The sequence below is a fragment of the Tamandua tetradactyla genome, chromosome X, assembly GCF_023851605.1.
Source record: "Tamandua tetradactyla isolate mTamTet1 chromosome X, mTamTet1.pri, whole genome shotgun sequence".
Classification (NCBI taxonomy): Eukaryota; Metazoa; Chordata; class Mammalia; order Pilosa; family Myrmecophagidae; genus Tamandua; species Tamandua tetradactyla.
In genome coordinates, this window is record NC_135353.1 from 161,798,652 (window position 1) to 162,087,009 (window position 288,358).

A 288,358-nucleotide genomic window follows, 5' to 3' on the forward strand; every position below is an offset into this window, starting at 1 on the left:
CATTGAAATTCATAATAAAAAACCTAAAAATGAAAAAAATGTATTAAACAATGTGATCTAACATCAGGTTCAAAAACAACCATAATTTCAAAGAACTATCGAGAGTAAAGAATATTTCCAGCCATACAAAATATTGAAAATGTTATATAAAAATAAATGAGTTTCTCTTGGCAAAAAAAAATTTAGTGGCTTAAAACAACAAACATTTATTAGCTTATGATTTGTGGGCTGGGAATTCAGGAGCAGCTTAGATGAATGGTTCTGGCTTGGGGACGCTCACGAGATAACTGGCAAGATGTCAACCAGAGCTTAGGCATCTGAAGGTTGGACGGAGGCTAGAGAACCTGCTTCCAAAATTGCTTGCTTACATTTCTGTTGACAGGGACCCTCCATAGGCCTGCTTGGGTGTCCTCAACGACTTGGCTTTCCCCACATTTAGTGATCCGAGGGGGGGGTGGTGGGGAAAAAGAGAGAGAGAGAGAGAGAGAGAGATGGAAGCCATGATGTCTTTTATAATTTATCTCTGAAGTGACATATCATGATTTCTGCTGTATTCTCTTGGTCTCTTGGTGACAGAGCCCAAGCCTGGTACAATGTCAGATGGCACTATATTAGGATGTTAACGCCAGGCCTCCATCCCAGGAAATTAGACTAGCTGATCTTTAGGCTTGTTCTAGCTGAGCAATTCTATGGTCTTGTGCAAAGAGGACACAGACACACACTCATATCACTAGCACCACAAGGTATCAATATAAAATAGGCTTTATGGGGGGAAACTTCAGGAAGATAACAAGCCAAGTGCATACAGTCTATCCACCCAAAGCTCTCACAATCTCTCAGAGGGTGGGGCACGGCTAAGCAGCATACACTGGGAGAGGGATAATACACAGTGATAGCACCACCCCCCCACACAATTCTTAGTTATAGGGAAAGGGGGCAAGGAACATTTATCCTGTCTACTTTTGCTCAGAGAAGCGGTCTTGTTAAAAAGGAGGCACTTTCTGGACCAGTGAATGGGATCACTCAGAATTATATTCTTAAAAGGCAAATGTATGTAGTATCCAGGTCCACGATTCCTTATGCACCATTCTATGATCTAAATGCTTTGATAGTGCTAAGTTTTCCCACTGGTGATTTGAAAGGAAAATGTGACTTCAATTGTGTTGAGGCTACTTATAGTCTTTCTGCATTTAGAGTGACTATTCATACATTTCACTGCAGAAATATTATTGTGTTTGATTATAGGTTGCTGTCCCAGACCCCACTAAGGGACTTAACAATAGATACTATATGTACTGTATTGCCTTTCTAGAATATAAAATAATATTCAGCTCTATGTGGGTGAGGAGTTATCTTTATTCGGTTAACCCCAACTAGGCAAGTGATACAAAATACCATTGTTAATCTGACTTCTAGCATTAACTATATTACCTCATGTCTGGATTTCCTACCTCACTGAAATCTAGCTCTTGAAATTTAAAAGGAAACCCTGCTAAAATATAGATCCATAATCCCTTACCCCACACCCTTGGGGCCAGAGCTGTTAGGAAATTCATCTTTATGTGTTTAAAAATGATACATATTATGAGTCTCACATAATGCAGTGGTTGGAGCTGATCAGCTTTATATTAATTGCGTGGCTTTGGATAAATAATTTAACCTTTTGAAATAGAGTCTCTCATTTGTAAAATGCAAATGATGGTATTTACCTCAGAGGGTGGAGTCAGTTGAATTGTGGTCCCCCAAAACATATGTCTGCATCCCAATACTCAGACCCTGTAAATGTGACCTTATTTGGAAAAGAAAAAAGTCTTTGAAGACATAATTAAGGGAAGAATCTCATGATGAGATCATCTTGGATTTTCTATGTGGGCCCTGAATCCAGTGACAAGTGTCCTTATGAGAGACAGAGGAGGAGAAGAGACAGATACAGAGGAGAAGGCCCTGTGAAGATGGAGGCAGAGATTGGAGTTAGGCAGTCACAACGCAAAGAATGCTAGGAGCCACTAGAAGCTGGAAGATGAAAGGAAAGATTCTTCCCTAGAGTCTTTGGAAGGAGTATAGCTCTGCTGGTACATTTAAGTCACGCAGTTTGTGGTACTTTGTTAAACCAGCCACAGGAAACTAATACAGAGGGTTATATTAAGAATCAATGAGGAGATGTGGCTTTGAGTAACGTGTTGGATAAACAATGGCTATCTATTATCTTTTGTCACTTTTTCTATCTCAAGTTCTGTAAACTGTACCTTGACTCCCCTCTTTATTTGGTTAAGTTGATGAAGTCATTCTTTCTTGCTTCAAGTATACTAAGTAGCCACACAAGCCTAGACAATATGTAACTGATTATACAGAAATGATGATCAGTCAAATCAACAAATTCCCGGTTGATCTAGAAAACTGCCTTTACCTTATCAACTGACCTAAACTTTCCTGAATTTTGCTATACTTCTTGACCCACAAAAGAGCTCATATCAAAGAAAGCATGATGAAAGGAAGAGTGAGCATGTTTTAAACTACAGGTCTGTTGTTTTGCATTGAATTTAGAATGCAAGGCAACTAGCATCCAAACCCTGCTTTCTTAAATGAGGCTAAGAAGCATTTTCTGGTTGTTAATCTTAAATTAGCAATGAGGATTTCAAAGAGCTGCCTGGGGAGCAAAGTTTGAACTAGTAAGCTGTCATTATTTTTTAATATATCCCATCAGGTTAAACTAATTTCCTCTTTCCTTGGTGGTGGTCTCTGTAGTAAGCATCATCTTTAGCTCCAGCATGCCCCTGAATAAAGCCCCCCCTTTTCTGGCATTTCTTGTCGGTCAAAAAAAAGAGCACCATCTATAAGAAGTGGTTGAAACAACTTTACAATTAATTTTTTTTAACCCATAGAAGATCTCTTTGCCTCCAGAATTACCATTACTTTCATCACATATATGAAAATCAATCTAATCTTCTCTATGTAGAGTCAATTCCTTCCTTTTCCATTTCCTCCATTTTATTTTTCCCTGTTCAATTTTTAATCTCTGCAGAGGACTGAGTAAGTGCAAAGTTGAAGGCATTCTACTAAGGAAAGACATTTAATTGCACTAGAAAGAAGAGGATGCAGGGGTCCATTGCTCAAGGACCAGCTACATAAGTATAACTCACTTTTGCTTAGAGTTTACATTCAAATAGCTATTGATTGTAGCTGTGAAATTTCTCATTTGTTTTATGATCAGAAAAGGTATACCCACAGAATGCATGAAACACCAACTCTGGCTAGGTAATATAATGTCAGTTAAGCATGCTGGATCTGGAGCCAGATAATAGGGGCTCAACTGTCTTCCTAGTTACATACTTTTCACTAAACCCCACTAAAGCCATGCAACTATATATAATGCTACGTCTAATTCTGTTATAATTACCTTCCAAGATAGAATAGGGTAAGCATATTGGCTTTAGAGTCAGAGTTTGCCTGGGTTTGAATTCTGACCCCATCATCAGCCCTATTAGCTGCATGACCTTGAGCAGGTTTCTTAAGCTCTCTGTGCCTCAGTTTCTTTATCTGTAAAATGGGCTAATCTAAGATTAATCTAATGATGAATCTAAGACATCATATAAAGATATTGTAAGACAGTCATTATTTTATACACCATCCAGAAAGGAAAAGCAATGCTTATCATTGTAAGGTATGTCTGATTGTAAGATACATTATGATTTCAGAGAAGTTAAATGTGAAAAAAAGGGCAGTGTAGAATTAATGAAAAGTGGTAATAAGACTTACATGGCAATTGCCCAATTAATGTCAGTTCTTCACTTTTAAAATGACATATAACTTCTACACACGCATGTCAATTTCTTGGCTTTGATACTGTCCTATAGCTATGTAAGGTGTAACTATCGAGTGAAATTGGGTGAAGGGTACTGTCCCTTGGTACTGTCTTTGCAACTTCCTGTGAGTGTATAATTATTTCAAAATAAAAAGTAAAAAAAAAACTGAGCATCTTAGAATTGATGAAATGTGGTAATAAGACTTACATGGCAATTGCCCAATTAATGTCAGTTCTTCACTTTTAAAATGACATATAACTTCTACACACGCATGTCAATTTCTTGGCTTTGATACTGTCCTATAGCTATGTAAGGTGTAACTATCGAGTGAAATTGGGTGAAGGGTACTGTCCCTTGGTACTGTCTTTGCAACTTCCTGTGAGTGTATAATTATTTCAAAATAAAAAGTAAAAAAAAAACTGAGCATCTTAGAATTAATGAAAAGTGGTAATAAGACTTACATGGCAATTGCCCAATTAATGTCAGTTCTTCACTTTTAAAATGACATATAACTTCTACACACGCATGTCAATTTCTTGGCTTTGATACTGTCCTATAGCTATGTAAGGTGTAACTATCGAGTGAAATTGGGTGAAGGGTACTGTCCCTTGGTACTGTCTTTGCAACTTCCTGTGAGTGTATAATTATTTCAAAATAAAAAGTAAAAAAAAAACTGAGCATCTTAGAATTGATGAAATGTGGTAATAGTACTTACATGGCAATTGATACTCCTCCTGCCCATTGCCCTGCATCAGTTATTCTTTTTTGGGATGGATTAAATGTCAGTTATTCTCTTTTGGGATGGATTAAATATGGAAGGAGTGTATTTCCCCTCCCCTTGAATCTGGTCTGTCCTTATTGCTTGCTTTGACCCATAGAATATGGCAAAAGTGTTACTGGGTAACTCCCAAGGCTGGGTCTTAAGAGATCTGCAGCTTCATCCCTTGGAAAGCTCCCTCTTGGAACAAAGCCACCATGTTCAGAGGAGGACAAGCTGTAGGGAGAGGCTGCACAGAGGAGGCCTGAGGCTTTCCAGTTGATAGCCCCAGTGGAGGACCCAGCTAAGAATCAGCACTAACCTTTAGTCGTGGGAGGGAGCCATCTTGGGGGTTACCCCCGGTCAAACCCCCAGATGATTGCAGCCCCAATTGACAAAACAGGATCAGAGTGACCCCTGTGCCAACTGCCAGCCCTGCATATGAATTTTCTCAGCCATTCCAGCCCCTTCGAGCTTCCAGGTGACTGAGTCCACGACACCAGGAGGAGCAGAAGAATCCTACTCGGCTGAACCCAGTCAGCCCTCCTAATCCTGAAAAATCATAGCTGGTTATTGCTGTTTCAAGCCATGACAACATTATTATTGTGAAGAAAGTCAGAGAGGGTTAAGAGCTAAAATGTCTACAGCAGGGTTTTTCAAACTTGAATGTATCTACAAATCACTAGGATATCTTGTTAGAATGGGAGGTCTGGGTGGGGCCTAAGGTTCTGCATTTTTAGTGAGCTCCTACTTTGGGCTGATTCAGTTGGTGCTGGACCAGTCTGAGTAGCTGGGATCTGGGTGGTATTTCTCCTGGTCTCCAGATCTCAGAGACAGGTGGCCATTGAAGGATGATGGCTTAGTTTAAGGAGATACTTTACAGTGAACAAATAGGATGCATTTTAGAGAGAAGGTGTATTTTATTTTTGCAGGACATCTGCCTTGTGGAAGACTGTTGTGAGAGCCAGTCTTTTCCCTCCCACCCGGTGGGTTTCTTGAGCTGAATATATAGTCTCTCTGTCCTTCTAAGCAGCAGAATAACAAAAGAAAGAGTTGTAAAAGAGCTAATAGAAGGACGGCAGTCTTTGCAGAGATGCCAGCTATTTGCAGGAGGTAGCAGCAGTGCCTTTCAGTGCTGCACAATGCAGGGCAATGGGCAGGAGGAGTAGGAAAAACCAGAGAGCACTGGGATGGGCTCAGTCAGAGCAGGCTCGGAAAGCGGCGGTCTCATTACTCTGCCATTGAAAACCCTTCCAAGGTTCCTATTCTCCTGCAGGTTAAGAGCCAAAGTCCGCCCAAGGTCCTTAGGATGTTTCCCCTGTACTCCCCTACCTTGCTGCCTACCACTCTGCCCTTTAATCACGCAGCCACAGCCCCAGGGGCCCGCCTACTGATCCCCAGAACACTCCAAGCACCTTCTCAGCTCAGGCCTTTGTCTCTGCTGTTCCCTTTGCCTGGAACCCTCTTCCCCCAATGGCCCCGTGCTTTGCACTCCCTCACCTCCCTCAAGTAGCCTGGGTGTCACTGTTCATGAAGCGTCCTAGGAGCATCTCTGAGAATTGCAATGTTCCCCCCACCCCCAGGCACTCCCTATCCCTCTCTCCTTACCACTTAACCTCCTATAAATATTCTACTGTTTAAGCTGTTCATGGTTTATGTCCCTGGATTAGAATGCAAATTTCAGATGGGCAGGGAAGCTTGTCTGTTTTGGTCTCTGCTGTATTTTAGTGGCTAGAACAGTTCCCGGCACATGGGAAGTACTCAAACATTTATTTTCACTGAATGGTTACAACCCTAATCTGGGCCATTTGAGGTATTTAAAGAAAAAGTCATGATCTATGTTGTCCAGTATGGTGGTCCTTGTCTGCACGTGGTTATTGAGCTCTGGAAATGTGGCCAAACAAATGTGATGTAGGTGTAAAATATACATTGGATTTTGAAGACTTAGTATAAAAAAGGATGCCAAATATCTCATTAGTCTTTTAAATATCAGTTACATGTTGAAATGATTATATTTTGGAGATACAAGGGTAAATAAAATACACTATTAAAATTAATTTCAACAGTTTCCTTTTATTTTTTTTATGTGGCTATTGGAAAATTTAAAATGACATATGGAGCTTGCACTTCTTTCCCTTGGACAGTTCTGGGCTATATGCTTATCTTCAACACCCACACAGATAGCCCCATAAAGAAACAGGAGACGTGCCAGTAATGAGTTCAGCTGGCAGACAGAAAGGAAAGTCAAGATATCAGGGGGTACTTTGGCCCTCCCTCCAGCAAGTTGGCAAAATATTGCCAACACCTCAGATAGGCTAGATTGATCAGTGGTAAAACTTGATTGGTAATTATAAAGTTTTTTTGAAATCTCCATATTGAATATATATGGGTGCACATTTATGCATGCTGTGTGTTTTAACTTAATAAGTTCAATAAGTTTTAACTTATTGTCAAAAAATATTTTGTAATTTGTGATTTCATTGAAGAACCATAACTAGATATTTTAAATTTGGAATTGGATATCTGAATTGGAAATCTGATGGCTCTTCATACCTGTTTAGCATTCCTCACAATTGGGCCTATCTGTACTCTTCTCAATGGGGTAGAAAACAGAAGCATTTATCAGAGAGGGGTAGGTTTTATTTTTCATTCATTAAACAAATATTTGTACCAGACACTGTTCTGGGTTTTGATGATACTGCTATGCACAAAACACACAAAACTGCTCTCCAGTTGGGAGAAACAGATAATAAGCCAATAAAGACTAATGAGATATTTGGCATAGTGTATCAGTATGATGGAGCGCTGAGACAGTACGGAGGGGGCTCCTTGGGAAAGCTGATCAGTGAAGGCCTCTTTGATGAAGTGAAATTAGAGTTGAGAGTGATTCTTGACCATTCAGGGAGGGAAGCTCTTCCAGGTAGAGGGACTAGCACATGCAAAGGCCCTGAGGAAGGAGTGGCTAAAGACTGGGGCATTGGCTCCCAGGGAGATGAGAAGCCATTGAAGGCTTTTGAGCAGAATGCTGACATGGTCTGCTTTAGTTTCCTTGGCAGCTGAAGCAAATACCATGAAGTGGTTCAGGTTAAACAATGGGAATTTATTTGCTTATGGTTTTGAGGTTAGGAAAAAGATGCATATCAAGGTGTCATCAAGACATTGCTTTCTCCCCAAAGACTGTGGCATTCTAGGTCTGGCTGCTGGTGATCCTTCGTCCTTAGTTTGTCACATGGCAAGGCACATGGCAGCATCTCCTGTCTCCCTCTTCTCTTCTATTGATGTTCAGCTTCTGGCTGTTCACACTGTGGCTTTCTATCTCTCTGTCTGACTGAATTTCATTGTGCTTACAAAGGACTCCAGTAATAGGATTAAAACCCATTCTGATTGAGTTGGGCCACATCTTAACTGACCTAACCTCATCAAAAGGGCTAACTTAAATGGGTTCACATCCACAGGAGTGGATTAAATTTAAGAACATGTTTTTTTCTTGGGTACCTACAGCTTCAAACCACCACACAGTCTATCTTCCTTCTTAAGGGAGCCACATTGGCTGCCCTATGGAGAAGAGACTGTAGGGGAGCAAGGGCAAAAGCAGGAAGATTGATGAGAAGACTGTTGCATTAATCTAGTCTAGAGAAGACAGTAGCTGGGACCAGGGTGGCCCAGTAGGAGTGGTGAGAAGTGGTGGAATTCAGAATATATTTATTTTCCTTTTGGTTTCCTTAGATGCTGGGTAGAAGATGCAAAGAGCTAGGAGATTTTGATGGTTAATTTCATGTGTCAACTTGGTTAGGTTATGGTGTCTAGTTGTTTGGTTAAGCAAGCACTGACTAGCTTGATTGTTATTATGAGGGTATTTTGTGGCTGACTACATCTACAAATCAACAAAGGAGATTGGTCTCAACAATGCAAGGAATCTCCTCTTCCTCTGCCTTAAAGCAGAACTATGGATTTCAGCAGTCAGAAAGAATTTCTGCCTCTTCTTTGGACAGCCAACTTCTGTCTTTCAACTTTCCTTTCATTGGTGTTTCCAGCTTATGGCCTGCCCTACGGAGTTGGGATGTGCTAGATTTCAGAATCACCCGTTTTGAAGTTTCCAACTTGTCTTCTGTTCTACGGAATTTGGACTTGCCAATACCCAGTCATGTGAGCTAATTCGTATCATAAATCTCTTCATATTTATACATAAATATTATATAATGCCACATATATATGTGTGCGCACACACACACACACACACACACACATACACTGTTAATTCTGTTTCTCTGGAAAACCTTAACTATACAAAGAAAGAAGTCATAAGTCATACTTTATTTTCTTGGGGTAAATTTTAGATGCACTTGTCCCAGGAAAACACAGCCACATTACAGTGCAAGTCTAATAGTAGAATTTGGAATCAAAGATGGTATACTGGACTCAAAGCTCTGCATCTTGCCTATTCAAGTATATATCTATTTTCAATGATGAAAGCTTAAACTCAGGATAAAGAATATTTAGATTTCATATGGAGCGACAAATCATGGCATTTGATAAAGGTCACAGGAAGGATTTTCATGTTTATTTATCTGGAATAAATACGCATTGTGTATAGCAAAATGCTAGGCCCCTATTAAGTTCTTAATAAAGGTCAATTGGTGACAAAATGCTAATTGATGATTTAATATACTTATAGCATGAAACATGCTATTTATGAGGTGAGGTTTTCAAAACGCCTATGGATAACCTTAAACTTGATTCATTTTTGTCTTATTCTCTATACAAAATGGCGCATATGGAAGTTTTCTCATTTTGCATATTGGTTCTTTTCCATAAGTAGGCTTCTAAGAAGTTTGAAGTTTTAAAAGATAATAATCTCAAAAAGGAAGAAAGGAAGGAAGGAAAGAAGGAAAGGAGGGAGGGAAGGAAGAAATAAAAAACTGTCAAATACTGTATCAGTCAGGGTTCTCCAGAGAAACAGAACCAATTGTATACATATACACATATGCATACGCATACACATACGCATACACATACACACACATATGGTTTATTTTAAAGAACTGGCTCAAGCTTTTGTGGGGGTTGGCAAGTCCAAAATATGTAGGGCAGTCCAGCAGCCTGAAAACAGGTGTTGATGTTGTAGTCTTGAGGGAGAATTTCTTCTTTTTCAGGAAATCTCAGTTTTTGCTCCTAAGGCCTTTAATTGATTAGATGAGGCCCACCCACATTTTCAAGGGTAATCTTCTTTACTTAAAGTCAACCATTGTAGATGTTAACCATGTTTACAAAATTCCTTAGCAGTATCACCTAGATCAGTGTTTGATTAAATAGCTGGGTACTATAGACTAGGCAAGTTGACAAATAAAAATAAAACTAACCATTGCATGTGCATAACACCCTCTCAGAATTTTCTTACCCACTGAACCGATTCTCTGCAACTGAGTAATTCAGATCCATTGCTCCTACAGCTATGCTATGAGAATTTTCAGCCCAGACATTCAAACTCCCTGCTGGACTTCTGATTCCTTTCCTTTGAACAGGATCTGTCTAGATAACTCATCTCTGTTGATTACAGATGATCCTGCAAAGCTTGTGAAAGTGGTACACATTCACAAGATTATGATTTGGCCAAAACTTCCTTTATGGTGTCATTCCCAGAAGGTGCTTGCTTAGTCCTCAGGGCTGCATGGCAGGAGTTGTAGGGAAGACTAACAGAAGTTTCTGCTTGTGGACAGCTAGTCATTTAGCTTTGTCAAATCTCCCTGTTTCCTCTGAAGTTCATGGAAAGCAGGAGTTATTTCTTCCTCAAGGTGGTGAGGGGTTGGCTTATCCAGTCTCTGAGAGGCAGCCATCTTGTCAAATCTCCTTATTTCCTCTAATGTCCATGGAAAGCATGGATTTCTTCTTCCTTGGGTGACAGGCTTGCTTGTCCAGTCTTTGAGAAGTAGCCATTTTGTGGTCATTGAAAGAGTGGCCCTGTTTATATTCACGAACTGGAGCTGAAAGAATGTTCTAGTTTGCTAGCTGCCAGAATGCAATATACCAGAAACGGAATGGCTTTTAACAAGGGGAATTTAATAAGTTGCTAGTGTGCAGTTCTAAGGCCGAGAAAATGTCCCAATCAAAACAAGTCTATAGAAATGCCCAATTTAAGGCATCTGGGGAAAGATACCTTGGTTCAAGGAGGCTGATGATGTTCAACGTTTCTCTCTCAGCTGGAAGGGTACATGGCGAACATGGTGGTATCTGCTGGCTTTCACGTGGCTCTACCAAAAAGGACTCTCTCCAAAATGTTTCCTCTTTTAAAAGATTCCAGCAAGCAACTCCACGTTCAGTGGGTGGAGACACACCTCCATGGAAATCATCTAATCAAAAGTTATCACCCACAATTGGGTGGGTCACATCTTCATAGAAACAATCAAAATGCTCCCACCCAGCAATACTGAATGAGGATCAAAGAGCAAGGCTTTTCTGAGGTCCACCACAGATTCAGACTGACACAAAAAACTCTTCCCTTCCAAGATAGGGCTGTAACTAAAATTTCTATACTACAATGCAGTTCTCAGGTCCCACCTTATGGAGTCAGAAAACATGGGAAAATAACCCTTAGTTTCTGCTTCTTTCAAATTTCCTGCTTTTCCCAGATCCTGACAGTTTTATTCAAGTAACTGTCATATGAAAATAAACAGAAAGGGGAAAAGTCACCCAAATCATAATGTCCCCTGGAGGTGTGGGGAGGAGAGTGTAAATGGCCTTTTCTTAGCCATCAAGGTTTGCAGAGCATGCGTGTTTGGTGGTTGTGGGGTGGTGTAGGAAGGGAAGGGGGCAAGGTTGTCGTCATAAGCAGATAGTGCCTAAAATCCTGTTTAGTCCCAGCCAGGAGACCCCTTCCCAGCTCTGCCCATCTCCAGACTCTCCATTATGACCTGGGAGCCACTCATATGGGCAGCTGTAGGCTCCTAAATCACGGTCTGTCACCCTGATTGTCACAGGCCTAGGAGCAAACTGGTTAAATTCCCAATCCCACCTCCTTTGCTTAAATGAGGGAGCGGATTTGGGAGGCAACATGGTCCAATGTCTGCTCTAAAAAATGTTTAGAAACATTTACAGGGAAAAAAAGCAAAAAAAAAAAAAAAAAAAAAGATGCCTGTGTATTATTGGTGGGTAGATTCTCCCAATGAACGTCTAAGAATAATGGTGCTCAAATTCTCAGAATTGTTATTTTCTACAGCCATCATTTGTTTTTAAAGTTTTCCTATATAAGAAAATCGATAGATCAGGATTTCTCAACCTTGGCACATTTGACATTTTGAGTGGGGTATTTCTTTGTTATGGGGGCTGTCCTGTACATTGTATGATATGGGGCAGTTTCCCTAGTGTCTGCCCACTAGATGCCAGTAGTCCTACCACCCCCTCCAGTTGTGACAACCCAAAAATGTCTCCAGACATTACCAAAAGTCCTGGGGGAGAAGAGGGAAGCTTTCCCAGTTGAGAACCACTGCTATAGCTATAGCTATAGATAAGATGAGGGATGAGTTAAGCAAGTAGAAGGCTTGGATTTTCTAATTTCTATATCATTGCTTTGAATATTTTTATGTCTATAGTACCTCTGTAATTAAAAAAACCTGTCAAGAAACTCTAATTCCACTGTAATTCTTTCCCCTAAGCTAAGAATTATAAGTGAAAGCAACCTGACTAAACACCTGAGAAAGTAGATAAGAACCTCATCTGAGACTTGGAATTAGGAATTACTTATACTCTAAAAGTAATTAAATTTGCCTGCAGAATTGTTGCTTTTGCCTTGGTAATTTTCCAGGCTGCTGAAATACCACATTTGCAAATGTACACCCACAATATAACCTATCCAGTTTTCCCTCCATTTAGGCTCACCCACACAGGCATCTTGTGGAACCAGACGGCAAAAGCCAAAGGCACTGCTGAGGATACAACAGGACAATCAGTTGAGTGCTGCTTGCAGATGTAGGACCATGTCCCTTTTAGGGAACATCTGAAAATCACCTAGTGAGACCCACCATTGAATGATGATAAAGGGAACAAATTCAATGGCGAGTTTGATTGGCACTTGTCTCTCACCTCCCAAGACACAATGTACTAATCTCACGTCTCCGCTAATGAAAACCATAAGCTTTCTCCTATTTTTAGTGAAATTCTTCATGTCCTCCTCCCTACACTGTCAGCACAGTTGTTAAGAATTCATAAAGTACATTTAGAAAACTACCATGATTTATTACAGTTTTGGTTGTAATCATAATTATTTTTACTTATATATATATATAAAATAAATTATCTATATTTTTTAATAAAGAAAAAATACGTACAGTTTTTCTTTTTTCTCTTCACTACTGAAAGGGACAAAGATGTAATACTGGGCAACTGGGATTGGAAAATTATCATGAAATGCAGTGGAAAATTCTTAAGATAGGCAACTGGGTGGACTTTTGGTCAGGATGATATTATAGGTTTATAGCTCGAGCATTCCTCAGCTCCAAACATTTCACAATAAGTAGAATACAAAAGGAATGTTAAGAAAGAACATAAACATCTCAAGGGGTCAGAAATACATATTGATGATCCAGGCAGAGCCTAGGCCAAGAAATGAAAAGTGGGGACAGAAATTTAAGGGAGTAAAAGTGCCCATAAGAGGCTGGTGAAAGCAGAGCCTGGGGTAGGGCTCTCAGTCAAGCAAGAGGATCTAAAACTACAGCATACTGGATAAATCCCAGAGTGATTTGAACAGTGAATAAAAATTGCAAAGTCTCCTTCAGGGAATGGTGAGAAAGGGGGAAAATTCAACTTCCCCAAGTTGAATTCTTGATATTCTCACAAGCAGTGTGGACAACCAAAGCTACAGGCTGAGCCAGTCTTGGGGTTTGTTCACATGAAACTTGACCCCACAAAAGATAGGTCAAGCCTACTTAAAATTAGGCCTAAGAGTCACCCCCAAGAGAACCTCTTTTGTTGCTCAGATGTGGCCTTTCTCTCCAGCCAACACAACAAGCAAACTCACCACCCTTCCCCTGTCTACATGGGACATGACTCCCAGGGGTGTGGACCTTCCTGGCAATGTGGGACAGAAATCCTAGAACGAGCTGAGACTCAGCATCAAGGGATTGAGAAAACCTTCTTGACCAAAAGGGCTAAGTATGAAATGAGACAAAATTAAGTGTCAATGGCTGAGAGACTCCAAAGAGTCGACTGGTTATCCTGGAGGTTATTCTTATGCATTAAATAGATATAACCTTGTTAGTCAAGATGTAATGGAGAGGCTGGAGGGAACTGCCTGAAAATGTAGAGCTGTGTTCCAGTAGCCATGTTTCTTGAAGATGACTGTATAATGATATAGCTTTTACAATGTGACTATGTGATTGTGAAAACCTTGTATCTGATGCTCCTCTTATCTACCTTGTCAACAGACGAGTAGAACATATGGAATAAAAATAAATAATAGGGGGAACAAATGTTAAAATAAATTTAGTTTGAAATGCCAGTGATCAAGGAAAGAGAGGGGTAAGGGGTACGGTATGTATGAATTTTTTTCTGTTTTCTTTTCATTTCTTTTTCTGAAGAGAAGCAAATGTTCCAAGAAATGATAATGATGAAGAATATGCAACTATGTGATGATATTGTGAATTATTGATTATATATGTAAAATGGAATGATCAAAAGTTAAAAAATAATAATAAAAAAATAAAACCACAGCATATCAACTCCAGTTCAAGTGCATGATATGTGGAGTTGACATCCCCCTCTAACTTGTCTACTGACTTCCTAAAGTTACTGAAATCAGTGCATACTAACTCACTAGAATAGCCCTTCCCTTACTAATTTGTTAAAGCTTTCACTTCCCTCAAGATTAATGAGGGACTTGCTTAACTCCAGGACAAGTTCCTATTTTCTTCTTTCCCTACAGAACTGGCTAAAACTAATGAAGCATGTGTTGAAAGAACGAAAGAAGAAGCCTGAACTTGAAGTCACCCTAAAACATAAAATATGTTGTGAGTGAAATCAACGTTAGCAGGAACAACAGTAAAGAGAAACACCAGACCTAAAAAGGAAGTGAGAGATCCAACCATTACAAGTTCTGGCACTGTCCCAAGCCCACTCATCAAAATAGAAGACCAATCAGCAGTAATAGCCAAGTTGCAATCTTTAATTTGAATGTTTGATACCATGTGCAAAAATCCTGTATCTCCACCTCCCTTTGTCTAATCTAATAAAAATCCCTCACCTTCCCAGTTCAAGGAGACAGATCTGAGGACTTCCCTCCTGTCTCCACTGGGCTAGCCTTTGCTAATAAACACTTTTCTCGAAATCCTGATTTCACTGAATTGGCTTCTGTGCACAGTGGGCAAGAACTCACTTGAGCAGTTTTATTACAAGATTGTCTTGCAAATACATTTTCTCCTGTCAAGCCCATAGCCCATTTTTATATCACCCCACTTCTGACCTATTTCAGTAGTCCCAGAAATGGTTTCCATGCCTTTAAATCTTTCTTATAAAACAAATAGAATCAACTTCTTCAAAATAGTACTTTATCACACCACTACATGGCTCCCCATTTTGCTACTAGCTGTCTTCTAGTAACAGAAATATTAAGCTCTTTCCCATCCCAAGTCTTCTAAATACTGACTCCAAACCTGAGGATTATGAAAATAAACACTAGCATGGGACATTCTGCTCCTGATTCTCAAGAACACAGGCATGTCCAGTTGGTTCCCTAGCAAAGAGAGGCAGGAGTGGACCTCTGTTCTATTTCCCAGTTTCCATCCCACTCCCCACTCTGGTTGTCTTTTAGGGACCACCTCTCTGCCACTCCTGGCCCAAGTGGTTTGGGTAGGGTTAACACCATCCCAGGCTCCCAGGGACAATCAAGGTATTCCATCCATGGGAGTGGATGACTTGGGGACAGACACATGACCCTCCAAACCAAGTCCCAGATTTGGGTTTTAACTATTGGCAGAGAAACTCTCTTCGGGCTGGGGTTGCTGAACTGTGAAGATGTAAGCCTGGGAAAAACCTGGGCCCACGAAAAGCATGCCTGAGAATGAAGGGAACAGAAAGGAAAGCAGAGTTGAGAGATGGAGAAAGAGGAGGCTTGTCAACAACACTGATGGAGAAGGATTTCATAAAACAGTGCGTTCAAAGGAGAGGGAGCCATTAAGAAAATAGGAAGCACAGAGGTCACTAAGGACTTTACTCACTGGATTCATCTGCTGCCAATCTCTATTCATGTGAACTTTTGCTACCTACTTTCAGAATGTCTTTGCTTCTCTTTGCCACACAGCTGTGGACCAATAAGGGCCCACTCCTTCTAACTCCTTCTCCTGCTTCGCCAAAAGTTTTTATATCTAAAATGACCAGTCAGACCTGCTTGAGCTTCTGAGCAACAACAAGTTATCATTCATTAGAGCTTTTCAGAGAAGAAAATAATTTGCCTCTGGCTGTTAGCTCTGACTTCCAAATCTAGTACCGGAAGAAGAAACCTAGGATTTTGCAACTGGAGTTTTTCCTTGATTTAAATCTAGCAGTAACATCTTAGGCTTTCTTTTCTACTTTCACTCACTTTGACAAAGATTTATGAGGAAGGATCCCCCTCACCAGAAGGATCTTTACTAGACCCCACCACCTCCCTAGTCATGTTCCTTTTCTCCTTATTTACTCAGAGCTAGTAAGAAAGTCAATTTTTACAGGATGTCGAAGATAACACTTAAATTCAGTGGTTCTCAAAGTGTGATCCCTGGCCTAGCAGTATCAGCAACACCAGGGAATTTGTTAGAAATGCAGATTCTCGGATCCCACCTCAGACCTAATGAATCAGGAACTCTGAGTGAGGGGGACAGCAATCTGCTTTTACAAATCTTCCAGGTGATTCTAATGCACCCCAACAATTGAGCCACTACTGTAACTAGTACCTTCCTCTAACTCTGGGTTGTTTGCATGAACCACAGTGTTAAAGAGGTCATGCCATTTGTTTACATTTTCATAAAAAATTTTATGTTCAGAAGTTAGTGTTGACTTAACTCCAAGAGCAGGTCCTACGAAGGTGTTAATCTTGTGATTATGAGTTAAATGAAGTGCAGGGATTTTGCAAACTCTCAAGAGTTACACAAAAGGTTCTCCAACCTGAGCATGCATTGGAATCACTAGTTAGAACAGATTACTGGGTCCCACACTCAGAGTTTCAGACTCATAGGTCTGAGTGGGGCCTGAGAATTTGAATTTCTCAAAAGTTCCTGGTGCTGGTGATGCTGCTAGGCAGGGACCACATTTTGAGAACCACAAGGCTACAGAAATGTGAAATATTATCACCAACAGTTTCTTTAAAGAGAGCTGCCAGTTATAGCTTGTTAAACTTTAAAATATTACTCCTTATTCCTTTCCCTGGACTCCCTTTCCCCTTCCATTCCATTTTCCTGTGGCTACCAACACTTCTTGTGACCCATCTCTCTATAGAGTGAAAATGTTAAGGTAGATCATGTAGTTTCCTAATTGAAACTAGGTTTCATGTAGGTTTCTAGTTGAAAACCCTCCCTTTTTACCTAGAGCAGGGGTCAGCAAACTTTTTCTGTAAAGGGCCAGATAGTAAATGTTTTAGGTTCCGTTGGACCATATGTAAATGAATAGGCGAGGCTGTGTTCCAACAAACTTTATTTACAAAACAGGTAGCAAGCAGAATTTGGCATGGGGTCCTAGTTCACTGGCCCTCTGATCTAGAACAATGTTCTAAAGAGTGGTCCACAGACCAGGAGCATCAGCATCACCTGGTTACTTATTAGAAATGCAAATTCACAGGCTCACCCCAGACCTACTATATCAGGAATTATGGGGATAGGGGTCAGCAATCTGTTTTAACCGGCCTCCAGGTAATTTGGATGCATTAATTTTTAGACCCACCAATCTAGAACAGCATTTCTCAACTTTGGCTGCATATTAGGACCATCTGGGCACCACCCAAGATGGCTGACATTTCATTACTAAAGCTCCTCAGTAATTTTGATATGCCACCAAGTTTGAGACCCAAAGATCTAAAAAAACTGTTGGACGTCCTTTTCTTCTCATGGCTCCACTGTGATGGGGCTAGTTCAAAGTTGTCTGTGCTCCAGTCTCATTGTCTCTTTCCCATTTTAGGGAACTGGCTTCAAAGTTTACTCAACCCATCAATTTCATTGGGGTTTTTCCCAAAGTCCTAAAGCCCAAAAGCTCAAAGGCATCTTTGGGCCCATAGGCAGTCATCTGTCTTTCTGGGCAGAAGATGAAAACACAAATGGCCTCAGGATAGAAAAATCATAAGATCAGAACTGGGCGTGGGAGTGGGATGCACATTCTTTTCTGAGCATAAACAGAGGATCAAAACATAATTTCTTCCTATCCCCTTTGCAAACCCAATTTCTGCAACCAGCCATATGAGGGGGAATCCTTTTTTGGCTGGAAGGCAGCTTTTGATTTTAAAAGGCTCTTCATGGATGTGACCAACTCCCTTTCTTAGGATCCATCATCACCTACAGGACACCTCTATTTCCAGAGGCTATGAAGGGTGGTGTTCACAGAGCAGCCAGGATTGAATTTCCAGCTGAGTGTTGACTTCACAGCTGAGAGTGGTTTGGAATCTTTCCAGAGGCTCATTTGGGTTTGATTTTGTAACTGGTCTTGGTTTCTGCCCTTTAAACCCTTTCTACTCAAAGTGTGGTGGATGTTCTGTCTGTGGAGGCTTCATGGAAAGCTTATCAAAAATGCAGAATCTCGGGCACTGCCCAGAGCTGCATCAGAATCTGCATTTCAACCAGACCCTCAGGTGATTGTGTGTAAATTAACATTTGAGAAACTCCACTTTAAACCAATCTTTTCAGAACTGCAATCGATAAAGGATTTTTTAATGCCAAGTAAAAAATATGGCTGCAAATACAGCCCAAGAACTACTAGATTGAGTAACAAGGTGCTATGTCAGGAACTATATATACATATATATATATATCCCCATAGTGAGTAACAATCATCAGATTTCAGAGTTTTCATTAGGTTTCTAGGGGTTACTATGACTAAATGCTTTTCAATACTGGAACCACTATCATGACTCCAGTTTTGAATTCTAAAGGAGACAGGAAATGAAGGATAAACATCAGGTTGAACTTCATGGTCAGAATGCAGAAAGGATGAGTGCCACTATGGATCTGAGCGATTGCCCATTACAGGTCAGGCTTTTAAAAGAGGCTGATGACACTCTTAACAAGAGGAGAGGGTTTATGGGTCCTACTCTTTGTTCTTGAAGAAGGAGGACATAAATTGGCTGAACCACATCCATTAAGTGCTTTTGCAATGAATTACAGCAATTTTAGATCAATATGGAGCTCTATGATGCATTGCATCAATTTTTTTTTTTAACAAGAGACATTTTTGAGACAGCCAAGCACACCATTGCTGAGGCTATCATAATGATGTTGTAAAATATGGAAGAGCATGATGGAATTTGTGAGTGGTCCTGGGATAATGTGGTTGATGACCGAGATAGTCCAAATGTACACATAATAGGCACCCAGTCAATATCTATTCAAAAACTAATAGTAGTAGTTACCATTTATGAAGCACTTACTGCATCAGGGCCCTGTTCTAAGCACTTCCTATGCTGCAATTCATTTCATTCCATCAATTCTTTGAAGTAAGCATCACTATGATCCTATTTTACAGTCAGGAAGCATTCACAGAGTGTGAGTAATTTGTCCACCCTGATAAGGGGTGGACGGGGGATTAAAGCCCAGCAGTGGGGCTGCAGAATCCACATAAGTAACTATTGTGCTACACCAACCATTGGATGAGCAATGCCATCAGAGCTTTGGAAATGAGATGAAATCTGGGTGAGGGGAATGAGTCTGATCTTGGAGTCAGCAAGGTCAGAAACAGTGTAGGATGCTTAATTTTCAGAAGAGAGATGAGTCTGAGTACCTCTCTCCTCTTTGTTTTCTTATCATTTTCATAGTGATTCTGGACTCTTCCCATAGTTTCTGTCCTTCCCCCATTTTTGTATTACCAACACCCTTCTTTTCCAGTGCTCTTGTTTCTTAAAAGAAAATAATTCAGTTATACACAATGATTATTATTTAGACTGACATAGTGTTAACCAGTCCCCTGTGAATCAGTTGTCTCCCAATCCACACAGGGGAAAAGTCTTTACCTCTGCCTTTTTGTATTCTGCCCGTATAACCAACACTTACTCTGTAATTCTTTATTGATAAATGATTATAACTAAAAGGTTACTAGCTAGTAATGGCTTAATGCTTTGCTTCTCGAACTTTTCCACCTGTGGCACTCGGATTCTAGGCTGCCCCTTATGATCCCTATTTTCTGGTGTTCACATCATTATGTATTCCCTTCCCCTTGATCTGTATCTTGTTTCTAACAAATAGAATATGGCAAAGGTGACAGCATGTACATGATTGTGTGTACATGGTCGTGTGTCTTGCTAGAAGACCCTCCATTGCTGGCTTTGGAGAAGCAAACTTACAGGTTGTGAGCTGCCCTTTGGAGAGGGCCATGTGACAAAGAGCTGAGGGTAGCCTCTGGCCAACAACCAGCAAGAAACAGAGGCCCTTAGTCCAACAGGCCAAACAGAACTGACTGTCTCAACAATCCCTTGAGCTTGGAAACAGATCCTTCCCCAGTTGAGCCTTCAGATTCGAGAACCCATCCTTGGTTGATAAATTGCAGCTTAGCTAGATGATCCAGTTAAACTGTGTCTAGACTCCTGACCCACAGAAACTGTGATATAATAAATGGTTGTTGTTTTAAGCTGCTCAATTTGTGGTATTTCGTTATGCAGCAATAGATAACTGATGCAGAACATAAGCAGACTTAAGAGCTGAGGAGAGTGAGGTATATGTCTGGAAGGCTAAGGACTACCAGAAACAGTCTTTCACAAACAGGAAATTGTTATTACTTTGGAACTATAGGTGAATTTTGCATTTTACCAATAACTTGAATTTTGATATTTTAATTTTCACTAAGCATCTAATAAAATTGCTCTAGGAAGTTTCTCTTTGTTTAGCCAACAGATTCAAATTCACTCACATGTTCCTTGAGGAATGAAACCTCAGCTGAGGTTATTCTTCTCTTGGGCCCTTGGCCATACCTGATTAAGTATGGCTGAATGAAATACTGAGAGACCAGTATCACAGGCCTAGAGGAAGGGAACGAAACTGGAAGGGCTGAGGGCTGGAATTATGTGAATTGGTAAGGCTGAAGAGCTGGTCCTTAATGTGGTCAGCCAGAGGTCCAAGATACACTGCTCCCAGGTAAAATTATTGGCTGTCCTGTTCAATATGCAGGGCAGGGCAAGAGAAATACCTGTACTCAAATATAGACAAGACAGCCTCATAGTTGTTTGGGAGGCCCATCACTGTCAGTGTTGAGTGATGAAAGACAGGAAACTTGACCCTAGGCTTTGGGGGTTCGGGGGTGAGCTTTACTTAATTACAGTAGGGTAAACTGGAGGGCCAATCAGGACAACAAGACTCAAGACAAGGTAGGCAGACTGATCCAATACAGTTGGTGTTTGCAAATGGCTATAACTTAATGGACATAAAACCACAGCAGAGTTCATGTTAGGCACACTCACAGGACCAATCTCAGACTTTGCCAGCCTTGATTATGATCATTTAAGAAATAAGCAGGACTGAGCTTGCAGTGGACAAGGTTAGTACCTCAAATGCTAGGGCCGAGGATACTGAAGCGGCCAGGAATAAGTAACTAGATGCGCAGGGACCAAGACAGAGCTTGGGAGAAAGATATCTGGGGGCCGGAGGACTTTCTGAATTAACCTCAAATCATACCAACTGCCCATCTGTGAAAGGGGCTCTGTGACTAATTCTAGAAGACAACCTTTATCATTCCCCAAACCATAAGCCCATCACTCATGCTTGTAGCCACCCTACATGGATTTTTGTCCATTTGGAGGAGTTAGGGATGAGAAATCTTAGGGAGAACATGAATACTATCTTCAAACACTCTTCTAGGCTTTTCCATGTCAAAGAGGGAATATCTACTCTCATAATGAATGAATGGCAGGGACAGAAGTAGAATTCAGGTGTCTTGTTCAGTTCAGTGTTACTGGAATGCAAAAAACTGTCAACTTTCCAAAGGTCACCTCTCCAGGGTATTAAGGAAAAAGGCAGGGTTTATTCCTTGTTGACTCTGGGGCAGGCCAGTGTCTCCAAGGTGACCTGGACTTCTGGCTAATTTGGGCCTCTGCTTGCTTCCCTGCTGGCTGCCACCTGGAACCTTGGGGCACAATCCTCTGTATCTATGACACTGTTAATGCAATTTTCTGATGACACAGAGAACACTATCACTCTCCTTCATGTCCTGTACCCTAATTCTTGGTGTATGAAGGTTTTGGGGTAACTAGATAGATTTGCAACTTTGGGGATGGAGAGTTTAAAACCATGGTCAATATGATTCTTCTCAGTCTAATGAAAACTAAAATGTTAAACCATTAGCGGCAGCAGTTAAACATTAGGGGACCCATGTGGGTCCCCAGCCAAGTACCTCAATCTTGAGGTTTGCTTTATCCTTCCATCTTCAGAGAAGCCTCCTTTAATTATTTATAGTATGAAGCTCAATCACCCCTACTGCCAAGGTAATACCTTCTCCAACCTATAGGGTTTGACTTAATCTTATGTATCATCACCATTTTCCACCTGGATAATTCATAGATAGAATACCCTATAAGAGTTTCCCAAAGTCTGACTTTCTCAGTTAAAATAATGCTATGCGAGGATGGAGCTCCTCAGGCGAACAGTGCAGGATGATAAGACTTGGGCACTTGTTAACATCCTCTGCTAGTACAAGGTATAAATAAGTGCTCCCATAGACTCCTGTTGCCTTCTGATCCTCTGTCATAACTCTTTGAAGAAAACACACAGATAAAAGTTTGGTGTTGATACATTTTAAGGAAGAAAAGCATTTTCCTAAAGGCTATATAATCCACAAAGATTTTCTCTGCCCTCAACGGTGACAGACTTTGACTTTCATAATTAATCAGAAAAGTTTTGTTCCCCACACTCAGGCTCTAAGGAATACTTTGCATGGTCAGGTGTTTCTATAAATAAAAGAGATCCAGACACCAAGTTTTAGCCCCAGCAGCACAAAAAACCAGCAAAGGCTATGGAATTAAATGTTTCTTTAACATTTTTGAACCAGGATTTCCTCCCTGAGACATTTTTATAAGTGGAAGGGTTTCATGACAAAGATTTATCACTCCCTGCCCAGAACCAGTTGCTAGGGAATGTGGGTTTGTTTGTCTTCAGTTAGTTTTTACTAAACCACTATGTACATAAAATCTCATGTCTAATCTTGTCATAATTACCTTCCAATCAGGAAAAGAAACTATCTTAGCAAAGATGCTACTAACTGGCTTATTTTAATTCTTTTCCCTTTCCCTGATCAATAGGTAATTAGCGTGGAGTCTTGTCTTGCTAAGATGCATAATCTTACAGTCTGCTAACACCAATTTGAGTCTTAAAGGGGCAGTGAGCAAGTCTTAAACTTTTTGCCTACTGAGCATTTCAAACACAGTAGAACTAAACAGAATCCTTTTAGAACAAGTTATACAATAATTTTCTGGAAACTCCCTTCACACAAGGAGGAAAACAAATCTGTCACCATTAAATAGGAAAAAGACACAGAAAATGAGATTTCTCCTCTCTAGTGTTTTTCCTGAAATAAGTAGTGGTGTTCAGTATTATCTGTAGACCACAGTTGCATTCCTTTATGCTGTGCGCTCATGTTCTCTCATTTATATGCATCTTTAGTATGAGTGATATGACTCAGGCATCTGGCCCTTGGTCTCTGGTTTTATCCCACACTGACCATGTTGAGTCCCTCAGGCATGCCTTTCCCTTGCTTGCTGCAGGGCCTGAGCATATACTTTTCCCTCTACCTGGAATCCTCTTCCTTTTCTATTCCCTTAGTACTAGATGCTTCATAGCTCCATTCTATGTCATTTCCTTATACAAGTCTAGCTCAATCCCTAGCTTAGGTCAGCTTCCTTTGCTTTATGCTTTTATAAAAGAATGTTTTGTTTCCCTTTTATATAATTTATATATGTTTATAATTATACACCTATTTGTGTATTTACCTGATTAATGCTTGAATCCCTCACGAGATTGAGATTTCCATGAGAGCAAGGACCAGATCTATTTTTGTTGTTGTTTATCTCCAGTGCCTTGCAAATGGTAGATGCTGAAGAAATACTTGCTGCCTAGATGAATGACTGAATGTGCAAAGAGAATGAACAAGAGTGGAAGAGATAAAAATGGGAACAAAAGGAACAGGAAAATGTATAAGAAAGTTCAAAGGCGGGAGAAGGGATAGAGGTGGAATAACAGTAAGAAAGGGATGAAAATGAATAGAAGCAGAACTAAGGAAACCACTTGAGTTGACAGCTAAAAATGTGAAAAGAGAGACCCATGTTTCTTTGAGCTAGGTTATAGGTTACCAGGTGAGACTGGTACCAGGTGGGCTGGTTACCAGGTGGAGCTGAACCCACAGTTGGAGAACTTAAGGAATTGCCAGGAAGACAGTTTCAGCTTGTGTCTGTGGCCTGAAAGAGTACCTAGGTAGGATATCCAGAAATTTTTCTTTGCCCATTTCAAAGTCTTTCATGATTTTTCCTGAAAGACCCTAACCAATAGTAAGTAAGTCAACCAAAGTTACCTACCCTGAGAGCATCAGCTGCTCCTAAGGAGGTCTTATTAGACAATGCTTTAGTATGACTTTAAAAGGGCATGCAGTAACCATTCTGTCTTTTTTCCAAGTTTTGGATGATTTTTCTTAAACACAGTTTGTACCATGATTTCTTTCCTTTTTACACCAGAGGTTTTGATGCCTTGCAAGGCTGGCAAGGACATTCACAGTGTAGGAGGAAAGCTGCTGATTAGAGCTAAGGAGTATGTTTACTATTCAGTGCCACCGCTCAAGAAGAGGTGTCTGTTTTCCATGGGTACTGGCTGTGGAGGGGTTGAGAGAACCCAGAGGCCTGTAATTATTTACACTTCTTTAGGTGATCTTTGATAGAGTTTATATGCTAAATGCCTGATTTATGCTCTGGGAAAAGCTTAGCATTACACCCAGGCCTACCAGGTAGCATCTGCCTTAGAGGAGGCCTTGAGAAGGAAGTGATTTCCCCAGAAGACCTGCTGTATTAGTTAGGGTTCTCTAGAGAAACAAAATCAGCAGGAGATATCTGTGAATACAAAATTTATAAGTGTCTCATGCAACCATAGGGATGTAAGAATCCAAGATCTGTAAGGCAGCCCATGAGCTGGCAGTGCCAGTGAAGATCCTCAACGAACTCTCAAGAGGCTGGCTGGCTGAAGCAGAGTGATTGTTTCTTCTGAATCTTCCTTAAAAGCCTTCAGGTGATTAGATTAAGCATCACTCATTGCAGAAGACACTCCCCTTAGGTGATTGCAATCAGCTGTGGATGCAGCCAACATGGTCATGATTTAAGTCCATGAAATGTCCTCACAGCAACAGACAGGCTAGTGCTTGCTCCACCAGACAAGTGGGCACCACCACCTGGTGAAGTTGACACATGAACTTCACCACCACAGTCCACCCCTTGTCAATTTGGCAGCTATATACATCACCTTAAACCATACTTAATCTCTAAATAGAAAACAATAACAGACACATTTTTTTCCTTGCCTAACAATACTCAATTGTCCTGTGTACAGCTGGAAATGCATTAAATCTCTCCAGAATAGGGTGCAAGTCCTTGGGTAATATTCACTCTTAAACTTGATATCCTATGACTTAAATACTACAACATAACCAAAACAGCTTATGTCATATGACAAAGGGGATAAAATAAAGAGGAAAACAAAGATATTTAATTTATGTACAAATACACAGATACTAATTACAAAGCAAGGAAGAAATATTCATAGCATTACAGTCTTCGTTTCTGTAACTGATCACATAGTTGCGGTTCATATTTATCACTACCTTCTTTCACTACCCATTCCATGTTCCCTTTATCCTCAACAAGCACCCCAGCTTACCCTAGTTCTTTTCCTGGTGGGATGACCCAACCCTTCATTCCTGAAGTTTCAGAGCCATTGGTAGGTCTGCTTGGATTGGGTTCCTGCAGTTTTCCATTGATTTTAATCACAAGGCATGGTAGTACTAAGAGATGCCCTAGGGGATCTCCTATATTCCAGGAAAATTCTTCTTTACCTTCATTGTGTAGTTGTAATCCTATTTCCCCCGATAGTCAGTCAGGGTCAATCACCCTAGCCAGTAAAGTAATCCCCTTCTTGGCTTGTTGATCTAGAAGAATGAGTAGCCCAAAGTGAACAGGTGGCTGTCTTAGATTCCAATTCACTGGACTCATTGCTGTTTTTCCGGTGGAAGTACTTCCCCTTCTGGAACTAAAACTTGTAGACCAGCAGAGTTCAAGGTTGCAGGATCAGAAGGCAAACATTTTCATAGTGGATCACTAGGGGTAATAGTGACTGGTGCCACTCCCATTTCCAGCCCTTGATTCCTGGACCCATGGATCCTGGCTATGGAAGAAACAGCACTATACAGTGGACACTGATTCAGAGCATACACAGTTTCCTGGAGAACACTGCCCCAGCCCTGCAAGGTATTGCCATCTAGTTAGCACAGTAATTGAGTTTTCAAAAGGCCATTCCACCATTCTATTAACCCAGCTGCCTCTGGATGATGGGGAATATGGTAAGACCAGAGAATTCCACAAGCATGTGTCCTTTCTCGTACTTCATTTGCTGTGAAGTGGGTTCCCTGATCAGAAGCAATGCTGTGTGGAATACCATGACGATGGATAAGGCATTTTGGTACCAGAGAAGTGGGGCACTGCTGCAGTTTGCAAATACCAAACGTGTTGGAACAGCTTTTTAAATGGATAAGGAGAAGATTATGGAAGAGTTGTGAGGAACTTGATAGAGAAGGCCTAGAATGCTTTGAAGAGACTGTTGGTAGAAATGTGAATCTTTAGAGATACCGCTGACGAGGCTCCAGACAGAAATGAGATGAGTGTTATTACAAACTGGAAGGAAGGAGAATCTTGTTTTAAAATGGCAGATAATCTGGCAAAATTGACTAGTGGCTCTGGTTGGAAGGCAGATTTTAAAAGCCATGAACTTGGATATTTAGCAGAAGAGATATCCAAATTAAATGGGGAAAGTGTAGCCTGGTTTCTCCTTGCAGCTTGTAGTGAAATGCAATAGGAAAGAGATAAGCTGAGAACTGAACTCTTGGGTACAAAGAAACCAAAAACTGATGTTCTGGAAAATTCTGGGCTTCCAGGAAGGGAGACCCCAGAGAATAAGTGCCCCATGTGAGGATTTAACAAAATGTGGAACCAGTCAGCCATTTCAGAAAAAGCCAGGATTGGAGATGGAGTTATCCAGGAAGGATTTGTGGAAATTCCTGCTGTCTGATGGGCATGATCCTTGCTTACTACATAGAAAGCCAACAAGAGTGCTGCGGGACCTGTATAAACAGAGCTGCTGCCAGCCTGGACTGGGGGTTCAGAAAAGGGACAATGTGAACATAAAATACCTTCAGAGGCAGAGCAATGGAAGCTAAAGTCTAAAGTCAAGAAATCTTGGACTAGGAGAGTGAATCTATCCAAGTTCTTGGAGAGGGTGAGTTTGCCCTGAAGGCAGAGGGTGGGCCTTCCACCTTGTTGCAATGGAAGAGTTGCACCACCTCAGGCCTTGAAGAGGGTGAAGCACATTCCTTGGGGATTGGGTAGAGCCTGGCTGCCACCACATGGAGGGGTTGAGCATGTGCCCTGTAGATGGCAGAGAGCCCAGGTGCAGCTCTGTTGCTTGTAAGAGGGTGGAAACGAGAAACAGGTGGTCTTCCAATGTCCCCCAAGGTTGCAATCAGAGAGAGGTGGGCCACTGAATAGACCCTTGGAAAGCATAGGACTGCTGCTTTCTAAAGCCCCGAAAATAAATGACTCTCAGACTTTGAAATCTAATGGAGTTTGCCCCGCAGGTTTTTGAAACTGCTTGGGTCTGGTGACCCCTGTGTTTCTTCCAATTCCTCCCTATGGAAATGGGTATATGTATCCAATGAGTGTTACTCCTTTGTATGTTGGCAGCAAATAACTTGTTCTGAGTTTTACAGGCCCAGAGCCAGAGGAGAATTTTGCCTTAGGAGAGAGCATGCCTGTAACTAACTTTGATAAGACTTTGTACTTGTTTTAACCTTGTATTGTATTTGTATTGTTACTGAAATGGTTTAAGGATTTCTTATATTGTCATGGAATGAATGCATTTTGTATATGGGAAAAAACATGTCTTTTTTATGGTCCAGAGGGTGGAATGTACAGGCTCGAAAGGATTACGCACCCTAGAAAAGCCATGCTTTAATCCCGATCCAAATTTATAGGAGCAAACATTTCTTTTTATCCCTATTCAGTACTAGGTTGGAAAGTTGATTAGATTATCTCCACAGAGACATGGCTCACTCAATTGTGGGTACTAACCTTGGATTAGAGGGAGATGTGACTCCACCCATTCCAGGTGGGCCTTAATTAGTTTACTGGAATTCTTTAAAAGAGGAAACATTTTGGAGAGTCCAGACAGAGTCACGAGAACCAGGAGAGCCCATGCAAACAGAGATCTTTGGAGATGAAGAAGGAATATGCCCCTGGAGGAACCTCATGAAAGAAGAAGCCTCGAGAGAATGCTAGCAGACATTGCCATGTTCGCCATGTGCCTTTCTAGTTAAGAGAGAAACCCTGAACGTCATTGGCCTTTCTTGAGGAAAGGTAACCTCTTGTTGGTGGCTTAATTTGGACATTTTTATAGACATGTTTTAATTGGGACATTTTGAAGGCCTCAGAACTGTAAATTAGCAATTTAATAAATGCCCCCTTTTAAAGCTGTTCCATTTCTGGTATATTGCATTCTGGCAGCTAGCAAACCAGAACACCTGCTAAGAAGAAAAATTGTGTACTAATACTTGCCCCTCCAGAGGAAGTCTGGCAGATAAAGAGTAATACATCTGTGAATTACTGCATTTCCCAAACTGTCTCTCTTTTATCTATTCCTCCCTCTACCCTCTTCTAACCATAAAGCATCCCTAACAGAACTTGGGGATGGGGACAGACCCAGGGCGGCTTTGTGTTTCTCAGTTCTTTCTCTGGGTGGATAATTATTGGATTTCTGGGGGGTTTGGCTTTTGTAATTTCATGACTTGCCTTGGGACACCCCCTTCAAGCACAAAGACAGAAGGGAGAAGACCCTGGTCCCAGAACACACCATGTCCTTGAGAGTACAGTCCTCATCCCACCAAGGCTTTCCAAAGAAATCATGAGGAATTTTTCCTGTGACTGGAGACAGATGTCTATTCAATAGGATAGACAAAAGTTGCTACTCTCTCATGGACCTCTTTCTACAGACATGGGAAGAAGCTGGACTTTCTTTTCCAGGTTCTGCCTACCTCTTCGGAGCATCTACCCTGAACTCCCGAGGTGAGTTAGCCATGCCTACTTTCTTCACCCCTTTTTCCTACTGCCTTAACCCATCATATTGTTATCTGTACATTTCTGCCTCATGTCTCCCACTCATGAACTTCTATAGCATTGGGGACAAGATTATTATAATTGTGTTAATAGCCACACTTCTCTAATGCTTCCCAAGTTTTGACACTGTTCTGAGTGCTTTATACAGACAGACCCAAGGCCCCTGTCTGAAACTTTCAGGGCTAGTTGTGCTTGGACTACAGAAGGTTTTGGGTTTCTCAAGGGTCATGTAGTGCCTATGCTGTGGATCATCAACCACCAGCATCAGGGTTGGGGGCAACACTATAGAGTCAAACACATTAATATTTCTGTAGCTACATGCGTGAGTATTTGCCTTAAGTGTGAAAAATAAAGACTATACTTTACCTCTGTATTATACTTTACTTTACCTTTATCTCAGGTCAGGTTTGCCTCCTGAGGAGTTAGAAAGTTTTTGGCTTGCAGAACCTTTTGATTTCGGTAAGGCAGATGAAGCAGTGAACCTGGAATGGTAATTCTGGATCATGTCTGGATTAGAGTGGCCATCTAAATTCTGAAAAACTTCAAGGGAAATAAAAGCCACTGAATATAGAAGGTCTTGAGGATCCCGAAATCCAAGTGATATGGGTTATTCCTTTATTTTTTATCAATCTAGGGTGATATGATGCTTTTTTTATTTTTGGTCTATAGCAAGGTCAATGGTATCCAGGATGAGCAGGTAATGTAATGAGTAAAGCTCTACCTACTGTTGCTTTGAGGGAGTGCCAGCCAATTGCAGCAGCTTCTAACTATTAAAGAAAATCTAGAAATATGTATTTTATTGAGAACCACCTAAGTTTTCAATGTTATCTCTCTCTCTCTCTCTTTTTTTTTTTAAGTCATTGTGACAAAACACAGCATCTGGCCATATGTTTACAGACCGATCGATGGCCAGCAGTGAGAGCTGTTTGGTCCTTGGCTTGCTTTTTAAGTTTCAATTTCCAGGTCCTCTCGTATGTGAATTTACGGAAAATTAGCCAAGGTTAGGAGTTAGAACCATCTGGTAAACATTTTGCTTAGTTTGTTGATGTGTGGGGAGAGAGGGTGAGGGCGAGTTAAAAGAAAAAATCCCCCAACAGACTCATTTAGAACAGCTCATCTTAAAGAAGCTCTTTTGAAGTGATTGCCAATGACAAAATTTTGTTAGCAAGCTCAAGCTGAAATTCATGTGATTATCTAATCTGGCTCTCTTCTTGGGAAATGACATGATTGAGAAAAAAACTGGGCTTGATTTGATGTGAGACAATTGCAGATGATTGAAGTGATTTCATTTTAGATATTTATAGATTCTTACATCCAATGCTCTCTTTCCTCACTGGTTGATGATTTTTCCCTTGCCAGTGAATTTAGTTCATGATTGTTTTTCCATAGAGAAAAAATGAAGCATATTATCTGAGCTTTCTCTGGGTAAAGGGTTTGCATTGGTGGTATTTTGTTTCTTGAGTATCTAACACTCGGCCATAGTAACCTATGTCATAAAAATGGTGTACTTGTGTATGTATGCTAGAGACACACAAAGACAGAAAAAGATACAGAGAAAATGGGATAGAGAGAGAAAGAGGAAGAGAGAGAGAGACACAGACACAGTGAGAGGGAGAGAGGGAAAGATGGGTAACAGAAAGAGAAGAATCATAACCGTATATTGGGGCTACACAAAGGATTTATTTCTTGAAGGAATGCTGACTCAGCTTTAAATGATTTTGGTCATGCCTTGGCAAGGTAAAGAAGTAATATCATTTTCATGCAATGTACAAATTGAAGGTAGGATGCCTGTTTTTGTTTTCAAAGAATCTTATCTCCATGAAAGTCCTTTTTTAAAAGTCAGAGAGTTTGTGTTTCTACTCATGTTTTCTAAAACACAGCCTCTAATCTGAAGTCCTCTTGTTCTTGGAGGTACAACCAATGTTGTGCTGTGAAACGTTTAATAACTGCCTCTCTGAAAACAAAACAAAACAAACAAGAAAATGCCTGAGTTGTGGCATTTGCTGATTTCTGTGGTGTACATATTTCCACTGTGGTTGAGTTCCACCCAATGTGAATACTGAGCTGAAAAGTTGTGTACCATTGGCTCTTGTGAGCCTTAGGAGCTGGCTCCATTACACAATTGGGTGTAGAAAGAATATAAAACAGAATTAAGATGACCTGGGACAGCCTCTCCTAGCCTCATAACCTTAGCCAAAGCACCTAAATCCCTTGAACTTTAGAATTCTCATATGTAAAATACGCACGAAACAACAGCTCAGATTGCTTCCTGGGAATATACAGTCACTTTGAAATGAAAATAACAAAAGAAAGACTGTGAAGAACTTTGAAAATATAAAAATTCACACAAGTATAAAGCATTATCATCATTACCATCTCTGGAGAGCCAAAAATTGTAGAATACCCAAAAGTTTTTAAAAATGATTTGGAATTTTGATTCCTGGCCCATGCACTTCCCGAAAAAACAAAGAAAGAAAGAAAGAAAAACAAAAATTCAACAAAATGGTGCTGCAATAACAGGATACCCACATGGACAAAGAATAAAATATAACCCCTGCCATTTAACATTTAAAAAAAAATGATTTGGATTACATTAGTTGTGGGATTGGAAAATATATTTTGTATCTCTTAGTCATAAAAGGTTTAAACTATATGGAAAGAACAGTGCATTTGGCCATACATTCAGGAGAATGAACTCATCAAAGTTATTTTTATATGCACTTGTAGATTGGAGTGGAGCCACTGGTCCTAAGAAAGCATGAGTGTGTGTTCTGGACAGCTCTTCTGCCTTAAACAGCTCTAAGGCAACCACTCCAAGGCAACGTGCTTCCTACTGCAAACCTCCTCTGAGACCTTTGCATGATTTGTGTAATTTTAAGTAATGTGTAACTAGGTTTTGTAAACATTATCACGAACATAAACAGAATGCCTTTTAATAGACACATTCTCCCTAGAATTATCTTTCTAGAAGAGCACTGTCCGACAGGAATACAAGAGCCACATATGTAATTTTAAGTTTTTAAACAGCCACATTAAAAGAAGTAAAAAGAAATAGATGTTTCTTTTATAATTTTTAATCCAATATATCCAGAATATTATTTCAACATACATTCAATATAAAACATATTAATGAGAGATTTATATTCTTTTTTCATAATAAGTTTTCAAACTCGAGTGCTCATTTTATATTTGATTTTTTTTTTAACATACATTTCAATTTGTGCTTGCACATTTCAAGTGGTGGTCAGTGGCTGCGATTTTGGACAGCTTAGTGCTATAATATCAATTAGCAGAGAATCTCCTGATTTCCCGTCCTCACCCTCCCACGCCCCAGTACTTAATATATTGCTGTGCAGATAACACACCTGTTCAATATTCATTGATTGGCTGAGCCCGGCAATCTCACTGCTCCTGGCTCTGGTCGAGATTTGGTAGCCAGCCTCTGAGGCTTCCTAAACATGGCGGTCAAGGTGGTGCCTCCCTGTTCAGAAAGGACTGAAAGCATCAGGTACTGGTTTCCCGCCAGTCCGACAACCGGCCCTGAAATATGACATCATCAGATGGTGCCGTCTCGGGCCTCGATCCGGTGCGCCTCCTCTAAATTGCTTTTCTGTGACTTGTCTTTCCAAAGCGGTTGTGTTCTGGCTTTCCCAAATTTCAGCACAGTAGAGAGGGTGGCTTCAGTGTGGGGTTTAAGGAATGTGGTAGCACATGGAAATGCAGTTGCGTTTCCAACTGCCAGTCTTTGTTCACTTTTTTGTTCCAGGCAGCACCCACTTTCCACGATGAAGACAGATAATGCCAGGGACTCGCTTTCCCACCTCCCACGGCGTGTGGAGCATGTGACCCTATTCTGGCCAATGGGACAGCAGGAGATGTCAGCTGGCGCATTCTGGGAGAAATTTCCTCCCGCCTTTCTGGTGATTATTACAACTTGGAGCTGAGGTAATTATCGCCAGACCGTTTTGGAGAAGGAAGTGAACCGTAAAGAAATGGAATTGGGTGGACAATAATTAGTGAGTATGTGAGTCATTGCTGCTTTGATGTCATTTAACTACTGAGTTAACTAACTTTGGAACCTCCTGCCACTGTAGCTTTTACGATATGAAGTTTATTAGTAAACTGCTGGTGTTTAAGTCACTTTTCATTGGGAATGTAGTTACTGTCCCTGAAAATATCCTAGCTGACTGGAACGAGGTCCTTTGATGGCCCTGGGTAGAGTTAGTCCTTAATTAGGCATAATCCCATGTTCTTTTTTCAAATCACCCTGCTGCCAAAAGCCAACAATAATTTGTCGCTTCTAGAACTTCTGTGGTACACAATAGAGTTTGATGGTTATGAGCACAAACCCAGGAGTCAGACCTTGGCAAGTGAGACCTTTGGCAAGTTACTTTAACTCTGTGACTCATTTTCTTCATTTGTGAATTGGGGATGATAATGATGCACCAGCTCTATAAGGTTTTGTGAATGTTTAATGAATCAATAAACAAAAAGCACTTAAAATATTGCCTGGCACATAGTAAACATTGTAGGTGAGAGCAGTTTTGCTTATTCACTGTTTTATATAACCTTATATAATCTTTTTATATAATCTTATAATATATAATTTTATATAATCTTGTATTACTTCTTTCATGTCTCAATGGTTGTTTTTACTGTCCATGAAGACAAACTCCATTTTCTAAGAGAACCCATTTCTAGGAGCCAGAGGATGTAGCTTCATCACTTACTAGCTGAGCCATGAGTGCTTATTTTCTCAGCACCTTGTTTCCTTATTTGGAAAGAAGGGTGCTGTCTTTGTTTGGGTTCCCCTATACCCTGAGTAGGAAGTCTAGTGCAAGTTGTTTACTTGACAGGTGATTCCAGGAGTGGTGATTCCACTCCTGTTAAGGGAGTAGGAAAGTGAGACAGAGAAAGGGAGGAAAGACAGGGCAGTCAACAAAGGGGGCTGGCTATTGTCAAGCCAGTTCCCAGAAGTTGATCCCAGGAGGAACTCTTGCCATCTTGTATAACACTTGCCTCAGGGGTATGCTCCCAAGAGACTAGAGCTCTGGGCTGTGGAAACACTGTCTCCCTTTAGGTGTTGGTTAAGGGATGCTAAGGGTGGGGCAAGGTGGAGTGAGAAGTGGGAGGGTTGGGGGGGTTGTTCTTTCTCTGGCACTTCTGGCATGCTGATGTGGGTGGACCGAAAAGAAAATTAGCAGGCATATGGATATCCAGCAACACATAACATAATGGAGAGGGCTACAGGGTGGCCTGTCTAGACTGGAATGATGATTGATTCAATTCAGTAAATATGGTCTTTTTGGAGGGTGGGTGGGTGGAGGAAGCTATTCTGTATGAGGAACTTTGCTAGCTAAGCAACAGGATCAAAAATGAGTAAGAAATGGTTCTAGAGTTCAAGGGTATCATAATCCAGTGGCAGAGACAGACAGATTAACAAATATTATGTTTGTGATATTTATAACATGAGAAATGCAAGATTTAAAGTTTACTTTTACCTAACAAATTGGTAAATGATAAGGCTGTTGCAAAACAGACCCTCATATGTGATTGCTAAGAGGGGTAATTTGTCAATGTTTTTCAAAAATACACGTGTTTTTACCCATTGACCTAGCAGTTCTTTGGGAATTTGTCCTATAAATCCGCTTACATATGAAAAAAATAATGTATGTACAAGATTATTCATACATTATGAATGTATAATTCATATGTTCTGGAAACAATGTAAGGGTCCATCAAGACAGGACTAGTTAAATAAATTTTAGCACTTCTGCACACTGGAGGACTATGCAGCCATGTAAAAGAATGAGGATATGTAGGTATCTCCAGAATCTATTAAGTTAAAAAAAAGAGCAAGATGAAAATCAGAATATGTAACTTGTTAAGTCTTGTGTAAGAATGAGGGAGAAATGAGAACATGTACTTGTATTTGCATATATTTCTATAAGAAAACATTGGAAGTATACCCAAGAAACTAATAAAAATAATGAGATAATGGGGTGGAAGATGAGGCAGACCAACCTGTGGGTGGGAGTATGATTTCTCAATATATACTTTTTATACCATTTTGATTTTTGAACCATGTAAAATTATAATTTACTTAAGTAAAATTAAAGCAAAAACATTTGTCCAAAGGTATCATGGTGGCAGGTGGTTAATTCTGTTGGTGGGTTAGGGAGGTTATAATTTTGCAGTTCCATCATTTGCATATTTATTATTTACTATCCACCTTGTTCGCCAGTTTTCTGGTAGATAATGGCACATGAAAATGTTTTATTCATTTTAATTAATGAATAAACAATGCAGAATTTGAGAAACTAATTTTCAAGTTAAAATACAATTTCTGAGGGCATTTTATGAATCATGAGTTGCTATTCAAAAGAGGCATTGTTTTTATGGTTTTTTTTTGTATCCTCTACAGAATTTAACAAAAGTATCCTGCATTCAGCAGGCCCTCAAATATTTATTGCACAAACAAACGAATGATTTAATTGAATAATAATTTCAAGAAGGTTTCTGCTATGGTAGTACTTTTCCACTTAGGAGGCTTAGTTTAAAGTAAATTTTGTAAACAAAACAAAACGCTACCTTTGTTACTAGTTTATTCATCAAATATATATTCAACTCTTAATATGTACGTGACTGAATAGCCATAAACGTGTAATTAAATCTCAATATTTATCACACCTTAGATTGTCATTTCATTTATAGCCTATGTAGGCATGTTGGGGCTGTCACATAGAAAAGTAGTATCTATAGAATTTAATCAGTCCTAAGGAACAATGCTTGCACAAATGTTATACCGATATTTCCTTACCAAGTACCAAAGAATATTCACTTTTGGAGGAAGATATATGCGATATATCTGACAAAGGACTTGAAATCAGAATACATAAAGAGGTTCTGCAAATCAATAACAGACAAAATAAACCAATTGAAAAATGGGCAAAAGGTTTGAACTTTTGCAAAATACGGTATTCGTATGACCAATGAGCATGTGAAAATATGTTCAACTTAATTAGTTATTAGGAAAATGTAAAATAAAACCACAATGAGATACCACTTACACACAAGAGAATAAGTAAAGTAAAAAAGTCTGAAAATATCAAGTGTTGCTGAGGATGTGGTGCAACTAGCACTCATACACTGCTAGTAAAATGATCCAACCACATGGAAAACATTTGGAAGTTTATAATAAAATTACCTCTTGATTCAGCTATTCCACTTTTATGTATTATCCAAAAGAAATTAAAATAAATATCCACAAAATGATCATATATGAATGCTACAAAGGCATAGTCCCAATGTTCCTCCTCTCTGCTCTTTGTTGAGGTTTCTTTCATACCATTATCACCAATATACTTGGCTTGTTTCGGTGTCATTTTCCCAGCTGAATTATGATTTCAAAATGTTTCATATTAGATACCATAAGCTCAAGGCATTCCTTTTGTTTCGTATTAGAGTGTAATATTTATTAAATGCCATCATTTATGATCACTTTGTTATGACCAAAATAATCCTCACATAAACTTTGACATTTAAAAACACAGAGAACATGCTGATTTTTCAACTATTTTGTTGACATGTACTTTAATTCTCATGCAGTGCTCATAAATTGAGAGAGAAACTATATATACATTACCCTCTCATCTTATGCTTATTAAACCCAAAGTCTGGAGGGTAAAAAAATTCCCTCTCCAAAAACTGCCCATGGATATATTAAAACACTATTCCTTTTAATCATACACTTGTAGTACATTCTTCTATAAAAGGCATAACTGTATACACATGGCAGTAGTTTGATGAGGCAATAATATCATTTCAGGAAGGGATTACAACAAATGAGACCAAAAGCTGAATAAAAGAGACAAGAGCATATAAAAATCATTTGAGAACACCACACAAACTTAGATGTTTTCCATTTTCCAGTTCGAACGAACATGCACAAATTGTCTTGATTGCATGGGAAATTGGCTTATATGCTGCCAGATATGTTGAGAGAGGATCAGTGCCACTGAGGAAAATAGCTGTGTTCATTATCTATAGCTATTAAGAGTTTTTGCCTTGTTTTCTTATTGATGTGGTATCCCAAGCAAACATTCACAGATTTGTTAACTGCTTCATTGTGTGTTCCCTGTGCTTTTTAATCCAGTGTTCCATATCATTTTCAGTCAGGTAGTAGTCTTTAAGATAAGTTTCCAAAGATTCTTTATCAGGAATGGGTCTAATATCTGTTCATTTTTCAAGTTTCATTTAAAACTGTTGAAAATCCAACTGCATAAAGGCACGACCATCATTACTACACTTCTTGACATTGGCATATCCCTCCACTGTAGTTCTATTAGCCAGTCATATACAGTGTTCCCAGAATATATTAGACACGGGCAAGGGTGTCTGGACTCTCTTAGAAACTTCATAGGCTTCTGCTAAAGTGTTCAAATTCCTTTAATAACGCATCTACATATTTGTTGTGCTTTGATGTAATTTCTTTTACATCCCATTTCACATTAGTCATTAGGAGCGGCATTTGTTCATAATCAATAGCTTTACCAGCTGCAATCTAGTATATTGGTTTGTGCAGTTCACTGGCAGTTGAGACTGTCTGAGAGTAAACCTGCTGGAGAAAGGGTTTTTTGACTGCAGGCATCACAGCATCCAGATGTGGGTGAAGGACTAGGCATTCCTTTTTAAAATTCCCAGATGTTCTAGTTTGCTAGCTGCCAGAATGCCATATACCAGAAAAAGAATGGCTTTCAAAAGGGGGAATTTATTAAGTTGCAAGTTTACAGTTCTAAGGCTGTGAAAATGACCCAGTGAAAGTAAGTCTATAAAAATGTTCAAATTAAGGCACCAATAAGAGGTTACCTTTGCTCAAGAAAGGCCGATGAAGTTTAGGGTTTCTCTCTCAACTCGAAAGGCACATGGCGAACACGGCGATGTCTGCTAGCTTCTCTCCAGGCTTCTTGTTTCATGAAGCTCCCCTGGGGATGATTTCCTTCTTCATCTCCAGAGGTATTTCCTTCTTCATCTCCAGAGGTCTCTGGCTATGTGGGCTTTTGTGGATCTGTGGCTCTCTGTGGTTCTGCTGCTCTCTCTAAAATGCTTTTCTTTTAAAGGATTCCAGTAAACTAATCAGGACCCACCTGGAATGGGTGGAGTCACAACTCTATGGAATCCATTTAATCAAAAGTTACTGCTCACAATTGGGTGTGCCACATATCCATGGGAACAATCAAAAAGCTCCCAGCCAGCAATATTAAATGGGGACTAAAGGACATGGCTTTTCTGGGGTCCACTACAGATTCAAACTGGCCCATCAAAGTTTAGTTCATAGCCTGAGGCACAAAAGGTACTCAGTAAATATTGGATTAGTGAATGTCTTCCATTTCAAACCAGCCATGAAAAGAGAACTAGAGCTGAAGTAAAACTCCCTATTTGCAGATGATATAATCCTATGTAAAGAAAATCCTGAAAAATCCACAACGACACTACTAGATTTAATAAACAAATTCGGCAAAATGGTGGGGTATACAAGATCAACATACAGAAATCAGTAGTGTTTCTATAGACTAGTAATGAGCAATATGAAGAGAAAATCAAGAAGAAATTCCATTTATAATAGTGACTAAAAGAAACATCTATCTAGGAATGAGTTTAACCAAAGAGGTAAAGAACAGAAACTACACAGAAAACTACAAAACAGTGCTAAAAATAATCAAAGAAGACCTAAAAAAAATGGAAGGAAATTCCGTGTTCATGGATTGAAAGACTAAATATTGTTGAAATGTTAATTATACCCAAAACAATTTACAGATTCAACACAATCCCAGTCAAAATTCCACACCCTTCTTCACAGAGGTAGAAAAGCCAATTATCAAAATTATATGGAAGGGTATTGCATTGAATCTGTAGATCAGTTTGGGTAGATTGACATCTTGACGATATTCAGCCTTCCTGTCTATGAACATGGAATATCTTTCCATCTATTTAGGTCATTTTTTATTTCTTTTAGCAATTTTTTGTAATTTTCTGTGTATAGGTCCTTGACATCCCTGGTCAAACTTATTCCTAGATACCTAATTCTTCTGGTTCCTATTCTGAGTGAAATTTTTTCCTTAGTTGTCACCTCAGATAGTTCATTGCTTGTATATAGAAACTTTAATGATTTTTGTACATTAATCTTGTATCCTGCCACTTTGCTTGAATTTGTTAATTAGTTCAAGTAGTTTTGCTGTAGATTTCTCAGGGTTTTCTAAGTATAGATCATGTCATCTGCAAATAATGAAAATTTTACTTCTTCCTTTCCTATTTGGATACCTTTTATTTCTTTCTCCTGTCTAATTGCTCCAACTAGTACCTCTAATACAATGTTGAATAATAATGTTGACAGTTGGCATCCTTGTCTCATCCCCCTGCCAGTGTTTTGGAGCAGCTAGAAGGAAGAATCTGAGATGAGGGCATGGTAGCCCATGACAAATCCTGGGAACTGTTCTGTAGCTGCTTGTTGAAGTGTGCTTTGAAAATTATTGCTTTTTTTCTTTCTTTTCTTTGTGTGTGTGAATATATATATATTATAGTTTACAACAACAACAAAAAAGACAGTAGAAATAACTATAGGCAGTTATAATATTAGATAAAATAAATTCCTGAAGTAAAAAATTTGAAAATATTTAGTAACATAGCTCACTACTATAGCAAAGTTGATATTTGTAGTAACTTTTTTACTTGATATTTTGAGAATGCACACAGTTTTGATAGTTAATCAAATGATATTTAAGGTAGTGTTCATTATTTAGAATTTAAGAAACTCTGATATCTGTATCTATAGATTTTTTTCCTTCCTTCCTTTAATTTTAAATTGGTTTATGAAACATGTTGTACAAACAGGCTTTACAGTGATTACTTAGATTTTTTTAAAAATATGCATATGGGTAAGCTAACTAAGATAGCCATTTTAGGTGGTTAAGATTTTCATATGTTAATTGTAAGAATATTTGTATCTTCATATTTTCCTGAAATTAGGAAAATCTTTAGTAACAGGTCATTACTACAGCAATGCAGATATTTGTAAGAACTTTCTACTTCATATTTTGAGAACATTCATAGTTTTGACAGCTGATCAAATGGTATCTAAGGTAGTGTTTAATATTTAGAATTTAAGAACTTTGTTATCTGAATTGTAGATTTTTTTCCTTGTTGCCTTAATTTTAAATTGGTTTATGAAACTTATTGCACAAATACAGGCTTTACTATGATTATATGGATACTTTATTTAAGTATGCCTATGGCTAAGCTAGCTAAGATGTCCACTTTTGGTGGTTCTAAGTGTATTGTTTGTTTTTTTAAACAAAAAAAAAAAAGAAAGAAAAAAAGTTATGTGGAAGGGTAAGGGGCCCTAAATAGCCAAAACCATCGTGAAAAGAAGAACAAAGTTGGAGGACTCACACATCCCGATTTTGAAACTTACTACAAAGCTAGAGTAGTGAAAACAGCACGGTACTGGCACAAGGACAGGCATATAGAGCAATGGAATCAAATTGGGAGTTCAGAAATAAACCCGCACATCTATAGCCAATTGACTTGTTTTCAAAGATATACAAAACATTTAATACATGAAAATGAAGTAACTGCCAAGCTACCAATCTGTTAAACTTAGAAAAAATACTAGCTTACCATTACATAATTCTCAGAAAAACAAACAAAAAAATTTACATTTTTGTTATTCAAATCAACTTACCTCAGACTTTAAAAGTTACAAAATTTTGGTTTAAAAAATGTCACCCTATAATTGTCTCAATTTATTTTATGCCGTGACAAAAAACAAAATATCTTCAAAATGATCTGTACATATAAATGAAATGTTTGTAACAAACTTATTTCAATAACATTTGTATCAAGAACAGCCCAACATGAATTAAATACTAAACACTTTTTTTAGACTTTGTAGGAAATGGTAATGACAGTGCCCACCTGACTGGGCTAGTGATAGTTAAACAATATTGTTAGTTACTGGTATAACTGAAAGTGCTAACATTCTCATCAACTGGATACCAATTTCATGATCTCATATTCTACTCTGTACTCCTTGTCTCCAGGTTCGAATAGTCCTCTGTGGGATATAGAAGTGACCCAGAGCCTGTTGGTCTTATCTTTTTTGTCTATTCTTCCAGCCTTTGGTAGGTTTGTAAAGCCTAGAGGGAGCTCTGCTAACATTGTTTTCAACCTTTTTGTTTTTTTGGGCAGGTTCCAGGAATTGAACCCGGGTCTCTGGCATGGCTTGCAAGAATTCTGCCACTGAGCCACCATTGCACCGCCCTCAAACTTTTCTTCTAATTTTGTCAGTCTTCTTTGTTTTTCTGCCTTTCTGTCTTTGCTTGTCTATCTAGAATTTTCAATTCAAGTTTATGTAACTCTCTTTCTTGCAACCTGGAAATTTCTTGAGCAACAATTTTCCTTTTTTCTGCCTTTTCTGTCTTTTTCCCATAGCTCCTTCTGAAGCCTCAAAAATTCTTCCTGTTCTTTCTTCTGTTGGGTGTAATTTTCTAGCAGTAATTTTAGTTTAAACTGGCATTGGCGCGCTTTCTGTGGCTTTTTCTCTTTCTCTTTTTTTAACTGAGAAGCATATTTCATTGACATTTCTATATCTTTCTGCTTTTTCTAAACATCAGCTACCAATTTTTGTTTGATTCTTTGTCCCTCCTTTTGCTTTTGATTACTTCTTGTTTATTATGAAAAAACATAGATATATCCTCTGCCTTTTCCTTTAACTTGAAAATTTCCTCCTTTATTTGCTGCTTTTTAATTTTCCAATTCTGAATAGACTCTTTTTTTTTTTTTGTACTTCTAGAGCCAGAAATTTTTTATACCATTTCTCATGCTGTTGAATTTCATCCTGTGTTCTTCCAGGAAGGTGCTGTAGAACTTCTCACATAAATGTTTGCTTCCCTTTATGTTTGTTTCTCACTTTTACAAAGTTTTGGTGATCATATTCATCTCAGCCCAGCCCCTTGTCACTCTCCTGTGTGCTGAAGGGATTTTTCAAAATCTATTACTTCTTCTGGAAGAGTACTTGCTGTTACTTTGTCTATAGGAACTTTGCTTGACATGGCTCAGAAAGGTCTGTTTCTGAATTACCCATACATAGCCCATGTGTCAATTTGTCTTGATATGGCACTCAACTCATTATTAGTTGTTTTTTCTTCTTTAATAAGTTCTTCATATATCAACCTCTGCTCTTCTTTAAAGGTGTCAATTGCATTTTTAATTTCTTCTATCATTTCTCTGAGTCTTTAAACAAAATCAGGTATAGTCTTCACATCTTTTAACTGATGTTGAAGTCTCTTTGCATTTGTTACGTATTTTGGCCAGCTGCTGAATCTTTACTCTTTCTGTTTTCCTGGTGATTATCAATTTGTTTTCCAATTCTTCCTGTAGACTATGCTCAATTCTGAAGTCACTTTTTTGGTTGTAGAAATAACTGTGTTTATCTTTTTCTATGTTAATAACTTGATTTTAAAATTTTTTTGCTGTCCATATGAATTCTGCTTTCTTAGTCCAACTAGCTTTCTGCTGTGAGTTTTGAAGCTGAAAGGTTCGAATTCCACCAGAAGTACTAAAACAGCCATCATTCTGTTGCGGATGCTAGTGCTCTTCTTAGGCCTGTCCCAGTGGCTACCCCTGCCCCTGCCCCTGCCCCTGCTGCAGTGGCTGCATCTTTTCTTGACGATCTGCTCTGACCATACCAGTCTCCAGGGCCTGGATGCTTCCAGCCACTGACAGTTCTGTCCGTTGCGGACGGTTCCCTGCATGGTGGGCCTTGCCCAGGATGCAGGGCAGGCAGGCACCAATTGACTTTTGACAAGAGTGCCAAGTCCACTCCATGGGTAAAGAAATGGTGCTGGGAAAACAGGATATTCATATGCAGAATAATAAAGGACCCCTACCTTGTACCATTTACAAAAATTAACTCAAAATGGATCGAAGACCTAAATATAAGAACCCAAACTTAAAATTCCCAGAAGAAACATAGGGAAGTATCTTCAGGACTTTGTATTAGGTAATGGTTTTTTAGCGGTTACACTAAAAGCATGAGCAACAAAAGAAAAATAGATATATGGGACTTCATCAAAATTAAAAACTTGTGCATCAAAGGACTTCATCATGAATGGAAGAAAATATTTGGAAACCAAATATCTGATAAGGGTTTAATATCTAGAATATATAAAGAAATCCTTCAACTCAACAAAAAGACAAACAGTTCAATTAAAAAATGGGTGAAAGACTTTCGTAGGCATTTCTCCAAAGATGATGTACAAATGGCCAATAAGCATGTGCTGGTTTGAGTCTGTTATGCATCCCAGAAAAGTCTTTGTTCTTTTAATACAATCTTGTGGGGGCAGACCTGTTGTTGGGTGGGACCTTTTAATTAGGTTGTTTCCATGGAGATGTGACCTCCCCCCCACTCCCACATCAAGGTGGGTCTTAATCCACTTGCTGGAGTCCTTTAGTAAAGGGAGAGGCATTTTGAAGAGAGCTCAGAGCCAAGAGAAGTTAAGAGAGAGAGAAAACACGCACAGAGACATTTTGGAGAGATGGACTAGCAGATGTTGCCATGTGTCTTTGGAGGAACCCTGGATGCTAGTAGCCTTTCCTCCAAGAAGGTATGCTCTTGCTGATGCCTTAATTTGGACATTTTCATGGCCTTAGAATTGTGACTTGTAACTTAATAAATTCCCTTTGTAAAAGCCAATCCATTTCTGGTATATTGCATTCTGGCAGCTTTAGCAAACTGAAATAAAGCACATGTAGTAATAAGTGCAACTTCCTTAGCCATTAAGGAAATGCAAATCAAAACCAAAATGAGATACCATTTCAAATCTGCTAGAATGGCTATGATTCAAAAAATGGATAATCATTGTTGGACAGGATATTGAGAAATAGAAGCACTCATTCTTCGTTGGTGAGAATGTAAAGTGGTGCAGCTGCTGTGAAAAACAATTTGGTGGTTCCTCAGAAAGTTTAATAAAGAATTATCATATGACCTGACAATCCCACTTCTTGGTATATACCTAAAAGAATTGAAACAGGGACTAGAACAGATACTTGCATAGTGATATTCGTAGCAGCATCATTCACTATTGCCAAAAGTTGGAAGGAACTCAAGTGTTCATCACCAGATGAATGAATAAATGTAGTATACACAGACAGTGGAATATTATTCAGCCAGAAAAAGGAATGGAGTTTTGATATGTGTAAAAACATGGCTGAGCCTCAAAGACATGTTGAGTGAAATAAGCCAGACACAAGAGGAAAATATTTTATGTTCTCACTGATATGAAATAGTTAGAATAAGCAAAATTTATAGAGTCAGAAACTAGAATACATGTTCCTAGGGACTGGGGTGAGGGGAGCAAGTAGCAAATGGGGAATCAGTGCTTAGTTGGTACAGGTTCTGTTTGGGGTGTTGGAATGTATTGGTAATGGATGGTGGCGATAGTAGCACAACATTGTGAGTGCAATTAACATCACTGAATTATATATTTGAACGTGGTTAAAGGGGAAATTTTAGGCTGTATGTATGTAACTAGAATAAAAATTAAAAAACAACAACATGGGACTGTACAACACAGTGAACTCTAATGTAAACTATGGACTATAGCTATAATCATAATAATATTTCATTAATTGTAACAAAAGTTCTGCACTATTGCAGAGTGTTAATGTGGAAAATTGTGTTTGTGAGGCACGGAATATGGGAACTCTGTATTTTCTGCAATTTTCTGTAAACCTACAAATTCTCTAATAAAAAATAAATTAAAAAAAATAATGGAGTGCACCAGGACCATGTTGTTTTTCTCTGGTGATGTTACTGGTGGTGCCTCTTAGCCTAGTCTGTATAGGAACAGAGTACTTAAATTGAATTGTGTAAGCCTGCTCATGTTCAAGGTACAAATATTCAACTTGAAGGTGATTAATGATGTCTTATTCGAGACAGCATTGCCTAAATGTACATGAGACATAGTGCATTGTGACCTATTACTTGCAGTATGTAAAATGAAGCAGAAGCAGTATTTCTTATGGACACCTGTTCTCAGAGGCTGCAAAAAAATTTGATAGGAAATCCTGAATGGTTAGATTTGTGGTCCCTGAATATCAACCCCAAGTGAATGAACTAGTGACTATACAATACACTTATTATCCAGGATCATCTATATGCTGGCATGAAAGTTGTGCGGGAGGGGTGGAAAAAGAGAAACAAATTGGAAGAAAAAACTGGAACATTTTTCCTTGAAGTCTTTGGACTCCTTTTCCTAATTCTTTTGCTCCATTCTCCCCAAAGAATTCCTGAAATAATCCTGGACTTCAGTTGGTATCACGTGGTTCACCTTGAAGTGAGAATTACTCTTTGTTCTTCAAAGACTTCATGGTGTACCAAGAACAAGAAAACGTTTGGAAGCAACAATTCTGTGATAACGCCCAGGAATAGATGACCATCCTAAAGGAAGATTTCCATTTCTAATTTAAATGATACTTTACTAATAGAAAGCATTGGAGTAGCTAACTTTGGAACATTTAAAATCCAAGTGCAATGTTTATGGCATACTCATATTTTAATAATCGTTTAAAAATAGCCTGAGAGGGTTTCTACCAAGGTTGACTATTCTTTTTTCCACAGTACATAGCAGTAGATTGTAATAGCATGCTACATTTATTTCACATACATGTGAAATAAATTTAAATATAGAATGATTTTCTGTTTATTGCTTCTATGTACTATTTTTACATTTAATATTGAATGTGGAAAAGAACACTAATGCCAATTTCCTTAAGAAACATGAAACAATCATGCTGAATTGTTCACTAATATTGATTTAATGAATCTTTGATTGGCATCCTAAATATTTTCCTGTGTTTTGAATTTTAAATACAAACACAGACCTTTCCCCTTTGAGTGTTTCCAAGAGATAGCTGTGAGTTAATTAGTTTAAGTCATTTTTATAAACACAAATGTTCTTCTCTAATTTGTAAGCCAAGGAGAAGTTGCTTTTTTTTTAATTTTCAAAAGATCATTTTATCTCATGTTGTCTTAGAAATCTGTGCTCTGATACAGATTCTCAAGTTCTAGTTCCAGGGTATGTGACAAGAACTGTAATTTTCAGAGGTGTTTGGATGAGTGACAGGGCTGTGAAGGGCTCAGGAGAAGCCCTGGCTTGTGTCTTCTATCTCTTCCTTACTTGGGGACTGTCAGAATCCCCAGGAGGGTGTGTGAGTGGTTAGACCACTCTCTCTTTTGAACCATTTGGCTGGGCTACTCTTAGACTTTCTCCCTGCAATACATTGTGCTTCCCTTTCAAAGTCCTATGTGTTGTATGATGGATGCATGCTCGTTGGATTGCTTGCCTGAAAACAGCCACACCGTCACCCTTACATCACTTTTAATAAAATGATAGAATCACAGTTACAAGCACGATTGGCATAAACAGGTTTGGGAACAAATATAACTGATTGGAGATAAGCATACAGCCTAGCTGATGAGAGAAAAATGCTTAATAGTAACAGAGAAAGTAGCCTATTGGTATCAGGATTCAGTGTGTCCTGCCAGTGTGTATAAGAGGGAATGGAGGTTGGTTAATCTCTGTGGTTGGTTAGGCAAAGTGTCTTACCAGAGCTTTTGCTGCCCTCAAGGTAGGACCTGCCTTGGAGCAAATTGTGAAGTAATTTGTTCAGTTGATTTTGATGTCCCTGTACTTGCCATTTTAAATATAAGGAAACTGAGGCCCAGAAACATATATTGAGTTGTGTTTTGTAAGAGAACAGCAGCATCCAGGTTAATACTAATGTTTTCTGAGTCCCTGGGCAATGCCTGTTTTTTGGGTGCATGGTCGGGGAATCACACCCATGTCTCCCGCATGGAAGGTGAGCATTCTACCACTGAACCACCCATGCACCCTCTTTTTTCCCAATTAAGTGTAAAATAAGATATTTTCTCCAAGATCTGCACATGTGCTGAAGTGGCTGATAGTGGTCAGTGCCCAAACTTTGGGGTCAGAGAGTCCTTAATCAAATCCCTTTTCTGACACTTATGAACTATATAACGTTTTGTTTGTTACTATATTTCTCAGAATTCCAGAGAAATTCCACAAAATGGAAAGAGGAATAACTAGTTCATCAGGCTGGTGTGGCCATAAAATTAGATTGGCAATTGCCTCATTTAAGGAGCCAGATTAATCAAAGCTATTGCTTTTATGGAAGGGACCAATTAATTGTTCAGCAGGTGTTCCTTCCTGGGCACCTGCAAGATTGCATTTCCCAGGCCTCCTTGCACTTAGATGTGGTCATGTGATGATTTCTGGTCAATGGTATGTAAGCACAAGTGATATATATCATTCCTAGGCCTCGCCCATGTGTTCAACTGGCCGTACATGTGTTCAGCCACTGAGATTTTGAGTTTATCTGTTATACAAGCTAGAATTAAGACATGCTCACATGATTGTTGGACTGGTTTGTCAGCTCTTAGAGGATACCCACATGGCCCTCTCTATAGGGGTTCATAACTTGGCTATTTGCTTCTTCAGGGTAAGCAGGAGAGTCACACTCATGCATGCTAGCAAGATGGAGCCATATATTTGTCATATTCTAGTGTCTGGGTTAAAAACAAGTTACAGGTCCTGCTCAAACTCAAGAGGAGGAGATTATACAGAACTTGACTTATTGGGGTCACCTTTTTGGTGTGGCTGCCACATGTAGGGTCAGTTGGCTATGTTAAATTTGTTTTATTCCTCCTGAATCTATACCACACATTTAAGTAAGGCTTGGGTGGGTGGGGGGTGAAGATGAATCTGGAAATTGATAACCCACCTCAGATTACTCCCAAAATGTGGATAATCAAATATTGTTTGTCCATCACCAGTAGAAGTAGACAGGTAGCTATTATGAGAGACCCTTGGAAAAACTCCCTACACAGTCCTGAACCCTCTGTCATTGCAGTATCGTGTTTTGTTTTGTTTTTAATTTTCATTGGAAGTAGATAAAAGTAATAGACATGCCCCTAAGCAAATCAGCAAAGCATGCTCTACCTGGGTCTGTATACTCTATCCAGACTGAGGACATTTGTGCATATATCCATATAGGCTACAACACAAGAGGAAAGTATATAAATTTGCAAATTCCCTTTGCCAGTTTGAAACTGTTGTGTACCCCAGAAAAGCCATGCTCTTTAGTCATCATTCAATATTATTGGGTGGGATCTTTTTGACTAAGTTGTTTCCACGAAGATGTGACTCATCCAATTATGGGTGGGACCTTTTGATTAGATGGTTTCTTTGGAGATGTGTCTCTACCCATTCAAGGTGAGTTTGCTTACTGGAGTCCTTTAACAGGGAACCATTTTGGAAAAAGCTTTAGAGCCCATACAGCCAGAAACTTTTGGAGATGAAAGAAAACGCCTCTGGGAAAGCCTTTTGAAATGAGAGGCCTGAAGAGAAAGCTAGCAGGCATCGCCATGTGCCTTCCCAGCTAACAGAGGTGTTCCAGACCCATCTGCCTTTCTTGAGCCAAGGTGTCTGTCTCTGGATACCTTAGTTTTGGCATTTTTATAGCCTTTATAGTTTAGAACAGTAAACTTGGAACTTAATAAACTCCACTTGTAAAAGCCATTCCATTTCTGGTATATTGCATTCTGGCACCTTTAGCAAACCAAAACATTCCCTATTTAAAATTCCACTTTGATTATAAATCATGCTTGTTTGCCTTTTATGCTTTTATAAAAGCAATCTCCAATTCTCACTGCCAGTTTGTTTTTAAGAGCAGCTTTATTGAGATAAGAATATACATACCATACAATTCACCCACTTAGTGTACAATTCACTGGCTTTTAGTGTGTTCATAGACTTGTGCAACCATCACTATAATTAAATTTAGAACATTTTCATCAACCTAAAAAGTAACCCAGTACCTGTTAGCAATCACTCCCCATTTCTCCCCAATACAAACCCCATCCGTCTCTGGAAACCAATATGTGGCCCTCTGTGACTGACTTCTTTCACTTAGCATAGTGATTTTAAAGTTGATCCATGTTGTGTCATGTATTAGTGCTTCATTTCTTTTTATTGCTAACTAATAGTCCATTGTGTGGCTAGACTACATTTTGGTTATCCACTCATCAGTTGATGTGCGTTTTGGTTATTATGAATAATGCTGCTATGAACATTCTTTTTTTAAAAAATATTTTTATTGACAAATCTTCACACACGTACAGTCCATACATGATGTACAATCAGTGGCTCACAGTATCATCACATAGTTGTATATTTATCACCATGATCATTTTTAGAGCATTTGCATCACTCCGGAAAAAGAAAAAACAAAACAAAACTCATATATCCCATATCCCTTACTCCTCCCTCTCATTGACCACTAGTATTTCAATCTACCCAATTTATTTTACATCCTCCCTATTACTTATTTATTTTTTTATCCATGTATTTTTACTCATTTGCCCATACCCTGGATAAAAGGAGCATCAGACATAAAGTTTTCACAGTCACATTGTAAAAGCTATATCGTTATACAGTTGTCTTCAAGAATCAATGCTACTGGAACACAGCACAACAGTTTGCTATGAATATTCTTGTATATATATTTTACATGAAGATATGTTTTCATTTTCCTTGCATATGAACCTTGGAGTAGAATTGCTGGGTCGTATGTAAATTTATGTTTAACTTTTTGAAAAACTGCCAAACTTATCCAAAATGGTTATACCACTTTGCATTGTGTTAGGTTCCAATTTCTCCACATGCTTGTCGATACTTGTTATTGTCTGTCCATTTGAATTTAACCATCCTAGTAGGTATGAAGTGTGAGCTCATTGTGGTTGTGATTTACATTTCCCTAATGCCTAATGATATTGGCAACCTCATTTTATAGATAGGGAAATTGAGATTTGGAGATGGGATTTTCCCCAAAGCATATAAATAAAAATAAAAACTAGGTCTTCTGCTCAAATTTGGGCATCTTGCTGCTCTACTGCAGCTACACACAAATAAATGATGGTCATTTATGAAACATGATCAATGGCTACCCTGCAGCCCCAGTATTTGTTTTTTGTCTCATCTAGAAAGTAAACTCTATCCTTTGATATTAGGATGTTAAAGAGAAAACCTTTAAGATTCAGATCTACAACTTTGTGGTTTAGAGAAAAAAAGATGCTTTGATGTCTGAGCATCTACTAGATCCTTAAAGGGCTGCCCATGGTTCTTATCAGGACTGCACTAGCCTGTTACTGCTTGTGAGAGTGTCTCGTCTTGAATGACTCTAGCTGAGGTGGAAATGCACAGTATCAAAACTCTTACTTTAGATCCAGTATATAAAAATCACTAATTCTAAGGCTAGAGTGAATTTATCCATTTAAAGTGCTTCAGTTCACTTTTCATTTGTAAAATAATACCAGCAAGGCTTCTTTAAAGGCAGCAACATACAAATAAGAAAAATCTTTGAAATCAAAATTTCATTTTTGTGTGTTTCTCCCAGCATGGTGCAACAAAGAATTAAAGAAGTTCTTGCTTTAGGTTTCCATACCCAATCTCTGCCTAGACTGTGGGAGACCAAAGCCTGTAGGCTCATTTCAAATTGCAAAACTATTTTAGTGATTCTGGTTTAAATGGCTTTAAGCCAGATATTTATTAAATGTCTTCAATAACTGAAGACAGAAAGAAACGAAGAGGAGACAAAGAAAAGAGATTAGTAGTGACACTGAATGTGAGCCCGTGTGATTCTGGTATTACTTATCTATTCAGTATAAAATAATTACGTCATGAAAATAGTCCTTCAAACTTAATATTATTAAGTTCTTACAACATTCAAGGCCCTAGGTGCTTCTGGATAAATAGACAAACCTGTAACTTCAGAGGAGAAAGAATACAGAAAGGAAAGAAGGAGACTGGTAATTTTCTTTCTATATAAATTGTAAAAACTTGTAAAATGAGCTCTTCAAGAAATAGGACATGAAAGATTTTGAACAAGAGCTTTTTCTCTTCTGTTTGGATATTGCCCGAACAGGAATTATATAAAGAGCAGCAATATTTGCAGGGACCTCATTAGTGGTAAGCAATTTAAGTTTAATAGTCATTAATAATTGGTGATGCCTGCCACTGATAGGAGGAAGACATTAAGAGATCATTTTATCTTGCCTTGAGGCAAGTAAAGATTGGAATTATCCAGAACAGATGGCCTTTCTCTTTTAAAAGATACCAGGGGAAAAGACCACAGCTTAAATTGATGAGCAAGAGGTTCCAGACAGAAATTGAACTCAATTTTTACTCAACCTTCACTTTCCCTTGACTCCCCAAATGATCCTGATTTATCATTGTATCCAGTACCCAATGAAGAGAGAAAACAGGAACGTGGAGACAAAGTTCAAATTTGTGTTAAAAGTAAAATTGCATTTTATTTAAAATAATTTTGTTTCAGATTCTTCATAGCCAGTTTTTGTAATTAAATTTCTCTTAGATGATATGATAATGGTAATGCGGCTGATAACCTGTACAGTAATACCTGATATATTGAATACAACGTTAATATACTATATAATAATATGTAGGTAGGTTAATATTTAAAATGATTTTCTATATATACAGAACCTCTCCATATTTTATTCATTTAATGCTCATCAACATTCTAAGGTGTATCTGACAACCCAGTTGCACAGTTAAAGAAATTAAACATGAGGAAAGTTAAATAACTTGTCATTCAGCTAGAAAGTGTTAGTGTTCTAATGCTGAGATAGGCAAACTGTGGCCCATGGGCCAAATTGGGCCTGTCACCTGTTTATCATTGCCTTTGAGCTAAGAATGGTTTTTACATTTTTAAATGGTTAAAAAAAAAATCAAAAGAAGGATAACATTCCGTGACACGTGAAAAGTACATGAAGTTCTATTTCAATGTCCATGAGGTTTTTGGAACACAGCCATGCACATGCATTTACATACTGTCTAGGCTGCTCTTGTGCTAATATGACAGTTAAGTAGTTGCGACAGAGACCTTATGGACTGTAAAGCCTAAAAGATTTATTATCTGGCCCTTTATAGAAAAAGTTTGCCCACCCTTAAGCTGTATGTTTGGGTGCCTTTAATTGGATGGAAATATGGAAAACATTAATAAAAAGAAGATTGTTCATTGAAACTTTGCATTGACCTTGCTATTTTTTCACACATGCAACCAAACCCATGAGAAAACTTCACTCATACTGTCATGATCTTTTGCAAAAAAGAGAACATGGGCTACACAATTGTTACATTCCCAAATTCTGTAGAGACATTTCAATTATTTAGAGGCTTAAAAAAAAGAGAACATATCAATAGAAAATCATCAATATTTTAGGAAGCATTCTGACATTTTTAATATGGAAATCTGTCAATTACATCTGTTGAGACTTCTTTGAGAGTGCTATTTTTATGGGGAAAATTAAGTGTACATATTTTAGTCGTTTAGCTTTGGAACTTGCTGTAAGCTTAACCTTCCCACCACCTCTTGAAGTATTCAATTGGTTTCTTCTGAACTACCCAAAGTCTTTCATTTTGTGTTCAGAAATATTTTATTCCTCCTATTTGTCATAGCAATGACACTGCAGCCTGTTCAGAAAACATGATGTGAAAATGATATTGTAAAACAGAAAGTACATGATGACCTTGTTTTTTATTACAACATGAAGGAACCCCATGGCCCCAATTCCTGCTGACTTAATCACTACTCTTCATCCGTACCTCAACAAAAACCACCAGGTCCCTAGCAGTGTTTCTTGCTGGGTTTGCCCTTTGGAGATAACTTTTTATTCTGCTTATATGGGGTGCATGAACTGCTAATGGGATAATTTTACTGTGATATAATTTATACATAATAAAATATAATACACAGGTCTTAATGTTCACTTCTGTAAGTTTTGATAACTGCATGTACCTGGATAACCCACCCCATCAAGTTATATAACATTTCTATCACCCAGAAAGCTCCCTTCCTGCCACTTCGTGTCACTAGCACTGTCCTCTACCCTACCCCCCAACAACCAGAGATAGCTTTGTCTCTTCTTAGAACTTCACGAAAATATAATCATAAGGTATAGATTATTTTGTGTCTGAACTTTTTCCCTGAGCATGTTTTTCTATTTGAATCAGGAATTTGTTCCTTTTTATTGCTGAATAGCAATCCATTGTAAGACTATATTACAGTTTGTTTATCCATTCTCTTGTTGTTAGGCACTTAAGCTGTTTCCAGTTTGGGGCTATTAGGAATAAAGCCGCTGCAAACATTTTGTACAAGATTTCTTTTGCACATATTTCCTTATTTATCTTGGATAAATACATTTGAAAGGGATTACTGGGTCACAAGGTAGATGTATGCTTAATTTTTTAAGAAACTACTGAAGGATTTTACAATTTTTTTTCATTTTTTTTTCTTTAAAAAATACACACATTTAATGTTGGTCTGTTTTAATTCTAAGTAAAGCAATTCCAAAAATACAAACTGAACATCAGAGCCGTGTGAACCACCATGATAAAATAAAACAGACATTCACAATAATTATATCTAAAGACAGTTCAGCTTGATAAATCTCCTTCCAAGTATGTTAAAGAAAGAAATACTAAAATACTGCTGGTGTTCAGTTAGAATTAAAGGACTTTGGGGAAAATGAAATAATATGATACAGGTGGAGTGAATAAGGTTACACGGGATTTACATTTTCCATTACCCCTAGATATAAACAAACATTCAAAAACCAACACAAACTCTGTGTTATTCAAAATATTGCAGCTGCAGGAAAGGCAACTTTAAATTAATAGCTAGGGGAAAAATCAAGTTTTGGTGGAGGTAAACAGAAGTGACAGTTTTTAATTTGCACTTTTGTAAAGCTCATTTATACCTGGTCAACCAGGAACCAAACACAGGAAAACGAAGTTCTCTGCTTCTTTTGGCTATAATGTGATAAGAAAAGGTCATCTTTTGAAGATGTTTAAAGAAATAAAGCAACTTTCTTTATAAACAGTCAAATAATCAATTAATGGAATAAATAAGTACTAACCCACATTTTTACCACACTGTAATCACTACACTTTACATTTTTTCATTCTGGTGGCAAACTTCCCAATTTTTAGGCTAAAATCCACCAATCATTTTTAAGAGTAAAATGAACAGCCACCAAAAGAAGAATATTCTTCTGTTTACTCTTTGGCTAAAAAAAAGAAAACAAACAAACAAAACAAAAAGAAACAGAAGACAACTCTAACAGTGATAAAAGAAACTGTTTTTTTACATGTAAAATAAAATTATCAATTTAAATCTTGTTACATTTTATAAAAACAAGAGGTAATGTTGTAATAAAACAGCAGTAGCCCTGGCTGGCAACATACTGTTTGTTAACCCTGTGCAATAAAATACTTTGTTCATACTACACTTATTCAAACATGACTAACAAGTTACTACAGACATTTCAGGAATCTTTGTGGGACTCCTATAGACTTACTGTTAAAACTGAGAGACATTTACAATCATAATGTGTCATGAAAACTTGAAAATGTTACTTCCGGTAGGAGATAATGTTCATATTTGAATTTGTTTTAGTTTCTGAACAGCTGAGTTACAAGGACTGAAAAATGGAAAGCATTCTAAAAGCTCATGAACACCGTTGTTCACACACTTCATGAGAACACACTAAATTTGTTTGACACATTTCTCTTCATACACAGCAAGCAACAGCACCCAATAAAAGCCTGAGAAGAAATGCTGCTGTGTAAATACTGCAACTACTCCTGAAAAAAGAATTATGGGATATATACTCCAAAGCTGCCCATTCCCATAATTTGTATTGCATAGGTCACATAATCACACACATATATATACACAGATGTGTATATATATGCACATGCAAAGAATATATTAAGACGACAATGAAGTCTAGTCACAGAGCAATTTACAGGCTCAATATATTTTTTACATTTTGTTTGAAAGAAAACTTCAATATTTTACAGTCTTTCAGTAGGCATTATATACACTGCACTTTATGAAATCTAAAAGGTATTGAGATAAATTTTTTCCAACATTTTGGTAACAAAAGAGACAATGTTTCTCCAAACACTTGTGCTATCTAGATGATCTGTTTGCTCTAATACCCACTAATCACAAAATGACTCAATGGAATAATTAGAAAAATTATCTAACACCGTGCATGGGGTTTTGAATAATTTTTAATATCCTATCCTAGAAACATTCTACAAATATTAAGATTTAAAAAATTAAGTCTCTGTTCTGATTTTTAAAAGATATCTTTTTATGACAATATCCATAACATTGACAGGTACATGTTAAGGCTAGTATCATCTCCTTTTGTGAATTTTTTTGACTTTTTTTTTTTTTTTTAAGAAAGATAGTAAAAGCCAGAATCCTTTAGGGTTCTGAAATGTACCTACAGAAGATGAGAGTGCAGTGAACAGAATGTTCAGTCCTCAGTCAGGATGCAGTTGCTCCTTCCCATTCCACAAGATACTGCACCTTTCCATCAAGTGTCACCCGACGAGCCAAAACTCTGTATTTTTCGCCACATGCTATTCTACCTGCAGCACCAAAGTAACTGGTAATAGAGTTTTTTAAATGATTGAGTTGTAACTCTTGATCTGCTAAGTTATTCAGAATCTCTGTGTTGAGTTCATCAAATTGATAATCTTCTTTGCCTTCATCATCTTTGACAATTTCTGAATTCTGAGTCTGGAGTGCTCTTCTTGGAGGACGACCTCTTCTCCTCCGCAAATGTGGTATTGCAGCAGGCCAAGATCTTCCGGTACGAGTTGTTTTTCTGGAGTCAGATAATCCAAAATGCCTGGAAATGCTAGACGAGGTAGTTTCTTTTATACTGGAAGCACCCGTGAAATCTACATCTGAGGTATTGGATGAATGTGCAGTTCCCTCAGTTCTCCTGAGATAAAAAAATGTAAAAGGTATAACAACCTATAGAACAAGGCAAATCCAAGGTAGGATTCTCTGAAATTGATTCTTTATCCACAGGTGTCTCAGCAGTTTTTTGAATCATTTTTCTTGTATATGGGCCAGGCGGACGACCTACAGACTTTTTCTTTCCTTTTTTTTTTTTATGCCATTGCTTACTTCCCTTGAATCAGATATAGGTTTGGATGCCTTTCTGCCTTTAATTTTAAATTCATGGGATGTTCCTTCAGGTTCTTTCTCTGCTTTGAAAGCCACGTTTGGTGGCACAGGAGGAACACGAATTCGCAACCCAAACAAATGCTTCTTCTTCTTTATTTCTTTCCCAGACATAAACATGGTCTTGTAATCATTTAATGCCTCCAGAACATGCTCATATCTTTCAGATTTTGGTGTGTCTGCCAGCTCTCCAGGGTGCAATCTATCCCAGTTTTCATTAATGTATGTCATAAGCTCAAGTTCAGAATCAAAGTATTTCTTCTTGTGAATAACACTTAGGTTGTAAAGGCATAGGTGTGCTATATCTACCCACTGTAATGGTAGATGTTTGAGGTATTCTGGTCCAGAACTGCAGACAGAGCAAATAAATGTATAAAACTGGTCTCCAAACAGCATTGGCTTTTGAAGGCATTGCACACAAGCCTCATGAAACCATTGTTTACATTTACAGCACTGTAGCATCTTTAAATACCAATCTCCAGGCCCTCCACAGTAGCAGTAACACTGCTGGACATTGGTTTTATGACCAGCATCCCATTCAAGGTCTGCCACACTATAGGGTAATGTCTGCTTCATGACTTGCAATGCTTTGGCATTTGGTCCTTTCTTAAGCGCACCACCCCTCTTTGTTGTTGCTGCAAAAACACACTGCCGACAGAGTCATTTTTCATCTGAATCAATCACACTGGAATCAGTATGAGGTGTGTGACACAACTGATGGTATCCTTGGCCACACTTATCACATATAACCGTTTCATTGGGAGCTTCTGAATACTCTTCCTGACATATTGTACAGACCATTTCCCCACTTCCAGTGGCTCCTGTTTGAATGTCCTTCCAGAGAACCCAGGATTTAGAACTATCTTCAAATATGATGAAGCAGCTCTGTTTCAATATGTTTATCTTTTTGATAGTTCCAAGATAAAACAAGCCATCTGACCATCTAGCTAGGACATCCTGACCCTCTTCAAATTTACATGCTGGCTTTTTGGTTTTATGTCCATCCTGTAAAGACAGCTTGGTCAAGGATGCTGGGGTCTTTTGGTTTCGACGTAAAGGAGACCGCTTGTGGACCAGTGAATTACCTGCCCCTGTGGAGTCTTCATCTGAGAAGGAAGACAGGATAGGGTGTTTGTAGTACATCAAGTAGAGGCTTCACCACAGGTACACATGGCTTTCTTGTTCTCTATTACAACTCTCATTCAGTCACTTCAGTGGTACCAACCGCTTCATACAGGAAAAAAAACAACCAATCACGTTCCCCTGGGCGCTCCTCCTGCGAGTCCGAGCACCTACTAGGTACCCACCCCACCGGGCACCCCGCACATACGCACGCACAAGCCAAGGTCCTGGGGGTGAGGGTTGGGGTACAGTAGGCGTTCTTACACCAGCCTCAAACACACCCCACTTCACTACAGCCCTTCGCCATTTTGGTTTCCCGCGGACTCTTTTTTCATTTTTAAACTCCTCCCAGCAATGAGAATTTCAGTAGCTCCACATCTTTGTCAACACTTGATATTGTCAGAATTTTAAATTTTAGGCATTCCAGTAAGTACTTAGTAGCATCTCCTTGTGTATTTTCTTTGGCGTGGGCAGGCTCCAGGAATCAAACCCAGGTCTCCAGCACAGCATTGGCATGATGACTAATGCTATTGAGCACTTTTTTTACATACTTATTGGCCAGTCATGTATCTTCTTTGGTGAACTATCTATCCAAGTTTTTTGTTTATTTTTTTATTTTTGGCTTTTTATTATTGAATCATATGAGTTTTTTATATTTCTGAATACTTTTTTTATATGTTGCAAATATTTTCGCACAGCTTATGACTCATTATTTTATTCTGTTAACAGGGTCCTTTGAGAAGCAGAAGTCTTCACTTTTTAATTTTTTTGTTTATATTGTTAGAGCAAGTAGGTAGAAAATTTATTGAGTACACATATAGAGAAGGAGAATGTAGGCACTCTCACAAGAGGATAGAGGCAAGAGGTCCCCAACATTGGGACTGTCTGCTTTTATTGCTTTGCTTCACTTACTTCCCTCCACCTTTCTTGTTTGAGGTCCTTCCTCCTACCTTTCCTTCTCTCCAGGGTGGTGCCTGGTGGTAGATAGTGTATTTGGGTGGGTCCAGGTTTCACCCTTTTCCTTAGATGACTCACTCAGGTTGGGGGGCCCTTTGGTTCCAGGTGGATCTGCTGCCATTAAGTGTTTCCCATGAGTGGTTGCCTCTGGGCAGGGTTTCTGTGCTGGACTTAGGCCATGCTGACCTTGATTGACTGTCCTTGTTCAAGGGCTCCTTCATATTTCTTTTTTCTCTCCCCTCTCTCCCTGTTCTAGCCTGCCTCAAATTCCCCCTCAGAGGGATCTCACCTCTTAATCTTAAGGGGTGCTCTGGGACAAACGTCTGTCTTCTGTAGCTGTTTCTGGTTGTTAGGGGGTATAGACCATGCCTGATGAGGCATAGAACTTTCTGGCTATCTTATTTAAGTTGAGAGGGGAGGAATCTGGAGGGGCCCTTGGAATGGCTGAAAATACTAGCATTAGCATTGGTTGGTGTGAAAGGCTTTTAGTCCGGCAGAAATAAATTAGGTGTGAAGTTTAAAAATGCAAAGGCTGATTAATAGCAAAGGGGGGATAAAAGTGAGCAGGCCTGGAAGAGGTATTAGCCAAGAGGGACTGGGGAAGAGGAAAGGGAATTACTATCCTTCAGGTCTAAGAGTGAATTTTAGAAGGCTTTCATTTTTTTTAAACTTTTTTTTATTGTGTAATATAGCATATATACAAAGCAAAGAAAGAAAAAAGCAGTAGATTTCAAAGCACTCTTCAACAAATAGTTACAGGACAGATCTCAGAGTTTGTCATGGGCTACCATACCATCCTCTCAGATTTTTCCTCCTAGCTGCCCCAGAATATAGGAGGCTAGAAGGAATAAATATTTTTTTTATCATCACAATTGACTTTTTATCTTTTTTTGTTAAAAATAATGTATAACAAAAAAGCAATAAATTTCACAGCACAACAATTAGTTGTAGAACAGATTTCAGAATTTGGTATGGGTTACAATCCTACAATTTTAGGTTTTTTCTTCTAGCTGCTCTAAAATACTGGAGACTAGCAGTATAAAGGAATAGCAGTTTAATGATTCAATCATATTCGTTTGTTAAACTCTACCTTCTCTGTATAATTCTACCATCACCTTTGATCTTTCTATCCCACTCTTTAGAGGTATTTGGGCTATGCCCATTCTAACTTTTTCATGTTCGAAGGGGCTTTCAGTACTGTGGGGTAGGGAGATGGAACTATCCGATGTTCTGGAACGGCTGGGTCCTCTAGGTTTTGGGACTTCTCTGGTCTAGGGACCCATCTAGAGGTTGTAGGTTTCTGGAAAGTTACCCTAGTGCATGGAACCTTTGTAGAATCTTATATATTGCCCTGGGTGTTCTTTAGGATTGACTGGAATGGTTTTGGTTGGGGTTTGGCAAGTTATGATCGGTAGCAATGTCTAACTGAAGCTTGTGTAAGAATGACCTCCAGAATAGCCTCTCGACTCTGTTTGGACTCTAAAGCTTTACTTTTGATGAAATCCAATTTATCAATATTTCTTCTTTTGATTAAAGGTTTCTGTGTCCTCTCTAAGAAGTCTTTATCTATCTCAAGGCTACAAAGATATTCTTGTGTTTATTTTAGAAGCTTTATATCTTTAGCATTTATATTTAGGTCTATGATCCATTTTGAATCATTTTTCTGTGTGTTGTGTGAGGTAAGAGTCAAAATTCTTTTCTTCCCCTAAATATTTACAACCAATTTGTTCTAATGACATTTGTTGAAACAGTATTAGTATTTTTATTCCTATTATTTAGATTAAGAAATAGAGCCTTGGAAAAGCTAAGTATTATGCCCCAGTCATATGGCTGTCCATCTGACTCCAAAATCCATGCTCTTTCCCTACATTACAACACTGTCTATATCAATTATAAATAGAATTAGACATCACTAAGACCTTTTATGCCATTCATTTCTTCCTAAGCAGATGAGAGCAACATATCCCTCCACAGATTCTCTTACATGTGGCATCCCCAGCCTGCATCACCAATTCTGTAAAGCAGACCATGATGATCTTTCAACATTTATAGCACATTAAATGTAGTACAGTGAAAGAAGGGGAAAAAAGCCCATCTAAACAGTGTCTGTCAGTCAAGAAAATGATCCTCTTTATGTGAGAGATGTGGTTGATATACGTTAATTAGACATTAAAACTTTGTGGCAGAATTATGTAAACTCAACTAGCTATCTAAAATGAAACACTCAAGGGCTGAGGGAATGAGAGAGGGTGGACAGTGTGTGTGGGTAGACGTTGAATAATTGCAGACCTCGAGATTATGACTGCAGATATCTGTCCTAACCCCAGTTTGAGAAACTCAGAATTAAAAGTCAAATATGTCACATAAGCATATCACTTGGCACCAGTTCAGTCATCAAGAAAAATGCACATGTGCATTGCAGTACATGGTTGTGAGATGATTGACCAGATGACCCAGAAAGTGCTTATGTTATTACACTAACACAGGAAAGAACGCAATTCAATTATTCCCATAGAGAACTTGGGGACCCCTGAGAATATGTTCTTGGATCTTATCTGAGAGAAACAGGATTAGAGCAAGCAGAGGAATGGAAATATGTGAAGGTTCCAGGGGTGGTGGGGAATCAAAGTTTTGGTCTGTTCATCCCTTCAAAATGCTTAGACCACTGGCCACTCTCATTGTGCCAATTTGAAAGGATGTATGTACCCTAGAGAAGCCATGTTTTAATCCTAATCCCATTTTGTAAAGGCAGCCATTTCTTCTAATTCCTGTTCAGTACTGTATGTTTGAAACTAATTAGATCATTTCCCTGGAGATGAGACACAATCAAGGGTAGTTGTTAAGCTGGATTAGGTGGAGATGTGTCTCCACCCATTCTGGTGGGTCTTGATTAGTTTACTGGAATCCTATAAAAGAGAATGACAAAAGAGAAAGCCAGGATATTCTGAGAGAACAGAGAATGACTTAGCTATGAGAGAGCAGAGAGTCCACCAGCCAGCGACCTTTGGAGATGAAGAAAGAAAAAGCCTCCCAGGGAGCTTCGTGAAACAGAAAGCCAGGAGAGAAAGCTAGCAGATGATGCCATGTTTGCCACGTGCCTTTCCAGATGAGAGAGAAACCCTGATTGTGTTTGCCATGTACCTTCTCACTTGAGAAACCCTGAATTTCATTGGCCTTCTTGAACCAAGGTATCTTTCCCTGGATGCCTTAGATTGGACATTTCTATAGACTTGTTTTAATTGGGATATTTTCTTGGCCTTAGAACTGTAAACTTGCACCTTATTAAATTGCCCTTTTTAAAAACCATTCCATTTCTGGCATATTGCATTCCAGCAGCTAGCAAACTAGAACACTCATTTTGAAGGAGCGAGTCAGCCAGAACATTGATTCCCCATCTTCAAAATGAGGGTTGCTAGTGGTCTGAGTGGGGATTCCTGGACTATTTGCTGGACACTAGCTTCCCCTTGCTAGGCACCATGTTAGGGGACTTCTCTTGTTACCTTTTGATAACCTGTTATCACTCCATTTAGACCAATAAGAAAACTCAGCAAAGCATCAGAGAGTTCTGTGATGGCCCCAAACCACCCAGCCAGCCAATGGCAGGGCCACCCCAAAATCTATATACTTTTGATTACATAGGTAATACATCCCAATAAACATTGGATCCCAGAGATCCAGAGAAGTAGGGGCAGCAAGTGAAGCCTGCTCTAGCCTTAGAACTACCAAAACCCTGGCTGGTTCAAGCAGTATCTGGTTAGTTTCTCAGGTCTGTATTAGATAACAGAGACCCACAGAGGTCAAAGGCATGTGCTTTGTCATTTCAGTGGCATTATCCTGGCTAGGATTGCTTGACCATAAATTGCTTCCCACAGGCAGGTCTTGCATCCTGTCATACATCTGGGTGTATATTATTAATATAAGTGGAAAAAGATGTGTAGATATATAGATATATAAATATTAACTCTGCTTTGTGGTAATTATCTCTAAATTTGTACGTTCTTGGCTACAAAGACTATTCACCATTGTTGTGACCAAGTGATTCATTTGATTAAGCATGCTAGTGAGTCTTCCCTCATTTTAGTGGTACTCCACCATGGGGTTCTCCTTTTCATGTGGTGATAGTCTTCTTAGTCAAGAATCCTAAGGCTCTGGTGAAAATGCTCCAGGGATGGAGAGAGATATTAAGGTCTCATTTCAGAAAGGCAAAAGCCATTTTGTTGTTTAAGAGCTTTCCTTTTTCCCCTTCGTATCCCTGGTAATACTCAGTATTTTGGGTTAATGGATAAGGAGGCTGGAGGTGCCTCTAATATGCTGACCTTTCCAATCGATACATTTAGCTCCAGGCATTCATGCAGTCCAGTCTCTGTGCCTACTCCTCAGCATCCTCTATATATAAATGTCTGGCTGAATTAGATTATAACCCTTCTCTCATCAGAATACCAGCTATAGACAGCAGCCTGCAAGGCATGATTATTTGAAACAATAATTGTAACCTTGGTAGCTTGAATTTTCATCAATAATTCCAAATTCTTGTAACATTTTAAGTGTCTCTCTAGTCTTATAAAGCTACCTAAAGGAGAATAACATTTCTAGGAAAGCAGGTGCTGGACTATATACTTATTCTTAGAGAAGCAAGATTTTTCATTTTATCACGAAGGATTGACCTGTCTATATATTAAATAGATTAGTGTGGGATAAAGCTTTATAGAGAAATGGCTTGCAAGGATTTTTCTCTCATCTTCACTTCTTCATTTCAGTGTTTGAAATGATGAATGCTAATATAGTTTATCATGATGGAAGCTGAGTTTACCCTCTAGGTTATAAACCTTGAATTTTCATAATGCATCATAAAATAGAACAGTGTGATTCACATTGAATTTGATGGGATTGGGCACTTTTTGTTCTGGTAAAAAAGTTTCTGGGGCTTACAAACAGACAGTGGATCTAGGTCTTAGTGCTACTTGCTGCTTATAGCCTATAAGGTCTTAGACAAGCTACTTAAATTCAGAAGCAGGTCCCTTCATTCCTTAAACTAAAATTTTCACATCTGTAGCATATTAACTTATCATTACCCTTAAAGAAATGGCTGAAGAGCCTATTTTATGGAATATTAAAGAGTTTGAATGAGAAATGCCCTTTCAAGTGTGCACACTGATCTTCATGAAAGCACCAGGTGGAAAGACTGGTGGTGAAGAAAGGAGGAGGTAGATAAGAACAGTCTCAAAGGTCTCACATGATGTGCTCTCTGTTTTTCACTTTTTGTTAGGCTCTTTACTCCCTCTGTCTTGTCCTTCCAAGCCACCCCTGTGCCTGTGTCATTAACCCTTTAACTTATCTCAGTGCACTTCCAGGAGTGTTCAGTGGTTATTTCGATTTAGGGTTTTGCAAGACTGTGTTTTCCTATATATCCATAAACATACCTAATCATTCTTTCATTTTGAAAGTAGGAAGAACAAGGCTGGGACCAATCGTGGAGGAACTAGTGAATTAGGAAGACAGGATGAAGAAGAGAGTCATTTCATAAACTTATTTCATAGGAAAGGAGCGAAATTACAGGAAAAGATCAGATGCCAAGTTACTAGGAGTCGGAGGAAGCAGCAAAGTAAAGGTGAATGTCTCAACTCTCTCTGACTAGGGACTTGATTTTCCCAGAATATGGGGTAATGCTGAATTCATACTTGGATACCTATTGCTCTCAGCTGGGTTTTGAGGGACTAATAATAGCTAATATTTTATGGTATTTTTTTTACCATTCACATGAAGTAAGCATTATCTACTGATTTATAAATGAGACCATGAACTCAGAGAATGTAGCTTGTCACTCTGGCTAAGTCTGCTTGCTGCCTACCTAGTATCATGTCTTTCCTTCTTGAGTCAAAAGTCCTGCTTATTTTCAAGGTAGCAACCCAACTAAAAGAATATATTTCCCAGCTGTGTGTGGTCCTATGACTGAGTTTTGGCCCATGGGAAAGTTGTTGGGTGATAATTCCAGAAAGTCTGGGATATGGGATATGCCTCTTTCTTTTTTTTGCCTTTCCCCCTTTTATCTTCCTGTCTCCTGGAATGTGGACATGATGGCCACAGCTGGAGCAGCCATATTGTGACCTCGAGCACAATAATGTTGAAGCACAGAGAAGTACCCTGACTGCCCACTAGCTTCGTTAAGCTGTCATACCAGCCTGGACTGACCTCCTCTAGACTTTTCAAAATGAGAGGATAAACTGTGTGTGCTGTCTTGTATGCAGCTGACCTAAGCATAGCTGATAAAGTCACACACCTAGGATTTGTAGTGCTGGGACTTTAATTCAAGGTATTTGACTTTTGTTCTTTAAACTCTGGGCAGGTACTCTGTCGGGTCTTTTAAAAACAGTATTTAAGTGGAGGAATAATCAAGATTTAACAATACTCGAATGGCTTCTTAAATACTTTTTGATGAGCATGGAAATTACTGGTCTTATAGAAGTCCTGAAGTAGAAAAATAATTCTATTTGGTTTGGAGGTTTAAAAAGATTCAGGTTTTTTCTTCTCTGGTTAAACGTTTAAATTATTTCCTGTCCTTATCTGCTTTGAACCTTTTTAGAATTTTTCTCAAATGGTTGCCATATCTGGATTGTGTGAAATATAAGAATTCACTAGACCAGTGTGGTCTCCTCACCCAGTTGACTAACACGACTTATGGCGTTCTGGTAAAGGCGGAGCTTGCCTGGCCTCCCAAACCTGAACCCTGAATCATTTCCAGCAGCTGTGAGAGCCCTACACAGCTGCTCACATTTGCTCAAACATTCTTGGTCACTTTGGGAGCCATATACTAATCCTTTCTTTTTAGGCATAGATATTGAGTCATCCATGCCTGTTGTATCTGTGGTATTTCACCCTGACTTTTGAAATGGGATTGAGCAGGTCAAGTTTCAGGCTCAAGACACTGCCAGACGTCTGTTTGCTTCTTTCTGTGGCCTCCTTTAATCCCTTAGTGCTTTTTTTGTAGCACAGAGTATTCGTTTACACATCCTTGGATGCTACAAAGTTTCTTAGGCAGTTAAATTGCCAAGCATAAATAATGGTCACCTCTTCCCTTCAAAATGGGAAGTGCTTGACTAGGCCCTTCTACCTTGTTTCCAACATGAAAGCAGGTGGTAAATAAGTGCAGATGTCTTACATGATGTGTTCTCTGCCTTTTTTGTTGTTGTTGAACCCTTTTCTCCCTCTGTCATAACCTTCTAAGTCGCCCCTGTATCTGTATCATGAACCCTCTAACTTATCTCAGCATACTTCAGTGGGTGTTTCAACTTATAGCTTGGCAAGACTGACTCTTCCAGTTCGTCCATAAATATATCTAATCATTCTTTCATATCAGTCTGTACTCATAACACATTTATAGGTTATGAAATCTAATAAGGATTGTGTAAATTTCTGCCTGTTGATTTTTTTTTTATCTCTAAAAGCCAGATAAAGGGAGAGACTTATTTTCTGATGCCCAATTTAAAAATTGAATCCTCTTTTCTCACAGCTTGAACTCCATTTTCTGTTAGGATCTTTGCTTCAATTAATAGCTGTCCTCACAGATTCTTTAAAAAATTCCAAAAGTTAAAATAAGAGTTTCCTGCAAGGCTGAACAGTGAGAGATCATATAAACAGACATCTCCAATCATTAAGTTACTTGCTTCCTTGAAAATTCTGAGTATCTTTGTGTGTGCATACTTGAATGGCAGATACTGCCTTGGATGGAGGTATCAGATTCACTGGAGAAGGAAGCCAAGGGCTACGTTCAGTCCAACCAAGATTTCTGCCACAGGTTCAGTATTCAAGATGCCTTTTCTCAGCAGACAGAGCTGCTAATTTAGTCTCACAAGTGATGATTTTCACAGAAGGATGTAATGTACCATGAATGTATTAGTTAGGGTTCTCTAGAGAAACAGAATCAACAGGGAACACTTGCAAATATAAAATTTATGAAAGTGTCTCACGTGACCGTAGAAACGCAGAGTCCAAAATCCACAGGGCAGGCTGCGAAGCCGATGACTCCAATGGATGGCCTGGATGAACTCCACAGGAGAGGCTCACCAGCCAAAGCAGGAATGCAACCTGTCTCCTCTGAGTCCTCCTTAAAAGGCTTCCCATGATTGGATTTAGCATCACTAATTGCAGAAGACACTCCCCTTTGGCTGATTACAAATGGAATCAGCTGTGGATGTAGCTGACGTGATCATGACCTAATCCTATGAAATGTCCTCATTGCAACAGACAGGCCAGCGCTTGCCCAATCAGATGAACAGGTACCATAACTTGGCCAAGTTGACACCTGTCCCTAACCATGACAGTCCACCCCTTGTCAACTTGGCACATATATATATATATATATATCACCTTAGACCGTGCTTAATTTCCAAATGAAAACAAATAAGCACACATTTTTCTTTTACCTGACAATACTCAACTGTCCTGCATATAACTGGAAACACATTAAATCTCTCCAGAATAGCGTGCAAATCCTTGGGCAACATTCATTCTTAAACTTGATATCTTACAACTAAAATAGTATAACACAAACAAAACAGCATTACAGTCCTCGTTTCTGTAACTGATCACGTGGTTGAAGTTCATATTTATCACTACCTTCTTCCACTACCCATTCCATGTTCCCTTTCAACTCAGCAAGCACTTCAGCTGGCCGTGGTTCTTTGCCTGGTGGGGTGACCCAAACCTTCATTCCTGAAGTCTCAGAGCCATTAGTGGTCCTGCCTGGATTGTGTTGTTGCAGTTTTCCATTGATTTTGATCACAGGGCATGGTAGTACTAATAGACACCCCAGGGGATCTCCTATATTCCAAGAAAACTCTTCTTTACCTCCATTATGTAGTTGCAGTCCTACTTCTTTCTGATAGTCAGGGTCAATTACCCCAGACAATAATGTAATCCCCTTCTTGGTGTGTTGATCCAGAGGCATAAGTAGCCCAAAGTGGCCAGGTGGCAATCTTAACTTCCAGTTCAGTGGTATCACTGTTGTTTCTCCTGGAGAAAGCACACCCCGTTTTGGAACTAAAACCTGTAGACCAGCAGAACTCAGGGTAGCAGGGACAGGAAGCAAAAATTTTCCTAGTGGATCACTAGGAGTAATAGTGAGTGGCACCACACCCATTTCCACCCCTTGGTTCCTGGACCCATGGATCCTGGCTATGGGAGAAACAGCACCATACAGCGGACGCTGATTCAGAGCATACACAGCTTCCTGGAGAACATTACCCCAGCCTTTCAAGTTTTTGCCACCTAGTTGGCACCATAATTGAGTTTTCAAAAGGCCATTCCACCGTTCTATCAATCCAGCTGCTTCTTGATGATGGGGAACATGGTAAGACCAGAGAATTCCATGAGCATGTGCCCATTCCCGCACTTCATTTGCTGTGAAGTGTGTTCCTTGATCCGAAGCAATGCTATGTGGAATACCATGACGATGGATAAGGCATTCTGTAAGCCCACGGATAGTAGTTTTTGCAGAAGCATTGCGTGCAGGGAAAGCAAACCCATATCCAGAGTATGTGTCTATTCCAGTTAGAACAAATCGCTGCCCCTTCCATGAAGGGAGTGGTCCAATGTAATCAACCTGCCACCATGTAGCTGGCTGGTCACCTCGGGGAATGGTGCCATATCGGGGGCTGAGTGTGGGTCTCTGCTGCTGGCAGATTGGGCACTCAGCAGTGGCTGTAGCCAGGTCAGCCTTGGTGAGTGGAAGTCCGTGTTGCTGAGCCCATGCATAACCTCCATCCCTACCACCATGACCACTTTGTTCATGAGCCCATTGGGCAATAACAGGATTTGCTGGGGAAAGAGGCTGACTGGTATCCATAGAACGGGTCATCTTATCCACTTGATTATTAAAATCTTCCTCTGCTGAAGTCACCCTCTGGTGTGCATTCACATGGGACACAAATATCTTCATGTTTTTAGCCCACTCAGAAAGGTCTATCCACATACTTCTTCCCCAGACCTCTTTGTCACCAATTTTCCAATTATGGTCTTTCCAAGTCCCTGACCATCCAGCCAAACCATTAGCAACAGCCCATGAGTCAGTATACAAACGCACCTCTGGCCAGTTTTCCTTCCAAGCAAAATGAACAACCAGGTGCACTGCTTGAAGTTCTGCCCACTGGGAGGATTTCCCCTCACCACTGTCCTTCAAGGACACCCCAGAAAGGGGTTGTAATGCCGCAGCTGTCCACTTTCGGGTGGTACCTGCATATCGTGCTGAACCATCTGTAAACCAGGCCCGAGTTTTCTCTTCCTCAGTCAATTCACTGTAAGGAACTCCCCAAGAGGCCATAGCTCTGGTCTGGGAAAGAGAAGGTAATGTGGCAGCAGGAGTGGAAACCATGGGCATTTGTGCCACTTCTTCATGTAACTTACTTGTGCCTTCAGGACCTGCTCTGGCTCTATCTCGTATATACCATTTCCACTTTACAATAGAGTGCTGCTGTGCACGCCCAACTTTATGGCTTGGTGGGTCAGACAACACCGAACTCATGATAGGCAACTCAGGTCTCATGGTAACTTGGTGGCCCATGGTTAAGCGTTCAGTCTCTACTAAGGCCCAGTAGCAGGCCAAAAGCTGTTTCTCAAAAGGAGAGTAGTTATCTGCAGCAGATGGTAAGGCTTTGCTCCAAAATCCTAAGGGTCTGCGTTGTGATTCTCCTATAGGGGCCTGCCAAAGGCTCCAGACAGCATCTCTATTTGCCACTGACACTTCCAGCACCATTGGATCTGCTGGATCATATGGCCCAAGTGGCAGAGCAGCTTGCACAGCAGCCTGGACCTGTCGCAGAGCCTCCTCTTGTTCAGGTCCCCACTCAAAATTAGCAGCTTTTCTGGTCACTCGATAAATGGGCCGGAGTAGCACACCCAAATGAGGAATATGTTGTCGCCAAAATCCAAAAAGGCCAACTAGGCGTTGTGCCTCTTTTTTGGATGTGGGAGGGGCCAGATGCAGCAATTTATCCTTCACCTTAGAAGGGATATCTCGACATGCCCCACACCACTGGACACCTAGAAATTTTACTGAGGTGGAAGGCCCCTGTATTTTTGTTGGATTTATCTCCCATCCTCTGACACGCAAATGCCTTACCAGTAAATCTAGAGTAGTTGCTACTTCTTGCTCACTAGGTCCAGTCAACATGATATCATCAATATAATGGACCAGTGTGATGTCTTGTGGGAGGCAGAAACGATCAAGGTCTCTGCGAACAAGATTATGACATAGGGCTGGAGAGTTGATATACCCCTGAGGTAGGACAGTGAAAGTATATTGCTGACCTTGCCAGCTGAAAGCAAACTGCTTCTGGTGGTCCTTACTAATAGCTATTGAGAAAAAAGCATTTGCCAGATCAATAGCTGCATACCAGGTACCAGGGGATGTATTGATTTGCTAAAGCAATGATACTACATCTGGAACAGCAGCTGCAATTGGAGTTACCACCTGGTTGAGTTTACGATAATCCACTGTCATTCTCCAAGACCCATCTGTTTTCTGCACAGGCCAAATAGGAGAGTTGAATGGGGATGTGGTGGGAATCACCACCCCTGCATCTATCAAGTCCTTAAGAGTGGCAGTAATCTCTGCAATCCCTCCAGGAATACGGTATTGCTTTTGATTTACTATTTTGCTTGGTAGGGGCAGTTCTAGTGGCTTCCACTTGGCCTTTCCCACCATAATAGCCCTCACTGCACGAGTTAGAGAACCAACGTGGGGATTCTGCCAGTTGCTCAGTATGTCTATGCCAATTATACATTCTGGAACTGGGGAAATAACTACAGGATGGGTCCGGGGGCCCACTGGACCCACTGTGAGATGGACCTGAGCTAAAACTCCATTGATCACCTGGCCTCCATAAGCCCCCACTCTGACTGGTGGTCCAGAGTGACGTTTTGGGTCCCCTGGAATTAATGTCACTTCTGAACCAGTGTCTAATAATCCCTGAAATATCTGATCATTTCCTTTTCCCCAATGCACAGTTACCCTGGTAAAAGGCCGTCGGTCTCCTTGGGGAAGACTTAGAGGAAGGTCAACGGTATAAATTTGTGGCAGTGTAACAGGTTTCTTCCCCATAGGGACCTGGCCTCCCCTTCATTCAAGGGACTCAGGGTCTGTAAACTGTTTCAAGTCTGGAAATTGATTAAGGGGCCGGGCCTCTGTGTTTTTGTAATTCAGGTTAGACTTCTGTTCCCTTGACCTAGAACTCTTTTGTTTATACAGCTCCAACAAGAATTTTGTAGACTGCCCTTCTATTGTATTTCTAGGCACCCCATGATTTACTAGCCAATGCCACAAATCTCTGCGTGTCATATAATTTTGATGCCTCCTTTGAGTTTGTTGTCTATTATAATACCCGCGTCTACCCTGTCTTTGGTGATTAAGTGCTGCCACCTGGCTTCTGCCAACTCGGGATCCTGTCATCCCCATTGTGTTTAAGGATTCCAGCTCAGTGACAGCAGTTCCTACGGTAATATCTGACCTACAGAGAAGTGCAACCACAGAGCTCTTGAGGGATGATGGTGCTAGTCTCACAAACTTATTTCTCACTGTTCTGGTAAAAGGTGCATCTTCTGGACATTCCGGGGGTGTAAGAGCAGGCTTTGCATGATAAATCCACTCTAACATCCCAATCTCTCTAAACCTCTGGATCCCCTCATCTACATTATACCAGGGCAGTTCTGGCATTTCAACCTCAGGTAATGTTGGCCACCTTTTGATCCATGTTTCAACCAACCACCCAAACAAGCTGTTAACACCTTTTCTAACTGCTCTAGCTATAACATTGAATGCAGAATCTCTGCTTAGTGGGCCCATATCAATAAATTCAGCCTGATCCAGCCTTATATTCCTCCCACCATTATCCCACACTCTTAAAATCCATTGCCACACATATTCCCCTGATTTCTGTCTATATAAATTGGAAAACTCACACAGTTCTTTTGGAGTATAACGTACCTCCTCATGTGTGATACTTTGTACCTCACCTTTAGGGGCCTGTTGGGACTTTAGTCTAGTTATAGGTCTAGAAGAAATGAGGGGTGGTGGGGGTGGGTCATGAAAAGAATTAGAAATATCTTCCAAGCCATTTGCTTCAGGGCTTTCATTTGCAGTTTCATCTGGTGAAACAGGATTAATAACTCTAGGGCTAATCCCTTCAGGAGGAGGTTGGGTGGCCAATTCCTCAAGGCAGGCTGGAGGTGGGGCGGCTATGTCCTCAGGGCAGACTATTACAGGGTTATCTAAAGAAGGCTCAGCATGGTCTAGGGTTTCAACCTCACCCCCAACACCATTATCAATCCATATGTCACCATCCCATTTTTCAGGGTCCCACTCCTTTCCAATCAATGCCCTCACTTTAACGGCAGACACCATGCAAGACTGAGATTTCAGTTTACGTTGTAAAGTTGCTACTCTAACGATAAGATTCTGAGTCTGATTTTCAGAGATCTCAAGTCTACGGCTATAGGAAATAAAATTTTCCTTCAGGATACTCATAGAAACCTCTACATCTTTCAGACGGCACTTAAGCTTCTTGTTTGAAGCCTTAAGCCCATCCCTTTCACCCTTTAATGTAGACAGTGTATCTAACAACAACCAACCAACATCTCTATAACTCTTATTTCTACAAAACTCTGTAAAGGTGTCAAAAACATTATCCCCCAGAGTCTGGCTTCGTACAAGCGAAGCATTAGGAGAATCGAATGATGATATTTTGACTATCTCCTTTGCCAACTCAGTCCATGGATTGGGAGTGTCATTCTGATTACGGGAATCAGAGACCTTAGTGTCTCTGAATCTAGTCAGAGTAGAAAACCATTCATGAAAACCCATTTTTAAGATTCTGTTCCTTAAGAACCACTCCTGGTACCAAGATGTATTAGTTAGGGTTCTCTAGAGAAACAGAATCAACAGGGAACACTTGCAAATATAAAATTTATGAAAGTGTCTCACGTGACCGTAGAAACGCAGAGTCCAAAATCCACAGGGCAGGCTGCGAAGCCGATGACTCCAATGGATGGCCTGGATGAACTCCACAGGAGAGGCTCACCAGCCAAAGCAGGAATGCAACCTGTCTCCTCTGAGTCCTCCTTAAAAGGCTTCCCATGATTGGATTTAGCATCACTAATTGCAGAAGACACTCCCCTTTGGCTGATTACAAATAGAATCAACTGTGGATGTAGCTGACGTGATCATGACCTAATCCTATGAAATGTCCTCATTGCAACAGACAGGCCAGCGCTTGCCCAATCAGATGAACAGGTACCATAACTTGGCCAAGTTGACACCTGTCCCTAACCATAACAATGAATTTCATCATTTTAATAAGCTAGTTTGTGTGCACCTTGTTTTTAAAAAGTTCAGAGAAAAGGAACCATTAATCATCTTACTTTTATCAATAAAAGTAATTGGATTGAGAATAAAATAAATCTTTCTTAGCAAATAAGTTATAACAATTTCTCTGTGATTTATGAAATTCAGGTGGGTATTGAGAAATACTGGATGATGGACTGTATATTGTGCTGGCTGTTTCTTAAGGCTGCTGTTCTGAAAGCAAATCTATTGCTCAAAGAAGTATACTGAAATGGGGGAACAAATTGTGTCTTAGAAGGCACTAGAATTATGAATGTCAATCTGGAATGGAAAATACATAATTCAGAAATATGCTTATTGGGAGGATAGACAAATCATGAAGTCATAGGAACAAAAGGGTAGAGATGAGGGTTGTTATGGTTAAGTTAATGTGTCAACTTAACCAGGTGATGGTGTCCAGTTGTTTGGTCAAGCAAGTACTGGCCTAATTGTTATTGTGAGACTATTTCATGGACTTAAAGCATCAGTAAGATGATTGTATCTGTGGCTGATTACATCTACAGTCGACTGAGGAAACTGCCTTCAACACTGAGAGAAATCTCATACAATCAGTTCAAGGCCTTAAAAGGAGAAGTGATGATTTCAGTAGTCAGAAGGGAGAATTTCCATCTCTACTTCAGTCAGCCAACTTCTCTTGGCGAATTCATCACAAACCTTCATTGGAGTTCCCAGTTTACAGCCTGTCTATGATATTTGGACTTGTCCAGCCTCACAGTCTCATGAGCCAATTCCTATTTAAAAATTTCATAATAGTTACATAAAATATATATATATACTTAATATATATGTATATGTATAATACGTATGCGTATATAATATGTATGTATTTCCCTTGAGACCAATACAGGGGTGAATCTTTAACAAAAAGCTTCTGGATGCCATGCTGAACATCAGAGTCCTTTTACAAGTTAATTTTACATTGTCTTAACCTTTTAATGGGTGGTTGGGGAGTTGTGCAAGGGCATTTTCGAAAGATTACGAAATTTGCATTTGTTTTTTCATAATTTCTGGTCCCCTTTATTCTTCATTATCACTTCGCTGCCATTGTTTTTCATATTTTTATTAAAACCGAAGCAAAGTATTGTTCTAGTTCATGCCGTTTGACCCCTGTATCACCCTCTGTTTCTCCTACTGACCTCCTGGTGACTCCTTGCCATCCATGGAAGGCTCTTGTACCTTGCTCTTGGGCTTCCTACTCACCCCCAAATGCATTGTCATCCGGGGTGGCTTCAATACAGTAATGGGAAATACTGTTTGGGGTACCACCATCTGAAATTCACCCTCCCTCTAACTTCCTTCTGAGAAACCACCTCTTCTGCCACTCTAGATCCATGTGGTTACTGTACTGGCAGCTCTTATCATTGTTGCAGTCTTACATTTATTTGTATGTAACTTGGTTTTCTGGCTTCCTCTAAGCTACATGGACAAAGGGATCGAATTTGTTTGTTCACCATTTTATCTCTAACACCCGTCCCAGTGCCTAACACATAGTATATGTTCAATAATTATTTGTTGGTTGAGTGAATCCGTCATTATGAAGCACGGTTCTGTGTAGTGAGGTCTGAACAATCCAGACTGATTGGGAAGGAAGCCTGTCTAATGATATAATGCAGATTTGGAATTTTAATTTTAAAATAAACAATTTATTATTATTTAGTACATTTTTACTTATTATTAAGTACATTTCAGTGGGTGACAGTTCGAGTTCTGGGCAGAATGGTGAAGCAAACCCAGTCTCCCTTTTCTGTTTTCTTTGAACTTTTCCTTCCCTTCAAGGGCTTGGGGCCTTGACATTTCTCTGGTTATTATTTTATTTATTTATGTGTTTTAAACTTTTTTATTGTTAAATATAATATATATACAAAGAAAAGAAAGAAAAGGTAGTGATTTTCAAAGTGCCCTTCAACAAGTAGCTACAGAATAGATATCAGAGTTTGTTATGGGTTACCATTCCATTATTTCAGATTTTTCCTTCTAGCTGCTCCAAAACACTGGAGGCTAGAAGACATTTTTTTTCGTGAAAAATAACATATATACAAAAACATTTCTTTGTGTTTTCAAAACCTGCTTTCAGGGTAGAATGTTACCCAAGTTGCGGAAACCTCAGTGTGTACTTCACTCAAAATATTGCTTCAATTTAAATCTTCCTTGTTCAGAAAGGGGAAATTTTTAAGACCTATGGGAAAGTCCATGTAGTGAAGAACTGAGGTCTCCTGCACCAACCATGTAAGCCATCTTGGAAGGCCAAACAGATCGCTACTTATTCTGGGTATGCCAGCTAGAATTAATTTAGGTGAGTGATGGCCTAGTTGGAGATGAACTAACCAACCTCCTTAGGAATAGGAAGAAAAGCCACATACATGCTCCTTTCCTTGGTGGATGTAAATTGCAAAACTGCAGGGTGACTTGATTTAGGAAAGTCACCTCATCATTCCCTCAATTACCTTGTATCGCTTTCTTTTTTTTGTTTTTCAGGTGCATGATCCAAGGATCGAACCCAGGTCTTCTGTATGCAAGGTGAACGTTCTACCACTGAACGTACCATGCTCCTGGTCTCCTTCTTTTGAGATGAAAATATGCTTGGATTTCTTGTAGAAAAGGTGAAGTAACTTAAGGGTGCCCCAGGAAATGACTAGGGGCAGGGCGAAGGGCAGGTTTGCCACACTAAGATCCTCAGACTGTATCCATCTTAATTTTTATTAGAGCCTCCCAAAGCCATCCTATTACGTAACACTCTTCGTTCTGAACAATTGCATTTTATTTGTGTTTGTAAATATATTTAAATAATTTGTTTTATTTTGAAATAATAACAAACTCACAGAAAAATTGCAAGAACAGTAGAGAACCATTTCCTCCCCCCACCTGCCCTGCCTCAACCTATTTGATCATAAGTTGCCAATCTGGCACTGTAACTGTCCTGCATCCTTCATTGTGCATTTCCTAGAAATGACTACATTATCCTACATAACCACAATAAAACCATCAAAGTCAAAAAATTAATATTGCTTCCTTGCTACCATGTAATCCTTAAACCCCATTCAGCTTTCGATAGTTGTCTTAATGTGGTTTATTGTGTGCTGAATTTGGATGTCGAGTTTCTCTCATCTCCCATAGTGGAAAAAATTCCTCAGTCTTACTCTGACTTTCATGACCTTGACACTTACGAAGATTACAGAACAGTTATTTTATTGAATGCCACTCTATTTGGGTTGATCTAAAGTTTGCTCATGATTTGAGTCAGGTTAGCATTTTCCTAATTGTAAGGAATGTGAGAATCAAAGCATCTTCAAAAGGCATTGCTATTTTTGATGACCTATAACATACGAATGTGTTTGTTAGGCTAATGAGTTATGGGAGTCCTTTTGCCTGAGTGCTGATTGTTTTCAGAATGGGGTGAAATATATATGTGCATACATATGCATGCAGTGGCTAAGTATACATAGGAGTATGCTTGGTAGGAACGGATAATTAGCAAGGACAGTACCTACTTCATTCATAGCCGCTGAAAGAGCCTCCTCAGGACTCAATACCTATGGGGTTGTTGAGTTAGAGCGTAAAGTGTTCTTATCTAACTCAGCACAAGGAGTGTTCACTCTTATTTGTTTGATGATATTTGTGCTTGCTTGTATGTGGTATTCTAAGTTTTAAGTTGTTGATACATATTTGTTTTTTTTTTTTGTTTTTTTTGCAATCAGTAATTCTTAATATCATCACATAGGTGTATGGTCATCATTTCTCAGTACATATGCATCGATTTAGAGAAAGAAATAGCACTACAACAGAAAAAGAAATAAAGTGATAACACAGAGAGAAAACACAAATAAAAATAAAAAGTACAAAAATATATGAGAAAAAAAAAAACAAAACAAACAAAAAAAAACTATAGATCAGATGCAGCTTCATTCAGCGTTCCAAGATAATTACATTACAATTAGGCAGTATTGTGCTGACCATTTTTTTTTTTTTTTTTTTTAGACGTCATACCATTCTACATATTCAATCAGTAATTCTTAACATCATCACATAGATGCATGATCATCGTTTCTTAGTACATTTGCGTCAGTTTAGAAGAACTAGCATTATAACAGAAAAAGATATAGAATGTTAATATAGAGAAAAAAATAAAAGTAATAATAATAAGAACAAAACAAACAAAACAAAACAAAACAAAAACCTATAGCTCGGATGCAGCTTCGTTCAGTATTTTAACATGATTACTTTACAATTAGGTATTATTGTACTGTCCATTTTTGAGTTTTTGTATCTAGTCCTATTGCACCGTCTGTATTCCATCAGCTCCGATTACCCATTATCTTACCCTGTTTCTAACTCCTGCTGAACTCTGTTACCAATGACATATTCCAAGTTTATTCTCGAGTGTCGATTCACATCATTGGGACCATACAGTATTTGTCTTTTAGCTTTTGGCTAGACTCACTCAGCATAATGTTTTCTAGGTCCATCCATGTTATTACATGCTTCATAAGTTTATCCTGTCTTAACGCTGCATAATATTCCATCGTACGTATATACCACAGTTTGTTTAGCCACTCGTCTGTTGATGGACATTTTGGCTGTTTCCATCTCTTTGCAATTGTAAATAACGCTGCTATAAACATTGGTGTGCAAATGTCTGTTTGAGTTTTTGCCCTTAATTCCTTTGAGTAGATTCCCAGCAATGGTATTGCTGGATCGTATGGCAATTCTATATTCAGCTTTTTGAGGAACCGCCAAACTGCTTTCCACAGTGGTTGCACCATTTGACATTCCCACCAACAGTGGATAAGTGTGCCTCTTTCTCCGCATCCTCTCCAGCACTTGTCATTTTCTGTTTTGTTGATAATGGCCATTCTGGTGGGTGTGAGATGATATCTCATTGTGGTTTTGATTTGCATTTCTCTAATGGCCAGGGACATTGAGCATCTCTTCATGTGTCTTTTGGCCATTTGTATTTCCTCCTCTGAGAGGTGTCTATTCAAGTCTTTTTCCCATTTTGTAATTGGGTTGGCTATCTTTTTGTTGTTGAGTTGAACAATCTCATTATAAATTCTGGATACTAGACCTTTATCTGATATGTCGTTTCCAAATATTGATTCCCATTGTGTAGGCTGTCTTTCTACTTTCTTGATGAAGTTCTTTGATGCACAAAAGTGTTTAATTTTGAGGAGTTCCCATTTATTTATTTCCTTCTTCAGTGCTCTTGCTTTAGGTGTAAGGTCCATAAAACCGCCTCCAATTGTAAGATTCATAAGATATCTCCCTACATTTTCCTCTAACTGTTCTATGGTCTTAGACCTAATGTTTAGATCTTTGATCCATTTTGAGTTAACTTTTGTATAGGGTGTGAGATATGGGTCTTCTTTCATTCTTTTGCATATGGATATCCAGTTCTCTAGGCACCATTTATTGAAGAGACTGTTCTGTCCCAGGTGAGTTGGCTTGACTCCCTTATCAAAGATCAAATGACCATAGATGAGAGGGTCTATATCTGAGCACTCTATTCGATTCCATTGGTCGATATATCTATCTTTATGCCAATACCATGCTGTTTTGACCACTGTGGCTTCATAATATGCCTTAAAGTCTGGCAGCGCAAGACCTCCAGCTTCGTTTTTTTTCCTCAAGATGTTTTTAGCAATTCGGGGCACCCTGCCCTTCCAGATAAATTTGCTTATTGGTTTTTCTATTTCTGAGAAATAAGTTGTTGGGATTTTGATTGGTATTGCATTGAATCTGTAAATCAATTTAGGTAGGATTGACATCTTAACTATATTTAGTCTTCCAATCCATGAACACGGTATGCCCTTCCATCTGTTTAGGTCTTCTGTGATTTCTTTTAGCAGTTTTTTGTAGTTTTCTTTGTATAGGTCTTTTGTCTCTTTAGTTAAATTTATTCTTGGGTATTTTATTCTTTTAGTTGCAATTGTAAATGGGATTCGTTTCTTGATTTCCCCCTCCGCTTGTTCATTGCTAGTGTATAGAAATGCTACAGATTTTTGAATGTTGATCTTGTAACCTGCTACTTTGCTGTACTCATTTATTAGCTCTAGTAGTTTTGTTGTGGATTTTTCCGGGTTTTCGACGTATAGTATCATATCGTCTGCAAACAGTGATAGTTTTACTTCTTCCTTTCCAATTTTGATGCCTTGTATATCTTTTTCTTGTCTAATTGCTCTGGCTAGAACCTCCAACACAATGTTGAATAATAGTGGTGATAGTGGACATCCTTGTCTTGTTCCTGATCTTAGGGGGAACGTTTTCAATTTTTCCCCATTGAGGATGATATTAGCTGTGGGTTTTTCATATATTCCCTCTATCATTTTAAGGAAGTTCCCTTGTATTCCTATCCTTTGAAGTGTTTTCAACAGGAAAGGTTGTTGAATCTTGTCAAATGCCTTCTCTGCATCAATTGAGATGATCCTGTGATTTTTCTGCTTTAATTTGTTGATATGGTGTATTACATTAATTGATTTTCTTATGTTGAACCATCCTTGCATACCTGGGATGAATCCTACTTGGTCATGATGAATAATTCTTTTAATGTGTTGTTGGATACGATTTGCTAGAATTTTATTGAGGATTTTTGCATCAATATTCATTAGAGAGATCGGCCTGTAGTTTTCTTTTCTTGTAATATCTTTGCCTGGTTTTGGTATGAGGGTAATGTTGGCTTCATAGAATGAGTTAGGTAGTTTTCCCTCTACTTCGATTTTTTTGAAGAGTTTGAGGAGAGTTGGTACTAATTCTTTCTGGAATGTTTGATAGAATTCACATGTGAAGCCATCTGGTCCTGGACTTTTCTTTTTAGGAAGATTTTGAATGACTGCTTCGATTTCTTTACTTGTGATTGGTTTGTTGAGATCATCTATCTCTTCTTGAGTCAAAGTTGGTTGTTCATGTCTTTCCAGGAACCCGTCCATTTCCTCTAAGTTGTTGTATTTATTAGCGTAAAGTTGTTCATAGTATCCTGTTATTACCTCCTTTATTTCTGTGAGGTCAGTAGTTATGTCTCCTCTTCCATTTCTGATCTTATTTATTTGCATCCTCTCTCTTCTTCTTTTTGTCAATCTTGCTAAGGGCCCATCAATCTTATTGATTTTCTCATAGAACCAACTTCTGGCCTTATTGATTTTCTCTATTGTTTTCATGTTTTCAATTTCATTTATTTGTGCTCTAATCTTTGTTATTTCTTTCCTTTTGCTTGCTTTGGGGTTAGCTTGCTGTTCTTTCTCCAGTTCTTCCAAATGGATAGTTAATTCCTGAATTTTTGCCTTTTCTTCTTTTCTGATATAGGCATTTAGAGCAATAAATTTCCCTCTTAGCACTGCCTTTGCTGCGTCCCATAAGTTTTGATATGTTGTGTTTTCATTTTCATTCGCCTCGAGGTATTTGCTAATTTCTCTAGCAATTTCTTCTTTGACCCACTCGTTGTTTAGGAGTGTGTTGTTGAGCCTCCACGTATTTGTGAATTTTCTGGCACTCTGCCTATTATTGATTTCCAACATCATTCCTTTATGGTCCGAGAAAGTGTTGTGTAAGATTTCAATCTTTTTAAATTTGTTAAGACTTGCTTTGTGACCCAGCATATGGTCTATTTTTGAGAATGATCCATGAGCACTTGAGAAAAAGGTGTATCCTGCTGTTGTGGGATGTAATGTCCTATAAATGTCTATTAAGTCTAGTTCATTTATAGTAATATTCAGATTCTCTATTTCTTTGTTGATCTTCTGTCTAGATGTTCTGTCCCTTGATGAGAGTGGTGAGTTGAAGTCTCCAACTATTATAGTATATGAGTCTATTTCCCTTTTCAGTGTTTGCAGTGTATTCCTCACGTATTTTGGGGCATTCTGGTTCGGTGCGTAAATATTTATGATTGTTATGTCTTCTTGTTTAATTGTTCCTTTTATTAGTATATAGTGTCCTTCTTTGTCTCTTTTAACTGCTTTACATTTGAAGTCTAATTTGTTGGATATTAGTATAGCCACTCCTGCTCTTTTCTGGTTGTTATTTGCATGAAATATCTTTTCCCAACCTTTCACTTTCAACCTATGTTTATCTTTGGGTCTAAGATGTGTTTCCTGTAGACAGCATATACAAAGATCCTGTTTTTTAATCCATTCTGCCAATCTATGTCTTTTGATTGGGGAATTCAGTCCATTGACATTTAGTGTTATTACTGTTTGGATAATATTTTCCTCTAACATTTTGCCTTTTGTATTATATATATCATATCTGATTTTCCTTCTTTCTACACTCTTTTCCATATCTCTCTCTTCTGTCTTTTTGTATCTGACTCTAATGCTCCCTTTAGTATTTCTTGCAGAGCTGGTCTCTTGGTCACGAATTCTTTCAGTGACTTTTTGTCTGAGAATGTTTTAATTTCTCCCTCATTTTTGAAGGATAATTTTGCTAGATATAGGAGTCTTGGTTGGCAGTTTTTCTCTTTTAGTATTTTAAATATATCATCCCACTGTCTTCTAGCTTCCATGGTTTCTGCTGAGAAATCTACACATAGTCTTATTGGGTTTCCCTTGTATGTGATGGATTGTTTTTCTCTTGCTGCTTTCAAGATCCTCTCTTTCTCTTTGACCTCTGACATTCTAACTAGTAAGTGTCTTGGAGAACGCCTGTTTGGGTCTAATCTCTTTGGGGTGCGCTGCACTTCTTGGATCTGTAATTTTAGGTCTTTCATAAGAGTTGGGAAATTTTCAGTGAAAATTTCTTCCATTAGTTTTTCTCCTCCTTTTCCCTTCTCTTCTCCTTCTGGGACACCCACAACACGTATATTTGTGCGGTTCATATTGTCCTTGAGTTCCCTGATACCCTGTTCAAATTTCTCCATTCTTTTCCCTATAGTTTCTGTTTCTTTTTGGAATTCAGATGTTCCGTCCTCCAAATCACTAATTCTATGTTCTGTCTCTTTAAATCTATCACTTGAACTATCCATTATTTTTTCTATGTTTGCTACTTTATCCTTCACTTCCATAAGTTCTGCGATTTGTTTTTTCAGTTTTTCTATTTCTTCTTTATGTTCAGCCCATGTCCTCTTCATGTCCTCCCTCAATTTATCGATTTCATTTTTGAAGAGGTTTTCCATTTCTGTTCGTATATTCAGGATTAGTTGTCTCAGCTCTTGTGTCTCATTTGAGCTATTGGTTTGTTCCTTTGACTGGGCCATATTCTCAATCTTTTGAGCGTGGACAGTTATCTTCTGCTGCTGGCGTCTGGGCATTTATTCAGATTTCTCTGGGTGTTGGACCCAGCAAGGTTGTAAGATTTTTCTGTGAAATCTCTGGGATCTGTTTTTCTTATCTTGCCCAGTACGTGGCGCATGTGGCACACGTTTGTCTCAAGTGTTTGGAATGGGTCTCCCCCAGTCACCGATCTCCGTGGCCTGGGGCTTTCGGATCCAAATCTCTCCGTTGGTTCAGGGGCCGCGCGTGGTGGGGGCGTCAGCTGCCGCGGCTTGAGGGGACCCTGTGGCTGGTTGCGGGCCGCAGCGGGCCTGGGGGTTCCCCACCGGACCAGGAAGCCTCCCGTGGGGGGGGGGCTTCCGCGGCTTGGATAGCCCTCCTATCTGAGACTCGTATCCGCGGACTTGAAGCAGAGACTCGAAGCCGCCCGCAAAAGAGGGGTGCCACCTGCCTCGACTTGGGAAACTTGCTTCAATACTCTCAGCCGGCCCGGAAAGGGGGGAGGGAGTAGCTCGGACCACCGCAGCTGCCGCTGATCGGGAGATTGCACGCCGCACAGGGGTCTCACTGCAGCCGAGTCTCGCAGTCAGTCTAGCCAGCCCAGACTTTGGATAGCCCTCTGATCCGGGACTCGTAGCCGCGGACTTAAAGCCGAGACTCGAAGCCGCCTGCAAAAGAAGGGCGCCGCCTGCCTTGGCTTGGGGAACTTACTTCTCCGATACTCTCAGCTGGCCCGGGAAGGAGGGAGGGATTAGCTCGGACCGCCGCAGCTGCGGCCGCTCGGGGGTCTCGCCGCAGCCAAGTCTCGCAATCAGACTTGCCAGCCCAGACTTTGGATAGCCCTCTGATCCGAGACTTGTAGTCGCGGACTCGAAGCCGCCCGCAAAAGTGTGGTGCTGGCCGCCTTGGCTGGGAGGCTTGTCTCTCCGAGTCTCTCAGCCAGCCCCGGAAGGAGGGAGGGGTTAGCTCGGACCGCCGCAGCTGCAGCCGCTCGGGGGTCTCGCCGCAGCCAAGACTCGGAATCAGACTTGCCAGCTCAGACTTTGGATAGCCCTCTGATCTGAGACTTGTAGTCGCGGACTCGAAGCCGCCCGCAAAAGTGTGGCGCCGGCCGCCTTGGCTGGGAAGCTTGTCTCTCCGAGTCTCTCAGCCAGCCCCGGAAGGAGGGAGGGGTTAGCTCGGACTGCCGCAGCTGCGGCCGCTCGGGGGTCTCGCCGCAGCCAAGACTCGGAATCAGACTTGCCAGCCCAGACTTTGGATAGCCCTCTGATCCGAGACTTGTAGTCGCGGACTCGAAGCCGCCCGCAAAAGTGTGGCGCCGGCCGCCTTGGCTGGGAAGCTTGTCTCTCCGAGTCTCTCAGCCAGCCCCGGAAGGGGGGAGGGATTAGCTCGGACCGCCGCAGCTGCGGCTGCTCGGGAAATCGCCCGCCGCTCGGGGATCTCACTCACCGCAGCTGAGTTTCGCAGTCAGACTAGCCAGCCCAGACTTGGTTACGCTGTGTGTCCATTCCCTGCTGTAGCCCCGGGAGTTGTTTTGTACTGTTTCTGTTCACCTATTAGTTGATTTGGAGTCGGAGGAACTAAGACGCATGTACCTTACTAAGACGCCATCTTGGATCCCATATTTGTTTTTATTGACCCTTTGCAAGATTTGTAAACTAAAAAAAAAAAAAAAGAATATCTAAATCTATATCTAAAAGTCTGCTAATTAGCATAAGGGATGTGATAAATAATATTTTATTGACAAAATGAGTGGTTGGGGATAATGTTCAGAATGTACTACCTGTTCTTGAGTCTTGGGCCCTAGTGGACTCATGGCCTTCCCTCCTCAGAAGGCCCTGAGTCTGACATGAGTCTGCCTTGTCCTATGGTCTACCTCAGAGCAAACTGTTCACTCAGGGTGGTGGTTGATGTGTCCAAGGACAGCGTGTGTATCCCTTGGTGCTGGTGAAAAGGTTATGTGGTGATTTTGTGTGCCTGCTTGCTAATAAGTATTTGTGGATTTGACAGAGATTGGTCTATGATCATAATCGGCATCTGGGTAATGAAGTTGGAGGAAGAGGGCTGAGAGCTCAAATTACCAGGTGTGAGTTAAATGACACCACAAGGAAATCTGCAGATAAATTTACCATGTAGAAAGAGACAGTTGAAATGAATTCTTTAGAAAGTGACTATCATGAAGAAAGAAAAAAGTGGGGAAGACTGTTACATAGAATAAAAGATACTAAAGGAATATCATGTCCAAATGTTCCTGTGGGGCGGGCCACGGTGGCTCAGCAGGCAAGAATGGTTGCCTGCCATGCCAGAGGACCCAGAATCGATTCCTGGTGCCTGCCCATGTTAAAAAACAAACAAACAAACAAAAAACCCCCCCAAAACCCAAAATGTTCCTGTGAACAGTGATTAGAATCTTGGTTGGAAAAAAAATAGCTATAAAATCCATTTTGGGAATATTGGAGAAATTTTTATAGCTTTTTGTTTTTGTTAAAATTTCAGGCTAACGGAAGAGTTTGAAGAATAGTACAAAGAATTCATGTGTAAACTTCACTTATATTCCCCAAATGTAAACATTTTACCACATTTGCTTTTCCTATTTTTCTCTCTCTCTTGTCATACATAAATACATACCCACCCAGATATATATATACACATACATATGTGTATATATGTATGTGAATATATATACATATTTTTTCCCCTTGAACCATTTGAAAGTCTGTTGCAGACTCTTTTTCCTTAAATATTTCCATTAGAATGTCTTCTTTTCTCGGGAGATGCATTTAGGGGTAAAATATCATGATATTTGCAACTTTCAAATTCAAATTTCATTTCAACAATGATTGAATCTAGGTGGAAGATATGCAGGTGTTCATTGTACTATTCTTTCAATTTTTCTGTATACTTAAAATTTTTCACGATAGAATTTTAGGGAAAAATAACATAAATGGATACAAAGATAAGCAAGTATTTTAAAAACAAATTTCCTCAAAATATGGTTGTGTATATGGCATACACTAAAGGCCTAAAGGTTTTTCCATTCGATCTATGGTACAGGAAGATTAATTTTTTAAGTGAACGTTTCTAAGCATCAACTTCATTCTGGGCTCTGAAATTCTATTAGATGGACAGTTTGCCCATGAAGTGCCTGAAAACAATGACTTCATTAAATTTTGTAAATGCTGCTCCTCAAACTTTTTAATTTATTCTTGTGGACAAAGGTTTTTATAATTCAACCCCCATCTAAATCACCAAAAATTTTAAATAAGTAATAGCCCATAAAGCATCTTTACAACGTAGAGTTTGTGGAAATCTATATTCCAATGAAAATCTAAGCAAAGGAGAAAGAAAAAGTATTGCAAATCTTAATATACTATTTGAAATTTCTTCTACCCAATTTTTCAGAACCATTTATATATGACCAGGCTTTTGCATTTATGATTGTTGAGGTTTGGCAGATACAGAGCTGATATGGGATGTTGCAAAAAACTGATCGGTGGGTCACTCAGGCAGTGGCCCTTTGGCAGTTTTAAAATATGTCCACAATTCTTTGCAACTCCACTCTTACAAACGGTGAACTCTAATTCCCCTCCCCTTGAGTGTAGGCTAGGCTTGGTAACTCACTTCCAACTAACAGAATATAGCAGAAGTAACCTTGTGACTTCTGATACTCAATTGTAAAAGGTATAGTGTCTTTTTCCTTGGTCTCTCATGACTTAGCTGTCATATTAAGGGGCACTCAGGTAGCCCTCTGATGAGGAACTGAAGCTTCCTGCCAACAGCCATGTGAGTGCACCATCTTGGAGCTGTATCTTCAAGCCCTAGTCAAACCTTCAGATGATGGCAGCCCCAGCTGAGCTCTGGGCTGCAAGCTCATGAGAGACCCTGAACCAAAACTACTCAACTAAAACTGCTCCTGAGTTACTGATACATAGAAACCGTGAGCTAATAAATGATTATTGTTTTGAGCTGCAATGTTTTTTGGGGTAATTTGTTACACAGCAATAACTAACTAGTACGGGCCCTCACAATATCATCATTTGGGGTCAATCCTCATATTCTAGTATCAGGAATCTTTCCCCTCTTATCCACCAGTCTAACAGCAATGTAAGGCTTTATACAAGAAAAAGGCGCTAAAAAATTTTTCCTGAACTCTTGGGATTGGTGGGTGTCACATTTGTTACCAGACAAAGGCTGGCAGTTTTTTTGCCTTATGTACTCAAAACCAATTCCTGAGACACTGGGGTTTCAAAGAAAAGAACTTATTAGTCAGTGCGCAGTAGGAGAGCAGATGGCCTAGTGGCCCAAAATTTGTCTCCCTGAGTTTAGGGGGTTCAAGGTTTTTAAGGATTTTAGCAAGGGGAGATGAGGTCATTTTGAATAGCAAGTTCAAAGCAGAAAAGGAGACAGTGTTAATATAATTTCAATAGGAGAACATAAGCTAAAAGGAGGGGAGGCAGAGCTGTCACTTCAGTGCTAAAGGTGTAAGCCAAAAGGAAGGGCGACAAGTTATCTTACACTAGCAGAGTCTAGTAGCTGACACAATTTGCAAATGTAAGGGGCTGAAGCTAGTTAATAACTGACTTCAAATTCTTCATTTGTTTTAGGGCCTTTGCCCTACAAGAAAATGACCGGATAAAGGGAGTAACAGCTCTTACAGTCACAAAGGCACAAGATAAGTGCTTTTATAATCATTTCAAATATTAGGGCAGCTGAATTATAGTTTAGGGATTTAAGGTATTTCCCCCTGTCTACTCCAGTATCCCAGAAAGCAAAAAGGAATATGATTCAGTAATCAAAATCATCCCTTAAATCCTAATTTCTCAGTTACACATTTGACCTTCACTTCTTCCCTACTGAGTGTGAAGGGCTTTTGTCTGAAGAAATTTGCCATTTGGAACCGGAGCACCATTTGGCTAGTGTGCTTTCTAGTGGCAGAAAGACCCTCAGGAAATGCATAAACCTAGCACTTCTGACTCACTTAACAAGGATTGCATGTGTTGTAGGTGCAAGTTGCTTGATTTTAATGCTGAGGGCATTAAAGTATTATGCTTTAGGGATGTACACAAATATGGAGGAATATTAAATGTCTTTTGAGTTTTCCTCATAAACATCCATGACTTGTATCCTGGAAGAGACAAAGAAGTTGAGGGGTTAAGAAGGGAACAGGTAGAAGGTACTGATGTAGGGAGAAAAGGGCTGTCCTTCCCAGATGAACCCTTCTCAAGGATTACTTTCTTGAAAGGCTCTTTGAAGGACTAATCGAGTTGACATTGTTTTTAATCCCCAATTCCCTTGAGACCTTGAAAACCCAGCCAAGCCCCTGCCTGAACAATGGGCCTCCACATTGCTATTTTCCTTTGAACTTCTGCCTCTTTTGAAGGAAGAGGCCCAGGGTCTGGAAGGGCCAAAGCAGATAATCACTGTTTTCAAAGACACTGGGAGCTGGTGAATGGAAAGGGCTGTATGTAACAGCTTTATGTTGTGTCAGGAATTTGATAATCACTATCCGGGAAGTTACATGACATGGCTGAACCTGACATAGGGTAAAGCAGATACCCCAGACCAGCTGGTCTATTGTTCACACTGCTGCCAAAGGGCATAGAGTCCTCTGGCCAGGCTTGAAAGGGAGACCACCAGTGACTGGCAGCCAGACAGATACTTATCGCTGCCTTCCTCCTGGTTCTGATACTGACCACCTGTGTCCTCTCACTCTGAATCTCAGTCTCTTCATTTGTAAATATAGATAGAGGTTTTCTCTGCACTTTTCTGGATACTTTTTGGTTCTATGAGTTTGCTGATAAGCCTTGAGATGCTTCAATTCCATGAAGCAAATGAATCCAACCTGTTTTATTTTAGTACAAGTTAAATGTTCTTCTTGGTGAAACCTCTCCTATTATTCTTGATCAGCGTTAAGTTTACGAACATAAATCTCTTCATCTATGAAAGATCTAATACACCTTATTTTTCTCTTTTCTTCCTGGAAATAACTGAGGAAAAATGATATATTGCTGTTTATGAATAATTCCCTTTTGGTTAATGTTGTAGTAGATCTCATAGTCATTTACAAAATATAGAGAAGTCCGTCTTTGAAGAAAATGCTGTAATTCTGTGTAGGGTAGTTCTCAAATTGTTCTTTGAAAACAGACCAGGCAGCCTGAACACTAACAAAGAGTATTAGAAGGGGAGAGGAAGTTAGAAAACAATGGAATATTTTTTCCCTGTGACTCAGTTATTAATTTAATGCGAAGTCAATATGGGTGTAGGGAATATTTTGCTTTTTACTTTTCTCTCTGGTCTATTTCCCCAAAGTGACAGAAACAGTCAAATTTAAGGTGAACAAACCTTGGTGGCTTTTCCCCCAGGAATTTCTAATGTATGTTTTCATTGTAGTTTAATGTGTTCTTAGTGAAAATGGCAGAAACACTGAGCTCGGCTTCATGGTTATTTCGAGAATGCACAGTGAAGCCCAATGGCTCTTTGTGTGATGACTGAAATGTTCTCTATCTGTGCCGTTCAACACAGCAGCCACTAGCCATGTGTAGCTTTAAGCACTTAAAATGTGCCTAGTGTGACTGAGGGACTGAATTTTAAATCTTATTTAACTTTAATTAATTTACATTTAAATTCAAATATCCACGTATGTCTAGTGGATATTGGATTTAGTGCTAGTCCGAAGACTTGCTATGTAATTGCTACTTTGATATTTATTTCTCATTTTTATTTTTTGAACTGTGTACTCTGGTCAGCCTGACTGGGTTCAAGTTCTTGTTCCCTTCCTTACTAGCTGTGTGATGTTGGCTAAATGACTTGGCCTCTCTAAGCCGCAGGGCAGTAACTCAGAGCAGTAGTGAGCGTGGAGATGGGATGATATAGAATGCATGGGTATAGCTCTTTCCTGTCTCTACAGCTTTTCCTGGGGAGGGGACAGATGACATCAAAGAAGTGAGCTGGGCATCTGGTAACCATGGTTTTCACTTAAGTGCTTAGACAGTTAGCAGTTCTCTATTTTTTCGTTTAAATCTTTGCTCTCCTACAGCTATGGCTGATCCCTTGAAATCGTAGCTGGAAGAAGGGACTGAAGACCCAAAGGGCTGAAGCAGACCCAAGGGGAAGACCCAGGCAGACCCAAGGGACTGTTTTCTGTGGGTGGGACTGGCAGCTGGAGCTACCTGCAGCCTGCCACCAGGAGCAGTTCAGAGCATTTGTGCCTGGCCCGTGTTAAGGTAACAAGGTGTTACAAAAATAGATTAAACCCAATCCTTGTGCCTCTAACTGAAGAGAGTCACCCTCTAGTGGGAGCTGCTTTGATCCAGAGCAACATTCTTCCTCTAGCTGAGTGCCGCGCACAATCTCAAGGCCTTCACATGTAATCTCTCATTGAATCCTTTCAACAACCATAAGATGTGGGCCTGATTTTTACTCCCAGTCTGTAGATGAGGACATGAAGTTCAGTGGTTAAGTTGTCAAAGTCACTGTGTTCCTAACAGGCCAAATTGGGATCAAGCCAGGATCTTTGTAGATCTGTATCTGTGTACTTAATCCACCACCTGACAGGCACATTAAAGTGTAGATTTATGGGCTCCACACCCACAGATTCTGATTTGCACTTTTTGCTAGCACCCTGGGGATCTTACTGCAGTAGGCTTGCAGATCATGCTTAGAGAAACATGACTCAAATTTTCCTCACTCTGAACAGAACACCAGAATTGAGTTGCCTTAACTCAGAAGTTCTCAAATGGGGGTGATTTTGCCCCCAAGGGATATTTGGCTGTATCTGAAGATATTTCTGGTTGTCACACTGCGTTGGGGTGCTATTGGCATCTAGTGGGTAGAGGCCCAGGATGCTGCTCAACATCCTACAATGCCCAGGTCAGACCTCCTCAACCCCACCAACAAAGAACTACCCATCCCTGGATGTTAGTAGTGCTGAGGTCGAGAAAACTTGCCTTAAGTTAAGCAAAGCCAGGACCTCTGGTACTCCTGGGAAAGATCACCACAGCCTGGCTGTAAAGTGGAAAGAAAAAAAAGAAAAAGACAACCTGCCATGGACTTCACTGTTAACTTGATTTCTAATAGCCCAAATTCCAGTGATTTAAAGAAATTTAAGGCAATGATTCTCAACCTTATCAGACCCACTGTTTCTTTTTTTTTTAATATTATATATATAACAAATATAACCTCTCCTTTCCTAGCCTAAAATGAAATTCATGGATAATAAAACTTATCTACCCACATACTTTTAAAAATCAATATAATGTCACGACTGTAATGTATCAGGGAGAAATAGAAAGATAGTAGTTTATCATAGAAAAACGTACATTTTGATTTGTACAAATCTACACCAGAAGATGAATAAAAGGTATAGGAAGCATGTGCCTTTCTGTAGAATCTCTGAGAGTTGTGCTGTACTGAAGACTGATGCTATTGGGATTTTCCAGAACAGTTACCAACTCAGGTAAATTCCCATACAAAATAAAACACCATTTTCTAATTTACACAGTAATTGATTTCCAGAAAATCAGTGTTATTAAGACTGGATTAAAAATGCTTGTGTGCTTTGTAAAATGATGTGTCTATGCTTAGATCATCTTGAGCAGTTTTTTACAGACATGTATGACGAGCAGGACGTTTAGAAGTGCTGAAGGACACAGCGAGATGCTTGTATGTCCTGGGCCTTAGGAGCAATGGGGGATGTCAGAAATCCACAGCTGTGGCTCAATCATGTCTATGGTGACCCCCTCCCCCATTAGTGTAATAACTGAAAACACACAACAAAATATTCTAATCTCCCCTTAAGGGTTGTACCATCTCTACAGATTGAAGCCATCTTTGAGGGTCATTTTGATCCTGAACCATTTTTTGTCTTACATACAGATTTTAATACTTACCTACACCACTGATCCCTGCCTTTCCTTCCCCCAGGATGAAACTCCATGTTTACGCAAAGTTGAATGTTGTTTATACTTTAAAAATTACAGAATGTTCCCTCCATGCTAACCATTTCTGTTATAAACGATCAGGAATGTGAATCTTTTCAACTTTCCACTCTATTGGATTTGTGGTCCCTGGAAGTGTTCCCTTTTTTCCCCATCTACTAAATCTTCCTGTTGTTTTTGGTGCTGAATGAAATCATGAAATTTACAGGACAAACAAACAAACAAACAACACTTGCTGGAAAACATTACATTTATAGCTGCTGCATAGAACTGATGAGCTCGGTCCCCTTGATGCCAAATTTTAAATATTTCTCTCAATTTAATGTCTAATGTTTTTCAGTTTACTCACAATGGCTAAAATTATGGGAATCTTCCTTTTTTGGCTTTGTTACTGGACCAAGGCCGTGGATTCTTTTGCCCAACTCATTCAATAAACAATTCCTGAGACACCATGCTTTCAAAGAGAGAAAGCGTTTATTACTAGGCATGTAGTAGGAGAGCAGGTGGCCTAGCGGCCCAAAATCTGTCCCCCTAAACTACAATAATTCTGATAGTTTTATTAGAGAAAATATGGGCAGGGTTTAGGATAATGAGCACAATGGCTTCAGATGATGTAATTAGAGGGGTTCTAATTATTGAACATGCACAGGTTGATTACATGCTTAGTCATAGAATGTATAAAAGAAAATGGTGGAGTGAGGTCTAGATGACTTGTAGGTTAAAGTCTAAGCTACTGCACATGTCTGGTGGGCTCACTTTGGTTAGATCCAGTCTTGGTCATCAGTATTACCTTGGACTTGGGGTAGGTTAGTTCTGGGAGGACCCAAGACCCTTCATTAATAAACATTAGGGGCTGTCTTTAGTGATTACAAGACTCTAAAGTTGAAAAACTGGATAACTGGTACAAATGAAGGTTAGTCACAAGGTTTTTACAATCACAGAGGTAGAAGATAAGGCTATACAATCATTATCAGAGATCAAGGCAGCTGGATTACACTTTAGAGATTTCAGGAGTTTCTCTCTGTCTACTCCAATATATCAGAAAGCAAAAAGGAATATCTATATAATGATTCAGTAATCAAAATCATCCTTTAAATCCTAATTTCTTGGTTACAGCTTTCACTGACTCCACTTCAATCCCTGTTACTTCCCGGTCTCAAATGGTGAGTTCCATACCCTGCCTTCCAGGGGGTCAGGAATAGCACAGAAATCTCTGCCACATTCCTGCCACCAGGCTTTCCCACTGACCTAGAAATACCCTGAAGCCAGAGGCTTGCAGCCCTTGTAGAGAAAGGGGGCACTTACTTTTACAGTTGCCCCCTTTTCTGCCTCGCGCTTCTGGCAAGCCATATTTATCAATATTTTTCTATTTTTCAGGCAGAGATAGTAACATATGACTGCTTTGGGGAAGTTCCCCTTAGTGGGGTGCTGATAAATGTTTAATAACTAGCTGCCTGGGGAGAAAAAAAAGCCCTCATTTATAACATTTGTCAATTGCCGTGGTGTAAATACCCTCCCAGTGTCTGGTTTCAGACTACCAACTAGATATCACTGAATGTGGACTTGGAGAGAGATGCACAGTAGCAGACCATTATATAATATTTCCACCGTACAGATGTAATAGACATAAATACTCTCCAGAACATAGGTAAGAGTAAAAATTTGAAAGTATTTTTTATTTACGGAAGAGTTGCCAAGATAATATAGTGGGTTCCGATATATCCATTAACCAACTTTCCCTAACATCTTACATAATCATGGTGCATTTATCACACCCAAGAGATTAACGTTGGTACAAACACATCCTTTTGTGAGAAGGGAGGTGATATGTCATAGCTACACAAAGGCAGCTCCGCACATTGCCTAGTCTGTGTAATCTACGCTATAGCCTGTAATGAGGCACCATGACTCACTGTACTGAATTTTACTTCCCTGGGGGATAAATTAGGGTTTGGTCAAAATCTGTCTATGCCTGTAGGATTATGTTCTGATGAATTTCATATGTGATGTGTCAGAATAAAAACAGTTTAAAAACCTTTGAGAACAGCCATGTAAGAGTCAAACGTAGGAAAATAATAGGAGCAGCTTTGCCTTTTAGAGAGATTATTCTAGAAGCTACTAAAAGAATACATTGGAGGCCAGCTAGAGGAAACTGTTATAACAGTCCAGGCAAGACCTAATGAAGGTCAGAGCTAAGGCCATAGCAGTGAGGATGGAGAAGCCCAGATGGATTCCAGAGATGCTAAGGAGATAGGATCTATAAGACTTGGTGACTGATTTAGGGCTGGGCCCTGGGAGTTAGGTTTCTCGCTCAAAGAGAACACTGGAGAGGGGACAGGTGTTGAGTTTAACTTTTGACAGGTTGATTTGAAGTGCTTGTGGGATCTCTTAAGCATGAGTGGATCAAGTTCATCCTCAGCAAAATTTTTCCACATTTTGGACTATAAGATTACTTTGTTGGGTTGAATTTCATACATTAATGTTCCTCATCATTTCTGCTATAATATAATTTAGAGAGCAAACAGAGAACAAAGGCAGAGGTCAGCAGATAGTTCAATGTCTCATCCTCTGTACTCCCATGTACCCTGAACATAAAAAAGAATAAAGGAAGGGGAGGGAAGGGTCTATCCCTTTCCCTCCTTCTCTTTCCATAGAGGACAATGAGGCGACATTAGTGATTTTAACCCACATGGAATTCTAAAGTGGATGCCATCTGTGAAGTGCCTCCATGTTGGCCTGAACTTGCTTGGCGCTTGGAGTCACTTGCTCGAGTGTAATCTGACACATGACGTAATAGTGAGCTGTCTGGATTAATAGGACCCAGCTGTTGGAGCCTCTGCTCAGCATGGGGGTTCAGGCCTCCCCATCTGCTCCTGGGGCCTCCCTGCTCATCTCTTCTGTGCTTGAGCCTCCAGCCACAACAGATGGCTCTTTCTCAGCATTACAGATGATTTTTCTCTCAGCCATGTCTCAACCCTGTTTGTGTTTAATATCTTAAATTCCCCCCTCCACTGCCCTCACCTTAGGCATTTATGGGTATTAATCAATACTACATATGCATTCGTATGTGTGTGCATGTATCTAGTGACCAGCAGGCACACACATACACAACTTTGTTCTTCTAAACTTTCATATGTGGCCACCCTGGCTTATAAAGAGTATTTCTGCAGCACTCCTGAGCTGGAGATTGATTCTCTGCAATGGCTGGGGGTATAAACTGACAGGACCTCTTATGAATTGAGAATCATTTCCAAAACCCCTCACCACCATGCTTTTAAACCACGAAGGTTAAAATCTATGAGTCCCAAGGGTCTGTTGTATATCCTACTGCTCCAGTCAAGTATCTCCATTTTTTATTTTGAGAACCTCATCCCTGTAATTAAGATACTCTTGTTTAAACAATGTGGGAATTATTGGGAGTGGTTGAGAAAGACTGTCAGCAGAGGGAGCATACATGGCAGCTGCAGCCAGAGCCAGGGAATATTCTTACAAGCAAATTATGGAACAGGCTTCTTGAATAACGTATTTTCAACCCCACCTGCTATCGGAGTCATCTTCATGGCTGAAGGCATGCAATTTGTACAAATGCTTCATTTACTCGTGGGAATGTTTCTGAGCAGCAATTATTTTCATTTATTTTATGTCTAATTATCAGCATTGTTTTTTTTCCCCAGTGATGATAGTACTGGTTTCCTTTAAGACTTGACATCCAAAATAGTCTATTTTTTTAATCCCTTAGCAAACTTAATGCTTCATATATTTGATAAAGTATTACTCTGTTTCAGTAGGTTTCAATCAGGGTTGAATTTGCTCCTCAGGGAATAGTCGGCAATGTCTGGAGACATTTTGGTCAGCCCAACTGGTAGGTGGGCTTGCTACTGGTTGCTGGTGGATAGAGGCCAGGGATGCACTTACACGTCCTGCAATACACTGAACAGCCCACACAACAAAGAATTGTCCAGTCCCAATGGTCAATAGTGCCATGGTCAAGAGACATAGCTCTACTGGATTATACATGAATTATGCCACTGTCATGCTGACGAGTAAATCTGACAAAGCCTTGCTTCTTGAAAAAGAGAGCTCAAGGGCCTGGAACTCCAGGTGCTGGACTAGCCTTCTCACAGAATGTTTTGACCAGGAGTTAAGACTCACCCCAGAAACCAAAAAAGTTTTACTTTTATTGTGACTAAATTCTGGGGCCAGCCAGAATTTCGGGGCTGGCACTAGAAAAAAGGAATTTTCTGTTCTGTTAGTTGACTTGGATCTGATTTTGGTGGGTGTCTTGTAACCTGGCGTCTTTACTTCCAACTTCTCAGGACTTTAAGGATCTACTTAACCTACCCTCTCCTGGTGCAGCTAGTCGTACTCTTTAGAAAGCAAACATCATTGAAATGCATAAAACAAATGCAAAGAATTTTAAGGTTGATTTCTTTGGTTTAAAAAAATAACAGTGATAAGTGCTGGGCTCAGGGGGAAGACATGCCCCCGTGAAGGTTTTCACAGGTCTGCCTGCATTATTTTTCTATTAAGCCACACACCTTCTACAAAGGCAGTCTCATCCACACATTCTGCCTTCTCTAATCTGCAAAACCAATGTTCAAGGGAGGATTTTTTGCTGTGAGCCCTTGTTCACAAAAATTGTTAGTATTTATCCTCTTAAAAATCAAATCATGCCAGAGACCCAGGTTTGATTCCCGGTGCCTGCCCATGTTAAGAAAAAAAATGACAAAAAACCAAATCAGCAATAACCTAAAAGCCCACCTTTTTGAGTGAAGTGCTTCTGGATTGCTGCATTGTAGAAGAGTGAGGGTTCCGTTTGTTTTTGTTTTTTTTTCTCACCCCCAAATGTCCTGCTACTCCTACAGATACAATGCAGGGTGGCAGACCCTATTTAGGTGGACACGTGATGCTTTGCAAGCAAATGCTCAAAGAAAAAAACAAGAGGGTCTTTCTTTTGTCTTTGGTCAGCTTCTAGTGCTTTTTTTAAGTATTCAATGAGAACTAGTCTTTGTTAACATTGTTAGTATTTTTATATGGGATAAAATATTACAGTTTTAAAAATAATCTTTAATTTTTTAAGATAAATGGTGAACTATTTATGGATAACATGATATACTCTGGCAGATTGCTTCAAAATACTTCAGGGAAAAGGGTATGGATGAAATGAGGTTGGCATGAGTTAATAATTGTTTGAAATTGGTGATGAGTACAGGAGGATGTGTGTATGCTGATAGTGATTATCCTGTAGATCTGGAGGAATTGATGATCCAGAAAGAGAAGAAATAGCCCAAGAAGCGAACATTTAAGGTGTGAGGGGAAGTAGATTTCAGAGACTAATGTCTCTCAAGCCTTCATTATAAACTCAGGGTTTGAATCTTGAACATGTTGAAAACATTCTTCCTAACTCTGGTCACTTTGCCAGCTCTGGACACATTTAATGAGGATAGATGTTTCTAAGCCATATTAATTTGTATTTTGCCTAGATTTTGCTCTTGATTGCATTCCTCAACATTTTGGGAGCCACATTGGATGTTTTGACTACCTTTAAATATCAAGGGGTTAAATTTTGAGCCAATCTGTTATTTCTCTAATCTTGACTTTACAAGGCTATAATCTGGGCCAATATGATCAAAGATTTTTAAATAATTTTTTGGTTAATGTAAGTTTCTTACTCCCCCTCAAAGTAATGAGTTGCCCTGAACTGTAATATTTCTTTCTCCAGAAGTTTACTGCTGTTACTTTTTCCACATAGTTTACTCATTCTTACTCCTAATTAATCTACAGTATTATGTAGCAACCAAATAAATAGTCTCCTAAAGAAAACATCCTCTCCTTGGCTGTTCCAGAAAACTCTGTTGACTCATTTGTAGTTGGGCTTAACAACTTGAAGAATTTTTAAGGCTCTTAATGTCAAAGAAGCTACATTTGTCTGAGCAGCTCCCTTGCTTCCCCACCCTACCAAACACAGAAAGCTCATTAGTAGCATTGCTTTGGGTTTTCAATGACTGGGCAAGTGAAGGGTTTTAGCATGGCTTTGGGAACCACTCCTAAAGAATAAACCATACAAGTCAAAGACTCAGTTACTATGCTTTCCCCCCCCCAGAACTCCTTTAAATGTGTATCAGATAACCTTTTAAGCCCTAGTCCCAGGTTCACCAGGCCTGGATTCTGGTCACCATGGTTGCCCCTTCCTCACTGGGGCTATTTTTTGGAGACTCTATCTAGATGGTCTGACTCAACAGTAGGAGGTAATATGGAGGCTCCTCAGCTGGGTAACCAGTTAGGGGATAAGAGTCCCAGCATCCAATAATAACAAATACAGCAGTGGCAGTAATAATATTTAAGCTATTCCAAACTACACACATATACACAAAAAGAATCCAAATAATAACAGTAAGATGGAACTCAATTTGCAGGAGAAACCTTCTAGTGAAATCTGGTTAAATTGAAATTGGAATGTAAATGTTTGCAAGTGAAGTCAATGGAAATGATACCATTTTTTACTGTGCATTCTTTTTTTTAAAAACTTTTTTTATTGTATAGTATAACATATATACAAAGCAAAGAAATAAAAAAAGCAATAGTTTTCAAAGCACTCTTCAACAAGTGGTTATAGGGCAGATCCCAGAGTTTGTCATGGGCTACCATATGATCCTCTCATATTTTTCCTTCTAGCTGCTCCAGAATATAGGAGGTTAGAGGGCTTAAATACTTTTTTAACATCACAATTGACTCTTTTTTCCTTCTTTTCTTGTGGACAATAGCATATATACAAAAAAGCAGTACATTTCAAGCACAGTACTGTGCATTCTTGATGTGATGATTTTTTTGACTGATATGAAGCCTGGTGTTTGGACCTGGTCTAGCGTGTCCTTATATTTTCATGACCGACTACCCAATTTATTTTTCTACTATGAATCTACCCTATGTTCATGTGGCCTACATGTTTGTACAGTGGTTAGTCATTAAAATCATGTCTAGTACTGGAAATCAGTCAGCATTTAACTTATTGCCAATGACATTTTCCTCTGTTTCCTTGACGGGAAGTTCTACTCTCCAAAAGGCATGGCTTTCACGAGTTCAGTGATATTTTACTTAGAGTTCCTAGAGGCAGAGATAGGAACCCAATCAGCCAACCAGTTGACAGAGAATACATAGAGTAAGTAGGGTAGCCTGAGGTGTACTTTTTTTTTTTTTTTTTGAGGTCTACTTTTGACTGCCTATTTTTTTCAGGGTAAATTCCTTCAATTCTCTGAGCCTCAGTTTCCTCATCTGTAAAATGAAAGGTTAGAATCCTTAATGTCTAAGCTACTTTGAGTTTTCCATTTGTATAGTGTATTTGTTGAGTTCTTTTTTACTGGTTAAAGCCCCCAATAGAATATCCATACATTGGTAAGACATAACGCCTGCTTTCAGGATGCTCAAAAATCTCATTGGAAGAAAAAATTTATCTTTCACATCCTGTGGTAATGATTGCCAAATTAGAAGTGTTCTTTCCTTAAACTTGAGGGGGCCTCTGTTTTGGCTGTTGTTCAGTGGGAAATGTGTGCAGAGGAAATTGCTGAGGACTTGTCCCAAATGTTGATTCTAACTGGAATTGATTCATCCTCAGTCCTGGTGTCGGAAGATAAACAAAAAAGTAAGGAGTCTTACACTCTCCAAGCTTACAATGCAAAGCAATGCAATGCAATGCAATATGGGCTAATCCCTAAGGGGACTTATAACTGTGAGGGCTGTTGGTTCTAGTTGAGTTGCATAGATCAGAGAAGGCTTTCCACAGAAGTCAAATTGAGATGGGCCTGGAGTTTTGTAAGGAAGCCATTTGAATAAAAATCAGTATAGTTCCCATGAGTGTGATATGATGACTCTCTTTCCTGATAGCTTTTCCAACCGAGGAAAGTTGTAAACTGGAGACCTGTTGTGGTGTTACTGGACAAAGGTGGCAGATCTTCTGCCTGATACAACTCTCATGAACAATTCGTGAGACTCTGTGGTTTCAAACAGAGAAAAAGTTCATTGCTAGGCACGAAGCAGGAGATCAGATGGTCTCTTGGCCCCAAAATCTGTCTCCCCAAACCGTAGTAATTATGATGGTTTTATAGTATCAAAGATGGGGCGCTTTTAGGATAATGAATGCAATGGCTCCAGATGATATAATTAGAAGTAATCTAGTTATTAAGCATATGCAGATTGATTACATGCTTAGTCATAGGACATATGTAAGAAAATGGTGGCCTTAATATGTGATGGGCATGATTTTTAGTATTATAATGAGGTATAGGTGACTTATAGGTTAAAGTCTAAGTTATTGTGTATGTCAGGTAGGTCCATTTTGGTTAGATCCAGTCTTGGTTATCAAGATAACTTTGGACTTGGGGTGGGTTAGTTTTGGCCTGACCCTTGACCCTTCATTAATAAACATTAGAGGCTGTCTTTAGAGATCAGAAGACTTCATAGTCAAAAAAACTGGATAAAATAGGTACAAGTGAGGGTCAGTCACAAGGTTTTACAATCACAAGGGCACAAGATAAAGGCTATACAGTCATTATCAGAGATCAAGGCAGTTGGATTACAATTCAAAGATTTCAGGTATATCCCTCTGTCTACTCCAATATAAGAGAAAGCAAAAAGGAATATCTATATAATGATTCAGCAACATAATCATTCCTTAAGTCCTAATTTCTTGGTTACAGTGGCTGATTTTTTTCATGGCCACACAACTAGTGGAAAATAAGTTGAAGCTATTTCTTAGTCCAGTTGGTCCTTTTACTTAAGAAATATTGGGAATCCAAGATAATTTAAATTAATGGTCCCCATACATGCCTGGGTAGAGCTTGCCATCCGGCAATCTATAGTTTAAAAAATACGATTCTGAGGTTCATCCAGATTTCAGAGCCAATACTTTAAGTATTAATTGTATCTCCATGAAGCATTATGTTCAAATTGGGAAGTTTTAGTTCAGGGGAGAGATAAAAAAGTTGGAGAGAGTCCAGGGAAAAGCAATAAAAGCCATTGAAAGTTAGGATAGTGAACTTCTAGAAAAAATGGAGAAATAAAAAGGCTGAGGGAAAGAAAATAGACCTTATATGTACAAATTGCTACCATATCGGTATCATGTTCTCTGGGTGCATCCAGAATGAGAAAAATAGGAGTGAGCAAAAAGTGAAATAATTAGGATTTTAAATAGATAGGCAGGGAAGGTGCTGACAAGGTTTATGAGGAGCTGGGAAATTAAGAGAAGAGATTATGGTATCTCTGCATATTTTTAAAGGGTATAATTTACATTTTTTTTTCAAAAGATGGAAGATAGACGAAGCCAAATATTATTGCTTGACATATATTCAGATTACTCAGGGCTGACCTTTTATTTACCTCTACCAAGGGACAGGCAAGGACACAAAGTGGAGACTGAGCCTGGAATTAGATCACAGAATGTTAGATGTGGTGTAGGACCTTGTAGACACTCTGGTCTCCCATTTCCCCAAGTATGTTTTGTGAAAACAATGAGAGTGGGAGTGTTGAGTGTTCCACCAAAAAAAAAAAAAAAAAATAGAGAAGAAATTCTGTGGTTGTATAAGTTCATATAATGCTGGGCTAAAATATTAAACAGATTCATTTATTGCAAAGGTTCTTAAAGGCTTGATTGTTCTGGCAGGACATAGTAACAAGTGTGTGCAGCAGCATGTTTAACCAGATTATTTCTTCTTAGAATACACTTTGAGACAAAAGGGATGATCTCGACCAACCCTCTCCTCTATGTTTTAAGAATAGCATACTGAGGTTCAGAGACGTAAAGACAGCTACCTGACGTGATATATAGACTCAGTAACAGATTGAAGTGTAGAAACAAGTCTCCCAATTTTTTGGAGAGTGCGCTTTCCAGGGCTCCATGCTCTTATAACTGCACCCATATTAGCCAAATAGTGTGCATTTTATTCCAACTGACATAGGTGTATGTCCAGTGGAGCAATGTTGATAACCAAAGTAAAAGGGATCAGTTGCTGTGCTCAAACAGCTATAAAGATATAATATGATATTAACTAATGAGAAAGTTGAGGTTAGAACTGATGTGACGCCACCAAGTAGGTTTTTTCTGATAAAGTGATTATGCTATACATGAAAAAACAAACCTCTCTGTACCATTTGCCCTAAGTAATAGAAAGGATCTATGTCTCTGAGTAGCAGCTCTAGATTAATATTTAAACACTTAAATTCCCTGCTGTAATCTGCATGTTTGATCATTTTGAACACAGTAAAATTAATTTAATTTTGGACAGAAGATCCAGAGTAGTAAAACAATTGGCACCAAATAATTGCTGGGTTAAAAAAATTATGCATGAGTTTTTTTTTTTTAGTGCTTTTGTTTGTTTTGTAGTTTTCCAAAGCCAGTTATATTTGTGCCTGTTGGAAGGGCCAAGAATCTGATATCTGTGGCTTGAGTTGCAAAGGAAGCATATTCTGATGGTATATTTTCGCTGTATTTATGCAAAGATGAATAGTCTATTTGAAGTGAAGGGCAGACTGGTAGTTCCTATTGGAATAAAAGGAACCTAAATCTGTTCATGCCAAACTGTAAACACAGTTAGACAATGCATTGAAGCACTAAAGGCAATTTTTATTTGGTAATTACTGTCTTTGTTCAGAAGCTTTGCCAATGCTAACCCATTGAAATGCTCCTAGAACAGAAAACTGAAAGGACACAGCCCCCTTATTAGCCTAAACTGCATTTAAATTGTTCTCGCCTTTTGTGGCGTTTTGTTTTACTTTTTAAACAAAGAGTTAATGTGCTTTTAAATTTGCATATTTGCATTTAAGGGGAATGGGGAAGGCTCATTATATCCCATCTTCCTAAACTTGCCTTTTAAGTATGTCCAACAGACTTTGCTATTTGAGAGCTTTACATTTATGGCTGCTTTGTGAAAGGGCAAAAATAAGCAAGCCAGCCAAGTGGCTAGGGGATCTACTGAAGACTGGAGGAATGAATATCTCCCCACTGAAAGCTAGTAACAAAATGCCGAAATTAACAAATATTCTTTCTTTGGGGGCATCTTCAGTCTCTATTTTCATAGACAATTGTCCATTGTAAGCATCTGCCTTCCTCCTTTGGGATGTCAATGCTAATCTATTTATACTGAATAAATGACTGAATCCAGAAATTTATCTGGTAGCTCAAGACTTCCACGGAAGATTATAAATTAATTAAAGGCTTTTGATCTCATTTGAAGATCCATTATTCAATTCAGTGAACACTTAGGAAACACTTTGTGTGTGCCCAAAGTTACTTCCAGGTTATCTTTCTAATCTTGCCAGTGATCTAATTATCTTACATGCTGCCTATGATTTGGTTCTGATTGACCTGGAAGTATTGGAAGATGGAAATTTAAATGAAAAGTCATTCAGTGCAATTAATGTTAATTGATTGTGGCAGGTATTGGAGGCAGAAGATGAATAAACCACAGTCCTACCATTAAGGAGTCTGGTAATTAAACAATGTCGGTAGGTTCTTGTGGTCCAAAGATTTATTATTCAAATCCTTAAAGGTTGTATAGGGAAACAAAAATCAACAGTAACATTTTAAAATATGCTAAGGAATTGACAGTTAGAAAGTTTGTCCCTAAGAAGCATCTCTTCTTATTTGACACTAAGGTATAATCCTGTCAATTATATCAGTCTTTGATAGTATTTGAAGATGTAGTTCTTAAATGAAAAGCCTTTGAACTAATGTCGGTCATTACCTAGTTTATGGCAGTCATTAGTGGTAGAAGAGAAATAAGTCACATCCCCTTCTTTAAAGATCTCATAGTTGAGTGAAAGAGATGTGTCACTGAATGTGTATGTTATAAAATCTATGATGTGATGCAAAGCATTTATAAACTGAAATTTCAAAGCTGGACAAAATGAAGGAGTTTGCAAAGCCAATGATAGTGGAGATGGTTCAAACCATTGGCAAAGTCAGAATGGGAATCTGAGGAAACTTAACAATGATGATGTCAGAATATGAGGGTTCAAAAATTACTTGATTATCAAAGGCTTTAGGAGAGGCCCTTGGATAAATTGATGAAACCATCGAATGTTTTTATTAAGATGACCTTCTTTATTACTGTGCCATGAAAGTCAATTGAGTAAAGGAGATCAGGAGCTCTACTAACAGTTTTTGTTGTTGTTGCTTTATCAGAACAGTTCTGCCAAAAATAAAATCAACACTTGTGTCATTGTTGTTCATCCTAAGAATTAGGATGAACTATTGTTATTTTATTAGTCTAATGAACTATAATTAGCCCATTACATCCTGAATATTATATCCTAAATATTTAACATATAAGACAATATAAACTTATTTTCATACTTTAAAAAACAAATTGGCTTTTGTTTCAGGATGAAATCCCAGTCTAATCTTTTTTTTTCAGTATTTCCCATGATATTTGGTTCCTGTTTTAGGTGGATTAATTTTAAATGGCCCTTTTTTGATACAAATTTCCCTAGGTAATGAAGATTTCCAGTACTTATGAAACAAATTTGATAAGCATGTACAAAGAAATAAGTGTACATAGATAGAAATGGAAAAATAGTGGAACTAAAGAAATCTATTTTTTAAATATACACTATGCATGCATTTTCCTCCAGTGTTTTCATGCAATACTCTTTTTTAAAAAAATTTTTTATTGTATAGTATAACATATATACAAAGCGAAGAAGTAAAAAGCAATAGTTTTCAAAGTACTCTTCAACAAGTGGTTACAGGACAGATCCCAGAGTTTGTCATGGGCTACAATACTATCCTCTCATATTTTTCCTTCTAGCTGCTCCAGAATTTAGGAGGCTAGAGGGCATACATACTTTTTTATCACCACAATTGACTTTTTTTTCCTTCTTCCAAGCACAGCACCACAATTAGCTGTAGAATATATTTCAGACTTTGACATGGGTTACAATTTCACAATTTTAGGTTTTTACTTCTAGCTGCTCTAAAATACTGGAGACTAAAAGAGATATCAATTTAATGATTCAGCATTCATATTCATTTGTTAAGTCCTATCTTCTATGTATAATTCCACCATCACCTTTGATCTTTCTATACCTCTCTTTGGTGTTGATTGGGCTATGGAAATTCTAAATTTTTGATGTTGAAAGGGTCTGTCGCTAATATGGGGAAGGGAGATGGAACAACCTGATGTTCTGGAGAGGCTGGGCTAGGTTTCAGGACTTATGTGGACCAAGGACCCATCTGGAGGTTGTAGGTTTCTGGAAAGTTACTCTAGTTCCTGGAACCTTTGTGGAATCTTATAAATTGTCTTACGTGTTCTTTAGGATTGGCTGGAATGGTCCTAGTTGGGGTTGGCAGTTTATGATAGGTAGCAAGGTCTACCTGAAACTTGCATAAGCGCAACCTCCAGAGTAGCCTCTCAACTCTATTTGAATTCTCTCTGCCACTGATACTTTATTAATTACACTTCTTTTCCCCACTTTGATCAGGATGTAATTGTTGATCCCATGGTGCCAGGTCTGGATTCAACCCTGGGAGTCATCTCCCACATCACCAAGGAGACTTTCACCCCTGGATGTCATGTCCCATGTAGTGGTGAGGGCAATGATTTCACTTGCAGAGTTGGGCGTAGAGAGACTGAGGCCACATCTGAGCAACAACAGAGGTCCTCTAGAAGTAACTCTTAGGCATGCCTATAGGTAGTCTAAGCTTCTCCGCCACCTACGTAAGCTTCACAAGAGTAAGCTTCCTGATCAAGGGCATGGCCTATTGATTTGGATGTCCCTAAAGTTTGACACAGTATCAGGGGATTCCCTGATGGTAAGGTTTAATAATTCTATAGTTTTCTCCCATCCTTCAGGGGACTGTGCCAATATTTTTGATTATCTACTTAATATACTCTAGGACGTATCCAGGCATTACAATAATCTATAGAAGATTAAAGGATCTCTTTCTTATTCTGTGATCTCTGTGTTTCAGTTGTTCAAATGAGCTATACAGATAGGTTGAATTAGATTATGCACTACAGAAAATTTCAGTTCCAGATCGTATAACCATTTCTTCCATTGGTGTCAAAGAGTATGTGTGGTTCTAAAATATAGATACTGTCTTCCTTACCCCTATGTTCTGAATTACTTTAACCCCAATTGTTCAGCTTTGTTCTTATCTCTATCAGGTTATATATATAAAACAGCCTCTCAAAATCCAGAAATATTAATTGCCACTCCAGACTTAATGTGTCTACTCTAAAAGCTTACAATCTAGGCCCCCGTATTCTTGTAAGCATTTTCTAAAGGTGACAGTATCATCCTTGTTCTTTTGTTTCTGGCTTATTTTGTCTCATCAAATGTTCTACATGTTCATTCACATCGTTGCATGCCTCATGACTTTGTTCCTTTTTGTAGCAGCACAACCTTCGTTCATAAGTATACCCCATCGTTCGCCAATCTTCTCCATTGTTGCATCCTCCAACCACCTGTAGTCATCAGGCATCATGTAGAAGGCCCAAAGTCCACAGTCCGTCAATATTCTCAATATTAGATAGTTTCATTGTTCCCAAGAGAAAGAAAACTAATAAACACGCCTTGCCAAATATGAAATCTAAACTTCCTCTTAACTCTTGTCCCTCATCCCATTATTTACCTCTGCTGTTGCTGTGGTAGCCCTGGTGTTTTCCTTTTGAATATAGCTCATAGCGTGCAGTAGCAGTTTCCCCCTATGTTCTGGACTTAAACACTCTTTATGTAAGAATCATATCTTTGAAGTCCCCTATATTCTGCATTATAAGCCTCTGATTATACCTATATGCTGGTCATAAAAGTGAAATCATTCAGAATCTATCATTTTATGCCTGGCTAATTTCATTCAGCATTATGTCCTCAAGGCTCATCCCTCTTGTCATGTGCTTCAGGACATCATATTGTCTTACTGCTGCGTAATATTCTATCTTATGAATATACCACATTTTGTTGATCCACTTGTCTGTTGATGGGCATTTTGTTTGTTTCCATCAATTGTGAATAATGCTGCTGTGAACATTGGTGTGCAAATGTCTGTTTGTGTCATTGCTTTCAGCTCTTCTGGGTATATACCAAGTAGTGCTATTGCTGGATCATAGGGCAGCTCAATATTTAGTTTCCTAAGGAACCGCCAAACAGTCTTCCATAGTGGCTGCACCATTATACATTCCCACCAGTGATGCATAAGTGTCCCGGTTTCTCCACATCCTCTCTAACATTTATAGTTTCCTGTTTGTTTAATAGCAGCCATTCTTATAGGTGTGAGGGGGTTTCTCATTGTAGTCTCGATCTGCATTTCTCTTATAGCCAATGAAAATGAGCATCTCTTTGTGTGCTTTTGAGCCATCTGTATTTGCTCTTTAGAAAAATGACTATTCATATCTTTAGCCCATTTTATAATTGGGTTGTTTGTTCTTTTGTTGTTGAGTTGCATGATTTCTTTATATATACTGCAATACTCTTTTGAATTAGATGTTTGAAAGTGTTATTCTCAGGATTTAACCTGTAGGAAGATGATAATATTGACAATTAAATGACAATGATGATAATTGGTTTCTGAATTAGAGATAAGCACCCAGTTCAGGTTGGCTGTCCAAGACACTGGGATGCCTCAGACCAGCCAAAATTTGCTTCCTATCTTCAACCTCTGGGTAGATCCCATACTGTAGGACTACACAGCCCCATGATTCACCTTTGGCCCAAGACACCTCCAGGTTCATGAGGTCACACAATGTATTCAGGAATGCAGTCTCCTAGGCCATTCCTCTCGTCAGGAGAATTGACAAGCCAAGGAAGGAGTGGAGTGTTTGCTGATAATTTTATAATTTTAGAAAGCCCTCTCCAGAGACAAGCATTGTTATCCCTTCCAGTTCCTTTCCTTCACTTTTTTAAAAGCCTTGATTGTGGCAGTGCCCATCTGAGATCCAAAAGGGTATGACCCATGGCTATTACTTTAGTATTAAAATGACAATAGCTTCATAAAATGGGTTAAGTAGTTGTATTAGTTAGGGTTCTCTAGAGAAACAGAATCAACAGGAAACACTTGCAAATATAAAATTTATGAAAGTGTCTCACGTGACCGTAGGAACGCAGAGTCCAAAATCCACAGGGCAGGCTGCAAAGCCGATGACTCCAATGGATGGCCTGGATGAACTCCACAGGAGAGGCTCACCAGCCAAAGCAGGAATGCAGGAATGCAACCTGTCTCCTCTGAGTCCTCCTTAAAAGGCTTCCCATGATTGGATTTAGCATCACTAATTGCAGAAGACACTCCCCTTTGGCTGATTACAAATGGAATCAGCTGTGGATGTAGCTGACGTGATCATGACCTAATCCTATGAAATGTCCTCATTGCAACAGACAGGCCAGCGCTTGCCCAATCAGGTGAACAGGTACCATAACTTGGCCAAGTTGACACCTGTCCCTAACCATGACAGTCCACCCCTTGTCAACTTGGCACATATATATATATATATATATATATATATATATATATATCACCTTAGACCGTACTTAATTTCCAAATGAAAACAAATAAGCACACATTTTTTCTTTTACCTGACAATACTCAACTGTCCTGCATATAACTGGAAACACATTAAATCTCTCCAGAATAGCGTGCAAATCCTTGGGCAACATTCATTCTTAAACTTGATATCTTACAACTTAAATAGTATAACACAAACAAAACAGCATTACAGTCCTCGTTTCTGTAACTGATCACGTGGTCGAAGTTCATATTTATCACTACCTTCTTCCACTACCCATTCCATGTTCCCTTTCCCCTCAGCAAGCACTTCAGCTGGCCGTGGTTCTTTGCCTGGTGGGGTGACCCAAACCTTCATTCCTGAAGTCTCAGAGCCATTAGTGGTCCTGCCTGGATTGTGTTGTCGCAGTTTTCCATTGATTTTGATCACAGGGCATGGTAGTACTAATAGACGCCCCAGGGGATCTCCTATATTCCAAGAAAACTCTTCTTTACCTCCATTATGTAGTTGCAGTCCTACTTCCTTCTGATAGTCAGGGTCAGTTACCCCAGACAATAATGTAATCCCCTTCTTGGTGTGTTGATCCAGAGGCATAAGTAGCCCAAAGTGGCCAGGTGGCAATCTTAACTTCCAGTTCAGTGGTATCACTGTTGTTTCTCCTGGAGAAAGCACACCCGTTTTGGAACTAAAACCTGTAGACCAGCAGAACTCAGGGTAGCAGGGACAGGAAGCAAAAATTTTCCTAGTGGATCACTAGGAGTAATAGTGAGTGGCACCACACCCATTTCCACCCCTTGGTTCCTGGACCCATGGATCCTGGCTATGGGAGAAACAGCACCATACAGCGGACGCTGATTCAGAGCATACACAGCTTCCTGGAGAACATTACCCCAGCCTTTCAAGTTTTTGCCACCTAGTTGGCACCATAATTGAGTTTTCAAAAGGCCATTCCACCGTTCTATCAATCCAGCTGCTTCTGGATGATGGGGAACATGGTAAGACCAGAGAATTCCATGAGCATGTGCCCATTCCCGCACTTCATTTGCTGTGAAGTGTGTTCCTTGATCCGAAGCAATGCTATGTGGAATACCATGACGATGGATAAGGCATTCTGTAAGCCCACGGATAGTAGTTTTTGCAGAAGCATTGCGTGCAGGGAAAGCAAACCCATATCCAGAGTATGTGTCTATTCCTGTTAGAACAAATCGCTGCCCCTTCCATGAAGGGAGTGGTCCAATGTAATCAACCTGCCACCATGTAGCTGGCTGGTCACCTCGGGGATTGGTGCCATATCGGGGGCTGAGTGTGGGTCTCTGCTGCTGGCAGATTGGGCACTCAGCAGTGGCTGTAGCCAGGTCAGCCTTGGTGAGTGGAAGTCCATGTTGCTGAGCCCATGCATAACCTCCATCCCTACCACCATGACCACTTTGTTCATGAGCCCATTGGGCAATAACAGGATTTGCTGGGGAAAGAGGCTGACTGGTATCCATAGAACGGGTCATCTTATCCACTTGATTATTAAAATCTTCCTCTGCTGAAGTCACCCTCTGGTGTGCATTCACATGGGACACAAATATCTTCATGTTTTTAGCCCACTCAGAAAGGTCTATCCACATACTTCTTCCCCAGACCTCTTTGTCACCAATTTTCCAATTATGGTCTTTCCAAGTCCCTGACCATCCAGCCAAACCATTAGCAACAGCCCATGAGTCAGTATACAAACGCACCTCTGGCCAGTTTTCCTTCCAAGCGAAATGAACAACCAGGTGCACTGCTCGAAGTTCTGCCCACTGGGAGGATTTCCCCTCACCACTGTCCTTCAAGGACACCCCAGAAAGGGGTTGTAATGCTGCAGCTGTCCACTTTCGGGTGGTACCTGCATATCGTGCTGAACCATCTGTAAACCAGGCCCGAGTTTTCTCTTCCTCAGTCAATTCACTGTAAGGAACTCCCCAAGAGGCCATAGCTCTGGTCTGGGAAAGAGAAGGTAATGTGGCAGCAGGAGTGGAAACCATGGGCATTTGGGCCACTTCTTCATGTAACTTACTTGTGCCTTCAGGACCTGCTCTGGCTCTATCTCGTATATACCATTTCCACTTTACAATAGAGTGCTGCTGTGCACGCCCAACTTTATGGCTTGGTGGGTCAGACAATACCCAACTCATGATAGGCAACTCAGGTCTCATGGTAACTTGGTGGCCTATGGTTAAGCGTTCGGTCTCTACTAAGGCCCAGTAGCAGGCCAGAGCTGTTTCTCAAAAGGAGAGTAGTTATCTGCAGCAGATGGTAAGGCTTTGCTCCAAAATCCTAAGGGTCTGCGTTGTGATTCTCCTATTGGGGCCTGCCAAAGGCTCCAGACAGCATCTCTATTTGCCACTGACACTTCCAGCACCATTGGATCTGCTGGATCATATGGCCCAAGTGGCAGAGCAGCTTGCACAGCAGCCTGGACCTGTCGCAGAGCCTCCTCTTGTTCAGGTCCCCACTCAAAATTAGCAGCTTTTCTGGTCACTCGATAAATGGGCGGAGTAGCACACCCAAATGAGGAATATGTTGTCGCCAAAATCCAAAAAGGCCAACTAGGCGTTGTGCCTCTTTTTTGGATGTGGGAGGGGCCAGATGCAGCAATTTATCCTTCACCTTAGAAGGGATATCTCGACATGCCCCACACCACTGGACACCTAGAAATTTTACTGAGGTGGAAGGCCCCTGTATTTTTGTTGGATTTATCTCCCATCCTCTGACACGCAAATGCCTTACCAGTAAATCTAGAGTAGTTGCTACTTCTTGCTCACTAGGTCCAGTCAACATGATATCATCAATATAATGGACCAGTGTGATGTCTTGTGGGAGGCAGAAACGATCAAGGTCTCTGCGAACAAGATTGTGACATAGGGCTGGAGAGTTGATATACCCCTGAGGTAGGACAGTGAAAGTATATTGCTGACCTTGCCAGCTGAAAGCAAACTGCTTCTGGTGGTCCTTACTAATAGCTATTGAGAAAAAAGCATTTGCCAGATCAATAGCTGCATACCAGGTACCAGGGGATGTATTGATTTGCTAAAGCAATGATACTACATCTGGAACAGCAGCTGCAATTGGAGTTACCACCTGGTTGAGTTTACGATAATCCACTGTCATTCTCCAAGACCCATCTGTTTTCTGCACAGGCCAAATAGGAGAGTTGAAAGGGGATGTGGTGGGAATCACCACCCCTGCATCTTTCAAGTCCTTAAGAGTGGCAGTAATCTCTGTAATCCCTCCAGGAATACGGTATTGCTTTTGATTTACTATTTTGCTTGGTAGGGGCAGTTCTAGTGGCTTCCACTTGGCCTTTCCCACCATAATAGCCCTCACTGCACGAGTTAGAGAACCAACGTGGGGATTCTGCCAGTTGCTCAGTATGTCTATGCCAATTATACATTCGGAACTGGGGAAATAACTACAGGATGGGTCCGGGGGCCCACTGGACCCACTGTGAGACGGACCTGAGCTAAAACTCCATTGATCACCTGGCCTCCATAAGCCCCCACTCTGACTGGTGGTCCAGAGTGACGTTTTGGGTCCCCTGGAATTAATGTCACTTCTGAACCAGTGTCTAATAATCCCCGAAATATCTGATCATTTCCTTTTCCCCAATGCACAGTTACCCTGGTAAAAGGCTGTCGGTCTCCTTGGGGAAGACTTAGAGGAAGGTTAACAGTATAAATTTGTGGCAGTGTAACAGGTTTCTCCCCCATAGGGACCTGGCCTCCCCTTCATTCAAGGGGCTCAGGGTCTGTAAACTGTTTCAAGTCTGGAAATTGGTTAAGGGGCCGTGACTCTGTGTTTTTGTAATTCAGGTTAGACTTCTGTTCCCTTGACCTAGAACTCTTTTGTTTATACAGCTCCAACAAGAATTTTGTAGACTGCCCTTCTATTGTATTTCTAGGCACCCCATGATTTACTAGCCAATGCCACAAATCTCTGCGTGTCATATAATTTTGATGCCTCCTTTGAGTTTGTTGTCTATTATAATACCCGCGTCTACCCTGTCTTTGGTGATTAAGTGCTGCCACCTGGCTTCTGCCAACTCGGGATCCTGTCATCCCCATTGTGTTTAAGGATTCCAGCTCAGTGACAGCAGTTCCTACGGTAATATCTGACCTACAGAGAAGTGCAACCACAGAGCTCTTGAGGGATGATGGTGCTAGTCTCACAAACTTATTTCTCACTGTTCTGGTAAAAGGTGCATCTTCTGGACATTCCGGGGGTGTAAGAGCAGGCTTTGCATGATAAATCCACTCTAACATCCCAATCTCTCTAAACCTCTGGATCCCCTCATCTACATTATACCAGGGCAGTTCTGGCATTTCAACCTCAGGTAATGTTGGCCACCTTTTGATCCATGTTTCAACCAACCACCCAAACAAGCTGTTAACACCTTTTCTAACTGCTCTAGCTATAACATTGAATGCAGAATCTCTGCTTAGTGGGCCCATATCAATAAATTCAGCCTGATCCAGCCTTATATTCCTCCCACCATTATCCCACACTCTTAAAATCCATTGCCACACATATTCCCCTGATTTCTGTCTATATAAATTGGAAAACTCACACAGTTCTTTTGGAGTATAACGTACCTCCTCATGTGTGATACTTTGTACCTCACCTTTAGGGGCCTGTTGGGACTTTAGTCTAGTTATAGGTCTAGAAGAAATGAGGGGTGGTGGGGGTGGGTCATGAAAAGAATTAGAAATATCTTCCAAGCCATTTGCTTCAGGGCTTTCATTTGCAGTTTCATCTGGTGAAACAGGATTAATAACTCTAGGGCTAATCCCTTCAGGAGGAGGTTGGGTGGCCAATTCCTCAAGGCAGGCTGGAGGTGGGGCGGCTATGTCCTCAGGGCAGACTATTACAGGGTTATCTAAAGAAGGCTCAGCATGGTCTAGGGTTTCAACCTCCCCCAACATCATTATCAATCCATATGTCACCATCCCATTTTTCAGGGTCCCACTCCTTTCCAATCAATGCCCTCACTTTAACGGCAGACACCATGCAAGACTGAGATTTCAGTTTACGTTGTAAAGTTGCTACTCTAACGATAAGATTCTGAGTCTGATTTTCAGAGATCTCAAGTCTACGGCTACAGGAAATAAAATTTTCCTTCAGGATACTCATAGAAACCTCTACATCTTTCAGACGGCACTTAAGCTTCTTGTTTGAAGCCTTAAGCCCATCCCTTTCACCCTTTAATGTAGACAGTGTATCTAACAACAACCAACCAAGATCTCTATAACTCTTATTTCTACAAAACTCTGTAAAGGTGTCAAAAACATTATCCCCCAGAGTCTGGCTTCGTACAAGCGAAGCATTAGGAGAATCGAATGATGATATTTTGACTATCTCCTTTGCCAACTCAGTCCATGGATTGGGAGTTTCATTCTGATTACGGGAATCAGAATCCTTAGTGTCTCTGAGCCCAGTCAGAGTAGAAAACCATTCATAAAAACCCATTTTTAAGATTCTGTTCCTTAAGAACCACTCCCGGTACCAAGATGTATTAGTTAGGGTTCTCTAGAGAAACAGAATCAACAGGGAACACTTGCAAATATAAAATTCATGAAAGTGTCTCACGTGACCGTAGGAACACAGAGTCCAAAATCCACAGGGCAGGCTGCGAAGCTGATGACTCCAATGGATGGCCTGGATGAACTCCACAGGAGAGGCTCACCATCCAAAGCAGGAATGCAACCTGTCTCCTCTGAGTCCTCCTTAAAAGGCTTCCCATGATTGGATTTAGCATCACTAATTGCAGAAGACACTCCCCTTTGGCTGATTACAAATGGAATCAGCTGTGGATGTAGCTGACGTGATCATGACCTAATCCTATGAAATGTCCTCATTGCAACAGACAGGCCAGCGCTTGCCCAATCAGGTGAACAGGTACCATAACTTGGCCAAGTTGACACCTGTCCCTAACCATGACAGTAGTGTTCCTTTTTCTTCAAATTTTTTGAAAAGTTTGAGCAGGATTGGTGTTAGTTTTTTGGGGAATGTTTGATAAAATTCCCCTGTGAAACCATCTGGCCCTGGGCTTTTCTTTGTAGGAAGATTTTTTTTTTTTTTACATGGGCAGGCACCTGGAATCACACCCGGGTCCTCTGGCATGGCAGGCGAGCATTCTGCCTGCTGAGCCACCATGGCCCACCCTGTAGGAAGATTTGTGATAACTGAATCTCTTTACTTGTGAATAGCTTGTTGAGATCTTCTATTTCTTCCAGAGTTAGTGTAGCTTGTTTGTGTGTTTCCAGGAATTTGTCCATTTCATCTAAGTTGTCTAGTTTCTTGGCATATAGTTGTTCATAGTATCCTCTTATTATTTATTTTATTTCTTCAGGGTCTGTGGTAATGCACCCTTTCTCATTTCTAATTTTCTTTATTTGCATCCTCGCTCTTTTTTCTCTGTCAGTCTTTCTAGTGGCCTTTCGATTTGATTGATTTTCTCAAAGAACCAACTTATGGTTGTATTGATTCTTTCTATGTTCTTTTGTTCTTCCATTCATTTAACTCTGCTTTAATTTTTGTTACTTCTCTTCTTCTGTTTGCTTGAGGTTAGTTTGCTGACCTTTCTCAAGTTCTTCCAGATGAGCAGTTAAGTCCTCAATTTTTGCTCTTTCTTGTTTTTTAATATAGGCATTTAAGGCAATAAATTTCCGTCTCAGCACAGCCTTTGCCACATCTCATAAATTCTGATATGTTGTATTCTCATTTTCATTTGTCTCCAGATAGCTACTGATTTCTCTAGCAATTTCTTCTTTAACCTATGGGTTGTTTAAGAATGTGTTATTTAGTCTCCATTTATTTGTGAAAGTTCTCGTTCTTTGATGGTTATTGATATTCACCTTCATTCCACTGTGATCAGAGAAAGTGCTATGAATAAGTTCAGTGTTTTTAAATTTATAAAGACCTGTTTTGTGCACCAGCGTATAATCTATCCTGGAGAATGTTCCATGAGCACTGGAGAAGAATGTATATCCTGGTGTTTTGGAGTGTAATGACCTATATATGTCTGTGGTCTAATTCATTTATCAGTTTCTTTAACTTATCTATTTCCTTGTTGATCCTCTGTCTGCCTGTTTTATCTGTAGAGGAGAGTGGTGTTTTGAAGTCTCCTACTATTATTGTTGATATATCTATTGCTCCCTTCAGTTTTGCCAGTGTCTATCTCATAGTCTTTTGGAGCTCCTCGATTGGGAGTATAAACATTCATGATTGTTATTTCTTCTTGGTTAATTGTCCCTTTTATTAATATATAGTGTCTTTCTTTGTCTCTTATGATGTTTTTACATTTAAAGTCTATTTTGTTCGATATTAGTATAGCTACTTATGCTTTCTTTTGGTTACATCACAGGTATAGGTGTAGGTGGGGGATACTACCCTGGTGCCTGTGAGTATGGGTACCCAGCGGCAGGGAGGATGTGGCTGTGTGGGTGCATGGATCTGGGGGTGGGGCCCTGGTGTGTGCTGGTCTAGGGCATGTGGCCCATTGTGCACATGTGCAGAGCTCAGGGCAGCAGGTCTGCATTACGACAGCGTGAGCTGGGGGCAGATGTGGCCCGGCCGCACAGGTCAGTTCTTGCCCAGACCTGGAGTCTTGACTTGGGGTTGTGTGTATGCACAGATCTGGAATGGCCATAAACTGATGTACATGTGAGCAGAGCTGGGGGTGGCAGGGTAGGGTTGCATGACTCTATAGGCTGGGGGCGGGTGTAGCTGTGTATGGAGGTAAGCCCCCACAGGCTTTATGCGTTGGCGACTGCTTGCAGGGGGCAGGGACTGGGAGGCAGGGCTTGGGAGGGGTGGTGTGAGATTGCACTTTTGGTGGTGAGGTGGGTTGGGCTGGGGCAGGTGTGTGTAAGCTTGGAATAGGGTTGTGGGGTGGGTTCGGGGTGGGTACATGCATGAGTGGTTGGCGGGGTGGGGGCGCTTGGAGCTCAGGGAGGGTGGGCTGGTGACAGGGTTCAGGTGTGTGGGGTGTGGAATGAGTCACGGGTCGCGGGGCTACGCCGGTAAGGATAGTGCCTTCAAGGAATGCGGCTTGACTTACTTCCTAGTTCCTGTCTTCCCATCTGTGCTCACATGAGGGCTCCGAGCTTTGGCGTTAGGTTGTTTGCACCAGCCGGACAGTCTCCAGTTCTCTGCTTCTCACTTCCTCAGATTTTGCTACCAGGGCTGCCCCATATGGTACAGAAGCCTCTCCCAGGCCACTTAGACCTTGGAATTGCCATCTCACTTGCCCTCCCGTCTCTTCTCTAGTTGTTCCTTGGAGCAGGGTTGAACTCGATTTATCCTATTCCACCATCTTCCTGGAACTCCCATGGCTCTAACTTTACAGATAACATTGTTTGGACAGTCATTTAAAGTGCTGATATTCTATTCCTCAGAATGAAATGTGGGCATCTGAACTCTGTAGTCCTGGGCTCCAGTGATTTGGAGCAGAGCCGATGCTCCTTTACACAGGTCCTGTTGGAGCTACTTAGAGCTCAGAGTTGGGAAAATTATTCAGAAATGTCACAGTGCTCTTATGTAAGTTTTAAGGTCCCCATCTCATTCCTTTTTTACTTTCCTTCTAACTCTGTAGATATCCTTTTCTAGCTGCAACAATGCTGCTGAATATTGCTGGTTTTAAAACACATTCTTCCTGAAGCCCAAAGGCTTCCAGTTTCCATTGTGGCCAATTATAGTACTGAGTCACTTAGCAAAAGGACTAATCTGACATCCAAAAAAGTATGGAAAATGGATGTATCTTTACAGAAGTCTCTTGAACTAGGGAAAATATGATTCCTAACACATAGCCAAATTTCTAAAAAATAGCCAGAATAACCCACCTCTTCAGTGCCACCAGTTACATCATGGCAGCTTTCCAGCTTCCCCCACCCTCTAACAACTCCCCAAATTCTTCTCTGAAGCTCACTCTTCCCTCCCCTTCCCCATCTTGCAGCCATTTCCTTTTAGAATTGACTTTTTTCCTTCCTATGACCAGCCCTCTCCTTTTTTCTAAAACAAAGCAGCTCAGCTTTTCTTCCTGCTGAGTACTGTGTGGCTCCCCCTTGTCCTGCTCAACAAAGACTGAAACAGAATGTGCCTTGTAAGGTATGGGGAAGGCAGGAAAGGCTGTGAAAGCTCATTTACCTTTGTATTACCTTAATATTTACATACTCAAAATATTTCATCCCTGCCAGAATCCCTTAAGGGAGTTCTGCCAATGCCTTGAGGAAAAAATGCTTCTAAAACTGTTTTTCTGTTTACTTCAAAAACTATTTACAGAACTTCCTTCTGAAGCTTCTCTCTAAAACCTGGGTCTGCATTTTTTTTTTTCTGTAGAGGGCCAGATAGTAAATATTTTTGGCTTTGTGGTTCACATGGTCTCTGTATAACCACTCACCCCCGCCAGTTGTAGGGCAAAAGCAGTCATAGTAGGTAAATGGGTAGGTGTGGCTGTGTGCCAATACAACTTTATTTGCAAAAACAGGCTGGTAAGCCATACTCTAAAACAGTGCTTCTCAACCTTGGCTGTGCATCAGTATTATCAGGGGAATTTTTAAAAATCCTCATGCCCAGGATGTAGCCTAGATCAATTAAATTAGGATGTTTGGGTGTGGGACCCAGGAAACAGTATTTTAAAGTTCCTCAGGTGAGTGCAGTGTGTGGCTACAGTTGAAAACACCTTCCCTAAAAACCTCTCAGGAGCAAAATGGCTGAAAGTGATGTGTCCTGTATCCTACCTGAGCATCCCAACCCATCTGATAATGAGTGAGATACAGGTGTGGGTAGAATCTGACTCCTCAACCCTCTGAGTGGCCAGGTGGCAGGGTCTTTAGCCTGAGCTGCTGCATTGGTTTACTCCACTGTGCCTTAAAAATTTCGTCATTTTTCACATGTGCCTTAGCATGAAATGTTAGGAAGCATTGCCTTAGAAAATGAACAGCCCCCTTACACAAACACTGTATTAAACTTATTGAAATTTCCTGGTAAGTAATAGGTAGAGCATTTTTTTATAAAGCTATTTCTTTTCTGACTTTTTTATTGTGAAAAATAATATATTTACAAAAAAAGCAATGAATTTCCAAGTATGTTTTAATAAGTAGTGATACAACAGATTTTAAAGTTTGGTATGGGTTACAGTTCCACAATTTTTTGTTTTTTCTTCTAGCTGCTCCAAGATACTGGAGACCAAAGGAAATATCAATATATTGATTCAGCAGTCATATTCATTTGTTAAATCCTATCTTCTCTATTATACTCTTCCTTCTCTTTTTTTTGTGAAAAGTAACATGTTCAAAAAAGCAATGAATTTCAAAGTACATTGCAACAATTAGTTGTAGAACAGATTTCAGAGTTTGTATGGGTTACAATTCCACAATTTTAGGCTTTTATATCTAGCTGCTCTAAGGTACTGGAGACTAAAAGAAATTTCAGTATAATGATTCAGGTATCATACTCATTTGTTAAACCCTACATTCTCTGTATAACTCCTCCGTCTCCTTTGATCTTTTCCCCATTCTTTAGGGGTATTTGGACTATGGCCATTCTAACTTTTTTCATGTTGGTAGGGGCTGTCAATAATATGGGATTGGGGATGGAACTAGTTGTTGTTCTGGAAAGGCTGGCCCCTCTGCATTTCAGGACTTCCTGGGTCTCAGGATTCACCTGGAAGCATTAGGTTTCTGGAAAGCTGCATCAGTGCATGGAATCTTTGTAGAATTTTATATAGTGCTCTAGATATTCTTTAGAATTGACAGGAATGGTTTTGATTGCGGTTTGGCAAATTATGATAGTAGCAATGTCTAACTGAAGCTTGTGTAAGAGTGGCCTCCAGAGTATCCTCTTGACTCTACTTGAAATCTCTCAGCCACTGATAACCTTATTTGTTATACTGCTTTTCCCCATTCTGGTCAGGATGGCATTGTTGATCCAACAGTGCCAGGCAGACTTTCATCCCTGGATGTCATGTCCCACGTAGTGGGGACGGCAATGGTTTCACTTACAGAGTTGGGCTTAGAAAGAGAGAGGCCACATCTAAGCAACAAAAGAGGTCCTCCGGAGGTTACTCTTAGGTATACCTATAGGTAGGTTATGTTTCTCCACTATATACATTAGCTTCACAAGAGCAAGCCTCAAGATCAAGGTCTGGGCCTATTGAATTGGGTGTCCCTAATGCTTGACACAGTATCCGGGGTTTCCCCTATGCTAAAGTTTAATAGTTCCATATTTTTTCTCCCATCCCTCAAGGGATTTTGCCAATACTTTTTGATTATCTGCTTAATATACTGTGGGATGTATCCAGGCATTACATTAAGATATACAGGGTTATACGCTCTCATTCTTATTCTGGGTCCCTGTGTTTGGATTGTTTAAATGATCTGTCCAGACAGTTTAAGTTTGATTAGGTACTACTGAAAATTTAGGTTCTGGGCAAAATAAATCTTTCTTCCTTTGGTTTCAAAGAGTAGGGAAAGTTCTAAAATAAAGACAATATCTTCCTTACCCCTGTATTCTGAATTACCATAATCCTGACCTGATCAGCTTTGTTCTTATCTCTAAATACCAGATTATACATATATAAAACAGCCCCTCACAATCCAGAAATAACAATTGCCACTCCAGACCAAATGTGACTGCTATAAGAGCTTATGGTCTAGGTCCCACGTTTCTTATAAGTGTTTTCTAAATGACATACAATATTTGCTCTTTTGTTTCTGGCTTATTTTGCCTCAGCAAATGCCCCACATGTTTATTCACTTTGTTGATAAGTTTTATAGTACCAAAAGATGGGCTGGTTTTAGGATAAGGAGTATAATGGCTTGAGATGACAAAGTTAGAAATTACCTAATTGTTGAGCATGTGGAGATTGATTACCTGCTAGCTTTGTCTAGTAAAATAGTTTAGGAATTGGGGATGGTTAATTCTGGGCTAACTCAAGTTCCTTCCTTAATAAACATTAGGGGCTATCTTTGTGATCATAAGACTCTTAAGTTGTAAAACAGGATAAGGGGGTACTAGGCGGGGCTGGTCACAAGGTTTTTACAATCACAAGATAAAGGCTATAATAGTTATATAATCATTATCAAAGATCAAGGCTGCTGGGCCATAGATCAGCAACCTCAGGCATTTCCATTTGGTCAGTTTACAATATACAAGAAAGTAAGAAAGACATTATATAATGATTCAGTAATCAAAATTATTTGTTAATTCTTAATTCTCGGTTATACTATCGACACATTTAACTGATACCATTTCCATGTCCTACATTCTACATTTGAAACTGTGATTTTAACAGGATTGTCTCACTCTGACAGAAAGAAAAGAAACTTTGTATTTCTTGCAACTAAGTCAGAAATTCATACCTTAGTCCTCTCCTTGTTTCTTTTCAAATGTTTCAGAGCACTGCTAAGTTGCTTGGTGGACACACGGTTAGACTAATATTTCCCTATTTTAATTAACATCCAGGTTCATGCAGGTGAAAATGCTTTCCTAAGTCATTCTAAACTTGAATTGTCCAGGACAGTTTTACTTGATGTATGACACTTTCTAGAGACAAACTCTATGTAGATGGGACTCCATTATACCTGATTTACTGCTTCCCTGCTATCATCCTGGCAGTTGGCCATCAACCAGCAGATTAATCAGCTGCTTTTCCCTTTCCTTGGCAATCCTTAGCCTGTAACATACTTTTAAGTGGGTTTGAAACATGGACCTAACAAGGAAGTGTTTCACTCAGATTTCAATGCTAGCAAAGACACTTTCAGTCTTGAGCTAGGATGACATGGATCAAGGGGACAGTAAACCCCAAGGCACATTCCTTTCTCACTCCTCTGGGTCCAAGGAGAACATGCTGGCTCATGGACTTTGGGTTGCGTCATTGCAAAGATAATGCATTGTCTCATGCATGCCTTGGCAGCAGCTCACAATACACACCCTCCCTAGTCCCCACTTGATTGACTCTGAAAAGGTTATCTGAGTTTATTGCAGCAGGCTCAAGGGCTGCTAAGGATCCTTGGAGAAAAGAATGCCAGTAAAAGCTCTTTTTGACATCTCAGAATGTTCTTTGGAGAATTTCGTCTCATGAGGGTGATGACTCAAGGAGTCCTCTCCAAACTTGCAGTTCTTTACATGGCAGTTCTTGGAGGATCTTAAGAACAGTATCCTATTTGGAGGGTTGGCAGGGCCTCAAAGTTATGTTAACAAAGAAATTCGTATTACCTTGAGAAAATATTACTTGTACACATAGAAAATAGGAAAGGGGGTCTGATGGAGAATAAGGAGGGAGATAAAGGAACCTTCTATTTCTAGCACCACCACCCTTGGCACGGCTACTGAGTCCTTTGGATTCCTAACCCAGGTAATCATGTGTAGGCCTAGAACTGGGCCTAGTTTTTTGTAGTAGCTAGCTCTTACTTGATGAACAGTTGACTAGTTGAGGGTAAACAGACCAAACAATGTATATCTGTTTCTCTATTCCTTTGCCATTACTGCATATTTTCATTAATAAAATGAGAAGAAACTTTCCTATGATTTGCCATTGTATGTCCAACTTATTTACAAACCCTATAAATCAAGAGACCAAATCTTATTTATGAGACGCTGAGTTCAGAAATTAATACATTTAAAACCACCATAAAGATATGTCCATGGAGTCTGAGACTTTATGCCTCTACTTTGTAGCCTGTGGACAGACTGTGTAATCCTCTAGCTCCTATGACCTTTTTCTCATTCAGCTCCACTGAAATGATTTCCAGATTTGTCAGGTGACTGCCACTTTGCTGCTGACCAGTACTGAGCCCTTGCTTAATTTGCTATTTGCTGGGTTTTATACTGGGTCCATGCTTTTCCCAGCACCTGACCTCTGCCCTTCATGACTCTGGCATAACCACTTATATCTTACTAAATAGCTCGTCTGATCATCTGAGCCAGCTAGTCTGCTAGCTGCTGGAATGCAGTATACCAAAAATGGAATGGCTTTTTAAAAAGGGGAATTTAATAAGTTTCAAATTTACAGTTCTAAGGCCGAGTAAATGTCCCAATTAAAACAAGTCTCTAGAAATGTCCTATCCAAGACATCCAGGGAAAGATACCTTGGTTCAAGAAGGTCGATGACGTTCAGTGTTTCTCTCTCAGCTAGAAAGGCACATGGTGAACATGGCAGCATCTGTTGGATTTCTCTCCAGGCCCTGTTGTTTCATGAAGCTCCCCGGGAGGCATTTTCCTTCGTTGTCTTCAAAAGTCACTGGCTGGTGGACACTGAGCTTCATGGTTCTGTGGCATTCTGTCATCCTTCTCTACTCTTTCCAACTCTCCAAAGGTCGCTGGCTGATGGACTCTGTGGTTCTCTTGGCCTTGTGGCTCTGTTCAGCTCTGCGTTGGCTTTCTTGTCATTCTCAAAAGGTATTCTTTCCAATAATGTCTCCTCTTTTATAGGATCCCAGTAAGTCAATCAAGACCCATGTAGAATGGGTGAAGACATGCCTCCATCTAATTAAGTTTAATACCCACAATTGATTGAGTCACATCTCCATGAAGATAACCTAGTCAAGTTTCCAATGTACAGTACTGAACAGGGATTAGAACAAACCATTGCTCTCACAAGGTTGATTAGGATTAAAACATGCCTTTTCTAGGATACATAAATTGTTTCAGAACAGCACAGAGCCTATCATGTGGTCAGAACTTGTGGGACTTTTTGACCCTTTGTGATCCTAGAACCAGATTTTATTGTCTGGTGTGGCACAAAAGACTGCCCCAAGACCTTAAATCTTAAGACATGTAAGGAAGTTGATTCTTTTCAGTTGAGAGACAGAGAGAATGGGTGTGAGTGCAACAGTCATTAGCATTTCATTTTGGGCACAAGGCGTGATTGCATATCCCAGGCTGTGACTCAGTTTTCTGTCCCAGAGCTTCTCAGCTGTTCCTGTCTTGGGTTTCGCCTGTTGGGCTGGCACTGCCCATGGCCCCGACACTTGGCTCTCTCCTCCTCTGACAGCTGCACTCTAGTGGGCAGTATCAGCCAACCTCCTGGGCCAGCTGTCTGCACTGACATTTGATCACTTCAAGTACATAATCTGTTTTCAGGTGTACATTTTGCTCTCTGTGAACTCTCCACCCAGAAGTTGTTTGTAAATCTGAGAGCAGCTATTCCCCTGACATATGTGCCCAGCTGCCCAGGGCAGACCGCAAGTAATCCTGCTTCAACACCCCCAGGTGGCTATATTTCAGGGCTTCATTTGACCTGCAATTTGGCTCCAAGGAAAGGGTGTGAGGCTGTGAGTGAACACGATTCATGAACAGAGGATAGAACCAGGACCAAATCTGGAAGCCTCTGAAGAGTTGGACAGCATTGTTGTTGAGAGAATCAACAGTCCTTATCAGAGAGTGATTGCATGGGGGTCCTGAATATTATGGATTGAATTGTGTCCCCTGAAAGGACAAGTTCAAGGTCTAACCCCTGGTCCTATGAATGCAAATGTATTTTTAAATAGAATCTTCCTAGATGTTATTAGTTAAATTGAGGCCAAACTGGATTAGGGTGGGCCCTAACCCAGTGTGACTGTTGTCCTTATAAGGAAAGGAAATTTGGACATAGTAGAGAGACAGAGTGAGAGATGGCCACTTGACAGAGGCAAAGATTGAACTTCATGGATTGCTGGCCACCCACCCAGTGCCAGAGGAGAGGGATGGAACGGATTTTCCCCTTTAAGAGAAAGTGTAGCCCTGCCAATACCTGGATTTTGGACTTCTAGCCTCTAGAACCATGAGACAATAAATCTTTATTGCTTAAGCCACCTAGTGAGTGGTGTTTACTTCCAGCAGCCCTGCAAACCAGACACAGGACATTTCCTTTTTCAGATAGTCTCTACTTAATAACATATTTATAATTTCAAATTGTGCTTTTTTTTGCCTATCATACTATTAGATTGGCAGGCTATGTACCATGATATGGGCTAACAAGAGAAATTGAAATGGTTCATAAGGGTGTGTTCAGTGCCATGAGCAAAGAATATGAAAAAAGAGATAAAGATATTGGAAAAAGAAAGAGAAAGTCGACTTTCCTAAAAACCGTTATTACCAATAAGAATCCAAAGGACAAACAACTACAAAACTCAATAGCTGTTTATTAAACCAGCAGTGCCAAATAAGAAAATATAGTAGAGCCATCTGGGGAGGCCAGTTCTTCACACTTCAAATATTAATTCTAATAGAATTTTAAGATAAAGCATAACAAAAGTACTTCTAAAATACATAGAGGAACTCAAGAAAGTGAAATCCACAGATACCAGAAATAAAGAAGTATCTCCAAGTCAACCGAAAAATGAGCAAAGAATATAAATTGACAGGAAGACACTGGAACATCAATAAAGATACTAACAGCATTAGCAACCAGGAAAGTCACAGCAAAACAACAAGGAGAGCTATCATAACCAGCAGGTTAACCAACATTTTAACTTTTGACAATACCAAGTAGTGGTAAGGATTTAGGGGGATAAGAAAAGGAACGTCTCCTGGACAGCTCATAGGACAAACACTTTAGTTTGTTTCCCATACTATTTGCAGTAAAGAATTGGGTTCCTTTTTCTTTGCCTTGATAAAAAGTGATTATATTATTGGTCGTACCCCACAGCCAACCCCATAAACAGCTTATATTTTTTCCAATATAACATTTAAAAATCTATAACAAATTTTTATAACATCCTTCATGTGTTCTAAGAGAATATTACTAAAATAAATTTATTTTTGCAAAGAGAAGCTTTTGGTCTCACCTAACCCATATTCTCCAAATAGTCTTTTTCCATGATTCTTTTATTACTGTTGTTATTTTGAATTAGTCAGGTTTTTAAAATCCAGTACTTTTGTAAAATAAGAAGTTCCAAGTTTGGATATCATGGAAATATCAAATGAGGATACAAGTTTCTAAATGTTTACTCAATTTTTATCTTATGGGCCACTAAGTAACACAGTTCATGGACCAGACTTTGCATTCATGGCGGAAGGACTAGTTGGAAGTATCTCTTACAGATAAGCTAAAATTAAAAAAAAAAATGTAAAGTTGATATTTCAATAACTTGCATCTAGAAATCTGTCCTACACACAGGATGGTTCAAGATACAAGGAAACAAACTGGAAATATTTATTAAGAGGAGAAAAGATGGTTATAGTATAGCTATATGATGGAATATTATATAGCTGTTGAAAAGAATAAGCATTGTTTGTATTATTAAATTGGAAAGACATTACAAAAATAGGCTCACATTAAACATATATATATGTTTGTGCAAGCATAATCTCCAAATCTAGAAATGCATGTGTTTCTATGTATGTGCACACTGAATTGTTAATAGTGTTTACTTCTGGTGAGAGGATTGGTGGAAACTTTGAATTGTCATATTTTATTTTACAGCAAGTAAATATTTCTGTTTAAGATTGTTTCTCAGATGTCATGTGGAATTGCTCCAGCAGACACAGTTGCTACAGTTTGCATTTATTCCTAAGTATGTCTGTCTGTATGCATCAAGGATGCAGAAATAGTCATTCTAGTTGACTTAAAAATTCTTCCTTTAAAATTTATTATAAGAAAATAATCAAATACATGAACAAAGATATTTTGTATAAGAATCACAGAGCTATTTTAATAACAAAACAATTAAAACAATTTATATATCCAATAAAAGAAAAGTTAAATAAAATAAGGCATACTCATACTAAATAGCTATTAAATATTTGTTTATGAATAATATTTTAATGATATAAAAATACTCATGATATCATTTTAAGTTTTTAACGAAACACACCAGGTTATAAAACTCACCTAAAATGAGCTCCACTATATACATTGAAGATTATATAACATGACTGCATCTGTGCATATGTATATATAGTACTTATATGGAAGTGCATAGCATGTTAACTGTGGCTGTGTTTTGGACCTGGGATTCTAAGTGATTTTCATTTTCTTTATTTGAATTCTTTTCTTTCTTTTTCCTTTATTTTTCTATATATTTTTCCAAAATTATGTTCTGCATTCCCCATAATTTCACTGATGAATAGCACTTATAGTTAGAAGGGCTATCTATATCCTAATATACACAGTGGGCAATATATGCAATAAATAGTACATATTTTTCCTGATGGGGCAGATCAGGCAGTCTGCTGGCAGAGCTCAGTGGCTCGTGGAATAATCAGTGGCCACAGAGGTGAAGCCTGATGGGGATAGACTAGGCAGTGGCTGGCCATGGAAGGGAACATAGACAATTGGAAGTTGCCAAAGGCCAGGATGCTCCAGGCAGGGGCATGCAGGCCTTCTGAGTACAATGTAGTCACTGCAGGATGTGAGCAGAGGCCGGAAGCAGTGGGAGATGCCAGCAAAGGAGAGTGGCAGGGCAGCAGCAAGGATGGATGAGAAGGAATGAACCAGAATTACCCCAGGACTCCTGACTTCCTGGTCAGAACCTAGGCAACAGCTCTGCACAGCATATTGACTTTATTTGAGTATAGGAAATCATCTAGCAGAGAATCACCACACAATATCTGATCATTTGCGGAAAAAGTTAATAAACATAGACAAAATTTTATGAAAAGTGGCCAAGAAAAAAGAGCAAAAGCACAAATAAATACTTCTAGGAATATTAAAAAAATGTAACTAGGGTTATAGTAGAGATTTTAAAACTCGTAAGAGAATACTGTGAAAATAGAGAAAATGAATAGTTTCTCAAAGATAAAAATTTTCAAATTCTCCTCAGGGAAGACTAGAATGTCAGAAGAAACCAATAGCTACTAATGCACTGGAATAGATAGCAACCCTTTTCCATCTCTCTACAATATTATCCATGGGATATGCAACATTGTGAATGAACCGGTGGGACATTATGTGATGCAAAATAAGCCAGAAACAGAAGAGCAAATATTGTATGGTCTCATTTAGAAAATACTTGTAAGAAAATTGGGACCTAGATTGTAAGCTCTTATAGCAGTCAAATTTATGCCAGAGTGGTAATTGTTATTTTTAGATTTTGAGAGGCTGTGCTATATATGTGTAACCTAGTGTTTCCCTGGAACTTAGGGTACCTGTGTGACACCTAAGACTCACAGTAGAAGTTCTACAGTTCTGAAGGCCAGCATTGCTACATAAAATAACTGTTAAAGAAATTGAAAAAGAGACCAGGCTTTATTAGAGATAAGAATGAAGCCTATTGGGTCAGGACTAAGGTAAATCAGAATACAGGGGTAAGGAAGATATTGTCTGTATTTTAGAACTTCACCTACTCTATGAGACCAAAGGAAGAGAAGTTTATTTTGTACAGAACCTAAATTTTCTGTAGTACATAAGCTAACTCATCCTGTCTGGATAGATCATTTAAACAGTCCATACGCATGGAGCCCAGAATGGGAATGAGGGTTTGTAATTGTGTATAGCTTAATGTAATGCCCAGATACATCCCAGAGTATGTTGAGCAAATAATCAAAAAGTATTGGCAAAGTCCCTTGAGGGATGGGAGAGAAAATATAGAATTACTGAACTTTACCACTGGGGAAACCCCTGATACTGTGTCAAACGTTAGGAACTTCCAAGTCAATAGGCCAAGTCCTTGATTTTGAGGCTTGCTCTTGTGAAGCTTATGTATGTAGTAAAGAAGCTTAGCCTATCTATAGTTATGGCTAAGAGTTACTTCCAGAGGACCTCTTCTGTTGCTTAGATGTGGCCTCTTTCTCTGTGTCCAGCTCTGCAAGTGAAATGATTACCCTCTCCCCTAAGTGGGACATGATATCCAGGGGTAAAATTCTCCCTGGCAACATGGGAGATGACTCCCAGGGATGAGCCTGGCCCTGTCACTGTGGGATCAACAATGCCATCCTGACTAAAAGGGAGAAAAGAAGTGTAACAAATAAGGTATCAGTGGTTGAGAAAGTTCAAGTAGAGTTGAGAGGCTACTCTGGAAGCTCCTCTTATGCAAACTTCAGCAAGATATTGCTACTATCATGGTTTGCCAACCCCCAACCAAAAACCATTCCTGACAATGCCAAAGAACACCTAGGGCTTTATCTGAGATTCTACAAACATTTCATGCAGTATGATAACTTTCCAGAAATCTACAACCTCCAGGTGGGTCTCTGGACCAGAAAAGTCCTGAAATGCAGAGGGACCAGCCTTTCCAGACCATCAACTAGTTCCATACCCCTATCCCATATTATTGACGGTCTTTTTCATCATGAAAACTTTAGAATGGGCATAGCCCAAATACCCCTAAAGATTGGGAGAAAGATCAAAGGAGAAGGTGGAGTTTTAACACATAAGATAGGACTTAACAAATGAGTATGACTGCTGGTCATTATACTGATATTTCTTTTACTCTCCAGGGTCTTGGAGCAGCCAGAAGGAGAAACCTGAAATTGTGGAATTGCAACCCATACCAAACTCTGAAATCTGTTTTACAACAACAACAGTAGCAACAACAATAAAAAGGCATCCTTCTCAAAGGGATTTATCTGATGATTTTTAACAAGCCTTCCAGGAACAGATAACTGCCATTTTGTACAAACTATTTAAGATGATGGAAAAATAGAAAATGCTCCCCAACTTATTTTATGATGCTAAAATTACATAAGGTAAGTACAAGAACAAATACTTTTAGAACAATCTCACTTATGAACTATAATGCAAGAATCATAAATAAAATGACAGAGAATTAAATTTAGGAAATTCTATACACATGCACATGTGTGCAAGTACACACACAATAATCTGAAGTAGGGTCTCTCCCAGCATTGAATAAATAGTTCAACCTTTAGACTTCTCTTACTGTTGTATATCATGTTAAAATATTAGTACAGTAAAGCCATATTTTCTCAGTTAATAAAAGAAATTGAACAAAAGTCAGCATTCATGCTAAAAGCTCTAGCAGACTGGAATAGAAGGAAACTTCCTTAATCTGACAAGGCATATCAGTCATCAACACTTAGCAAACATACTTGATCTGAAACTTTGGAGTCATTACTATCTATATTAGAATTGCCAGGACATTCATTGGTCTACTGTGTATTGGAGGTTGTAGGCATGTCAAAGAAATAAGAGGTCTAAGAATTTTTAAAAAGAACATAAAAATAGTCATTATTTGTAAACAACATGATTATTTCCATAGAAAATTCAAGAGAATCTAAAGCAAACTTTTAGACTGATGAGGCTACAAAATCAATGTAGTATCATTTTTAGCTTTCCACGCACATTAGAAGATGTTTCAAGTCCTCATTTGTCATTGCAACAAAAGTTATGAACTATGCAGTGTGTGAAACCTTTTATGTAGAAAATTATAGAACAACACTGAAAAATATAAAAGATTCCATGAATATATACAGAGAGAAATAGTATGTTCATTGGTGGAAAGACAAGATCAGTAAGGTGAAAATTCTCTCCAAATGAATCTGTAAATACAATAGAATTCAAATAAAAGTATCAACGGGATTTTCCATAAACTTGGCAAGCCGATCCTTACATTCATATGGGAGAGAAGAGAGCCAAAAATAGTTAAGATATAGCTTTGGAGTTTGCCCTACCAGACATCAAGATTTATTAAAAGGATAGAGTAAGTTAAACAGCACATTGTTTGTTCAGAGATGGACAAAACAGACCTAGGTATACATAGCGACTTGATGCATGACAGAGAAGGTGTTACAAATCAATGGGGGAAATATGAACTATTCAACTAACGAGGATGGGAAAATTAGTTATCCTTCTGTAATAAAAATGAGGTATCTATCTTAAACCTCACAAAGATAAATTTCAGACAGACTGAAGATCTAAATATCAAAAGAAAACATTAAAACTTCTGGAAGAAAATAAAGGAGAATATCTTTGTGATTTTGAATTAGAGTATTTCATAGACAAGCATAAGAAAACAAAACCATTAAAAAAAGAAGGACAAATATAACTGAATGTATGTACAACAAAAAAAGCACCTTAAACAAAATTAAAATATAAGTCATAGGCAGAAGATATTTGTAGTACATGTAATCAACAAATGTTAGTATCTAAAATATACAAAAAGTTTTACAATTCAGCAAGCAAAAGGCAAATGCCCCACATGGGCAAAATACATGAAAAAGGAATTTCATAAAAGAGACAATCTGAATACCAACCAAGTGTAAAGTTGCTCAGTTAAATTCTCTAGTGATCAGGAAAATGCAGATTAAACAAGCATATGCCATTCCATATTCAACCAATTGGCAAAATGGAGGAAAAGGAATTTCTATATGTTGCAGGTGGAGGTATAAATTGATAATGCTGGAATGGAATTCCTCAGCTATCTCTGTGAGATTGTAATGTAGAGACGTTCTCTGACGTGTGAACATGGAATTACATACTGAATTGTGCTTTGAACATTACTTGTAATAGTGAAAATGGAAATAGCTTCAAGGTACATCAACAGAAGAGCGGGTAAGTAGATTGTTGTATATTCAACAATGGAATATTGTAGAATAGTTGAAAAGAAGGAACTAGGGCAACATAGATAAAACTCATCAAAACTAAGATGAAATGCTGCTGAATGATACCTCATGGGTCATTATGGACACATACATGTGTGTTAACAGTCTAAAATATTCAGAAGATTGTTACCTGGTAGGCGAAATCACTGTGGCAAGAGGAAGGGTATAATATCAGGAGGAGTACGTATGGAACTTTAAAACATTGACATCAGATACATCTATATGGTGAGCATATGAATGCCTATTATATCACTTTCTATGTTAATATATGTTTGAAACAGTTTATAATAAAAGGGAAACTTTATGAAGTTTTTAAAATCCAGCACAAAGCTTATGGGAGGAATCTTATTTCCACTGGAAGTTTCCCATTATATTTGTTTCACGCCAACAGGTTTCCCTTGATTTCTTATTCTGTGATGTGGACAACTGATATTTTCTCAATCTTATGTAAGATTCATTTATATGAAGTAAAAATAAAATATCTTTAGAAAACTTTGCTATTCTTATATGCCATAATATAAATTCTAAGTTAAAACTGTATATTTTCTGTGTAAACAGTTTCAAATATGTTACCTCCCCTGACCCTCAACACTCCAGCTCCAAATCAATTTTTAGCTTCTAATTCTGGCCTGGTTAGAAATTCTGGGATTACCCTTGTCTGCAGCCTTCCAAACGCCAAGGGAGCATGATAAATGATTAGGAAGTTGTCCTTTTCCGTACATGGCCAGAATTATAACTAGAGAACTATGAGCTCAGTAGTGTATAGTATGGACATACTTCTTCTACTCCGTGCATGTCATGGACATAAAACATATTGGACATGGCTAATGCATAGCTTCCATCTGTCATTTTCCGTATTATGTAAAATTGTTATATCAGCAACAGATGGTAGAGCTAAGTGTTAGGAGATTTTACTTATGCCCAATTATCAGGTTTGCAAATCTGAACATTAAACAGTTCACAGGTCTGTGAAAATTTACGAGGTGCTAGATTTTCTCCTGTTGAGCTGCTTTGCCAAGAATTAGTGTCTTATCTGTGTCTTCTTCCTCCTTACTAACAAACCCTGATTTTGTTGTGATATCCTTCTGAGTTGAGCTCCCAGAAATTCAATAAAAAAATTCAAGGCTTCTAGCAGACTAGGAATAGAAGGGAACTTCCTTAACCCTGATAAGGTATATCGGTCATCAACACTTAGCAAACACGCTTGGTCTGAAATTTTGGAGTCATTCCCATTTACATCAAAATTGCTAGGACAGGGTGAACCATAGTGGCTCAGCAGGAAGTGTTCTGGATTCCTGGTGCCTGTCCATGTTTAAAAAGAAAAAGATTGCTAGGACCTTCTGGTCAGCTTTAAATTGGAGGTACATTAGTCCAGGCCAAGTCTTTGGCACATGTTTTTGGTAAGTTGAGGAAGAATTTATGTGCTTTTGTGAGTGAAATGTTTGTATTTCCTCTCCCTTTCTCATACCTGATGTAGACCTGATTGTTTCTAGTGGCCCTCTATTGACCAGGAGGAAACCCAACTTTAGGATGAAGCTGATGCTGGAGACAGAAGAAAGGAGAGTCAGAGAGGGTGAGTCTTTAACATTATCGAACTGTGGATTACTTATGGTGTTTTGTCTGATGAAATATTCCCTTATTGTTCTAGTCCATGTGAACCAGACCTTCTGCTTAGAGCCCAAAGTGTTCTGATGGGGTTGGGGGAACTTTAATACTTAATATTGATTAATTTGGAATTCCACTGCTATGAAGTTTGTAAAGCATAATGAAAGGAACCAAAGAAATGGGTCAAAAGCATTTGACTTCTTGCTTCCTCACTTGAAGGTGACTTCATTCATTGTTGACAAGGTGTGAACTCTGAAATCCAGCTCAGGACAATGCATTACTTATATTTACTTAGCACTGTACAGTTTTTAAGTACTTTATTGTATTATGTCTATGTGTGGGTGATTTTATTGTCTCATCAGCTGTGTGAAGTAAGCAGTATGCACATTTTTTTTACTGAAGAAAAAAAAAGAAATTAACCCAACATTTAGAAATCATTTCATTCTGCATATGCAATCAGTAATTCTTAACATCATCACATAGATGCATGATCATCATTTCTTATTAGTACATTTGCATCGATTTAGGAAAAGAACTAGCAAAACAACAGAAAAAGATATAGAATGTTAATATAGAGAAAAAATAAAAATAATAATAGTAAAAAAAAGAAAAGGAAAAAGAAAAAAAAAGACAAACAGACAGACAAAAAAAACAAAACAAAAAAAACCTATAGCTCAGATGCAGCTTCATTCAGTGTTTTAACATGATTACTTTACAATTAGGTATTATTGTGCTGTCCATTTTTGAGTTTTTGTATCTAGTCCTGTTGCACAGTCTGTATCCCTTCAGCTCCAATTACCCATTATCTTACCCTGTTTCTAACTCCTGCTGGACTCTGTTACCAATGACATATTCCAGGTTTATTCTCAAATCTCGGTTCACATCAGTGGGACCATACAGTATTTGTCCTTTAGTTTTTGGCTAGACTCACTCAGCATAATGTTCTCTAGGTCCATCCATGTTATTACATGCTTCATAAGTTTATCCTGTCTTAAAGCTGCATAATATTCCATCGTATGTATATACCACAGTTTGTTTAGCCACTCGTCTGTTGATGGACATTTTGGCTGTTTCCATCTCTTTGCAATTGTAAATAACGCTGCTATAAACATTGGTGTGCAAATGTCCATTTGTGTCTTTGCCCTTAAGTCCTTTGAGTAGATACCTAGCAATGGTATTGCTGGGTCGTATGGCAATTCTATATTCAGCTTTTTGAGGAACCGCCAAACTGCCTTCCACAGTGGTTGCACCATTTGACATTCCCACCAACAGTGGATAAGTGTGCCTCTTTCTCCGCATCCTCTCCAGCACTTGTCATTTTCTGTTTTGTTGATAATGGCCATTCTGGTGGGTGTGAGATGATATCTCATTGTGGTTTTGATTTGCATTTCTCTAATGGCCAGGGACATTGAGCATCTCTTCATGTGCCTTTTGGCCATTTGTATTTCCTCTTCTGATAGGTGTCTGTTCAAGTCTTTTTCCCATTTTGTAATTGGGTTGGCTGTCTTTTTGTTGTTGAGTTGGACAATCTCTTTATAAATTCTGAATACTAGACCTTTATCTGATATGTCATTTCCAAATATTGTCTCCCATTGTGTAGGCTGTCTTTCTACTTTCTTGATGAAGTTCTTTGATGCACAAAAGTGTTTAATTTTGAGGAGCTCCCATTTATTTATTTCCTTCTTCAGTGTTCTTGCTTTAGGTTTAAGGTCCATAAAACCGCCTCCAATTGTAAGTTTCATAAGCTATCTCCCTACATTTTCCTCTAACTGTTTTATGGTCTTAGACCTAATGTTTAGATCTTTGATCCATTTTGAGTTAACTTTTGTATAGGGTGTGAGATACGGGTCTTCTTTCATTCTTTTGCATATGGATATCCAGTTCTTTAGGCACCATTTATTGAAGAGACTGTTCTGTCCGAGGTGAGTTGGCTTGACTGCCTTATCAAAGATCAAATGTCCATAGATGAGAGGGTCTATATCTGAGCACTCTATTCGATTCCATTGGTCGATATATCTATCTTTATGCCAATACCATGCTGTTTTGACCACTGTGTCTTCATAATATGCCTTAAAGTCAGGCAGCGCGAGACCTCCAGCTTCGTTTTTTTTCCTCAAGATGTTTTTAGCAATTCGGGGCACCCTGCCCTTCCAGATAAATTTGCTTATTGGTTTTTCTATTTCTGAAAAATAAGTTGTTGGGATTTTGATTGGTATTGCATTGAATCTGTAAATCAATTTAGGTAGGATTGACATCTTAACTATATTTAGTCTTCCAATCCATGAACACGGTATGCCCTTCCATCTATTTCGGTCTTCTGTGATTTCTTTTAACAGTTTTTTGTAGTTTTCTTTGTATAGGTTTTTTTGTCTCTTTAGTTAAATTTATTCCTAGGTATTTTATTCTTTTAGTTGCAATTGTAAATGGGATTCGTTTCTTGATTTCCCCCTCAGCTTGTTCATTACTAGTGTATAGAAATGTTACAGATTTTTGAATGTTGATCTTGTAACCTGCTACTTTGCTGTACTCATTTATTAGCTCTAGTAGTTTTGTTGTGGATTTTTCCAGGTTTTCGACGTATAGTATCATATCTTCTGCAAACAGTGATAGTTTTACTTCTTCCTTTCCAATTTTGATGCCTTGTATTTCTTTTTCTTGTCTAATTGCTCTGGCTAGAACCTCCAACATGATGTTGAATACTAGTGGTGATAATGGACATCCTCGCCTTGTTCCTGATCTTAGGGGGAAAGTTTTCAATTTTTCCCCATTGAGGATGATATTAGCTGTGGGTTTTTCATATATTCCCGCTATCATTTTAAGGAAGTTCCCTTGTATTCCTATCTTTTGAAGTGTTTTCAACAGGAAAGGATGTTGAATCTTGTCAAATGCCTTCTCTGCATCAATTGAGATGATCATGTGATTTTTCTGCTTTGATTTGTTGATATGGTGTATTACATTAACTGATTTTCTTATGTTGAACCATCCTTGCATACCTGGGATGAATCCTACTTGGTCATGATGTATAATTCTTTTAATGTGTTGTTGGATACGATTTGCTAGAATTTTATTGAGAATTTTTGCATCTATATTCATTAGAGAGATTGATCTGTAGTTTTCTTTTTTGTAATATCTTTGCCTGGTTTTGGTATGAGGGTGATGTTGACTTCATAGAATGAATTAGGTAGTTTTCCCTCCACTTCGATTTTTTTTAAGAGTTTGAGGAGAGTTGGTACTAATTCTTTCTGGAATGTTTGATAGAATTCACATGTGAAGCCGTCTGGTCCTGGACTTTTCTTTTTAGGAAGCTTTTGAATGACTAATTCAATTTCTTTACTTGTGATTGGTTTGTTGAGGTCATCTATTTCTTCTTGAGTCAAAGTTGGTTGTTCATGTCTTTCCAGGAACCCGTCCATTTCATCTAAACTGTTGTATTTATTAGCGTAAAGTTGTTCATAGTATCCTGTTATTACCTCCTTTATTTCTGTGAGGTCAGTAGTTATGTCTCCTCTTCCATTTCTAATCTTATTTATTTGCATCCTCTCTCTTCTTCTTTTTGTCAATCTTGCTAAGGGCCCATCAATCTTATTGATTTTCTCATAGAACCAACTTCTGGTCTTACTGATTTTCTCTATTGTTTTCAATTTAATTTATTTGTGCTGTAATCTTTGTTATTTCTTTCCTTTTGCTTGCTTTGGGTTTAGTTTTCTGTTCTTTCTCCAGTTCTTCCAAGTGGACAGTTAATTCCTGCATTTTTGCCTTTTCTTCTTTTCTGATATAGGTATTTAAGGCAATAAATTTCCCTCTTAGCACTGCCTTTGCTGCGTCCCATAGGTTTTGATATGTTGTGTTTTCGTTTTCATTCGCCTCGAGGTATTTACTAATTTCTCTTGCAATTTCTTCTTTGACCCACTCGTTGTTTAAGAGTGTGTTGTTGAGCCTCCACGTATTTGTGAATTTTCTGGCACTCCGCCTATTATTGATTTCCAACTTCATTCCTTTATGATCCAAGAAAGTGTTGTGTATGATTTCGATCTTTTTAAATTTGTTAAGACTTGCTTTGTGACCCAGCATATGGTCTATCTTTGAGAATGATCCATGAGCACTTGAGAAAAAGGTGTATCCTGCTGTTGTGGGATGTAATGTCCTATAAATGTCTGTTAAGTATAGCTCATTTATAGTAATATTCAGATTCTCTATTTCTTTATTGATCCTCTGTCTAGATGTTCTGTCCATTGATGAGAGTGGTGAATTGAAGTCTCCAACTATTTTGGTATATGTGTCTATTTCCCTTTTCAGTGTTTGCAGTGTATTCCTCACATATTTAGGGGCATTCCGGTTCGGTGCATAAATATTTATGATTTTTATGTCTTCTTGTTGAATTGTTCCTTTTATTAGTAGATAGTGTCCTTCTTTGTCTCTTTTAACTGTTTTACATTTGAAGTCTAATTTGTTGGATATTAGTATAGCTACTCCTGCTCTTTTCTGGTTGTTATTTGCATGAAATATCTTTTCCCAACCTTTCACTTTCAACCTATGTTTATCTTTTGGTCTAAGATGTGTTTCCTGTAGACAGCATATAGAAGGATCCTGTTTTTTAATCCATTCTGCCAGTCTATGTCTTTTGATTGGGGAATTCAGGCCATTAACATTTAGTGTTATTACTGTTTGGATAATATTTTCCCCTACCATTTTGTCTTTTGTATTATGTTACATCATATCTGATTTTCCTTCTTTCTACACTCTTCTCCATACCTCTCTCTTCTGTCTTTTCATGTCTGACTCTAGTGCTCCCTTTAGTATTTCTTGCAGAGCTGGTCTCTTGGTCACAAATTCTCTCAGTGACTTTTTGTCTGAGAATGTTTTAATTTCTCCCTCATTTTTGAAGGACAATTTTGCTGGATATAGAAGTCTTGGTCGGCAGTTTTTCTCTTTTAGTAATTTAAATATATCATCCCACTGCCTTCTAGCTTCCATGGTTTCTGCTGAGAAACCTACACATAGTCTTATTGGGTTTCCCTTGTATGTGATAGATTGTTTTTCTCTTGCTGCTTTCAAGATCCTCTCTTTCTCTTTGACCTCTGACATTCTAACTAGTAAGTGTCTTGGAGAATGCCTATTTGGGTCTAATCTCTTTGGGGTGCGCTGCACTTCTTGGATCTGTAATTTTAGGTCTTTCATAAGAGTTGGGGAATTTTCAGTGATAATTTCTTCCATTAGTTTTTCTCCTCCTTTTCCCTTCTCTTCTCCTTCTGGGACACCCACAACACGTATATTTGTGCGGTTCATATTGTCCTTGAGTTCCCTGATACCCTGTTCAAATTTTTCCATTCTTTTCCCTATAGTTTCTGTTTCTTTTTCGAATTCAGATGTTCCATCCTCCAAATCACTAATTCTATCTTCTGTCTCTTTAAATCTATCATTGTAAGTATCCATTGTTTTTTCCATCTTTTCTACTTTATCCTTCACTTCCATAAGTTCTGTGATTTGTTTTTTCAGTTTTTCTATTTCTTCTTATTGTTCAGCCCATGTCTTCTTCATGTCCTCCCTCAATTTATCGATTTCGTTTTTGAAGAGGTTTTCCATTTCTGTTCTTATATTCAGCATTAGTTGTCTCAGCTCCTGTATCTCATTTGAACTATTGGTTTGTTCCTTTGACTGGGCCATATTTTCAATTTTCTGAACATGATCCATTATCTTCTGCTGGCATCTGGGCATTTAGTCAGATTTCCCTGGGTGTTGAACCCAACAGGTTGAAAGATTTTTCTGTGAAATCTCTGGGTTCTGTTTTTCTTTCCTGCCCAGTAGGTGGCACTCGTGGCACTTGTTTGTCTGCAGGTCCCACCAGTAAAAGGTGCTGTGGGTCCTTTAACTTTAGAAAACTCTCGCCGTGGGGGAGGTTCGCCAGCTGAAGCGGCTTGGAAGAGTGCCAGCTAGCCCGGGGATCCGAACGCGGGGAGGGTCGCCGGCCGCTGAAGCCCAGGAGAGCGCCCGTCCGAATCTCCTAGCCAGCCCGGGGCACCAAGCGTGGCGGGAGGGCGCCAGCCGCCGCAACCCGGGAGAGTGCACCGTTCCCAGCCGGACTGGGAAGCAACGTGTTTGGAAGGGACCCCGGTCACCGTTCTCCGCGGCCTGGGGATCTCCGATCCAATTCTCCCAGTTGGTCCGGGGGGCCGCACGTGGGGGGGGGGGCGCCTGTCCAATTCTCCCTACTGGCCCAGGAAGGAGGAAGGGAGGGACTCCGGCCGCTTACCGCCCCGGCCCGGGGAAGCCCGCGCCCCCCGGCGGTCTCACCGGAGCGGGTTCTCCCAGCCAGTCAGCCGTTCCAGAATGGGGTACGCTGTCTTCTTGATCTCTGTCGTGGCTCCGGGAGCTGTTCTGTATCGTTTCTACTCCCCTAGTAGCTGTTCTGGAGGAGGAACTAAGACCCGCGCGTCTTACTAAGCCGCCATCTTCTCCGGAAGTCAGCAGTATGTGCATTTAAAAAAAATTGACATTTAGGAGATTTCTGTTACATTATCAAGGGCAAACAAGTTATAAATAGTTCTCCTAACTTGAAGATCACTGAATTTTCTGTGAAGTCATGATGACTTATCAAATGTTTCATATTATGTTTGCTGCAGAAATGCCATATTGATAATTATGTGATAATAAATGTTTTGAAAATCATAATGGTCAGGATGGGATAGGTTATGTTGTGGTAATAAATCCAAACCATTACTGGTCATCTTGGCAGAAGGAAACATGCATGGAAAGCCACATGCTAACTCTAAAGCCTTTTCCTTTTCCTGAGAAATCACACAAATGATGTCCACTCTCTGTTTATTGGTCAAGACAAATCATGTAGCCAAGTCTGACATCAATAGGGCGGGGAGGGTGACCTTCTCCTAGGGAATATAAGTGATTACTTCTGAACACAGAAAACTCCCCATATTTCAAATGAGCTATCATTCTAATTCTGTGCCCTTAGACCACAGTAAAACGCAGCCTTGAGAATGAACCGTTCACAGATCTGTGATGTAACTTATGATTGGATGTAACCCATGATCAATGCAATGAAATGTTAATTACAGTAGATCCTAAAGAACACTCGTATGAAACATCCCTGAGGAATGGTTTGAATGGTTTTATGATTTGCGAAAATGCTATATACCAAATTCTCCATTGTAACCAGCATATTCAGGTCTCTGAGAAGGTCAGCCAAATGCTAGACTTTATTAGATCTAGAACTTTCCTGATCTATTTTAGAGCAATTTTGTTTATTTTTGTTTTGCCTAACACTTATTGGCATCCTTTGGAATGACTATTCCATGGATTATACTTTGGGCAAGGTTGCTGTAGGGAGATAGACCTGGGGTGAGCTCCTTGGGGTTTTAGTTCAGTTCTTCCACCAAATAGCAGTGTGAACTTGGGAATACTTGGTCATTTATATTTCTGTTTTCTTTTTAATAGACTTTATTGTTTAGAGCAGTTTTAGATCTACAGAAATATTGCACAGAACGCACAGAGAGTGCCCATATACCCCTCTCCTTCCACTCCCTGCCCACAGTTTCTGCTATAATTAGCATCTTTCATTAGTGTCATACATTTGTTATAATCAATGAACCAATACATCATTATTAACTAAAGGCCATAGTTATATTAAGGTTCAATCTTTACATGTACAGTTCTTTGACTTTCGACAAATTCATCATGTTGTGTATGCACCATTACAACATCATAAAGAATAGTTTCACTGCCCTAAAAATCCCCTGGGCTCTACCTTCTAATTCCTTCCCACTCCTCCTGAACCCCTGAAAACCACTGATCTTTTTACTGTGTCTATAGTCTTGTCTTTTCCAGAATCATCAAATAGTGGGAATCATACAATGTGTAGCCTTTTCAGACTGGTTTCTTTCACTTAGCAATATGCCATTTAAGGGTCCTCCCTGTCTTTCATGGCTTTATAGCTCATTTCTTTTCTTGCTGTCATAATTCTGTTTTAATTTCCACATTTGGTAAATGAAAATAACATCACCCCATGAGCCTTTGATGAGATCATTAATGTGAAAACACCTTGAATAACATCATAGTGTTTAATATAAACAAGGGAGCAGCCTGGTATAAACATTTAGAGTAGACTTGTCTTTATCAGAGTTCTGGTCCCTCTCCTTGTGCTTCCTATCAGCCCATGCCTTTAGACTTGTGTCAGAATTGGGTTAAACTGATAAACGTGCTTAATCTGAAAGGCAACTGACCTATAAAACTGGGCTGTCAGCACAGAGCCCTTTCTACCTGATGATCACAGTCATCCAGGCTCTGACTTATGAAAGTGCTCTAATCACTACAGGCTGCTTATGCAGTGTTGATATTTTTGTCCTCTGGTGTGCCTAGATGAAGGAAACTCCTGAAGTGAGGGGAGACATGCAGTAACACATCAGCAGCAGATACAGCGAGACAGAGTCTGCTTTCCTATGTCCCTCAGTAATGTGCCAGGCCACACAAAGAACGGCAGAGCCTCAGAACAAACAAGGTCCTGAAGCCTTTACCACTCTTCCTCTGCTTAAGTCTGCATGCACACGGGAAACTAAAGTCCGAGAATCTCCTTGCTCTGAGTCACTCAGACAGTCGTGACTGCAATGGAATGATCAGCCTTGGTTACTCCCTTTCAGCTAACTTCTTCTCTGAGCCCACAGTGCCCTTTCCTGTTCATCACACAGGAGAATACCATGTAATAAGATTTCTTACTTATGAAAGATTTATTTTAATATATTCATAACAGATCAGGAATTTTCCAGAAGGAGAAGTGACCTAGGTAGTTTTGCTGATTACAAAGCAAAACAAAACTATCATCTCTTGTGTAAGAATAGAATATTGTCTTCAAGGAATCTTTGGAAACCAGTTCTTTCGGTGAGAGTCTTAGTTAAGAGTCTGCTGAACCCAGTGAACAGGATGTTTTACTTTAGCTGCAGTGGGATAAAGTTACATGTTCGATAAGCTTATGTTATCTACTTTGTTATTAAGTATCCTACACAGGCAAATTTTAATGATTTAATAATTTTCTATGGATGTATTTAATTTATCCAACAATTTCCTATTGTTGAGACTATGTTTTAAATTTTCTATTATATAGCACCTAAGAAACACATTTTTGAAAGCCTCGCTATTTCCGTAGTATAAATTCCTGTGAGAGCAATTATTGGATCAATTGGATTTTTCACACTTTAGAAAAAGCTTTGCTAAATACTCCCCCAGAAAAGTTTATTTTCTCTAGTAGGTAGAAAGAGGGATAAAATGGAGGCAAGGAAGTAAAATAATTGCAAGTATAAAATGGAAAAAAATATGAAACAGAGGGGCAGAGAGAACAAGATGCCTGAGCGTAGTGACTAAGGAAGCTGGAGTTATTAGATTTTTCAGACTGATGGTATTTTCATGCTTCTGAATTTTTGCTTATATAGAAAAGTCCATTCCAAACCCTATGGTGTTCTTACTCTCACCCAAATTACTGTTCCGCCTGAGTGTTTCCACAAACTTGTTTTTATACAATTGGTATAACTGCATTCATTGAAAGTGTAATTGTGTTACTAAGGTTCATTTTTTGATGGCTTAAAGCAATTGCCTACAGAGTGTGCAATAAATCTTAAGGCACAACCCCTTGGAAAAAAAAAAAGAGTCTGCTGAACAAGTTAAGGGGTATAGGATGGAGGATGGAGGAAAGGGAAATCAAATAATTCAGGTTACTGAACTCCTTGACAGTATGCAGAACCCCGTGGGGGATGGATTCTGCAATGATGAAGTTTATGAGATGACAAGGTTTGGGCTCTCTTATTACCTGAATGAGCTCTGATTGGAGTGGAATGCATAATAGGCCAACCCATATCCTTAGACACATTGGTTCAGGTCCTGGATCCATCTGCAATTTTGGGCACGTCACTTAACCCCTCTGAGCTTGAGGTTCTTCCTGATGAAATAGAGATAATGACCACATCATACAAAAATGATGAGGAGGAGGTGGAACTAGGAGATTATATATATATATATATATATATATATATAAAACGTGCTTTGTAAACCATGAAGTACCCTATGGATATGAGTTTTTTTAACTTGTGAATTTTTATTTCCCCCTGCTTATTACATGTTATTAATATGTAATTACTATATGTATTAATATGTAAACTGTAAAAACAGTAACTTGCCTTTCAAATGGTATATTTATTTATTTTTTTACAGTATCATCATATAGTTATGAATTTATCATCACAAACTTTTTTGTGAAAAATAACATTAAAAAAGCAATAAATTTCAGAGCACATCTCAACAGTTACATTGCAGAACAGATTTCAGCGTTTGTGATAGGTTATAATTCTACAATTTTAGGTTTTTACTTCTAGCTGCTCTAAGATACTGGAGACTAAAAGAAATATCAATATGATGATTCAACAATCATACTCATTTGTTAAACCCTACCTACCTTCCCTGAATAGCCCCACCATCATCTTTGATCTTTCTCCCACTTTTTAGGGGGTATTTGGGCTATGCCCATTCTAAGTTTTTCATGTTGGAAGGGGCTGTCAATAATATGGGATGGGGGAATGGAACTAGTTGATGTTCTAGAGAGACTGGCCTCTCTGCATTTCAGGACTTATCTGGTCCAAGGATGCATCTGGAGGTTGTAGGATTCTGGAAAATTACCCTAGTGCATGGAACCTTTGTAGAATCTTATATAACACCCTGGGTGTTCTTTAGGACTGTCAGGAATGGTTTTGGTTGGGGTTTAACGAGTTATGATTGGTAGCAATGTCTAACTGAAGCTTGTGTAAGAGCGGCCTCCAGAGTAGCCTTTCAACTGAACTCTCTCAGCCACTGATACCTTATTTGTTACACTTCTTTTCTCTCTTTTGGTCAGGATGGCATTGTTGATCCCATAGTGCTAGAGCCAGGCTCATCCCTGGCTCCATGCTGCCAGGGAGACTTTTACCCCTGGATGTCATGTCCCATGTTGGGGGTGGAGAGCAATGATTTTACTTGCAGAGGTGGGCTGAGAAAGAGAGAAGCTATATCTGAGCAACAAAAGAGGTCCTCTGGAAGTAACTCTTAGACCTAAATATAGGTAGGCTATGCTTTTTTGCTACCTACATAAGCTTCACAAGAGCAAGCCTCAAGATCAAGGGCTTGGCCTATTGACTTGGGTGTCCCTAATGTTTGACACAGTATCAGGGGTTTCCCTGGTGGTTAAGTTTAATAGTTCCATATTTTTTCTCCCATCCCTTAAGGGACTTTGCCAATACTTTTTGATTATCTGCTTAATATACTCTGGGATATATCCAGGCACTATATTAAGCTTTATAGGATTAAAGGCTCTCATTCTTATTCTGGGCTCCCTGTGTTTGAATTGTTTAAATGATCTATCCAGACAGGTTAAGTTAGATTCGTGTGTTACAGAAAATTTAGGTTCTGAACAAAATAAACTTTTCTTCCTTTGGTTTCAAAGAGTAGGTGAGATTCTAAAATATAGATAATGCCTTTCTTACCTTTGTATTCTGAATTACCTTAATCCTGACTTGATTGACTTAATTCTTATCTCTAAATACCAGGTTATATATATATAAAACTGTCTCTCAAAATCCAGAAATAACAGTTACCACTCTGGACTAAGTGTGACTGCTTATAAGAGTTTATGATCTAGGCCCCTGCTTTCTTATAAGTATTTTCTAAATGAGACCATACAATATTTGCTCTTTTGTTTCTGGCTTATTTTGCCTCACCAAATGCCCCACAGGTTCATTTACAATGTTATATGCCTTACATCTTTGTTCCTTTTTGCAGTAGCACAATATTTGATCATACATATACATCATGATTCGCCAATCTACTTCTCAGTCAGCACATCCTTGAGCCAGTTCTAATCATTGGGCATTATGTATAATGTCCAAAGTCAACAGTCCATCAGCACTCTCAATTTTAGATAATTTCATTGTTCCCAAGAGGAAGATAACCAATAAACACACCCTCACCAAATAGAAAATCCAAACTTCCCCTTAGCTCTTGTCCCTCCCCCCATCATTTACCCCTGGTGTTGCTGTGGTACCATTGATGTTTTCCTGTTAAACATAGCCCATAGCAGGCAATAGCAGTTTTCCCCCTGTACCCTGAACTTACATATTCTTTGTACATGGTTCATGCAAGAACTTATTTATATTTTTAGTGTTAATCAGTGGGACATGTGGGTATGTACATCCCCTTTCAATAATGTTCACCTTCAATATGGTAATATTACTTAATATTACTTATTGACCCACTAGTGAACTGCCATCACGTCTATCTAGTCCTTTTCATTTAAGTTCAGCCTCATTAGCTAACTGCTTACCCATCTCCAGCTTCCCTCCCCTGTATTCTGTATTATAAGCCTCTGATTTTACCTTTGCCATGGTCATAATAGTGGAATCATACAGTATCTGTCTTTTTGCTTCTGGCTTATTTCACTCAGCAGTATGTCCTCAAGTCTCAGCTATCTTGTTACGTGCTTCAGGCCATCATTTTGTCTTACTGCTACATAGTATTCCATCATATGTACATAATACATTCTGTTAATCCACTCATCTGTTGATGCACACTTGGATTGTTTTCATCTTTTGCTGATTGTCAATAATGCTCCGATATAGATTGGTGCAGATGTCTGTGTCACTGCTTTCAGCTCTTCTGGATATATACCGAGTAGTGGTATTTGCCAGGTCATAGGGCAACTTGATATTTAGTTTCCTAAAGAACCACCAAACTGTCTTCCATAGCGGTTGTACCATTACACATACCCTTCAGCAGTGTATAAGTGTCCCAATTTCTCCATATCCTTTCCAACATTTGTAGTTTCTTGTTTGTTTAATAGCAGCCATTCCTAGAGGTGTGCAGTGGTATCTCATTGTAGTCTTTATCTGCATTTCCCTTATAACTAATGAAAATGAGCATCTCTTCATGTGCTTTTGAGCCATCTGTATTTGCTCTTCAGAAAAATGCCTATTCATATCTTTAGCCCATTTTATAATTGGGTTGTTTGTTCTTTTGTTGTTGATTTGTATGATTTCTTTATGTATACAGGATATCAAACCTTTATCTGATGTGTGATTTCCAAATATTTTCTCCCATTGAGTTGGCTACCTCTTTGCCTTTTCAAGAAAGTCTTTTGAGGCACAAAAGCATTTGATTTTGAGGAGTTCCCATTTTTCTTTTGTTGCTTGTGCTTTGGGTATAAAGTTTAGGAAGCTACCTCCTATTATTAGTTTTTGAAGATGTTTCCCTACATTTTCTTCTAGGAGCTTTATGGTACTGGTTCTTATATTTAGGTGTTTGATCCACTTTGAGTTAATTTTTGTATAAGGTATAAGGTAAGGGTCATCTTTCATTCTTTGGGCTGTTGATATCCAGTTCTTCCATGCCCATTTATTGAAAAGACTATTTTGTTCCAGTTCAGTGGATTTGGGGGCCTTGTCAAAGATCAGTTGACCATAGATTTAGTGGTCTATTTCTGCCCTCTTGATTCAATTCCATTGGTCAATACTTCTATTTTTGTGCTATTACATGCTGTTTTGACCACTGTGGCTTTATAATAAGCTTTAAAATCAGGAAGTGGTAATCCTTCATTTCGTTCTTTTTTAGGATACTTTTAGCTATTCGGCGTCTTCTTCCCTTCCAGATGAATTTGGTAACTAGCTTTTCCAAGTCTTCAAAGTAGGTTGTTGGAATTTTGATTGGTACAACGTTGAATTTATAGAACAATTTGGGTAGAATTGACATCTTTACTATATTGAACCTTTCTATCCATGAGTAAGGAATATCTTTCCATCTATTTATATCTTTGATTTCTTTTACCAATGTTATATAGTTTTCTGTGTACAAGTCCTTTGCATCCTTAGTTAATTTCATTCTTAGTTACTTGATTCTTTTAGTTGCTGTTTTGAATGGGGTATTTTCCTTAATTGAGTCTTCAGTTAGGTCACTACTTGTGTATAGAAACATTACTGATTTTTGCACATTAATTTTATATCCCATCAACTTGCCTGAATTTGTTTATTAGCTCAAGTAACTTTGTTGTAGATTTCTCAATATTTTCCAAGTATAGTATCAGGCCATGAGCAAATAATGAAAGTTTTACTTTTTCTTTTCCAATTTGGATGCCTTTTATTTATTTTTTCTGCCTGATTGCTCTCGCTAAAACTTCTAGTACAATGTTGGATAATAGTGGTGACAGAGGGCATCCTTGTCTTGTTCCTGATCTTAGGGAGAAAGCTTTCAGTCTCTAACCATTGATTATGATTCTGGTTATGGGTTTGTCGTATTTTCCCTTTATCATACTGAGGAAGTTACCTTTCGTTCCTACCTTTTGAAGTGTTTTTATCAGAAAAGGATGTTGAATTTTGTCAAATGCTTTCTCAGCATCAATCAAGATGATCATGTGATTTTTCTCTTTGATTTGTTAATGTGCTGTATTATATTAATTGATTTTCTTGTGTTCAACCATTCTTGCATTCATGGTATAAACCCCATTTGGTTGTGGTGTATAATTCTTTTAATGTGTTGTTGGATTTGATTTGCTAGTATTTTGTTGAGAATTTTTGCATCTATGTTCATTAGGGAGATTGGCCTATAGTTTTCCTTTCTTATGGCATATTTTCAAATGGTTTATTTATTTTTTAATTCAATGTAGAATTCTCTTTGAACGTTTTGAGAATACAGGCATACCTCATTTTATTGTGCTTTGCTGTGTTGTACTTTGGAGATATTGCATTTTTTGCAACTTGAAGGTTTGTGGCAACTCTGCATTGAGCAAGTCTGTTGGCACCATTTTTCCCAACAGCATGTGTGCACTTCGCGTCTCAGTGTCACATTTTGGTTATAATGGCAGTATTTCAAGATTTTTCATTATTATTACATCTGTTGTGGTAATTTGCGATCAATGATCTTTGATGTTACTGTTGTAATTGTTTTGGGGCACCATGAACCACGCTAATATAAGATGATGAACTTAATTGATAGCTGGTCTATGTGTTCTGACTGCTCCACCAGCCAGCCATTCCCCTATCTGTCTTCCTCTCCTTGGGCCTCCCTATTCCCTGAGACACAACAACAATGAATTTAGTCTAATTAAGAACCTTACAATGGCCTCTAAGTGTTCAAGTGAAAGGAAGAGTTGCACATCTCTCACTTTAAATCAAAAGCTAGAAATGATTAAGTGTAGTGAGGAAGGTATGTTGAAAGCCTAGATAGGCCAAAGTTAGACCTCTTATGCTAAATAGCTATCAAGTTGTGAATACAAAGGAAAAGTTATTGAAGAAATTAAAAGTGCTACTCCCATGAACACATAAATGATAAAAAAGCAAAACAGCCTTATTGCTGGTATGGAGAAAGTTTTCGTGGTCTGGATAGAAGATCAAACAGGCCACAACATTCCCTTCAGCAAAGCCTAATTCTGAGCAAGGCCCTAACTTTTCAATTTTAGGAAGGCTGAGAGAGGTGAGGAAACTGCAGAAGAAAAGTTTGAAGCTAGCGGAAGTTGATTCATGAGGTTTAAGGAAAGAAACCACAAGGTACAGCAGCAAGTGCTGATGTAGAAGCTGCAGCAAATTATCCAGATCTAGCTAAGAAAATTAACAAAAGTGGCTACGTTAAACAACAGATTTTCAATGTGGATGAAACAGCCTTTTATCAGAAGATGCCATCTAGGACTTTCATAACTAGAGAGGAGAAGTCAATACCTGGTTTTAAAGCTTCAGAGGACAGGCTAGCTCTCTTGTTAGGAGGTAATGCAGCTGGTAACTTGAAGGTGAAGCCAGTGCTCATTTACCATTGTGAAAATCCTAGGGCCCTTAAGAATTATGCTAAATCTACTCTGCATGTGTACTATAAATGGAATAACAAAGCCTGGAGGATAGCACATCTTTTTACAACATGGTTTACTGGATATTTTAAGCCACTTGAGACCTATTACTGAGAAAAAAATGTCCCGTTAAAACTATTACTGCGCATTGACAATGCACCTGGTCACCCAAGCGCTCTGATGGAGATGTACAAGATTAATGTTGTTTTCACGCCTGCTAACACAGTATCTATTATGAGGCCCATGGATCAAGGAATAATTTCAGCTTTCAAATCTTATTATTGAGGAAATATATTTCATAAGGCTAAAGCTTCCATAGATAGTCATTCTGCTGATGGGTCAGGGCAAAGTAAATTGAAAACCTTCTGGAAAGAATTCACCATTCTATATGCCATTAAGAACGTTTGTAATTCATGGAAGGAGGTCAGAATATCAACAACAAAAGTTTGGAGGAAGTTGATTTCAACCCTCATGGATGACTTTGAGGGGTTCAAGACTTTAGTGGAGGAAGTAACTGCAGATATGGTGGAAATAACGAGAAAAGAATGAGAAGTGGAGCCTGAAGATGTGATTGAACTGATGCAGTCTCATGATAAAGTTTGAGTGAAGGAGTTGCTTCTTATGTATAAGCAAAGAAAGAGATTTCTTGAGATGAAAACTACTCTTGATAAAGATGCTGTGAACACTTGAAATGACAACAAAGGATTTAGAGTATTATATAAACTTAGTTGAGAAAACAGCAGCAAGGTTTGAGAGGATTGACTCCAATTTTGAAAGAAGTTCTGCTGTGGATAAAATGCTATCAAATAGCATCATGTACTACAGAGAAATCTTTTGTGAAAGAATTAATCGATCCTGCAAACCTCGTTGTTGTCTTATTTTAAGAAATTATCACAGCCACCCCAACCTTCAACAACCACCGCCCTGATATAGTCAGCAGCTGTCAACATTGAGGCAAGATCCTCCACCAGCAGAAAGATTACAACTCTCTAAAGGCTTAGGAGATGGTTAGCATTTTTTAGCTAGAGCATGTTTTCTTTGTATTTGTTTATTTTTTTAGGAAGAGAATATTTTTAAATTAAGGTATGGACATTTTTTTAGACATAATACTACTGCATACTTAATAGACTGCAGTAAGTGAAAACATAACTTTTGAATTCACTGGGAAGCCAAACAATTCACATGACTCACTCTGTTGCGATATTTGCTTTATTGCAGTGGGCTGGAACCAAGCCCACAGTATCTGTGAGGTTTGCCTGTACACACACACAGACACACACACACACAAATGCACATCTTGATTGATTCATTTGTTCATCCTTTCAGGAAACACGTATTGGGGTTGATTTACTATATATATATGCATACATATGTATGTGTGTTTCATTTCCCCCCAAATTTCTGACATAAATATTTGTAGTGTGCCATAAGAGAAAAGTTAAATTTTTCAATGGCAGAAGAAGGAAAAAATTAAGGGTAATTAAGGGAAAAATTAAGGGAAATTAAATGAGTGGACGAGCATTCGAGTTTCCTCAGTAGCTTCTGAGTCCTGTATTACCTTGTCAGTGGTTGCACAAAGGCTTGACCTTGAGCTCTCAAGGTCAGCACACAGACTGAAACCAAATGCATTGAAGATTTTCTTTAAGAATAGCTGGGAATGCAAATGATTACTTGTTATATCTGAGTTTGAATGTTGGCAATGAATTCAGACTTGTTTTAAAAAACCATAGGGGAAACACAATATTTGTGGAAGCTGAATCTAGCCCACAGGTCTCAAGTGTGCACTCTCAAATGCACAGGTGTGGGGAGGAGGCTCCGATGCTGGTATACACTTTGTAGAATGGATGCCACAAAAATCTGGAGAAGGGAGGAGGACAGCTATGTCAACTCTTCTGACCCCTGTGAGGAATGAGCTGCTGAGCTCAACCAAGGGTTATCAAGCTAAGGACATAGTCCACTCTTCAGTGTTCTGAAGATATATTTTAGCAGGAAATAAAACAGGAAGAAAAAGACTTAGGGGAGGTCTTCTATTTGGGGGCCAGAATCCAAAATGAAGTGACCCAAGACCTGTCAAGATGAGCAGCAGTGAACTCCTGGATTCAAGAAGACACGTGAAATTAAGGCTCTCATCCATAACCCATATGCAGCTGAAATTGTATTTTGTAGTTGTTATAAACTTCAAGGATCTTGGCAGCCTGCTTTTTCAGTTAATAGCCTTTGAGAGACCAGTTTCCAATTGTGTTTTTTTCAGGGCTTTAGACAAGCAGAGGAGATTTTGTAGGTGATCTGTGTTAAAGCCAGGAAGAAAAGTAGTGGCGGTTCTGTAGTCTCTAATGAGGTGGCTTTGTGCCTCTGCTGTTTTCTTTCCATTTTCATCTCCCTGTGTGAGTAGAGAGAAAAGGCAGCAAATATCTATTCTGAAATGGAACATGTCTCTTTGTGAGTAGTGTCACCTGATTCTGAAGCTGCTTGGGAAGCATAATACACTATCTGATCAATTTGTACATTTGGGACCATCCTTTATAAGGGTAGAGGAAATTTTGCTTTCAAATATCTCTTATTGAGGAGATCATCAGTACTTGATAATGAACAAAAATTAGTTCTTTCAAAATAAAGAATAGTTTTCAGAGGTCTCCAATATATCTGTATGCTATATGGACTTTCTATGGTTAAATAAACTAACCCAAACCTATGTTCCCAGGCTCACCTTCCTCTCTCCATCCTGCACATTGAGCTTCCATCACATGGGCTTTTCAAATATACCTGCAAACACTACCAACTGTGTTCCTACATATGTGGAGGCAGCACAGTGTAGGTCTGAAGAGCATGGACTTTAGACCCAGGTTTGTGGGTTCAATGCCTGGCCCTGACAATGATCCTGTTACTTTGGGCAAGTTACCTAATTTCTCTGTGCCTTAGTTTCTTTATGTACAAAATGAGGATGACAGTAATAGTACTTAACTCATAGGGCTGTGGTGAGGATAAATTCAGTTAATATTGCAAAACTCTTGGACCCATGTCTCGTACATGGTAAATCCTATGTGTTTATTAGATAAAATGCCTCTCTGTCTTTGTCCAAGAGTTTCCTTCTGCTCAGAATGCTTATTCTTCACTTCTTCAGCCCTCACCCAAACCGCATTACTTTTTAGAACAACTTTATTGAGGTATAATTGACACACAATAAACTGTACACATTTACAATTTTGACAAAGGTAATTTGTAAACACATCAACATGATCAAGATCATAAACATATCCATCACCCCCAAAAGGTTCATTGTGTCCTTATAATTCCTTTTTCCCCCATCACTGCCACTTCCCCCACTGCCCCCCACAACTGCTGATCTGCTCTCTGTCACTATAGATATGTGTCAGTTATTTAAAGCTTTATGTAAATACAGTCATACAATAGGTATCTGGTTTCTTTCATTTAGCGTGTTTTTGAGGTTGTAGCATGTCTCAGTAGTTTCATTTTATTTCTGAGTGGTATTCTACTATATGGAGACACCTCAAATGTTTTATCCAATCACCTGGATAAAAGAATGTCCTTCTGGTGTGCTTCAATTTATCCTTGAAACCCCAAGTTATTGCTGCAATTAATATCCTACAAACTTCACGAATACTGTTTTCAAAAAATATTTGCTCCTATGTAAAAACACTGATAACTGATGACAATATGTTAAACAAAAATGACAGGGCCACAGAATGTATAAAAGCATGAAAAGGAGTCTGTTACAGTGAACATAATACCTTCGACTTTCTTTCTTTTTTTATTAGAGAAGTTATAGGTTTATAGAAAAATTACACATTAAATACAAAGTTCCCATATACTACCCTTTACACATACAGTTTTCCCTATTATCGACACTTTACATTAGTGTGGCACCTTTGTTACAACTGATGAAACAATATTATTGTAAATATACTTTTAACTGTAGTCTATAGTTTATATTAGGATTTACTGTTTATGTTGTGTGAATCCTATGGTTTTAAAAAATGTTTATTTTAGTAACATATATACAATCCCAAATTTCTGTTTAACCACTTTCAAATATATAACATGAGTTATGTTCATAATGTTGTGCTACCATTCATTACCATCCATTACCAAAATATTTCCATCACCCCAAAGAGAGACGCTATACCAATAATTAGGCACTAGCTCCCCATTCCCTACACCCACCCTAGCCCATGGTAATCTGTATTCTAGTTTTAGTCTCTAGGAATTTGCTATTTCTAATTTTTATTTTATTGCTGAGTGGTATTCTACTATATGGAGACACCTATATAGTTATATACAATTATAGCAAATATATAGCAACATAATATAATGTTATCCTTTTTGTCTGATTTATTTCACTCAGTATGTCTTCAAGATTCATCCATGTTGTTGTATGCACTGTATTGAATGTCCTGCAGCCAGCAATCATTTACCTTAGGCAGCAAGAGTTGACTGTTCTTCCATAGTTTTCTGTAGGAGAGCTCTCTGAGCTCTCTTCTACATGCAGGGCAAGTTCTGGGATGACCACCACCAGACGAATTGGACCAGACATACATGCTCCCAGCATGGCATGAGGTCCATTATGCTCCTGGTGGAACTGGGACCAAGGATCCACACTGGGAGCTTGGGCTGGCTCCATGCTGAGCTGGTGAGGGGTAGAGGTAAGGCCAGCCAGGGTGCCACGAGATCCTGCTTTTTTTTTTTTTTTAACTTTTTAAATTGTGTAATATGACATATATACAAAGCAAAGAAAGAAAAAAGCAATGATTTTCAGAGGATACTTCAACAAGTAGTTACAGAACAGATCCCAGAGTTTGTCATAGGTTACCATTCCATCATCTCAGATTTTTCCTTATAGCTGCTCCAGGACATTGGAGGCTAGAAAGAATTTTTTTTTTTTAATCAGCGCAATCTACTTTTTTTGTCTTTTTTGTGAAAAATAACATATATACAAAAAAATAAATTTCAAAGCACATATCAAAAATTAGTTGTAGAACAGATTTCAGAGTTTGGTATGGATTATAATTCCACAATTTTAGGTTTTTACTTCTAACTGCTCTAAGATACTGGAGACTAAAAGAAGTATCAATATAATGATTCAGCGATCATACTACTTGCTATTAAACTCTAACTTCTCAATGTAACTCCACCATCACCTTTGATCTTTCTTCTACTCTTTAGTACTGTGTCCATTCCAATATTTTTGTGTTGGAAGGGGCTGTTGATAATATGGGATTAGGGGGATGGATCTAGGTGATGTTTTGGAGAGGGTGGCCCCTCTGCATTTCAGGACTTATCTGGTCCAAGGACCCATCTGGAGGTTGTAGAATTCTGGAAAATTACCCTAGTGCATGGAACCTTTGTATAATCTTATATAATACCCTAGGTGCTATTTAGAATTGGCAGGAATGGTTTTGGTTGGGGGTTAGCAAGTTGTGATAGGTAACAATGTCTAATTGAAGCTGGCATAAGAGTGACCTCCAGAGTAGCCTCTTGACTCTATTTAAACTCTCCTAGCCACTGATACCTTATTTGTTACACTTCTTTTCTCTCTTTTGATCAGGATGGCATTGTTGATCCCATGATGCCAGGGCCACGCTCATCCCTGAGAGTCATCTCCCATGCTGCCAGGGAGACTTTTATCCCTGAATGTCATGTCCCATGTAATGGGGAGGGCAATGGTTTCACTTGCAGAGTTGGGCTTAGAAAGAGTGAGGCCACATCTAAATAACAAAAGAGGTCCTCTGGAAGTAACTCTTAGGCATAATTATAGGTAGGCTAAGCTTCTCCACTACATAAATAAGATTCACAAGAGCAAGCCTCAAGATCAAGGGCTCAGCCTATTGAGTGTCCCTGATGTTTGACACAGGAAATGCTATTGTTTTTAAGAAATTTTTCTTGATTCATCACTTGCCCTGTACTGCAGTCCTTCAGCTAGTTTTCTGGAGCCCTGAAAAGGTTTCTGCCAGTTCTTGCTGGTTGTTAAAAACTTCTGTGGGTGGATGGAAGCCCTGAAGTTCTCATTTCGTCATCTTGATCCTCTCCCTCATTTTTGAAAGACAGTGCTACTGGATAAAAAATTTTTGGTTGTCAATTATAAGAGAAATTCACACTTAATATTATTGGGGCTCCCTTGTACATAACATGTCACTTTTCTCTTGTAGCTTTTAGAACTTTCTTCTTGTCCTTGGCATTTGACAGTTTAACTACTATGTGTCTGGACATAGTTGTCTTTGAATTTACCCTGTTTGGGGTTTGTTGGAATTGTGTATATCCATGTCCTTGGATAAATTTGGGAAGTTTTCTAATGTTTCCTTGACTGTTCTCTCTTCTCCTTCTAGGAGGACTCCCCTAATGCATATATTATGACAGTCCCACAGGTCTCTTAGGCTCTGTTTACTTTTTCATTCTTTTTTATCTTCTTCTTCTGAGCCTGAATCATTTCTATTGTCTTGTCTTTGAGTTCACTGATTCTTTTTTTCTGCCAGCTCCAATCTACTCTTGAAACTCCCTAAGAAATTTTTCATTTCAATTATTGTGATTTCAACTCCAGTATTTCTGATGGTTTCTTTTAAAAATCTTTATCTCTTTATTGAGATTCTCATTTTGTCCGTGCATTATTTCCCAGATATAGTTTAGCTTTTTCTCCATGTTTTCATGTATCTCCTTGAGCATATTGATGGTCTTTTTTTTTTTTTAATGTCTTTGTTATGTCCAGAGCACGGTCATCTTTGTTGATGGCTTTTGGATTTTTAGTTTCTTCCTTCGGATTGACCATTATTTCCTGTTTCATATTTTAAAGTGTTAACTCTGGGATTTAGCCTCTGAATTATCTGTTCCTTGTCTAAATCCAGATAGTGATGTCACAGAGATTTCTTTGAGTGCCAGTAGTTAACAAAACAAACAAACCAATGCAAAAAACACCTTTCTCAGTCTTTGAAAATTGGCTCTGTATTGGTTGGTGCTCTCCTTCAGAGTTTTCTCCTGTGATCAAGAAGAGTAGCCTGAGATAAAAGTGAAGTACTGAGTCCTCTTCTTCTTTTCTGATCCTGCATCTTCTTCACCTGGCTTTTCTGCTCACCCCTGGTCCTAGGAATTCCCCTGTTTACAGGAATCTAAATGTCCCCTCTATTCCCTATGAACCAGATTCTCCCCTCCCTCCAGGTAGTCTACTGTATGTCTTAATTCCTATAATCCTTTGCCTCAGTCTTCCTTCTTACACTGCTTTAGCTATCTGCAAGCAGCTTCTGTTTGCAGGGCAAGTTCTTAGAGGGTGAGCCAGAGACAAGTTTCCTGGTTCAGATTTTCAGGCTGCTACCCAATAGATTTGTACTGACATAGAAGAATCCCAGATGTACTTAGGGTGACTTTCCTCCATGTGGAACAGGGCCTGGGACCCACAATGTGAGTGCCAGCTGGTTCCATATTTGGCTGAGAAGGGGTGGTGGAGGGGCTAGTAAGGGTACCATGAGCTTTCCTTACCTTTTTTTTCACATGGGCAGGCACCGGGAATCGAACCTGGGTCCTCTGGCATCGCAGGGAAGCATTCCTGCCTGCTGAGCCACTGTGGCCCGCCCTTTCCTTACCATTTTTAAAGCTGCTTTTTCCAGATTTGTTACTTGCCTAGTTAACTCCCAGCATTTAACTCTTTTCTGGAGGTTTTTTTGAGGCAAATGGCTCTGCCAGTTTTTATTGATGGTTCAAAAGTTCTATTGGAGAGAATGGCACTCTGGGGTGTATTAATGCCACCTTCTTGGTCAACTGGCCCACTTTTGACTTAATTTTTAAAGAATTTCCATATTTTACAACTTTTTTTTTCAGAAATCTAATTATATTTCTAAGAGTAAGCTGCTTAAATGTTATTTCCACTCTAAAACTCTTTGCCATCTCCCCCCCCTTCTCTAAAGGTAATGTAGTATATGTTAGTTTGCCCTTGTTAAAATAATGCTGCATAACAAATCACCACAGATCTCAGTGGCTTACCAATACAAGCATTTGTTTCTTACTCTTAGTTCTGTAGGTTGGCTTGCTAGGGTGGTGGGGGTAGGGTGTGGTGTTGAAGAATCAGGGAGGTTGTGCTTTGCTTCAGGGAGGGGATTTGCTGGACTGCTTTCACTCTGGATCCTTGATCTTTTCTTTGCATGACCTTCTCCTAGAAGAGATTAGCACTCCCTCTTTAAGGGCAGGTCTGAACACATAATGTCTCTCGAAGTCTAGGCTTAGAACCAGCCCATAGTCCTTTGTACCCACATTCTGTGGCCAACGCAAGACACATGGTGAAGCCCGTGTTAATGAGGCAGAGAAGAATGGTCCCCCCCCCCCATGGAGATCAGTGGAAGTGGAGGTGTAAATATTTGCTGAACAATAATTCCATCTGCTACAGCATAATAAACACTGATTTTGGAGTATATGTCTTTCTGAATATAAGAAGGGTTAATCACTTTCAAATAAAAGTAAGCCATTTCCTACTGAGAAAATATACAGTGTTGTAACTAGGAAAAGGTCCTTTAGACTCTTAGCAGAGGTTCGGTTCCCAGGCCTAATGAAGGCAGCCCAGACTAAGCAAATGGAAGGCTACTACATTGATGTAGGGGGCCTACTTCAAGTTTGGTGGATTGTGGTCCACCTTATCAATGGCATGTCATAAACACCAACTTGGTTTCCTCTCCCACAGGGTAATGAGTCAGAGCAGGATTTCTCACGGTCAACACTGTTGACATTTGGAGCCAGATAACTTTTTGTAGTGGGGACTCTCCTATGTATAGTGGGATGTTTAGCAGCATCCCTGGTCTCTACCCACTAGGTGCCAGTAGCACATACATGCCCCTCCCCTACCTCCGCCCCAGTTGTGAAGATCAAAAATATATCCAGACAATGTAAATGTCTTAGGTTGGGGAAGGGAGGCAAAATCACTCGTGGTTGAGAACCACTGATTTATATGAAAACAGCCATGAATAAATTTCGCCATCAAATTATGCCTGTATTTATACATTTTGAAAGGGCAGATACTGCTTCTCCAGATGTTTCTTCTAAAGCTATTCTGTTTGGATTTCTGCGTCAGAAAGAGGAAATACGAAGAATGCTTTAAAGGATCTCTTGTTCTCTCATATCCTTCCTTCTTACTCATACCTGGTAGGGATTTTTTTTTTTCCTTTCCTATTAAGAAACCAGAAATATCTGATTGAACTTATTTAGGTTTGCAGTTTACTTTCTTTTCGTACTTCACTGACTCAATAGACACACCCTTTTCTATAATAAAAAACTTCTTTTTAACAATTTGTTTATATTAGCTGTGCTTAATTTTTACAAAGTATTCCAAAGAACTTCATTTTATGCAGCATCACAGAAGACTTTATTTTCTGAGCATCACAGAAGTTCTAAAGGTATCTAAAGAAAAGCACTGTTAGGCTAAAGTCCCAGAGCTTCTCTTTCCTTGAAGATTTTGTACAGCTTGGGAAAAAGTGGAAACTCTCTTGTGAGTATCTGCCCTGCCTAAGCCCCCCGTGGTACTCTCAGCTTAATTCATGTTTGTAACACATTTTTAGATGAAAACCACTGCTATGAAAAGTGTTGTTTTCAAACTTCTCCCACACATTAGCATCTGTCTTAACTAGTCCTGGGAGAGAGAGAAAAGACTAGAAGTTCCAAATGGTGGTAGAAGGGGTGATGGAGGTCCTGTTGGGACTCTTGGCACCAGGAAAGGGCAGAGCTTAAGATAATGATAGATTTGGTAGTGTGTGTACTGTATTAATAATTCTATTTTCCAGAGCAGCTTCTAACAACTAATTATTTATGTGGATGAACAATGGAAACTGTCTCAATTTGTTTTATGCCCTGGATGTAATCAACATAGTCTTATATCCAGAGTGAGAACCAGGAGACAGAATTAACTAACTAGTGAGGGTACATCTGCTAAGAGATTTAGACAGTAAGAAGGGCTGGTTAGAGGCCCAGAAGAACCCTGTGAGTACCCCAAACACAGGGTAACTAGGCACAAACCAAGCCTTCGTGTTGTATAGAAAAGATAGCCCTTCTGGGCATTGCCCCTTCCCTTTTTGTTTTTTTAAACTTTTTTTTTATTGTATAGTATAACATATATACAAAGCAAAGAAATAAAAAAGCAATAGTTTTCAAAGTACTCTTCAACAAGTTGTTAGAGGATAGACTCCAGAGTTTGTCATGGGCTACAATACGATCCTCTCGTATTTTTCCTTCTAGCTGCTCCAGAATATAGGAGGCTAGCGGATTTAAATACTTTTTTATCATCACAATCACCTTTTTTCCCCTTCTTTTTTTTTGTGAACAATAACATATATACAAAAAAGCTATAAATATTCAAGCACAGCACTACAATTAGTTGTAGGACATATTTCAGACTTTGGCGTGGGTTATAATTTCACAATTTTAGGTTTTTACTTCTAGCTGCTCTAAAATACTGGAGACAAAAAGAGATATCAATTTAATGATTCAGCATTCATATTCATTTGTTAAGTCCAATCTTCTATGTATAATTCCACCACCACTTTTGATCTTTCCATACCTCTCATTGGGATTGTTTGGGCTATGGCAATTCTAAATTTTTGATATTTGAAGAGTCTGTCACTAATATGGGGTAGGGAGATGGAACTATCTGATGCTCTGGAGAGGCTGGGCTAGGTTTCAGGACTTAATTGGACCAGGGACCCATCTGGAGGTTGTAGGTTTCTGGAAAGTTACTCTAGTGCCTGGAACCTTTGTGGAATCTTATAAATTGCCCTAGGTGTTCTTTAGGATTGGCTGGAATGGTCCTGGTTGGGGGTTGGCAGGTTGTGATGGGTAGCAAGGTCTACCTGAAGCTTGCTTAAGAGCAACCTCCAGAGTAACCTCTCGACTCTATTTGAACTCTCTCTGCCACTGATACTTTATTAATTACATTTCTTTTCCCCCTTTTAATCAGGATGGAATTGTTGATCCCATGGTACCAGGTCTGGATTCATCCCTGGAAGTCCTCTCTCACGTTGCCCCTTCCCTTTTAAATGGATGTGTCCTTCTCTCTGAGCTGACATGGTTTGGTGAGCAGAATGTGACTGGGAACTTGGCTCTTATATCTTTGCCTTGGGTACAACCTGTATGACTAAGGACTGTGGCCTTGGAAGACCAAGCCTGATCAGATGATGTTGCCCCTTTTTAAAATGACTCAGAAGGAGCTTTCAGAACAATGATGACCAAGGAGTTCTATTAGTCTTTTGGCTTTTTGTTCCTCTTCCTCCTTGTTCTAGTTTGCTAGCTGCCGGAATGCAATATACCAGAAACAGAATGGCTTTTAAAAAGGGGAATTTAATAAGTTGCTAGTTTACAGTTCTAAGGCCGAGAAAATGTCCAATTAAAACATAGAAATGTCCAATCATAGGTATCCAGGGAATGATACCTTGGTTCAAGAAAGCCGAAGATATTCATGGTTTCTCTCATCTGGAAAGGCACATGGCCAAAACAGTCACAATTTCTCTCTTGGCTGGAAGGGCACATGGCAAGCAAGGCATTATTTGCTACTTTCTCTCCTGGCTTCCTGTTTCATGAAGCTCCCTAGGAGGCATTTTCCTTCTTCATCTCCAAAGGTCACTGGCTTGTGGGCTCTCTGCTCTCGTCGCTATGTCGTTCTTCTCTGCTCTCTCTGAATCTCCATTCTCCAAAATGTTTCCTCTTTTAGACAACTCCAATAAACCAATCAAGACCCACCCAAACGGGTGGAGACATGTCGTCACCTAATCTAATTTAACAAGTACTCTTGACTAAATCACATCATCCAGGGAGATGATCTGATTACAGTTGCAAACATACAGTATTTAATAGGGATTATTCTACCTTTATGAAATGGGATTTTGATTAAAACATGGCTTTTCTAGGGGGCATACTTCCTTTCAAACCAGTATACTCCTTGTACCAACTTATTCCTTCCATGGGGACTAACTCAGTCAGCCCCCAGTTTGCCATTTCCTTGGTCATGAAGACCTTCAAACTGCATCCTTACTTAATGGCATTAACCATGCAAAGGAAGTGTGATTAAACTTGTAAATATTTGCATTTATTCACAAATCTGTTCTGAAGTTCTAAATTTGAGAATTTTGAGTTATTTTATCCTTTAATGCTTTAGGGGGAAAATTGTAAATATTCATGCTTGTCAGGAATTTAAGCATAATGGTAAACTTGAAGTCATACAATATTAACTTACCCTTCCCTAAAATGATGCTGTCTTGTGGTTTTCTGTTGTGCTTTTAATTAGGAGGGCTCACTGAACAGTGATTCGCTGTCCTAAGGATTTGAATAAATTGGGCCTGGATGCACAAATTAGATCTCTTTCGTGGCACTCCCACCACCCGTTGTACAAAGCCTTGCAAGATCCAGCCCTTACCTACCCCTGAGCCTCATCTTGGGCAACGTTCTTCCGTCCATGCAGTGCTTTCCTTCTGCATTGCCTCTTTCTGTACACTAAACACATCTGCTTGCATTTGCTATTCTTAGAATGCTCATGCCTTGAATTGTTGCCTTATTGGCTTCTTCCTGTCATGCAGTCTTAGCTCAAATGTCTTATCCTCAGAAAGTACTTTACTGACTATTCAAACTAAAGCAGCTTCCCCCCCAATTATTCACAATCACTTTATCTTAGGTTATTGTTTTTTTGACCCTTATTACTGTACAAATAATGTCTTTACTTGTATATTATCTATTACATCCAGAATAACCATAAAATGTAAAATCCAAACCAGGACACCTTTAAGAATGAAAGCTATTACTAATTACACTGCTACAATCAAATGAGGTGGAACTGTCCCAGAGACCCTAGGAGGTATGGATCACTATAGCCATAACCCCTTGGAGAATGTAATTTTAGGGCATGAGTATCTTCATTGCCGATCCTCAGAGCCTGGACCTGACCTAACACCACTAGGCACTTATTGTTGAATGAATGAAAATTTTATATATGCGTAGATTTACATGATGTTTTAATTGTCATTTTTTTATTTTTATGTATATTGAAATGTATGCACATGTATTTATAAAGTAATTTTAAGAAATCAGAATACAAAATTCTTTCAACAATATGGTACCTATAAAATGTGGCTAAATATGGATAATGACTGGTAGAGAACAGAGGAACATTGAAAATGTGTTCATGTATTCCAGTGGTGGTATTGTGACTGGATTTTTCTTGCTTTTGAATCTCTTTTATCGCTATGACAATATTATCTGTAAAATATTCAAAAATTAGGAGTGAAAATGGAAAATTGAAAGAATATTTCCTTAAATAGAATATATGACCCTAAGCTACATCTCTAGCTTTGGTTTGCCTCTATATTTTATGAATTCTAAGCTCCTTAGGCCAGTTAAATGGATGTCACTCCTTGCCTTTCTACCTGTGACTCAGTTCCAATAACTGCTACACACTGTTGCATCTGATGGTGGCAACTGAGTCACACTCACACCCATGTTGCAAGAGACTGGGAAATGAGCTGTGTGCTTTCTCACCTTCTCACACTAGAAGAAAGTTAGGGTGGCTGTTGAATGAGTCAATCAATAATCATCCATAATGTTAAGAAGCATTCATTTACTTCATCAGTTATTTACTGAATACCTACCATCTGCATGGCCCAGGAGTGAAGGGATTTTGTCAAAAATTTTCATCCTCATTCTTTTCATTTTCTTTCTCCAGCATTATCCTTACCTGTGTTGTACATTAGCTCTTGATTTCTCTTTTCCTGTGGAATTGTACTTGATGACTCTTGGTCTGACATATAGTCAGTGGCATTGACATGCAGAGTAGTGATTTTATACTCAATGAACAATGATCATAAAATGGATCTGGGAAACAGGGTAGTATCAGAGGAGGGTGGAAGGGCAAGGGCATCTCACTTGGCTAAATTGAAATTCAGACTTAAGTGCTTCCTCTCACCGGAGCCATGGGCAGCTAGGGGTTTAGGACTGAGACCTGGGGCTTCCTCAAGGAAAATTTTCCCTTGAATATTTGAGCAAAAGGGAAAGTGCATCAAGGAGACTGACCAGTTGGAAGTACATTTCCCGGGATGTATTGATTCACACAAGCACATGAGCACTTATTGTATTGCTTTTTAATTGGTCTCAGGCTTTTAAACAAAGGAAACAGGGTAGTGGAAAGAGTATTTGTCCCTGCCACCAGGTCACTGTGTGCCTTGATTAACCTCTCTGGCCTCAGGGATCATATTCATTAGCTGGTAGTGTTGGACTAGTTGATCTTCAAGTTCTTATACAGCTCTCATTTTCTCTGTTTCAATGATTTAAGTCAAATAATGAATTAATACCTAAAAGCTATTCAAATCCCCCATTAAACAGCAGAGTGTTATACATGTTTTTCCAAGATATCTTCTCTTCTAATACCTATTTGTATAACCCAGGTAAGAGTACAGACATTTTTTTCTCTATAGCGTGCACACCAATATTCCCCTTCCTTGACTCCCTTAATTCTTCAACCAAGAATTTGATCTATAGTCTAATTTCTTTAGGTTTGATCAAATTTTATGTGAAATATGTTTTGTCTTGATGGCTCCTAGATAATAAAATATTTACTTAAATGTGGGCCTGATTGGAGAAACATCAACTATTACCTGAAAACATGCATATTACCAAGGTTAGTTTCCTTAAATAGACATAACATCATCTTGATAGGAAACCTACAGAAATCCTATGGTCACTGCAATGGTTAGGATTGCTATAACTTTTGAGGACACTTGAAAATACACACAGTCACACTGCTTACCTGAATATCTGGGAACTCTGATAAGTTCAACCTTTGGTGCATCCATCATCATCTAGAACATAGCTCTCAGCCACATCACATAAAGGAGCATGGGAAGGTTCGCAAAGTCTATTGATGGAGTCTATAAAAACCCAAAGTGAAAACAGTGCTGAGGGATAAATTTTCAGCCAGAACTCCAGCAAAATTCCATGGTCCTTATCATATTAAACGCAACTATTAACCCTACCTGGATACTTGCAAAAACCAGGGTCAACAGTGTAGTTAGGGATAACATCACATCGTGATTGGATAACTGTATAAAAACTATGATTGCTACAATGGTAAGGAACACCATGTTAACTTATGCGGACATCTGCACATTCCTTGTTCTCACTACTAGGATTAAAAAAAACATTTTCTCTAAACTAGAAAACAGATCTCATGCTTATGAATTTTCATAGGAAACTATCATTTCTTACCCAAATTCCTACAAAAAATATAGTACCAACAAGTGTTAAGTTATTTGAAGGTTAAATGGTATTTACTGTAGTTAAACCCACATTGTCCTTTACCTGGATAACAAAAAAGGGATCCTAGCTAACAAACATTGTTAAGTTCAGCATGAATTCTAGACTGGATCCTGGAAAACAGAATGTGAAGAATATGCTAAAGGGCATATTTTTTTCTACCTGGACATGTGCAATAACTTGTTCACTTTCAACTTGAAGAGAACCATCAGGTCTAATTAGATGCTTGCAGAAGTTGAAGGTCAACACTGTAGTTAGAGACACCAACGTCCCTTGACTGAAAAACTGCAAAAATCCCATACTCACTATTTTGGTAAGGAACATTATGAAAATTTACATGGATACCTGCAAATCTCTCACAACCAGGGTTAAACACACATTTTCTCTAAACTAGAAAACAGTAGAATTTCATGCTCACTATGCTTACTAGTATTGTGAAGGACACTATCATTTCTTACCTGAATACCTGCCAGAAAAATCATCATACCAATACATATTAGGTATATCAACATCACTTACCTAACATCTGAAGATCAGATAGTCTATACTGTGTAAGGTCCATATCAGTACTACCTGGAAACCAGAAATGTCCCCCATGAATGAGTATTGTTAGGTTTACCATGATCTCTTGTCTGGAACCTGAAAAAAACATTGTGAAAAATGTGTTTAAGGAGACTACTTCTACCTGTATACCTAAAAATTTCTTTGATCACTTCCACTGTGACAGGATCCATTAACTCTACCTGGAAACTTACAGAAGCCCAAAGTCAATGCCGTATACAGTTAGAGACACCAACATCTTTTGACAGGATACCTGCAAAAATCCCTTGGTCATTACTGCGGAGAGGAATTCCATGATTACTGCCTGGATACTTGCAAATCCCTAAGTCACTGTGTGGGTTAAACACACAGTTTCTCTAAACTAGAAAACAAAGAGATCTCATGCTTACCTGTATTGGTAGGAAGACTACCATTTCTTACCTGAATGCCTAAAAAAAAAAAAAAAAAACACCTGGTACCAACATGTGTTAGTGATTCATCACCACTTACCTATAGCTATCTGAAGATCAGAGACTGTGCTGTGGCTAAGGCCCACAGCAGCACTACCTGTATATTAGCAATGCCCCAAGATAAGACAATCGCAGCTTAAGCATGACTTCTTGAGTAGAACCTAGATTGGACAACTGCAAAAACTCTACACTTACTACTCTGGTGAGGAACACAATGGTTAATTATCCAGATACCTGAATCCCCCACTTACTGCCAAGATTAACCACGCATTTTTCTTAATCTGCAAAAGTGGTAAGGTCTCACTGTTACTAGTATTGCAGGGATACTATCATATCTTATATGAATGTCTGCCAAAAAAACATGGTACAAAAATATTAGAGATGTCATCATAAGTTACCTAGGTATCTGAAAATCTCATGGTCTGCAGAATTGTTAAGGTGCATGTCACATTCCCTGGATTCCAGCAATATCCCACATAGATTAAATTTTTTTTTCTTTTACCTCACCATGATCTCTTGAGGGGGAAGCTGAAAAACACATAGTGAAAAATATGTTTAGGGTGCCTATTTTTTTAACTGTATCCCTGCAGGTTGGTTACTTCCAGTGTTAAGGGACCCATGAGTATTACCTGGAATGTTTTAGAACTCCAAGGTCAAAACTGTACTTAGAGAAATCAACTTCTTTGGACCAGACACCTGCAAAAACCACATGGCCAATTAGTGAGAGAACCAATACTAATCAGGACATATGCATATCCCTCACTCAGTATCAAAATCAAACATATTTTTTAAACCTAGAGTATAGAAAGACTCATGTTACTGCTATTAGTAGGGGCACTATCATTTCTTATCTAGTTTCCTGAAAAATCCTTTGGTACCTACATGTGTTAGGTGTTTTATCATCAACAGTATATTAGCGATATCATCATCACTTGCTTAGATATCTGAAGATCCGAAGTTCTATACTGTGGTTAAGGCCCTTATAATCACTTACCTGGACACCAACAACATCCTACATTAACAGCCATGGCTAGGTCATCATGATCTCTTGACCTCATCCTGAAAAATACAGTGTGATTAATGTTTTTAGTTGTTCAACTGGAACCCTGAAATCTAACTTGTATACTTCCAATGTTATGGGACCCAAGGATATTACCTGGATGATAGCAGAATTCCACAGTCAAGACCTAAAAAAAGTCAGATGATCACTAGAGGGCAAGGAACCCCAACATAAATTATCTGAATAATTGCAAGTCACTTACACAGACTTGGGTCAAATATCCAATTCTCTAAACTAGAGAACATTAAAATCTTATCCTTATGATTATTTATAGGGAGGCTATCAATCCTTACCTGAATGCCTGTAAAAGAACAGAGCACCAGAGTGGTAGAAATTTAATCATCACTTACCTAGGTATCTGAAGTTCAGATGGTCTGTACTGTGGTTAAAGCCCACATCATCCCTTACCTCGAGTCCAGCAATATCCAGAGTTTATGACCATTGCAGCTTATCCATGATCTCTTGACTGGAACCTGAAAAACATATTGTGACATTTAAGAACATTTCTTTGATAATGTTGATTGTGGAAACAGCATTTTCTGGTTTCACCACTGCAGCTTCAAGCCATTATGGATATAGAATAAGCAAACTTGTTATACAACCTGATTCAGAAATCTTACTATTATGAGAATCTTTTCAATATTTTCAATCCTGTTGAATTTTCAGATAATAGTTTAATTTTTTAAAAATTGCCTTTCTCTGGTTCAAAATGCCAGTTTAACCAGTTGTTAAACAACTCTGAAAAATAAACCTGTGAATTATGTAGGGACCCTGCTTAAATGGACTAATAATTGAAAAAGGTAGTTGGTCAAATTATAAAATAAATAAGTACATTATGTTACTAATGCTCAGAAATTTTACCACTTTGTAGTAAGGCCCACCTGAATTTTCATCTAGTTCCAAGACTCTTCATGAAGAAAGTCATAAATCAATGTGATACAATTTAATCCTTCAATCTATGCAATGTAATTTTATTTTCTAATAATTACATAATAACCTGCATGAAAATTGTAGTGAATACATGTGCACAAAATTACTTATACTTTGTCAGTGAAATACTTGAATGATTTTAATTTTCATTTCTCTCATGCCTAATGATGCAGAGCATCTTTTTCATATGTAGATCTGTTATCTATATATCTTCTTTGGTGAAGTGTCTCCTTAAATTTTTGCCTAATTTTTAATTGGGTGGTTTGTGTTCTTAATCAGTTTTAAGAGTTCTTAATATATTCTGTATACTAGTCCACTGTCATATATAAGATTTGCAAATAAAAAACCCCACGTATTTTCCATCTGGATATTTTAAGAAAATATTGGCCACTTCTGTCTTTCAAGTTCCTTTAACTAACCCGATCCTTACAAAAATCCAAGGTCAACGCTAAAATTAGAGACAGAAACACCTTTTGATGTGACTGCAAAAATCCCATGGTCATTACTTTGGTGAGGAAATGATGAAAACTTATCTGGATACCTGAATCCCTCACTCACTACTACGAGAATTGACGATCCAATTTCACTAAATTAGCAAATAGTAAGACCTCATAATTACTAGTATTGGTAGAGGGACTATCATTTCTTACCTTAAGGCTTACAAAGAAACATGGTACCACATGGGATAGAAATTCATCATCATTTACTTAGATAAATGAAGATCAGATGGCCTGTACAGTGGTTAAAGCTCATATCATCCGGGTGCATGGGTGGTTCAGTGGTAGAATGCTTGCTTTCCATGTGGAAGATGTAGGTTCAATTCCTGGATGATGTACCCCTCTGTGACCCCCAAAAGCAAAACAGTGCATATCATGCCATTTCTGGATTCTACAATATCCCAAGTAAACAAATAACTTTATCTTACCAAGATCTCTTGACTGGAACCTGAAAAACATAGTATGATGAATGTGTTTAAGTACACACATTTTAAAACTGTACCCCTACAATTTACATTGGTCACTTCCATTATTACAGGTACCACACATATTAGCTGAATAGTTGCAGGACTCCAAGGTCAACCCATAGTTAGAAAAACCATATTCTCTTGACTGTATCCCTTCAAAAATTCAAAGGTCACTACTATAGTGAGGGACTCTAAAATAACTTATTTAAACAACTGCATATCCGTTACTCACTACCAGAGTGAAACTCATATTCTATCTAAACTAGAAAATAATAAGACTTCATGGTTCGTAGTACTATGAGGCATACTATCCTTTCTAAACTGAATCCCTGCAAAAAATGTAGTACCAACTAATGTGAAGAATATTGTCATCAAGAGGTATTACAGAATTTGTCATCACCAACCTACATATCTGAAAATCAGATGGTCTATATTGTGGTCGAGGCTCACATCATCACTTACCTGGATACCAGCATTATCCCATGTTAACAACCATTGTTAGCTCCTGCATGATCTGTTGAGAGCAATATGAAAACATATTGTAACACTTGTTTGAAGGAAACATTTTTTTCTATCTGGATACCCTCAAATTTCCATAGTGAGGAGACATAACTCTACCTGATATTTGCTGATAAACAAGGTCAAAACTTGAGACAAAAATATCTCTTCATTCCACACCTGCAAAAATTCCATGCTGACTAATGTGGTGAGGAGCACCATGAAAACACTAAGAACTACCTTAGAATCCTTCACTCACTGATAGGATTAGGCACACATTTCTTCTAACCCTGAAAACAAAGTTGTCTCATGCTTATTAGCATAGGGAGGGACACTATTACTTCCTATGTGAAGAACTGAAAAAAAACATGGTATAAATAACAAATGGTGAGGATTTCATGAACACTTACTGAGTAATCTGCAGACCTGATGAGCTGTACTGTGAGATTCCTTACCTGGATGACAGAAATATCTAAGAATAATGAGCATTGTTATTGGCACCATGATCTCTTGACGAGAACCTAAAAAACATTTGGTGGCCTATGAGTTGAAGAGGACCTCTTTATCAAAATAAACACCTGTAAATAGCTTTAGTTACTTCAACCTTGAGGAGACCCATGACCTTTACCTGCATACCTGCAGATGTTCCAGGTTACCACCATAGTTAGAGATGCCAACATCTTCTGAGAGACACAAGAAAGAATCACATCGCCACGTGGTTTTGAGATTGATCTGATGCCTAGGTGCTTTGACCCAGGAACTCTGTGATTCTTTCCTGAGCTATACATTAAAGTATTGTTAGCAGTAGCAAAAGATTGGAAACACCCGTAAATGTCCATGACAGAAAATGGGTCAATGAAATTGGGCTCAAATGAAATATGATGTACTCATAAAAGAACAGGAGCAGAAGGAGGGGAAGAAGGATATGCAGGAGGGAATGAGGAGCAAAAGAAGAAGAAGAGTCTTGTTTGAATGCCTATGTAATGATCTCCCATATAAATGAAGTGAAAGGTCTGTGAGTATGGAGTATACGACCATTGTGAGAGAGAGAAAAGGAGAAATGTGCTGAGAAATAAAAGAAAAAAAGAAATCCCATAGCCTATAACTGTAAGGTCTAAACCTTCCTACTGTTAGCAACATGATCATTTCTTACCCGAATACCTGCAAAATACATATGGTACAGAATGAGTTGGTGATTTCATCATCACTGTCCTCCATATCTGAAGATCAGACGCACTGTACTGGGCTTAAGACCCGGCTTACACCCTACCTGCGTAGAGCAGTGTTCCGCGTGACCAGTCGTTGCAGCAAAATGACCGTCTCTGGACTGGAACCTGGAAGACATTTTGGGACACGTGGTTAAGAAAACTTATATCTAAGCCTGAACACCCTCAGCTAAACTTGGTCACTTCTACCATTACAGGTCCCATCCACTCTGCCTAGATAATACTTGCATAAATCCAAGGTCATCACCCTAGAGGGAGAGAAAACCTCTCTTGGCTGCAGTCTTCCCAGTGCCCCATGTTTACTGCTCTGTTGGGGAACACCAGGACAACTTTTATGGATACCTGAAAATCTACCATTCACTTCCAAGGTTAGCCACCCATTTCTCTCTGAGCTGGAAAACAGTAAGATTTCCTGCTCACTATTCGTGGTACAACACTGTGCTTCCTTTCCTGAGAGCCTGCAAAAACAGAACCATGGTACCAGCCAGAGTGAGAGACACCACGATCACCTACCCAGATACCTAAAGTTCAGTTGGTCTAAAATACGTGGCCCAAGCCCACATCTTTACTACTCTTGTTCGCTTCATAATGCTCTGTTGCCTGGAACTAGGAAAACAAGAGACAGCAGCAACGACAACAACAACAGCATGATGTTTGCTGTAACTCCTCGGTTCAAGGACACCTCTATTCCTGCCAGGAAGCCTGTAAGGAACATTGGTTACTTCTACCCAGATTAGATCCAGGAAAATCTACCAGGAGACTCGCAGAATTCCAAGGTAAACATCCTAACTAGAGTTACCAACATCTGGTCTTTGGACTCCGGCAGAAATCTAATTGTCTCGATCTTGGTTGAGGAGCAGCGCCAGGACTCTGTTGGATACCTAAGTCCCTCACTCCCTACCAGGTTTCTTCGTACAGTTCCTCTAAACTAGAACCCAGTAAGATCTGATGGTTACTAACCTTTGGAGAGAGACGACCAATTCTCACGTGAATTCCTAGAAAGATAAGGAATGTAATGCGTGAGTGAGGGATTTCATCACAACTTCCCTATATATCTGATCACACGGGTGGTCTATTGTGTGGTCAGAGCCCCTAGCACACACCATCACTTAGCTGTTTACCGTCAATGTTCCATGTTCATAACCATTGTTAGATTTTACGTGATGGTTTAGCTGGAACCTAGACAACCTAGCGACGTGTGTATTCCAGGACACATCTTCTTCTACCCGGATACCCTCACAGGACCTTTGTCATTTACACCATGACGGGACCCAGAACTCTACCTGCTACTGCTTGAAATCCAAGGTCAGCACAGTAGTTAGAGGCATCCGCATCTGTTGAGTGTGTACCTGCTTGGGTCCTGACATCCCATCATCACTACTGTAGTGAGGAACAGCAAGATAAATTGTCTGGGTAAATGCACATCCCTTACTACCTGGGTTAAACACGTTTTCTCTACCCAGGTCAACAGTAAAATCTCATGCTCAGTATTATTGACAGGGACCCTGTCATTTCTCACTGAATCCCTGCAAAGAATCCTGGTACCAGCAAGTGCTGGGGATTCATCACATCATCACTTATTCAGATACCTGAGAGTCAGGCGGTCCGTTTGGGGTGAAGCCCTCTATTGCCCCTTACCTGGATACCAGCCAGGTCCTACATTCATGAGCATTGTTACGGGCCCCATGATCTCTTGCCGAGAACCTGAAAACATTTTGTGGTCTATGAATTGAAGAGCCCTGCTTTCTCCAAACAGACACCTGTAAATAGCCTAAGTCACTTCTACCTTGAGGAGACCCATCAGCCCTACCTGCATGCCTGCAGATGTTCAAGGCCACCACCGTAGTTAGAGGTGCCCCCCCATCTCTTGAGAGACGCCTGCCAGAACCCCATGGCCACGTGGTTTTGAGATTGATCTGATGCCTAGGTTCTTTGGCCCAGCAAGTCTATGATTCTTTCCTGAGCTATTCGTTCAAGTATTGTTTACAACAGCAAAAGGTTCAAAACAGCCCTGAATGTCCATGCCAGGAATCTGGTCCATGAAATTGTGCTCCAGTGGAACATGATGCAGTCATAAAGGAAGAGGAGGAGAAGGAGGGCCAGGAGGAGAAGAAGGAGGGAAGGAGGAGCAAGAGAAGAAGAAGAGTCTGATTTGAATGCGTATGTAATGATCTCCCTGATAAATGAAGTGAAAGGTCCGTGAGTATGGAGTATGCTACCGTTGTGGGGGCAAGAAAAGGAGAAATGTGATGAGAAATAGAAGAAAAAGAAGAAGAAGAAGAAGAAAAAAGAGATCCCATAGCCAGTACTTTGTTGAAGGACCCCATGATCACTCTTGTGGCTATGTGGATATCTGAATATCCCTCAGTAATTACCTTGCTTAAACAAGGAGTTTCTCTCAATCAGGACCCAGTAAGCTATCAAGCTTACTGGTATGAGAAGGGACACTAACATTTCTTTCCTCAATGCCTGCATAACCATATGGTTTCTACGTGAGTTCAAGATCTCTCTTCACTTAACGAATTACAGAAAATCTGAAAGTCTTTACCAGGGCCCACAGCCCACATTCCCTTCTCACCTGGACTCTCGCAAAGTCCCACTTTCAGAACCATGGTCACTTTCACCATTCATTCTTCTCTGGAACCTGAAACAGGAAGGAGCGAAACCATGTAAGGATTCCTACGTTCTTCTGTCCGGACCCCTGTCCATTCCCCTGGGCACTACAAAGGTTAGGGATACCTTTCAGTCTGCCTGCAAAAAGACAAAGCTTTGAGCCCAGCAGTGACGGTAAAGATACCATCACCTCTTAGATGGATACTAGTCAAAATCCCTTACTGAGAATTGTGAAAACTCACGTGGATACCTGGAAACCCCTCCCTGACTACCATCGTCAAACACATATTTGTCTCATCTAGACACAAAACTCTAAAGCTTCCAGGTGCTTGTAGGCACGTTCTCGTTTCTTACCTGAATGCCTGCCAATCCCTCAGTCGTTTCCAGGCTTAAATGCACATTTTCTCTCTCAATTATTACAGGAAGGTTCCATGCTCCCTAGTATGGGTCGGAACGGTATCGTTCCGTTTCATACCTGAATGCCTGCGAAAACGTGGTTACAAAAAAAGTTGAAGATACACTCTTCACTTACCTAGACATTGGGAAATCAGAATGTCCCACCTGTGGTCAGAGGCCCACATCATCTCTTACATAGATGCCAGCAAGATCCCATGCCCGTTACCGTGACCAGTTTCATCATCATAGCTTCCCTGGACCCTGAATGTAAAAGGATGAAAGCGTGTGGAGATTCGTATCTTCTTTGACCTGGAGTTATGCATATTCCCATGGCTACTGTAAATGTTAGGGGAACTATCAAGCGCACCTGGAAAATGCAAAGTTCTGAGCTCATCAGTGAAACTAGACCCACCAACATCGATTGACCGGATCCCTGCAAAAATTCCAGTCACGACTGTGATATGAAACCCCATGATAACTTACCTGGATACATGTACCTCCCTCCCTAACTCCCAAAGATAAACATGCATTTTTCTCATCTATACTATAACCTGTAAGGTCTAAAGCTTGCTACTGTTAGCAACACAATCATTTCTTACCCGAATACCTGCAAAATGCATGTGGTACAGAATGAGCTGGTGATTTCATCATCACTGTCCTCCATGTCTGAAGATCAGACGCACTGTACTGGGCTTAAGACCCGGCTTACACCCTACCTGCGTAGAGCAGTGTTCCGCGTGACCAGTCGTTGCAGCAAAATGACCGTCTCTGGACTGGAACCTGGAAGACATTTTGGGACACGTGGTTAAGAAAACTTATATCTAAGCCTGAACACCCTCAGCTAAACTTGGTCACTTCCACCATTACAGGTCCCATCCACTCTGCCTAGATAATACTTGCATAAATCCAAGGTCATCACCCTAGAAGGAGAGAAAACCTCTCTTGGCTGCAGTCTTCCCAGTGCCCCATGTTTACTGCTCTGTTGGGGAACACCAGGACAACTTTTATGGATACCTGAAAATCTACCATTCACTTCCAAGGTTAGCCACCCATTTCTCTCTGAGCTGGAAAACAGTAAGATTTCCTGCTCACTATTCGTGATACAACACTGTGCTTCCTTTCCTGAGAGCCTGCAAAAACAGAACCATGGTACCAGCCAGAGTGAGAGACACCACGATCACCTACCCAGATACCTAAAGTTCAGTTGGTCTAAAATGCGTGGCCCAAGCCCACATCTTTACTAATCTTGTTCGCTTCATAATGCTCTGTTGCCTGGAACCAGGAAAACAAGAGACAGCAGCAACGACAACAACAACAGCATGATGTTTGCTGTAACTCCTCGGTTCAAGGACACCTCTATTCCTGCCAGGAAGCCTGTAAGGAACATTGGTTACTTCTACCCAGATTAGATCCAGGAAAATCTACCGGGAGACTCGCAGAATTCCAAGGTAAACATCCTAACTAGAGTTACCAACATCTGGTCTTTGGACTCCGGCAGAAATCTAATTGTCTCGACCTTGGTTGAGGAGCAGCGCCAGGACTCTGTTGGATACCTAAGTCCCTCACTCCCTACCAGGTTTCTTCGTACAGTTCCTCTAAACTAGAACCCAGTAAGATCTGATGGTTACTAACCCTTGGAGAGAGATGAATGTCCTGGATAAGGTTTTGAGGTTCTTCATGCGCTTGACTCCTGCCAGCCTTGCCAGCTTCAACCCTTGCCCTACCAGTCATCCATTATGATGTCAGCATTCTGGGCAGTTGGATGTTGTGAAGGATGAATGCCTTTTTCTCCTGCTTCAGGCAGCACTTGCCATCTTATAAGAGTTGATTAACATTTGTTTGTCACTTGGTGTTTAGTGATCATATGCCTTGAAACTGGCCATTAGGGGAACATTTTCACCACAGAAACTGATGAATGCTACATATCAGGGCCTTTGTGTTAAGAGAGGTGGTTAATAATGGTTTTCCTGGATGTGCTGCTGAATGAAGTAATGAATATACAGAAAGAAGCACTAGAGTAATGACAAGTCAATCTCTTGTCTTTTCATGAATTGGATGTGACTTTTGTGGATGAAGGAATATGTCCGTTTGCTGTAGACATGCCTTAGAATATATTATTTTCTTTATTTTTATAATTTATGAAAAGATGGTTAAGTACTTTTATTACAAATTACTCAGTTTAATTTTAATGCTTGTCAGGGATTTACTTAATCTCAGTATTTTCAAAGTTTTCAAGCTCCCTGGAAAACATGACACCAATATATTTAGACCTAGCAAAAGACAGTCACTGATATGTATATATTTATATCTATATATTTATATAGATATATAGATATTTCTCACCCATTTAACAAAGCAAATCTTTTCTTTTCCTCTCTATGTAAAATTCTTATTGTGCTTTCTGTGAAAACCTAAATTTTTGTCAGTAATGACATTTAGATTTCATGAGATTCCAAATCTGTAATTCTTTTGAAAATGAAGTAAAATGTCCACAGTGTGGGAACCAATTTTATGGCAATTCTGAAAGGAAGAAAACAAAACATACCATATGGCTGCAGTGCTGATGACTATTTCCTTCAGAATGCTCAGAGACTAGCAGAAATAACCTGCAATAAATAAAGTCTATTTTGTCATGACCATGGTAGTGTCAGCTCAATATTCTTTATTTCCCCTTGCGTTTCTACTTTTCTGCAATCTCCTCCAATAACCAAGCACCGATAAGTTAAACAGACTACAGTGATGCTAAATATAAAAAGGGTATATTGACCGTTTTTCTTTTTTAAAGAAAATGTTCTGTTTCTTCAGGATTATTCTTAGCTGCTCCCCACTTGTACTCATCAAGGTCAGTCAAAGAAGGCATCAACCCCAAGAAACAGTTTAGGTCCATAAATAAAGCACCAACAGGGACGTGAACTATCCTTGAATTTTTCTGTTTCTTAAACCCATTTTGTATCCAACGCTACCTTTGTTTTTTTTCTTAAGTAGGGTATAAAATACCATTTTTAAAACAGCACCAAAAATGAATGCATTTAATAACATTCAGTTGACTTATAACAGTATGTTTAATGAACTAGTAACAGCAAAATCAGTTGAAAGAAAGTAGAGAAACTGTCTTGTATGGAGTAGAATTGAGGGGCTCCATAATCATCTGACATCCATTTGATATTGAATGTATGGTTAGAAATATAGATAGCAGGAACTTCAGGGATCTTTCAGATTCTTCGCTTAAGGTACTGGTCAACTGTGGCCACAATATAACATTTGTGCTCAGTTACTCTCTGTAGTAAGCAGTCATCTGCATAGGTTTCTTTGTGTGTGCCTGGTATCCATTTAAATCTTGGATCCTTAGTGATTCTTAGAGCCACTCAATACTTCTGTCCCAAATTTTCAGTTTCAGCCATCACACAGTCAGTTATACAAGGGATATACTTGGCATGCAAATAGTCCATCATTGACTACACTACATCCAGTTTGACTTTAATGGAAAAGTTGATAAAGTTGGTGTCAGCCAGGATTTGGTAAGGTGAGCCCCACTGTGTATTATATTGGAAAAATAATCAGGAAGGGTGTTGGGGCACTTCTCTTTCCTTGAGTTTGCTAGAATCTTTCTTTTCTTTCCTTTTGGTTGTAATCTGTTCTTTTCTTTAAGCCTCTTATCTCTGAGTCTAAGCATTTATGTGCTTCATGGTCGCATTCTTCCTTGTTTTCTTTTGCTTCCCCATGTTCACACTGCCTCCCTTTGTTTTTTGAGTCACTGGTAAAAACAAGTACCTTCTTCAGTAGTAATGATCTTATTACACATATAGATGGAATTCAGATGAAATAGTTTTTTGTCTTGTGGGGTATTAACTGTACTTTAGAATCATTATAATGTGTTACTAACTGGATTTTTTTTTTTCTTGCATGGGCATGCACCGGGAATTGAACCCGGGTCTCCTGCATGTCAGACGAGAAATCTGCCTGTAAGTGGATTTTTATGTCCAAAACTTATGGGATCTGAATCATTTGGGTTTTCCCTTTACCATTTGACGTTAGTGGAGAAAATGTTTGGCAGTCATATCTAGTAGCACTGTGCTGAAAGAGTTTGTATCAGATGTTATGAAGGTCAGCTGGTCTTGGGTTTAAGCTAAGCAAAATACAAGGTGTTTTATTTTTGGGGGGGGAAGAGGGTAGGGGCTTCCAGCCCCTCCATGCCCTGACTTGGCAAGGTCCCTTATCTTTAGCAGTCTTACACACTCTCAGGCCACAATTTAGATGATTTCTAAAATTAATTCTGTATTTTATGTGGCTTACGTCCTGACCATTATGTCTGTAGGTGTTGAAAGTATTATATACCCCAGAAACTCCATGTTTTAATCATGATTCAATGTTGTGGGGGCAGCCATTTCATTTCCTCCTAATTCAACACTGTAGGACAGAAACTTTTGATTAGATTAGCCAAAGATCTGTTCTCTGTTCTTTGTGTTATTGTGGTATTATATGTTTTTGTTGTTGAAGTTTGGTGTTTGAGTACACCAATGAAATATTCTGACACTTTTGTCCTCTTTTCTTATTTTTCTTTTTTTCAGAACAGTTTTTTCACACATCAAAGGGAATGGTCACACATTTCAGGAAGTAGTCATATGATTATGCAACCATTAAAAATTATGCTTTACATGCTTCAGTTACACATTGCTACCTAACATAATTTGCCAAACCACACCTAAAACCATTCCTGCCAATCCTAAACAATACCTAGGGCATTATATAAGGTTCTACAAAGGTTCCAAGCACTAGGGTAACTTTCTAAAACCTACAACCTCCAGATGGGTCCCTGGACCACATAAATCCTGAAATCCAGAGGGGCCAGCCCTTCCAGAACATCAGCTAGTTCCATCTCCCTACCCCATATTACTGACAGCCCCTTCCACCATGAAAAAGGTAGAAGACAGAGCCCAAATACCCATAAAAAGTGGAAGAAAGATCAAAGGTGATGGTTTAGTTATCCAGAGAAGGTCGGGTTTAACATATGCATATGAGTTCTGAATCATTATTCTGATATTTCTTTTAGCCTCCAGCACCTTAGAACAGCTAGAAATAAAAACCTGAAGTTGTGGAATTGTGTAACCCATATATCTCTGATATCTACTCTACAACTAATTGCTGGAAAATACTTTGAATTTTATTGTTTTTATGTATATATTTTATTTCAAGAGAAGGAGAAGTGTTCTAGTTTGCTAGCTGCTGGAATGCAATATACCAGAAACGGAATGGCTTTTAAAAAGGGGAATTTAATAAGTTGCTAATTTACAGTTCTAACGCAAGAAAATGTCCCAATTAAAGCGAATCTGTAGAAATGTCCAATCTAAGGCCACCAGGGAAAGATACCTTTGTTCAGGAAGGCCGATGAAGTTCAGGGTTTCTCTCTCAAGTGGAAGGCACGTGGTGAACACAGAGTTTCTCTCTCAACTAGAAAGGCACATGGTGAACATGGTCAGAGTTCCTCTCTCATCTAGAGGGGCACATGGCGAACATGGCATCATCTGCTAGCTTCTTCTCTTGGCTTCCTGTTTCATGAAGCTCCCTGGGAGACATTTTCCTTCCTCATCTCCAAAGGTCGCTGGCTGGTGGACTCTGCTTCTCGTGGTTATGTCGTTCTGCTCTGCTCTCTCTGAATCTCTTTCTTTCTCCAAAATGTTTCCTGTTTTTATAGGACTCCAATAAACCAATCAAGACCCAACCCATGTCGTCACCTAAGCCAGCTTAACAACCACTCTTGACTAAATCACATCATCCAGGGAGATGATCTGATTACAGTTTCAAACATACAGTATTGAATAGGGATTATTCTACCTTGATGAAATGGGATTTTGATTAAAACATGGCTTTTCTGGGGGGCATACTTCCTTTCAAACTAGCACAAGGAGTATAACAGAGAAGACAGGATTTAACAAGTGAGCATGACTGCTGATCATTATATTGATATTTCTCTTGGTCTCCAGTGTCTTGGAGCAGCTAGAAGAAAAAATGAAAAATCATGGAACCATAACCCATACTAAATTTTCAAATGTGTTCTATAACTACTTGTTAAAATGTACTTGGGAATTTCTTACTTTTGTGTGTATATGTTATATTTCACAAAAAAGTAAAATAAAAAAATCCAAAAAATATATTGTGCTTTAGAAAGTATTTATTGAGCCACAGAAATGTTCATGAAGTAATATTATTGGGAGAAAAAAGATATGGTGTGGCATACACAATGTAAGCCCAGTTATACTTACAGTGCATTATACATGCAAACAAGCTGCACAAGAGTATGCTAAACAGATATTTCTGAAAGTAGAATAATGGGTGATTTTTATGTTCCTCCTTAGACATTTTTTAACTTCTACATTTCTACAAGGCACATATTTTAGTTATTAACAGAAGGGGGATAAATTGTCTTTAAAGGATCCCTCTATTCTCTTTTTGACTGCTTTATTTGACAAAAACAAGGGCATCCACGGGACTGCTAAGAAGACCTGGGTGAACATCTGTAAACTACATCTGCAGTTTGGTAGCTCAGAAGATGCTGGTTGTCCTCTCTCCACCAAGTCTATTTCTGCAATTTATCATTATAATTTGGAGTTACCTCGTGTTACTACTTATTTTCCTTGTATAAGCTACCTGCCAAATAGACTATAATTTTTCTAAGGCAGTGTATTAGTTAGGGTTCTTTACAGAAACAGAATCAACAGGGAACACTTGCAAATATAAAATTTATAAAAGTGTCTCACGTGACCGTGGGAATGCAGAGTCCAAAATCCACAGGGCAGGTTATGAAACTGATGATTCTGATGGAGGGTCTGGACGAACTCCACAGGAGAGGCTCACCAGCTGAAGCAGGAAGAGAGCCTGTCTCTTCTGAATCCTCCTTAAAAGGCTTCCAGTGATTAGATTAAGTATCACTCATTGCAGAAGACACTCCCCTTGGCTGATTACAAATGGAATTAGCTGTGGATACAGCTAATATGATCATGATTTAATTCTATGAAATGTTCTGATTGCAACAGGTCAGCACTTGCCCAACCAGACAAACAGGTACCACCACTTGGCCAAGTTGACACATGAACCTGACCATGACAGGCAGATTAATTCTCAGGGCTCTAGCACCTAGTAGGCATCCAGTAAGTAGCTGTTAACTGTTATTATTGACTTTTGCATTTTGTGAAATAGGATTTCAAGACGAAAACCTTGGGCCTTGAAAAAGGGTCCCAGTGTGATCTTTGTAATGCAAAAATTAATGAAAGAGATAAGAATAATGGTATCATTAGGATCCTGATAAACCAAGGAGAGTTATAGGCCGTGTTGGCTAATTTCTCAGAATATAGCAGGATTTCTCCACTAACACTATTGATGTTTTGGACTGGATAAATCTTTATGGATAATTTTTTGTTGTGAAGGTTGTCCTTTGCATCATGGGATGTTTAGCAGTATCTCTGGCATCTACCCAATGCATGCTAATAGCAAACTCCCCACCACCACCTCCAACCCCAGTTGTGACAATCAGAATGTCTCCAGAAATTGCAAAATGTCCTCTTTGGAGGAGGAGCAGAATTGCCTGCACTTGAGAACCCCTGGATTATAGGAAGAAAATTTTAAAAGCATGATGTTCTTTTATTTTCTCCATACCATCTGATCAAAAAGACTGCTTGGCAATCTAGAGACAAGCCATGACAAAACAGACTTAATTTAGAAAGATAAAGTCCCAATTTGGGTACTTGTATAGAAGCTGTAATTCTTGTCTTTAGTCCAATACTCTTTATCCTCAGAAGAGTGTCCTATTAAGCAGTGGGTCTCTCAGGCTAGAATCTACCAACATGTTTCAGATTCACAGGCAAGGAAGTAGAAACTCTTGAGGTGAGATGGAAGACTGCTTAAAACTCAGAGAAAGCATGTTCCAGGGCAACATTACTTGAAAATGAACAACTGCAATGCACAGAATGTTCCAGAAACCTGTTGTGTCTCTGAAAGACCCATTGTAATGTAGTACAGCAGATATAGAAGTCTTGTTTAAACCATAAAATTACATCTCGCTAAAAGGTCCCTCTTTTGAAAATTGCACTTAATTTGACCAATAACTCAAAAAAAAATCCGGTATTGTAAAAGGTTATTTTAGATGAAAAGTTGGTTGGATGATAGGGTCAGTAGCTCCTGGCAGTAATCAATATACCTAAGCCTTATGAGCCATCAGCTCATTACACGTGTTTATATACTGCTCTTGCTGTATACTGGTCATGCCTCCTGATTAGTTCTGACATGTGAAGAGCTTGAAAGTCATCACTCGTATCCTCACAATAGGAAAAAAAGCTGAACAAACTAAAAATTAACAGCTCTTTCTAGATCCATGAGATAATTGAGGTTTCAGGGCAAATCGCCACCCCTAAAACTGGAGAGACAGGCAAAACCAGAATCATAGTTTATTGGGAGCAGAAGCCTCTGTCACTGGTAGACCTATTCAGTAACTGGTAGAAATACTTAAATAGTAATCGATAAATTGACAAACTGCTAGAGGCTGGATGTGGCTAGCTTGACAATCCTGATGGGCCCCCATACTTTCATGTGTTTTAACTTCAGGAGTTCCACCTGTTTCTCAAGGTGAATATTGGAAAAGATCTCCACTGCTTTGGGCAATGGGAGAGGGAAAATAGCCATTGTGAAATATGATCAGAGTATTCTGTTCTCTGTAAGAAAGGATTGCCCTCTATGGAAACTACTTTACCTAGAGCCTTATCTGACCTAAGGGAAGGACAATTAGATACCTCCAACTCCCTCTAGTCTGTCTCACTTAAGGGGAGGAGAAAAAAAAAGCTAAGGAATGCTTCTGAAGGTCACAGTCCAGGGACTCAGGCCCAGGCAAGAAGCAGATTTAATCATAAGATTATAGAGCCTTTCCCTTCCTGCACTCCTTACCACCACATCAACTGGGCTGTAGTATAATAACAGTGGATTACAGCTGAGACAGCTGAAAGGCAGACTCTATTTAAGAAAGAATTCTTAGGGAAACCTAAAGATAAGAAAAGAGGAAAAAAAAAGGAAACTAGAACAAACTAAAGCCTCTGGCACGTACAGTTACAACAAACATTAAACACTGTCCATCTCCTAGTAAATGTTAATCTGGGTTAACATAAAACTTCACACTAAAAACCTGATTACCTCAGTTCTTATTAACAGATATATCATATCTAGCCTTCAACCAAAAAATTACAAGGCATGCTAAAAGGCAAGAAAAAGCACAGCCTGAAGGGACAAAGCAATGGAATTATCAGACAGGGAGTTGAAAATAACTGTGATTAATATGCTGTGCTGGTTTGAAATTATGCATATACCCTAGAAAAGGCATGTTTTAATCCTAATCCCATTTTGTAAAGGCAGCCGTTTCTTCTAATCCCTATTCAGCATTGTATGTTTGAAATTGTAATTAGATCATTTCCTCGGAGATGTAATTTAATCAAGAGTGGTTATTAAACTAGATTAGGTAGAGGCGTGTCTCCACCCATTTGGGTGGGTCTCAACTAGTTTACTGGAATCCTATAAAAGAGGAAACATTTTGGAGAAAGAGAATCTGAGAGAGCAGAGAATGACTTAGCCAGGAGAAGCAGAGAGAGGAAAACACCTCCCAGGGAGCTTCATGAAGCAGGAAGCCATGAGAGGAAGCTAGCAGATGACACTGTGCTTGCCACGTGCCTTTCCAGATGAGAGAGAAACTCTGACTGTGTTTGCCATGTGCCCTTCCAGCTGAGAGAGAAGCTGTGACTGTGTTTGCCATGTGTCTTCTCACTTGAGAGAGAAACTCTGAACTTCATTGGCCTTCTTGAACCAAGGTATCTTTCCCTAGATGCTTTTGTTTGGACATTTCTATAGACTTGTTTAATTGGGACATTTTCTTGGCTTAAAAACTGTACACTAGCAACTTATTAAATTCCCCTTTTAAAAGCCATTCCATTTCTGGTATATTGTATTCTGGCAGCTAGCAAACTAGAACATATGCTAAGGGTTCTAATGGAAAACTCAACAACAAGAAAACAACCCAATTAAAGTATGGGCTAAAGATCTAAATAGACACCTCATCAAAAAAGATACAGATAACAAATAAGCTTATGAAAAGATACTTAACAGCATATGTCATTAGAGAATTGCGAATTAAAACAAGATACTATTAGAGGAGCTAAAATCTAAAACACTAGCAAAAATGTTAAATGCTAGTGAGGATTTAAAGCAACAGGAACTTTAATTCACTGCTGGTGGTAAAACAAAATGGTACTCCCACTTTGAGAGAGAGTTTGGAAGTCTCTTACCATATGATCCAGCAATCATACTCTTGGGTATTTACCTAATTGAGTTGAAGACTTATGTCCACACAAAAACCTGCACATGAAAGTTTTTAACAGCTTTATCCATAATTGCCCAAAACTGAAAGTACCCAAGATGTCCTGAAATCAGCTATCAAGCCACAAAGACACATGGAGGAGCCTTAAATGCGTATCACTAAGTGAAAGAAGCCAGTCTGAAAAGGGTATACACTGTATGATTCCATCTCTGTGACATTGTGGAAAAGGCAAAAGTATAGAGGGACTAAAAAGATCAGTGAGTGCCAGGGGTTTAAGCAAAGTGGAGAGGGATGAGGAGCCCAGGGGATTTGGGGGGCAGTTAAACTATTCTGTATAATACTGTAATGGTGGATACATGACATTCATTTGTCAAAATCTAAAGGATTATACAACAGAAAGAATGAACCTTATTTTAAACTGTGTACTTCAGTTAATAAAAGTGTATCAATATTTGTTCATTCATTGTAGCAAATTTATGATACCAAGGCAAGATGTTAATGACGGTGGAAGCTGTAAGTGGGGGAGGTGAGTCGATGGCAACTCTGTGCATTATCAGCTCAATTTTTCTGTAAAACTAAAACTGTTCTTAAAAATTAAGTCTATTAATGAAAAACAAAACAAAGCTAAAGAAGGCTGCCAGTTTTGAACACTTTCCAAATAAGAGCCCGAGACCCAAACTCAGTTTTTCCTGCTTGGTGTGTGTTTCTCTTTAATCAGTCTTCCTCATCTCCCTGTGATAGGTGGGGCCTGTGCTATCTAGTCTAAGTGCCGGCTTTACTCTCCTGTCTCTTCTCCTGCTATGTCATGACAGGTGGTTGTGCTGTCCCCTCCTATGCCCAGTGCACACATTACTCCCAATAACAGCCCTCTCTGTCACTAAGCCTGGACATAGTTAGCAATCATTATCAACACAGTCTTTAATCAATTGGGATTTGACATAAGAAATGGTTACTATTTTCTATGTCTGAACTATGTGTTTACAATTCGTTCCTCTGTAGAGATGGAAATGCCTCAAGTTTCTTCCTGACTCTTAATACATGTTTTAGGGCAAATGGCCAACATTTGTTCCTATAGAAGAGGTTTTTAAAGACTATCTTGGCTATAAACCACTAATAAAAATATTTTCTTTCTTACAAGCCTGTTCACCCTGGAATCTCTCAAAACTCTTGAAATTGTTAACTTTTCTGCTAGCTTATAACATAGAGCAGGGGTTGAAAAACTTTTCTTGTAAAGGGCAAGACAGTAAATATTTTTGGCTTTGCAGGCCTCTATTGCAGCTCTTCAGTACTGCTTGTGTAGCATGAAAGTAGCCATAGGCAGTATGTAAATGAGTGGGCATAGCTGTGCTCTAATAAAATTTAATTTACAAAAACAAGTGGCAGGCCAGTGTTGCCTCACAGACCATAGTTTACTAACCCCTGGTATAGGGAGACAGCAGCCATGCAAGTTAGTGGCCTGTTCTGTGGCCACTTAGTGGACATTGGACTTGGGATCAAACCTCGGGCAAGTAAACTGATTTAGCTGAGCTTTCCCATTACAAATAAAATAAGTTCTTACTCATTAGCTTTATTGTGATGTTTGTGAAAATGTTACATAAACTGTAAATGTAAGACAGTATATGAAAATTCAGGGCACACCTCTAAGAAGATTTTGTAGCAGATGTTTTCCATGCTCTGCCCATACCCTCCAGCACTAAAAGTTCCAGTATAAGCCAGTGGCATCTATTTGCAACTCGTGACTCTCCATCTGCAGAGTCCCAGAGAGGAACAGGCCAGAAGTGATAGAAAGCTATCAATCCTCAGAGCATCCCTCAGCCAGTGAGGGATGGCAGTTGAAGCAAAATAACCCAGTTTCCGTTTTCCTCCATGAGCAGAGTTCTGAGGCATGTTCTGTGTGTTTCCCAAACTTTTAGCTTCATTTGCCCTGTAACCTGCTCCATGCCCTTTATTAGTTCCCTTCCCTTCCCTCTCACTTTTCCTATCAGTGCTTCCTGAGATCTCTTGTCTCAGAGTCTGCTTCTGGGGGACTCCAAACTAAAGTAGATGCCAAAGAAAAAGCTTTTGTGGAAGCCACTTTTAATAAATTTTCATGGTGAATATACTTGAGCCTAAGATTGAAATGGATTGAAGTTGTGAATATAAAATGAGAAGATAGACATAAGAGTACTGAGAAAATATAAATCATTCCATAAATATAAGGTGAAAGCGTTAAAATTATGGTTGTCATTAGAGTCTGAGCTGAGAAACTGCTCTATAAACACTGCCAACTCATAGGTACCTATAATTGTGGGGGCAAGCAGCAGTATGAACAATATACTACAGGAGATGACTGAAAAATTAATAACACATGGCTTCAAAGAACATCAGGTGAAATTTAAGCTGTATTTTTCTTATTTTGTTGTGAATTTTTTTTAAATGCAGTAAAGTATGTAGAGTAATGTAATATCCATATATGCACTGCCCAAAAGGGAAAAAAATGACATTATGCATTATTTGTTTTAGATCTCTTTTAAAAATAAGCAAAACATTACAGATATAATTGCGTTTTCTTTTGTAATCCTAGCCTGTCGTAATTTGCTCCCTCTCTTCCCATAGGAAACTCTGCTTTTTAAATTGGTATGTGTTCTTGATGCTCATAGTTTTATACTTTTACTCCTGATAAAATTATATAGAAAAAGTCCTGGAGACCCCTCAGAGCAAAAACAAAACAGTCAAATAACAAAAACAAACAAACAAACAAAAAAACCCATACCCTATTTTCTGTTTGAACTCCCTCTTGAAATCTTGTGAAATTTGAAATTCTCACCAAGCAGCCAACCCAGATAGGCAATCAAGCCTCCAATTAGATTCATTTGACCCTATACAAAATATAACCTTCCTGTCCTGAATCCATTCCTATAAAGCGGACAATGCCCTGTCCAATCAATAGGACTTATGCTAACTTCTTTTTATGTCTATAAAAATTGCATGCTAACCCTAGAAGCTCAAAGCTACTTATGTTTTTGCAAGTGATCTGGCATCCTTGCTGCAGCAAAACTTTTGGTGTTCTGAATAAAATGCTGTCATTTGCAAACTCAACTCCAATTTGTCTTTCAACACACCAACAACATATTTCTATAAACAATGTATATTATAAAGTTTTGTGATTTTCAGATCTACGTAAGTAATATGACACTGTGCAAAGCATTCTGCAACTTGATGTGTTCACTCAACACTATTACTGAGACTCATCCATGTTGATATGTATTTGCTGAGTACATTCACTTTTGTCTTTGAGGAGATCCTCCTTGTACTCTAGAAGGAACCATTTTGGGGGACATTTAATAACATAGATCATTAGATCTCAACCAGGAGTGATTTTATCCCAAGTGGACATTTGGAAATTTTGAGAGTGTTTTTGATTGTCACAACCTGGGGGAGAGGGGTGTGCTCTGGCATCTATTCATTGGGGATGTGGCTAAACATCCTATGCACAGGACATCCCTTTACAACAAAGAATATCCAGTCTAAAATGTCAACAGTGCTGAAGTTGCAGAACCCTGGTATAGAAGTATTTGACCTTCTTGAAGAAGTCTTAGATATAGGGAAGTAACCCAGATATAGACCCTTCCAACTGAGATATTTCATATTCAACTTGGGTTGTCACCAGGACTGTTTCAGTTTGCTAATGTAAAAATGCAATATACCAGAAATGGATTGGATTTTATAATGGGGATTTATTAAGTTACAAGTTACAAATCTAAGGCCATGAAAATGTCAAAATTAAGGCACCAACAAAAGGATACCTACTCTAAAGAAAGGCTGATCATGTCCAGAGTTTCTCTGTCACCTGGAAAGGCACATGGTGACATCTGCTATCCTTCTCTCCTAGCTTCTGGTTTCAAACTGCTCTCTGAGCTTCTACATCTCCAAACGTCTATGGCTCTGTGTTCTCTGTATCAGCTCTGTGTACTCTCTATACTTTCTGCCTTTTATTCTCTTCATTCAGGGCTCCTGTAAAAGGATTAATACCCATCTTAAATGGGTGGGGTCACATCTCCATCTAGTCAAAAAGTCCCACCTACAATTGATGGGTCACATCTCCATGCAAACAACCTAATCAAAAGGTCCCACACAGACAGTAGGTCTGCTCCCCAAAGATTCGATTAGGATTAAAAGAACATGGCCTTTTCTGGGGCACATAACAGTTCAAACCAGCACAAGGACTGTGTCTCTATTGATTTAGAGGACATTATCTTCTTATATCTGAATTTTAGACTGTTCTATGGCTAAAAATGATTCCTTATCTTTTGGAATTGTGTATATGTGCTTGCATATTGTCTGTGTTATGCAGTGGGAAGTGATGGTGTGGGATGAGGGGGGACTTGACCTCTATTCCTCATGCTGATGGAAAAATTTAAAAAGGAACTAAACGACATGATGTAGCAAAAGCTGTAAAGGCTTTAAGGTCGTATACATGATGTTAAAGAGTTTTCTTTAGAGTCAGTGTAGTAGTTAGGTTCAGGTCTCAACTTGGCCAGGTGATGGTGCTCTGTTGTTCTATTGCTGTGGACTTAAATAATCAGCATGTGAAACTCATCTGTGGCTGATTATACCTGTGGTTGGTTAAGGGGAGTGCCTTCTGCAATGAGCAACGTTTAATTTAATCAGCTGGAGGCTTAAAAGAGAGAGGTCAGAAGTGAGCTCAGTAGCTCAGACCCAGACATTTGGAGATGCAGAAAGGACACACCCTGGGGAAAGCTGTTAGAACCAGAAGCCAGGAGAGAAGGCCAGCAGACAAAACGGTGTGCCTTCCCAATGTGACAGAGAAACTCAGATGAAAGCTAGCTGCCTTTCCTCTGCAGAACTGTAAATTTGTAACTAAATAAATCCCCTTATTAAAAAGCCAATCCACCTCTGGTGTGTTGCATTCTGGCAGCGTTAGCAAACTAAAACAGTCTGTAAAAAGAAAACAAAACAGAGTTACTACAGAGATTTCAAATGGAGTTGGGAGGTCATTCTGAAGGCTACTCTAATGCAGGTCTCAGTCAGATATTGCAAATTGCCAAAGTATGCAAAGCCTCAAGCAATGATGTTCCTCAAAACCCTAAGTACATCCAGACACAAACCACAAGATAAGGGACTCAGTAAACTGTCTAACCTGAAGGACATTTGGAGAACCCCGAATATCCACCAATCACAAACAACTTATGTAATCTTTTTCTTTAAAACCCCTTGCTTGGAAGTGCCAAGATGGGACACAATTTGGGTTGCTACCTGAATCTGCACCCGAATTGCAGTTCTAAGACCCCAAATAAACACCTTGCAGCTTAGTTTGTTCAGCTGACAGGTAATATGACTTTCCTGCAGATATAAAAATGAGCACTGCTTAACGATTATACTCAACTCATTAATGGGGAAAATGGTGAAGTACTACAACCAATTCAAAGGGAAATATAAGGAACAGACAGAGTTACAAATTGGACAATTGAAATGAATATGCAAACTAAGACGAAACTGGACTTTTTCATGGTGGGGAAGGGAAATAATTGAGTCTCTACCCTTCTACTGGACAGTACAGAATTTGAATGTAGATAGACAACAAATATTTTGCATTGCCATCTGTTATCAACAATTTAGAGTTGTAAAATAGCTCCTATAGATTCAGATCAGTCAAACAAGTACCCTCTGCTCTAGACAAAGCATAGTTTTCAACTGAAGGGAAAGTTTTCCCTTCCAGTGGGGTAGATTTAAGACTGCATAACTAAGATTTTGGAAAATGGCCTGCCTTCTACTCTAATTATCTTGATCAGGCTATGGAGCCAAGATCCATTCTTTGAGTGGGTGTGGGGTCTCCACCACTACCACCATCACCACACACAAAGGGAATGGATATTTTCCTTGTCAGTTATTTTAGAATATGAAATACAGGCAGACTTGGGCTTGGGAAAGTTGCAGGGGGTGGGACTTGATCTTTCTCTAAATTGAGGGGTAATTGTCTTAAACTCCAAAGTAGGGAAATTCCTGCAGTTTCCTGATTACTTTTTTTTTTATTCTGTATGGTGGGGGTCACATTTCATTCTTTTTCCATGTGCCTATCCCGTTATTGCAGCACCATTTGTTGAATTTTTTTTTTAGGGGGCAGGGGGTGCATGGGCCAGGAATCGAACCTCAGTCTCTCTCATGGTAGGTGAGAATTCTACCACTGAACTACCCTTGCACCCCTTCCTGATTCCTTTTGAACTGGCTCCCTGCCATGTGAGGGACTGCTGGGAATTTGTTAGGGTTTCATATTTTGGGTTTGGATTTGTCAGCTCAAAAGATACCTACTTCTCTTGGTTGTTCTAAGTTATTCTCTATCTTCAGTTTCCTTTTCCCAGAGCCTTCAAGACATGCTTTTTAAAAAGAGTATGGCTTCCCCACAGTTTAGATCTGGGAAATTTGGAAAATGTTAACCTTGTTTTGAGACCATAGGAGGGATGGATCAACAGTGGTTTGTCACCAATGGAGGACAGTGACATTACTATCCAGAAAGATGATAATGTGGAAGAAAGACAAGGAGGCAGGGGGAAGAAATGATGACTAGGCCTAGATATTCATGAGACATTACCCTAGGGACTTCAAAAATAGCTGATGAAACAATTTGAGGAGGGCCAGTTTCAGCAGTTTTGCTGATGTAAGTTCATGCCATAGCAATTTGGGTTTGTGATGGAAGTATGACTTAATTTTATTGTCACAGAATGATAAAGCATATGACAGGTTGACAATTATTGGAAAATTTTATAAGATCATGAAAGATTGGAAATAGAACAATGCTAAAGAAGATGGGAAAAACTAAAAATATGCCATTCTTTAGATGTAAAATTGAATGTTAATTTGGTTTGAAAAAGGTGATCATAGCATCAATATTTAATAAGAAATAAGATTGAATCTATAGTGAGAAAAATTCAAGTCCATAGTGATTCAGTTCCCCAGATGGCTTAATCACCTAGTAATCTGAGTTGCTAAACTTAAGACATCTTACTCAGAATTCATTGCCTAAGCCTGTTACAGGGAATGATGATATGTGCACCTAGTGTTGTGCAAGAGATTCATTTGTAGGTTAATTTCTTCCATGTTTAGTTCTATAATCTTAAATCTGGGATCATAAGAATTTACTTTCTTGACTAATTTATTTCAAGTAGAATTAACAGTGTCCTAAGCCTAAATATTACACCGCCCAGCCTAAATATCAAGGGTTTCTAGATGTGTCATTAGCCCTCAAATGGCATTTGCACCAAAGAGGCAGACGGACATGGTGGAAAGGTCCTGACCTTGATTTCCATTTTCGTCCCTTCTACTTAACTAGCTGCAAATCCTAAACAGTTTGAATCTCACTGGGTTTTAATTTAATCATATGTAAAATGAGGGGTTTGACCAGATGATCTCTAAGGGTTCATCAAGCTCAAAAGTCTATGATTCTCTTAAGAAATGGCTGCCCAGGATTCTTCCAGTTTTGCCTATTGCTGAGGAACAGATATAACAACATGAAAAGGGAAGAGCCAGGGAGCTGGATGGTACCTCTTACTTTTTTCCTTCTAAATTACTGACTGAACATCAAGGCCTTTCCTTTTGAACGGTTTCTGAGATTTCTTTGAATTTTGTCTTTTGTTCTCTTTACATCCAGAGTTCCTATGCATAGAATGAGTTCAATACCTAAATAAATTAGAGTAAAAATAATAATGAGTTTTAGTCTCCAGTATCTTACAGCAGCTGGAAGTAAAAACCTAGAATTGTGGAATTTTAACCCATACCAAACTCTGAATTTTGTTCTACAACTAATTGTTGTGATATGCTTTGAAATTTATTGCTTTTTTGTATGTATGCAATTTTTCACAAAAAAGAAAAAAATCAATTGTGATGATAAAACAAGCACAATAATATAATAATAATGAGGAAAAAATTGCATCTATTAAACGAGTTTGAAAAGAAGGAAAAAAGTAGATTCTCCTGATGGTGAAGCTGTAGGGAAATAGCATGCATATATTGCTGAAGGTATTGGCAAAGTTCTTTTAGAAGACATTTTAATATACATATCAAGCATCATAAATCTGTTTATACCTTTTGCCTCAGTAAACCCTCTATTCCAAATTTATATTATGGAAGCATCATATTTCTCCAATTCTAAGACAGTATCCATTTAAAAATGTAACATCAATGTAATAATAACTTTTTTAAAAATATGTTTATTATAAACAATAAACAGAGATACAAACATTCTCGACATACAGACATTCCTGTCATGGTTACAATCAATGGCTCACAATATCACATAGGTGTGTATTCATCACCATGATCATTTTCTTTGAACATTTGCATCTCTCTAGCAAAAGAAAGGAAAAAGAAAAAGCTCATGCATGCCATACCCCTTACCACTCCTTCTCATTGAAATACTTAGTATTTCAATCTACTCAATTTATTTTAACCTTTGGTTCCCCCTATTATTTGTAAAGGGAATTAATTTTTGTAAAGGGAATTTTATTCTTTTGCATGTGGATATCCAGATCTCCAAGCACCGTATTTCTTATACATATTTTTTACTCATCTGTCCATACCATAGATAAAAGGAGCATCAGACACAAGGTTTTCATAATCACACAGTCCCATGGCCAAAGCTATATCATTATAAAATCATCTTCAAGAAACATGGCTACTGGAACACAGCTCTACAGTTTCAGGTGCTTTCCTCTAGCCACTCTGATACACCAGAAACTAAAAAGGGGACATTTATATAATGCATAAGAATAAATTCTCCAAGTTCACTCATTAATGTTAGTTCATATCAGTGAGACCATACAGTATTTGTCCTTTTGTTTCTGACTAATCTCCCTAAGTGTAATGTCCTCAAGGTCCATCCACGTTGTTACATGCTTCATGACTTTATTCTGTCTTACAGCTGCATGATATTCCATCATATGTATATACCACAGCTTGTTTAGCCACTCATCTGTTGATGGACATTTGGGCTGTTTCCATCCCTTGGCAATTGTAAATAATGCGGCTATAAACATTGGTGTGCAAATGTCCCTTTGTGTCCTTGCCCTCATGTCCTCTGAATAGATACCTAGCAATGGTATTGCTGGATCATATGGTAATTCTATACTTAGCTTTCTGAGGAACTAAGGAAGCCAAACTGCTTTCCACAGTGATTGTACCATTTAACATTTCCACCAACAGTGGATAAGTGTGCCTCTTTCTCCACATCCTCTCCAGCACTTGTTGTTTTCTGTTTTATTGATAATGGCCATTCTGGTGGGTGTGAGATGATATCTCATTGTGGTTTTGAAATGCATTTACCTAATAGCCAGATAAATTGAGCATCTTTTTATGTACCTTTTAGCCATTTGTATTTCCTCTTCTGAGAAGTGTCTGTTCATGTCTTTTGCCATTTTTTAAATTGGGTTGTTTGTCTTTTGGTTGTTAAGTTGAACAATATCTTTATATATTCTGGATACTAGACCCTTATCTGATATGTTGTTTCCCAATATTGTCTCCCATTGCATGGGCTGTCTTTTTACTTTCTTGGCAAAGTTATTTGATGCACAAAAGTGTTTAATTTTGAGGAATTCCCATTTATCTCTTTCTTTCTTCAATACTTGTGCTTTGGGTGTAAGATCTAGGAAACACTTCCTATTACAAGTTTTATATTTCCCTACATTTTCTTCTAAAAGTTTTATGGTTTTAGCTCTAATGTTAAGGTCTTTGATCCATTTTGAGTTAATTTTTGTAAAGGGAATTTCATTCTTTTGCATGTGGATATCCAGATCTCCAAGCACCATTTATCGAAGAGACTGTTCTGTCCCAGGTGGGTTGGCTTGACTGCCTTATCAAAGATCAATTGTCCATAGATGAGAGGGTCTATATCTGAACTCTCTATTAAATTCCGTTGGTCAGTATATCTATCTTTATGCCAGTACCATGTTGTTTTGACCATTGTAGCTTAGTAATAAAGCTTGAAGTCAGGTAGTGTGAGACCTCCGACTTCATTTTTCTTTCTCAAGATATTTTTAGCTAATGTAATAATAACTTTTTAAAGGGAAAAAATATATACCATCATCTTGATACTAAAATCTAACCTGATCTATATTAAAAGAAGAAAAATGTGCATCTTGGAATGGAGAAAATAGGAATGTTCAGAAGGAAAAATTCCTTACGTATATCTTCAGCAGTTTTTTTTTTTACAATGGATAAAAAACAAGCATTTACATCCAGTAACAAGGAAATGATTAAATAAAGTAGGTATTTAGTGTACAAATACAATGGGGTGTAACACAGTTATTAAAAATGTTATGATAAAAATATAAAATCAAGAGAAAATGTTTATACAATAATACTAAATAAGTCAAATGCATAAAATGTGTATAGCTTGATCAAACTTAGAAACAAATAAGTTCATATGGATAAAAGTTTGAAAGAATGCCAAACAAATGAAAATCATTGTTAAGATATTGGAATTATGTATGCATTTTTGAACGTTTTTCATATATTTTAAAAGCACTTTAATGACAAATCAGTTTCCACTAACATTCCCAATTTGGTAGCCAATCTCTTTCCTGTTTTTTCCTTTGGTTCAGCCCTCCCTGGCACAGCTGGTAATTTAGCATTTAGCTGGACAGCCAGGAAGAAGCCACGTTGTGATTTTCGGTAATGACATGTAATATGTTTACACAGTCACTTCCGTTCCGTCTCATGAGTAAAGAGTATAATTATGTAACCATTGAGGGCCAGAGCCAATAAAGCAATCACTCTCATCTCTACTCATGAACCTTGCACGGGCTTGTAAGAACGCACGGACTTGTAGGAACTAAATCTTTCGAGGAGGGGTAGGGGATTACAAGATTGCAGCCTCCAGGATGCTGGCAACAAACCTCAGCATCTGAGGGATGCAGGTACTTCTTTTTCCTCACCCCAGGGTACAACTTTGCCAGGATTCCGATTTCAGTTTAGGAATCAGCTGGGCTTTCCAGTTTAAAACAAAGCAGCCTGGAAGAATTTGCCGGCTTGTTACATTATAGCATAAAATGAATGTATATGGGCACATCAGTCATTGGGTTTATCTATACATGTGATCTGCTTTAAGAAAAATCTCTGAAAATCAGTGTGCTAGGAATCATTTCCCATTTACTCTGCTTTCTCATCTCTTGCTCCACAAACCCACTCAAACAAGCTTCTGTCCCAAATGCTGCCCAGAAATGACTCTCTTCAGATTATTAATAATGTCCTGATCCTACCATTTTTTTTGCTTTACTATTTTAGAAATTTTATTTTGAAATTATTTCAAATGTATAGATTTCCAAGAATAGTAAAAAGGACTCCTGTGAACACTTTGCCCAGTTTTACTAGTTATGTAGACTATATTTGCATTATCTTTCTTTCATGTAAATACACACATATATGTATGCAACATATATATATATCCCTTTACCTAGCAGTCCTTCAATATTTCCTAAGAACAATACATTCTCGAACATAACCTCAGTGCAATTTTCAAATTTAAAACGGTTAACAGTAATACATGCAATTCTATTATCTAATATATAGTCTATTCAAATTTTGCCAAGAGTTTCAATAATTTTTTAACTGAATCAAATTTTTATTAAAACAGTTTTTTAAACAAAACAGGTTTAAATTTGAATTATTTTTAACATTTGCACTGCTTTTAAATCATTTTTATAATAATTGCTCAGACTTACTTCCTCCATTTAGTCAATTTTCACACTCACTATCAGTACTTCTACTATGCAGTTCTACTTCAAGTATTTGATTAATCTTTCCATCATCTGTGCTACATCTATGAGTGAATTGTTTCAGAGAGGGTGGAATCCTCAGAGCCAATATTTAAATGAGAATTATTTCTGGTTTTTTTACACATGACTTGATAGAAGATTACTGAGTCACACACAGCCCCCCATTCCATCCAAGGCCCCATCCAGGACGACACCTCGTATTAAACTGTCACGTCTCTTTAGTCACCTTTAATCTGGAATAGTCCCTCAACTTTTCTTTGCCTTTTAATGCATTCATGTTTTTGAAGAACACAGGACAGTTGTTTTGTAATATGTCCCGCAGTTGGAAGCTGTCTGATGTTTTCTCATGGCTCTAATGAGATTATGAATTTTTGGCAGGAGAATTTCATAAATGATGCTGTGTCCTTCTCAGTGTATTTTATCAAGATGCACAGAACATCAGTTTGGTGTTGATTTTAATCACTTGGTTAAGGTGGTGTCTTCCACATTTCACCACTTTAAAGGTACCTTTTTCCCTTTGTAATTAATAAGGACTATGTGGGAAGATACTTTCAGACTGTAAACCGCAACCTATTTTTAGTTCCTGTCCTACCTGGATACTTCACAGGCATTTGAATCATGTGTCTGTAACCACCCTCTGAAGTTTTATCTTTCAACTTGCTCTTCTTTCTAAATTTCCTCTCTCAGATAGTGGAATTATCATCCACCTAGATTTCCCAGCTAGACATCGCAGCAACTTTAATTTCTCTTTCTCCCTGTGTAGAAACAAGTCCTACTGATTCTGACTCAGAAACGTCTCCCAAATCAGGTCTCTCCTCAGTACTTTAACTGCCCCTTAACTGGTCTCTTTTCTTCTAGGATATTATCTCTATTCTAGTCCATCAGCTATGGTATGGCTCAAGTTTCTCATTGGCAGGTGATTTTCCTCCAAGTGGTAATTCTGGCTCACAAACTTCGTCCATTTTATGGTGTGCCATTTTCAACATGTGGCTTCCAAGGCCACCGGGAAATAGAAGAGAGTATGGAAGAATGTGCTTGGAGGTTTTATTTGCGTGTGTGTGTGTATGTGCTTAGAGGTTTTTAATGAGGCAGGCCTGAAGCAACCCATTCCATTGACCAGAATGCAGCCACACGGCCACATGTAACTGCAAGGGCAGCTGGGAAATGTAGTTCAGCTGGGTGCCCAGGAGGAAGAGGAGAGGGTTTGTTTAACAGCTGTCCAGTCTGTGCCAAAAAGGTGGTTTTCTGTGTCTTCTTGTTTCCTCAGAAAAGTTATGGTCATAATTATGAGACCAAGCTATAGTAGACTTAATTGCCAAAACAAAAACAAAATAATCACGGAAGAGGTAGAATATACTAAGGGTTAGGAGCAGAATTTTTAAAGTTTATCCTGAATTAGATAAAAATTAAATTAAATTATAATTCACCTCTGTTTCTTGAAATTGTAGGTAATTCAAATTTTGCTGTCACTATAACATGGAGAGCTGTCACTTTTATTTCATCTCCAAAAAGTCAGAATAGTTGACTTGTACCCATGATATTAAGAAGTGGTATGTTATAAATGCTGTGTCTGAATGTTTGACAAGTGCAGCTTACCCAAAGAGAAAGCCACTCAGGTGGAGGCGATTAAATGGAGTTGTGATTGTGAGGTTCAGGGGGTAGGGGAAGCCCCACAAGACCAAGAAGCAAGAAGGGCTTGTGTAGGAGTGGAGTTATATAATTAAACCTAAGAGGTACCTGGCTAGTCCCAGGGGCAGTTAATATGAAGACTTTTGGGTAAATGTAGAACTGGAGTTTTGTGGGAAAAAAGAAGGATCTAGAAAAGCAGGCCTCATATAGCAGTAGCCAAGTGGAGTAAGAAAAGGGGGAAAAGAACTGCTGCTTCTCTGTCTATGCCATGGTTTACATAGCCATTGAACTTCTAAAGCTGCATACACCTCTTTGTTTACCACAAATGAGGTCAGCAAATCTCATGGGATGCTGATAATGAAAGGACGCCCCTGGAAAGTCATTTTATTTCTGGTTGTAGGACCATCTGTGGATGACTTTGTGGGAAGTGAGTTAATATGACAGCCTTTTCTGAAAGAGGAAGCACATAATAGTAGCAGTTGTTATTATTGAGCATATAGTATGTACGAGGCACTTTTTCACATTATATCCACCTCTGATGATGATGAAAGGAACTCACTTGCTAAGTTGATTTTTTAAAATGTTTTTATGATCGTGCTAAGTGAATAAAATACATCAAAACATATTTAAAAATAGCAACTTAGGAGGGATGGCTCTTCCTCTCTGAAAGTAACAGATTATGATTTGCAAAAGATGGATATATTCAGAAATATAAAAATTTGGTAAAACTTGGTAAAAAATTAAAATGGGTCCATTTGGATCAAGCAGGTTTTTGCTATCCCCCACAGTTTTTCTTCCAAAGAATTCACTAGTAACTATAAAAAAACATTTTGAAGAAAGATATTGCCAGGCACTGTGTATTTATTCATTTGTGGACAAGTACTGGGCTTTAAGAGAGTTAAAAAACCATGGTCAGTGCTTATCTGGAGCCTTCAATCAGGGCAGGATAAAATAACAATGGTCCTCAAACTTAGCTGCACGTTGAAATCATTTGGAGAGTTTTTTAAAAATGCGTATGCACAGGTCCCATCCCCAGAGATTCTGATGTAATGAGTCTGGGGTGCGCAGCCAAGGTTGGCGTCCTCTGCAGATGGACACACTGAAAGTGTCTGTAGGATTGGGAAGAGGAGAATTGCTTGGCCTGACAGTGACAGGGTGTGAAGCCTTTGAGCTAAGATTTGGAGGATGAATAGGAATTTCCCTGGCACGCAAATAAGGGAAGTCATTTCGGGAAATGGTATGTGTGAAGGTCCAGGTACAGGAGAGAGTATGGCATTTTGAGGTGTGGCTCTTAATCAGGCATTGCTGGAGTGTAGCATGTGATGAGAAGGGTGAGTGATGTGAGTCAGAAGCAAGGTCCCAGTGACTGTTCAGTCCATGCTAACATGATGAGGTTTTATTTCAGAGGCACTGGGGAGTTATTGAAATCTGAGCAGGGAAACATGGTGAGTTCTGAGAGAATGGGAGTGCCATTTGTGAAAATAATAAAATCTCTTCCATGCTTTACATTGCGTTTTACTCTGAAGTGACGAAGAGGAAAGTCCTTTAAAAAGTGTCTCGTACACTGTTTCTCAAACACAGTTTGTTTCAGTATTAGTTAAATTCCATTGGTAGCAATGGATAATTATGTGGGAACAAATCTCATGAGATCCCAGAAGGGCTCACACATCTATGCCCCACATAGACAGTAATGTGTCTGGAGAAGCGGCAGTGTCCAGGGCAACTGGGGTGATCAGCTCATTCTGTCATCCTTCACCTTTGAGAGTTCCTGGAACCTCTTTCATTTATCGTTCACTTCTTTAACTGCTACTAAGCTCTCTCCTGATGGTTCCTGTTCAAATGTCCGAGAAAGAGGATCTGGCGGGCCTGACTAGTATCACATGAGATAACATATCATCGTGTTTGAGAGCTTGGACTCCAGGATCAGATAAACTCTGCCTTTGCCCAGCCATGGAATCTAAGAGGCATCTGTATCAGTCAGGAGAGGCCAGGTTATGCTGGAGCAACAAACAGCCCCAGTTCTTAGCAGCTTATAACACAAACACTTACTTCTCTCTTGTACTGCATGTCCATTTCAGAACAGCTGCATCTCCTCACTCTTGGACCCAGGCTTATGAAGCACCCACTATCCTGAATGTTGTCAGTTGCTGAGGCAGAGAGGAAATGAGAGCTCTGGAGGGTCTTAAACGTACAATTAGTGCTCAGCCTGCAAATGGCACTTGTCACTTCCACTAACATCTCCTTGGCCAGAACTAGTCAACGTGGCCTTGCTTAACTGCAAGTTTCAATCCTGCCATGTTCCCAGAAATCAGAGAGCTAGAAATGTTTTGTAATTTTCACAGCACCTTACCCAGCTTTTCTAATCTTCGGTTTCTTCATCTGAATAATGTGGATAGGGGCAGCACCTACCACAGAGTTGGTGTGAGTATTAGATGAAGCAGTGCATGTAAAGTAAAGCTCAGTGTATGGTCTCACTGATATGAACTTACATTAGTGAATAAACTTGGAGAATTTCATTGGTAACAGAGACCATCAGGAGATAGAAATAGGGTAAGATATTGGGTAATTGGAGCTGAAGAGATATAGATTGTGCAACAGGACTGATTGTAAAAACTCAGAAATAGATAGCACAATACTACCTAACTGTAATACATTTATGTTAGACACTGAATGAAGCTGAATGTGAGAATGATAGAGAGGGTAGGGCTGGGGGCATAAATGAAATCAGAAAGAAAGATAGATGATAAAGACTGAGATGGTATAATCTAGGAATGCTTAGAGTGTATAATGATTGTGCCTACATGTACAAATTTAAAAATGTTTTTGCATGAGGAAGAACAAAGGAATGTTATTACTGCAAGTGTTGAAAATAGATGGTAATTAATATTTTAAAATATTAACTTATGTGTGAAACGAAAGCAAAAAATATTTATTTGGTACAAAATTTATATTTTGACTAGTGCAGTTCCTAATATAACTTATGTGGACAGCTTAATTGAACACCATAAGTACATGGAACCTTGAGTAGGGCATAAGATTTTGTATGTTTGTCCAGAGTGATGCCCCAGTAAATCCCAGAGTGATTTGAACAGTGAATACAAAAGTATTTGCAAAGTCCCCTTTGGGGAATGGTGAGAAAGGGAGAAAATTCAACTTCCCCAAGTGGAGAATTCTTTATATTCTCACAAGCAGTGGGGACAACCAAAGTAGTAGGCTGAGACCCCAATCTTAGGGTTTGTTCATAAGAAATTTAACCCCACAAAGGATAGGTCAAGCCTACTTAAAATTAGGCCTAAGAGTCTCCCCAAGAGAACCTCTTTTGTTGCTCAGATGTGGCCTCTCTCTCCAGCAAACACAACAAGCAAACTCACCACCTGCCCCCTGTCTACATGGGGCATAACTCCCAGGGGTGCGGACCTTCCTGGCAACGTGGGACAGAAATCCTAGAATGAGCTGAGACTCAGAATCAAGGAATTGAGAAAACCTTCTCGACCAAAAGGGGGAAGAGCGAAATGAGACAAAATAAAGTGTCAATGGCTGAGAAATTCCAAACAGAGTCAAGAGGTTATTCTTATGCATAATATAGATATCACCTTTTTAGTTAAGGTGTAATGGAGAGACTGGAGGAAACCGCCCGAAAATGTATAGCTGTGTTCCAGTAGCCGTGTTTCTTGAAGATAATTATATAATGATAGAGCTTTCGCAGTGTGACTGTGTGATTGTGAAAACCGTGTGTCTGATGCTCCTTTTATCTACCTTATCAACAGACAAGTAAAACATATGGATTAAAAATAAATATATAATAGGGGGAACAAATGTTAAAATAAATTTAGCAGATTGAAATGCTAGTGATCAATGAAAGGGAGGGGTAAGTGTTATGGTATGTGTGAATTTTTTTCTATTGTCTTTTTATTTCTTTTTCTGAACTGATACAAATGTTCTAAGAAATGATCATGATGGTGATGAATATGCAACTATGTGATGATAATGTGAATTACTGATTATATATGTAGAACGGAATGATCATATGTCAAGAATGTTTGTGTTTGTTGTTATATTTTAAAAAAATAAAAAATTAATAATGATGATGATGGGCAGGCCACAGTGGCTCAGCAGGCAGAGTTCTCGGCTGCCCTGCTGGAGACCCAAGTTTGATTCTTGGTGCCTGCCCATGCAAAAAAAAAGAAAAGTAAAGCTCAGTGCCTGGTAACGGGAAGATCTTTATCAGTGGTACATGTTATTATTACTCAGTGATACACAAAAGGAATGGGCAGGTGGAAAACAAGATGAAAAACAAGAGAGTCATAAAAGTCTTGGGGGAAGTTTGATTTTGCTTCCTGTTTTTGAACAATTCCCATAAGATGTGTTAGATAGGAGAATTGAGTGGTACTTTCCAATTCTTCAGGACCTGGATCCTTATGATCTGATTGCATTTATAGCATTTATCAGTGATCCCATATCTTAGCTTACAAGGATGTTGGCTCTAGATCTGCAATTTAGATTTTTATCTGCTCAAGTACCAGGTCTGCCTGCACAAAGTCCTCAAGACTTGCACCCATCAGGCATCTGGCATGTGGGCTACAATGGAGGAGAAAGACCTTAAACAAATAATTCTCAAATACAATAGGGGGAAGTGGTAGCGAGATCAGTTCTTGTCTCTGACAAAACCAAAAAAGATCTACCCTGAAGTCATGAACTTCTCCAGAGGACTTTAATAGGGAGGATTATTTTAATGTGTCTGAAGGTCTGGCTGTCAGGATAGGTGGCCAGACCCAAAATTTTCAGGGAGCTGGCTCTAACGATTACCACAGAAACTCAGTAGCAATGATCTGTGTAGTGCCCACTTTGAATGTAGAGGCAGAAAGATGGACAGAACATTTAAGGTCTTGCCTCTCAGGTGGGGTCATCTATTGTTACAGTCACTTTCAAGCTGAACAGTGAAGAAAGTCACACTCATAGCATTTGTGAAATAAGGGCAAAGAAAGTTGCCATGCAGTTCTTCTCTTTTCTTTCTTGACAGCCACAGAAGACCCCTTTCTGGACAAGCAAAGATATTTATTATATATCATGCAGGCAGTACAATGAAGGGAATACAAAGAATGATATCTTTTCTGTCACGTTAGTATCTTTGAAAATTAATGCATGTTGAATAGATGGAAATACTAGTGGTCAATGAAAGGGAGGGGTTAGGGGTATGGTATGTGTGAGTTTTTCTTTTGTATTTCTTTTTCTGGAGTGATGCAATTGTTCTAAAAAATGATCATGGTGATGAATATACTACTATGCGATGATATTGTGAGCCATCATTATACACCATACATGGAATGTTTATATGTTAAGAATGTTCATGTTTGTGTGTTGTTTTGGTTTGATAATACAAAATAAATTAAAAAAAAAATTAATGCGTGCATTCTTCTACTAATATTTCTTATTAAAGCCTAGAATTTTAGAATTGAAATGAGCTCAAGAAAAAGAAAAAGTTTTAAAAAGTTTTTTAATGCAATTTTATGTGATATATATTCACATACTGTTTAATCATCCAAATTGTACAATCAGTGGTTCACAGTATCATCATACATCTGTGCAGTCATCATTACAATTGATTAACATTTTCACTATTCCAAAAAAAAGAGTAACACTAACACTAAAAGTAAAAAAAAGAATACCCAAACCATCACATAACCCCTATACCCTTAATTATTTATTTACGTTTTGTCTTTTTTTTTCTTACTCTTCTGCCAAACACTGAATAAAAGGAGTGTCAGTCATAAGGTTTTCTAAAAAACATTTTTATTGATAAATCTTCACACATGTTCCATACATGGTGTACAATCAATGGCTCACAACATCATCACATAGTTGTGTATTCATCACCATGATCATTTTTTAGAACATTTGTAACCCTACAGAAAGAAAAATAAATACCCTTTACCCCTACCTCTCGCTGACCACTAATATTTCCATCTATTCAATATATTTTACCCTTTGTCCCCCCTATTACTTATTTATTCTTTATTGTCATGGTCAGGTTTATGTGTCAACTTGGCCAGGCGGTGGTACCTGTTTGTCTGATTAGGTAAGTGCTGGCCTGTCTGATGCTATGATGACATTTCATAGAATTAAATCATGATCACATCGTCTGCATCCACAGTTGATTCCATTTGTAATCAGCCAAAAGGGAGTGTCTTCTGCAATGAGTGATGCTTAATCTAATCACTGGAAGCCTTTTAAGGAGACAGGCTCTCTTCCTGCTTTGGCTGGCAAGCCTCTCCTGTGGAGTCCATCCAGAACCTCCATCAGAGTCATCAGCATCACAGCCTGCCCTACAGATTTTGGACTCTACATTCCCACAGTTACATGAGATACTTTTATAAATTTTATACTTACGCATATTTCCTCTTGATTCTGTTTCTCTAGAGAACCCTGACTAATACATTTATCCATATTTTTTTACTTATCTGTCCACACCCTGCATAAAAGGAGCATCAGACACAATGTTTTCACAATCTCACAGTTACATTGTAAAAGTTATATCTTTATACAATCATCTTCAAGAATCAAGGCTACTGAAACACAGCTCAACAGTTTCGGGTACTTCCCTCCAGCCATTCCAATACACCATAAGGTAAAAAGGGATATCTGTGGAATGCATAAGAATAACCTCCAGAATAACCTCTCAACTCTGTTTGAAATCTCTCCGCCACTGAAACTTTATTTTGTCTCATTTGTCTCTTCCCCCTTTTAGTCAAGAAGGCTTTCTCAATCTGCTGATGCTGGGTCCTGGCTTATCCTGGGATTTCTGTCTTATATTGCCAGGAAGATTTATACCCCTGGGAGTATATCCCACTTAGTGAGGAGGGCAGTGAGTTCACCTGCTGAGTTGGTTTAGAAAGAGAGGCCACATCTGAGCAACAAAAGAGGTTCTGTGGGGGTGATTCTTAGGTGTAATTAAAAAAAATTCTTTTATTGTGTAATATAACATATATACAAAGCAAAGCAAGAAAAGACCAATAGTTTTCAAAGCACTCTTCAACAAGTTGTTACAGGACAGATCCCAGAGTTTGTCATGGGCTACTATACCATCATCTCAGATTTTTCCTTCTAGCTGCTCCAGAACATTGGAGGCTAGAAGGAATAAATATTTTTTCACCATCAAAATGGACTTTTTTTTCTTTTTTGGTGAAAAGTAACATATATACAAAAAAGCAATAAATTTCAAAGCACAGTACAACAGTTAGTTGTAGAACAGATTTCTGAATTAGATATGTGTTACAATTCCACAATTTTAGGTTTTTACTTCTAGCTGCTCTAAGATAAGGGAGACTAAAACAAATATCAATATAATGATTCAACCATCATATTCGTTTGTTAAACCCTACCTTCTCTGTATAACTCCACCATCACCTTTGATCTTTCTCCCACTTTTTACAGATATTTGGGCTGTGCCCATTCAAACTTTTTCATGTTAGAAGGGACTGTCAATAATATGGGGTAGGGAAATGGAATTAGCTGATGCTCTGGAGAGGCTGGCCCTTCTAGGTTCTAGGACCTATCTGGTCCAGGGACCCATCTGGAGGTTGTAGGTTTCTGGAAAGTTCCTGGTGCATGGAACCTTTGTAGAATCTTATTTATTGCCCTTGGTGTTCTTTAGGATTGCTGGAATGATTTTGGTTGGGGTTTGGCAAATTACGATAGGAGCAATGTCTAACTGAAGCTTGCTAACTGAAGTGCCTCTCGACTCAATTTGAATTTGTTCAGCCACTGATCCTCTTAGGCCTAATTTTAAGTAGCCTTAGCCTATCCTTTGCAAGAATAATTTTCACAAGGGCGAGCCTCAATATCAAGGGCTCAGCCTATTGATTTGATTTTCCCCACTGCTTGCAAGAATATCAGAAATTCTTCAAATAGGAAAGCTGAATATTTCCTCCTTTGTCCCAGTCTCCCATGGGGACTTTGCAAATACTTCTTTATTCACTGCCCATATTACTCTGAGATATATCGGGACATCACACTAACCTGTACAAGCCAACAAGATCTCACACCCTATTCAAGATTGTATGTACTTATGGTGTTCAACTAAACTGACCATACAAGTTAAATTAGGAAATGCAGTGCCCAAAATATAAATTTCGCACCAAAAAAAAATCTCTCCTTTTGGTCTCACACAGAAGTTGAACTTTTAAAATAAATCATAAGGTTTTCACAACCACGTGGTCACACTTTAAAAGCTCTATAGTTACTCAATAATCTTTAAGAATCAAGGCTTTTGGATTCGGTTCAACAGTTTCAGGTATTTCCCTCTAGCTACTCCAATACACGAAAAACTGAAAAGAGCTATCAATATACTGCATAAGAATACCCTCCAAAATGACCACTCACCTGTATTTGAAATCTCTCAGCCACTGAAACTTTATTTTTCATTTCTCTTCCCCTTTTTGGTCAATAAGGCTTTCTCAATCCCATGATGCTAGGGCCAGTCTCATCCTCAGGAGTCATGCACCACATTTCCAGGGAGATTTACACCCCTGGGAGTCATGTCCCACCTAGGGGGGAGGGTGTGGGTTCACCTGCGGAGTTGGCTTAGGGAGAGAGGCCATATATGAGCACAAAAAGAGGTTTCTGGGGTGACTCTTGGGCATAATGATAAGTAAGCTTAGCTTCTCCTTTGCAGAAATAAGTTTCATAAGAGCAAGCCCCAAGATCAAGTGCCTGGCCCATCAAATTGGCAGTCACCAATGATTGCGAGAATATCAGGTCTTTGCCAGGTGGGGAAGTTTAATATTTCTACCTTTTCCCCCAGACCCTCAAGGGGACTTTGCAAATACTTTTTAATCTTCTGCCCAGATTACTCTGGGATATATCGGGGCATCACACCAACCTGTACAAAACCAACAAGATCTCATGCCATACACAAGGTTCCATGTAGTTATGGCGTTTGAAATAAGCTGACCATACAAATTAAATTAGATAGCGTGCTGCAGAAAATATAAATTTTGCACCAAATAAACATCTCTTGCTTTGGTCTCACACAGAAGTTGAAAGTTTAAAATAGAGTCAATATCATCCTTTATACTTTAGTCTGATTTACTTTATTCCTACCCAGATCAACTTGATTCACTTCTATAATTTGAAGTCTGATCACTTTTTCAGGGTTCTTAACAGTTGCTGGGTGGGGTAATGCTAACTTTCAGAGCTGCAGAACTGTATCTCTGAGTCTCAGGTGTCACACAAATACACATTCCAGGGAATTATCAGGTTATACACAAAGAGATCAGCATCTCAGAATTTAGAAATAACAGTTACAACTCTGAAATAGATGTGACTGCTTTAAGAGGTTACAATCTAGGAACCTTTGCAGTAAGCCTTCATCTGATAACCTACACTCTTGAATTCAGTTCTCAGAGTTCGCACATTATAGTGAACCCATTTTAGTGAGGTGTTATAATATTTGTCTTTTCGTTTCTGACTTATTTCATTCAACATACTGTCCTCAAGTTTCATTTGCCTACTTGATGCCTCACAACTTCATTCTTTCTTGCAGCTGCTCAATTGTCCATTGTATGTATACACCACAGTTCCCTCTTCTTTTCCTTAGTCAGTATGCTCTTAGGCCACCTCCATCCGTTGTAAAACATGAAACTGCTGCCATAAGCACCGGTGTGCAAATGCCCATTCATGTCCCCACTCTCCATTCCTCCAAGTATGCACCTAACTATGGGATTATGAGATCATACGGCAACCCCACTCCTAGCCTCCTGTGGAGCCATGAAACCGCCCTCCAGAGGGGGTGTACCAGTCTGCTTACCTACAAACAGTGAATAGGTACAACTCTCCACGTTTTCTCCAGCTCTTGAATCTCTCTTCATTTTTAAACAGTTTTATTCACACATCATACAAGCCAACCTAAGTTAAAAAAATCAGTGATTCCCCTTATAATCAGATAGTCATGCCTTCACCAACACAATCTTTTTTTAGCATTTTTTTAAATAGTGAAATATAACATATATACAAAAAAGCAATAAATTTCCAACTACGTTTTAACAAGTAGTTAAAGAACAGATTTTTAAACTTAGGTATGGGTTATAGCTCCGTGCCTTTTCGTTTTTTCTTCTAGTTGTACTATGACACTAGAGACCAACAGAAATATCAATATAATGATTCAGTAGTCATACTCATTTCTTAAATCCTATCTTCTCTGTTACACTCCTCCTTCTCTTTAAATAATGTATATACATAAAGGCAATAAATTTCAAAGCACATTGCAACAATTGTGTAGAACAGATTTCAGAGTTTGGTATGGGTTACAATGCCACAATTTTAGGTTTTTACTTTCAACTGTTCTAAGGTACTAAAGAGTAAAAGAAATATCAGTATAACGATTCAGCACTCATACTCATTTGTTAAACCCTACCTTCTCTGTGTAACTCCACCATCACCTTTGATCTTTCTTCCACTCTTTAGGGGTATTTGCACTATGCCCATTCTAAATTTTTCATGTTGAAGGGGCTGTAGATAATATGGGATGGGGGATGGAACTAGTTGATGTCCTGGAGAATCTGGCCCCTCTGCATTTCAGGACTTTTCTGGTCCAGAGACTCATTTGGAGGTTGTGCTGGTTTGAAAGGATGTATGTACCCTAGAAAAGCCATGTTTTAATCTTAATCCCATTTTGTAAAGGCAGCCATTTCTTCTAATCCCTGTTCAGTATTGTATGACTGAAACTGGAATTAGATCATCTTCCTGGAGATGTGATTCATTCAAGAGTGGTTGTTAAGCTGGATTAGGTGGAGGTGTGTCTCCACCCATTTGGGTGGCTCTTGATTAGTTTACTGGAATCCTATAAAAGAGGAAACATTTTTGGAGAAAGCAGGGAGATTTCAGAGAGAGCAGAATGGCATAGCCACGAGAAGCAGAGTCTATCAGGCAGCAACCTTTGGAAATGAAGAAGGAAAACACCTCCCAGGTAGCTTCATGAAGGGAAACCAGGAGAGAAAGCTAGCAGATGATGCCATGTTCACCACATGCCTTTCCAAATGAGAGAGAAACCCTGACCCTGCTCGCCATGTGCCTTCTCACTTGAGAGACCCTGAACTTCATTGGCCTTCTTGAACCAAGATGTCGTTCCCTGGATGCCTTTGATTGGACATTTCTATCAACTTGTTTTAATTGGAACATTTTCTTGGCCTTAGAACTGTAAACTAGCAGCTCATTAAATTCCCATTTTAAAAGGCATTCCATTTCTGGTATATTGCATTCTGGCAGCTAGCAAACTAGAACAGAGGTCATAGGTTCCTGGAAAATTACCCTAGTGCATGGAATATTTGTAGACTCTTATATAATGCCCTAGGTGTTCTTTAGGATTGGTTGGAATGGTTTTGGTTGGGTTTTGGCAAGTTATGGTAGGTAGCAATGTCTAACTTAAGCTTGTATAAGAGTGACTTCCAGAGTAGCCTCTCAACTCAATTTGAACTCTCATCTACAGATACCTTTTTTGTTACACTTCTTTTGCCCCTTTTGCTTAGGATGGCATAGTTGATCCCATGGTGCTAAGGCCAGGCTCATCCCTGGTAGTCATCTCCCATGCTGCCAAGGAGACTTTTACGCCTAGATGTCATGTCCCACATAGGGAGAGGACAATGATTTCACTTGCAGAGTTGGGCTGAGAGAGAGAGAAACCACATCTGAGCAACAAAAGAGGTCCTCTGGAAGTAACTCTTAGGCATAACTGTAGGTAGGCTAAGCTTCTACACTATCTACATCAGCTTCACAAGAGCAAACCTCAAGATTAAGGGCTTGGCCTATTGATTTGGGTGTCCCTAAAGTTTGACACAGTATCAGGGGTTTCCCTAGTGGTAAAGTTTAATAGTTCCATATTTTTTCTCCCATCCCTTAAGGGACCTTGCTAATACCTTTTGATTATCTGCTTAATATACTCTGGGATGTATCTAGGCATTACATTAAGCTATATAGAATTAAAGGCCCTCATTTTTATTCTGGGCTCCCTGTGTTTAGATTGTTTAAATGATCTATCCCAACAGTTTGAGTTAGATTATGTGCTACAGAAAATTTTGGTTCTGGACAAAATAAATCTTTGTTACTTTGGTCTCAAAAAGTAGAGGATGTTCAAAGTCTTCCTTACCCCTTTATTCTGAATTACCTTAATCACGACCCGATTGGCTTCATTCTTATTTCTAAATACCAGGTTATACATAAATAAAACAGCCCTTCAAGATTCAGAAATAATAATTACCACTCCAGATTGAATGTGACTGCTATAAGAATTTACAATCTAGGCCCTTCTTTTCTTATAAGCTTTTTCTAAATGAGACCATACAATAATAGCTCTTTTGTTTCTGGCTTATTTTGCCTCACCATATGTCTCACAGGTTCATTGACAAAGTTGCATGCCTGATGTTCTAGTTTGCTAGCTGCTGGAATGCAACACACCAGAGACAGATTGGCTTTTAATAAAAGGGGATTTATTTCATTAGTTCTTCAGAGGAAAGACAGCTAACTTTCTACTGAGGTTCTTTCTTCCATGGGAAGGCACAGGGTGGTCTCTGCTGGCCTTCTCTCCAGGCCTCTGGGTTCCAACAACTTTCTCCAGGGTGATTTCTTTCTGCACCTCCAAAGGCCTGGGCTGAGCTGCTAGTGCTGAGATGAGGAATGCTGAGCTGCTTGTGCTGTGCTACGTTGAGCTCTCTCATTTAAGCACCAGCCAATTAACTCAAACATCATTCACTGCAGCAGGCACGCCTCTTAGCTGACTGCAGATGTAATCAGAAACAGATGAGGTTCACATGCCATCGGCTCATGTCCACAGCAATTTAACTAGGCATCTTCACCTGGCCAAGTTGACAACTGACTCTAACTACCACACCTGACAACTAACTTCATTCTTTTTTTGTAGCAGCACAATATTTGATCATATGTATACACCACCATTCGTCAATGTACTTCTCAGTCAGTCCATCCTTCAGGCATGATGAATAATGTCCAAAATCAACAGTCCATCAATACTCTCAATTTTAGTTAATTTCATTATTCCCAAGGGAAAGACAGGCAATAAACACACCCTCACCAAATAGAAACTCTAAACCTCCCCCTTAACTCTTGTCCCTCCCCCCATTATTTACCCCTGGTGTTGCTGTGGTACTTTTCTTTTCTTTTCTTTTTTTGCATGGGTAGGCACTAGGAATCTTATTTTTTAATATAGGCATTTAGGGCAATAAATTTCCCTCTTGGCACCACCTTTGCTTCATCCCATAAATTTTGATGTGTTGTGTATTCATTTTCATTTGCCTCAAGATATTTACTTTTCTTTTGTAATTTCTTCCTTTACAAATTACACTGGTTGTTTAAGAGTGTGTTGTTTAGTTTAAATATATTTGCAAAATTCCTCACTTTCTGCCTGTTATTGATTTCCATTTCATTCCATTATGATTTGAGAAAATGTTTTGTGTCATTTCCATCTTTTAAAATGTATTGAGACTTGATTTGTGACCCAAAATGTGGTCTATCTTGGAAAATGATCCATGAGCACTTGATAAAAATATGTATCCCGCTGTTGTGAGGTATAATGTTCTGTAAATATCTGTTAAATGTGGTTCATTTATCTTATAGTTCAAACTCTCTTTCCTTATTGATGCTCTGTCTAGATGTTCTCATCCATGGATGAAAGCGGTGTATTGAAATCTCCAACTATTATTGTAGAGGTGTCTGCTGCTCCCTTCACTGTTGTCAGTGGGTTCCTCATGTATTTTGGTGCACTCTGAGTCAGTGCATAAATATTTATGATTGTTACATCTTCTCTATGAATTGTTCCTTTTCCTTCTTTGTCCCTTTTAATTGTTTTACATGTGAAGTCTAATTTTTCTAATCTTAGTAGAGCTACCCCTATTCTTTTCTGGTTGTTGGCTGTGTGAAATATCATCTTCCAGCCCTTCTCTTTAAATCTGTTTTTGTCCTTGGGTCTAAAGTGTGTCTCTTGTAGACATGATTTTAATCCATTCTGCCAGACTATGTCATTTGACTGGGGAGTTTAATCCATTAACATTTAATGTTATTACTGTAAAGACAGTACTTTCTTTTACCATTTTTTCTTTTTGGATTTTATATATCATATCTTATTATTATTTTTTCTTTTTACCCTTATTGATAGTCTTCATTACTACCCTCTTCTCCAGACCTCTCTCTCCTGGTTTTCCTATCTGCCTTTGGTGCTCCCTTTAGTATTTCTTGTAGAGCCAGTCTATTAGTCACAAGCTTTCTCAGTGTCTGTTTGTTTGAAAATATTTTAAACTCTCCTTCATTTTTCTTTCTTTTTTTAAAAATATTTTTATTGACACATCTTCGCAGACATACAGTCCATATGTGGTGTACAATCACTGGCAACAGCTAATCTGCTTTCTGTCTTTATGAATTTGCCTATTTTGGACATTACTTATAAATGGAATAATTTAATATGTGGTCTTTTGTAACTGGGTTCTTTCACTTAGTATAAAATTCTCGAGATTTATCCATGTTGTAGCATGTATCAAAACTCCATTCCTTTCTTATAACCAAGTAATACTCCATTATATGGGTATACAAATTTTATTTATCCGTTCACCAGTTAATGGACATTTCGGTTGTTATGAATAATGCTTCTATGAACTTTGGTGTACAAGTTTTTGCTTGCGTGGACGTATTGTTTTCATTTCTCTTGGGTATGCATATATCTATTAGTAGAATTGCTCAATCATATGGTAACTCTATTTTTAACATCTTGAGGTCTTCATTTTCTACTATATGCCTAAGAGAGCAAAGAAGATCAGATCTGAATATCAAACTGAGCTCCACTCTCACACTAACAGCTAGCTTTCAATCTAGAAAGAATTTACCTTTTCAGGGACACAAGGAAATAGCCACACCCTGTACAAAAAGCCATATTAGTAACAGAATTTTTTTATGGGAGATACCAACATTTCCTTGGGGCATCCATCCACTATGATGAAGTGGAGTCATGTCCTCGAGCTTGCTGGAGACAGAGAGAGCGCAAGCCCACCACTGGCGGAGAAAACCATTAAGCTTAAAGTTACTTATGAAGGCACCATGGTGTGAAGGGAAGTATATTACTTCATATTGGGATTAAAGCTGATGATCGTTCACACCCCTAAATCCCATCTGTATTAGTTAGGGTTCTCTAGAGAAACAGAATCAACAGGGAATACTCGCAAATATAAGATTTATAAAAGTGTCTCACGTGACTGCAGGAATGCAGAGTCCAAAATCCACAGGGCAGGCTGTGAAGGCGACGACTCTGATGGAGGGTCTGGACGAACTCCACAGGAGAGGCTCACCAGCTGAAGCAGGAAGAGAGCCTGTCTCTTCTGAATCCTCCTTAAAAGGCTTCCCGTGATTAGATTAAGCATCACTCATTGCAGAAGACATTCCGCTCAGCTGTGAATGCAGCTGACATGATCACGATCTAATTCTATGAAATTGCAACAGACAGGCCAGCACTTGCCCAACCAGACAAACAGGTGCCACAACTTGGCCAAGTTGACACGTGAACCTGACCATGACACCATCCAAGACCAAAACCAATAGCAAAATAAGACCCAGGAAGCAGGCAGATGGAAAAAAATTAAAATATTGGTTATGGATAAGACTGGATTTGGTCACATAGTTAAGGTTCACACAGTCAGTTTTCCTATTACAGGTCTATAATACCTATAATACCTGAAACCTAAAAAGCTCTGAAAACTGACCTTTGCTCTTAGTTTGATACAATGTCATTTAGTGGCAAAACATGACCTAATCTGACATGTGGCAATATTAGTCTCTATTTATTGAACATAACATGGATATTTATATGTTTTGCTGAGAAATAGTAAGGATCTCATTTTAAGGTGCTCCTATAGATCCTGCTAGGAGTGTGACATATAGGTGCAATGTCTGTATGTCACTGCCTTTCTAAAATCTGAACTCTGAATTCTCCTGGCCTTGTAGGTGTAATAAAAGTAGTAGTGGTCTTTACCTCCCCACCACATACAGATTCACCCCCAGGTTAGATCTTGAATCAGTTTGCCCAAAGGAGAGTTTGGGCTTGCAAAGCAAATACACTTATTCAAAATCACTGCTTTGGGCCTGACAAATTCCAATAGGGAGGACAGAGAAGAACTGCTGTGAGACCCATACTCTAAAGAAGGCAGATCTAGGCTTTGACCTTGGAGTATCACTTATTTTGGGATAGGAAAATGCAGAAAAGGAAAAGCAGAGCCTGAACTGAGCCCATTTAGTTCATCCTCCCCAGTTTCTCCAATCAGATAAGCTGTTCATTTCTTCATGAATAAGGGTAAGAAAGGTTAGAAGCGACTTTTCTTCCCAGTGAAATCCATCATGGAAACAGGAGGCCAGAGGACTAACATACCATCCTCACTGGTGAGAATCACTGGGATGTGACATTGGATCCAACTTTCTACATCTCTGGGCCTCAGTTTCCTCATCTATCAACTTAGGGATGAAAAGAGGACATTGGTCTTTATTGGTTGTAATCATATAAAGTCTACATGCATTATACCTTATATAATCATCAAAGCAGATACAAAATTCTAGGCAGTGAAAATAGAGAGGTGAAGCAATCAGCAGGGTCACCCACACTGTAGTAGGTGATCAATTATAGGTTCAGGAGTCAAATCCAGGCTTGCCTTACCGTAAAACCAACTGCACTGACTGCACACAGCTAGCTCTCAAACCCTATGATTTTGGCCAAAGGTATCCACATACTTTATTTATTTTGAGTTCTGCAGTGTCAGAGAATTGCTTTTCATTGTTAACTGAGGCCATTTGAATGTAAGCCATTTGTATCATTTCCTTCATTTCATTTTTCCCTGTGGATACCAGCCATTTTTATATAGTAAGTGCATTTGGAATTCAGGAAAGAAAGAAATAAATGATCGGTATATAGGTCAGTTCCTAGTTCTGCTTACATTAGGAACAAATGATCAGCTAGATAGTGGCACAGGGTCTCTCTTAATGTGCTCATTGCTGCGGATGCTCAGGTCCACTTCGCCTCCCTCTTTCCTTGTGACCCAGAGATAATCAACCTTCAAAGAGCTGTCTGAGGCGTGTAAGACAGTCCAAGTTGATTACATCTTGGATGAACCTTGTTTGAGGCTTTTGAGAACCTTCTTCTGACCTCATTAAACCAGCTTCCTTTCTCTGCATAAATATGCATGGGCTGTTTAAAAATGAACTGTGCATGGTTATTTAAAAGAATGCGTTTTTCTGCAAACTGAATAATTACTGTAACATTTTAAGCATATCATTGAAATTTTACTACATAAGCTCCCAAAACATTCAAGGAATATATAGGGTATGGTTTGTTTTGTGCTATCTTTCCCTTTATGAAGCCTCTCTGGAGCCCTGACTACTTTCCTGCAGCTTTGCAGACCATTCTCATACACTTTACCAATTGTTAGCTTTCTACTCAAAGCTTCTAAGGGTTGGAGATAAATTTTCGATGGTGGGAACATTTTCATGCTGAAAATTAAAATTGCAGCAGAGCTCTGAGTAGCATTTTAAACTGAGACACCAAGTCACACCTGATACAGATAAAACATTTTATCGTGGTACCATACTTAACAGAAAGAACAAGATGCATCTGGAAATTTAAGCACTGGCTTCTAACATCTGTCCATGTAAACCCACTTCTTAAAGTAGGTTAAGAAATTTTAACATTTTTTAAGATGTTGTCATGGTTAGGGACAGGTGTCAACTTGGCCAAGTTGTGGTACCTGTTTATCTGATTGGGCAAGTGCTGGCCTGTCTGTTGCAATGAAGACATTTCATAGGATTAGGTCATGATCACGTCAGCTACATCCACAGCTGATTCCATTTGTAATCAGCCAAAGGGGAGTGTCTTCTGCAATTAGTGATGCTAAATCCAATCATGGGAAGCCGTTTAAGGAGGACTCAGAGGAGACAGGTTGCATTCCTGCTTTGGCTGGTGAGCCTCTCCTGTGGAGTTCATCCAGGCCATCCATTGGAGTCATCGGCTTCGCAGCCTGCCCTGTGGATTTTGGACTCTGCGTTCCTACGGTCACGTGAGACACTTTTATAAATTTTATATTTGCAAGTGTTCCCTGTTGATTCTGTTTCTCTAGAGAACCCTAATTAATACAGATGTTAACCTTCTTTGGGGACAATCAGGAAGCAACAGGATGACTTTTTACACAATCAAATATCAGATTTTCTTAAGAATCAGGAAGAAGTTTCTAATGTTTATTTAAAAGGGACTTCTTCTCATCAGAATTTTGTCTAGTAGAATTCTGGAGCCTCGCATAAAACCCACAAGAGCTGATTGTTAAATGCTCAATAATTTTGTGGGTTGGCTGACATCACACTGGTAACTTGAAATTGTCATGGTCAGAGTATTTATACCACAGGAATCAGTAAATGCTACAATTCAGGGCTATTATTATAATTATGATTGTTATTTTGGAAAGCTTGTTTACCAAGACATCACAGCTTTGGTCTCTTTTTAAAAAATAAAGCTAAGCTAAAACACAATTCACTAGCAATCAGCATTATGATAAAATGCCTACCATGCCCTTTTTAAGATGGTGGATCCCACCCCACCCCCCACCCCCACCCCTCCAAAAAGGAACGCTTTTTCTGGGATCTAAAACCTATTTGAGAAAAGGAAGCAACAAAGGAATGCAACAGTGACCATGAGGACGCTGGGAGTTAAAAGAAGAGAAAGAGGTGGACATACACATGACTCTAGGCCTGAAGGACAGGTAGGTCAAGAAAATGGGCAATAAAGCAGAGAGAAATCCATGGAAAAGTGACAATAAGCATACAGGAGAAATAAAATCTATTGTGAGTAAGAAAAGCAAATGTGGACTGAGAAAGTGCAATGGTGTGGAGATAACCTGGAACTTCCTTGTGAAGCCTCTCTCATACATCATCTCATTCTGATCCTCAAACTAGGCCCGAGAGATGATGGCAATTGAGGCTCAGAGAATTTGTGTGACATAGCTGTACGAATGTCTGGTCAGAACAAAAATTTTGTCTTTTGCCCTAGTTCAGTATTCTTTTTACAGTACCAGGTTGACTCTGCCCATATGCATTTTTAAGCAAGTAACACAAAAGCATCAATGGAAAAGCTATTAAACCAACATTCAACACGTTCTGGCTTACTTTAAACGTGCAGACAGGATGTACTCGGTTGCTTTAACTGCAGGTAAAGTGTAGCTTCCAAGTATAATTGCTTTCAAAAGTTCAGCTACAGTTTCTCTGCAAGGCGTCCAAAGTACCTAAGCCCACAATCTCATTGTGGCTCTCATTCAATCCTAACTCTTGACAGGAAACAGAATAATAAACAGAGCTGAATTTCTAAGAAAAAGAAAACATGGGACAAGTAAAAAATAGTTCTATCTAAACTATGAGGGCTGGATTCTTAGGTCCCCCGAGAGTCAACTTCTCTAAAAGAAATATTTTTGTTCTTCTCCCCATACCATACAATAAACCTCAAAATGAATAAACTAGAATTGAACTTCTGGGTTTTAAATTTTCCAGTAACCTGAATCTCACAAACATAGTGTTGAACGAAAGAAGCCAGACACAAATGAAATACTTTCTGATTTTATTACTACAAAGTACCAAGAACAAGCAAAATAGATGCGTGCTGTTTGAAGTCAGCCCAGTGGTTGCCCTTGCTGGGGCAAGGGATGTAGTGACAAGAAGTGGTCACCAAAGACGGTTTTGGAATTTAGGTAATCTTCGGTTTCACCATGTTTACGCAGTTATTTTCACTTAGTAAAAATTCGTTATGAGGTATAGATATGTGTACTTTTTCTATTTAGGTTATATTTCAATAAAAAGGTACTTAAATATTTCCTGCAACAATAAACAGGATAGATCCAGGATTGCAATACTTTAAGACACAAAAAATGACACTGGAAAATTCTTGGTAGTAAGAACGTGAATTATTGGAAGCCTGGTCTAGCAGATTCTGGGATGGAGCAATCTTAAGAGGTCTGAAGGGAAGAGGGCCAGGAAAACTGTATGTACCATCCTTCCAAATGCATGCCAGAATCTAGGTGAAGGATACTCAAGAAGATTAGAGACACAGCAGGAAGTGGTCTCAGGTCCCTGGATGGCACATAAATAATTATCAAGATCTGGTCCAGCCTGGGTCATTTTCCCATAATTCAATGGAGTAGTTGCCCCTTCAGATCTTAATTCAGAAGGAAGTGATTTCAGATAAAGATGATAACGGTCAGGCTCATAGACAAAATAAAATAGATGTTAACAGTGAAAAAGTAGAGCATGGGGCCCCTTGAATCTCACTCACTGATGACTCCTCATAACTTCAGCATACACTATGGATCTTGGGATTTTTTAGTAGAAAGATACGATTTTGTCCCCTTTCTAAGTTGTCTAAGCCTATTCTTACATCAAGTTAGATCATTAGAAAGCTCCAGGTTAGATAGACTTTTTTTTTTTTTTTTTTTTTTTTGGCTTGGGCAGACACTGGGAATCAAACCCAGTGAGAACTCTGCCTGCCGAGCCACTGTGGACTGCCCAGGTTAAATAGTCTTTTACCCCCCTACCCCTTAATCAAAATTGCCTTCTCCAAGGTATACTGTGTAGTAGGCATCTGAATCTTTTTCTATGCTGTGGAGCACAAAAGCTGTCTGAAGAAGACCATGGGCCTCTTCTCAGTATAAGGGTTTAAATGCATAAATAAAATGTATGAAGACGACTTATACTGAAATTCAGTTCTCAAAGTATTTTTAAAATTTAATATAATGACATACATGCATTCATTAATGCATTATAAATGAGCAGGCTGGGAATGTAAAAACAATCATAATTTCAAAATAGTGATGAGAGCAAATGAAAATTTGAACTATCTGCCACGACTATGTTGTGATAAGATTATATCCATGATTTCTATTGGTGTCAATGTTAGAGATATTGCTAAAACTCTGAGGGCTTCATGCACAGTGGAAGGAAATATGAAATGTCAGAAGTTGATGAAAATAAGGAAGTAATTTTTTTTCTGTCCAAATCCATGAACCCCATGAATTCTACCCACAGATTTGGGATCTATGGATCTTGGTCAACAACCTCTGTTTTAGAGTATATTCTTTGCCTATTTTCAGGCATAATACACACTTGAAAATAAAATAACTGATTTAAAAAAAAAAAACGGCTGAACACTGTGCAACGTATGGTTCAAAGTCTATTATTTATTTATTTTTCATCAGTTTTTGTTTTTTTACTCATCTGTCCATACTCTGGATAAAAGGAGCATCAGACACAAGGTTTTCAAAATGACACAGTCACATTGTAAAAGCTGTGTGTACATAACTAGGTATACATTCCTCCAAGAATCAACTGGAATACAGTTCAACAGTTTCAGGTACTTCCCTCTAGCCACTCCAGTACACCATAAACTAAAAAGGGATATTTATATAATATGTAAAAATAACCTCCAGGATAACCTCTCAGCTCTGAAATCTGTCAGCCACTGATACTTTATTTCGTCTCATTTTTCTCTTTCCCCTTTTGGTCAAAAAGTCTTTTTCATTCCCCCATGATGCTGGGTCCAGCTCATCCCACGAGTCAGGTCCCATGTGCCAGGGAGATTTACACCCCTGAAAGTCATGTCCCACTTAGCGGGCAGGGCAGTGAGTTCACTGGCCAAGTTGGCTTAGAGAGAGAAGCCACATCAACCAACTCCAGCTCTTGACAGGTAAAACTTGGGGGATGGGGACTGGGTCTGAAAAGGGATTTTTTTTGTTTAACTATTCTAAGTACTCCATTAGAATAACCCTCAGGCATTTTTCACTTGTCAGCCCTGATCAAGGCAAGGGCAGAGTTAAGATAGGTATGAGAGTCAAATTAACAAATCAGATGAAGGAGATAATTCCCCAAAGGGCTTATCTTCCCCAGGAAAAGGGGAAGGTGGCAGGGCCCAGCTCAATTGGTGGCCTTCATTCAGAGAACTCATTCAGGGACCTTCATTCAGGGGCTCTGCCCTAAGCCCAGGTTCTATTACAGCCTCTGTTCCAAACACACCCCTGGCAGTCACAGGGTCAGCTTAGAATTAAAGGGAATGCATTATGTCCATGGTTAGCTACAGTCTGACTAGTACCACTTGCTGGGAAGGCTAGGAAAAGCACAGAGTCTAGAGACTTCACAGGACTGGCTAACAAATTTCTGGGTTTCATCCCCAGGGAAACTTGATACTGTTTACACCCTCCTCCTGAGACCTGGGCCCCTTTTGCCTGGGAAAATATGACTGGGGTCAAAGATATTTGGGAAGATCATGATTAAAAAAAGGTCAACTAGGCAGGGCAAGAACCGGGAAAACAACAGCTGAAAAATTTTGATTGGTTAAGTAGAAGTTATGCTAGAAATTTAGAAAAAGTTGAAAAGAACACACACACACACACACACACACACACACACACAAAGAACCAGATATAGAACAAAGTCAACCAACAAGAAAACCCTAGGTAAAAAATCAAAAATGACCTTCAGAATAAACTAATCAAGGAAATCAGATGCAGGGACACCAAGAAGAAACTATGAGTCATACTAGGAAAAATAAAGATATGGCCCGGTCAAAAAAAGAAAATTACACTTCAAATGAGACACAGGAGTTGAAACAACTAATTAAGGTTTAATCAAACATGCTAAATCAAGTAAAAAATCAAATCAACAAGTTGAGGGAAGATAGGGCAAAAGAGATGAGGGATATAAAGAACTTGAAAGCTTGAAAAAAATGGCAGAACTAATGGGACTGAAAGGCATAATAGAAGAGATGAAAAACACAGTGGAGACTTACAACAGCAGATTTAAAGAGGCAGAAAAAATGGAATAGTTGAACCAGAGGACAGGCCATCTGAAATCCCACACACAAAAGAACAGATAGGGAAAACAATGGAAAAATATGAGCAGGGTCTCAGGGAATAAAAGGACAGCATGAAGCCCATCACTATATGTGTTATGAGTGTCCTGGAAGGAGAAGAGAAGGGAAAAGGGGCAGAATGAATACTGGAGGAAATAATCACTGAAAAATTTCATATCTCTTATGAAAGACATAAAATTACCGGTCCAAGAAGCACAGAGTACCCCAAACAGAATAGATCCACATAGAATTACTCCAAGACATTTACTAATCAGATTGTCAAATGTCAAAGACAAACAGAGAATTCTGAAAGCAGCAAGAGGAAAGTGACCCATCACATACAAGGGAAATTTGATTAGACTATGTACAGTGTGTAAGAAAATGGTAGAATGAGGTATCGGTGACTTGTAGGTTAATGTCTAAGATGCTGCACATGTCAGAAGGGCCCATTTTGGTTAGATGAAATCTTGGTTATCAACATACTTTAGACTTGGGGTGGGTTAGTTCTGGGCTGACCCAAGACCCTTCATTAATAAACATTAGGGGATGTCCTTAGTGATTACAGGACTCTAACGTTGAAAAACTGGATAACTGGATACAAATAAGGTTAGTCACAAGGTTTCTACAATCACAGGGGTAGAATATAAAGGCTATACAATCACTATCAGAGATCCAGGCAGCTGGATTACAATTTAGAGATTTCAGAAATTTCCCTCTGGCTATTCCCAATATACCAAAAAGGAATATCTATATAATGATTCATATATCAAAAGCATCCCTTAAATCCTAATTTCTTGGTTATAGTAGTTCCCAATCATAGTGGCATGCTGGAATCATTTGATGTGTGCAAACATATGGGCTTGTACTTGTGTTTGTGTATTGTTTGTTTTCTTTTACTACCAATGTCTGGGGCCATCCTCAGATATTCTGATCCAACCAATCTAAGTAGGGCCTAATTTTAAGGCCCAATTCTGAACCGCTCTGTTAGAATATATGACAGTATGTTTTACAAAAAGTAAAAATATTTTTAAAATGGTGAAATTTCCTCAACAGAGAACATAACTCTGGTTTTAGAACTGTCTCAGGACCGATCAATACCTAAATGACAGTAATTTTAACTAAGAATTTTTAAGGAAAAAGACGTGTTATCATGCAGACCATAATATAAGATAATTGAAAATGAATTAAGTTGATTAAGCTTTGGTCTCCATTTTATGTTCTTCTTTATAAAGGTCCACTTTATAATCACCTGCAGTTGTTTTCTAGTATCCAAAATCTACTTTTCCTTGTGAAGAATGCAATTGTCAAAATCATATACTAATTGTGGTAGTTAGGTTTAGGTGTCAACTTGGCCAGGTGATAATGCCCTGTTCTGTTGCTGTGGACTTAAATTATCAGTATGTGAAATTCATCTGTGGTTGATTACATTTGGGGTAGGCTAAGGGGAGTGCCTTTCACAACGAGTGAGGTTTAATTTAATTAGCTGGAAGCTTAAAAGAGAGAGGTGAGAAGGGAGCTCAGCAGCTCAGCATACTTCATGTTAGCACTGGCAGCTCGGTCCAGATGTTTGGAGATACAGAAAAGAATCACCCTGGGGAAAGCCGTTGGAACCCAGAAGCCAGGAGAGAAGGACAGCAAACATTGCCGTGTGCCTTTTCATGTGACAGAGAAACTCAGATAAAAGCTAGCTGCCTTTTATCTGAAGTATAAAATTTTAACTAAATAAATCCCCTTATTAAAAGCCAATCCATCTCTGGTGTGTTGCATTCTGGCAGCTTTAGCAAATTAAAACACCAAAATATAATAATAACCAATGATCAATAACTCTTAGGGTCTTTGGTCTGGAGTGATTTGGTCAATATGTAGTTACTTGAATAGAACAATTTGAATGTAAGGGAAGCAATATATATATATATATATACACACACACACACATCTCTGTGTATATGCATTTATGTTTATGATTACAAATATTCTGATTTGTAAATATTAAACTGAAAAAAAAATTGTTCCAGGAAAACATGATATTAAATAACACAAACATACTGCAATGTGTGATTTTAAAAGTAAATTTGGTTGGACAAGTATATCCATTAGGTCATTTTTCTAAAACATTAAAAATATTTCCAAGTGAGTAGGAATTCTTCCATCAAATCTTATGCCATTTGAATTATATTTAAGACTCAGCTGAGCATGAAGTAAAAGACATATTCTTGGCTGTAAGAAAATTAAGTTACTCCATGTAGGAAATTTTTCACCCCTCCATGCTCACTATATGATTTTCTAAAATTTAGCACCCACTGCTTACATTAAATCTTTCAGTGCTACAGCCAAAGATGAGAAATTATAATTTAGGTTCTGTCTCTTTGTCAAAAACTGTTCAATATCCTAAATTAATATATTGAGCATGGGAACATCAGTCCCTTAAGGTACCCATTTATAAATGGCAATTTGACTTGAGAAGAATTTTAAAATTATATTTACAAAGAAGAGAATGACAACACTATTGCCTTGACACTATTGCCATATAGGGCCGGATGGTTCTTGGTGGCAGACTGTCATGGGCATTATAGGACATTGAGCAGCATCCCTGGCTTCTACCCACTAGATGCCAGGAGCACCCCCTCCCCTAGTTGGGGCGACCAAAAATATCTCCAGACATTGTCAAATGTCCCCTGGGGGGCAAAATCACTCCTAGTGGAGAACCACTACTATAAAGAATTGGAACAATGGTCTTAAACTTCAGAAAAGAGAACTCATTTAGAACAAGATGAATGTAAAGTTACATTTCATTAAACATCTTTTCTCCCTTTTAGTATAAAATAATAAGCTGGCTGATGCATAAGACTAGGCATAAGCAGTGATTCATTCTCTATGAGGGTATTATAACGGGCAACGGACCCTCCTCTTTATCATCAAGTTATGTTTTTTAAAAAAAAGACTTGGAAGTCTGAAAAAAAATGACAAATCCCTTCCACTCATGGTTTATGTTAATGCTGAAACTGTGTCTTCATTTCAGCTAGAGAGAAGTTTCTACTTCTAGCTCCCACGTGGAATGTGGCTCTTCCTTGTTTGCTGTTACAGCAACTATTCCTTCAGAGTGGGGGGTGGATATTCTTTAGAGAGGATCAAGTGGTGGGTGTTGGTCACCCAAGAACGTATGTCAACATCTGTCCATCACGGCAGTCCTGGCCTGATTATCACTTTTTCTGCTTCTGTAAGCACCAGTGAGACAATGCCCCTGGGTCATATTCTTTGTTGCCTGCAGTTTTCCCACCACTGCACTACCTCTGATATGCTAATGGAGAAGCCTAGGGTTTTGTGTGGCTGAAAGCCCTTTTGGGCACATTCAGTGGGTCAACAATCCCAACTTCTGTGTAGCGACTCAGCCTGCTGTGTAGGAGGCTCATCTTTCCAAGGGCCCTTCCTTCACCTTTTCTGTGAGTGTACATGTGCTTAAGAAAAGGCAATTAACCATCTGGCTGCTTATCCCTTAAAAAAACAGTAGAACATAAAAGAGAATGAACTGGCACCTTGAAAACTGCCAAGCGGCATAATTGTCCACTCGGAGTGGATTGCATGAATTTAAAAATGACCCAGTGACGCTGGTTTGCAGCAAACTTTGACAAACGAAACACATGCAAGTTCTAAATCCATAATGCCTGGTTCTTGATGTAAATCTACCCAACGTGACTTCCAGGGTTTAAAAATACCTTATGTAGGTGTTCAGAATTATAAGATCATAGAATTATGAAATGTTAACTGGCAGAAGTATTTTCTTCTTTCTCATTTGGCACAGTAGTTTGCTCATACTAAGCCTTTGATAATTATTCATTGGATTGAAAACAGGGTGAAGAGGAATTGTGCAGGGATTCTTTTTCTAGAATTCTCTCTACTCTCTCTGTCTATTTAATGATTATTATGTTTTTATTCAGACCAAATAGCACCGATGTTATTTTCATCTAAATTAATTCATGCTCATAAAATGTTTCCCCACTTTTTCATTCCAAATTCTAAAAGTTCCTACTAGTGCTATTAACCATTGTGAAGAAATACTGTTGCCCTCCGTTAAAACCTAGACTTCCTGCTCCCCAAGATTTATTTATTTAACAACAACAAAAAAAGACTTATTATGGTGCCAGATGCACTCGTAGGCAATAAAGATGCAAAGAAGAATAAATACAGTTCCTGACTTCAGGAAAAATGTAGTCACACCGGGAAGACAGATAGGTAATACAATGTGATAAGTACATGATGGAACTGTTTACACAGTGTGGTGGGACTACAAAAGTTGGGTAAATCCAGCCAGGCGGAAGACAAAGAAGGCTTCTTAGAGGAGATGAGTGACTCCTGAACTGAATCTTAAATTTTGAGTAATATATAGTGAAGCAAAGAAAGGTTAAATGGAATTCTTTTTTTAGAAAATGGGATTATTGTGAGCATTAAATGGTATAATCCTTGTTATACCACAAAAAAATGATGGTTCTGGAATCCAATTGGGTGAAATTTGAAAATCCTAATTGGTACAATCTCAACATAAGCTATTGTATAAAATCTAAATTTCTTTGTAGATTAAATAGTGGCACAATGATCATGGTAAAATAATTACCTATTCAGGATGATTTTTAAGATATTTTAGTGTCTAATTATTCAGGACTGGGTGATATCTTAGGCTAATCATTCCCCATTCCCTGCCCCTTCGCACACCAGCACACATACATTATATCTGTGTTGAGAAAAATCCACCCAGAGTGATGAGTTTCTACATAGCAGCAGCTTTTCAACACTGGCCACCATGCCTTGGAAGAGCCAACCATAGGACCCTTGCATCTGGAGCTATGTAAGAAGCTTTGTGTGGTTTTGAGGTTCTTCTGTCAATGGATATTGTGTTTGCTACTGCCCTTCTGGCTTGGCGCTTGCAACTTGGTACTTGTTCTTCACTTCTAAGGTGAGGCTATCACGTGATCTATTTTCAAGCTAACCCCCAGATATAAACCTGGGCTCACCTCTGCTATTCCAGTCTTGCTTCCAACCCTATTTCCAGGATCCACTGCTGCCAATGGTCTCCCCAACTTGGGAGATGACCTGTGTATGACTGAAGACCCATAGAAGCTGCACTCCTGAAGATTAAATGGATTTCTAAGCAGAGGGGACGTGTATTTGTCAGGAGAGGTTAACTTCTATAACTAACAGCTCCAGAATTTCAGTGGCAAACATAAAAGCAAAGATTTATTTCTTGGTTATGTCATAATCTAATATAGGTTAGCAGGGGTGACACAGAGTACGGTGCATGCTATGCTCCATGCAGTCTTTCAAAGACCAGGCTTCTTCTATTACTGGCTCCACCATCTTCTAAGCCCTTGGAGTCCTCCACTGGATTCTCATCCTTTACCCCGGGTGGTTGATCTTGACAAGATAGATCAGGTTCTTGCTCTTAATGGAACTACTCTAATGAAAAAAAACCACACAAATCAATCAATAAAAATGTGACTCATTTAGATGAGATGGTCAGGGAAAACCTCTCTAGAGAGGTGACGTTTAAGCTGATATAAATAAGTGACAAGAAGGAGCTTTCCATAGGAATATTGACAGGGAGAGACATTCCAGGCAGAGAAAACAGTTAGAGCCAAGGTCCAAAGTTGGAAATAAGTTATGTGAGTTTAAGGGTCAGAGAAAACTCCTGTGTAGTAGAATGTAGTGAATAAACGGGCCAGTGGACAGATGAGTTCTCAGAGGTTATCCTGAAGGTCATTATAAGCTAGATTAAGAAGGATGGATTTTCTTTTTTATTGTGTGTGGTGGTTTGAAGCTGTCTGTACCCCAGAAAAACATGTTCTTTCTTTTTCTTTTCTTTTTTTTCCTTCAAAAATAAAGGACTTTATTAAAGCAACAGCTGTAGTCGGAGTACTTTTTCTTGTACTGGTTCCCCAAGCTCCAATTCCTACAGGATGACATGAAGAGGGTCAGGTGAAACCTGCACACAGAGTGGGAAAACATGTTCTTAAAGTTAATCCATTCCTGTGCATATGGACCCATTGTAAGTAGGACCTTTTGATGAGGCTGCTTCAGTGAAGGTATGACCCATCTCGTTCAGGATGGGTCTTAATCCTATTACTGGAGTCGTTTATAAATAGAATGAAATTCAGAATGAAATTCTTGCCATGGAAGCAAGAAGCTTAAATTAAAGAGACCTGGAAGTGAAGGAAAAGACCAGCACACATGGCCATGTGCCTTGCCATGTGCAGAGGAGTCAAGGATCACCATCCACTAGTTTTTAGGAAGACAGCATCACCTTAGTGATGCTTTGATTTGGACATTTTCTGGGCCTCAGACTGTATGCTAATAAATTCTCATTGTTTAATCCAACCCATTTCGTGGTATCTGCTTTCAGCAGCCTAGGAAACTAAAACATTATGGTAATCTATCTAAAATTTGCTATTTTAACCATTTCTAACTGTCTACTTCTGTGTCATTACTTACATTTACAAAATTATGCTACTGTTATTACTTTCTACTACTGAAATTCTTCATCTCCCCAAACAGTAACTTTTTATCCTTGAAGCAATCTAATCTACTTTCTGTCTCTGAATTTGCTTTTTCTCAATATTTCATGTAAGTGGAATCATATAATATTTGCCCTTTTGTGTCTGGCTTATTTCACTTAGCAGAATATTTTCACAATTCATCCTTGTTGTAGCATGTATAAGAATTTCATCCCTTTGTATGGCTGAGTAGTATTCCATTTTATGGATATACCACATTTTGTTTATCCATTCATCTCTAGACAGAAACTTTAGTTGTTTTCACCTTTTGGCTATTTTGAATAATACTGCTGTTAACATTGGAGTGCAAGTATCTGTTTAAGTCCCTGCTTCTTGTTATTTGAGTTATATACCTAAGAGTGGAATTGCCAGGTCAAATGATAATTCTACGTTTATATTTTTAAGTTACCATCAAACTATTTTCCACAGAAGCTATGCCATTTTACATTCCAATTTCTCCACAACCTTGTTAACACTTCTTTCTTTTTTTTTTTTAATAATGGCCAAGAAGGATGCATTTTAAAAATTTAAATGCAACAGAAAGTTATTAAAGAGATTTGAGTCAGGAACTAATGTGATATGATTTCTATTTTATAAAACAATTCATACAGAATCAGAGAAAAGCAATTAGGAGGCCCTTGTAGTGGCCCCAGATGAGAAATGGCAATGATTATGAACTTTATCTACAAATACAAAAGTGTTTTCTTGGTACTATATGGCAAGATCTTAAAGCCTTTAAAAATAGATAAATAGAGACTAAAATAAAAAGGGGTTTTAAATAAATAGACTGAAGCATTTGTTGTGATTGATACAGACATTTAAAAACACATTATACTGGAAGATAGCGAAATAGGATAGGTCGGATTCAACCCTTCTAGAGAAGGGACAGAAAAAAGACCAGGAGAATGATTCCAGGGTGTAAGTGACCTGGAAGGGTCTTCTGTATCACATAGGGAAGCCCCCTGGTTGCAAAAGCTGAACAACTGAGATGCAGAGAATCAGAGACCATCCAGCTGATGCAAACAGCCTAGGGTGTCCATTTCCAGACAGAGGTCAGGAGCCGTTAAGAGGGTATGGACAGGGAGACAGGGACAAGGAAGTAAGCAAAGCCATGTTTCTACCCTTGTGCGTGCTGCCCACAGCCTGCAATTCTTCCAAACTCCACACACCTGAACCCCATCACCCACCCACCCCCACCATGCTCCAAGCACCCCTGCCCCACATTCCCTGCTCCTCCCAAGACCCAAGTACCCATGCTAGCCCCTCGCCCCCCACCTCCCCGTCCCTGCCCCCTGCAGGCAGTCACCTGTGCATCTGGACTGCAGGCACTCACCTTCATACCCGGGCCCCACCTGCACCCAGCCCATACAGTCTCTGAACCCCGCCCGGCTCCCCACTCACCTCTGTGCATAAGCACATCAACATCTGGCCCCCCAGATGCATGCATACGTTTGCACCCCTTACACCATACCCCCTCAGCTATGGTCAAGTGCTGACATGTGTACCTGGGCCGCACCTGCCCCTAGCCCATGTAGGCACAATGCCACCTGCTGCCCCTGAGCTCTGTACATGTGCATACCAGGGCCCCGTCCCCCAGATCCACATACTGGCACAGTCACATCCTCCCTGCCAGGCACCCATGATTCTGTGCATGGACCTCTTCATTCCTGCACCCCACTGCCCCTGCCCCTGCCCCACACAGGCACACCCTCGCCCTATCCCATGGCACAAGTGCCCTTTTTCCTCACCTGGCAAGTGCTCTTGGGCATATCTTGCCACATAGCCTCTGCCCTGCACAAACAGGCACCCCTACTCCACCCCAACCCTGCACCTGTGGACCCGTGTCAGGGCTTCACCCACCTGTCATCATCCACTCCTGAAACACATCTCACAACCTCCATGACCTGTGCCTCACCCATACACACTTGTGCATCTGCATGCCAGCCCCTCTGGGCCCCTCCCCCTGTGCAAGGACACATCTGTGCCCAACCTCCCTTTACCACAACTCCTGTGCCCTTACCCCACACCCTGACACTCATGACCCACACAATCCACACGTCTACCTGCATCCTGCTCACATACCAGCCCCAGCACATCTCCTCAGCACCCCCATCTGCCTCCTGCCGCATTCTGCCTCTGTGTCCCCAACACTGCACCCTGCTCCTATGCTCCTGCCTGAGCTGTACCTTGCTGCCACAGTCCCTGCACTGCAGGTCCACAACCCCATGACCCACACCATATGCTCACAGGCACAAGTGTAAAGTCCATGACCTGTGCTTATACCTGCACCACAACCTGTCACTGCACTGTTGTGCCCCTCTCCATGCCCCATATCCTGCTTCATACCCAACCCACAGATATGGAGCTTTAGACTACTGAAGGAAGTCAACATCCAATTAACCCTATCAAGATATTTACATGCTGTGAAGACAACAGAAGTTCACTAAACGTATGAAAGTGCAGACAGATACAGCCCAGTCTAATGACCAAATTAAAACACCAGAGGAGACACAGACTTTGGAACAACTAATCAAAGATGTTTATGTAAATGAACTAAATAAAATCAGTGGGATGGCTAATGACTTAATGAGATCAAGGTGACACTAGAAAAGCATAGAGAAGGATGTTGAAGAATAAACAGAAAAATAGCAGATAACACAGAGATTAAATATGCTGTACACAAAATAAAAAATATACTGCAGACACACAACAGCAGATTTGAAGAGGCAGAAGAAAGAATAAGGAAACTAGAGAAACTGATTTTGAACACACAAAAAGATGGAAAAAAATTGAGTTGCATCTCAGGGAAATGATGGACAAAATAAAGCACACAAATATAAGAATCATTGGTGTCCGAGAAGGAGAAGAGAAAAGTGAAGGGCTAGGAAGATTAGTGGGGGATATAGTGGGGGAAAACTTCTCAACCTTTATAAAAGACATAAATATGCAAATCAACGAAGCCTAATGAAGTCCAAATAGAATAAATCCAAATAGCCCTATACCAAGACACATGCTAGTCAGTCTGTCAAATGTTGAAGAAAATTTTGAAAGCAGTTAGAGGAGAACAATCCACTACATATAAGGGTAACCATGTAAGACTGAGTTCAGACTACTCAACCAGCACTATGGAGGTAAGAAGGCAGTGGTATGATATATTTAAGATCCTGAAAGAGAAAAACTTACAGTGAAGGATTCTGTACCCAGCCAAATTGTCCTTCAAAACTGAGGAGAGATTAAAATTTTCACAAAGAAATGCTGAGAGAATATGTCAACAAGAGACCAAAGCTACAAGAAATACTAAAGGGTGTTCTGCCAGCTGGAAAAAAAAAGACAGGACAGGGAGATCTGGATGAGGGCACAGAATTGAAGAATACCGGTAAGGATAACCTAAAGGATAAAAAGAGAAAGAGGGAAAAGAACATATAGATCTGACAAATAAAATCCAAAGGGTAAGGTAGTAGATTCAAGAAATGCCTTTACTGTAATAACTTTGAATGTTAACAGACTAAACCTACCAATTCAAAGATACAGATTTGCAGAATGGATTAAGAAATATAATCCAGCTATATGCTACTTACAAGAGACTCATCTTAGACACAAGGATACAAATAGATTGAAAGTGAAAGGATGGAAAAATATGTTCCATGCAAGCTGTAACCAAAAGAAAGCAGGTGTAGCTATACTAATATCAGACAAAATAGGCTTTAAGTATAAAGATGTCATAAGAGACAGAAAAGGACACTATATATTAGTAAAAGGGACAATTTACCAAGAAGAAATAATAATCATAAATGCCTATGCCCCCAATCAAGGAGCTCCAAAGTACAAGACAGACATTGGCAAAACTGAAGGGAGTGATCGATGTTTCAACAATAATAGTAGGAGACTTCAATACACCACTCTCCTCTATAGACAGAACAACTAGAGGATCAACAATGAAATAGAAAACTTAAACAATCTGATAAATGAATTAGACCTAACAGACATATATAGGTCATTACACCCCGAAACACCAGGATGTGCATTCTTCTCTCATGCTCATGGAACATTCTCCAGGATAGATCATATGCTGGGGCACAAAACTGGTCTTTATAAATTTAAAAACATTGAAATTATTTAAAGCACTTTCTCTGACCACAATGCAGTGAAGCTGGAAATCAATAACTACCAAAGAGCAAGAATTTCAAAAATACATGAAATTAAATAACACTCTTAAACAATGAGTGGGTCAAGGAAGAAATTGCTAGAGAAATCAGTAGCTATCTGGAGATGAATGAAAATCTGAATACAACCTATTAGAACATATGGGATGTGGCAAAGACTGTGCTGAGAGGGAAATTTATTGCCCTAAAAGCCTTTACTAAGAAAGAGCAAAAGTTGAGGGCTTAACTGCTCACCTGGAGGAACTTGATAAAGAAAAGCAAACTAACCCCAAAGCAAATAGAAAAAGAAAAATAACAAAGATTAAAACAGAGTTAAATGAAAGGGAGAAGAAAAGAACAATAGAAAGAATCAATAAAACCAAAAGTTGGTTCTTTGAGAAAGTCAATAAAATTGATGGGCCACTAGCAAGGCTGACAATGAAAAGAAGACCGAGGATGCAAATAAACAAAATCAGAATTGAGAGGAGGTCATTACTGCAGATCCTGAAGAGATATAAAAAGAATCATAAGAAGATACTATGAACAGCTGTATGCAAACAAACTAGACAACTTAGATGAAATGGGCAAATTCCTGGAAACACAAACAAGCTACACTGACTTAGAAGAAATACAAGATCTCAACAAGTAAAGAGATTCAGTCATCAAAAATCTTCCTACAGGATCTCTATTGTTGCTCAGATGTGGCCTCAGCTTCTCTAAGCCTAACTCTCCAAGTGAAATCATTGCCCTCCCCCCTACCTAGGACATGACATCCAGAGCCGAAAGTCTCCTTGGTGATATGCAAGAGGACTCCCAGGGATGCATCCAGACCTGGCTCCATGGGATCAACAATTCCATCCTGACCAAAGTGGGGGGGGGGGGAAGTGTAATTAATAAAGTATCAGTGGCAGAGAGACTTCAAATAGAGTCGAGAGGTTACTCTGGAGGTTGCTCTTAAGCAAGCTTCAGGTAGACCTTGCTACCCATCATAATCTGCCAACCCCCAACCAGGACCATTCCAGCCAATCCTAGAGAAGACCTAGGGCAATTTATAAGATTCCACAAAGGTTCCAGGCACTAGAGTAACTTTCCAGAAACCTATAACCTCCAGATGGGTCCCTGGTCCAGATAAGTCCTGAAACCTAGCCCAGCCTCTCTAGAACATCAGATAGTTCCATCTCCCTACCCCATATTCGTGACAGACCCTTCCAATATCAAAAATACAGACTTTCCATAGCCCAAACAACCGCAATGAGAGGTATAGAAAGATCAAAGGTGATGGTGGAATTATACATAAAAGATAGGACTTAAGTGAATATGAAAGGTGAATCATTAAATTGATATCTGTTTTAGCCTCCAGTATTTTAGAGCAGCTAGAAGTAAAAACCTAAAATCTGAAATTGTAACCCATGTCAAAGTCTGAATTATATTCTACAACTAATTGTGGTGCTGTGCTTGGAAATTTATAGCTTTTTTGTATATATGCTATTTTTCACAAAAAAAAAGAAGGAAAAAAAGTTGATTGTGATGATAAAAAAAGTATTTAAGCCTGCTAGCCTCCTATATCCTGGAGCAGCTAGAAGGAAAAATATGAGAGGATCATATGGTAGCCCATGACAAACTCTGGGATCTATCCTGGAACCATTTGTTGAAGAGTGCTTTGAAAACTATTGCTTTTTTATTTCTTTGCTTTGTATATATGTTATACTATACAATAATAATAATAAAAAAAAACTTCCTACAAAGAAAAGCCCATGGCCAGATGGGTTCACAGGGGAATTTTATAAAACATTTCAAAAAGAACTGACATCAATCCCATTCAAACTTTTCCACAAAATTGAGGAAAAAGGAACAGTACTTAACTCACTTTATGAAACTAACTTCACCTTAAAAACAAACCAGGTAAAGATGCTACAAGAAATGCAAACTACAGACCAATCTCCTAATGAACACAGCTGCAAAAATTCTCAACAAAATATTAGTAAATCAAATCCAACAGCACATTAAAAGAATTATATACCATGTACAAGTAGGGTTTATACCAGGAATGCAATGATAGTCCAACACAAGAAAAACAGCTAATGTAATACAAAAGGGAAAAATCACTTGATCATCTCAATTGATGCTGAAAATGCACTGAACAAAATTCAACATCTTTTTCTGATAGAAACACTTCAAAAGGTAAGAATCAGAGATAACTTCCTCAACATGATAAAAGGCATATATGAAAACCCATACCCAGCATTGTACTCAGTGGTGAGAGGCTGAAAGCTTTCCACCTAAGATTAGTAACAAGGAGACAAAGATGCCCTCTGTCACCATTAATATTCAACATTGTACTAGAAGTTCTAGTATGAGCAATCAAGAAGAAAAAAGAAATAACAGGTATCCAAATTGGAAAGGAAGATGTAAAGCTTTCATTATTTGCAGATGACATGAAACTATACTTGGAAAATCCTGAGATATCTACAACAAAGTTACTTAAGCTAATAAACAAATTTAGCAAGGTGGCAGGTTATAAAATTAATGTGCAAAAATCAATAATATTACTATACACAAGCAATGCCCTAACTGAGGAGTCAATTAAGGAAAAAATTCCTTTCAAAGTTGCAACTAAAAGAATCAGTTATCTTGGAATAAACTTAAGTAGGGACATAAAGGACTTGTACACAGAGAACTACATAACATTGTTAAAAGAAATCAAAGAAGATCTAAATAGGTGGAAAGACATTCCATGCTCATGGATAGGAAGATTCAATGTAGTTAAGATGTCAGTTCTACCCAAATTGATCTACAAATTCAACTCAGTACCAATCAAAATTCCAACAACCTACTTTGAAAACTTGGAAAAGCTAGATACCAAATTCGTCTGGAAGGGAAAGACCCCAAATAAGCTAAAACCATCCTAAAAAAGAAGAATGAAGTGGGAGGATTAACACTCCCCAATTTTAAAACTTATTGTAAGGCCTCAGTGGTCAAAACAGCATGGTACTGGCACAAAGATAGAAGTATTGGCCAATGGAATCTAATTGAGAATGCAGAAATAGACCACCAAATCTATGATAAAATGATCTTCAACAAGGCCCCCAAAGCCACTGAACTGGGAAACAAATAACAATAAATGGGCATGGGAGAACTGGATATCAATAGCCAGAAGAATGAAAGAGGACCCTTACCTTACACCCTATACAAAAATTAACTCAAATTGGATCAAACACCTAAATATAAGAACCAGTACCATAAAGCTCCTAGAAGAAAATGTAGAGAAAAATCTTCAAGACCTAGTAAGAGGCAATAGCTTCCTAAACGTTACACCCAGAGGGCAAGCAGAAAAATAAAAAATATATAAATGGGAACTCCTCAAAATCAAATGTTTTTGTGCTTCAAAAGACTTTGTCAAAAAAGGTGAAGAGGCAACCAACTCGATGGGAGAAAATACTTGGAAATCACACATCAGATAAAGGTTTGCTATCATGTATACATAAAGAAATCATATACCTCAACAACAAAAGAACAAACAACCCAATTATGAAATCAGCTAAAAATATGAATAGACATTTTTCTGAAGAGCAAATACAGATGGCTAAAAAGCCCATGAAGAGATGCTCATTCTCATTAGCTATAAGGGAAATGCAGATAAAGACTATAATGAGATACCACCTCACACCTATAAGAATGGCTGCTATTAAACAAACAGGAAACTACAAATGTTGGAGAGGATGTGGAGAAATTGCAACACTTGTTCAGTGCTGTTGGAAATGTGAAATGGTACAGCTGTATGGAAGACAGTCTGGCAGTTCCTCAGAAAACTAAATACCAAGTTGCCTTATGACCCGGCAATACCACTATTCAGTATATACCTAGAAGAGCTGAAAGCATTGATACAAACAGACATTGACACACTAATGTTCATAGCAGCACTATTCACAATTGCGAAAAGATGGAAACAATTCAAGTGCCCATCAACAGACGAGTGGATTAAGAAAATGTAGTATATAGATACGATGGAATATTTTGCAGCAGTAAGACAAAATGACGTCCTGAAGCACATGACAAGATGGATAAGCCTTGAGGATGTAATGCTGAGTGAAATAAGCCAGACATAAAAGGACAGATTCTATATGAGTCCACTTTTAAGACCACGGTCAAGGTAAAATCAGAGGCTTATAATACGGAATATAGGGGACCTACGGATGCACAGAAGCTTGAGATGGGTGAACAGTTTGCTAGTGAGGTTGAACTTAATTGTACAGGTATGGACAGAAGTGAATGGGATTCACTAGTGGGTCCATAAGTAATATTACCATATTGAAGGTGAACATGATTGAAAGGGGTTGTATAGACTCATGTATCCCAGCAATTAACAGTACAAATATAAATAAGTTCTTGCATGAACTACTACAGATGTATGAATCTTGTACAGAGTGTATAATTTTGGGGTATGGGGGAAAATGGTATTGCATGCTATGGGCTATGTTTAACAGGAAAACATCAACAGTACCACAGCAATACCAGGGATACATAATGGGGGGAGGGACAATAATTATGGGGAGGTTTGGATTTTCTATTTGGCGGGGGTGTGTTTATTGACTGTCTTTCTCTTGGGAATAATGAAATTATCTATAGTTGAGAGTGTTGATGGACTGTTGACTTTGGACATTATACGAAGCCCAGTAGATGGAGGTGGCTGAAAGATGCATTGACTGAAAAGTAGATTGGCAAATAATGGTGTAAACATAGGATCGAACACAGTGCGCTACAAAAAGGAATGAAATTGTGAAGCATGCAACGATGTGAATGAACCTGTGGGGCATTTGATGAGGCAAAATAAGCCAGGAACAAAAGAACATATATTGTATGATCTCATTTAGAAAATAATTATAAGAAAACAGGGGCCTAGATTGTAAACTCTTATAGCAGTCACATTTAGTCTTGAGAGGTGATTGTTATTTCTGGATTTTGAGGGGTTGTTTGATATATGTATGACCTGGAATTTAGAGATAAGGATGATGCTGATCGGGTCAGGATTAAGGTAATTCAGAATATAGGGGTAAGAAAGATATTGTTTGTATTTTGGAACCTCATCTACTCTTTAAGACCAAAGAAAGATTTATTTTGTCCTGAACCTAAATTTTCTGTAGCACATAATCTAACTCAACTTTTCTGGATAGATCATTTAAATAATTCAAACACAGGGATCCCAGAATAAGAATGAGGGCCTTTAATCCTGTATAGCTTAATGAGATGCCTGGATACATCCCAGTGTATATTAAGCAGATAATCAAAGGGCATTGGCAAAGTCCCTTGAGGAATGGGAGAAAAAAAATATGGAACTATTAAACTTTACCACCGGGGAAACCCCTGATACTGTGTCAAACATTAGGAACACCCAAATCAAGAGGCCAAGCTCTTGTGAAGCTTATATATGTAGTGGAGAGGCTTAGCCTGCCTATGGGTATGCCTAAGAGTCACTTACAGAGGGCCTCTTTTGTTGCTCCAATGTTGTTTTTCTCTCCCTAAGCCCAACTCTGCAAGTGAAACCATTGCGCTTCTCCCTACATGGGACATGACATCCAGGGATGAAAGTCTGCCTGGCAGCATGGGAGATGACTCCCAGGGTTGAGTCTGGCCCTGGCACTGTGGAATCAACAATGCCATCCTGAGAAAAAGAGGGGAAAGAAGTGTAAGAAATAAGGTATCAGTGGCTAAGAGAGGTCAAATGGAGTCAAGAGGCTACACTGGAAGTCACTCTTATGCAAGCTTCAATTAGACATTGTTACCTATCATTTGGTTGCCAAACCCCAACCAAAACCATTCCTGCCAATCCAAGAGAACACCAAGAGCAATATGTAAGATTCTACAAAGGTTCCATGCACTAAGGTCACTTTCCAAAACCTACAACCTCCAGATGGGTCCCTGAACCAGATAAATCCTGAAATGCAGAGGGGCCAGCCCTTCCAGAACATCAACTAGTTCCATCCCCCATCCCATATTATTAGCGGCCCCTTCCAACATGAAAAAGTTAGAATAGCATAGCCCAAATACTCCCAAAGTGTGGGAGAAAGAGCAAAGGTGATGATGGAGTTATACAGAGAAGGTCAGGCTTAAGAAATGAATATGAATGCTGAATCATTATACTGATATTTCTTTTAGCCTCCAGTACCTTAGAACAGCTAGAAATAAAAACTTAAAATTGTCGAATTGTAACTCATACCAAACTATGAAATCTGTTTTATGACAATTGTTGAGATGTCATTTGAAAAGTGTTGCTTTTATGTATATATGTTATTTAAAGAAAAGGAGTATAACAGAGAAGATAGGATTTAACAAATGAGTATGACTGCTGAATCTTTACATTGATATTTCTGTTGGTCTCCAGTGTCTTGGAGCAGCTAGAACATAGAATGAAAAATGACGAAACTGAAACCTATACCAAACTTTAAAATCTTTTCTATAATTGCTTGATAAAATGTACTTGGAAATGTATTGCTTTATATATATGTTATATTTCACCAGAAAAGTTATGAAAGCACTCTTGAATTCTAGTCCTCTATACTCTGAGTTTTGTAGCATTCTTCTCCAGAGTCCAAAAATAGACTTTGAATTTTCCTAGAGACACAAAAAATGGCATATAAACAAAATGACCAATTTGCCAGAAATCAAAGGATTGCCATATAATAGAACAATGTCATAATTTTTCACCCATAAAACTGGCAAGTGTTGTCCAGAGTCCAGTGCAGATGACACTTTCATACGCTTCTTGTGGGGAGTAAAATGCGACTGATCTTTATGGAGGGAAATATGGTAATGGGGACAGCAATCTGAAAACTTACCTGTCACCTCTGATACAGTAATTCCCCGTTTTCTAAATTTCCTTAAGGAAATAATCAGAGATGAACATATGGACTTATACATGAGCATGTTCCTAGAAATATTTCTTAAATCAAATGATAGGGTAATGAGCAAATACATGAAGAAGCAACAATATGATGGGACATTGTACAGTCAGGAAAGATTATGTTTTTTGAATGATATTTAATGACATCAGAAAATATTTAGGGTAATATTTAGTGGGGAAAAAGCAAGATATAAATAGAATAAGCCAATAATTCCATATTTTTGATAGATATATAAATTTTACACATATTTATATGTACGTAATACCAGGAGAATATGCACATAAGTAATAGTAATTGTGGTTATGACTACTTGGTGGGACTTAGGGTGATTTTTTTTCTTCAAACTTTTCTGCATTTTTAAACTATCAGCAGTTACCATATACTACTTGTATATTCAGGAAGAGTGCTGTCCTAAAATAAGATCTAGGGAAAACTATTCTAAAATCTAAAGCTTTAGTATTTATTCTTCACACTGCTTCGAGGAGACCAGGAGCACATAGCAGTTGTTTTGTTTGTTTGTTTTTTCTGTTGCAGTTCTGTTCATTCTATGTGACTCTTTGTGGTTGGCAGAATAACGGCCTCCAAGATGGCCATGCCTTCATCCCTGGAACCTGTGAACATGATACATTATGTGGCAAAAGAGCCTTTGCAGATGTGATTAAGAGTATGGACCTTGATATAGGGAAACTCTTCTGGAATATCTGGGTGGGCCCAATCTAATCACATGGGTCCTTAAAAGCAAAGAGCATTTCCTGTCTGTGGTTCACAGGGAACTGTGAGCACAGAAGAAAGGTCAGAGTGAGAGCCAGAGAGATAGCAGCACAAATAATATTCAGTTCATCATTGTTGGCTTTGAACATAGAGAAAGAGGCAGGAGGCAAGGAATGCCAGCAGCTCTAGAAGCTAGAAAAGGCAACATTGCAGATTCTCCCCTAGAGCCTCCAGAAGGGAATGCAGCCCTGTCTACACCTTGAATTTAGCCCAGTGAGAGCTGTGTTGGACTTCGGAACTCCAGAACTGTAAGAGAATAACATTTGTGTTGTTTTAAGCCACTGAGTTTGGTGTAATTTGTCACAGCAGCCATGGAAAAATAACACACGTAAAAAGTTCCACTCAGTGTCTTATTTCTATGGTGTTTTCTGCTGATCCCTACCATCTGTTTCTTTGTTTTTGTTTTTATCTTGTTCATTCAACAAGTATTAACTTAATACCAGCTATGTGTTTGACACTGTGTGAGGCACTGAGGGGAAGAAGAAGCAAGTGTAAAATACAAGCCTGGGTTTGAAGATGCAGCCAAATGACCCTTGAAAGAGAATCAAGAATATACCACAGAAGAAACACTGTATAGCTGTAATGTTACACGGGTCCTTTCTCCATTCTTCTCCATTCACATGGTCTTTGTTGGGATATTTCTGTTTAACTAATATAAGAGAGAAGAAGTCTACATAAGAGAGCAATTAATTTCCTTTTTATTTTCTTGTTTACCTTTTGTGTTGATCAACCCATCTGATGATATAACCCTTAAATGAATTTATCTTCTATCTCAGTAAAGAGCCCTCTAGTTATCAGATGTACACATTCCGCTCGGAAAATAAAACGTAGATGATTTTACTCTAAAGAGATTCTACCAATTTGAAGGAGGTGTGGATTCTTGGAATTCTGTGGTATTAAATGTGCCCGTCATGGCATTTCATTCATCAGCTAGTAAATTATTTCATTCAAAATGTGAATGCCTACATTGGTCTAGCTTTTGGTGATGTGAAGAGGACTAAAGCCAACTCTACAACCTTGAGGAGCTCCAAGTTAGGCATAGGAGACCAATAGGAACACAACTATTAATGTCAAAATGTGACAAGTGCATAATGGACGTGTATTTGTGTCCATGGGGCAACAGTGAATGGAGCAATTGTTTGAGATCCAGAGGGTTAGGGCGGGAAGGAGCGTGGGAGGGACATTTGAACTAAGTGAAAAATGAGTATGAGTTTGCCATGTGGCAAAATTAGGGAAGGTCATTCCTGGCAAAGGAAACAGCACCAACAAAGACTTGAAGGTAGGAAAGTATACTGGTCAGAGTTGAGGAGTCTCTCAGAAAAGGAATGGGCTGTACAGAAGAGACTGAGGAGCAAGAGACTGGAAAGGACAGGTGGAGTGAGATTGTGAAACATCTTAAATGCCAACCTAAGGAGACTGAACTTGACCCAAGAGGCCATAGGGAGCTGCTGGAGGGTTGTAAGCAGGGGAATGCCACTATAAACTCTATGGCTAAACAGTACCCTCCAATGTTTAGCCATGTCGAAAGTATTCTCTATCTGCTCTAAATTTCTCTAGCTGCCAGTCACATATAGCTGTGAAGCAATTGAAATGCAGCTGGTGTGACCAAGGAACTGAATTTTTACATTTTATTAGATTCTAATTAATTTAAACTTAAATTTAAGTAACCACAAGTGGCTAGTGACTACCATATCAGAAATTTCGCTCAGGTAAGAAAGTTATTCCTCGAGCAGTGGAGAATGGAGGGGAGGAGGCTGCCTACAGGAAATATAGACTAGCTTAGAGAGAGAATCATTTGCTTCCTTTGTCTTTCCAGAGAACTTTTTAACACCATAGAAATCATTTTGGTCATGGATTTGTGTATTCAAATATAGACTATAAAGAATATAGGGCCTGTGTGCCTGTAATCTCATGATGCACCACTAAGACTGAATGAGAATGGAACATTGAATGACTCTTTCATCCCTTAGAGATTTTTTCTCCAAATTTCCCTGATTTTAGTTTACAGTTTGCACAGGAGTTAATTTTTATTATCAGTTTTAGGTTTACAGAAAAATCATGCATAAAGTACAGAGTTCCCATAAACCACCCTACTTCATGCAGAGTTTTCCTTGTTATTAACATTTTTTTGCCCTGGTGTGGAACTCTTGTTACAACTGATAAAAAATATTATTATTATTATTATTATTTTGCATGAGCAGGAACTGGGAATCAAACACAGGTCTCCAGCATGGCAGGCGAGAATTCTGCCACTGAGCAACCATCGCACCGCCCAATAAATATTATTTTAATCATACTATTAACTATAGTCCATAGTTTACATTAGGCTTCGCTTTTTGTGTTATACAGGTTTATGGCTTAAAAAAATTTTCTGTACTTATATATAACCTAAAATTTCCCATCTTATCCGCATTCAAATAGACACTTCCGTGGTGTTAACTTTACTCACGATGTTGTGCTGCCATCACCACCATCTATCACCAAAACTTTTCCATCACCCCAAACAGAAATCCTGTACCAATTAAGCATGAACTCATTCCTTAGATTTTTATTTTAGGGAGCTGTACCTCCAAACCCCAGCATGCTGTCTGTGTGGCTATCACTAGTAAACTACATAGTACCCAGGATAGTGGTTCTCAACTGGGGGCGATTTTGCCTCCCAGGGAATACTTGGCAGTGTCTGGAGACATTTTTTGGTGTCACAACTGGGAAGGGGGTGCTACTGGCATCTAGTGCTTAGAGGCCAAGGATGCTGCTTAACATCCTGCAATGCGCAGGGCAGGCACCACCACAAAGAATTATCCAGCCCCAAATGTCAATAGTGCTGAAGTGGTGAAAGCCTGGTCTAAGGCGGTGAGTGGTCTCTACCCTCAGCACACATTAGAATCACTTGTGAAACTTTCAAAATCCCAATGTCATGGTCCTTCCCCAGGCCCAGCTTAGGCATCAGTGCCTTTTTTTTGGGGGGGGGGGTGGGGTGCATAGTCCAGGAATCGAACCTGGTTCTCCCACATGGAAGGTGAGCATTCTACCACTGAACCACCCATGCATCCGACATCAGCACTTTTTAAAAGCTCCCCAGGGGATGCAGACATCCAGCCAGAGTTGAGAATTTCCGGTCTGAAGAGGTGATGCTGTGCTGAACATCCTATTTGTAAGTCTCCAAAATATGACTCCTATAAGCATCCATTTTGTCTCCAGTGGAGTGTTCTGAAAAAACCGAGGCCCCCATTTTACTTGGTCTTTTATCACTGTGGGGCTCCTTAAGCCTGGCGGACAGAGATAGGTTTGGGCTTTGCCCTATCAAGGGAAAGGAGACTACAGAACTTTTCTGGTATCTACCCACAGTGGAATGCCCCCTACCCATCAGGGGAAATCCAAGTTAAAAATGGTTAAGGGGAAAGTTAGTTGAGGGAGATAATTAGCATCATACTTGCCAATGGCTTTCAAATTATATAGGAGTATTCAGTAGCAGCAAAGGTCAGCCTTAGGTCAAGTCTATTTAGCCTAACATAGCAGAAAAGAACAATAGTTGGTTTACACTTTTTTTTAAGATGGAAAAACATATTCTGAAGTTGCCTTTATTAATTTGGTGAAATGTCATTGGAAAAGGTGCTTCAACAGAATAAAAAAAATTTTCTTCATTTTTCCAAGAGATCAAAACACATTGCCTACATCAGCCTGTAATTGTCAATAGTCACAAAGGGAACTTTCTTACGTTGTTTCAGTTTGTCTAACAGCTTGGGGAAAAATCAGAAGCCTTTGTTCTTTGCAATTTCCCTGGGTAGCCAAGTACTATACTGCAGTTCAAGGCTTTCATTGGCTGTGCCCTGGGACCTTTGGAAATATAACCCTTTGGTGCACACAGCTTTGTGATTTGTTTTATTATTTAAGAGGGGTATGGTTTGCTTGAGGTTATGTAAGCTCTAAGCACCCTATTCATGTTTGCAATTCCCTGGTAGGAATGTACAAGCCTCTCCAGCACAATGCAGCTTCTCTTTGTTGCCTCACTCTGGAGACACTAGCAAGTCCTCCCCTGCAGTAGCCGAAGAGGTTGGTTGAATGAGGGCATTCAATAATGCAAACAGGCTGCTCATCAACACAAGAAGGCGTGATGTCCCTTACTCTTTCATCTAAAACACTCTGATACTACTTATTTCGGGCCAGGGTTTCTCAACCTTAGCTCTCTTGACATTTGGGATTGGATAATTCTTGGTGATAGAAGACTGTTCTGTGTATTTTAAGTATGTTTAGCTGCACCTCTGGCCTCCACCCACTAGATGTCAGTAGCACTCCCCAGTTTTAACAAGTAAAAATGTCTTTGGACATTGCCAAATGTCCCTTGGGTAGGGCTTGGGGGCAAATTCGCCCTTGGTTGGGAACCTCTGCTGCAGACAGCTTCCAACCAGTTCATACAATTTTGAGTATGTAAACTAATGTGGGGGGTGGGGAGGGTGGGCTGTGCATGTGATACAATCTGATTACTGCTTTGAGAAATCCCTGCAACTGCTGCATGAGGAATGGGGGGAAAGAGACAAGAAGGGGTTCTGGGAGACCAGCTAGGTCTATGCACTAGTCCTCGCAAAAGGGCTTGGAGGGGTAGACCAGGATTTTGGCAGCAGCAGTGGAGAGTAATGGATAGATTGGAGAAATATTTGGAGAGAGCACCTCCAGGACCAGGAGTGGCAAGGGGTGTATGGGAAATATCAGCACCCAAGAAGACTCTCAGGTTGTTGACCCTCAATGCCATGTACTGAGATATAGAATGTTGGAGGAGGAACCTTGAGTATATTGGGTTTGACATGCTGATAGACAATCCAGCAAAGATGTTGAGGAGCCAACTTTATCTAAAAGACTAGAGCTCAGGAGAGAGGAATTGGAGAAATGGATTTGGTTAAAACAGAGATAGTATTTAAAGCTAGCGAGAAGCCAGTACAGATAGAAAATAATTGAGCTTCTTACTCTTGGCAGCTATGGGTTTCAGCTTTCCACAGATTAGAGGAAGCAAATTAAAAGTGGGGAGAGGCTAGTAGAGCCTTTAAGTAGCCAAATTTAGCAGGACACCTAGTTAAATTTTAACTTTAGATAAACAATGAATAAATTTTTAACATCAGTGTGTTTGGGCCATACTTATTTTATCTGGAAATGCTAAACAGAGGTGAATGCACCAGCAAAAGATGGTAATGTTTGAAGGTCACAATGTATGCCTTGAGACAGAGCAAAGGGAACAACATTTGACCCCGTCTTTGTTTTAGAAGATGTGAAATTTGCAGCACATTTTGAAAATATTTCCAAAATATGATGTATGATGATGCGCTAAATATCCCCTAACAGCTACCACCACCACAGCATCTCCCAAGAGAAGCAGTATAACCTGCCTGCCCTCCAGGTGACTAAACTATAGCTGAATTTTCTGGATACCCCCAAGTTCACAGGGATGTGAGCATCCTTATTAGTAACTGGTCAAGAAACTCAAACACAATAGTGACATTTATTAGTTATGGCAAACACTTTACAGTTTATGTAAATTTCATGTTTAGAGAAGAAACTAAGACCTCACGATGAGGTCTGGGGGAGCCAGGTTAAATCCAGGTCATTTGAATCTAGCTTTAACCAGGAATGATACTCAGAAGATTTAACAGCTGTGTGGCACAAGGCAAAAGTGATCTGAATACGATGGCCTAGAGTTGCGCCCCATCCTGGAACTCCCTGCTGGGTCATGCATGCTGGATCACAGGGTCCAGCCAGCTTGCTCAGGGCAATGTTTATTTTCTAACTGGTCCTGAAGTTCTGTACATCAATATTTACCAACTGATCAGAACATACTGGTACATAGTATATGAAGATCGACTTGTTCCCAACCCCACTTTTACCAGGCTGTCTTTATGAAGGGTCCTGTCACCACTTGTCAGATCAAACACCAAAATTTATTTCCAGTGCACACCCATTGAAAGTAAAGGAGAAACCAGATTGTCTGCTTCTTGGAACATTTGTAGGCAGAGGACTTTTAAATAGAAGCATGTGTATGGGGTTCACAAAGCTGCACAGGAACAGGATGTCCTGGCCAGAGATCCCTCTAGAAAGAGAAATTTGAGCTCCTATCCTGTTTCTTAAAAACAGAGGAGGTTCTTAAAAAACAGAGGAGGTTCAGCTGTTCTGAGAAAAGTTGGTGTCTTTGTTTCATATTAAATCCTAAGATTATGAAATCAAATTGAAACAGTCATACAATTGCCCTCCTCCAGCCTGGCTGGTTATGTTGAGTATGGATTTGAGGTAGGTATGTATGTGGCCTTAGGTTGGGATACAAGATTGACAGTAGGAGATAAAGCAGTGCTTTCCAATTTTAGAGTCATCCTCTGGAGATTCTGATTTCATTGGTCTGGGACAATGGGATTTAAAAGCTGCCCTGGCAATTCCAATGTGTAACCCAGTTTGGTAGCTACTGATACAGACACATGGTTTCACTTTTGCAGGGAACCACACCTAGGGTAGAGTTCCAGTTTTGCCCCTTACTAGTTGAGGAAAGAAAATGACCAGATTAACCTAGTTCAAAACTTGTAAGAGGCCTTGATGGAAACAGTAGCAAGCATTCTTCCCCCTGTTCCTTGTTGCATTCTCGTGCTACTGAAGTTGGACCTGGAGGGGAACCGTCACCTTTGGCCTAAGTGTCATAGTTTAGGAAACCCCTATGTGAAGGGCTCAGATATTCTGTAATATGACAGAGTAGAACCTTCCTGGTCTAATTGAGGTGTTAAAAGGGAAAACACTTCAACTGTTATAGCATTATACAAATAAAAATGCATAATTTATAGGGGGAGAAGTCCTGACATTTTAGGTCGAGTAATTCTTTGTTGGGTCATCAAAGCAAGTATCAAAGCAAGTATTCCGTGCTCTGATGCATACCGTATTCCTATACATCTTTAACATTGCCCCATGTCAAGATTTTCTGGATCCATTTTCTATATAGTGTATAGTCCACTGCTTCTCAAACTTTAATATGCATAACGATCACCTAGGGCTCCTGTTAAAATGCAGGTTCTGATTTTGTAGGTCTGGAGCAGGGCCTAGGATTCTAGAATTCTAATAAGGGCCCAGGTGATGCTGAAGTTGCCGGTCAATGGACCATGCTTTGAGTGACAAGTGTCTAGTGAATGTCCGTGATTACCTTGTGCATTTCTTCTGTATATTCCTTGTAATATTTGATCCACAGGCTACACATATCATTTGGCCCTCATACAAACATGATTAGAAAACAAATGTAACACATGTTGCTTCTGCAGATTGTAAATCAAGCTTAAAAGTTTTACAAATTGCCCGTTTCCCCACCTATGAGGCTATCTTTATGAAATCACAGTTTGTGGAAGTTTGTATTCCCTACAGACTTCAAAGGAATCATGCCCTAATGGCAGGATTTCAGACTTCTGGCCTCTAGAACCATAAAACGATAGATTTCTGTTGTTTGAAGTTTGTGTTGTATTGTTACAGCAGCCCTTGCAGACTAAGACAGAACTTGATCTTAGAAGTGATATTCTATTTACCAAAAGCAAGTCACTAGGTCTAGCCCACACTCAAATGGAGGGGATTCCACAAGGCTGTAAATACTAGGAGGTGGGATCATTTTAGAAGCTGCCACTACAGTGTAATGAGGCAGTTCAGTGTGAAATCAAGATTTAGGCAGCAAAGTGTTTGACGATCACTGCTCTTTGCCACTTTATTCCCAAACATCAAAGCCACACATAAAATCAGAGTATTCCAGGTTACAACTGTATATATGAAGTCACAATTTCACCAAAGTGCTTAAAATGACTACTTTTCTGGGATGAAAAAAAAGCCTTGCTTAGACACCATTGAAAAAGCCTCAGAATGAGAAGAGGCATTATTCAATCAAATATCATTATGCCCCACATTGGTCAAAGGCATTTAAAGCTAAGCAGGCTTTCATGGTGTGAGAACACAAAGGAAATTTTGATTTCTTTTGGCTTTATGCACCAGACATTGTTGTGAGCAAAAATTAAATTTGACCTATTGAATCAGTAAATACCAACCCATTTCTCCTACATATGTGTTTATATGGAGCAAGGCAATTTAACATCCCTGACTCTCTGTGTGAAGCCTCTCCCTCTGTCTGAAGTTTACTCAGACATCTGCCCCATCCAGTGGCCCTTTACAAAGGAACCACCATTGCATCACTTCCCCTTGACTTCCTTTCTGGGATGTAATAATTGGCCTGGTTTCCTCCCCCAGACTCTTTTCTTCTAAAACTGAGGTGACTTAATACCTCTTCCAAGATCTGCCTTGTTTTAGTCAACTAGCAATGACTTTGCCCCTCCAGGTGACATTTAGTAATGTCTTGGGACATTTTTTGGTTGTCTCACTTGGGGATGGGGTCGCTACTGGCATCTAGTGGGTGGAAACCAGAGATACTGCCATACATCCTACAGCTCCCCCAACAAAGAATTACTCGACCCAAAATGTCAGGACTTCTCCCCCTATAAAGAATTATTGGACCTAAAATGTCACTAGTGCCATGGTGGGGAAACCTTGAGTTGGGATCAGAAATTGCTTCTTTTCCTAGTCTTGGGGAATTTAAAATCTCTAGTTCAGTAGGGCAGTTAATTAAACTTCGAGCTGACCTAGATTCTGGTCTTGCTCTTACCTTGCCCTAATTCTAATGGTTGGGCTTCCTGCAACTGGCTGTCTGCCTTTGTGTCCCAGGTACTTTGTACCATGAAGGCTAGGTATCTTGCTCTTGTGTAGTCCCTGCCTGCCCAAACCCTGCTGTGGACACCAGCTGAGAACCTAAGATTTGAGACCTTGGACCAGGATCCTGCCTCTGATTTGAATACAGTGTGGGCCCCAGCTGATATCCTTCCTGCTCTTCCCTACCCAACCTCCGCGTCATCATGTGCTGGCTCTTGCATATCACCTACCCCTTTCCTTCACTCACTTGTCAGCCTATCTGCCCACCCACCATTCCCAGCTCACTCCCATGTTCCTGCTGTTTGGCATGCTTCCTCATGTTACACGCTTGGGTTCTTCCAGATGACCTGTTGCCCAACTGTCTGAATATAGTCATCCAGCCATTTGAACTTCCCCTCATATACTTCATCTTGGTCTGGTCCAACTTCTGTTCTTTCTCAGTCCAGAAGTCTAGTTTCAAGGACCTTGCTTGTCACCTGATCCATGACATAGTTCCAACTATCTGTTGAGTTATGCCAGACTAGCCAATAAAATCTATGGAAGATAAATTTGTTAAATGGATGCTGACTGGTTTTACATAGATAAAAATGGCAGCCAGGAGAGCCATCTGGGTGAACATTTCACTTTTCTACAGGATTTTGTTTCTTTTTTTTTTTTTAATTATAGACACAATTAAAAAGCTGTCTTCTATAATTTGGAAGGTTTCCTAAAAGCACACTGTGAAGATTATGCCTCAGTCACAAAGAAGATAGGAGGCTTCTCAAGAGACAGGGGAAAGTCTAAAGGAGACATGACCACTCAATGCAATGTGGTATCCAGAAGGGACCATAGAATAGAAAAGGACAGTAGTGGGACAACTGGGAAAATCCAGATAAAGTCTGGAGTTTAGTTAATAGTAATGCCCCAGTGTTGGGTTCTTATTTTTGACAGATGTACCCAGGAATGTAAGATGTTAACCTTGGGGTTAAAAATAATAAATGCAACAGGGAAATTTGGAGACTCTTTATGTTGTGAAGAAACCCTTCAAAAAGCACCTAAGGAACAAAACAAAACAAACAGACAGAAAAATAACTAAGGGAGTTTTTCCTGTTTTGTTTTGTTTTATTTTGTTTTAAGAGGATGTGATTCGAAGACAACTTTTGTTGACCTTCTGTCTGAATGCCATGTCTTTGGTAAAAACTATGAGATAAGCGTTTGAAGAAAACAACATGGTTGGGCCTCACACATTCTTCCTAGCTCAGAATGGTTTGAAACAGAGCTTTCCATGCAACTATTTGGGGTCGGGGTGGGGTTGGGGGTGGGGGAGTAGAGCCTGGTGTCCATGCTGGGAAAGTCACACCCACTGTGACATATATATTTGTTAATTTCTTCTAACTACATGCTTTGCTATTGTAGCAATAGTCTTCCAGTCACCAGCATATAAAGTCCACACTTCCATGGCCTCTCAGAAGTGTGCAGTATTATCAGAAAGGGTTGGCTTGACCTCTGGATGAAGAAAGATGAGAATTTCACTTCATGGAAGCTTTAGCGTAATTGACTCCACATAAGAAAGTTCCCTCTGTCCTTGAACATATTGTTTTCCATTCATTCTGCATGGCCACCGCTGGAAAGCTTACTGCTTTAGGGGCAGCTTCATATGCATTTAGGAACACATTACAGAGGTACCATAATGAACCCTTCCCACATGTGACTGCCAGATTGTCAAACAATGTGTTCAATGTGACGACTAGTAGTGACATTTTTCCTAGGGAGAGGCCAAGCATAACTTTTTGGAAGTGAATCTTTCAGCAAGTAAACTGCTCAGATAATTGCTCAAGGTTTTCCCTAAGGTGTTTTCTAAGGTGTTAAGAGTGTTTTGAAAATGGAGTCACCCTGCAGCAAAACAAGGATAATCTTTATGAATCTGTTGCTGTTTTATGTAGCACATGTTTGCTTTCTCCAGGAAAGACTGTAACAGGTTTTAAAATGGAGGATTCTATTTTTGTACCAGTTCATGACCATTTTTTAAAAATTTTAACGTTTTAGCTATTTTAATGCAATTTTATTGAGATATATTCACATACCAAACAATCCATTCAAAATATACAATTAGTGGCTCACAGTATCATCACATAGTTGTGTGTTCATCACCATGATCAATTTTAGAACAGTTCCATTATTCCAGAAAAAGAAATAGAAAGAAAAAAGAAAACTCAAAACATCCCATATCCCTTATCCCCCCATTATTTTTTTCATTTTAACCATTTTTAACCACATTCAGTTATACATATTTCAGTCTTCTTAATTATGTTCACAATGTCATGCTACTATCACCACCATCCATTACCAAAACATTTCCATCATTCTAAATAGGAGCTCTGTACTTTGTTCTTAAGAAAATAAAAGTAAAAGGAACACACCAAACAACCCATCCTCCCACCACCCCCATTTTTTATGTAGTTTTTCTCTTTTTTTTCTTACTCAACTGTCCTCACACTGGATAAAGAGTATTAGTCACAAGATTTTTGCAATCAACAGACAGACCTTAAAAGCTCTATAGTTATTCAATCGTCTTTAAGAACCAAGGTTATTGGATTACAGTTCAACAGTTTCAGGTATTTCCCTCTAGCTATTCCAATACACCAAAAACTCAAAAAGTACATCTATACACTGCATACGAATAACCTCCAGAATGACCTCTCAACTCTGTTTGAAATCTTGCAGCCATTGAAACTTTATTTTGTTTCATTTCTCTGCCTCCTTTTGGTCAAGAAGACTTTCTCACTCCCACATTGTCTGGACCAGGCTCATGCTTGGGAGTCATGTCCCATGTTGCCAGGGAGATTTACACCCCTGGGAGTCATGTCCCTTGTAGGAGGGAGGGCAGTGAGTTCACCTGCCGAGTTGGCTTAGAGAGAGTGGCCACATCTGAGCAACAAAAGAGTTTCTCTGGGAGTGACTCTTAGGCAAAATCATGAGTAGGTTTAGCTTCTCCTCTGCAGGAATACATTTCATAAGGGCAAGCCCCAAGATCAAGGGCCTAGCCCATGAAATTCATGCCCATTTTTTAAATCATTTGTTTTGCCAATATGTGAGTATTATTTCAGAAGATGACACAGATCCCTATAGCCAGCATCACCCTTGCTCAGATGCAAGAAAAATACAAGACAAAACTATATTTATAAATACTTTAATAAAATCAGTGAATAAACCTGGTTATGAGAGAAGCCACTGATGATAAAATCATTAGTCTGAATCCAGAAAAAATGATATGAATCTGTTCCTTCCTTTATAGAACATGTTCTTCTTGTGTTGTAATCACATTTTAATTCTTTCACTGCTGGTTGCTGCCAGGCAGCCCAGCAGGCGTTGGCCACAGTGTTGAACACTGAGGGTCGGCTTGAATTCAGAGCTCCAAGATCTGTACATACCCCAGGGCCTACAGGACATATTCTTGGTAGGATCAATAAGCTACAAGTCCAAGGCCCTTGATTTCCCTGGAGAGTCTCAGAACCCTCCTCAGGGTCATTTCAGCATTTGGCCATCACATGTGGCAGAGATCATGAGAACAGGAACAATTGAGGAGGATGCCCAAAATAAGTAGTTAGGCATTTTAAATTACATCATAAAATGTCAATGATACCATAATCCTGGGTTTCTTAGTCTTGGAGCTATTGACATTTGGGGCTGGATCGTTCTTTGCAGTGCGGACTGTCTTGTGCATTGTAGGAGACTTAGCAACACCATGGGCTCCACCTACTAGATGTCAGTAGAACTCCCCCCGCTCCCAAACAGTGACAACCAAACTGTTTCCAGACACTGAAAATGTTTCCTGGGGGCACAATCACCCCCTTCCCACTATAGAACCACTGCTATAATAGACAAGGCAGAAACAGCTGACCCAGAGCTGCTAGGGAGGAGACCAAAAGAAAGAATGATGCTTCAGGTTTAAAGGTTTGAAAAGCCCATCATCTATTAATGTCTTTTAATGCAAATAAAATGCAGGTGGGGGCGTAAGCACATGGAAACTCTTTGCATAGAGATGGCCACACACTTTGCCAGTGCCAAATGGGTACATCTGGAGAAGGCTGCCAGGTTTCAGCCTGTAGGTTCAAACCAACCCACTAGAGAAATCACACCTTGGAACAGACTAAATGAGGCCATCCCCCTCTAAATAGCCCAGGCAAAGGAACGTATACAGAGCAAAGAAGGCATAGCTGGGCAGGCATTGGGTTTTTTTTTTTTAATTGAGGTAAAATTCACCATTTTAACTATTTGAAAGTGTACAATTCAGTGGCTTTGAATACATTCACCATGTTGTGCAGCCATCACCACCAGCTAATTCCAGTACATTTTCCTCACCCAAAAAAGAAACCCATGTGCATTAGCAGTCACTTCCTTTCATGCCCTCCCTCTAGCCGCTGGCAACCACCTGTTGATCTTCTGTCTCAATGGATTTCTATTCTGAACATTTCACATAAGGTTCATCCATGTTGTAGCATGTTTCTGTACTTATTACCTTTTTTTTTCGCATGGGCAGGCTCCGGGAATTGAACCCCATTACTTTTTATGTTTGGACTTTTGGATTGTTTCTACTTTTAGCTATTATGGATAAATGCTGCTATGGACATTTGTGTACAATTTTTGTTTGACTTCTCTTGGGTATATACCTAACAGTGGAATTACTGGGTCATATGTTAATTCTATGGCGAGTAACCAGTTTTTAATTTGTATATCTCAGGTTGTTGATTTTTTTATATGATTATTCATGAACTCCTTTATTGACCAGACTTAAAAACATTAGTGATAAAATGTGATAGCTTTAAAAAGACCCTAGAATAGGCCTTGTTAACTTTGGGTTTCAGATGGCCCTGGGCAATCTCTTGATGAGTATCAAGAAATCTCAAGACTCCTAGAAATGGGATGCAAAATTTTGCATATGTGCAGATGTGAACTTTTCTAGGGAGAAGGTTGATAGTTTTCAGTACAATCACAAAGGGGCCCATAACCTCCTAAAATATGGAAACATCTGCATTAGAAATATCACTCAGCTGCTTTAAGAAAGAATAGAGTGGGCGATGCAACGGTAGCTCAGTGGCACAGTTCTCGCCTGCCATGCTGGAGACCCGGGTTCGGTTCCTGGAGTCTGCCCAGGCCAAAGAAAAAAGGGAAAGAAAGAATAGAGTTGGAATCCTGGTTTTGACCCTTGGGAGTGGCATGATGCTCAGCACACATCAACATTTCTAAGATTCCATTTCCCCATCTGTAAAATGGGAACAATGACAGTATCTACCACATTGTGCTATCATATTAAATGAGAACCTACTTATGGACACATCTAAGAGAGCTTGGCACACAGTGGGTGTTCAGAGAAGGCAGGCTGACCTAGGGTATTGGGCCATCAACTTATTTTTGGATTTCTTAAAAGTTCTCTCCTTTTTTGAATGTGTCTTGACATATTGTCTTCTGTAAGGAATATCAAACACCCTAGCAAACTCTTTTGCTGCTAAAAATCTATATATAAAGGGAAATTCAACTTTATATTCTTAGGGACCTCTAAATAATCCCTTGTACTATTTTCTTTTTTAGGCAGAGTCTGTTATAATTAACTTAACAAATTCAAATCCCTCTTCTAGTAACTTGTTGCTGCCCTCTACCCTTGGCCTTGGTTGCTGCTGTTTTTCTCACTTTTTCCTTCTCCAGTTTTTGTTCCCAGATGACCTGAGTTAAATGAGAAATGGTTACCCTAGGGCCCCACCCATCCATCCAGCTGGGCAAACTAGAAACCACTTTTACTCCCTACCATTGAATTCATATCTCTTCCTGCCCATGGTAGCTCCCTAATACAATTCTTCCTCTGTCTTTGCTCTCTCTCTCAAATTACTCCAACAGCCTCTTGAATGGTCCCCCTGCATTCATCTGCCCAACCCCCAATCAACCAATCCATTGATTCTCAGCACTGCTGCCCAGGCGATCTTTTAATACTGCCAATCTGATTAGCCCACCCCTTCTAGAAATCCTTCAATGGTCTCACTTCGTTCTCTGCATAAAGGTCAAAAAGTTAACGGGGGCTATTGCTTGTTCTGGTCCATACTTTTCTCTCTGCCATTATCTCCCACTATCCTCTCTCCCTCTCAGAGCTATGCCCATTTCTCGAACATGCCAAGCTTCTGCCTGTCTCAGGACCTTTGCACATGCTGATCCCCAGAACACTACCCACCATCATGCCTTCACCTATTTAAGCCACGCTTATCCCTGTGGTTTTAAGGCCAACACTGTGCTCTCAAAAACATTGCTTCTTACTCTCTCACCTGTAGATTAAGTGAACTGCACCTGCCGAGATTCTCATAGCATCTGTCAGTTATACATTTACAGTTATTTGGTTATGGTATTACAGTTCGTCTCACCCAGTAAAATAGAAACTCTATGAGGGCAAGGACTGTGATTTTAGTTAGCCTTATATTGCCAGCAGTTTACAGTGTATATGCACATATAATTCTTGAATGAAAGAGTGCTAAATTAATCTGTAACACTAAACATATAAAATTCTGAGTCTTCTTACTTACCTAAAGGAGAAAAAATATTGAGAGTTTTACATCAGTGGCTCTTGGAAAGTGGTCCCCAGACCCGTGGGAGTCTCTGAGGCCCTTTTTTTTCTCTTGCTCTTTCCTTTTTTTTCTGAGACCCTTTTAATGGTTCCATGAAGTAAAAATTGTTCTCATAGTTGATTTTTTTCTGATAATATTTAGCTGGTTATTTGCCTGATATTGCATGCCTTTCTCTTAGCGGGAACTTTATAGGTTACCTTAATGTCTTTATCCTGTACTTGCACACTGAAGTGATCATATAGATCAAGGTTGGCAAGTTTTTTTTCTATAAAAGGGCCAGACCGTAAATTTTTTTGGCTTTGCGGGCCATATGGTTTCTGTTACAACTTAACTCTGCCTTGTAGTGCAAAAGCTGACTTAGACAATTTGTAAACAAATGAGTGTGGTTGTGTTCTAATAAAACTTTATCTATAGGGAAACAGCTGTTCCCATGAGAATTCTAAGATGTTATTTGTCTTTTTTGCGGTGTCGATATTTGCTGTAGGGTTGCAAAGCAGTGAGGAGTAACACTGCTGGCGTCTAAGCATGAATACAGGCAGTGTCACCAAATTGTTCTAATGGTTGTTGTGGTATTCATAATTGTGTACTTGCAGGAGAAACAAATGCCAGTTAAAAATTGTTACTTTATCAAGTCTCAACCCTTTAGTACACATCTTTTAAAATTCTGCATGACAAAATTACGATGTCTAAATAATTTCTGCTGCATATCAAAGTTCACTGGTTGTCTCAAAGAAAAGCACTCAAGGGACTGTTTGAGGTGCCATGATTTCAGTTGCCAGCTGAACTAGTTCCTTTTTTCATGTAACACCATTTTAACTTGAAAGGACAACTGACAACCTGTGATTATTCAGACTTGGGGATTTGGCACACTTTTTCTCGAAAATGAATAAAGTGAGCCTATTACTTCAAGGAGAACAATTATACAATGTCTTGTTGCCAATAATAAAATTTGAGTTTTCAAGTGAGAATTAAATTTTAGAAAAATTGGATCTGCTACCACAGCCTTGATACCTTCACAATGCTTAAAGCTTCTCTGGTGGGCTCAGTGGTGTTATTAAGGAGTGTGATTATTTATATTGTATAAGGAACATCTGCATAACTAACTGAGCCAGTATTTCCTACTGGCCAATGCATGATGTGACAAAACCTTGCATGGGTGACATCCATTCAAAATGCAAGATAAACCAATGGGTTTTAATGTAACAGAATATGAAAAGTCCTTTGGTATGGTTTCAAATTTCACAATGTACCTTTTCTTAAATAAACTATCACTTGTCATTATTTGGCATAGTATCAAAGAATAATAACCACAATTATTTGAAAAGGCTTTTAAGATACTTCTTCCCTTCCCAATTATGTTTCTGTGTGAGGACAGGTTTTCTCCCTATTCTTCAACCAAAACAACATTTCACAATAGATTTAATGCGGAAGCAGATATGAGAATCCAGCTGTTTTCTAATAAGGCAGACCTTAAAGAGATTTCAAAATATATGAAACAATACCACTCTTCTCAAATTTATTTTTATTTTGGAAAAAAGTTATTTTCATCAACAGTTGTTATTAATGTTAACACCTAATAGTTTTATTATTGTTATTTTAAATGAATTAAACATTTAAAAATTTTTCTAGTCTTGCGTTCTAATACAATAAATGTGGATTGATATAATCTAAAAAAACAAAAGTTCTTTGGAGTCCTCTCAATGATTCTTAAGACTATAAATAGTTCCTGAGACCAAAATGTTTATGAGCTGCTGACTTACATTATAAAGATGTCTGTTTTAAAGATTGATATTGCTGATAATGTTGTAACTACCAATGACTACTGTACTGTAAGGATGGGAAAGCAGGTTAATAATATAGTGGACCCCGATTATTTTGATAACAATTCTATTACATCAATAATCTGGCTATTTAAATTACAAATCCAAAAAGTTTGTAGTAGAGTCACTCATATGGCTGTATGCACCCTTTTAGGAAAATAGGAGTAGTATCCAATTATCACATCCAAGTGCCAGTTTCTAAATATGTATACTGTGAAAGTGAGGAAAAAGTGTCAAAAGAGTCAATGTGAATAGAGGGACAGCTCAGATTAACTTAAAATATGGAATTACTAATTATTTAATTACTAATCACTAGTTGGAACACATTTTCAATCTTGAAAAAAGAGACAAGATTGGATCATTGATTTACTGTTCTTTGCCATATTCTATTTTCTATGCTTGAAATATTTCACTGTAATAAAGTAAAAGAGACAAACGACGTTAGTAAATTGGGGAAATAGAGTGATAAAGTGGAAACAGATGAGTAGTGAAGAACCACCAAACAATTCAATTTTAATAAAATTTATTCTTTACCCACATCTTTTAGAATTTTTTTCCACAGTCACAATGGCCTTTGCAACCTTATTCCAAAGCAGGGCCTCTCCTCCAGCCTACTGGTTTCTGGGCCCATTTCTACATATATTGGGGAGCAACATCAGAGACCCAAGAAACCGAATTCCTACCCCCCTACATGGAAATCTCTAGGGAATCCATCACAGAGTGCCTGCAAGGCTTCAGCTATCCCACTCTGCCCACACACTCACTAACCCAGTGACTATTTTTACCTAAGAATTGACTGCTAAAGGAAGCCTGCTTGCCTCAGTGGCAGAGATCTGGTTTCCTGGCAGAGCCGCAGAAAGACAATTGCCCCAAGAGAATACCTCCTCCATTTCAGATATAGGTCTTTGTTCCTGAGAATTTCCAGCTGTTCCCCTAGACAGTGGTGGGTAAAGACGCTTATATTTTGTGGTTGGAGAAGATGATGACAGAAATTGATCAAAATGCAACTTGAGGACATCTAACTTTTAATACTTTCACAGCCCCAAATATTTCTTAGTGAGTTTGTTTTATTTTGCAAGTTTTTATTTTAGGTAAAATTAACCTATAATGAAATATATAAATCTTAAATGTATCATTCAGTGACTTTGGCCAAATGCATACCCATGTGTAATACAAGCCCCTATGAAATGAGATCTGACCTTCACCCCAGAAGTTCCATCTTTCCCCTTCCTTCCCAGCCAATAAGCTGCCACTGCACACACACACCACCCCTCAGCTTAAAGGCAATCACTGCCTGATTTTTCCCATCTTGTTTAGTTTTGAAGTGTACCTGGGAACTGAGGAGGCAGGAGGCAAATTTCTCAGAGACCTTATTCAATAAATGAGTTGAAGGGTGGATTTATCCAGAGGCTCTGCCAGATCATGAACTAGAGGCCAAATTCTCACAAATGGGCTTTTGATTAAGACCTGACTAAAATCTGTTTTCCCCAAAGTTGCTTTTCCTTTCATGAGCATAACCCTGGCTCTATGTCCAGGAGATGTCAGTGCTTAAAGGACAGAGAGGGAAAAAAAAACACCTAAGTAAGGAAAGCAAGACTCAAAGTTTAAAATCTCTCTCCTATATGGAACTTATCATTTTTATGTTTATATTTTATATCAAGAGGCTACAGACAGGGCATCTAAATTTTAAGCCTCTGCTCAGCCTGGACTGGCTATGACCTTGGATAAATTATTTCCTATCTCTGAATTTCTTTCATCTATAAAGTGAATATCACTGTGCTGGTCTCCAGTATAATGGATAGTGTAAAGCCCATTGCGGCATTTAGGAAGATGACTTATGTACATTCGGCCTTCTTCAGCCTCAAAGAAAGAAAACCTGATCCTGTCTAATGAGATGAATACAAACTCCTTCTATTACAGTGCAAAAGGTGTCAAAGAGCAAGTTCAATGAGAAGATTAGACTTAAAATTATGGGCCACTTCGTGGGGTGGGGTAGGATGGGGTGGTGGTGATAGTTTCCAGAATTCTCCAGAATTTTATTCGTCATGAAATAAATCTTGTTATTTGTAGTTCCCATTAGATAGTATATTTTTCAGATATTATTCGTAAATACATCAAAAGCAATGCTGCCTTCCCAACTCTACTGAAGTCCCTTTGGTGTTGTTAGAATGTTCAGGAAGGATTCATTTTCATTTGGTTTGTACAATAAAATAGCTACAAATGTTAACGATTCCCAAACACTGCTCTGTTCCCAAATAATCACACACCAGAACATCGAGGGGGCTGACTTCTGCGGTGGGAACTCAGCTGCACCATTTGTTCCAACAGAAACCAGTTTTCCTTGTGAGCAATTCGTTCTCCCTGGCAGCTCAGAAAGTGTTCTTTCTTTCTCTGTTAGAATGTTTATGCCCTGTGTGGCCTCTACTTCCACCTGGTCTTTTTCCTGTTTTGCTCCTGCCCTCAAGGATTCAGGTAGAATCTTAAATGTGACTACCCAAAAGAAGCAAACAGAAAGTCAAATCGACAAACCCTAAGGCACAGAAGTGCTTCTTAGCTCTCCTTTTAGGCTGTAACTTTCTTGGTGTTCTGGGGTTAAGAGGCAAGTTCATTTTTATGCATACATATTTTATGCATTTGGTACATCACGGTGTTCTTGCAAAAGCTTAGGCAGGTAGTGGTGGGCGTCCAGGCATGAGAATGGGCTTCAAAGCCTCAGTGTAGCTGAAATTTGAGAGGGTTGGAACACAGAAGAGGGATTTAGGGGCTCAACCCTGATCTGGGGCTGGAAACTTCTATTTTCTGAGCTTCAGTAGCCTCAGCTACTAAGCTGGGAAATGAGGACACGTGTGCTTACAGATGTGTGTTTCTCAGACTTTCATGTGCATAATTCTTACCTGGGGGGTTTGTAAAAATGCAGAGTCTGATTCCGGAGGTCTGGGTAGGGCCTGAGACTCTGCATTTCTCTTTGAGGAGCACATTCTGTGGTCATGCATAGGGGAGATGCTTGGCTTTTTCATTTCACTTAATTCTCACACACTCCGGTGAACTTAGTATTCTTTGTGTATAACAGAGAAGGAAACTTGGACTCATGGAGGTAAGGAGAGCTCCGCATTTATGCAGCTGGTGTGTCCAAGCTGGAACGTCAAGTCAGGGCTATCTGGATCCTTGGCTAATGAGGAGGGTGAACCAGAGCAGTGCTTCTCAGACTGTGGCCCCCAGCCCAACACCAGCAGCGTCACTTGAAAATGCATTAGAAATGCCAATTTCCAGGCCCCTTCTCAGACCTACTCAATCAGAAACTCTGGGGGTCTCCCTCCCAATCTGTAGCTTAACCAGTGATTCTATTGTATGTTAAGCTTTGAGAACCACCAAGGTATATCACTACTTCTCAGACTTTAAAGTGCACACAAATCTTGTTAAATTGCACATTCTAATTCAGCAGGTCCTGAGTGAATCTCAGGCCTGAGATTCTGCATTTCCCACAAGTTCCTAAGTGATGCTGATGCTGTTCATCCAAGGACCACACTTGGAGTAGCAAGAATTAAATGATCTTTCCCTCCAGTTGGAATTCTCCTTTGACTGGTCTATGGGGTTTTATTCTTTACATTCAAATGGGGGAAGGAGTAAGAAGCAGAGGGCACATTCCTGAATTTAACTGCAGAAGTGGCCAAAGCCAGAAAGGTTTGAATTCAATCTAAAAGTTCTAGGATAAGCAATAATATGGTAAAACCCCAAAAGACAAGGTCTGCTTTTGGGTTCAGCTTCCCTTGCCCTCAGAGAATGGAGCTATTTCTCCTGCATATCCCCCATCCTTGGGATTCACAGCCTTGCTCTGCATACTCTCTGGGAAATTTTCTACCAGGCCACAAGTCCATATTCTCTACAAAATAGTACATCCAACCAGATAACTTTAATGCCACTGAAATAAACCCAGGGCCACAAAGAATGTGCAGTTCCTCTGAGCTCACTTCAGTGTAGAGGAGTAACAGTTAAACAATTTAAATACATTTCTTACAGTGTGATTCCCAGGTCTGCTGGCAAATATTCATGGTGTGATCTGATTTGACTTGCTTCCCTCAAAGCCACATGAACCCAACATGGACAGGATCCATATGATATTTACCCCCAGGGATGTCTGTTTTCATTTCCTAGCTTCTATAACAAATACCATACAATGGGTTGGCTTAAACAACAGGAATTTATTGGCTTGTAGTTTCAGAGGCTAGAAGGCTTGCTTTCTCCCTGGGTCAGAATCTTCTGGCTAGCTGGCAGTCTTTTGGGATTCCTTGGTTTTCCTGTCACATGGCAATGCACATGGGGGTGTCTTCTCCTTTCCCTTCTGGGTTCTGTTGACTTCCAGCTTCTGGATGCTCCACAGGGCTTCTCCTTCTCATGTCCAATTTCCTTTGCTCCTAAGGACTTCAGCCATATTGGATTAAAGCCCACCCTCTTTCAGTTTGGGCACACCTTAACTAATAGTATCTTTGAAAGTTCTGTTGACAAATGGATTCACAGCCACAGGATCAGGGGGGTTTTGTGGGGGACGTGATTCATCCCCCCAACAAATATCCTTTCTGCATTGCAAAGATAAGGGAACCTTATCACCTGACTGAGCCTCCAATTTTTTTCCAGCCAGTATTGGATTTTCCATCTGAACTCACATGTCTCTAAAACTTACCTTTACAACCCCAAACCATGCACCCAGACACATCAAAATAATAAAAACCTAATTTGTACTATGAATTTCCTCTTTTGGATAGTAATCACTGTGTTCTTAAATTTTCTCTTTGATCTCATGGCTGCCCAATGTCTTGTGTCTATTCTGGGAGGTCAGGGGGAAGGGGGAAATAAAACTCATTCATTTTATTTGGGGAGATTTTCAGTATGAAAATCTGGCTAATTCAGAGTGCTAGTCTGAAACCCTAAAAAAATAAGGCATGGATGAGAGAGGTGGTTTTGGTCAGCCACACTGTATAGGGTTCTGATACCTACATCAGGAGAGGTTCCTGGGTTTGAAGGGCCTGGCAGTCAGGTGTTGTTTTGGCTGGAATGCAATATACTAGAAATAGAATGGCTTTTAAAAAGGGAATTTGCTATGTTACAAGTTCACAGTTCTAAGGCCATAAAATGTCCAAACCAGGCATCCAGTGAAAGATAACCTTGACTCAAGAAAGGCCAATATCGGTCACATGGGAAGGCACATGGTTGGTACCTGCTGGTCCTTATTCCTGGTTCCATTGCTTCCAGCTTCTGATGCCAGTGGTTTCCTCTGTAAGCATCTGTGGGCTTTCTCTTAGCTCCTCCAGGTCACAACTCTGGGTTGTGGCTTGCTCAGCATCTCATGGGAAGGCACATGGCAATGTCTTCAGGGCTCTGTATCTCCAAACGTCCATGTCTAGGCATCTCTCTCTCTGTTCACACTCCAAGCATCACCAAATGTCTGTATCTCTGTTGGCTCTGAAGCAACTGGCTTTCTCCAAAATGTCTCCCCTTTTAAAGCACTCCAGTAAACTAATCAACACCTACCTGGAATGGGTGGAGTCACATCTCCATCTAATCAAAAGGCCACACACACAGTTTGGTACGTCACAGTTCCATGGAAGTAATCTAACCAAAGGTCTTACCCACGATTGAGCCAGTCAGTCTTCATGGAAACAATCTAATCAAAAGTTTCCATCCTAAACAATATGTCTGGCTCCACAACAGTTCCCTCTGTTAACTCAATACAGTCAATGAACGTAGTTGACAATTAATGAGTATTTGTTAAATTTCTAGGTCTCATTTTTATATCTGAATTCTTCTTGATCCCTAATTAGCTTCAATAAGAATATCGTAAGTTATATGTTCATGTGCTGGCTTAAATGTAAGTATTTGCTAATTTTTGCCTTCCAAATTTTGCTTTGCATCCATAATGACCAATTCCTTTGCCATTTTTTGCTTACAGTAAAGGACATCACCACTTTTCACAAAATCCCACTGACAAATTCTTATAATGACAAAATAAAATAAAATTCCAGGTCTAATTCTGATATCATGAGGAACTCAAGATTTGGAAATCCCAAATCAAATAAAGCCTTGATAATACAACACTGATGGTGAATCTGGTAATATTACTTTTCTAGAAATTATTAATTCATTTGAGCTGTTTGATAAAATATTTAAGTAGTGTGCTTCTTTTTCAAGTTTTCTAACTGGACATGTTCCTATAACTATCACTATTAGCTTTAAATATAGTTTATGTCTATTTCTATCCTTCCCATTTCACTGACACAACCCTAATCAGCACCTCACCATGTCCAGGCTGGGTTGTTAGAGTAATTCCTATCTACTTCCTACTCAAAGCCGTTCCTTCTGCAGCCATCTAAGCCGTCTTCTGTTTTAGTCTTCTGCCAATACACATTGGAATGATCTCGGTGGACCTTGTTCTGACTCCACGCTGAAGATGATCATTTGGTTTTCTGCATATGGTGGGCTACAGGGAGAGAGTATATTGCTCTTCTGGACAGTTGCAATGAGAACATTGTAATTAATACCTTGGATTCCTGGCTTTTACATGCCAGTGTTATGGTTAGTACATATCAATCTACCTTTAGACAATTCCACCCTTAATGTGCTGACAAAGTCAAGCTTTTGAGCCTATGAGGCTAATGATTAGACCCTGGACCATTTTATCTCCCTACAGTGGTGAATATCACTCTGAGATGGAGATTTGCCGGCAGGAAGTTCACTGGGAACTAATCTATTGAGAAAGGAGGGATGCAGAACTGGGCACAAAGGGTGGAACTGAACTGAAAGGCATTTGGAACAGAGACCTCAGCCCTTCCACAGGGAGTTCCGGTGCTGGGATGGCCCTTCAGAACTCTCCTGAGTTGAACAAGGGGGACAGGCCTTTGTAATCACACACCAACCAGTGATTGGAAGTGGACTGCCCCCAGAGAGGAGGTCTAACCTTGAGCTGGGCAGGTCCCTTCCTAGGGAGGTGGCCAGCTGTGAGCAGTCAGCAGGCAACACTCCCAGCAGCTGGTGAAATGAATGCCTCATTTCTGGGGATGCTGAGAGGTATTCCAAAATTCCAGTACCCACATGGAGCAGAATCTGTCTGTGTGGGATCTGTGCAAGATTGCTTGTGTCATTCGTTTGTATCTCTGTTTGCCCTTCTTTAGAGTATGCCACAAGGCAAGAAATGGTGACTGTTCATGTTTGAACACAGTTTCTGACCTGGAGAAGAGCTGCACATTTTTTGTTTACTAAATTTTTAGAAATTTGAAAAATATTATATCAGTCCTATTTTTGAATGCAACCTTTATTTCCTTATTTACTTTCTCTTAGCCACCAAAACATGTTTACATTTCATTTCTAAGATATCATAAAACCGAAAACATTCAAAACCTGTGTGTTATGTTATTTCAAGAAATATCTCCAAAACCGTGCCTTTAATTTTGATTAATTTTTATCACTTGTTTCTCATCTATAGCAATGCTGGGCAGTGGGAATTATGATGAAAGTATTCTAATCTACACTGTCCGGCATGGTAGCCACCAGCCACTAGCTGCATGTAGGTGACGAACACTTGAAACATGCTTAGTGCAACTGGGAACTGAAGTGTAATTAATTTAATGCTAATTAAGTTTAAATTTAAATTGCCACATGTGGCTAGTGGCTGCTGTATTGGACAGTGAAAATCTAGAGAATGAGAAGTTTAGCCTTTAAACATTTATGCTTGTAAACTTAAAGTGCAATATAGCATTGCCCACTTCCCTTCATAAGTGAAGGGAACTGTTTGTAATGAAAAATAGTGATGCCTGAGAATGGATGACAGCAGGTGTGGACTTTGATCTGCTGGGATTTCCCATTATATTTGGGTACCCTGTACCAAGAACGCAATCCCAGTAGAGTAGATCCAGTCCTCAGGAAGGAAGCCTGGTGTTACTTCTCTAGGCAGAGAGCAAGTTGCACTCACTACACCACTCATCCATCCCTGAAATCCACACTGAGTCAGCAGTTTCCCCAACAGTGGACAGACTGGGAATTGGTATGGCTTAGTTCAGGTCTCAACAGTCTCTAGTTTGGGGTATTTACTTGCTGAGACCCCCGAGTAGCTGGGATTTGCTTGTGATATTCACCTCTCCATCCTATCTTACTTTCTGGCTCAAGGACATTTTAATTCATTTGATCTTTATTTTTATTTCCATTTCCATAGTTCATAAACTTGATCCTAGAACTGCTTAGCTATTAAAAGAAAATATTTCTTCCCTCTCAAATCTTATTCTAGCAAGCTTGTCCAGTTGCTTTGAAAGGTCTTTCTATTAAAAAAAATTAAGGCAAGATGTTGCAACCAGAAAATTATTTTCAATATTGAAAAAGCAAATTTAAGACTTGAAATCTCTGAGTTCTTTGCAAATTCTTAACATAATATTCTAGCCTTGGCAATAAGCATGGTTATAGAGGGACTAACAGAGCAAAGTATTAACATTGTAAAAAAAAAAAAAAGCACCTAAGTTTGCTTCTAAGAAATGTTGGCAAAAATTCACACAAGGTCGGCAATTTACTCAACAATGGGATTTTTCCGTGTCTCGCTTCCATTTGTTACAATACGTTCAGTTATATAATCTTTCCCTAGAGAAAGAGGAATAACTTTGAGAATTAAACTTGTGAGATAAATGGATATAGGGATGTAGGCCCTTTCTCTTGATAGGAGCACTTAATGCAAAAATCTCTCCAGGAGGCATCCCTGGTAGTTGCTGAATTCGATTATTGAAAGTTGTTTTTTCATAATTGGTTTTAGTTTGCTATACTTTACTATAATCTAGAGGCTTCCTCCCCATTACTTGAGTGTTAGGGATTCTGATAATGATAATAGTGTGTCTCATCCAAGGGCCAAACCTATCACATAGTTGCTTCTGTAAGAAAGCCAGTAGAGAAATAGTCAGCCCTAATGTTGAGAAGCCACTGGCTTTGCTGTATGCATTAAACAGACAACAGCAAGCAAATTTCAGCATTTATCCATTCCTTATGGAACAGAGACAGAAATGTCGCACCTCATTTGAAGTTCCTGCACATTGTCTCACAGTAGTTTGGAATTTGAATCATTCTAATTCTGCTTATATCAGGGAGTAAGTGATGCAGATTAGCTCCAGAGAAGACCACCAAATGCAATTTCCCTTGCTTCTTTCTTTGAAAGAATGTCTAATCATTTGAAATGCACAAAATCCATTTGATGGTAAATTGCCAGTCTAGTCACAGAAGCTAGTTCTGAATCTCAAAGTGGGAGAATACATACTTAAGATTTTTTAGGCTCAAATAAATGTTTCGTGTTGGACCACTACATGGAACCATGAAAACTCAACTTGGGAAAAATATGAAAAATATATGCTTCGTGTTTCTAGTACATTTCAATACCAGATTTTTACGAAATACACAGTGATAGTTGCCATACCAACAGAGCAATCTGAGATGCAATTGTGCATAAAGGAAAGTGCCAGAGGCTCAAGCAGCCTCTGGTCAGGAATAGCCATCTTACAGTCTTCCAGCTATTTCACTTTGTACGTCAATTAACTATATTTGTGCTCTTAAAATGGCTTATCATCTATCTACACTTTATTTAGATTCTGAACTTTTTCTCATGATGACTCCCACAATATGAAAGCAGAAGAGGATAAACAAAGTGGGTGTGTTTCAGGTCCTCTTTTCAGTGGCTTAAGAAATCAGCATAGTCAATGAGATGCAGTGTAAGTAAACAATATGATTAAGGAAAGGGGGAGCCCACGTAATTTTGGATTAAAAAATGTCATGATGGATAGATAGTTATCTAAACAATAAGAGGGTTGTTTGGAATAAAATTTTACACAAGTGGTCCAGAATGAGAAATATTATTCTACCTTCCAACAAAATAGCTAATGGCATTTAGTGTGGGAACTTACCTTATTTATTATTCTAAACTATTAGTAATGAAAATATATATTCACCTTTTGATAAGCACTGAGTCAAATCTTAGCCATGGAACCAGTTTCCTAAGAGGTGTTCACACCAGTAGTTTTGAGAAAGACAGTGGAAAGATTTTTCTCATAAGGGCTCTAACTTTTCAAACTATCAGTGAAAAAAAACCAACTGCTGCCTTCTACACAGGTGCAGTGATTACATACTTCTTGCTTTGTGCATGGGCTCTAACTTGAAGTCTGGAAATAAAAGGCCAGTGAGGAAAATCCACCTCTATATAACAAGCATTTATAGAGTGACAACTCTGTCAGTTACTATATTTAATCTTATTTTCCACCTCATAACAATCTTTAAAGTGGATATCATTCTCCATTTCATAAATCAAGGCTGAGTGATGTTAAATAACTTTCGTAACATCAAACATGTTTGTCACTCCTCTTCTCTCATTACATGTTCATGGAATTCAATTGTAAGCTACCTGACAGCAGATTCTGGATCTCACCAGTATATACCTGTGATGTAGTCCAGATCCTGTCATATGATAGACGCTACGAGGGCAGGATATTAAACATTTCAGGATAGTTTTCCAGCAACAAACGTCTGTGATAAGTTCTATTAGTTATTTCTTGCTGCATACCAGATCATCCCAAAACCTAGTGGCTTCAAACAATAAGTTTCTCAGTTTCTGTGAGTTAGAAATTGGGGAGCAGCTTGCTAGGCAATTTTAGCTCATGGTCTCTTTTGAGGTTTTAGTTAGGGTGTCAGCAGGACTGTAGCCATCTGAAGTCTTGACTGAGACTGGAAGATCTGCCTCCCAGATGGCTCTATCACAGAGCTGTTGGCAGGAAGCCTCTGTCCCTGACTCCGTTGGCCTCTCCATAGGGCTGCTTGAGAGTCCTCACAACATGGTAGCTGGCTTCCCAAAATGTGAGTGATCCAAGAGAGAAAGCAAGAACTCCACAATGTCTTTTATGACTTACTTTTAGAAGTCATACAGCCCACACTCAAGGGGAAAGAAGTTAGACTCCATCTTTTAAAGGAAGCAGTATCAAAGAATTTGTGAACATATTTTAAAGCCATCGCATAAGCAGACTTTGGATTTCAGAAAATTCTGAAACCATGGAAATCCAAGAACATGGAGAAACACAATCCAACTTACCTTACTGAAAGGAACTAATAATATGCCTGCAATCAACCTGCCTACACCAAGTGTGATGAGTAATATTAGGAAAGTTTGCATTTTTCAAAGACTTTGAGTCCTGGCAAGATTAAAATGTGTCTGAATAATATTGAGATGCCTATTCAAATAATATTATGCCTCTAAAATATAATTATGCAGTATAACATTAAAGGCCCGATTCATAGTCAGTATCCTTATTCGTAGGGACTCAAGAAAAACATAAATAATTGAAATAGAAAAATAATATAAAGATAATCTATTACTATCTATAGATATTCCCTTTGCTTTTACCAAGTCCATGTGTGGGTTGTGTTATTGTGTGTAGTATCATCTCCTTGCATTCTTAAGTCTACAGCACCCCCATCCCCTGCTGTGTATTTTCTCAGCCATGAAAAGCACCTTGTTTAATCTATGAAATAAATCAAAGACAGGCGTGAGAGCAAAGGACCTGTATATTTGAAAAATTGAGTGGCCAAGCAAATTCTATTATTCCCTAATGAGAGGATGAGAAAACAAGCATAGAGGTTGAAAATTACCCCCAAACACAAAACAAAGAATTGATGGCTGGAATCAGATATCAATTTAATGTTTCAGCATTCATATTCATTTGTTAAGACCTATCTTCTATGTATAATTCCACCATCACCTTTGATCTTTCCATACCTCTCATTGGGGTTGTTTGGGCTATGGCAATTCTAACTGTTTGACATTGGAAGTATCTGTTACTAATATGGGGTAGGGAGATGGAACTAGCTGATGTTCTGGAGAGGCTGGGCCAGGTTTCAGGACTTATCTGGACCAGGGACCCATCTGGAGGTTGTAGGTTTCTGGCAAGTTACTCTAGTGCCTGGAGCCCTTGTGGAATCTTATATATTGCCCTAGGTGTTCTTCAGGATTGGCTGGAATGGTCCTGGTTGGGGGTTGGCAGGTTATGATAGGTAGCAAGGTCTACCTGAAGCTTGCATAAGAGCAACCTCCAGAGTAGCCTCTTAACTCTATTTGAACTCTCTCTGCCACTGATACTTTATTAATAAATTATACTTCTTTTCCCCCCTTTGATCAGGATGGAATTGTTGATTCCATGGTGCCAGGTCTGGATTCATCCTTGGGAGTCCTCTCCTATGTTACCAGGGAGACTTTCACCCCTGGATATCATGTCCCACCTAGGGGGGAGGGCAATGATTTCACTTGCAGAGTTGGACTTAGAGAGACTGAGGCCACATCTGAACAACACAGGTCCTCCAGAAGTAACTTTTAGGCATGCCTATAGGTAGTCTAAGCTTCTATGCTACCTACATAAGCCTCACAAGAGTAAGCCTCACGATCGAGGGCATGGCCTATTGATTTAATTCACATATATTCTTTGCATTGTTAGGATTATTCTGTTCATGTATTTTTTTATATCCTAGTTTATTTCACTTACTATTAAATAGAAACCCTTCCCCAAATTATTGAAGCTCTTCATAGCTGTTTTTTAAAGACTGTGAACTAGTCTATGGTGTAGCTGTTCTTAATATTCAACATTCCCCTCCTATTTTTATTTTTATTTATTTTTTATTTTTTATTGTGAAGAATAACGTATATACAAAAAGCAATAAATTTCAAAGTGCATCACAACAATTAGCTGAGGAACACATTTCAGAGTTTGGTATGGGTTACAATTCCACCATTTTTGGTTTTTACATCTAACTGCTCTAAGACAACTGGAGACTAAAAGAAATATCAATATAATGATTCAGCAATCGTACTCATTTGTTAGGCCAGACCTTCTCTGTATAACTCCATCACTTTTGATCTTTCTCCCACTCTTTAGGGGTATTTGGGCTATGCCCATTCTAACTTGTTCGTATTGGAAGGGATTGCGACAATATGGGATAAGGGGATGTAGCTAGTTGACGTTCTGAAAAGGCTAGCCCCTCTGCAACCACCTGTTTTTTATTTTCTTACTTTATTAATCATGCTACAATGAATATCTTTGTGCACAAATCACTTGATGATCTTTGATTCATATTTTTATAAGCTGCATACTATGCAGTTGAATTACTGGTTCAAAAGTTAGGCAAATTTTAGTTATTGTTATATAAAGCCACAAAGCACTATTTCTTGAATAAGTTCAAATGAGCTTAAACTTCAAATAATTTCATTCTTTTTCTTCATCCCCCTTTTCACCAAAAACTAAACACATTTTTCTTGAATGACAACATCCATAGGGTGCTCCAGGATAATAATGAATCCATTTGACGCTCTCTCCTTGATCTTTCATAAACTTGGATTCTTTGTATCTCTGAATTGATCTACATTTGAACAGAATGAGAATTTTATCTATTCATGTAATACAAGGTGTTTATGAGGTGAAATGCAGATATCAGCAAACACAAGGAACTGGGTTGGAGGTCCCTGAACCTTTGTCCACCTCTTTCACTTGAATTCACATTAAAGGGTTTAGGGACAGGTGAGAGGCCCCCTCTTTTTCTTTCTTTCTTTTTTTTAATATATAAAAACTGTTGTTTATTTTCTGTCAATCTTATGTCCACTTTTGTTTAAGAGCCTATGGAAAAACAGCTTATGAGCACCCAGTGGTTGTTCCTACCCGCTCAGTGCCCTGAGCAGTGGGAGCTGCAGACCAGTCTTCAGTTACAGGCTGAGCGCTCCAGTCTTCAGTAGGGAACTGCTGAATAGGCACAGAGGGGACTTGCATGCCTTCAAACCAGTCTGCAGCCTCAGGTTGAGTAGCAGTATATTCAGGAGCTAGAGGGGTCCATTTGCCCTGAACTTCCTTCTTGGTCACAGCCTTTACAGCAGCTGTCTGCTCTTTCTTTTCAATCTCTTCAGGATCTCTGTAGAAGTGGAGATCAGGCATGACCCCCCACGGTGCTCACAGGAGATGGTGCCTTGCATGCACAGACCTTCCTGGGCCATCATCCACCATATCGGACCCACTGAGTGGGCTCCCTCGTTGTTGCATGGGATGGCAATGTCCACATGGCATAGAGGAGACTCTGTTACACAGAGCCGTGGTAGGCAGGTTAACATAGGACATCTCTGTGAGAGACTGGTAGTCAGCCCTGGCATCAGTCACCACCAGAACATGAGGCTCCTGGAATGCTGCCTGAATCTGGTTGGTGAAAGTTCCAGGAATGAAGTACCCAGCAATAGGAGTAGCTCCAGTGGCAGCAGCAAACTTCAGCATAGCCCGTTGGGCCAGTATTCCTGGAGGATATGACACTGACATCAGCAGGGTTTTCAGTGACAGCAATGACACGAGCTGCCAGCAGAAGCTTTTCCCAGGTCCTCTTCAGATTTATGATGTAGATGCCATTACTTTTCTTTTTGTATGTGTACTGTTCCATTTGGAAGTCAAGGTTGGTGCCACCTAAGTGGGTTCCTGCTGCAAGGAATTTGAGGACATCAAGGACTTAACATTGTTTAAGTTTCCCTTTAAGTTACGATGGGAACCCAGGACAGTGCTGTATGGACCCCTCTCTGGGTAGCGTGGAAAGGCCCCCTTCTTTTTTTTTTCACATTTCTTATAGCCCTTTTCAGGCTTATTGAGAAGAAACACCAATTCAGCTGTACTCAGCACAGATGCTGTTTGTACAGAAAGAGAGAGAAAAGGAGAGGTCATTTGGTGATAACTTTTCTTGTCCTAACATATTTTAGTGAAGAAGAGAAACTGGCACAAAGGGAAAATGAAATGTGCATATAGCTCTGTAGATGCTTCCAGGGAAAGATACCCAAGGTATAGATTTTAAGTGAACAAACCAAGTTGTAAAATAGTAGGCACTGCATATTTTATATTATAGGGAAAAGTCTACATTAAATTATGGGGATGGAAATTGGGGAAGGATGTACAGTTTCGACATTTTATATGCCTGCAGTTCTAAACATTTTAAGAACATTGTATACTGCTTTTGCAACCAGGAAAAGATACAGAATTTAATCAGTTAACATGAAAATTCATGTTTAAAACCCATGCTAATAAGTATTAGTTCTTACAGTTATGATGACGATTTTCCACAAATGTGGGAATTTCTGCCACACTCATTGTTCTAGCTCTGCTACATTTATCAAGCAGCATGAACATTCTACTGGAAGAGCTAAACTTTCAAATATCTTGGATTTATTAGTTTCATTTTTTCATACTTTATTAAAAAGAAATAAGTTTATCTTTATAAAAAGCAATGTATATTCATTGTATAAAAAGGGAAATTTGGAAAATGTAAAGAAAGGTGCTGAAGAAAATAAATATTTCTCTATTCCCCTAGGGATAGCCACTCATTTTTTCTTTTATTGTATTTTCTGTGCATATACAGTGATGTAAAGTATATATGATCGTAAGCACATCTAGAAGTATGCTATTATTTTTAGCAGTTGGCACTCACAGGAAGGAAACTGTTTTTGTTTAGAGAAATACCGAATTAACTCAACCGAAATTGCCATTCGTGTAGGTCAAGGATGATCAAATATCAGCATTTCTGAATGGTTCAACCTAATTGCTTGATAGACTACCTAGGGAAAAAAATGAGAATCAAAGAGATAGCAAAATTTCACTGCATAAAAACTGACCAGCAGATTGGGGGTAGGGAGAGAACAGAGGTCAGTGAAGAGGAAAGAAAGCCCAGTGAAAATGACAGCAGACTATAGTTTGTGGAGACAGTTGACCTAAAAGAAATTTCCCAGAGATGGGAAGGCTTTTAAAACCTTTAGCAAGATGGCATGCCTTTGACTCAATTTTAAGTAAATAGCATGACACAATGTGCTTTTTTTTTTAAGTCTTTCCAAACCTTCAGAGGAGGCCTCTATACACACAATAGCCATGTGTAAGGAGATTGTGAGGGAGAAATGCAGTGAATCCTGGGTCTGAGATGACCTTAGAGAACAGAGAGATCAGCCTTAAATGGTGAGACAGAAGTTGCATGGGAGCCAGAATGCAGGGTCCAAAGTGACCTGGGAGCATTCACGTCCCCAAGAATTTGCAGAAATACCCAGAAGGATGTTGGGTTTTACATAGGACAGGAAATGGGGTGACTGAGCCACTTCCATCTTCATTTCAAAACGCAGGTGGTCTTGGCTGGCATGTGTGGGCACACACATACAAACACACACTTTTGTGGAGACAAAACTTCATGAAGGCAGGACCGGTTTCAAAGTAAATACCACTCAACCCCCTTAGTGGTATTTACCCTACCCCTACCAGTGGTAGACCCTATCAGCCTACCACTGATACACCCTAACAGGCATTTGTTTGATGTATAAATGAATGCATATGAATATTTTTTTACGTAGTTGAGATCAATTTACATGAGTTTTCAGGCTCCTTGGAAGGAGAACTTTAAAAATGGATACCCCTCAGCTACAGAAAGGGAAGAGGCAGAGACGTCCTTTTAGGAGATAAGTTGGCTCCTTGGACAGGTCATCACATGTTCCTAACCATGTTCCAGAGTATTGCCATCAGCTAGAGACATGCTTAAACCCAATTAGGTCATGGCACCTATTATTGAGTATCCTCTCAGGGATGACCCACCTGCCCTAATGACACTCACAGTAGACCGGTACATGTAGCAGAATCCTGATTTGTTCACTGAACACAGAACTGCTCCTGCCAAGCAGATGCCAGTCCTCATGTCAGCTGTTAACACAATGTGATCTCTGGAGGGGCAAGAAATCAGAGCAAAGAGAGTTGTCTGGAACTGTTAACTTGTGTTGTTGATGTTTCTACTCCCCTTTTCAGAGATCTATTTGCCAAGGGCAAAAAATAAACCTGCCCCTGCTGATTACTTTTGGAGACACAGTGACCCTCTCTATTTGGATTCTCCTTGGCTAAGCTATTATAACCATGCCCACCCGGGGCAAGTATCTTTCAGTGTTTGCGCTACCATGTCTCCTGACCTTGCACCCTGGTCCCCTGAATTGAAATGCATGTGCTTCTCATCTCCTTAATGATCCCTTTCCAAACCATTGCTCTGGGTCGGTTATTTCTACTTTATTTATCCTGAGAGATTAGTCTTATGAGCTACCATGCCACATAAGACTATAGAAAGGTGTTTTGTTGGTGGCAGTGATGAGAAGGGGCTTGGACCAAATGATGGTATGTAGTTCATCATGAGTTTAGTCTATATATGGATTCATCCATGTCACAGGCGACTATAGAAACCAACTTCACAATCAGTTATGCCCAGTTTTAGATGCAAAGAAATGTGACCAATCACTTAACCCATTAGGATTTATTGTTTGCTATATGCTTAGTCTTGAAGTGGCAACCCTGGTGAATATAAATGTTGTAAGAGACACTCTTTTCTTTCAAGCACTGTTGCAAATGGCTCTCCAGGATGGAAACTTTGAGATAGAGATTAGGACAAGACATTTATTGGGATCAGCACCTATGAAAGCAAGGGGAAAGGAGGACTGAGCAGAGAGAGAAGTCAAGCTGCAATGCAGACACAACTACCACCTCAGCCAACCCCTCTGGGGGCTCTGGAGCTGGAGTGGCCCTTCAGAATTATCCTGAGTTGGGCAGAAATGGTCAGACCCTGTGTTAATCAGTCATTGAACATAGGTCATCCCAAGAAGGGCTTGACTTTGGGTGAGGGGACTCTTTGCAGCTGAACAATCCCTGAAGGGGCTGCCAGCTGAAGCCTGTTTGCCACTAACCCTCCCAACAGCTGGGGACAGCAAGTTCTTCACTGAATGAGGGTCTGGGTGTCAGATAACAAGAATCATGCCTCGGGATGAAGTCAACCTATAAATGAGATACCGAACTGTAGAAATAACCTACCCGGAGCAATGATTTATACAGGGACCTGGGAAGTTTACAGTCTGGGAGTTTATGGCTTTTACATATAAAGTGAAAATCTATGGTACAGAATTACTATGTTCAGGACACTGGTTGGATAAAGAACTCTACATGCAGGGCCTCACCAACCCTATAGAATTGGTGTTATTACTCACATTTTATAATTGAGAAAATGCAGCATCAGAGAGGCCAAGCTGTTTGTCAATGACTAGGGAGTGGAGCAGCTGGGGTGCAAACCTGAGTTTATCATGCCCCTGAAGTCAGTGCCCAAAGCACTGGATGTCTCTAGAGGTGCAGCCATACCAGCACAGTGAACCTATAATAGCTTTTGTGGGATGTGTGGAGAGGAAGAGATGACATAGGGTCCTGAGTGAAGGAGGACATTGAGAACAAAGCAAACCTATTTCTATTACTGGAACATAGCCCAGAACACAGGTCATGCAGATGGTAGGTTGGTGAGATCATTTCCAGTACTTTCTGTGACAACACTTTGTTTTGTTTTTTTCTTCTGAAATTATATTAACACCATCCACTCAAAGACATTAGCATTCCCATTTCAATCTTGTAGAAACAGTTCTTATGACAATGGAAATTTAAAAGATGGGAGAAGAAGAGGAGAAAACAGAGCAAGGCGTCTAACAGTACCTGTTCCAGTCCTAATTGTCTACATGTTAGATGACTGATTTTCTTGCTCATACATCATTAAATGTTTTTAATCCAACCTTGGTGTCAAACTACAAACACTTTTTATATTCTGACTCAAGTCAACATCAAGTAGATGGTATATTGTTAAATTTCCACTTAAAGGTGAAGTTATTTCTGATTAACTAAATACTGAAATAACTCCCCTAGAGTTGAGAACCCAGATACTGTTTCTAACTCAGCTCAACTCAACTCAATTTATATCATGTCCACAAATATTTATTTAATGTTTGCTATGTGCTAAGACTTATTTACTATAAATACAGACATAAAGTAACAAATTTCTACTCTCAAGAATATCCCAATCTAGTGGAGAACATAGACTAAATTAATGATTAACTATAAGGTGCAATGGAAACACCAAGGGGTGTTTCAGCAGAGACTAGGGGCCATCCCCTGTGGAGGGAACTCTAGAAGTGAATCTTGAAGGAGCGGAAATTATCCCAGAGGGCAAAGGTAGAGCAGTGGGTGCTCTGAGGGATCATTGTATGTAAAGTTGAAAGAGAGAACACTGGACATTGCTGTGAATACCAAATAGCTCAGTCAAGTATAGCAAAGCATGTATGGCCAAGCATGAAGGCAAATTAGAGGAGTGGTAAAATCATGAGGCGTTTTGGATGCCATGCCATGAGGTTTGGCCATGCCACTCTGAAGGTAATGGGAAGCTACCAATCTGCATTTTAGAAAGATTACTCTACAGTAGGGTGAAAAGTACATTGGAAGTGGAGAGACACTAAATGCTGGAAGAAGACTTAGAAAGTTCTTGCTATGGTTCAAGCAAGAAACTGGAGGTCTTTACCAACACAGTTATCCAAGGGGAAGAGAGTGCTTAGAGAAAAAAACACATGGAATCAAAGGTTTAGGACCCCATTGTGGTTGGAAATGGGGTGGTGAGGAATGTGAGCAAGGACAGGGAATGATAAAAAAATATGGATAGGGCCACGGTGGCTCAGCAGGCAAGGACGCTTGCCTGCCATGCCAGAGGACCCGGGTTCGATTCCTGGTGCCTGCCCATGTTAAAAAAAAAAAAAAAAAGATGGATAGCTTGGAAATTAAACAGCTCTTGTCACAATTAAGCAGCGTGAGGAACCCAGTCAAGGATGAAGGGTGAAGATGGCCAATTCAATTTTTAATATGTTCTGTTCGTAATGGCCCAGGAATCAGTGGAGAGCACATGCCTGTATCCCAGGAAAACTCTGATTCACAGGTCCTTGGTGTGAATTAACCAGCATTCAAAGGAACACTGACCAGAGAGGTGGTGGGCTGGAATTATAAAAGCTACAGAAGAAAAGATTTTAAGAAGAAAAGAATGATCGACATTGGTATATCCTACAAAGTAGTTACATTGGAAAAAAGCCATTGGATTTGCAAATTGGTCAGTCATCAGTGACCTTATCAAAAGTGCGTTGAGTATAGTGGAGGTAGCAGAACTAGACTTCAAGTGTTGTGGGAAGAAAAGGCATCCTACAGCCAAACATATGCCTGCAGTTTGCATCTACATCACCACTGAAAAATGAGGCTAAGTATGATGCAGCTCAAACTATTTTCAATGGGTTTCTGAAATGTTGAGTTTAAAGTCAGGCATAATAAACACATTTGTTTATTTATTCATTCATTCGACAAATATTTATTATGTGCCTATTTATACTTGGCAGTGACAAAAGAGACTTGTTAAAAATATAGTTGGAAGCATGGGGACAATGAACAAATAAACTTATAATGTAATCATTGGCAGCAATAAGAGCAATGAAGAAACATAAGGCGGGGTGGGGGAAGGGTGTCTGTATTAGTGACAGTGGTTAGGAAAGGCCTCTTTGAGGAAGTGATGAATGTGAAGAGACCTAAATGAAATGAAGGATCGAACCATGTGAAGATCTGGAGGAAGATCAAGTGTAATAAGAAGGTGTAGTATGTACAAAGGTCCTGAGGCAAGAATGAGTTTGATGAGTTACAGGATGGCCAGTAGGGTCAGCACAGAGTGAGTGAGACAAGAGACAAGAAAAGAATCAGTTGGAAAGTTAGGCACATCCACATTGCAAGGGCCCTTATCAGCCTTGGTAAGGTTTCTGGCATTTATACTGTGATAGGAGACCACAAACAAGAGAGATTCAGCAGTGGAATGACATGCTCTGATTTTCACTTCCAGAAGATCAATTCTGGAGAATTGATTATAGGGAGCAAGAGTGGACACAGGGAAACCAGTTAGGAAGCTCCCACATTGTCCTGGTGAGAGATGTTGGTGGCTCTGGCTGGGGCTTTGGCAGTGGAGATTATGGGAAGTGGTTGGATTCAAAATATATATTCATCCAATGGGCTATGGGTACAATAAAATTTAAGGTAAGCCCATCATTTAAAGTGCTTCTTTAGAGCTGAAGCTCTTTCCCAGGAATTAATTATTAGAGTAATATTTTCTTTGAGATTAACCTATCATTCTTTAGATTACCAATCATATTCAATAAATCATGTCTCCCTGTTGGGTAGGTGATCTGAGCCGTTGGTATTGGTTATGAAAGGAAGTATGTTCTTATTTTGTAGTTATAGGGGATTGTGATGTCTGGGAATATGGTACATTCATCGTCTAATATTTTGGCCACAAGTAGAGTGGGACTTGGCAGAGAGACAACCAGGTTGCTTGGTGGCTAGGTCCAAGGAGGAAGGGGAAATCCAGAAGCCAGCAGGCCTGGCACTAGGAGATACGTAAAAGGACTGACTGAGGGGTAGACTGAGGTGGTTCAGCTGTCCAAAGTCGATTTAGCCTAGTTTGCATATGGAAGGAAGTTGAATGCAGCTTGCAGAGATGGCAAACACATGCAGTCAAAGTTTAAAACAAGAAAGAAAAATCAAGCCAGCAGAAGTTGTTTGTTTATTTATTCATCATTCTATAACTAATAATATCTCCGGAGAGGCATTTACGGACTACTTACTTCAATATATATTCAATTAACAATATGAAAAATTAATTCAGGAATGAATCAAAGAAGAGAGGGAAATGACATTTGAAAAATAAGAAAACAGAGGACTAAGTTTGGTGCACAAAATATATACCTGCATGCTTGCTAGAAGAAGGCAGAAAACGTCTCTAAATTTAATACCTGCTGTGGCAAAGAGAGGAACACAACAATAAAAACAACCACAACAATGATGATAGCAACAATAATAGTACCTAACTTTATTTATTAAGCTTTTATTTTGCCTGTATGCCAGGCACTGTTTGAGGTGCTTTAATCCTTACAAGTCTGAGAGGTAGAATTTTTTGTTTTTGTTGCATTTTGGTTCATCTTATAAATGAGAAAATCAAGTCACAGAGAGATAAATATGGTCAATGTGGAAGACTGGATTATTGTCATTAATTTTTTACTCCTTCCCTCTGCCATGTGACCTTGCATTGCAATAATGGAGGCAGTGTGTACATCCCCATCCCTTAACTTTGGACTTGGCCAGTAGAAAGTTTGAAAACTTGACATGAGCTCTAAAGCTTTAAAGGCACATATGTGGTTGGGCTTGCCCTCTTAGGGCTCCGGTGATTCCCTATGAGAAGAATATGCCTTGAGTAGCTGCTGATACAAAGAGAATGAGGAAACACATGGAGCGGACCTAAACCCAACTACAGAGTAGAGCCAAGGCTTCCTATTCCAGATGAACCCAGCAAAGCCATAGCTGACCCATAGACTAGTGCATGAAAAGATAGATGTTTGTTGCCATATTCCTAAGATTTGGGGGGAGAGAGGTGTTTGTTATGCAGTACTAATTAATACTATCAGTTACAACTCATGTTCTTAACCTGGAGTCAGTCCATGGATAGATCCTCAGTGGGCTGTGAAGCCCCTAATGGTGTGCAAGATATTATGTGTATATTCATATATATATATATGGTTTGTGACTTCCCCAAAATGTTAAAAATGTTAAAAACAAACAAACAAACAACAACTAAGTTTCAATGTTCACATTATCCCTAAGATAAATCCAAACCATTAGCTAAGGAAAAACATAGCATTGCTTGTAATGACAGCTGAGAGTGGTTTTACTTTCTGCTGTATTGGACTGCCTCCTCAACCAGAACACCTCCAAGTAAACACAACCATTATCATCAAACTGATTCTTACCGCATTTCTCATTTCAGGTTAATGGTTTAACACTAAAGCACAATTCAGTAAAAACAATTTTACGAAGGACCAAAATAATGGTCTAGATTTGCAGCTGTCTTGAGATCAGGTGAAGTGACTCAATTTGAGAATAAAATTTAGAATATCTATAGTAATCAGTGGATCTTACATCCCATTGACAGCCTCCATGAATATTATTTTTACCACCAAGCTTTTCATAAGACTTGTGTACTTATTAGAATTCAATAACTAGTCCCACTGTGGCATTCATAAGCAACATAAATCAGATTGAAAAAGTTAATAATTTCCCATGGTTGAAGGTCATAATAAAACAAATTGCTTTTATATATATATATATGTATGTATGTATATATATGTATATGTATGTATGTGAGGAAATTTGAAGCCAGTTATACAAAAATTCAAAACAGAAAAAAAACTTGGGAAGAAAATAATTTGTCTTCAGCCTATCTTTTGCCTGGAACCTACCTAGCTTCTGAGCCTAGATTTAGGATTTTCGGTGAAGGCTGGTAGAGAAAAGTAGGGCTAAGTGTAGGATTAAGACCAATTCTTGCTGATGTCAAAGTAGTACAGAAAATAGGTATCAGCAAACAAGGCAAATAGAAGACAAAGAAGAGAAAAAGAAAAGGGGGTTCTTTTTTTTTAAAAAAAATACATTTTTTATTGAGGGATCTTCACACACATACAGTCCATACATGGTGTAAAATCAATGGCTCACGATATCATCACACAGTTGTGTATTCATCGCCATGATCATTTTTAGAACATTTATGACATTCCAGAAAAAGAAATAAACAGAAAAAGAAAAGACTCATACATCCCATACTCCTTACCTTTCCCTCTCATTGACCACCAGTATTTCAATCTACCCAACATTTTGCCCTTTATACTCCCCCTCTATTATTTATTTTTTTAGCCTTATTTTTTTACTCATCTGTCCATACCCTGGATAAAAGGAGCATCAGATACAAGGTTAGGAAAGGGGTTTCTATCGAGCGTCTGAGATCAACTATTAACACTAAAATTTTATCCTTTGGCTTCTGTAGACATTTATTTTAATCAGGTTTAGTTATTAATTTCAAAGCATTTTTCATGCTTCCATCATTTTCTGAGTCTTTTACAGTATTCCAAAATGGACCTGATATAAAGCCCTACTATTTGTGCAGCAGCAACTAAAAACACTCTGATGCTATAAAAATGAAACTATTTTTAGAATGTTGAAAATTCCCCTGGTGCAACAGAGATAGTGATGATCACAATATTTTGAAAAGGAATTGTTTTGAAGGATTGTGTGAAAGAGAAAGATATATATACATACGAACACACACTCACAGAGGAACAAGAAAGAATTCATCAAGAACCAGGGCACAGATTGTTGTGGTTTTTTTCCCAGAGTGTATCTACACAAAGAATCTTTACAATTCTTGGGGTAGATCTACTAATGACAGTAAAGTCTTTATTGAGATTTTTTTTTTGCATTCATGAAAGATATAGAAATGATTAATAAATCTAGACTCAATTATAAAAACTTTCTAGATAAGATTAGAAAAGAAAAACTAATTTTATTCAAATTGGCAAGCATTGTTATTGAATAGAATAAAGCCTTTTAAAACAACTTTTTGGTGGCTTTTTTTTTACACTTTATTTAGTCTCCTCTTTTCATAAGCTGAGACTTTTATCATTGTGATAGTGCAGAAATATGTTTTTTTCCTTTAAAGTACCCTAAATCCCTGACAAAGTATCAGTCTTAGTGAAGTAGTCAAGTGAAGTCTTTGTTAACTTGAAAAGTGAAACTTCCTTCATTTGGGAAAAATAACTCTTGGCTAAAAACTGTTTCTGTTTATAATAATAGCTTTAAACTATGATTCTAGCAGAGCTGTTTCAATTGGATATGTTGGAGAAGTTAGTGAAAGTTAAAATGCATATTTTAAAAATATGCATTTGTGAGTATATAGGTGGATTCAACAATAGAGATAGAGAAGGTTCCAGTAGAGTGCATCATCCAGTTACCTTCTTTTGTCCCCTGAAGACGATTGGTCCTGAAGCTAATGAAGCTTACCTGGATGCCTTCCAAGGCAATGTGTTCACATGGTTGTATGTTTTCGTAAAATTTTCAGAATATTATATCTTACCCACAATTAGTCAAGACTACTGTCTTTTTCCACTATGGCCTCCCTTCCTTATGTTGGGTGCCATTGGAGATGGCCATGGGCATTTTTGAAATTTGACTAAGGAAGGTTGATTTAGGGAGAGCTTGGGTTTAGTGGGATATATTTGTTATTACCAGCCATCCTAATATAGAATGACTTTCAGAAATATTTCTACCATCTACTGGGATGACTCACTTGGAATCATGACATAAAGGTGAAGGTCCAGAAGACATAAATATTAAAGTGTGCCATTATGCCCAGCAATACCAGCAGTATGGGCCAATGGAGGAAAAACCAGGTTTGAAATATAGAGATTCAGAAGCTGATCTGTGGGAAATCTTCCAATCATGAAATGTGTAGAATTAAGTAGAGGATTTAGTTCGCGATTACCCCAAGTCAAAACAAAGGCTCTCTCTTGTCAGGAATATATTAAGATAGCTCAGTGTATACAATTATAAACTCATTATACAGCGAAGTTATTTTATATGTATATTTCTACATGAAATAAACAGAAACTTTTCTGACATGGAGAAATGAATTTCAATTACAAGATTTTTTTTACATCATAACAACATCAATAACACATGATGAGGAGGAAATAAATGTTAAATAGAAGTAAAGGATAGGCTCCTGGATTGTTTTCTAATCCATTTAATGAAAAGAAATGAATCATATGTACACATTGAAAGAAAATTAAATTTCTTGCCAACTTGATAAGAAATATTAACATTAACAATATTTAACATAAAAATCATAATATACCACTAAACAAGGACACCAGTCACAGATTATTTAATGAGTGTCATCAGTTCAGAAAGTGTTTAAGATAAGACATTGTGCAAAGAAACTTGAAATGCTATGAAATCTTGTAGCTTGTATATGAGAGATACTTGAAATTTGAAAGGTTTTCCAAATTTGGCAACGAAATCTAAAAATTTGCACAACATTGCCAAAAATGAATTGTGAAGCTGAAAATTTATTGCTAAGCTATCAATGATTTTTAAAATTTAATCAATCATGCCATATAGAGGAAAGACTCAATCTATCTATTCCTGTTGTGGAAAACATTATAAAATCATCGTCATTTGAAGAGGGGATCAAAGAGGATGTAGCTAAAACATGTAGGAAAAAATATTATAGAGGTGTATCAGAGTTAATTAAGATATTATGTTAGTTGTCTAGATTTTGTGATGCTTTTTTATTTTTGCCAGCTTTTTATATTTATAATTTGTTGTGATATTTTTTCTCATCTTAATATGTATTTACTCTTGTACTTAATTTTGAATTGGTAATGTAGTGCTCTTTTTTCTTAAAGAGAGCCCTCAAGATCATATAAGCTTCAGATCCCCACAAAATCTGGATCTATCCCTGCCTGCCCTCTCCCTTAACACACAGACACATACACACCAACATAACCACTGCATCTCCCCCACGTTTTTGGTGGTTAGTTTTGCCACCCACTGTGGTATTAGGCCTCTGGGATATCACCTGAGCCCAAGGAAGTTCTGGATCATGGAGACCTTGGGACAGGGCTAGAGAAAACCCAAGAAGCCATAGCCACTCTGCAGAGGACACTGCAAACAGAATTGGATTTGGGCCCAAAGGATCTCTGGGGAAGTCTTGTTTTCAGTCATAGGCATCGCAGGAGTTCTGAACTGTTTCTGGAGTGTCTGGGGGAGTTAAGTTTGTTCACCTCCCAAGGATACCCTGGAGGATATAGAATCCCCAGTGAGTCCTCTAATAAACTCCTCCATCCCAGTATCTTCTGGGCTTTTTAAGACAGCCCAAGTGCCATAACTCCTTTGAATAACCATAGGAACTGAAACCATCTCAGACACTGGAGAATAGTAGCTGCTCAGTCTCTGGGGAACATCAGTGAGGAGGAATCTTCCATGGGTTCTCAGAGGATCAGCTTAGTGTTTGCTTTGCAACAAGCTGGCACAAATCTCAGATGATACAAAGTCTGGTTTCCAAAGTCATCTTGTATATGAAATGCGACTCAAGGTAGTAAAATAGCTCCACAAATATTTGCTCTTTTGCAGATGGGCTATACAGCTCACAAGGGCCAGGAGGGACCCTAGGAAGGGGAAGTGGTGATCAGGGCAGTGAATCCTCTCCTTAGTGGCACTGGTGACTGAGAAAAGTTGAAAGCACATGGTGGCACACCATCCACAGTTGTTGACCACATTTTGAAAGGACATGCGTTTGAGATCTGAGCTATCTTTCCCCATCCATAGAGGCTAACCCAGTTTCAACCCTGAATCAACAATCATTCAAAACTTGCTTCCTTTATTAATTTTCCTATGAAATCCAATCAACTGTGGATATGTTACAATTTTGCTGAAGATTGGGGGTAACAGAAATGCAACACATTGAATTTCTTGAAATTATGCTGTAGATTTATGTTTTCCTTCAAATGCTTTTCAACCCCAGCTGCCATGTCTCCACATTCTTCTGACTTCAGCCTGAAGCCGCCTCAGACACCTCATTCCTCCCACTCCATTCTTTCCTAAGAAATCTAAGCTCAAAGTTCAGGCCTGGGGACTCTCTTCTTTCCAGTGGACTTGACAAAACTTTTATTTAACTTTTCAATTAGAGCAGGTCTATACCTACATAGAAATTCTGGTGCTGGCTGCTAAAACAATAACTGTTTTTCCATATGGTCACCTGGATAAAATAGGAAAGAATACTGCTGTTTTGACATGGATATAATCTGGCAAACATGCATGGGATTTTCCTCTCTGGCAACACATATGCATGGGATTTTGAGTATTATAAATGTAGCTCTTTCATAGATCAATTTAAAAGTTAATTTTAAGATTTTTTCCAGAGAGGCCTCTTAAAGGAAATCCAGAAAATTCATAAGCTTAAAGAAGAGAAAAATGATTCAGCCTCATTCCATCACTGCATTACTCACTGCTCATTTTTGTGATTTTTCTCCCAGATTTATTTTATATCCACTGAACTAAAGTTTTTGTTTCTTCATGTTTCAAACATGGTTGTAATCACACCATATATACTAGTCTATATTCTGTGAATCCTAAATATTTTCCATCTTAATACATAGTCCTCACACATATTATTTAAGTGTTTGCCTGATAGACCATCTAGTACATTGTCCATGTTGACTTTTGTATGAGTTTCCTATGACTGCTATAACAAATTTCTACAAATTTAGTGGCTTAAAACAACACAAAGTTATTCCCTTACAGTCCTGAAGGTGAGAAGTCCAATAGAGGTTTTCCTGGGCCAAAATCAAGGTATCAGCAGGCATGCAGTCCTTTCTGGAGGATCTAAGGGAGAATCTATTTCCTTGTCTTTTCCAGCTTCTAAAAGTAGATTGCATTCCTTAGCTCATGGCTCCTTCCTTCATCTTCAAAGCCAGCAATGTTGCATCTCTCTGTACCTTTCATCTATAGTCACATCTTCCCCTTTCCCTTTTTTTTTTAACCTTTGCAGCAGTTCATGAAAGAACTTATTTATATTTGTAGTGTTAATTGGTGGGACACATGAGTCTGTACAACCCCTTTAAATCATATTCACCTTCAATATGGTTATTACTTATAGACCCACTAATGAACCGCCTTCACTTCTGTCTATTCCCTTACAATTAAGTTCAATTCCATTAGGCCCTGTTTTCGTTTCCTAGGCCGCTTAAGCAAATATCATGAAATGGGCTCGCTTAAACAATGGGAATTTATTAGCTTACACTTTTGAGACCAGGAAAATGTCCAATTCAATGCAGCATCAAGGCGATGCTTTTCCCCCAAAGACTGTGGTGTTCAGAGGCTGGCTACAGGTGACCTTGGTCCTTAGCTTATCACATGGCAACCTCTCCTGGCCGCTCTATTTTCTTTTGGGTTTCATTGATTTCAACGTCTTATTTTCTTTGGCTTTGTCTCTCTGTGTTTGAACTTTATTCTCTTATAAAGAACTCAAGTAATAGGATTAAGGCCCATTCTGATTGAGGTGAAGTACCTTCATCAAAAGATCCTCTTCCAATGAGCTCACACCTACAGGAATGGGTTAAGTTTAAGAACGTATTTGGGGGGGGGTATGTACAGCTTCAAACCACCATAGGCCCATCTGGCTAACCTGGAAATATCTCCTCTATTTTAAGGTCAGCTTAATTCCCCCTACAACCTTAATTCCCCTTTGCCATAAGACCTAACATATTCAGAGGTTCTGGGGCCCAGGACATGGTCATCTGGGGTAGGGAGCCATTATTCTGCCAGCCACACTTAATCTGTCTTATTATTCGGCTTTTAGGGTTTCTTCTCATTTTTTACCCTGATAAATAACATTGTAATAAACATTACTGTTCATTTTACTTTTTCCTTATTTAAACCAATATAAACCAGTATTTTTTTAGCTACACATCTTTTCTTTTAAAGGTATAAATTATATAGAGTAGAGATGTCTGAGCAGGTATACCAGAGGCCACAGGCACCGGGAATAATATGGTTGAGCAAAAGGATTCTTGTCTGGACTCCAGCATTTACTAGCTGAGCAATTTTTGGTAAGTCACATGATACATCTGAAAACTTCCTTTATCTGCAAAATGGGAAAATAACACATCCGGGCATCATAGCAGGGTCAAATGAGATCATGTAAACTGTGAAGCAGTTACTGTATTATTAGTGCTCATTATTTGACAGAATAATTGAAAATAGATAAGATCACATGACATTGTTATGATTATGATTATTTTTAGTAGTTTCTAGTAATGACACAACTGGCACCTCAAGTTATTTCTCTTGTCCAGATGGAGAAGGAAAAATCAGATATGTAGTTTCGGTGAGAATGAGCATGAGAAAGAATACTGCTTTTTGAGATGGTAATCATTATTTCTAATTATTCCAATTTCAAAAATGTTTCTCCTCTCTCACTCACTGCAGCTGCCCCCGCCTCCTTGCAACCCTGCCATCGCAGGCTTTCCCTCCTTGACCTTTGTGCTTCCTATTTCATCTTTATTGGATGCTCTCCTCTAGACATCCACTCGGCTCCCTCCTTCTCCTCCTTCACCTCTTTGCTTAAAATATCTCTGCAAAGATCACCTTCCTGGACCAATCTCTATAAAATTATACTACCACCATTATCACTGGCATTTCCTATTCTTTTTCCTTCTTTCATTTTTTCCCCCAAATCATCACCAGAATGTAAGTTTCAGGAGGGCAGGGATTTGGGTCTCTTACTTGTTGCACCGTGCCCAGTACCTACAGTGGTTATCTGGTATATATTGTGCACTCAATACTTTTATTAAATGATTGAACTGATTTTAATACAATCCAAGCATTTTATCCATTAGGTTGTGAACACGAATTTACCAAGTGACTAGTTTTACATGTAACTTTCCCTTTAAGGCAGACTTATTACATTGTAGTTTGAGTAGAGACTGGCCTAGGGGAAAAACAAGCCAACCCAAAAACAGCATATGCATTTTTGAAGTCAATGTTGGAAAAAAACATGTGCCTAAGATGACAGTTTTTGTTGTTCTGATTTTAAAATGTATGATATAAACAGAAAACCATACTGTGTCATTTACAGGGGTTGGGTTTGGAGCAAGAGCCAGGAAAGAAGGTATAAATGAAAGCTTTTGCCTAAAGATGACTCCGGGGAGATACATCACTCAGGCTGTCAAGCAGTCCTCATGGTCTTTGGTTGGGAGCTGTTATCATTAAGCACACCTTAGTTTAATGCCGAAATGAAAAGAAAGTGGTGTTTGGTCTGCTAGGTTAGTGGAAATCAGTTGAGATGGAAAACTAATTAAATGCTTCTACATTAGGAAAAGCCTGTGTTTGAAAAAGATGAAAAGCAGAAGGAGCACATTCTCGTTATTTATCTTTATGAACTGTTCATGAACTACTTTTAATTGCCCTCTACCCACAAGCTAGATGAACTTACCACCACCACCACCCCACTCAGAAATGCTGTTGTTTTACACTCGTGTGTTTGTAACTCTCGTCTGATTTTATTCCCCAAGCTCAGAAAAATAGAACAGCTGTTAGTCCTGGCTTCCTGGTTTTTCTCTCCGCGTCCTCTTCCTTCCTGTCCCCTCTAGGCCTATGCTATTTCTCTTAAAGCAAGTTGGCAAAACATCAAGATAGATAAAGATCTGTGGACCATAAATCTTGTATACTCTTAAAAGACAATGTTTTTTTTTTTTTTTTTGTATTGGATCCTGTGTCCCTAGCAAGGAAACTGTGCCAAGAATCTATTTTGAAAGCAAAGCCAAGCTATATCCCTGTGTGACTAGCAGCAGATAAACAGCTTTCAGTTTAATTCGATTAAGAATGAGCAAGTGGACGCCCATACTTGGTTTAGCAGTTTACTCTTTTAATCCCTTTCCCGTGCAGTGATAGTCTTCTGTAGTTTATTTGCGTGAATGTGTGCATGTTTCTCTTTCTGTGTAAATATATTTATTCTCCTGGGACATGAGGTTTTCATTTCGATGGTATTTAGGGACTTTTAGAAAATTCATGTGAATGTTCAAGTGAAAGGAAGCATATGTCATTCCTGTCTTTGGTGACCGCACATGTGCATGGGATGATTTCTACTAGCAAAGATCATCCCTTTAACCCAAATGTTAACTGAATTGCCAGGAATATTTGGGGGACAGTTATTCCAAGTACTTATAACCCAAGTCTATTTCATTTGGCTCTTATCTGGCATAGCAACTCACCAATGGCAAAGCCTCAGTTCTAGAGTTGAGAGGCAAAGCAAAGGGTCACTTGAATCCAATACGAGTTTGGGACATTAAGTTTGGGCCTGGGTTAATCACTGGTGGGGAGAAGGTGGCCCGTTCCAAGGGAGACCTAGGATTAAATATGAATCCATATGTTGGAAAGATCATGTGGAAAGCAGAATATGGAACTGGGAATCACTATCACAATGTTCAGTTAAATATTCTAGGTGAGAAACTCCTTCAGCAGATCCAAACCCATGTTGGTGGTACCAGGGCCTTCCATGTTACAGCTAGACAATATTTCAATTTTTGTGGTAGAATTAAAAAGGCTTACAACTCCAGATATTTGGAAAATGGTCTCGATTCCTCTCTGAATGATAATATTGGCTTGAGAGGAGAGTGACTGAACATGAATGATTCAAAGAAATAACAAGACTTAATAATAAAGGGTACTTCAGGAAATGTGAGACATCAGATAAATTACTGGGAATAATAAAAATTACATTTTATGTTGGCAACTAAGGAAAAGACATTTCTGAATTCAGGGTCCACATCTCTCCTTGGGTTCCTCGTATGTGGGCAGAACTGTGATGGCAGGGAAGAGATGCTTTATCGTAAGAAAGATTCAAAGGAAATAAAATCATCTATACAAATTCAGAGAGAAAGGACTGAATTGGACATCTTCACAGTCAGTGTGGATCATAGAGAGACTCTGGATCATAAAAACTATGAAGAGGGCGGGCCACGGTGGCTCAGCAGGTAAGAATGCTTGCCTGCCATGCCCAAGGACCTGGGTTCGATTCCCCGTGCCTCCCCATGTTAAAAAAAAAAAACTATGAAGAATAATACACGGCATAAAGTATATGAAGATTTACCCTTCTTTTCGGTTAGCCTGACCTTGGATGGCTTCTCATTATGAATTTAAAAATCTTCGTTATTAGGTATTCCTGGAAGATGAACTTTTTTCCCCCATTAAGTTGGCACAAATACCATCTGTGGCAATTAGAATGTATGCTGTTGACTGGGTCTCCTCCAGTGACCATTTGGCACCCACAACTCAAAGGCTTAGAATTGCCCAGGGGCTTCCGCCCAACAGTTTGAACTCATGCAGTTCATTCTTGGCTTGACGGATCCTGATACAATAACAGGTTTAGGGTTTTTCATATTCCCTCCTCACTTCTACTCTATAACTTGGCTGTCATAACTTTTATAATGTGACTGTGCTATTGTGAAAACTTTGTGTCTGATGCTCCTATCTAGGGTATGGACAGATGAATAAAAATAATAATAAGGATAAAATATAAATAAATGATAGGGTGAGATAAGGATAAAAACTGGATAGATTGAAATACTGCAGGTCAATGAGAGGAGGGGGTAAGGAGTATAGGATACTTAAGGTTTTTTTGTCTTTATTTTTCTGGAGTGATGCAAATGTTCTAAAAATGATCATGGTGAAGAATACACAACTATTGATGATATCGTGAGCCATTGATTGCATGATTTGGTTGGACTGTACATGTGTGGATATTTCTCAATAAATATATATTTTAAAAATGTCCTCAGACATTGTGCAATTTTGCCTGTGGGGCAAAGTTACTCCTCCCCCTCTTGAGAACCACTGATTTAGTGATAACCTTGGATTTAGGATGGAGGCTGGTTTGCCAGCCAAATACCCCTTCCCCCTCATCTTTTAGGTCTTTTATTTGCACTGTGCTCAGAGAGTCTGTGTTTTGCAGCTCTCCGAGCATGGTTACTTTAACTGGAGGCTTATTAGCTGGGTAGAGGAAGAATGAGCGTTCTGATATTCTCATTAAGCCTCAGGCTTTTGCTGTGTCCCTGGGGCTGGACTTGTGGCCTTCACAGTTCTTGTGCCTTCTCCCTATGCAGCTCTGGGCCCAGCATGTATTCTTGCCTCTCCAAGGGCTAGAGAACATTTTTTGCTGTCCCCTTCTCCCATCTGCAATGCGGTTCCACCACTAAAAGTGACAGTTTTTGTTGCCATTTTCCCCACAGAGTAAAGCTTTCATTCTTTAGTGGGAAGAAGAGGGCAATTACTGGAAAGATTTTGGGTCCCTCCCCAGGTGTTCCCCTTCCTTGGGCTGGCACCATGAGGAAACTTTTCCAACTTTGCCCAGGTTTTCCTGTGAACATCCTGTTGGATTTATGGAGGTAAAAACCTCCAAAAGGGTGTGGACCCCTCTATATCTGTGGTCCTGAGCCCCACACTTTCTCAGCCACCTCCCCTTGGCCTTCACCAATTCCTCAACTATTGTAGCCAATTTTTATCTTTGTCATGCAGGTGATGCCTTTCCTTCGATTCTGGGTTAGTTGGTAGCCCTGTCACTCAGCTGTCTGATGGGTGCTAGAAAAGTCATGGGCTTGAGGTTTGTTCCACTTTTTCATTATTGTAAGGGTGGTCTTTCAAACAGAAGTTGGAAGTCCCCTCCGTAGAACCAAACAAAATGTTATTGTCTGTTGTGGGTCTCCATCTCTAAACTGCCATGTTAGGGAAGGCAGGAGCCAAGGCTCCCCCTCTGGCATGGGACTTGGTACATAGTAGTTGCTCAATAAAAACTCATGACGCTTTCTGCGGCATTTCCATTTTAAGTAATCCTACTCTCCCTTAGCACAGTGGTTCTCAAAGTGAGGTCTTGGACTAGCGGCATCAGCAGCATCTGGGAACTTGTAAGAGATGCAAATTCTCAGGCTTTATACCTGACTTTCTGAATCAGAAACACCGGTTGGAGCCCAGCAGTCTGTGTTTTTAACAAGCCCTTCAGGTGATTATCTTTGAAAACCAAGGGCCTTAGATAAAATATGAGATCTGCAACTCCTTTCTGTCCTTTTGGGACAATTGCTGGGGCTTTTGCTGCGCAATAAAGATGACCTGCGTGAGGAGCCTGCCCCACGTGAGGTTCAGACTGTAGCTCCAATTTCTCACCCCTGGACACACCTTGTGTTTCTCAGCTGCTTGGTACCTGCTCATTCCTTTTCCTTAACTCTGAGCCAATGACCTCAATTTCACCTCCTCCTACTTTAAATAGAAAATCAGTGCCAATCAGTAAGCTGAAAAAAAAAAAAAGAGATGGATTTTTTTTTCATCTATGGTTTTCAGCCTTGGCTGCACATTGGAATTAACCTGGGAAAGGTTGAAAAGCAAGCCAAATAAACATTCAGACCAACTAAATCAGAATCTCCGTGGTGGAACTCTTTCTTGGTATTTGTTTTTAAGTACCCCAGATAATTCCTTGAACAGACAATCTAGTAGAAAATCACCACTCAGACCTTGGCTTGGAAGGGAGACATGTCCCCAATTTCT

The 288,358-nt window shown here is 39.2% G+C and overlaps 1 protein-coding gene, 2 long non-coding RNA genes and 4 pseudogenes across 3 annotated transcripts; 2 read left to right on the plus strand and 5 right to left on the minus strand.

Moving 5' to 3' along the window:
- The first annotated feature begins 33,041 nt into the window (after nt 1-33,041).
- Nucleotides 33,042-128,030, plus strand: LOC143670768 (uncharacterized). The gene is made up of 3 exons (XR_013169449.1): nt 33,042-33,135; nt 75,276-75,400; nt 127,809-128,030. It is a non-coding gene; the product is annotated as an uncharacterized LOC143670768 (long non-coding RNA).
- LOC143671049 (coiled-coil domain-containing protein 112-like) lies at nt 41,268-43,040 on the minus strand (annotated as a pseudogene).
- LOC143671606 (metal-response element-binding transcription factor 2-like) lies at nt 55,622-57,770 on the minus strand (annotated as a pseudogene).
- A 1,760-nt stretch (nt 128,031-129,790) lies between the features above and the next one.
- Nucleotides 129,791-158,427, plus strand: LOC143670622 (uncharacterized). Its single transcript, XR_013169412.1, has 3 exons — nt 129,791-129,882; nt 131,410-131,505; nt 158,321-158,427. It is a non-coding gene; the product is annotated as an uncharacterized LOC143670622 (long non-coding RNA).
- A 3,052-nt stretch (nt 158,428-161,479) lies between these two features.
- LOC143671050 (uncharacterized) lies at nt 161,480-173,085 on the minus strand. Its single transcript, XM_077146003.1, has 19 exons — nt 172,987-173,085; nt 172,071-172,134; nt 171,722-171,787; nt 171,313-171,615; nt 170,924-170,989; nt 169,984-170,049; nt 169,629-169,725; nt 169,306-169,340; nt 167,084-168,453; nt 166,583-166,602; nt 166,308-166,497; nt 165,136-165,200; nt 164,824-164,854; nt 164,662-164,726; nt 164,297-164,363; nt 164,066-164,195; nt 162,820-163,296; nt 162,152-162,272; nt 161,480-161,659 (listed from the first exon to the last, which is right to left on the minus strand). Exons 1-4 carry the CDS (start codon nt 173,083-173,085, stop codon nt 171,539-171,541), a joined length of 306 nt encoding a protein of 101 aa, XP_077002118.1. The 3' UTR covers nt 161,480-161,659; nt 162,152-162,272; nt 162,820-163,296; nt 164,066-164,195; nt 164,297-164,363; nt 164,662-164,726; nt 164,824-164,854; nt 165,136-165,200; nt 166,308-166,497; nt 166,583-166,602; nt 167,084-168,453; nt 169,306-169,340; nt 169,629-169,725; nt 169,984-170,049; nt 170,924-170,989; nt 171,313-171,538.
- A 1,331-nt stretch (nt 173,086-174,416) lies between these two features.
- Nucleotides 174,417-175,076, minus strand: LOC143671051 (rRNA-processing protein FCF1 homolog pseudogene; annotated as a pseudogene).
- Nucleotides 175,077-267,148: 92,072 nt separating this feature from the next.
- On the minus strand, nt 267,149-270,209 carry LOC143671053 (small ribosomal subunit protein uS2 pseudogene; annotated as a pseudogene).
- Between the last annotated feature and the right edge of the window lie 18,149 nt (nt 270,210-288,358).

Bases quoted from the DNA above. Each gene is read 5' to 3' on its own strand.
- LOC143671050 (XM_077146003.1), bottom strand. From the start codon at position 173,085: ATGACTGGTAGGGCAAGGGTTGAAGCTGGCAAGGCTGGCAGGAGTCAA. The intron at 171,788-172,070 runs GTAGGGTGTAAG...GAATTTTTGCAG, and splicing joins CGGAACACTGCTCTACGCAG to GGATCCGGTCAATCGATGTT. The intron at 171,616-171,721 runs GTGCGCTTGATA...TTTTACATTCAG, and splicing joins CAGAACTTTGCATTTTCCAG to GGTCCAGGGAAGCTATGATG.